Source organism: Rhinatrema bivittatum, chromosome 18, assembly GCF_901001135.1.
Source record: "Rhinatrema bivittatum chromosome 18, aRhiBiv1.1, whole genome shotgun sequence".
In the NCBI taxonomy this organism is placed as follows: domain Eukaryota; kingdom Metazoa; phylum Chordata; class Amphibia; order Gymnophiona; family Rhinatrematidae; genus Rhinatrema; species Rhinatrema bivittatum.
Genome location: NC_042632.1, coordinates 34,014,257 through 34,281,106, shown reverse-complemented (window position 1 = coordinate 34,281,106; position 266,850 = coordinate 34,014,257). Strand labels below are relative to the sequence as shown.

Sequence of the window (266,850 nt, the reverse complement as noted above, 5' to 3'; positions counted from 1 at the left end):
ATCACTGTAAGTTTGCTAGCTCTTATTTTAACCAGTTTGTTTTAATTTTGGCAATTCATGTCAAATCTGGCTTGCCAATAAAGGTAAATGAATTTTAATCGGAATGGTAAGGTGGCTGTAGGAGAGCATCAATGGAAAAGAGCCTCGAATGCACCTCAAAGAAGGTACAATTGCTAAGATACCTAAAGTAAGATAAGGGGAAAGAATGCCCAGAGTGGAGGTGTAACTTGCTTTGCAGTTACAGTTGGTCAAAAATAATCATTACAAATTCTTTGTTTTCTTATTCAGATTTTTCTCATTCCTAAAGAGATGTTAACTTTTCGAAAAAAAAAAAAAATCAGTCCCAAATTGTATCTAAAGAGCAAAATGTTTCAAGGTAGTACATATCACCCTTAGGCACTCCCACCACGGTGAATCCCTAAATAGGGCCTGTTGTGAGCCCCCTGAAAGCTAAGCACTGAAACATGCGAGGCATGGATAGATCAGAAATAACTGAAGAACATACTCAGAATTTGTAGAAAACTCAAGCAGGTAGATCTGTGGAAATAATAAACTGTTCATTATTCTAAGAAAAGTGTGAAGGTATAAGAAGCAAATTGTATTGGGTGTTAACAAAGGAGAGCTAGGAGCAGGAATAAGATGAAAAGAAAAAGAAATGCAGCCAAAACGAGTAGAAAAGGGTGTAGACTGGGAGAGTGTAACCCAGAAGTGCGGCCTGCGATCTTTTTTGACAGGGATGCATATGTTACACTGCAAGCGAGTATTCTAGAGATGGTCTCCATTTGCTCCAGCTCTTTTCCCTTAGTATTTCCATCACGTTTCGCCAGTGTCGCTTCTCCTTTCAAAGTCTCAGCCTTCACCCTCCTGTCTCGTTCAGTCCTCTGCCCACCCCCCACCCTGAATAGCACCGTCTTCCACAAACTCTGTCCCCTCACCTGCACCCCACAAGCAGGTGGAGGCTGCATTTCCCCCGCTCTTAGTTCTCCCATGGGCAGCATTTCCACAAACCTTCCTCCTAGGGTGGCCTGGCCGCTTAGCACTGCTGTTTTCAGCTTCAGGAAGCCTTCACGGTGGAACATAGTGTTGTCCTTTGCATTCACCTGCTCATTTTGTTTTGACCCAATGAAGGGAGCGTAACTCCTGAAAGCTAGTCGAGAAATGTATTACGTTCGTTCAGCAGAAAGGTCCGAAAGGTGTTATATATATATTTTTGGTTGACCTTTATTTCTGGGCATTCAAGCAGAGTAACACAGCAACCGCAATCCACCATCGGGGAACCTTCAGAGCCAGCTGATGGGACTTGCATTTGTTTTTTTCTACAGCATTCACGTATTTATTTTCAAAATGTTATAACCCGCAAAATCTCCCTAGTTCAGTGCGGCTAATGATATACGTAAAATACCATACACTTGTGGAGCTGAAAGGTTCAGTTGACTCTTGTCCTTTTACATTCAAGACTTCCTCTTGGTTTTGGCTAAATCCTTAATGCGTGAAGTTATCTTTTGAGCTGCCCCCCCAAAAAAAAAGTATTTTAAAGACCCAAACTTCCTTTGATCCCCACTGCACCCGTTGATGTCCTACATTTTATTTTTGTCCGTTATTAGCATCCTCAATCCTAAACTAGGAAAGCGAGACTAGAGCACACTTTACGAACATGGATCCCCCCTCATCCTTCTCTGCTTTCACTGTATTACCCCTTGTCGGGGATCTGTGTCCTTGGCAATAGGGAGAGCTTCTTTAAGCAAATCATTATCGCTCCAAACCTCAAATGCTTGGGGCCATTTCTCAGGCATTAGCAGAGATAGCTCCTTTTCTGCTGGTTTTCTATTTTTAGGATGTTGGGGGTTTTTTTTATCACAATTTATGATTTACTTTTATGTATGACTTGCTTCATGAACTTTCTTCCTTGTGACATTGTCTTATTTGTTTTTAAGGCACTACCCCCCCCCCCCCCCCCTTTCCACAAAAATGCATTTTGGACATTTTTGTGGAAAGGGGATACCATAAATCAAATTTAAATAAATACATAAAACTTGATGTGGGAAAGTTCATAGATACCTTGCAACATGCACTCAAAACCACAAGTCAAGCAAGGACACCTGACTACTTAGGATTGGATATCAAATTATATATCAGAACATATAAGGCCAGATTGCCAACCCATGCGAACAAGGAAAACCTTTTAGTACAGCTGCTCCCAAAGCATCAGATTCCAGATTTGAAATAAGTCTAGCAAGATGGACAGATGTCTTCTACTATGGTTTCTATTCTGAACATAATTAGGCCACAGCATTTTTTCTCATTCTGCTCAGGGGACATTTGACTCTGTCCTGCAGATATTTATTCATGTGTATGATTTCTTGCATACTTCAGAATTTCACAGAATAGAGATCAGGGTTGCTGTACATTGCATTCAGGCTGTGGAATAACAGTTTGTCAAGCTAATACACTGGTGGCAGCACGGTTTCCCACCAGTTAATTGCTTCTGCCGTGTCTTAATCAAAGTCAACCTTGCAAACAGGAAATTGCTTCGTGAATATGAGATTCCAGTGATGTGCGTGGAAGAAGGTCAGTCTTTTTATTTGGTTTTCATTCGGTGGACTTGGACTGCAAGAATCTGTGCTTGTATACAGGGCTAGAATTGAATGGTGCTATCTCAGGCTAGACGATGTCTACGAACCGAAACCTGTAGATCACCAGCCTCTACCTGGTTAATAATACTGAACACCTTTAGAACACATCTTGCATATATAAAAGACAAAAAAATGTTTCCCACTCTGGAGTGTCCCACAGCCTGATTTGAAATTTTTTGTGAGTTGGAGCTACCACAGCGTGCCTCTCTTCTGCTGGTAAACGAAGCCTCAAACAAACTCGTGATAATCCAGAGTTTCGAATACTCCCAAGGGGTGACAGATTTGCTTAATGGTTCCATGCCATGTCACTGACCTGGGAACTGCAGCAAATTGCCTCTCCCCTGCAACCAGTGTGGAAGGCGGAAGCCACTGCTAGTTCTGACCAAATACCTTTTTTTTTAAAAAGAAGATCATGGCTGGCTGTGTTTGTAGAGCCATGCAGTACTTCCAATGAGTTTCATCATCCCTTGCTTATTCCATTTACAGGAAAAGTAGATGTAGCCTTAGGTCAATCGTTATTTGTCAGTTTTATGTCTTTATTTAGATCTAACTTGCATCTTTGCATTGGTAGCTCAAGGCACATTACATTATCAAAGTCTGTGTCATGTAAGAAGACAAATAATATTCCTGCGAGCCACTGACAGTGATTTTCTTTTCCTTCTTACATCTTAAGGTGGAATTTCAGCCAAAAGTCATACATGTGTGAATGATGTTTTATTGCTGGAGCCCTGTTGAAGAGACAGGTGTCTGCCAGGCTGTGGTTGAATTACTTAACTTTTGAATATGTCACTGCTTATTGTTGAGTTATTTTACAACTGGAATGTAAGTTGTGTAGGGTTATTGAGTAAGTGCCTAAAAAAAAACCAAAACAACATTCAGGAGGAGAGAATCCGACTCCCAGTAAAATGAACTTTAGTACTAAACTCAGTTCGCTGTTCTGTAATGGAAGATCAGATGATGCTGATGTGTCAGCAAAATGAAGGATAATGTTTTTATAAACAATATAAATGGCTGAGCAAAATGAGGAAGTGCTTTCTAGACAAATTATAGGGCGACTACATAATTGGGAAAATGCTGCAGTGCACTGGGATTTAAACCTAGCCTAGCAGAATATGAGGCAGAGGTAAACACTCTCACCCCACACTGCTCAACCCGAGCGCCCATTACCCGCTCTAACCCCTCTCTCCAGTCCCTATCACCCACACAGGGTTAAGGGCTCGCTCTGCTCTGACATTTCTGTTCATTCTGGGGCTGGTGGAAGCAGGAGCCAAAGAGTAGTGTCAGAGGAGCCTCGGTTCTGCATGGCTTTCGGTTCCTGTGAGCTGCACGGTGCCCGTACCCCTGTGCTTCTCAGTGATCATCACCAGAACAGCCCAGGCCTAGGAGTGCCTGTGGCTCTAGCTTCCGAGAGCGGTGCGGAAGCCTTGAGTCAGCAGCTGGATGCTGCCGGCGCTACCCTGCCTCCCTCCTCACCAGAACAGCTGGAATGGGGGCAGAGAGGGGACCAGGAATGGGACAGTGGCCGCAACCCAGCCTCGGAAAGGCCAATACCCAGTACTGGGTCATGACCCTGCGTTTGAAAAACACTGATCAGATCTGTCCATTTTCCCTTTCCGCAGCAATACTGCAGACCCTTGGCTGTACCTAAATGTGATCTGCTTTGAAGTGCCTGAAAAAGCGGAATATAAATCCAATAAATAATAAAATCAAATCTCCAGTCTTTCGCCATCTACCCTTTCTGTACTGCCGCAAACACATCGAAAGGAAGCCCATGGAGGTCAGAAAGCTGAGGAACAATCACAGTTATACACTTTATAAACTTTTCTTTCACTGATCCAGTGTAATCTCTGTGCGCAGGTCAAGGGTTGGCGGGAGTTGCTGCCTGAAAGCTGCACAGTTAATTAAAATAAACACTGATCAATGTGTATTACCCTTCTCTCACACTCTAATTTCCCTTCTCCTGCAAGGCTGGCTGCTCCTGCTTTAGTGGCTCGTAGTCTGCATGCGCTGCATCTGCCAGGACGCCTCAGGGGAGCTCATAACAAGAATCCAGAAAGCCAAACTGTCCACTAAAACCAAAAAGAAAAGTTTAATTAGAGAGCTTGAAGTAACCTGTCTGGCTCTGAAACATCTCTGTCTTTGAATCACCAGGAGATGCAAATAACAGGATTATTCACATTTTAAATTCCCTTAAAGACCGTTCTGTCTGCTATTACTGTGCTGTGCCTGCTTCCTTTATTTAGTTGCTCACTTATTTGAGCTTCGCTGGCCTTCTTCCGGGCTGGGACCTCTCAGCACCGCTCAGTGCAATTTATGGGGCCTGTGCTCAAGGGGGTTTATTATAAATCCCTGCTTTATTCCTCGCGGAATGATGAAGCACGTGAAAAAGGGGGCGGGGCGAGGGGGGAATGGGCCTGTGAAAGGCCGCAGCCGTTCGCACCGCGGTGGTGTGATTTTTCCCTTTTTGCGCGTGATAAGGCCTTAACGCACGCGATAAACCTTTAGAAAATAACCCCCTTAATGCCTTATTTACTAAACATTTTTTCCATATACACAGAATGGGAGAAAAGCCTTAGTAAATCAGGCCTTTAGTGCAGCTTTGAATTTTCTGATAATTATGTGGAAATGCTGCTTTACAAAATGTATCTCTTTATAAAATGTTTGGTGCTCTGGGTTGGTACACCTGGGAACTAGAGCGCTTATTACCCTGGATGGTGGCGCATGATCTGGGTAAGCACTTGGCTCTATCTAGATCAGAACGATGAACAAAGCCCCAAAGCAGCTCTATACGTATAAACCCTGAACAAAGAACAGCATACGCAGCCTTACGAGAAAATACCGTAGAAAAAATGTCTTTTATGTGAAGAAATCAGAAGAAACAGGTGAATCAGTGAGGGATTTTGGGGGTTTGAACTGAGAGCACACAAGGCCAATGCACTGAAAAACCTTATCCATCATTCTATATGACAGGAGTCAGGAAATGAATGTGTACAGAATTTACCAGTGCATAAAAAATTCAGAAACTATATTTTATTTATTTATGTATTTAAGGCTTTTATATACCGAATTTCTTGATACAAATCAAATCAACTCGGTTTACATCGAACTAAGCAATTAACAGAAACAAGTAACAAGAGATATATTCGGTTTATGAACTATTGCAACTACTACTGGCCACAGGCAAACCTACTGGATGTGTGTACATTATGTGACTGAGGGCCAGGAAGAAGCAGACACAGCAAGTTTAAACTTTCACAAACACTTATTCCTCTCTACAAGGATAAGTGGTATTTATCCTGCTTAAAGTTTTTAGATTAAAAGTTTTAAGATGGAAGGTAGGGAATAATTATCCTTTGGCCGGGTGATTAGTTTAATGCAGGTATGAAGTAAAGGGATAGTTTAACTGGTAGTCGGGATGAGGCCCTGGTTTTCCCCCCGAGTCATTTCTAGGCCTGGAAAGTGAGTGCAAGTGACGTCTTGCTTTCTTCCAGAGGTTTCCCGTAGCTATAACAAAAAAAAACAAAACAAAGGAAACGGTCTTTTTCTTGCGCCCTCCAGAGTCCCCTTTCCGGCCCCCCCCCCCTCTCCCGACTGCTTGAAGGCGCTGAGGTCAGCTGACTGTGAGTCAGCAGGTCCCGTGATCGCTTTGCACTGCTTCCTCCAGGGCTGTCGGAGCCGCGGCCTGAAGGACAAATGGAATCACTCATCCAGACGGCCCGCGCCTTTCATTTTATTAAATCATATCCCGGGTTCATTAAAGCATTATTTAGAAACAGCAATGTTTATAAAGACGGGAGGCGCCGATACTGCTTTTTGACCGGCACAAAAACATTCAGAGTGACGAGTCAAAATGAACGGGAGGCGTCTATAAGTGCAAGAAATCTATGCATTTCAGGAGGGGAGGCTGCGGAAAGGAAAATGTGTAGCCAAAAGTAACCCAGAGAGCCTTATTCTTACACTTTTCCTGGCCCCAGTTATAATAGGGTGACTGGCCTTAGCAGGATCCCTCTTGTTTTTTGTTTGTTTGTTTTTGTGTGACATACATTTCTATAGACGATGCCTGCATCCTATGTATTTTAATGTATGGGAACGTCACTAGACGTTAAAGTTTAATCTGAGATTTTATTGAGGACAATTGTTTAGGGTGCAGGTCCATCGTAGGCAGAACCTTAGCTGATAGTTGGGTATTTAAACATGGGCTGTGAAGCTCCTGGCAGGTGAACGCGAGAGTCAAACTTGCTGTGTCACGCCTCCAGGTGATGTGTTGAGTCTCTTGGGTTCCTGTTGTTTCGTGTCCTTTCTAGAAACTTCCTAGTTCTTGCAAAAAAATAAAAAAAAAAGCCAACTACTTTGCTATCTGCTTTTTTAGTGACTTGAGGGTGTGTTTAGAGGAGCCAGGATTAGCTGAGTGACTCATCTGTATATTCTAAAAAGGTGTGACCAGTGTTTGAGTTAATGAAACGAGTTTTGTCTTTCACACAGTAGTAGGTGAGCTGTGTCATTGTCACAGTAGCAAGGCCTTATAGGCCCATGACTTGTCAGGAAAGGCAGAAGATTTTTCCAAGAGTAATTTTTTACTATGGACTTGATGTAATTACATGTGGGTTAAAACTGTGTGTTGAAAATTCAAAACTCCTGATGCAGTAAGCTAATAGTATGCTAACACATTGGAAATGTAAAAAGTACGCTGACTGGTAAATGTGCGCTACAGGCAGAATGCACATTTTAACTTGGGGAGGGGGAGTGTCTTGGATATGATTTATGCACACACACTTCATGGTTTGTGTGTATAAAAGAATTTTTTGCTCACAAAGCATGATTTGTGTTCATAAAATATGATTTGTGTGTGCAAAGCATGTTTTCTATGCTTAAATCCAGATTACAAGTCCTGGTGCTAGAATTTCAGCTTCTGCCCATAGACTGATATGCGCTGGAAACTTTTCTCTACCCCCAAACCAGGAGTAAGAACATAAGAATTTACCGTATTGGGTCAGTGGCTGGCCAGTTCAGATCACAAGTACCTGGCAAGATCCAAAACAGTAAATAGATCCCACGCTGCTAAAAAAAACAAACCATGAGATAAGCCAGCGCACCTCTCTGCATTGGGAGGTAATTGTTTCTGCCTTCGTTTGCTTGGGCTTTCCATGCGAGGTCACTCCTTGTTGCATTGGGAGCAACATTTGTGCACAAAAAATTTGCATACAACTGCTGATAAAACTGCACGCTCTGCTGAATGCACCTTATTGTATAGAGCTCTATGTTTGTGCTGGAGTGAGAGAGCTCTGATGATCTGTTTTCATATCAGTCCATGTGGCTATAGAGGTGAGAATCAATCAGAAGAAAGGCCTTGGAAGCTAATGTACAGCATCTGTTTCTGAAACCTTTCTGTTGGTTCCATGAAAGTAACATAGTAAAGATGGCAGAAAAAGACCAAATGGTCCATCCAGTCTGCCCAGCAAGTTTCTTATGGTAGTAACTGCCGCTCCGTGCAGGTTACCCCCATGCATCTATTAAGGGTAGTAACTGCCACTCCGTGCAGGATACCCCCATGCGCATGTTAAGGGTAGTAACTGCCGCTCCGTGCAGGATACCCCCATGTGCATGTTAAGGGTAGTAACTGCCACTCCGTGCAGGTTACCCCCATGCATCTATTAAGGGTAGTAACTGCCACTCCGTGCAGGATACCCCCATGCGTCTGTTAAGGGTAGTAACTGCCGCTCCGTGCAGGATACCCCATGTGCATGTTAAGGGCAGTAACTGCCACTCCGTGCAGGTTACCCCCATGCATCTATTAAGGGTAGTAACTGCCACTCCGTGCAGGATACCCCCATGCATCTGTTAAGGGCAGTAACTGCCGCTCCGTGCAGGATACCCCCATGTGCATGTTAAGGGTAGTAACTGCCGTCCGTGCAGTATCCCCCATGCATCTGTTAAGGGCAGTAACTGCCGCTCCGTGCAGGATACCCCCATGTGCATGTTAAGGGTAGTAACTGCCATCCGTGCAGGTTATCCCCCATGCCTTATGTTAAAGTTGGTAATATTAACAATCGAAGCAGCTGTCAAACCTATAACAAAGCTACTGCTAGCAACATTTTTACAGGCTAAGCAGCCTTCTTGATAATTCAGATAGTGCTGCTTGGACGTGTTTTGCTTTTGAACTTGGCCCTGGAAACAGTCCTGCACTTTTTCCCCAATGTCTGCATCAGTAGCCCAGACCGTAAAAGTGATATTCAGTACTTGGGACCAGTTGGCAATGATTCGTGCCTGTTTATTCATACACTACTTCCCTGGGCATGTGGCCATTCAAAGCAGTAAACAACAATCCCATGCTCTATGTTAAAGCAAACAAGAACAGAAAATTAAAACAGCATGCAGTAATGACCACAGCGTACTGCATTAATGAGAAACTTAAACATTTGGCCGAATCCTAGGACACAAACATTTCATGTGGTCTTAGAGGGTCATAAATAGGCCCAGTTGTCAGGATAGGCACAATGCATATTCATCAGGAAGATTTGCATTCATTCAGTATGCACCAGGTTTATTTACTTACTTACTCTCCTGTGAGCGCGATTCAGTAAATAAATTTATTTAAATTAGGCCCGGCGGTAAAAAGAGGCGCTAGGGACACTAGCACGTCCCTAGCGCCTCTTTTCGGACAGGAGCGGCGGTTGTCAGCGGGTTTGACAGCCGACACTCAATTTTGCTGGCGTCGGTTCTCGAGCCCGCTGACAGCCACGGGTTCAGAAATCAGATGCCGGCAAAATTGAGCGTCCGGTTTTCGAGCCGCGGGCCTATTTCAAAATTTTTTTTTTTTTAACTTTTTTAAACTTTCGGGACCTCCGACTTAATATCGCCATGACATTAAGTCGGAGGGTGCACAGAAAAGCAGTTTTTATTGCTTTTCTGTGCACTTTCCCGGTACCTGGAGAAATTAACGCCTACCTTTGGGTAGGCGCTAATTTCTGAAAGTAAAATGTGCCACTTGGTTGCACATTTTGCTTTCTGAATCGTGCAGGAATAGCTAATAGAGCCAGCAACACGCATTTGCATGTTGCGGGCGCTATTAGGCTCGGGGGGGTTGGACGCGCGTTTTGAACGCACTATTACCCCTTACTGAATAAGGGGTAAAGCTAGCGCATCGAAAACGCGCGTCCAAATGCCGGCTAACAGTGCGCTCCGTTGGAGCGTGCTGTACTGTATCGGCCTGTTAGATTGGTTACCCAGAAAACTGGAGAATTTTATGCCTCTCTGTTAACAGAATACAGGTTAGATATTTTTAGGTTGTTATTAGACTAATGCTCATGGTAAAACTTTATTTAATCCGCTTTTAGAGTTAATTTGCTTTTCACAAAAAATTTTAAAGTTTCTGTTATTAAATATCTCTGCCTCATGCTGACTTTTTCTGATTTTCCCATCTTTTACTGACGCCGTGCCCAGTCAGAATCCAAGGGGAGGAACAGCCGCACCAGACAGGATGGACAGAGTTTCCAGCTCTCAATACACAAGAGAGAGGTTCCCTCTTTTTTTTTTGGTCAAAAAGGTAACCATATTCGAGGGCCTCCCTCCTATCTATGTCTCTTCCCCGGTGCACTACTCCCACCAGACAGGTTACCATATTCGAGTGCCTCCCTCCTATCTATGTCTCTTCCTTGGTGCACTACTCCCACCAGACAGGTTACCATATTCGAGTGCCTCCCTCCTATCTATGTCTCTTCCCTGGTGCACTACTCCCACCAGACAGGTTACCATATTCGAGTGCCTCCCTCCTATCTATGTCTCTTCCCCGGTGCACTACTCCCACCAGACAGGTTACCATATTCGAGTGCCTCCCTCCTATCTATGTCTCTTCCCCGGTGCACTACTCCCACCAGACAGGTTACCATATTCGAGTGCCTCCCTCCTATCTATGTCTCTTCCCCGGTGCACTACTCCCACCAGACAGGTTACCATATTCGAGTGCCTCCCTCCTATCTATGTCTCTTCCCTGGTGCACTACTCCCACCAGACAGGTTACCGTATTCGAGTGCCTCCCTCCTATCTATGTCTCTTCCCTGCTGCACTGCTCCCACAAGACAGGTTACCATATTCGAGTGCCTCCCTCCTATCTATGTCTCTTCCCCGGTGCACTACTCCCACCAGACAGGTTACCATATTCGAGTGCCTCCCTCCTATCTATGTCTCTTCCCTGATGCACTACTCCCACCAGACAGGTTACCGTATTCGAGTGCCTCCCTCCTATCTATGTCTCTTCCCTGGTGCACTACTCCCACCAGACAGGTTACCATATTCGAGTGCCTCCCTCCTATCTATGTCTCTTCCCTGGTGCACTACTCCCACCAGACAGGTTACCATATTCGAGTGCCTCCCTCCTATCTATGTCTCTTCCCTGGTGCACTACTCCCACCAGACAGGGTACCATATTCGAGTGCCTCCCTCCTATCTATGTCTCTTCCCCGGTGCACTACTCCCACCAGACAGGTTACCATATTCGAGTGCCTCCCTCCAATCTATGTCTCTTCCCCGGTGCACTACTCCCACCAGACAGGTTACCATATTCGAGTGCCTCCCTCCTATCTATGTCTCTTCCCTGGTGCACTACTCCCACCAGACAGGTTACCGTATTCGAGTGCCTCCCTCCTATCTATGTCTCTTCCCTGATGCACTACTCCCACCAGACAGGTTACCGTATTCGAGTGCCTCCCTCCTATCTATGTCTCTTCCTTGGTGCACTACTCCCACCAGACAGGTTACCATATTCGAGTGCCTCCCTCCTATCTATGTCTCTTCCTTGGTGCACTACTCCCACCAGACAGGTTACCATATTCGAGTGCCTCCCTCCTATCTATGTCTCTTCCCTGGTGCACTACTCCCACCAGACAGGGTACCATATTCGAGTGCCTCCCTCCTATCTATGTCTCTTCCCTGGTGCACTACTCCCACCAGACAGGTTACCATATTCGAGTGCCTCCCTCCTATCTATGTCTCTTCCCTGGTGCACTACTCCCACCAGACAGGATACCATATTCGAGTGCCTCCCTCCTATCTATGTCTCTTCCCCGGTGCACTACTCCCACCAGACAGGTTACCATATTCGAGTGCCTCCCTCCAATCTATGTCTCTTCCCCGGTGCACTACTCCCACCAGACAGGTTACCATATTCGAGTGCCTCCCTCCTATCTATGTCTCTTCCCCGGTGCACTACTCCCACCAGACAGGTTACCATATTCGAGTGCCTCCCTCCTATCTATGTCTCTTCCCTGGTGCACTACTCCCACCAGACAGGTTACCATATTCGAGTGCCTCCCTCCTATCTATGTCTCTTCCCTGGTGCACTACTCCCACCAGACAGGATACCATATTCGAGTGCCTCCCTCCTATCTATGTCTCTTCCCTGGTGCACTACTCCCACCAGACAGGGTACCATATTCGAGTGCCTCCCTCCTATCTATGTCTCTTCCCTGGTGCACTACTCCCACCAGACAGGGTACCATATTCGAGTGCCTCCCTCCTATCTATGTCTCTTCCCTGGTGCACTACTCCCACCAGACAGGTTACCATATTCGAGTGCCTCCCTCCTATCTATGTCTCTTCCTTGGTGCACTACTCCCACCAGACAGGTTACCATATTCGAGTGCCTCCCTCCTATCTATGTCTCTTCCCTGGTGCACTACTCCCACCAGACAGGTTACCATATTCGAGTGCCTCCCTCCTATCTATGTCTCTTCCCTGGTGCACTACTCCCACCAGACAGGGTACCATATTCGAGTGCCTCCCTCCAATCTATGTCTCTTCCCTGGTGCACTACTCCCACCAGACAGGTTACCATATTCGAGTGCCTCCCTCCTATCTATGTCTCTTCCCCGATGCACTACTCCCACCAGACAGGTTACCATATTCGAGTGCCTCCCTCCTATCTATGTCTCTTCCCCGGTGCACTACTCCCACCAGACAGGTTACCATATTCGAGTGCCTCCCTCCTATCTATGTCTCTTCCCCGGTGCACTACTCCCACCAGACAGGTTACCATATTCGAGTGCCTCCCTCCTATCTATGTCTCTTCCCTGGTGCACTACTCCCACCAGACAGGTTACCATATTCGAGTGCCTCCCTCCTATCTATGTCTCTTCCCTGGTGCACTACTCCCACCAGACAGGGTACCATATTCGAGTGCCTCCCTCCTATCTATGTCTCTTCCCTGGTGCACTACTCCCACCAGACAGGGTACCATATTCGAGTGCCTCCCTCCTATCTATGTCTCTTCCCTGGTGCACTACTCCCACCAGACAGGGTACCATATTCGAGTGCCTCCCTCCTATCTATGTCTCTTCCCTGGTGCACTACTCCCACCAGACAGGGTACCATATTCGAGTGCCTCCCTCCTATCTATGTCTCTTCCCTGGTGCACTACTCCCACCAGACAGGTTACCATATTCGAGTGCCTCCCTCCTATCTATGTCTCTTCCCTGGTGCACTACTCCCACCAGACAGGTTACCATATTCGAGTGCCTCCCTCCTATCTATGTCTCTTCCCCGGTGCACTACTCCCACCAGACAGGTTACCATATTCGAGTGCCTCCCTCCTATCTATGTCTCTTCCTTGGTGCACTACTCCCACCAGACAGGTTACCATATTCGAGTGCCTCCCTCCTATCTATGTCTCTTCCCTGGTGCACTACTCCCACCAGACAGGTTACCATATTCGAGTGCCTCCCTCCTATCTATGTCTCTTCCCCGGTGCACTACTCCCACCAGACAGGTTACCATATTCGAGTGCCTCCCTCCTATCTATGTCTCTTCCCCGCTGCACTACTCCCACCAGACAGGTTACCATATTCGAGTGCCTCCCTCCTATCTATGTCTCTTCCCTGCTGCACTACTCCCACCAGACAGCGTTGCTGTCAGAGCAGCGCTGGACAAGGAGGAGAGCTATGACTCTACTGCTGCAGCCACCCTTGAGGGTTTGGGAGCCAGCGCGGTTGTCAGTTTGGCGGGTGGGATGCGGGAAGGAAGGGGCCTGAGCTTCGTTTAAACTGAAATATCTCGGGTGGGGGGGGGGGGGGGGAAGGGGGTTGCTCGGTCCGCTATGGCTTGCTACTTGTTTTTAATTAATTTGGGAGGTTAGGGAAGGATCAGTCTCGAGCCCCAAGATGGTCTGAATTATTTGGGAGGGGGGATGGGAGGGTATTGCTCTGCTTGTCTCTTTTTCTTCCCATTTTTACTTAACCAGGTTCAAGTCATCTGAGTAATTGTACCTGTATAACCAGGACTGTCCTGAGGCAGGCCTAAACTTATCCGGATGACGCTGAACATCGACATTATCCAGCTAACTTATCTGGATAAGTTTGGCCCGCCCTGAAACACCTTTAACTCATCCGGATAAATGTTCTCCAGCTAATAAGTTACTGGAGAACCTGGGGGCATTCACACCAGCAGGAAATTTAAAACTGCAGCTTAGCCGGACAAACCCCTTTGAATATGGACCCCCAAATGTCCAGACCACAAAGGTAGAAGAAAGCATTTTCAGTTCAGTGACTGGGATATGTCAGCTTCTGGGAACGAGCATCTCTGATGCCTTTGTATCTTGCTCCATGTGAGGGGTAATTTTCAAAAGCTTTCCCTCGCATACACAGGGCCTTTTGAGAATTATCCTGGGGGTTGTATGTGTAAAAGTACGCATGGAAGCACACTGCAAAGGGTGAAGTTGCGAGGGGGACATCATTGGGTGCATACATTCAGTGTTCAGATGTAGGCCTGTAAATGTGTGGACATTCGCACCGGCTCTCTAGCAGGAGTAAACGTGCGCGCCAGTGTCTCACTAAGGTACTTGTGGTCCTGCGAATGATAAAATTCCCCTCACTAGGAGGAAAGCGTTTATTCTTCTCCAGTATTGCACTGCGTGCACCTGTCCTGGGGACCCCACAATGAATATGCATGAGATACATTTGACTTGGTATATGCAGATTTACCGCATACATACTTATTGTGGATATCCTGAGACCCTGGCTGGCTGTGGGGTCCTGGCATAGGGGGAGTTTCCTTTTCAGTTTTTGTTTGTATATCTGGGCTCACGTATTCTGTACGTGGCGAGGGTGGCACATGGGGTACAGTTTCTGTCGAGGAAGCCATAGCAGTTGGAGCTGTGTTCCCGCTCTAGAGTCCGGTGTGGTATCGGCACTGCTGTCTTTTCGTGGTAGCGCTCTTGCTGTTTGAGCCTGCCAATTAGTGTGGTAGGGTTTGGCAAGTTTGCGCCAAAGGTTCTTTGCCACGGAGTTTTGTATTACTTCACAGGGGAGAGTTTGTGTTGCTATTAATGAATTTACACCAGAATTTGAATTTTCTTTGTTTTTGTGCATGGTGCATTGTAAGGGGAATCGTTATTCAAAATTCATCATTTATGTGGATAACTCAAAAGTTATCCAGATAAATGCCCTTGATTATCGACCTCTCCGTCTATCCAGGCTCCTTCCTAATCATCCACCAAGGGATCATTCAGAATCCCTTAAGCACCAAGATATGTCAAAAATGGAGCTCTCCTCCCTTTTGTAGGCCAATGCAGTTTAAACTGTTCCGTCGAAGAAGAACAGGCAGGGATTTTATTCCTTTACTTCCTGGTTCCCAGGAAAAGCAGAGAATACCATCCCATCCTGGATCTAAGGGCCATGAACGAGTTTCCAATGAAATTAAAGTTCAAGATGATTTCGCTGGCCACTGTTATTCTACTCACACAGACATATGTCCAACTCTCGGGAGAAAAAGTATCTTCTCTGCTTTGGAACTGGGGGTCTGCCAGGGTTTTGCTGTCTGAGCCAGAGAATGGCTCGGACAAAACCAGTTTCACAGTAAAGATAGCTCGCTGTGTGGTCCCGCCCCTGTGGATCGGGATTGCTGGGACACTTCACAGGTGTTCCCAGCATGTAGCCCAGTGGCCATAGAGAAGTTTGGGATCCCAGAGGAGACCCGTGAGTTGAATTTAATGTGATATTGTATCGTGAAGTCTCGTCCCTTGTCTACAAACTGTGTTGTTATCGTCCTGAAAGGATTCTACGGTGCTGAGACAGACCGAGTATAAGCCTCTCCCTACCTACTAGTGAGTTTACCTGCAGCCATAAGTCAGGTACAGAACCACTCTTGCACCATATCCTGTGTCTGTGTGCTGCAGGGGCCATCTGGCCTGACAGCATCTCAGATTTCTAGTAAGGAGACAACATTTTCGGGATTATGTGTTCCCCTTTGCTCGTGGTTCATTGCCACATGTTTTCACACAGACTGCACATCTCTGCAGAATGGGAGAATATGCTGCATGTGTCCTAACGTGGACATTTGGCTGGTAAAGAGCACATCTTGGGCAGGGGCAAGGGAATTTATGTATAACACCATCCAGGGGCCGGAATTGCTAGGAGTGTAAGCTCTATTGAGCGGGGACTCTCTCTTATGTGTTGTTTTGTACAGCGCTGCATACGTTGAGTAGCGCAATGGATGATCCAATTTATGGAGACACGTCTGCCGAAGCCACTAGAGATTCAGTTCATGAAGGACTTTGAGACCAAGAGAGGGCACAGGACGCCTTCCCATAACACCAGCAATAAAAAGTATCTCGAGATACCCTCAATTATAAAAATTCTGGGGGGAAAAAAGTCATGCGAAGGAAAGAACATTCTGATTCTCACCGATCTAAGTAAAGTCACAGCACAGGAAAAGGAAGACATTTCACTGTAAGCAAGACCAAAACAATTCAGGATCCTGAAGAACTGCAAAAACAGTCTCAGTGAATTATATGTGCAGAACAAGGAGACAAATGGAGACTGCCCGGGTGAGACGGAGTTTGATGTGCTGTCTTCCTAGCTGATTTTTATTTGCACAGTTCTTATCGTCACCAAGAGTTTGGAAGAATTACCGTGAGTTGGTTCATGAGTAGCTTGTATAGTTCAGCGTTTCAGGTCTGTTACTGCGAAGCTTGATTACGTGCGGCAATTTAAACAAAATGGAGTCCTGTAGTGCTTCCACACAATGCAAAAACTCTCTGAACAGGGGGAGGATGCAGCATAGCAATCCATCTATATGGAAATCTAGCACATATGGGTTCATTTAACTAAATGTGAACACGTTTTGCCAGTAACCTGTGGCTTTAATAGATGATAAGAGCCCACATGAAGGAATGGGGATTGTCTGCGGAGTACGGTTTTTGCACTGTAAAGAGCGTGAGAATGTGTGCACTGCCTTAAAACGTGGTAAACTTAATGGACGTGAACTGTTAACGGAAGCTCGGTGTTTCACATGCACAGCAAAAGGGAGAATTCCAGAGAGAGAAAATGAATCCGTGTGTGGGCCTGAGAAGAGCTGCCGTCATGCAGGGCTGGGGCAAAGATATTAGGTACCCTAGGAGAACCCTCAGCCTTGCACTCCTCTCCCCTGAGATATAACTAAAACCAGTCATGATGACTGTCACTATCAGCCCCCCCAGAGCAAGCCTGGAAAAATATCTCATTGGACAGCAAACGTTTCAATGTTGAGCTTGGGCTGGCGGTGTGGGCCATAGAGGCTTGCTCGTCCGGCCTTGCCAAGCACACCACGGCCCAAGGGCCCACTTCCCTAACAGGTATCTTAGGGTCTATCTAGATCACGCTTCTGATGCTCTGGAAATGACTTTTTACACTTCTTGCTGGGGAATATTGATATACAAAGACTGGACATCAAAGACTGGACATCTTGAAATGTCCCTTGCTTGATCCAAACTATTCAACACGTGTGATGTGTCTTTCACATTAAGATTGTTGGTTTTAGAAAATAATCCACAAAAACTGACAGTGGTTCTAGCAGGGATCCTACAGATGATACCATCGGTCTTCTAGGTGGAGTTTGTACATTTTTATGTAATTTTGGAACTGCATGCAACCCTGGAACTCAAGGATAAGGCACTATTAGAAATTGTGCTTCTTTTTTGGTAATTAAACCATGTTTTTCTCCCTTAATAACTTCTGACTTCATCAGAGATCGTAAGGCTGATGTAGGATCTTGTGCCAGCTTCTGATAATGCATGCTGTTAGATAACTGCGGTCTGATTTCCGCCACGTGCTGCTCCCATTTCTGTATAACGATCGCATCCCCCCTTTAATCAGTGGGCTTGATCACCAGAGTTTTTTGTTTTCTGCCAACTCTTTTAAGTCCTGTGCTTTCCACAGATCTTAAGTTTAAAAAAAGGTTTAGATCTTTTTCCTTCTAAACCTTCCAAATCTCTTAGCACTAAATTCATGTATGTAACCATATGAGGATCTCTATGGGATCCAGCGGAATCCAAATGCATTTAGCTTTAACTGCTGACTCATCTTCCAAGGCTGATGTCATTTCTGAATAAAATAGATGACGTGGCAAAGATCTAAAAAAAAACTGTACTTGTCCACTCGACATTGAAAGAGGTCAAGTAACTGATGCTAACCCCTTGTCTAGAACCTCCTTTTCAAATGAAGTGATTGGTTCACCTGATAGACTGATCACTGCTCCTCCAATCTGGCTTGGGATTGTGTGGTCATACTTGACCACAGTTCTTTGCTCATGATGCGAAAGGGGCAACGATCTCTACATGTTTGACAAGTTTGAGGGAAACATTGTCTGTCTCCATAGAAGAAGAAGAAAGCTTATTGTAGAAAACTCTTCCTTACCCCTTCTTCAGAACCTGACGAAGAGTCATCTGGTGAATCATCAAATGTTACTTTTCTTCTCATTTTTGACTTTTAACCCGCTGCTGCCATGGGTATACTATGCCTGAAACTTCCAGATCTTAGTTTGTCTAAGAGAAGCTTTCAACTGATTAATGGACGCATTGAATTCTCTTAATGAGATTTCATGTGTCACGACTGGAGGTCCAGCTAGGACCGGGGGGACCCTCACAGAGGCAGCACAGGACTTCTGGGTAGGGCAGAGCAAGGTCTTCTGCCTGGACCAGCCACATTCCCTGCAGATTGAGCCCTTGAGTTCTGGTGCCAAGCAGGACATAGCTGAACAAGGGAGAGCTGGAGACATGGGTTGGACAGGACAAAACAAGGCAAGACCTGGGCTGGAGACAGGGACTGGCACAAACCACAGAAAACAAGAAGGCCCAAACAGGGCACAAGGCTGGGCTAGGAAAACCTAGAAGGCCCGAAGGTTACAAGGCAGGACAGGGAGACCGGGAAGGCCGCAGAGCAAGGCAGGGAGACCGGGAAGGCCACAAGGCAGGAAAGTAAGGCAAGGATGGCCAGGTCAAGCAAATTGAAGTGACTGGATGAAGAGGCAAGGAGGGACGGGTCAGGCTGGAGTCACCAGCATCAACAAGAGGCTGGGCTTTAGCAGCTGTGAGCAAGGCTTGCTGGTGACATCTGCTGGCGGGGGGGCTGCATAGCAGGCAGGATAGAGACTATGACTCTATGACTCTAAGGGAGTACTGGAATGTATCTGTACTTTAACTTGTTCCACTGTCACCCTTAAAACCTCAGTATTTGTTTTTCTTGGTTTCTATGATAAGAAGCATAAGATCCAACAAGCACTTTTCAATATGGCCTATCCACTTGTTTAGGGACGCCTCATCCTCACTAAAAATCTTTGGCTCCTTTTAATTTGTAAAGTGCATCTTTTTCTTTTGTGTCTGTTGTTCTTTCCTGATGCAATTAAAATAATGTCTGTAAACTTTACTTCTCTGACATTGTTAACAATGTGACGCTTTCCCTTTTCTCTTCCTCCCCTTAGTTAAACATGATAGCTTTCTGCAATTTGTAGTGCAAAATCAATAAATTATTTGCTGGTTGTAACAAACTGAAAATAATCATGTCACACGGGGGGGGGGGGAGGGTGTGATCCCTTGGGACTGTAACGTGATTGAGGCAGCATAGCAAGCGAACCCACTAGGCCCACACTGACAGCTGGTGGACGCACTCTGGGACAATGTCTGCTTCACCTGTACCTGCCTCCGCAGGTTGAGCCCTTGGGTTCGGGGGCCAGCAGGTCTTAGGTGAGATCCTGTAAGCTGGCAGGAAGAATCCAAGACAGGTCAGAGGTCAGGGCAGGCAGCGATCAGACGGTGTCAATTTGCAGGCAGTGGTCGGGGCAGGCAGAGAACAGTCAGTGTTGGCACCCAGGCAGAGAGGTTGGGACAGGTGGAGAGCAAGCAGCGTCAGGTTCCAGGTAGTGCTCAGGGCAGGCAGATAACAAGCAGTGTCAGGTACAGGCAATGTCAAGCAAAAGATATCGGTCCAGAACGGGAAGGCAAGGCAAGGCTGGACATGGCTGGGTAGGTTGGGACAGGCAAGGGGAATGGACAGGAGCTGAAGCAGGCAAGGCAAAGATCGGGGCCAGAACAGGAATGGGACAAGGCAAAGATCAGAAGCAAGACGAGGCAAGGGATGAGCACTGCAGTGCAGGAGGACTTGTTCCTGAGGGTGACATCCCAGGTCTCCAGCAGCGTTTAAATGGCTCAGGGGTCCCGACATCATCAGGAGGCACCGCCACTACCTTTCTGCCATGGGGCATGTGCACATGCCTATGGGGCCGCGTCGGAGAGCAGGGTGATAGCGCCCGGAGGGAGCAGAGTTGGTGGCGTTGGGGTGAGCGTGGCCGGTCGCAGAGCCATCCCACAACTGCCCAGATGTTACAAGTAAAAAGTGAATATGGCAGATGCAAAAGTGTAAACCCTTCCAGTTGATTCATTTTTGCCTTTTTTTTTAAGTTATTAATAAATCAAAAAATGTTGATTCGTTAGGCCTTCAGTTAATCAGATGAAAACAGTTCCATGGTTGAAGAAGTATTCTAACCTTCTAACTTCTCAGGGTGTGATTGTTGTTCTGGACTACCTTCAACAACCATGGGCTCCTGTAAGCAGCATTAGAGAATGCATAAGTTTAACCTATGCTTGGAGGCACATAACAAATATCCTCACTGTTAATGGGGTAGATTAAATGTAGTAAGTTAGTTATTGAGATGTGCTGGGATATGAGAAGGGTGGTAGAATTTCGGCACAAAGTTTTTGAGAGCTGTTTCTATGTTCCTGTAGCGTGGTGCAGAATTGGTTCAAAGGTGTGGGCAATTCTGGTGGTCCCTGTATAACTGATGTGGAGGGCAGTGCCGGGAGCAGGGTTGAGGAGTTAGATGGAGCGCATAGTGGGAGTTGGTGTTCATTTGGGTATTTGGAATCTGTGTGCTCATCTGCCCAGAGCGGTAGAAAGCAAGTGTCGTCAATTTACTGTTTTCCTACTTTCTTGCTACAGAATATTGTAATGTGGATGTGACTCCCCATCAAAATAGCAACCTTGAACAGGTAAGGCAGTACCGTGCCAGATCGCAGAAAAAGCCTAGAGTCGGGCTCCAGCCTAGCTGGACTACAATGCCCAGAAATCCAGGAATTCTTTTGGTCAGGAGCACACTGAGGGCGGAGGCCCCAGTCTCCTAGGCAACCCAGCTAACATAGGAGGTGGGGAGCTAGAAAGCAACCAATCACAAGGAGGGTCACAGTCGGAGGTAGAGGCTTATAAACCTCTGTAGTAGCAGGCCCTGGGCTCACTATGAGGACATGGAAGTGGATTCGGCACCACTGCAGAATTAAGTCAGAAGAAGACCTTGAAAAGGACATTGATTATAGTCGGACTACCCAGTTCAATTAGGCTTATGGTAGTAGAGATGGTAAGGAGCCGCCTTCCCGAGGAAGCCCCAGACAGTTTTTGCTCCTGTTTAAAGCAAAGTGATTTTTGTTCATTTGTTTGTTTGCCTGAATAGCGAGGAGGACAGGCTACTGTCTACCTTACTGCCAGAGTTACAACTAGTGGGAGAGGGCAGGGAGAGAGTTGTATAGTCCCTTTTCCAAGCGGACGGTTTGGAGCTAACAGGGCACCTCTTTTTTCATTTGTTTGTTTTTTTTGGTTTGTCCCATGAGTGCATATTTTTTGAGGGGAGGGACCTGTCTTTACCAGCGACTTTGTGTCTATTGACTGAGACTGTTCCTCAGGCTTAAATTACAAACTCATTCTTTGCTCAGACTCGCAGGCAAAAGTGTGATGCATGGAAACACGGGTAATTATTACCGGACTGAGGAAAGCTTCGCTGCCGCAGAGTGACAGGAACGCTCGGGCCTCGGATTCTCTTGTAGCGCCACGAAGGGACCCCGCCTTGACCCGAAGAACTGCCCTGCCCTGGCTGCAGACTCCGGAAGAAGGTGACAATAGGCTGCTTAAAATGAGGGAGTGGGATGGATGGATGCAGAAGCGTCTGACGTAAGTGAGAGGGTGAGACTGGAAAGTGAACGAGTAATGAGAAAAGTTAGATTTCTTAGGACTTCTTCCCGTGCATAGTGTTAGGTCACTGTTTTGTAGACCTATTGGCAGGAAGGTCAGGCCTTTCGTGGAAAAGGCTGGATACCAGGTTCTGCTCACAGGGCTTCTAAATGCAACTCATGAGGCCAAATGTTTGTTCTAGGGTAACTTTACACTTTAGAACTTCCAAAGTTTTTTTTTTAGCAACAAAGAGGATGCCAAACTACCAGCCGTTAGGGGTCGTTTTCCAGGCCGGATCCAGCCTGCGAAGGAAGTTCCCTGTCCCTTCCTCGCACCTGCTGGCAGCTCCCAGGCCCCTCCAACAGATGGTTGAAGTGCACGGAGGGGTGGGCCGAATGAGAGGGAAGATAAGGGAGAGGGGCTGAGTTCCTGGGGGGGGGAATCAAGAAATGTAGAAATATTACTGCTAATCTATCTGCCACACTCCCCCCTTTTCCTGAATTTCAGGTTCAAACATGATCCCCCACCCACCACCACCATTACCCCAGCTCTCTCGTTCATGTGAAATGACCTGCGTGGCCCTTCTCATGAAAAGTTTGGGGGCTCCTGTTAAAGACTCACTGATTTACTGAGGCAGGAGCTTTTGTGAACAAGATAATCTGGGATTTGGTTGCTCGGTTTAGCTTAGTTGTTATATATGTATGTGTAATAATTGTGGTTTATGTTTGTATTTATTGCTTTATGTTGTATTATTTTAAATGACATTTATCGCACTCTGCCTACAGCACGTGTTTAGTAGGGTGGGGTATGCATCTAACTCTTAACAAATCGTGGAATATGTTTAATATAATGATTCGTATGACGTTTTGCCATTTATTAACTTGGACACTTTTAAATCAACTCTTAGGGGAGTGATTACGTAGTGCTGGAAAGAATAAGCTAAGGAAACAGGAATTGCACAGTTTGGACAAAAAAATCAAACATCTATAGAATCAGCACCTTAGGAAAGGTAACACTTCATTGTTGCAACATCAGAAACTAAAATCCAAACTTAATATTGATAGTCAACAAGTGGGCAAATCAGTTTATTTCCTTAAAGCTAGGTATTGTTCAGAGAAGAGTAAAGAATGGTCACTCAGAGGTTCTCTGCTGGGAAACGGCTGTTTCCTTGCAGAGAAGGCCCATTTGAAAATTACCCCTCTCGTAGGAAAAGGGGCAGTGCTGGCTTGGTGTGGGACTGGCAGGTTATGCCTGGGGAATATTTCCTGGCAGGGAGCTTGCACCTGCCCACTCTATGGGTACAGATGTAACCACAGGCCCCGCAGTAGAAGGGATTTTCAAAAGGAAACTCCACAGAAGGTTTCCCTGCCTGCAAGCTCTTTCAGAAGGCAGGAAATATTAGCATAATATTTAAAAGCAAGGAGAGAGCAGTGAGGGAGTTCAAGCTGTATAATCACTACAGGCCAAGTTTATTTATAAGGATAATGAGCTTGCCCAACAATATATGGCTTGCTATTCCAGTTTATGGATAATAAACTACAGTAATATTAAGCATATGAATGCACTTCTTAATTTGTTCGGCCTACACAGTGTATGTAAATAGTTATTATGCTGCCACCCTGTGTTATCTTACGATAATTGCACAGCTTATATTCTCTGCATGTCGTGGAGCTCTCCCTATTAGATACTAGCGGTACCCGGCCACGCGTTACAGTGGCAGAGTCAGGTTCTTTACCCTCCCTCATTTACCTCAGTCACTCATCCTCCTCCCCCTTGGTCACTCACCCCCCATTCTCTCCCCTGTCCCCACTCCAACTCTCTCCCCTCACACTCACCTCCCCCCTCATTCTCCCTCCCCTCACTGTCACCTCCCCCCACCTACTGCCTACTCTTCAGATCAGAAAACCTTTGTCTTTCTATTTCTGTGGGACCCCCCCAATCCCAACCCTTTAAATCAAATAATAACCCCCCACCCTCCTGCCCCCTCCCAAGACTTGGGAAATTAAAATTGTTGGTGCTACATGTGGTCTGTCCCTGGGCATCTGTGCGCGTTATGTAGCCAAATAGGGGAGTGCCTAACCAAATTTGAACTTCCAAATTTGTTTTGTGGTCTGGGGAGGGCTATTTTGGTGCATTCCCGAGATCATGCAAGTTTAGTGTATGTTTTTGTGTGTGAACCTCCCCCTTCCCCCAAAAAACAACCCTATGAGAAAAGTTCTCTTAAACTAACCACCCCACACTCTCCTGCCCCCCCTCCCCCAGCCCTGCGAAAAACAGTACCCCCCTGCCCCCCCCCCAGAGTTGCTGAATGAATGAAACCTGCCCCCCCCCTCGTGACCCCTCCCCAAGATGTTCGCAATAAATTCATTACCACCCCCCATCCTCCAGACCCCCCGAGACCTGATAAAAATGTCAGTCGGTGGAGCGGGCATTCAGGAGCGGTCGGGGAGCGATGTATTGGCATTGGTCCATCGGCTGCGAGCACTGAAACGGGTTCCGACGGCCCTTTGCCCTTACTATGTCAGTGGGGTGGGGCAATGGCAGCAGTAGGTCCTCTGATATAGTAAGGGCAAAGGGCCACCGGCTGCCAGTCCTGAAAATGGCGCCGAGGGGCCCTCGCCCTTACTATGTCACATGGGCTACTGCCGCCATTGGTGTCCCCGAGTGGCATAGTAAGGGAAAGGGCTGTCGGCGCCATGTTGATTGCTGGCAGCCAACGGCAATAGTGCAGGAGATGTGTCCCGGACCGGTCCTGGCCCCCCGCTGGAGCCTCCCGGACTTCTGTCAGGTTTTGTGTGTGTTGCGAGGGCCTGGGAAGTAAATAAATTTGGCATGTGTGTGGGGGGTGTGAGGAGGGTGGTGGGTGTATTTTATCTGTAAAGGAAATAGTTATCTTCCGGTGAAAAAAGTGCGCGAATGTGTTAAAATGGAAGTGAAACGTGGACCTGGACTGGCGAAATGATTAGTGTAGCGTGTGTTAGTGTAAGGTGTAATAGATGGCGCTTACGTCCAGCAGATGTCGCTGTTTTCTCAAAAAATAATTTTTAAACCTATTTTACCTGTCACAGGTGTGACATATCTGTAATGTAAGAACAGAAGAACCTTCCTGTATGCGAAATGAAGGTTGGGTCCAAATTTGAAAGCAATCGGTTCAGTGGTTTCTGAGATTAGCGATTTTGTCCAAACTATTTAACATTTTTATTTATATAGATTGTTTGAATGTTGCTGAGCCCTTATTAGATATACTTTTGTTTGCCCTCTATCTCTGCCTATGTTGTCTCTCCTCTTCCCATTGGTCCCTTGACCCAAAGCAATCTGGGACTAACTTCCTCTGAGGTTTCAGTTAGAAACAGCTCTGCTTCATCCTCTTCAAGCTCCTAGAAAGCATCCTCCTTTCACCTTACTTTCTACGTCTCCTTCCCATACGCTGCCAGTCTGCCTTAATTGCTAGGAGCTAACAGCTTCTACCGTGAGCCACAGTGGTCTTTGTCCGATTGCTGAGGGCCAGAACGCGTAACAGCTATCCAGGCTGCTGTCTGTATGGCTTCTCTGCTTGCCTTGCAAGTCTCTGTGAGTGTTGAAACTGTTTTTCTTCATTTTAATATACATTGTTTGGCATTAAGAACTGAGTCTCTGATGTTTGGAAGTTGGAAAGACAAGGTTTAATTGACTGCCTAGGAATTCAAACTAGAGAGCAAACTCCGAGGGCAGGACATTGGATCCAGCCCAGTTAAATCTGAAGTAATAAAGCAAATTGAACTCCACATTTATAGAAAAGAACATTTAAGAAGCCATTAAAGGGATCCATTTACTAACAGGTGTTATATTTAATGCAGGCAGTTATCCTGTAAGTTACCTAATGCCTGCTTCATTGAAAGGGTTAACATGCAAAATATGCAAGTGCATTGGTATTTCTCGTGGTAAGACAAAGGTGCATGCAGAGGACTCTAAAAGAAGGTCAGCATATGCAAATAGGCTCATTGGGTATTTAACGTTTGATTCTTTATCTTGTGCTAATCTCTATTGGGCCTAACACAGGCCGCATAAAGCTAGACAGCTAACTACATATCAAGAGACATTGCCATCTGCATTAACGTGGTCACTCATGTCTGCCTCTCCCCAGGGCATCTGATCCCTCTCGCCTACAACAGAAAACCGGGCAGACCACAGTCCCCTCCCCTCCTCTCCCAGCAGACCCCTTCCATTCTGGCAGGCCAGGACGCCACCTCCGCTCGAGCAAGGCCTCTGCCGTACTAACAGGCTTTGACGTTGGCCTCAGAGTTTCTCGTGCATTATTCTGAAATCAGTGCACGGACTTCCAGGCGGGAGAACAAAGGAATGGAGGAGACTTTGTTAGCTCAGGGAAACCCCAGCTGCTGAATGCGGCAGCTTCACCATGGCCGCACGGTCTTTAATGTGGCCACGGTAATGCTGCTGCCGCTGCGTTCTGCATCTCGTCTTAGGAAATCGGGAATTAAAGCCTGACCCTAAGGCAGGCTTTCGAATGAGTGGTGAAACCGTCTTACGGTGCAGGTTCTCATGCGGTTTCCTAAACAGACCCTCTTAACTCTTTTTCATTCATGATGGCGGGGTTCCGCATTTAGGAGTGCAAAGGTTCATCTTATTTATGAAGTACTCCTGTAACGACTGGCCAGTCGCGAGACAGCCCCAGGGCCAGCCTCACTCACATCGGGCGCCGGGAGCGCGCGCATCAGGCCTGAACTGAAGGGCCCCCATGGCGGGGAACGCGGGAGCGTCACAGTCCAATGAGGCCGGCGCCAGTTTGAGGATTGAAAACCAGCCCATGCCTCAGCAAGGGGTCCTCGTGCCGTGCTTGCTGCCTGCGGCGCGTGTTGCTCCTTCCCGCCCTGCAGGTCCGTTTCATCCCGTCCTTGTCTCCTTGTCTGTCTGCTTTAGGTGCCCTGAACTCTGCTTTAGATACTGACGCTGCCTGATCTCCGCCTGCCCTGACCTCGGCCCGTTATCTAACTCTGCCTGTCTACTCTTCACGGGAGCCTTCAACCTGCTGGGGAAGGGGTTGGTACGGGTGAAGCCTAGGGCTCGTCCCGGTCTGACTTCTGTCAGTGAGTGCCCAGCTGGTTCGCTAGCTGGGCAGCGCCAATCCCAACACAGCTAGGGCTCAGACTCCGTGACAACTTCAGATCTTGGATGAGCACTATTTTTCTTTTCTGTTTTTATTTGCAATGAAAAGGAAATGAAAAACAAAAGAAAAGAAAAAATATATATATGTTGGGTCACCCCAGCTGCAAATAGAACCTCAACAACAAATGACACAAACCATTTCTGGACTCTTCCTTGATCTCTCCAGCCTCCCTCTTACTTACTTTTATTTATTTATTTATTTATTTATAATAATTGTATACTGTCATTTTGTAGAGAATCATAATAGTTTACAACATAAACAACATAATAATAAACAATTCAATAAAAAAATAGAAAACCCTAAAAGATCATTATAAAACATTGAGCAAATTAAAAACTACAATTAAAACAATGAAATTAATCCAATTAAAAAAATTTGAAATTAAAATTCAGTAAAAATAAATAAAATTAAGCCTCAAGTGTTCATAACGCCAGTCCCAACATATTTCTTACTCAGAATAATAATTTAATCCCTTATTTAATTCAGCGCGATCACATGCCTGTTTGAAAAGCCAGGTTTTCAGATAACTCAGCTGGGAGCGAATTCCATAGTTTAGGTCCAGCAATGGATATGGCCCTTTCTCCCACCTCACTTCAGTGTGCCGTCCGCACCCATGGAGTAGATAGCGGAGCTTTATTTGCGGACTTAAGGTTCCGTTGCAGGGTGTGGAGGTGAATGGTGGCATTTAGCCATTCTGGGGGTTTTTTTCGGTTATAAATAGACCTATGTAATGAAGAAAAAACTTTGTAATCGATTCTAAATTTGACTGGCAACCGATGTAGTTTAATCAGCGTTGGGGGTCATGTGATCGTTTTTTCTTCTTTCTTCACATAAATCCCGATGACAGGTTACGGTGTCAGACACAAGTGCTGGACACTTTACTCCACCTCTGACCAGGAGCAACATTTCCAGCGCTAAGGAAACCTGATTTAAGCCAGCGCTCCTCTCTGCGTTGCGAGGGGGGGAGGGTGGATTGGTAATGTCATGTAACCCACCCTCAGCCTTGGAAGGTGCGGGATATAAATACTTTTGCATAAATAAAACGAATAATACCGTCATTTGCATGGGATTCACATGCGAGGGCGCTGAGCAGGACGCACGGTTTGACATGAACATTTTTTTACTCTGCTCCATAATTTTATTGATTATGGTGGGATATAAAACCCTTGAATAATTAAAGTAAATAAATATGCTTAACTTTAATCACATGTTGGTGTTGCACGATGCATCTAAGTTTATATACGTACAGAACTATGTCCCCTGTTAAGACTGACCTTGCTGGCTCCTTACAGAAATATTTTAAAGATGCTGGCTGATATTCTGCATATATTCAAAACAACAGTCCTGTTACTATATCTTAGTGTCCCGGTTCATATAAAGTTGTCTCGTGCATACGATACTCCGGTGAGTTATTTTAGAGCGTGCTTAATTAGGATGCCAGGATTCCTAAATCACGGGGGCTGCACAGCCAGTCACTGATAAAATAAAGAAATAAATAGATCCTGTTACTTAATTATGTTTTCAGTTTCCCCGAGACCAGCTCGTTAATAAAGCAGGGCCTCTTTCATATCTAATTGGGTCAGTTGCAGCATCCAAAGCATTGCCTCTGCCCTCTGCAGACCTTCCCGGTTACTGCCAAGCTTTTAGTTCAGCACAGCCATAAAACAGCTGGGAGAGAGTCCAAGATCTTTACGGACTCTGGCGTGCAAACAGAGCAGCGGGCTGAGAAGCAGGGAGGGTCGAGGGTTCAAATCCTGCCAATGCTCCTTGTGACCTTGGGCAGGTCACCACACCCTCAGTTGCAGAACATGGATTGTAAGCCCTACTCGCCTTGAACTCCCGCGTAAAGGTGGAGGTTAAGTCCAAATAAATATATTCTGTGTTCCCTGCTCCCACCATCAGTGACGCCTTGAATTCTAACCTTTTATCTGTCTATTCTATACTTTTCATTACCATAATATTGTCTAAAGTTCTACGGCGTTCCGGATATCGCTCTCGTAGGTCTGCCAGAGGGATTCACATGACACACAGCACGGGCAGAAAGCTGTGCTCTCCGTGGGGAATCGCGATACGTTTCGCTTCCCCACAAATGCAACGAATAGGGCCCTATGCGTTGCGGATTCCCAATTCGTAGGGAACAAATGCACACCCCTAGCAGTCTTTCCTTGGGGGTGGGTGGGGTGGATCTCCAGTTTAAACCTTACATATCCTTAAAACATTAACCTTGCACGCCCTTTGTGGCATGTAGGGGCCACATCTGCATACATATACACGCACACATAGATACACACATGCATCATACACGTTCAAAACAAAATTTAAAATTGAACACTCTGATGTCTATTTATGTCTTTTACAAAATCATTTTGGGAGGGGTGGTAGTGAGGTGATCCTAATTGTTGAGTTTAATTATCAAAATCTCAATGAGGCCCTAAGTTCCTAAAAGGGGGCGGGGAGTGCAATACTGAAGGTTTGCCTGGGTGCCTAATACCATTGCAGTGGCTCCGACTGGGTGCACCATTTATTCAGTCTTCTTTCCCTGTTTAAGAATTTCCCGCATCCACCTGTTTGTGCTGTATACGCGCCTGATGTGAGTCGGGACGCTGCCTGTGTGCAGCTCAGGTGGCGGCACTCTGAATTTACTTATATACATAACGGTGAGAGGGTTTCAGAAACGTTCAGCTTTATTCTTTGTTTAGAAACTACACAAAGATCAGAATGCCAGAAAAAAAACCCCTGAATTACTCACCCTCTGAAGGGAAGAATTTTCAAAGCTGTTTTATATTTGGTAGATTTTGGTGGGCAAGTGCCTCTTTATAAAACTGCTTAGGGTCGATGCACGTAACTCATTTGTGTGCCTAGTTCTATGGGCAGAAAACGCATTCTGGGGGCAGGAGGCCAGGAGTTGGTGTGTAAGTTAGCCCAGTCATGTCAGGCATTGCACAGAGCAGGTATAGCGTCGTAATACGAGGGGTTAAAAAAAAAAATGCTCTCAGAACAAACATTATGTTGTCCTGTCACTTTTTAAGCTGGGGACTTGTTTTTTAAGCAAAAAGCTGTATCAGTAGGGTTTACACAAGGGGTTGTGGGGGGAGAGTAGCTCATCTGTGCCTGGGACCTGATTCAACAGGAGGAGGAATGCCTGGCCAGCAGCCCTACAGAAAGGTTCCCAGACCCAGGTGCTGGCTCATCTACGCACACACGCACTTGTTTACAAAGCCCTATAAAAGTTCAGGGTCCTCCGGTGGGAACTTGGAGCCTCGCCCGTGCACTGACCAGTGGCGCAGGATCTTTCCCGTTGAAGCTGTGTGCTCCTGTTTTTTCGGTCGCACCGGGGTTCCCCGACCTGATGAGTGGCAGGATGCTGATTTGGTATGTGTTCTAGTCACGGGAAGTGAAGTATGTGTGCTGTAAATAAAGCTATATTTCCATTACTGTACATCTCGTATCTCGTATCATAGTGTGTGTGTGTGTGTGTGTTTAGTACGGTGCAGGTCTACCTACCTCCCATTCGGGCATCTTGTTACATTTGGCACAGCGAGCAGGGTGTCCTTGATTAAGAGGAAAACTTAAAGAAGGGCAGTAAAGAATCTGCAGGGGAGGAGGTGAAAGCTGAGAAGATGTACCCCACTCTGCTGGCCAAGGAGTGGGGATGTAATACTGGTTTGTGTGAAAGTGGGCACAGAACCCCACGAGATGGTGAACATTTTGCAAAAGATCCCTGTAGTTGCAGGGAAAGAGATGGCAGGCATTGCCCGGCGGGGATGGATACTTCTTATTGGGTATAGGAAAGCTCACTTAAGGGTTAATGAGTTGCAGGAGCAACTAACAGCAGCTCAAGAAGAATTAGAGATATTAAGGCAGCATAGAGTGGTGTTCCAATGTCCGTTGCAGCTTTGTAAAGATAAAGTGGACGGACATATATCAAGTGGTGGCAGAGAGGGCAGCTGTATGGGCGATACAAATACAGCGTGGTGCAGTGAGCCGGGCTATGCAGAAAGTGAAAGGAAATTAGTGTAGCATAACATTTAAATAAACAATATAAAATGTATATATCTTGTAAAAAAAGACTTCCTGGATATCCCGGGATGGGAGAATAAACCATATAAAATGCTATATGAAAACTGGGAATCAAAGGTAAAAGTTTTATATGAGCCTTTAATTTGTGTCTGTGTATCCCTTCCTCTTTTACTGTGACGGTCTGATTTGTTTATGTTGGGACCCTCTAGCTTGTGTTAAGAATTTTCCTTGTAATCTGCAGAAAGCAGGATAGTGCGTAAGAAAATCCATTGAGTGCAGAATATTCTGTGTGCATTTAACTTTAGCATTATGTGGCAACAGAAGGTGTCATTTGTTAAGAATCACAAGGACACTAAACTAGAATTAAAAGCAGAAACAAAGAGAAAGCATCTTTTGGAGACTGCAGCAGCAGTTATGTGGGAAGAACCCATGGGATTCTAACGTCGCAGCAGACTTAAATTCTTTTGATGATGTAGAAAACAAGATTTCTAAGTATACCCATGCCACAATGCTCAAAAATAAGAGTAAGCAGAGCACAACCTTAATATGGCTACTGTTAAAAATTAGGAGTGCTTAGTCACAACACCTTAAGATGCTGACAGATAAGTTGAGACAAAACTGTAATTGGCTAAAACTGGAGAATTTATTTTCTGCCCAGTTGGCAGAAGATAGACAACGCTATGAGCAGTGTGAGACCGATTTAATTGAGAAGCTAAAAATTGCTAGTACTCAGAATGAAGCTTTAAAGTCTGAAATTAGCCGTCTAAATAGTTACTTGAAGAAGAAGAATTAAAAATCCTTTGGGAACACCATAAACCCAAATCCTCCTCTGATTATAAGAATGAAAAAGAAGGTAATATAAAGACCACTGCGAACAGGGGAGCAAATGATCCAGAAGAGGGGGGAGTGAGAATGTCGCCACTGCATGCATCTGTGGACAGGACGTTAAAGGGAAGGCCTGTATTTAGTCAGAAGTTTCATGGCATTTGTTATCGATGCAGGAGAAAAGGACATACAGCAAAAAATTGTCATAAATCACGGATTTTACATTCAGTATTTACCTCCCCCTCCCAGCAGGCCCACAGATTAAGTTGGGGGCGGCTGACCCCATTCCTTCTACTCTCTATGTGGCACTTAAACAGTGGGGTGTCAGGCCTCAGCTGATAACCTAATGTAAAGTTTGTAATATTTTAATTGTGCAGCTATAAGTTGAGCAAAAAGATTTTGTAGAAGCAGGGATAGATATCTCGTAAAACTTTTTTCCTTTCTCCTCTCTCCCTTCTATCTCGCATGACCAAGTTTGAAGGAATGTACACAAATTCTGGCTTCTGCGATTAAGCAATCAGAATCTTTTAGAAGTTAATCAAAGTAGTGGTTTTTTACTTTAATGGTGTAGCTCTGTTACTTATAGCTCGCCATTTAATACTTTGCAATGTGATTTAAAAAATTAACCTCTCTTTGTATGTGAGATTTTTCTTTTACAGATTTACAAGAATAAAAGCTGCTGTACAGGACAAAGTGTAAAACCTGAGGTTTTTTCTCTCTCCTAGAATTTTTTTTTTTTTTTTTTTAACAGATCTGATTTAAAAATTCTGATTTTTGCTTAATTCTGGATCCAAAAATTTTTGGTTTTACTTTTAAAAGGCCTACAAACTTTAATGTTCGGTAATTGTTTTCTGTCTGTGGTTCTCTGTCCTTATGTGTTCTGTTTGTGTGTCAATATGTGTTGTACATGTTCCATTGTGTACAGATGAAGACAGAGTCTACTGGCTATAGAAAAGTGCAGTGAATACACAACAGCTTCTGAGGTCATTTAAGTGAAGCAGTCACTGCTAAAGTTTTATGGACAAAATGTTTTGAATAATGTTCTAGAGTATATTATGCTAAGGGATGATCAGTGAATTTTTTATTTTTTCTTCCCTCTTCTCTTCCTCCTTTTTTCCCTGTTAACCTTTGTTTACTTGCAAGTAAGGAGGTACAGTGGGGTGGGGGGTTTTTTTGTTTTCTTTTTCTTCCACTTTTCCTCTTTCCACCTTTTGGGGTTTATGTACAGTTTGAGTGAAAGGATGACTAAGTATCTGGGCTGCTTCTGTCTGAATATTGTGTTACTTTATAGGAAAGTGGGGAAACAAAGAAGGGATTAGATATTATGCAGCTGTTTCTTTGAACTATGACAAAACAATATTGGATATCCATATGAATAGTGCGTATAGGGATTATTACATACGAGGAGTTATGGATATCCATATGAATAGTGCGTATAGGGATTATTACATACGAGGAGTTATGGATATCCATATGAATAGTGCGTATAGGGATTATTACATACGAGGAGTTATGGATATCCATATGAATAGTGCGTATAGGGATTATTACATACGAGGAGTTATGGATATCCATATGAATAGTGTGTATAGGGATTATTACATACGAGGAGTTATGGATATCCATATGAATAGTGTATATAGGGATTATTACATACGAGGAGTTATGGATATCCATATGAATAGTGCATATAGGGATTATTACATACGAGGAGTTATGGATATCCATATCAATAGTGCATATAGGGATTATTACATACGAGGAGTTATGGATATCCATATCAATAGTGCGTATAGGGATTATTACATACGAGGAGTTATGGATATCCATATGAATAGTGCGTATAGGGATTATTACATACGAGGAGTTATGGATATCCATATGAATAGTGTGTATAGGGATTATTACATACGAGGAGTTATGGATATCCATATGAATAGTGCGTAGAGGGATTATTACATACGAGGAGTTATGGATATTCATATGAATAGTGCGTATAGGGATTATTACATACGAGAAGTTATGGATATCCATATGAATAGTGCATATAGAGATTATTACATACGAGGAGTTATGGATATCCATATGAATAGTGTATTCAGGGATTATTACATACGAGGAGTTATGGATATCCATATGAATAGTGTATATAGGGATTATTACATACAAGGAGTTATGGATATTCATATGAATAGTGTATATAGGGATTATTACATACGAGGAGTTATGGATATCCATATGAATAGTGTATATAGAGATTATTACATACGAGGAGTTATGGATATCCATATGAATAGTGCATATAGAGATTATTACATACGAGGAGTTATGGATATCCATATGAATAGTGCGTATAGGGATTATTACATACGAGGAGTTATGGATATCCATATGAATAGTGTGTATAGGGATTATTACATACGAGGAGTTATGGATATCCATATGAATAGTACGTATAGAGATTATTACATACGAGGAGTTATGGATATCCATATGAATAGTGTATATAGGGATTATTACATACAAGGAGTTATGGATATCCATATGAATAGTGCGTATAGGGATTATTACATACGAGGAGTTATGGATATCCATATGAATAGTGTATATAGGGATTATTACATACGAGGAGTTATGGATATCCATATGAATAGTGCATATAGAGATTATTACATACGAGGAGTTATGGATATCCATATGAATAGTGTATTCAGGGATTATTACATACGAGGAGTTATGGATATCCATATGAATAGTGTATATAGGGATTATTACATACGAGGAGTTATGGATATCCATATGAATAGTGTATATAGGGATTATTACATACGAGAAGTTATGGATATCCATATGAATAGTGTATTCAGGGATTATTACATACGAGGAGTTATGGATATCCATATGAATAGTGTATATAGGGATTATTACATACGAGGAGTTATGGATATCCATATGAATAGTGTATATAGGGATTATTACATATGAGGTGTTATGGATATCCATATGAATAGTGTATATAGGGATTATTACATACGAGAAGTTATTGATGTTTATTGTAGGGTTTCTCATTTACTTAATTTAGGTTTTTATTCATCTCATATCAGGTACTAATTCATAAACACAAACATCTGAATTAGTGCTGGGAGTGCAGCGGCTGTACTTCGAGGACAGCTTCCAGAGTGCTGTGCCACGAGACATATTCATATCATTTGTCATTGACCTCGTAACGTGAAATCATCCCACCCTTTGCCACAGACGACATCTTGCATCTTTCATTTTAAGGACTGAAGTGCTCAGAATTTCCTTGTTCCATGGGGGTGGCATTACTTAGACTATGTTTTTAAGTAATATGTATATCTCTTTGAAATGTAATAACTGATTATCATGATGAAATATGATTATGATACACTCAGCTGATACCCAGTCACACTGTTACTTGCAGATGCTACTATTTTGATTCTCACGTTCATGATACAGTCTGAATTGATGCGGTTTTATTGCTCTGTAGTTACTCTTCTCTGTGTTAATGGTTCAGACAGTAATTTATTTTTTTTGTAGAAAGACCTAGAATACATTTTTGAAACAGGAATTTTTTGTTGTTTTTTGGCACCACCAGGGGAGTATGTACAGTGTAACTGTTCCAGATACATAAAAGATAAGGAGATTAGCAGGCTGCAGGCTGCCAGTGGGAGATGCTGTTCAGCAAGGACCTAACACAATACTTCATCGAGGGGTGGAGAGGCACCCAAATAACTGCACATGTGGACGCAGGCTATACTGAGCGCAGTAGGCCTGATACTGGATAATCAATGAACATTGGCCTATATATCCTGATGAGCTAGGTGTCCCCCAGAAGTCAGAGAGGCCAACCACATACAAGAAGAATAATGGAGATCGCAATGGATGACAGAAGATTCAAGATACTGAGCCCAATCACTGTGGACACTCCTGGCAGGCCACAGGCATGCCTTGCTACTGTTTTTAAATTGGGCAGTTCTCTGTGTCAGTTAAACTCCAGGGCCATGCAGTTTAGATGGGGCTTAGGTATTGATGAGGATATTCTGACCAACTACACAGAGGGAGCTTTTCTTGCAAATATGGTAGTAGCCCTGGTCTTTTATATTTGCTAGTCCTATGAGGACCAGTGTTTAATGCATGTTTATATCCAACAATGAATACACATTGTTCTGACCAATGTAAATATAGATTAGCAAACTTTTCATCCAGGGGTGGAATATGTTGGAGAGGCCGAATGGATTCAGAGTTTTCAGCCAGACACAGACTAGTTTGAAGGCCGTACAGCTGTTTTTGAAAACTGATAAGAACTTAGAGGGAGGGAAGCTGTTTTCACAATCATTTGTAGTGTATTTTATTTATTTATTTATTGAGCTTTATATACCGTCGTTCGGTTTCGCCATCACAACGGTTTACAAAGTTTTGATGTTTAACAGAGTTTCCAAAAGGTTCCTGTGATTGTTAACATATATATTGTAGGCTTTATAAATGTAGTTCAGATGTCAAACTATACAGTTTAGGCTATGTGTTATATTACGTGCTTGCATAGGCTCCACATGTTTGCATAGGGTCAGTAGAAGGGAAGTGATGTTTTAGAGTCATTGGGTGAGTGGGTAGTGAAAACAATCTCCTCCCACCATAAAAGGGCTTTGGTAAACATCCAGGTTTTTAGTTCTTTTTTGAAGGTTTTTAAGTTTTGATAGGTGAGACAGCCAGAAAGAAGAGAGAGAGAGAGAGAGAGCAATATACTAATAGATTGTGATTTTCTTCTTTAATTAAGGACTTTGTACATTGCAACATCATGTTAGCTTGATTAATCAGTCCATGTTGGCAACAAAGCTCAAGCCATTATTACTCAGGATAAGTTATCAAATTAGCAGCTAAAACTGAATCAGACACTGCCCATAGTTGGGATATTTTTACTGGCACTTCACCAAAAGCTACTAATTTTTTGAATTGGGTAATTCACCCCATTTTAATAGTTTTAGTACTAATAACAGTACTTCTTGTATGTATATGTTAACATGTATTCTGCTTTAGTAACACAAGCGTGGATTAGAAAGGTGCATTATGAAAAGACCATATGTAATTTGTCCTGAGAGCAATGGGTGGAATATGTAATACGATGGGTTAAAAAAAAAATGCTCTCAGAACAAACATTATGTTGTCCTGTCACTTTTTAAGCTGGGGACTTGTTTTTTAAGCAAAAAGCTGTTTATCAGTAGGGCTTACATAAGTGGTTGTGGGGGGAGAGTAGCTCGTCTGTGCCTGGGACCTGATTCAACAGGAGGAGGAATGCCTGGCCAGCAGCCCTACAGAAAGGTTGCCAGACCCAGGTGCTGGCTCATCTACGCACACACACTTGTTTATAATGCCCTATAAAAGTTCAGGGTCCTCCGGTGGGAACTTGGAGCCTCACCTGTGCACTGATGAGTGGCGCAGGATCTTTCCCATTGAAGCTGTGTGCTCCTGTTTTTTCGGTTGCACCGGGGATTCCCTAACCTGATGCTGTTTTTCGGTCGCACTGGGGTTCCCTGACCTGATGAGAGGCAGGATGCTGATTTGGTATGTATTTATAGTCACGGGAAATTAAGTATGTGTGCTGTAAATAAAGCTATATTTCCATTACTGTACATCTCGTATCATAGTGTGTGTGTGTGTGTGTTTAGTACGGTGCAGGTCTACCTACCTCCCATTCGGGCATCTTGTTACAAACGTTCGGTGTGTTAGTTTGTGCGACTTACGTAATTTTGAAAGCAAACGTGGGCATTAAGTTTCTTTTGAAAATTGGCGTAACTTATATGTTGTGGCAGCACATAAATTATGCAGCAGGGTGTAAAAATGACTCTCCCTAGTAGGTAAAAAGATTGCTTTAAAAAATGCAGCCACGTTAAATGCCAGATCAGCTCTGTGTGGTGTCCAGCAGTTCTACAGCCAGTGAACGCCCTGGTCTCCCTTGAATTTATGCTCCAAAAGTTACAAAAGTGCTGACAGAATAAATCAAGCTGTAGAAGAAGCGATAGCTGCAGACGCCTCTTGAAAACCCGCCGGCTCTAAAGCCTGTGAGATGAGGGCATCATAGCTGGAGATTTTCCCTTTTTTTTCCCCCTCCACAAATGTAAAGGTATGGCATTTTGGATAAACCCAGATCCACCATCACATGTGAGATGCTGGAATAAGGTTTAGAGCCACGAAACAGAAAACAGGGACAAAAACAGGCTACTTTTGATTTCTACCTAGAAACTCGAAAGCCAGATTTATGAGAGGGCAACTCACCCGCAGAGCACCTCCACCGTGAAATACTGCTTCAGTTCTACAACAATGTGGAAAACGGCAGAATATAATTGGGTTTTTTTAAATAAATACACTGCGTGACAAGCCTAGCCGAAACCCAGAGCATTAAAATGGAGATGGAATTTCTACTCTATTCATTTCTCATTTAGCTTCACGGTTTGCTTCAGATTACAGCCTTGTTTTCATAAATACACGACAACATTTTCTAAAACAAAGCAGTCAGCAGTGCCTGCGTGCAGCTGCACACAAGCCATCCCTCCCGATCTGGGCCCTGCTGCCGCTGCTTCTCCTCGCCACAGGAGCCTGGAGATGGGGCTGCAAACAGCAGGTGGTGCTGCTGCCTTAGCACAATGAATCACAGAGCAGCCAGACCCCACTGCTCTTCAGTTTGGCTGCTCTTCCTCTTATTTACATGCCTTGGAAAGGAGAAGAAGAAAACTGGGAAGCTGAGTAATGTTTAACTGTAACGATATATTGTAACTTTCAAATCTGTGCTTTATTGCGTGTACGCTGGCGCACACACACACATAATTATGTACAAATAATGTAGTAAGGCACAAATTGAGACACTCACAGAGCAGATTAGCTGGAGATAATATTCAGCCTATGGCATTTTATTTTTTTTCTCAGGCTGTAAGAGAATAATCAGGCCACTCTTGTTTTTAACTGCACTGATTTACTAATTATTAGGATGTATTACCCACCTATTTGAATAAGAGCTTCTTATTTTTTTTAATTCAGCATGGAAATGATGTGCCCCTCGGTTTGGTATATGCTATACAGGTACACATTTTCTCCTGACATCTGACATCCTGATGCCCGGTGCAGATTTTTTTTTAAACCTACAGTTCATTAACCACCCCCCCCCCCTGCATTGGCAGGGAGCTCAGCTAAATTGTCCTCTCGGTCAGCCTGTTAAAGCTCACCTTGAATTAGAGGCAGAGCGCTGTACTTACAGTGATTTAGTTAGCTGTCAGTCTCAGTTTTAGGCAACCTAGGCACCCTCATGTGCTCTAATTTTACCCTACGGAGAGGCTGACATGATAAACTGAGCATAAAACTGTTGCCCTGAAATTGAGTGCACAATTTCTGAAGGCACTCACTAAAAATGTTTTTAACTCCTGATGCTAATGATATGCTAATACAGCAGGAATTATAAAAATAAAAAGAGCATGCACCCCCAGAAAATGTGCAGCAAGAACATGTTTAATATGCATAACATGTTTTCTGCACATAAAATCTTGACTCCAGGTTCCAGCAGTGGAACTCCAGCTTCCGCCCATAGACTAATGTTAGTCCTGGAAACTTTACTCTACCTTGGACTAAGTGCACCTCTCTGCAGTCTCTGGGGTGGGGGATAGCTAATAAAGAATACAGGAAACCCTCTGTATCAAAATCAACTCAAAAAGAGCGGAGGAGAGATAGCTGAGCATAAATAAATAGATGCATTAAAAAGTAAAAAAACTGGCAAAAGCTTTAAAATGTATCGAAAGAACAGGAACAACATATCCAGTTGTGATGTCAAAGGATCCATATAAATAAGAACATAAGGCTTGCCATACTGGGTCAGACCAAAGGTCCATCAAGCCCAGCATCCTGTTTCCAACCGTGGCCAATCCAAGTCACAAGTACCTGGCAGGATCCCGAGGGGTCAGTAGATTCCATGCTGCTTATCCCAGGGGTAAGCTTAATAATGGTTTATTAAGGTGGATTTCTCTTTGTTTCCTAATCTGGGCAGCCCTCATCCACATCCCGTTTTTGAGCCTTTTCACTTCTAGGTTCCCGTCCTCTGGAGTAAGCTTCCTGCTGTGGGCCAGGATGCTTCCTGGTTTTCTTCCTCCAGGGTTAAATTAGGAAACCTATGTCGTTTGGCCTAGCCTGACCCCTGAGTTTGTTTTTGTTACATATACTCTGCAGCTTTGTGCTATATGTTGTGCACATGTAAAGTGCCCTGATCACAGCCTTATATAAAAGCTGTAATAATAATGATCAAGAGCACTCAAAACTGATTGTGTTTTAAATACCGCACACTGCCAAAATTTTTGGCAGTGTGCGGTATTTAAAACACAATCAGTTTTGAGTGCTCTTGATGTTTACTGCCAGGCCTGGTGCGACCGGTGTGCATACCGTGCATTTGCATGGGGGCGGCACACCTGGGGGAGGGCAGCGGCGGAGCTCAACTCACTGGCAGCCGAAAACCAGAAAAGTTTGCAGTGAGGCCAAAAATGAAGAAAAGCCACAGCAGCTTCCCCTTTTAGCTGTGCACATACGCACAGCTTTGCAGTTCCTGCCCTCCCCCCCCCCCTCGCAGAAAGGCCGGTTGGGCCAAAGAAAGAGTAACCTGGGGGGGAGGGGCTCTGGTGGAGCTCATCCTATCACGGCCTGAACTTAAGAGAGAAGGAGGCTGGCAGGGCCATGGTGGAGCTCATCCCACTGTGGCCTGGAGAAAGGAAGCCGTGTGTGTGTGTGTGTATGAGAGAGAGAACCTGTGTGCATGTGTCTATGTGAGAGCTCGAGTGTATGTCTGTGTCAGAGCTTGTGTTCGTGTAAGTATGTGTGTCTATGTGAGAACCTGTGTGTACCTGTCAGCTTGTGTGCATGTGAATGTATGTGTGTATGTGCCAGAGCTTGAGTGTATATGTGTCAGAGCTTGTGTTCATGTGTATGTGTTTGTGTATGTGTGAGAGCTTTGTATGTGTCAGAGCTTGTGTGCATGTGTGTTTTTCTGTCTACGTGAAAGCTTGAATACATATGTATGTATTGTCAGTGTGAGAGCTTGTGTATGTCTGTGTCAGAGCTTGTGTTCGTGTAAGTATGTGTGTCTATGTATGAACCAGTGTGCGTGTGTGTGTGCCTGTGAGAGCCTATGTATCACATTATAGGTTCTCACAGGCAGGCACACACTCGTAATATGTCTGTGAGGGAAAGAGAGCAAGTGTGTGTGAGAGCATAGGCATGCATATAAGAGATGGAGTGTGTGAGAGTGTGAATGTGTATGTGTGTGAAGATAAAGTTTGTGTGGCCCTCCCTCCCCAATCCACAACAATCTCAAGGTAACTGGAAATCAAAAGATCCCAGATATGGAGAACAAGAGATTTTGTAATCCTTATAAGTTTTAATTATTGGGTGTAATTTGATGTTTCTACTGTTTTGAAACATTTTATTGTTTTTTGGGGGGAAATATGAGAACATATTTTAAATTATTGGAATTTTTTTTATTCATCAGATGTTTTGAAATATTTTATTGGTGTTTGGGAAAGTTTGGAGATTTTATTTGTTAACTGGTTTGAATTAGTTATTCTTTTTATGAATATGATTTTTCTATTGTGATTAGAATGGTAATGTTTATGTTTTTCCATTGTTGCTCTGCTTATAGAAGCTGGCTTGTTGTTGGTTCCAGTTCATTTCTTCTCAGCATGTTTCTATTTATACTTTCTGATCTCTTTATTCCATATTTGGTCAGGGTCTGTTTGTGTTCCCCCTGTGTGACTGAGGTGAGGTATTCTGCTACCAAATAATTTATCTGTAGTGATCTATAGCAGTCTGATATATTCTGTTTCCCTAATAGGAAGTGTATTGGTGCTCTAGGGCCTGATATAATATGTGCAGTGTTTTCATAGATAAGGTTGTTACTGGCAGTTAGTGTTGTTTTGGTATGGGAGGTTTACTATAGTGCAATGGTAATTCTGTTTATTCGTGGCTTTCTGAGGGCCAAGCCCACGCCCAGCACACATTACAAAAAATGTAATTCCATAGAGTTCCAAGTGTCTTTTTTTTTTCCAGAAATTTTTGGCTATGCATGTTGTAAGTGATATTTTGCCTCAGAAGACTGTACTTTTGAATTTTCTTTTTTTTTCCATGTACAATCTATTATAAATGCATAGTGTATGGGTGTAAGGTTTGCTTAGGTACCCAATACCCTTCCCTTGACCACGGGTTCCGTTGGGGGGGGGGGGTCATTTGGGGAGCTGGGCTTTACCTTTGATAGGCCTGGGACAAGAGACTGAATGATGGGGGTGGGGGAAGCTGCTCTGTTTTGTTTACTGCATTTATTTTTTTTCCATTGGCTACAAGTAACCCCATTGTGTTGTGGTAATAATGATAATGATGTCACACAATTCCTGCTATGCCTACAAAGAATATTCAGGTCGGTTTACCAACAAGCTAGTACATTCTTTGCGATTAATATTCATCCACTTGACTCCACAACCCTGGGATACTGGCATTAAAACAGCCCCCGTTACTAAAGGCCTGACTCGCTTAAGCTTTTTCTCCCGGTCTGTGTATGGGGGGGGGGGGGGGACGGATAAGTGAACCAAGCCCTAAATCCGTCCAGTGGTCTCCAAACGTAGCCCGCTTCCCATCGCCGGCAGGGCACGCACCCTTGGTTGCTTTTGATCACGCGCTTCCTCTTCCCCACCCCAGCTCCCTGCTACAGTATCCGCCGGAGTTCGGAAGGGCTGGCACGAGCTCAGTCTCGCGGCAGCGCCCGGGACCCCCTTCGCTACCTGAGACGCTCCAGCGCGCGCGGGCGCGCGCCTCTCGCTCCGGCCGCCCGCCCGCCGGCCGCGGTAGTGTCAGAGACGGGGGAGGGGTGGCGAGCGCGAGCCGCTTCTGTGCGCGCGTGTGTCCCTCCGCCGTCGCCCGTGCAAGACCGAGGGAGGCCGCCGCGCTGCTCGCTCCGTCCCGCCGCCCCCTTCGCCAGAGAGACACGGAGTGACCCGCCCGGCCGGACATGCAGCCCCCGCCGCCGCTGAGGAGCAGGAGGAGATGAGGCTCCGCAATGGCACCTTCCTGACGCTGCTCGCCTTTTGCTTCTGCGCCTTCCTCTCGCTTTCCTGGTACACTGCGTTCAGCGGACAGAAAGGTAAACACGGGTGGTCGGGCGGGAGCCCAGGCTTGTGCCCAGCAGGCAGCCGCCCCCCCCCCCCCCCCCGGGCAGTTCGCACCCCCTTTCGGAGAGAGGGGTGGGAGCTGCAGCCCTGACTCCTTCCTGTTCCCATCCCGGGTCCCCTCTCTGTAGGTCCCCACTGCTCATCGTTTCCAGGCAGCACTGCAGAGAGCCAGAGAAAAGCGAGTCCCTGCTCAGTGGAGCTTACTAGTGTAATCGAGCTACACGGACAAGGCAACTAGGGGCTTCAGGAAATGAATGTATTCTAGAAAAACATGGTTACAAGCCAGCACGGCTGTTACAGATCTGCCTTTCTGTTGGTTAAAGATGCCTCTGGGTTTTGCATTGCTTTCTCCATTCATCCCTGGTTTTCTGGCTACTCCCATGAAGACTCCTTGCAGTTGAAGTAGGGCTTGGAGGCTTTGCTTTTGTTTCTCGTTGCCGTGCAGCTAGCTCTTGATTTCCCTTTTGGTTGTCCCATTGCTTCTCTCTCGGGATTCAATTTGTGGGAAGGACAACAGTCCAGAGAAAAATGGTTCTTGCAAGTTTAAAATCGGCTTTTCTGCTTTGAACTTGTTCTCAAAAGCTAGTCAGAGATGTCTTAAGTTAGGCCAGTGAAAGGGTGTCCTCTCCGACTTGGCTGTTGACCCAAGTGGACTAACAGGGCAACTGCAGTTCTGGTCTTGCTTTCACAAGGAGAGGTTCTAAACTAGCTTTAAGGCGATTTTCTTATTTGCTACCAAATAATGCACTTTTTTTAAAGTCACAGTTGGCCAGTATTTTGTTTTTTTTAAATTTTACTCTAAATTAACTTTGTGGTTTTGATGGAGGGATCGCCACTTGTCCCCATGTCCTTGCCTGGCTTGTGGATTTTCCCTTGCTCCATTGTTCTAGTCTGCTGATCTTTCCTTCAGATACCCTCCCCCTCCAGCTGTCAGACCCTATTGTGACATCAGCTCCAAGCTACTTTGCTCAAGTGAGAGCTTTCAAGGCAAACAGTGCAAGGATTTTGTTAAAGTAACATAATCCATTTTACCTCCCACATTTATGCAAAGGAAATAATCTCAGAAAAAGTCAAATGGGGAGGCAATACGATCCATGCAAGAAATACCTTTCAAGGACCTACAGCTTAAAACATATTTTACCCACGAAGCACTGTAACACGCTTAACTATTTTAAATAATTTAGTAGTAGTCCCTGTTATGATTCACGCAAATTGAAAAATCAATAAAATGGCAGAGCAGAACTACAGGAGAAGGCAATAGACAAAATATAAATCTAAAGTTTACATTTTATCTGACTAACTGGATCTTGATTATTGCCACTTAGTGCTAACTGACCTGAATTGTACCTTATGTTTTTAATCAATGAAATCTTTCTCATTCTAAGAACAGAAAATGCTCAAGATCTATATAAATTTCTTCCAACCACAGTTTGCAAGCATAAGGTTCTACTTTCAGGGGAAAAAAATGACTTGTTTGGCTTCCTTTAGAGAGTGTAGCGTGGTTTCCACATTAGTCCATGGAAATGCTTAGAAATAAAGATGAACAGATATTTATATAGTTGATGCCTTTTTTGTTGGGGTAACTTGATTAGTTTTGCGACTAGCCTTTCAGAATTATATTCTTTGCAGGTCATACATGATGATGTCTGAATATACAAGTTGATTCTAGATTTGCTTAGAAACAGGATAGTGAAAAGGGAACTTCAGAACTACAGAAGAACATAAGACCATTTTAAATTAAAATGATCAGATGCTTAAAAGCAAATGGTTCAGTTTTTCAAAAATTCGCTCAGCAGGTAAAATAGCCCAGCTTTATCCAGCTATTAAAAAAAAAACCTGCCCCAGAGGACTTAACAGACGTTGGTTTCATGTGAAAAGTGTGGTTAGAGGCCGATTCTGACTTTCTGGAGGCATAATGTCTGCAAAAATTCACTGATCTGGTCTAGACTTAGAGCAGGGGAGAAAGTGTAGCATGAGCCTGGCATCTGCTCTGTTGGGGAACATGACCTTGATCCAATAAGGATGAGGTCACTTTTAATAGGGCCAAAATTGAAAAGTGCTAGGAAATTCATGCGTTAGTGTGGTTTTAACTCCATTCCTTGATCCATAAGCACAGAATGGGAGCACTTGTTTTTTTTTTAATAAGGCCCACAGTTTACCTCTAACTGCAAGCTCTGCTTTTTTTTGTCTCTTAAATCATTCCATGGGCTTTATTTATTAAGTTGTGTTAAATTGTCTCATTAATGCACTATTTTAATGCAAGTTATTTTCCATGGGATATACCAAATTGCAGTAACCGAGTGCTGCAGTTCAGTAAATCCCTCGTTTGTGCTGGGAATATGCGATACCACTGCCAGACAAGAATGCATATTCCCAACAGGGGCAGCGAATAATCGAGGCCCAATACTGTGACCTTTAAAGGGGTGGTAGTCCATCTCCTCCCCCTCCAAAAGAACCCTCCTGCATACCTATCCTCAATTTTCCTTCCCCTACAGAGGTTAGGCCCCCCCCAACCAGAAAGACACTCCCCCTCCCCGCCTCCTTATCCCAAGGCAACTGCAGGATCTCCTGGGGGAAGGGGTGATGTCCAGTTGCTCGTGCCCCACTTGTGCTAATTCATAATGGAGCTGGCTGACCCAGGCAAAGGGGAGCTGCCGGTCAGCTGGCACTATTTTGAATTAGCATCCTAGCTTCGGAGGGAGGGAGGGTTGCTCTCGAGGGGGTGGGACTTGCAGGGTGATTTCTCTATGGGGAGGATGATTTGTACAGTGGGGAAGTTTCACATAGGGCTGTTACCCCTTTACAGATCCGAAGCACTGGCCGGCCCGTTATCCTGCTGACTTATTCTGGGAGGAAAACCTAACTGCACCTTTTGTGGTGTAGTTAGGTTTCCAAGACTTATCGTGGAACGGAAAGTTTATTATGATCTGTATTGAGCCTTTTAAATATTAGTGAGTGGATAGGCATGCAGTACAGCTCAATGTTTTCCTCTCTTTAAGGCTATATTTTATGGGTTTTTGGTTTTTTTTTTTGCATTATCAGCAATGCTCATGTGAACATTGCCAATATCAAACATTAATGCAGTTTTAATGTGTGGTAAATGCCAAATTAAACACATTGCTGTATGATCGCAGTTTAGTAACTAACTCTTCAAATCCTTTAGGTTGAAACAAACAGGCCATATGGGCGTTTTCTGCCATCATGTTTCTATCTAGTCTGCTCATCGACCCAGCTAATTAAGCTTTACAGTTCCCATCTTTCTGGCTTATACTGTCACTTTATCCACCTGTTTGCACACCTTAAGATCATCAGATACAGTCCCCCCCAGCTCCTGCTCTTCCTTTGTGCTTAGAAGAATTTCACTTCCAATACTGTGTACCTCTCCGGTTTTTGCAGCCTGAATGCATTACTCTGCATTTTTTAGCATTAAATCTTAGCAGGCTCTAGATCATTCCTTCAGTATCACTAGATCCTTCCTCATGTTTTCCACTCCTTCCTGGCTGTCTACCCTGGTGGAGATTTTTATATCGTCGGCAAAAAGGCAAAGTTTTCCCGACAGCCCTTCATCTATGTTGCTTGCAACAAAGACCTTACGGAAATCTAAGTACACGGCCTCTAGTGCTGTCCAATTTTCTGTTCACCCAAAGAAACTTTATCAGATTTGTCTGCCAAGATTTATCTCCACTAAAACCACGCTGCTTCAGATCTTGCAATCCACTGGATTCCAAAAACTCCACTATCCTCTATTTTAGCAGCGATTCCATTCATTTTCTCACCTTAAAGGTCAGACTAACTGTCCTGTCGTTTCCAGCCTTCTCCTTACTTCCCTTTTTATGAATAGGACCCACATTCTCCAGTCCTTCCAGGGCAACTCTTGATTCTCAAGAATTATTGGTCAGCCAGAGAAGCGGCCAGAACGTCTTAAAGCTCCCTCTGATGTATTTCATCCGACCCCAGTCCTTTATCTACTTTTAGATTAGTTAGCACCTCACGAACACACTTTATTTCTGAAAATAGATTTTGGTTTTCCTTGTTTCTAATAGTATTAATCCTACAGTAAACACCGAACAGAAATATTTCTAAGCAGTTTTGCTTTTTCCTCATCTTCTACATATTCCTCCCCTTCACCTCTGAGTCTCACAAATCCCACTTTTGTTCTTCTTCTATCACTAACATATCTTAAAAAAAAAAAAGTCCCCCGTTTAATCATTTTGCTGTTTTTTTTTCTTCCTTTTATTTATTTATAACTTTTATATACCGAGGTTCAATTAACGGAATTAATTATCACTTCGGTTTACATTACAACCAGCAAACGACAACAATGACATAGGAGGTCATTTTCCAAGGAGTTACCGCGGGTGATAATTCCGCAAATCGCGCTAACAGCCGTTAACGTGATTTGCGAATGCAAATTTTTAATTTTGTATTCAGGGGGCGGAGTAAATGTAAAGTAGGGAGGATTTATCGTGTGCCGCGAAACAGCCGCAGTGTTAGCGCGGCTCCTAACGCGGCCAATAACTACACCTCTTTCATTTGCGTTACGTTGTGCGCTAGAGGCCGGTAAAGGTTTATCGCGGTTCACGATGCTTCCGGACAGCCTGTTTCAGCAGGAGAGAGAAAGAGGGAGAGAGAGAGACTTGCTATAGTGCCTCCTCCCTAGATAGGTATTTGCATCCCTATGGGAGGCCCACCTAGTAACTCGAGGTGGGGATTAGGTATGAGTGTAGAGGGTTGGGGGCCACTTTCACATTCAACATGAGACGTACGAACAGAACAGTGGTCTCTTGTGAAGATTTGCTGGCCTTCGGAGTGAGGAAACTCACTCCAAGATGAGATTTGGGCAATGTTCTCTCCACCTAGCTTGATGGACTCTCTACCTGGGCAACAACAAGCTAGGTCTTGTTGTTGTTGTCCCCCCTTTCAACCCTCCCTGCGATCCTTAACTATAAATTATCCTCATCAACAAGTCATATTGTACATATGTTATATACTATATTCAAATGTTCTATGTAATCCTGTTATTTCTGTTATAATTCATTATATTTATTACAATGTTATAATTTATTATATTTATTACAATGTTATAATGTAAAATAGGGCTGTTTCTACCCTATTCTTTTAGTTATCTGGAAACCGATGTGATATCTCGATCGAACGTCGGTATATAAAATAAATAAATAAATAGGTGGCAATGTAGCCCAAATGTAGCCCAAATTGGGTTAATAGTGCAACTTGCGCTAAGAGCGTTTTGCATAGCTGTTATCGCAATTTGCGATACACATGCTTATTAGCATAAGGTACGCCCCTTTTTGGTATCGCATGCGATACCAATGCGATATTGGAAAATGAGGCCCATAGTCTTGTCTTACATTGAACAAGGTGGAGAAACCTGGATACACATAACTTGGGATAAAACAGTGAAAGTGTTTTGAATTACATTGAACAGAGTGGAGATAAAACTTGTAAAAACAACATATGGGAGAAGGTGAAGTGAGAGCGTGGTGAGATGTTGGTGAGATTTTGAATTTGTGGATTCCTGACTGCTTTCCCAGCTTCTCTTAGCTTTTCCAGATTTGCCTGCTGCCTTCCTCTTAGTGCGATCTTTTATAGTTTTATGAATGGTAACCATTTCTCTCTTTTTTTTTTATTTTGGGAAAACCATTGCGGCCTCTTTCCTTTATTTATTTTCCTAACACAAAGCTTAGTTGCCCTTTATGATATCTCCTTTTAGTTTTGTGCCCACTGCTCTGTTTCCCCTCCTAACCACTTCTTGAGGTTGTCTCCAGTTTGAAGAAAGTTTTACTGAAGCGTAGGACCCTCGCCTTTGAATGAACCTTAATACTGAACCACACCGTCTGGTGCTAACTGATCCCAGATGATCGTCCACCATAATACCAGAGATACTGTCCCTTTTGGTAAACACCAGGTCCAGCAAAGCCGCCGCCTCTGTAGGTTTCATTACCAATTGACTGAACAATTCTCCTTGTAGAGAATCCAGAATCTCCCTGCTTCTAGAAGAGACAAAGTAAATATCAGTTTCCCATCATTCTTAAGTATCATGTCAGTGTTTCTCAATCCCAGGGTACCTAGACTGATTTCATTCTTATGTTTTGCAATTGCATTTTTTTCATTCTTGCTTTTTAATAGTACATATGTTTTAATTGCCCTAGGTTATGTTGGATAGTATTTTTTTAATTAATGCATTGGTTATTTTGTGTGACACTGGTTTTGTAGATTTGTGCTTCTATTTGTGATGTGTTTAGTTAGTCCTGTTGGTTGTTTGTATGGATTGTGTTTTTTTATACCTTGTATTTAGTCTTGGGCTGTTGTCTTATGGATTGTTTGATGTTCCGATTTATTATACACTCATGATTTATTTTATTGTGCTTACATGTTTTTGTAAATCACCTTTTGTTGTCTGTAGAAAGATGATAAAGAAATATGATCAAATGAATAAATAGCAGCTTGGAAATCTGCACAAGAAAGCAAATAACAGCAGGAGAATACCTAATCTTGGGTATGCACAATAAATAAAATACAGCAGTATTATTTACTGCAGTTATGTGGCGCCCACGTAAAACACAAAACTAAAAAGCCAGGATTTAATAGGATGCCTGAAGCTAAGTAGATCAGGATATTATGGATCTCCTTTGGGACCAGTTTGCTGGGGCAGCACAGAAGAATGCCTGCTTGCGCGTTTCCACCAGCCTAGCTTCTCTAATAGAAGGAACCTGCAATAATGTTTCATTAAATGACCTTTAGTGACCTAGAGAGAACTTTATAACCTCAGTTTGTCCCTCAAGACTTAAGCCCCAAAGAGATTTAAAGACTTAAGGTCAGAAGCTTAACTTGCCCGATGAATAACAGGCAGCCAGCGGAGCTGTGGTGCCTCCCTCGTGCCCCAGCTAATGCACAAGCAGCTGCGTTGCGTGTGGGGACCTTCATTTTCGGATTTTATTGCTCTTTTTTTTTTTTCTCCGGAATTTATCAGGGTTTATTGTGATAAGAGCAAAAACAGGAGAAAATCAGTTGAAAACCAATGACTCATTATTTTTCCGGGTAAATATCATGAGGTTTTTTTTTTTTGGTGGCTAGAAGCCAGGATAAAGCCAAGATCTGGTGCACAGGGCCTGCTTGAAATGCACTCATGGCACCAGACAGCAGGCCCTTTGGCTGCTCAGGGGGGTGAGGAGGCAGGGCACGGGTGGCGCTGGAAGGTGAGCGCTTTCACTGGTGGCAGCTGGGACTTGAAACGCAGCAGGCGCTTTGGCCCACACGGGCATCCAGCAGCGGCTGCGGGCCTTGAAATACTGCATCTTCTGCTCTGGAATAGCTTTTTAATCATCCTAAAATTAGGATGAATATTGGTTTAAAGCGAACGTCGCCTTTTGGGGAAAAATCTGGGAATTAATGGATGAAATTCAGTTTAAACTGAAAACGAAGTGCCTTAATTATGTGCCAGATGGAGTCTATTAGGTCAATATTCAAAAGTCATTTAGACAGTTAAAAGTTATCTGTCTAAATAGCAAGTGTGGCATATTCAGCCGCATAGCCGGATAAGCGCTTAGCCAGATAAAAAAAAAAAGGGGGGTTCCCAGGGAGCGGCTGAGATATCCCGCTAACCTAGCCAAATACCTGGTACTTTAGACCTGCTTTAGAGCAGGTTGAAAGTTAACCGTCCTTGTGTGGCCGGATAACTCCCTATTTACCCAAATATCTGTCTTCTAGCGCTGGAAGCATCAGCTATCCATGGTGTATACTTTCAGCACTCAGAGCAAGCTTAGTTCTCTAGCGCTGGAAGCATGCGCTACGGGTAGTTGACGCTTCCAGCGCTAGAAGACACCAGCAGTGATGAATTATTGGGACCGGATGAGTTGAGACCTCACTGCTGATGGGTTTGGTTTTTTTTTTTTTTTTTGTATGGGGGTGAGATGGGGGGGGGGGGTGCAGGCAGGACTGCTCATACAGCGGGTGGGTGAGAGGGATTGGGGAAAGCAAGGGCACCCTTACCTGATGTTATGTTATCAGGTATTTGGGGGGGGCAGGAGGGGGTGCCCGGTGACCTGTATAAGGAGAGGTTTGGGATTTGGGGGCACATAGCCCAAGAGGCCCATATCTAAAATTTGGGGATCGGGAGGGGGACGAGGAGAGCTGCTGGCCCCGTGTGTTCATGTATTAGTTTCTTCGCTGACAGCGTTACTTAGCTGAATATTTTTAAAAGCTATCCGGGTAAGTAGGGAATTATTTGGCCACACAAGGCTGGATAACTTTAAAACCTAAGTGGATATATTCAAACATAGCCGGTTACGTTTTAAAGTTAGCCGGATCCCTACAGCCAAATAACCTTAAACAAGTGTATTCAGCAGGGTGTTTATCCCTCTGAATATATAAGACAAGTTATCTGGCTAATGTCAGCTGGGTGACTTGTCTGTTAAATGGCCTACTGAATATTGGCCTCCATGCATTTCTGGAAGCCCACATGAGGAATACTTGTAACCCCCTTTTCAATGGATGTCCTGAATACAGGGGCCACAATCTCTCTTGTTCTTTGTCGTTGTGTGTGTCGCTCTCTTCCTGGAGTCTGCAGGCCCCAGGAGGGGAGGATTAACTTTCAAGCAGGCCGATACAGCTGCCACTGTTAGCCGCCATTTGGATGTGCGTTTTCGACGCACTAGCTTTACCCCTTATTCAGTAAGGGGTAATAGCGCGTCCAAAACGCGCGTCCAGCCCCCCCCGAACCTAATAGCGCACGCAACGTGCAAATGCATGTTGATGGCCCTATTAGTTATTCCTGCGCGATTCACTAAGTAAAATGTGCAGCCAAGCTGCACATTTTACTTTCAGAAATTAGCACCTACCCAAAGGTAGGCGCCAGGAAAGTGCACAGAAAAGCAGTAAAAACTGCTTTTCAGTGCACCCTCCGACTTAATATCATGGCGATATTAAGTCGGAGGTCCCGAAAGTTTAAAAAAGTAAAAAATAATAAAATAAAATTTAAAATGGGCCCGCGGCTGGCAGGTCGAAAACCGGACGCTCAATTTTGCTGGTTTCCGAACCCGTGGCTGTCAGCGGGCTCGAGAACCGATGCCGGCAAAATTGAGCGTCAGCTGTCAAACCCGCTGACAGCCGCCGCTCCTGTCCGAAAAGAGGCGCTAGGGACGCGCTAGTGTCCCTAGCGCCTCTTTTTTTACCACCGGGCCTAATTTAAATAAATTAAAATACTGTATTGCACGCCGGGAGAGTGGGCGCTCGCCCGCTCTCCCACGATTTTACCATATCGGCCCGATGGTAAACTCGGTGGGGGAGGGGCGAGAAACAGCTTTTCTCTCTCAGATGTAGTCACAGTTGAGATGTCCTTGCTTTAGGGGCACTTGTGTTGTCACAGCAGACACAGGAGAGTTCCCACAAAAACTTTACTGCAACCAAAAATATCTCCAATCCAGTTAGCAGCAAAGATTATCCAATTGATTCTCTCGAACAAAATTCTAAGTGTACTGCTGGTCTCAGCAGCACAGCCAGATTAGTGTCCCTTCAGATGACAGGCACTCAGCAGCAAACCCAACACTCCTGAGGAATAGAGAGTGGGCTCTTAGTGGGTACTGGGATCTCCTGTCGCTTTCTCTGATGTTTCTCTTGGACCTCTGGGTTAGAGAGTCCCAAAAAATTCAAAAATCAGAATCCCTTCTCCTCCTGGGCAGGAACTGGTGGCAAACATTCCTTCCAAGCAAACATACACTTCTCCAAAAACACTCCTTTTTTTTTTTCTTCTCAGACAGGGTGCTCTCATCCCTCATTTGTACTTGCAGGCACCACCTCCAGGCAAGGGGGAAATCCTCCTGAGGTAGGACCAGACTCCACCCACAATAAAACACTCTCCCAAAAACTCTCCTTCCAACTCCCAGAGATGCTCCCTCCAGGCCGAGGGGTTACTGGTTAGAAATAAGCCTCTTCTCCTGGTATCAGGCTGTGGGCCAAAAGATGGGAGAGTACTGCAAAACTCCCCTGCTACTCCAAATGCCACGCACTCTTTCTCGAGTTCTGCCTGCCCACCAATCCATGCATCCCCTCAGGAGGTGCCAGCAAACTACCCTTCCTCCCTAACTCATCCCTGCCCTAGAGAGTCCCTACAGTACCATACGTTGATACATGTAACCTGCATGTTGCAGCAGTTAGTACCATATGCTTGCCGGGCAGACTGGATGGACCATGTGGTCCTTCTCTGTCGTAATTTATGTTTCATATGTTTCTATGTATGAAGTAGCACATGCATGTTTTTGTTGCAAATGTGGGTGGACCTGACATACTAAGCATAACTGAGTAGAAGCCGCTCCAGAAATTGCCTGGATTTCAGGCTGAAGGGACGGAGTAGAATCCAACATGATCCCAAGATGTTGGATAGTGTCTTTTGAAAACAATGATTACATTATCGGCCATGGAAATGACCATAGAGTCCAACTACCTTCCCTTGCTTTCCTGCAAGCCCACGGTATTTCTGACTTCTCTAGATGTAGTTTTAGCATATTTGGAATAGCATTTGATCTGACGACAGCTTCATCCACTCATTTTGCATTACTTTAGCTAATGGAGAAAGATAAATTATTAAACAGAATGGGTAGGAGTGTGGCGCCCCGAGGGGTTCTGCATTCTAACGTCCATCAGTGACACGTCCCATCTTAACACCTTCCGACATTTCTGAAATGGGAAGGAATAGAACCCGGGACGCACAGTACCCGACAGCTGAAAATTCTGAAACGGTTGGACAAACAAACTGTGGTCAAACTGCGGGGAAAGTCCGACCTAACCCACATTGCCTTATATCCTCTGTCAGGCTCCCAACGCAAGTTGTCAGCTACAATATCTCGGTTCCATGGTTGGACAGAAAGGAAAGGATCCAAATGGTATTCAGCCAAAAACGGAGGCAGAGGTTGAGCCATTGCCTACTCCAGAATGTTTCCCAAAATAGGGACAATAAAAAATGGAGTGATAGTTATTGAGAATCATGAAGAATGCTTGTGCCATGCAAAGGTTATCTCTCATGCACTATAATGCATCATACGTCTTGTGAAATGATTAACCGTATATCCTTTTGAAGAACGGCAGCACCGTTCCCTCCAAGGAGTGTGACTAGGTGTGCGTACACTTTTTTTTTTTCATGTGAGCAACAATTGTTTTTTAAACCAACAATTTTTGAGAGCCGGTATTAGCGTTGCATTTCTCTATATAGCCCAAAGAAAAATGTATGTGAGCTACCATGTAAAAACCTATGAGTGACGCTCTGAAATATGAGCAATTGCTTATGCGCTCAGTTTAGAGAGGGACCTATGGGCAGCACCAGGCATTGAGAAAGTTAATAATTCATTCACCATTTCAGTTCGTAACTGAGCCTTCTTCAAGGGGAATATATCTATCTATCTATCTATCTATCTATCTATATATATATATATATATATATATATATTTATTATTTTTTTGTAAAAGGGTTTGTTGTGAATGAAAATGTTGGATAGTTTAATAAGCACTTGTTAATGGTTTGAGTACCTGGTCCTGGCTTCATGCAGTTCCCTATTTATCTTCCTCTGGGAGCCTCGACAGCTTTTGACTGGCCTCACATCCTTTTCTTAATGTTTTCTGCAGTCAGTGCATTTCTGCATGACTTTGGTCCATTCTGAAATTGTCATCTAGCCACTGGTGGTGTTTGTTTTTTTTTTTACGGCTCACTACCAGTACTGTCCAATATTATGTGCTTTTCTGCAGCTGAAGGTAGAGGATGTTGTGTTGTTTTCAGTCATTATGTTAGGGGCCCCTGTGAAAGGTCCTTATGAACATTCTGTACAAATGATAAAATATTTGGTGGAAATCCAAGTGTTCACAGAGATAAAGTAGGTCAATTTTTTTTTTATATATAGCTGGTTAGGTTAGAAGAAGACCAAATTATGATTACATGCAAGTTTGAAACAATTCAATAACAAAAATACGCTACTTCAGGTGCTTGGAATATTTAATCACTTTTGCACTCTTTCCCCCCCCCCTCCCCCAAATACATGATCAGCACCAAATCCAGGGCCGGATTTAGGCATAGGCAACATAAGCGTTTAGGGCACCAAATCCCTGAAGGCGCCCAAAAACTGGGGCTCCACCTGATTTACGGGGGTGGGGATGTCCCGGTCCAGGTCCTCTGCTCATGGGCACCAGAATCTTAAAACTGGTGGTGACCGCATGTAGCATCGCCCTAGAGAAGTCTTCCTCTGACGTTGCTATGTTGACAGCACTGTTTAGCAGTCAGAAGCCTGGACTCAACGGTCTGTTTTTATATTGTTTCAGAAGGTTTTTCGTGGGCTGTAGGGAAGTGGCTTCTGCTGTGGCTGATTAGGTGCCGGTTTTGTGTCACTGTTGTATGGCCCCAAGATATTATGTGAATTGAGAAGGACTGACTCTCTTATGCAAAAGACAATCGCTTATTTGAATAGCAATCCCTATGGTATGAAATAGACCTGTAATTTTATTGTGAGGACACTGTGCCTCGCTCCCTTTTGTATAAAGTTTTGTTTTTTTTTGGTTGTGATGAAGTGTAATTTAAAGTTAGAAGAGACTGACAGACACCAGTCGAGTTGTTGAATTATAAGTTAACAGGTTTGACAGCTGATGTACTATTTAAGACTGGTGCCACATGTAGATTTGGCTGTGACGACTCTTGAGGGATGCAGAGCGAGGTGAGACAAACCTGCGCGAAGTGATTTGTCGTAGACAGTAAGACAACAGCAACACTTAAATCACCTACAAATTTTGTGTAAGATCCAATTTTATTGGGGGGGGGGGGAAAAAGTGAAAAGTTCCCCTTGTGGTTGCAGTGGAAGGGTCTGACTGCTCTTCCCACTGCATGTGCTGACCCTGTCTGAGTCAGGCGCATTGTACAGGTCAGGCGGTCTAGCAACCCGATCGTCCAGATGCGCTCTGGCACTTCATAAATGCTAAAGGTTGTTCCCCCTTATCCACTTGTAAAAGGACATGTAGGAAAGTGCCTGACAGTGAGGCTAGACTGCGCAGACCATGAGTTTGAGATGAGCGCTGGAGGCAGAATGGTGAATTTTTTTTTTCTTTCACGCTGGTCGAAGGTGTTTCTTTATTACCAACTGCAAAAGAAAGAGCAAAGAAAATACTACCCAGGGAATCTAAAACTAAAGACTGAGTAAGAGAAAAAAAAAATGTCAGAAAGATATTAAATTTGAGGCTGTGATTCAGGCAGAGAGATTAAAAAAAAAAAAATCCTAAGAAGAATTGAGAAAGTTTGAAGCCAAATCTGCAGTTTGCTATGTGATTCCCAGATATCCCTAGTTTTGGTTGCAGAAGTACCTAAAAAGTGGGAAATAGTTACATTGAGCCTTTGTGGATCGGAAAAAGATAAGAACAGTGGCAATGGCCATATCCAGTGTGGTCCATATAAATGCTCTCTTTCATAGGATGATTGTAAAAAGATGGTTAAAGGCTTCCGAACGAGTCTTCATGCAGTAGGGACCGCGGCAGGTCACCCCTCCTTGGTGGAAGTATTCTACAGAAGGAAATCACATCTGTGTGCGGGAGCAGATTTTATTCCGTTTAAAAGCCAGGGTAAGAGAAATTGGGGTTCCAAGACATGCCCAGAGATGTATGGGGTCAGGTTCAAGGCCACACATTTATTTTATTTCATACTTTATACTTTGATTCCAACTGATGATCTCAGCAGAGCAAGCACAATGACAAAACACAAATAAGCAAAGGTCAGTGACACATAAAAATTAGATCTCCTAAAAAAAAAATCTTATGGGAAAACCTGATAGGCTTAAGGAAATTCAAGGGTCAAAAACCTAAGATAAAAAAATCAAGAGTTTTCACTTTTATGAAATGGAAGTTCATCTGCCTCTCCTTGAGCCTCGGATGCTAAGGCCAGAACAGGGGTCCGCGGTCTACAGGGCTCCGTTATTTTTCTCTAAGAGGGGACGGCTAACAGTTGGGGAAGGAAATATTTATTTACTTACAAACATGATATTCTGTCTTTACCAAGTTGGGCTCAAGGTGGATTACAATAAATGAATATTACATACTGGCTAGAATAGCGTCACAGTTATAAATCGCATAAGGAGCCGCGTGCAGGTAGGGAAATAGACAGGATAGGGGAACAATGGGATAGAAATGGCAAAAGAGAGAATTAAATCGGATAATCTTTTCCAGACAAATGAATGAAGTCTTGGACTGCAGCTTTTTTTTTTTTTTTTAATTTAGAAGCAAGTAGGGTAATTTGATTTTTGAATGTCAAACCACATGCTCTGCGCCTGTGTTTATAGTGCTGCAGAATTTTGCATTAACACTGGGTCCAGAACATATTGATGAAGTGAAGTCGGTTTATTTAGCACTAACTGATGATTAAGAACAAGCAAAGGAGATGAAATATTACCTTTTGTCCGATGCTTTCACCCTCTATCACTGCTTTCCTGTGCCTTTTTTTTTTTTTAATTTGTGTCAGTGTTGGCTTTGTCTGAATTGTGTGCACTGCACTCCCTGCCAAACAAGCCTGCGCCTGAGCATGTGTGGGGTGCCTGGGACCCTTTATAGTGTAATAGTTCCCCCTCTAGACTTATAGTGCCTTGCAGTGCAGCACTTTAAAGGTGCTGCTCTCATTATCGTAGGCAGTACAGTGGTCCCTGCTTGACTTAAGATGCTTTGATGCCAGTGGCTTGCTTAATTAGGGTCTCCCCGCGAAAGCTCCTGGAATTCAGTTGAATTTATTTATTTAGGTACTTATAATAGCGGCTTACAAGGTGACATGCATAATTAACGTGGGGAACAAAGTGCACATATTAAATTGTTGCATCCTGCATACACCGAAGCACGGAATTTCACCCTCGGTTTCTGCATGATATTTTTCCCTTCTGGTGACACCTTTTTGCCCCTCCCCCATCCCCCCCCCTAAGATTGTGTGTCTGTGGGGAAAAGCGCTCGATGAACCAGGTTGTCATGCTGCATAATGTTTAGCATCTGTAGTGCCTGCTTCTTGGGGAGGTCTCTGCATGTCTGCTGAGGTTTAGCTAAGGTTACTGGAACTGCTCTGAGTCAGCAGATACAGAGATCCCGCTCTCCCCAAACACCAGCCATGCTTACTTTTGCAAACATATCCTTCGTGCCCTCTTTGGGTTTCCAAATCCTGCTGCACCACTGTTTTGACCTATGGCTTATTGTACGCTTTTGAAGTGTTTCCTTTGATGGGACTGTGCAATACGTTTTTCAGCTGACACGAAACGTGCACGTTTATTATTTTTTGTTTGTTTGTTTTGTTTTTTGTGCATGTTAAAAAATCAATTCTTATCCTGGAAGAAGTTGTTATGCTTTCAAAGGCAGTGTTTAAATCGCATTGTAATCACCTTCTTATGGGGCTTTTTCACTTATCAAGATTTACAGAGCGATTACAGTCCAGGAGAAAAAAAAAAACCAAAACCTCTCGTGCTGTTGTTGAAGTCTGATCAGATTCCCCTTTTTTGTGTTTCCAAATGTTCCTTCTTTACCAGGTTTGCATAGTAAAGAATTGCTGATGCCGTGGGAATCCGATGAGTAGTACCAGCCGTTAACAGCCCTGGGGTGAAAATGAATAGCTCACTGGGTGACTTGGAGTAGGAGGGAAAGATATAATTTACCTTTTTTTTTTTAATGAAAAAATAACTTAAACATGCAGCAAAATGTGCCTCCTTGTAAATATTTTCTTGGTATCCCCAGTTCAGTTCTATAATGTTGTACTTTTTTCCCCCCCCTTTATATATCAGCCAGTGTTAGGACACCAGTACTCTTGTTGAGTACATAAATTTTAAAAAATAATTAGTTTTAAATCCACTTTTCCCTTTATTTAAAAAAAAAAAAAAAGAGGGGAGCCTATCCGTCCCTTGTGTACATCTAGATAATTTCACACCCGCTGCTTCCTACCCTAATCCAGACTGATTTCTTTGATTATTCTTTGCCAATGCACATATACTAATCTACCTTGTTTAGTTGTTGGCATCATTATTATCTTTGGGCAGAGTTGGGTCATTTTCAGGTGTGGGTCCGATTCCTCTCCCTACCAGAAACCCCCACTCTGGTCAACATATGTTTGGGACTACTTGGTTTTCAATTTGGCAAGCAGTGATCAGCACAGATTTCTTTCAAAGACTAACATTTGCAGTGACATCTTTGGACATAGTTTGTCATAAGTATTAGCAACTACAAGAAGTTGACGTTTTCTGCAGCTCGGAGCTCATCTTGGGCTGTGTGGATTGTGAAAGTAAAATCGCCAAAAATCAGATGTTCTAGTTATGATGCATTAATTAGCCTCCTGCGGGAATTCTGCACAAAATCCCTAAACCTTAAAAATTCTGCATCTTTGAATAACTCTTCCTGTTTAGAAGTTTAAATTAATTACTACTTACACAGTATTGTATTATTTTGATATCTGGAGAGTTTCAGCTTTCTGGCCCCATAGCCACCTTTTCAAAACCCACTGGTCCTGCCAAGTAGTCAGTCATGCACACAGATCTTGTCGCAACAAAATGCTCGGAAAATATAGCTAAAGATATTGAAGTAGCCATTTTGAAATGCTCTCTTTAATGTATAAATAAGCTGGTAGAAAGCTCTAACTTGCGACAGATTCCATTTACATTTTTGCACAGAATATATATATATTTACCCTCTTGGTGTTCAAAAGGCCAAGGTTATAATGACAGGATCTTGTCCTAAATGTGGCAGTGTGGGTGGCACCTATTTTCATTTATATGGGCCCATGCTTTTATCCAAAGTTTTTGGGAAATGGCATTCCAGCATATTTTTCAGTTGGCGGACTGATCATTATATTTGGATGAGAAGTTTGTGTGTTAGATCATTCTGATATCAGATTTGCAGGATAGGGGACTTTACTGTTTGGGAGGAAGTCATGTTGTATGATTAAAAAATGTACCTTGACAAACTTAACGATGTGGAGAATTCACATGCACCACTTACTGATTATGGAAAAATGTCTGTTAGCACAGTACTATGGCATCAGAAATCTTTAAACATCTGGCATAGTTTTATTGACTCACTTTCTCCTCGACTACGCAGTATAATGGTCAACTCTCTGAAACTCTGACCTGTTGATATATTCGTAGGTGATTAGGGAGGGATGGGAGGAAAGAGGAGGGTGGTGGTAATAAGGTTAGGGTGAGTAATATATCTTGTTATGCTGATTTTGACTTCTGTTTTGTGACATTGACCTTGGCTTTGTGCTTTGTACATTTTGAGAATTGCTTTGAGTCTAAATTAATTGTTAATATGGATATTTTTCTATAAAATCCTGCTGGTTTGACCACCCCAAATATAGCCAGCTATCTTTTTAGCTACATTAAAAAAAAAAAAAAAAAAAAAGTTAGCCAGATAGTCTAGGGCTGGGGTATTCTAGGGTGTGGCCGTTTATCCAGCTGATAAAGCCAGATGACTTTAGGGGTGCTGGAGAGCAGTCCTAAATTTAGCTGGATAATCTTACTTAGCTAAGTGACCTAGCTTTGTAGGAACACACTGCTGAATATCCCAGTAAAAATAGCCAGATAAGGTTATCTGCTGTCTGCTGAAAATGGACCCCTGTGTGACTTGTGTTTGTGTCTTGCATTGACTTGGGCGGTTTCACGGCTACATATGCTACATGTACTATTAGCTGTACAATATTAGTAAGCATAAACACCTTCTTGGAGATTAGTACTTATTTGTATAAAACAGCTTGAACTACCTAAAGTGGATTCAAGTTTGAGTGCTTTGTAGCCATTACAGTACCGTTTGCCTTTTTAACAGATCTTTGCATTAAGATGCAGTCTGTTGCAAGAGTTTCTGTTGTATAAAGGAGCATAGTTGACAACTGTGTGCTGGTTTAATTGATGAGATTTAATAAAAGGCTTCAGCTACCAGGATTCCTGATGCTAACATGCAGATTCTGTGAACTTTGCTGAGCAATCACATTTTATTTTAAAGCGCATTAATGTACGTTTCTGTGGAGATGGGGCTGACCTCTTATGTGCATGGAGCTGCACATATTTCCAAAAAACGGGATCAGTGGAGAGGCAGTTAGGGTTCCTGATTTTATCTGATGGGAAGGGTGAATTCTCTGCAAGAGTCTCCCCCTCCCCCCGCCTCCAATTATCCATCAACGAGAAGGCGTGAATCAGCCATAACATGTGAATGACATCATCTGATGGCGCCGACACAGACTCTGCTCTGAGAGCTGGGTAAAATTACTGAGCATGCGCAAGAAATCCCACGCACGTGTGTTGCGTATCTTCCAACCATTTTGCTGCGACAAGGCAGAGTGGATTCATATTTTAATGCGCTCGCTAAATTTTTATACATATTTGAGAGCAGACCATCCTTGAGCTGTAGCTTCATAACATTTCCCTCAAAATTAGCTGTTCTAAAAACAGTTCCACCCATTTGTGAGCCCCCTCCGTCCTTAATTTGAGCCACCACCCTGATGTTTTCCAGTGTCTCTGTAAGATTTTGTTGGTTGTCTTTTTTTTTTATTTTTTTTTTTTTCCTTTGGCCTACTTTTCTACCTCATTGCATCTTTTGTCTTATTGCTGCCTTGGCAGTCCCTCAACAAAACATTTTAGTTCTTTAAAACAAAACAATTCAAATGCCAAAAAGCCTGTGGTAAGCAGGTTTTAAGGCCTGCATCTGTGGATGCCATATGTGTATTACAGATAACCATTCTGTCTGATATCGTTGCCCGGGTCCAGATCATGATACTGCTGACACAGTTGTGGTCGGATGTCCCTGAGGGTGCTGCACTACTGTGCTTGGAAGATTGAGGCCCTGCAGAAAGCACCACTAGGTAAGAGCCAGAAGCCTCTGATCATGGTTGGGCAACGGAGCTACGCTCCTTACCGGAGCGAGGTGCCTGATTCTTGGCACCGCATGAAGCTGAAGCAGGAATCTGTTCCCTTTTCTTCCCACAAGCCAGGGGAGGCTCCTGGATCTGACACAGGTCAGGTTGAGCGTGGTGCGGAAGACCGTGACACAGGAAGATATCTTCAAAGTGCCTAAATGACAGGCGTGATCCCCTCTGGGGCCATCTCCGTCATTGCTGTGTGGGTCTCTGCTGGAGCAGATCCCTCAACACCAAGATGGAGCGGTCTTCTCAACCTAGGTGCATTCGTCCTTCAGGGTGCAGAAAATCCCCGTGGCACCAAGCCATTCTTTCTGGATCCGATAACCGACCAGCACACAGTGGGATAGATTTTTTTTAAAAAAAAAGCATGCGCTCGTCACTGTGTGCGCAGTTCCCGGCACACGGACGTGGCTATTTTATAATACGCACATGTTATAAAATTGGATTCCCGTGTGCGCCAGATTTTAATATCTGGGCGCGCATGTGCAGGCGGGTGGCCTCTTCCATGCACAGGGGGGATATTTTTTAATTTACGCGTGGCAATGTAATTTCCATTTTTGCCAGTTTCCTCCCAGTCTGCTCCAGTAAAAGAGGGGGACTGGGAAGAAACCTCCCTGACCCCCTACCTATCCCCAATATTTTTATTTTTCTACTTAACTGCTCCTCCGGAGCAGAAGTATCTTTTGCGCGTCAACCGGCTGCCAGTGTGCGCTTCCCTGGGACCACCTCCCCCCCCGGCCCGGCACGTCGATGCACATTGTGGGTTATGCGCGTGGCCGGGCCCTTTAGAAAACGCACGTGGCCCATGCAGGGCCAGGCCACGTGCGTAACCCCCGATATTTTACCCACGCAGTCCTTTTAAAATTGGCCCGGGTATTTCTGATTGGTAACCAAAGTGCGCGCAAGGATGCATTCAGTTCCTTTAGTGCAAGAGACTAAGCCTCCTTCAATTTCATCCGAGTAGAGAGCCTCTTTGCATAATTACAAGAGTCCCTCCACCATAGACCTTTACAGTAATAGACTGGCCCCATAAATACCTTGATGAATTGGAAGTAAAAACAAGAAAGCTCCTCCTCCATGCCCATCAGGTAATCAGAAAGAACCAGTGAAAGCCGAGATTATACATCCCTAGAGCTGAAGGTGAAATTGACTACACATGTGGATGGAGCTAGCATAATCGGTCTTCGGGCATATTTGATGGCATCAATGGATCCAAATAGTGCTGAAGTAGTAAAGCAAGCCGTCATCATTAGTCTTCATCCCTTATAGTTGGAGAATCATTCTGACAAATACAGGTAACGCCTGCAAATCAATCCACCAGCACACAGGAAAAGAAGCTACAGAATCAGTAAAACGAGAGAGAAAACTATGTTTAGGCTAGAAAGCAAGGAAAGATAATTGGCAGAGACAGAAATCCAGTGGTAAGTACAGAGAGTGCTGCAGAAACCCTACATGGATCAAGATTTGACAAAACAGTGGTTAAGGAGAGGTGAACGCAAATCTATGCATGACAGCAAATCTATGCATGCAGCATGGAATAGTGCATTACGGAAAAGATGGTTCACAGCCAGCAAAAAAAAAAGGAATGGCAAAACGGGCAAATGCAGTGGAACAAAACTGGAAACGGTTCAGCACCTTGTTGCTGGATGTGATGTGTTGATGTCAGAAGACCTGAATACAGAAAGGCACAGCGAGGTGGCAGGGCTTACTCATTGGAAACTGTGTAAACATTAAGACATCAATGTATCAAAAAAAACAAACCCCAAACAACCCCGGGAGCAGGACTCTCCTAATAGAAGAGAACAAAGAAGCTGTGATCACCTGGGACATTCCTGTTCCAACCGCGACAGGAAGATCGATGCCAGAAAATGGGAAATAGTGTTGCAGTAGAAAAACACTGGAATGGCTTTGCTAACAGATGTAAGTAAGCAGCGACTATTCTCTGCACTGTATGGAGAAAGTGAAGATCCTTAAGGACTAAGAGATGCAATTAGAGACCAAGAAAAGGTGGCAAAAAGATACAGAAAAATAGTCCCAGTTGTACTGGGTGCCACTGGCCCAATTACACCCTGTGAACTCCAGAAGGGAGGCTCTCTTTATTTATTTATTTATTTATTTATTTTTCATTTTTATATACCGATGTTCCTGTATAGAGTAGATATCGCACCGGTTTACAGAGAACTGAACTGTCTCCTCAGGGGCGGATACATTGGAACAAGGTTGAAACTGAAACTTACAGAGAACCAGTGGAATGCAATTCAAAACATGATTAGCAAAATAAAGTACAATTCAAAACATATACAAATTCAAAACATATTTACAGTGGGATTGGTGGACCAGCGTCTGTAAAGCTCGATTCATCGGCTCTTAGCTCTCAGGGCACAATGCAAATACTAAGAAGGACATTAGCCATAAAATTGACAATTCCCGACATATATCCTGGCTAACGGAGGAGGAGACGCTGCCCGGAGTACAGCTGTGGCACAAAAGGAGGGGCTCTACCTGTGCCAAACCATCAGCTGCAGCGGGAGGCGTTGGCACAGCGGGCACGGAGCGCATTAAAACCTGCCGCTGCAACCCTCGCAACTTCTGCGGCTGTGCCGTTCGGTCAGCAGCCCTCGGTGAGGATGCATCAATCTGGCTTTCTGAAGAGGATGCCCCCCTCCTCCGATTCTAGCACAAAACGTCCCTCAATGAGCGGGAGCCCAGCTCGCAGAACTGGTGAAGTTTTTTCTTTACTTCTTTATGCCCTGAAGGCCAGAGAGAGAGAGACAGAGAGAGAGAGAGGTTGGAATCTCTCCTGTCCAAGTCGTAGGAGTTTTTCCTCACAGTGAGGCTACTCTTGAGCCCCCCAGAAGTTCGTGCTTTCATATCTCGCCACTGTCTGGATAACGTGCCCTGAAAAGCCGAGCAGTTTCTATGCAGCCCGTTCACTCGGTAGCTCGCTTTCCAGGTTGCTTGCTTTAGCAATTGCATCTCTTCCCAAATCTCAGCTTGGGATGCCCCGTGCATTGTGGCGGATTTATACCTGCTTGTCGACAGAGAAGGCACGTGTGATTACATGTAACTGGGTGGGGGGGGGTTTTTGTAGAGAGGCAGGATGAATTGGACGTTCTTCCCACCTGCCTGCCTCCATGGAGACTCAACTGCCTCACTAAAGCTTAAGCACTGGAGAAGCCAAGGGGGCTGAGCTCGGTCCATATCTGTGCCATCAGATGTCACTTGTGTTGCAGCTGATTTATCACACTATCTACGGAGAAGCCCATTTACAGATGAGCAAACTTGCTATCCTGATGTTATGTCTCCTTTATATCTTTTTAAATATAAAGGAACTAGACTATATTTAATGTCCTCATTGTGCTGCCCAGTAACACTTAGCAAGCTGGAAATATATTAATTTTAAGAAGGCTATGCCAGCAAAAAGGCTTCATGGGACATTGGCCCCTTCCTGTAGCATTGTATGTAAGCTGCTTTTCTCATTTCCACTGATGCTGGTAAGAGGGGCTGTGTTGCTGGCTGCCGTGTGCCGGCCTTTTCGAACTAAAATCTTGAGCTCATTTTTAGCACCGCCAGCAGCTGCATTTCTGAACAGAGCACTTCCAAATATGAAGTGCTGCTTTTAAGTCTTTACTGCAATTTTGCTTTCGCAGAGTCTTGCCCTGCAGTGCATTTTCCTTGCATGGCTTTCATGGCATGTTTGCTTCATGCAAAAGTACCTCATTTGTTTTGGTATTGGCCGGTACTGCAGAAACACATTAGCTGAAGAATAATTACTCTGCTTTTCATTCTCCTCTGTACATCACTGCTAACAGCTGCCACCAGGAAATCTTCTGTTATCAGAACCTCTGTTTGCTGATGGTGAAAGAGAGACCTTAGCCTAGTGTTAGGCAAATAGGTTGGCTCTAAGACTAGCAGAATTGCACTTTGCCTAACAACTTTAAGAAACGTGACTGACATTTAATGTAGTTGCATGGTCTCATTAATGCATGCATGTTTTAAAGAGCAGCGTGACCTTTGGCAACCATAAAAATCTAGCTTGGTGCCACTTTTCACTGCTAAGTATCCACATGACCACAAAGCTTCAGAGGGATTCTTCTACTCTGTTACTTTCCATCAGCAGATGCTGGCACAGTTTATTTCAAGAGCACTTCATGTTGAAAAGACTTTAATAAATTAGTTTTAAATATAGCTAGCGCTGCCCTCATAAATGGCAAGAAACAATGTAAAGTTTAAAAAAAACAAAGAATTTCTGCTGCCGAAGCAGTGAATGAGGCTTGTCTGAGCCAGGCAGCCTGTCGGTCACAGCAGCAGTAAGCCCCGCCCGGCTTTGCCACATGGTGCCTGTGGAAAGGCGAAGCCTAAAGACTGAGCTTAGGATTTAGTTGAAGCAATAGAAAAGCAGATTTTATTTACTGTTTTTTTTTTTTTTTTTCCCCTGGGGATACTTCTACAGTCCTAACGTGTTGGAGAATTCGGGAATTCTGTGCTTGAGCCTAGCATGTGGTTTATCCACGGTGCACCTGAGGGTAATGTACAGGTCTCCAGCAGATCTTTCCTTTCAGTTTGTACCTGCTACTGCTTACATCAGGCCGTTGACTTAGCACATTACAGACCTGCATCTCTGATCCTTGAGGGCCAAAACGGATATTCTCTTCTGTTGTATCTTATCACTTTGTATACCACCTTCCTGTGGGTTTTCAGGGGATGAGATCTGCATATATTTTGTCTAGGAACGAGATTAATTTTCTTATTGTCTGGTTATCCATAAAGCCAGACTGATTTGCAGCTTTGCAGTATCGTAGTTGCACACCTCTAACCTAGTATTTATACCAAAGTATGCATGCACGTGACTTCAGTTTGGGCAGACTGGTGCTGGAAAAGTCATTGAGGTGACACACAGAGACTTGGTTGGAATAAAGCAGTCAGACTGCTCCAGGTGATCTCGAGAGAGACTGCATGCAGTCTCTCAGATCATCAGTCGTCTCTGCTCACCAAATTTGATGCATGCCATACATTTAGAGGGTAAAATCTGCTCAAGCTGCAGTGGACACTCGAGCCCTGGACTTTTCCTACTGGACCTACATTTTTATGCTTCCTGCTACAGATCTCTCTGTATTGTGGGCTTGTGCGCTGTGGAAAGGTCAACTTGAAATGTTTGAGTATGGGATGAAGCAGTGATAGCAGAATCTAGGACACAAATGGCTTTATATAGTACTCAAAAAGTACAGCCCCTCCTCAAATGAAGTCCCACTGATGTTTGCCAACCTAGTTATTCCAGACATTTGACATATTACGGCTTGCAAGCTTAATTAAAATGTTTGCCGCCACCGACTTAGATTAGGATAGAAGGCTGATGCGAGCATCAGAATATTATCTTCAGAGGCTATGAAACTGCTTGTACTGTGCAGTTATTGAATTGCTAGTCTGTTCCAGACTTGAATTTGACCAAATTGCCCTTTTATTAATTTTTTTTTTAATTTGTTTTACTCTTGAGGAAAAGGCTTTTCGTTGTGAAGGATTTCTCAGTTCTCTTAACATTGACTTTTTAAAACATTTTTTTCCTACATAAGATTTTGTGTCGGGCATTATTATGGAAATGTCTCTTCCCTTTAGTTTACAGACATAACCTGTTTATAAAACTTGTCTTTGGTTAACATGGTACATGGCAGTAGGTAAAGATCAATTGGCCTATCTAGTCTGCCCATTTGAGATTCTTCTTCCTGGTTTTCTACCATTCTGGAGAGATGAGCAGATAAAGTCCCATACGCAAACCAATGGCTCCCTCAGCCCATCTCCCTCCACATCCAACTTGCATAGATCCAAAATCTGCCACAGTGTTGACCTCCATCATCCCCACATGCAGGCCACCTCCATGCCTTATCTCCCTCTCTCGATTCCTGCAAGAGCAGTACTTAACCCGATAACTTCCATGTCTTTGTACCAAGTTTTATAGTAATCCACACAGCCATGGAAACTAGCGAGGCTGTGTTGCCTTAAAATCTGATCTCCTAAGTCCCTGTGGACTATTGAACAGTAATCTGCCACCACCAACCTGCTTGGATTCTGGGGAATCTTAGACTGGTGGAACCGACCCAGATGGCTTCCAGTAGTGCTGGATGATGCTTCTTTTGTTTGGTCTTGTTGAGATCTCCCATAAGCACGTAGTGTGTCAGTCTTCTTACTTTTACAATCTGGTTTTTACCCACTCAGTCTCTAACATGAATATATTGTTCAACCTAGCCTGGCTGCCACGTTGGCTCTCGAACCGTTATGACCAGATTTCTACTTTACAATACTGCTTTTGTGGATTTCTATCTCTACATATTACAGTAACGCCAAGGGGGGACATTTTCAAACTGTCCATTTTGGAACAAAGTCCATGGGTACATTTTTCCCCCCTGGACTTTTCCCCCAAGTTTCAAAATGAAAGTGTGTACATGCTTGCACCTGGTTTTTGTATGGGCAGAATTTGATTTGGAAAGTAAATATGTAGATTTTGAAATTGTGATCTACATGCGTACACTTCCTCTCCCGTTCCTAAGCACGCCCCCAGGAATGCCGCCTTTCAATGTGGCTAAAAGTACAATGTGCATGCTTTTTAGTGGTATTCGGGGTGAGGGAGTGGGAATTTCAGATGGATAACTTGCTTTTTTTTTTTTTTGGGTTGTTTTTTGTTAGCTTTACCTCTCCTTGTCCTACATCTGTTTCACAAATGAGATGCTTTTGTCTTTCTTTTTTATTGACCAACAGCAAAACAACTCACCAATATGTATATTCACAAACATCTTAAAACACAAGCTGTCAGCAGCAACAAAACAATTTAAACACAAAATTGTGTTACTTTATTTTAAGTCACTAACTCAAAGGTACAGAGAAGGGCAACCAAAATGATAAAAGGAGATGAAACGGCTCCCTTCTGAGGAAAGGCTAAAGAGGTTAGGGCTGTTCAGCTTGGAGAAGAGTCGGCTGAGGGGGGATATGATAGAGGTCTAAAAAACTCATGGAAGGATTAGAACTGGTAAACATGAATCGCCGTTATTTACTCTTTCAGATAATAGGAGGACTAGGGGGCACTCCATGAAGTTAGCAAGTAGCACATTTAAAACATCAGATTCTTTTCACTCAATGCACAATAAAGCTCTGGAATTCGTTGTTGGAAGATGTGGTTAGGGCACTTAGTGTAGCTGGGTTTAAAAAAGGTTTGAATGAATTCCTGGAGGAGAAGTCCATTACCTGCAAGTTGATTTGGGAATAAGCCACTGCTATTACTGACAGTAGTAGCGTGGAATCTATTTAATGTTTGGGTACTTGCCAGGTACTTGTAGCCTGGTTTGGCCACTGTTGGGAACAGGATGCTGGGCTTGATGGACCCCCAGTCTGATCCAGTATGGCAATTTCTTATGTTCTTATACAAAACAGCCTCCCCTCTGCTGAAAAAATCCCCCATGATCACCCTATTTGGTATGCTTTTAAGTCATGTTAAAAGTTAAATTCAATGTTTAAATGTCTATGGATCTAAAGAAGTTAGCTCAAGATTTTCTAGGTTTTCAGCAGTCTGTCCTTGCCCATAAACGTTCATATGATGTTGTAGAGAGACCACTCAATCAATTTCCAGTGTCTCTCACAGTTATTCTTTGTGACAGTGCTACACAGTTATTTTACTATCTCTCCATATTTTTGAGTAATTAATGTTTTAAAATGTATCCCTAGCAAACCTAGTTCCGGTGCTTGAGGTGGCTGACATTCAGAGACAAATGAAATTAAAAAGTGCTACTATAAAATTGAAGGGCAAACCACAATATATGTGTGTGTCCCTTCTACCTGACAGCCTTTCTAACATTTACTAGATGCTAGTATATTAAATTTATAGAGTCTGTTGGATATGAAAAAGTTTCTTCATTCCACGTCTTGCTCTGGGTGTATTCCATGTGCCAAAATATTGAAGTTTGAGGCCGCATGAAGAGTGACTAGATTTCTCTTTTGTATTAATTTAGAGAGATACGTTCTTCTCTTCCTCTGTATTGTTGCGGGCGTGGATCCTCGGGCCTAGGGGGAGTTGGCGCAACCTGCAAGGAGGAGCCCTGCAGGTCCCCATTGTTGGCAGGTGGAGCAGAGGCTCCCCACAGGAGCTTCACCTGTGGCCAGCCCTCGTTCCCCTTAGGTTGTGCCCTCGAGTGCTTGGGGCTGGCTGCACTTAGGCGCAGGCCTCTGTGGAGGTGAAGATCTGTTGCGTAGAAGAGGATGCGGGACAGCACAGTAAGAGGAGACGGAGTCAGGACAAGCAGAGGTCTGGGCAGGCGGCAGGCATTCAGAGTCAGGTTCAGGCTGTGGGCAGAGGCAGGCAGAGTACACTCTGGGTCGAGGTCCAGGTGGAGATCAGTCAACCATGATAAGCAGGTGGAAGTCAGAGGCAGGCAGTGGTCAAGCAGGGTCAAGTCTCTAAGCTGGGGTCAGAAGCAAGAAGTCCAAACCGTCGAGAAGGAACAACGAAGGTCAAGGAGCCACAGAAACAAGGAGAGGAGGATGAGGTAGACTGACCAGGAAAACGAGGACTCCGGATGACGATGCAGAAGAATAGGAACACAGCAGAAACAGGAGCAGACGTCGGGGGGCTAAAAATGCTGAGGCAAGCACTACCTCAGAGGCGACCTATTGTGGAGGGTGGGGAGTGCAGGGGGAAAGAGCCTTAAAAATAAGGAGAGGGCCCTGATGTCATCAGCGGGCGCCACAGGGAAGTTCCTGCCTGGGGCCCTTTAAGTTGCAGGAAGTCAGGCGCGTATGTGCTTAAGGCAGCCCAGCGTCTGCGACACCCTCTCAACCACGCTTTGAGATGCGTCGGTCGGCCATTCGGGGGCCTGCCCCAGCGTCGGAAGCGTCTGCTGAGAGCGCGGAGCTGGAGGTAAGAGCGGCAGTCCGCAGGTAGGACCCACGGACCACTGAATGCACCGAGTGTATATATAACTTGCTGCATTGTGTGTTGGTCACAATCCAAAAACCATATTTGCTCTGGCTTTTCAGGATATTTATTGATTTGATTTCATTTCCACCAAAAATTGCCCTTTAACAGCCTTAATTCAACATGAAATAAGATTTGAAAAAAATTATTTTCTCGTGGGGGACACAGCCAGCATTTTTCTGCATGGTTTTGGAAAGCCAAATATTAAGGTGAGTGACATTCAGGTACAGCAGGCATTTCAGTGCCCCAGAAAGGACCTGCAATCCTTTCTCCCATTTTTGTGTCTGTGGGGAAAATGCTTAGTTAAATGGGACCTTTTAGGGTGTAGCGAGGCACTGGAGGCTGAAGCGACTTGCTCGAGGTCACGAGGAATATCTGCATTGTTTGAACCCTGGCTTCCCTGATTCTCAGCTTTGCTGCTCTGAAGCTACTTCTCCTCTCCAGAGCACGTGTTCTTTACCCACAGGGAAAACTGCTCTAAAAGGAGCGTTCCCCATAGGAGGAGGTTGGGGGGTGTGAATATATCCACAACTATGCCTTTTTTTTTTTTTTTTAATTTCCTATCACCGACAGGCCTTTATTCTAGTAAAGAGTAAAAGCAATTTATGAGCCTGGATCACTGAGGCAGAACATCTTTTCAGCTTATAGAATAGGATTGAGTTGGTCTGCAAAAGGGGTGCTGAATTAGATTGTGCATGCACGGATGTAGCATAATTATATATCCGTTTTAATATGATGGGCTACTGCTTCTGGCTTTGATCTGCTAACCTTGTTGGCAGTAGAGATACTAACACAAACAACTCGCTTGGAGACTGCGCCTTCAAAAGGATATAAACAGAATGGCGTCTGTCCAGAGCGTGGCTTCTAAAATGGTGAGTGGTCTTTGTTCTGAAGCCTATGGGGATAGACCTAAGGAGGAAAGGCGAGATATGATAGAGACATTCAAATATCCCAAAGGTTCCTGTGCTCAGGAGGGAAGCCTTTTTCAATGGAAAGGAGGCGATAGAATGAGGGTGAAAGAGGGTAGTCTCGGGAGTAATTTTAGGAAATATTTCTTTGCAGAGAGGAGGGTGGTGGATGCGGGGAACAGCCTCCCAGTGGAAATGGTGGAGACAAAAGCAATATCTGTTCGTCAAGAAAACATGGGATAAATACAGGAGCTCTCTAAGGAAGTGATGAGAGTTATAATACTAAATTAATTAATTGGATGGATGGGCAGACTGGATGGGCCATACATACGGTCTTTTTCTGCTGTCATGTTTCTATGTTATTTTGTGAATCCATTCAGTTTAACGCTCCTTTTTTTCATTTTAAGTTGTGTGTATTTTGGCAGAGCATTTAATTTGCTATGTATTGCCTACAAATCCCACACTCCTGGCAAAGCACATCCACTACTACATTTTAATACATTTGATAATTTTGTGAGAAAACTGCTGATTTTTGAATGCTGGTGGTTTCTTTTACTTTCTTTTTTTTTTTTTGGCGTGAAATGCCATTCTTGAAGACTTATGTAGTGTATATTGAAAGATGCTTATTATAGAATGTCTGGAGGGGCGGGTGTAATGGGATGGTTAGGGCAATATAAAACTACACAGCACTTCACTCTCCCCGATGAAGAATTTCAAACACAAGACGATGGAGGTCCTGTTTCTATCGAGTAACCAGAAACCATTTTCTACAGAACGCTTCAGAGTGAAGAGTCTCCCAAGAGGCTCGCTGTTCATTGGATACCACCTGCTATTCTATTACTTCTTGGCGCCTTGTTTTCAGTGTGCAACATACATTGCATGCACAGCTGTGAGGAGTGCTTGCGGAGCCACAGCTCGGCAGTATTTGGGAACTGAATGAGGTGGAAGCAAATGGAGTTTAGGGTTTTGTTGGCTGCAGAGTCTTGACTTGATCAGTGGTTAACAGTGAGGAAGTGAGAAGGTCCTAGCAAATATTATTCATTCCCTGTAAGGATGTGGCCCTTTTTCAGAATTTTGAAACATCCAGCCTTCTGCTTCCAAACTAAGGATTCTAGCACTTATCTGTAAGTGTAGCTTACCTACTTGTGGCTCAGGTGTAATTAGATGAGCGTATGAAAATTGTGTGCTGAACTTCAGCATAATTCTTATTTATTTTTTTACTCATGTGCTAAAATAGTTACCAGTAAACTACTTGTATGATAATGCATCGAGAATTAAAAAAAAAAAACCCAAACAAAAAACAGCATGCCAACCTGAAAATATGCACACAGACCTGCTTGGCTTATATAAAACATGATTTTTACCCATTCACTGTGTTTTCTGCAAAAAATTGTGATTTATGCGCATAAATCATAAGTACAGGACCTCTTTGTCACAAGCTGCAGGTTCAGCCCCATGGACCAGCGATTCTCAACCGGTGTGTTGTGTGCTACCCGCAGCCGGCAGGACTGAAGACCAGAGCCGCTGGCACCGCCGGAGACCAGGCCGGTGGGGGCCGAAGACTGAAGCTGATCATCTGGGGGCTGGTGTGTATGTGTGAAGGAGGGTGCTTGTGTATGTGAAGGAGTGTGTGTGAAGGAGGGTGCTTGTGTGTGAAGGAGGGTGCTTGTGTGTGTGTGTGTGAAGGAGGGTGCTTGTGTGTGTGTGTGTGTGAAGGGGTGTGTGTGAAGGAGGGTGCTTGTGTGTGTGTGAGTGATTGAGAGAGACAGAAGACCTGTTGTGGGGCCCTAAGGAAGAGGTCTGCTGCTTCCGGTGAGTGCTGTTGGCCTGCAAGGGAAAGGAGTAGAACTGCTGGAGAGGGTAGCTAAAGGTGGCTTTTTAAGTTCATTTTTCTTGATTGACTGCCATTTTAATTATGGGGTATTATGTGATGTGAATGCTGTTTTGAAATATTTTATTGGTGTTTGGAGGATTTTTAATAATTTTTAAGAGTTTTTAATTGTTAGTTGTTCTGTTCATCAGCTGTTTTGAAACATTTATTCATATAGTTTTACAATTATTTCTGTGTGGGGATCTATAGCAGCTTGGCTTGTTCTGTTTTCCTAATTGGAGATGTATTGGTGTTTAGGGCCTGGTTTAATATTTGTAGTGTTGCCTTTTTATAGGTAGAGTTGTTCCATTTGAGAGCATGCCATAATGCCGGTGTAACTTTGTGTGGATTAGTTTGTGAGCATTATTGCAGATCTTGGTACTATATTAAGCTCTATATTTCTCTTTCCATTTCTCCAGGTTTGCACTGCATGTAGAATGGCTTTTTAGAATTTCCAATCCAGTTTCTGTCTCCATATTTATAATTTGTGGTCTTTCTATACTTGGTGAAGGTTGCTCTTGTGTATATGACCGTGGTGAGGTAACTAACTAGCATGTAGGCTAGTAAAATACCTCACCTTATTTGTTGTGTTTTCTCAATAGGACATGCATTGGTGGTGAACTGCTGTCTTTTCATAAGTAGGGCTATTGCGCCTGGTAGTAGAGGGAGTTTGCGTTGCTGCTGTTTAGGTAACACCAGAATATCTTTTTGTACGGAGAATATTCTAGTTCTGCTTTATACCCATCACTGAGGGTCAGAGGTGGGGGCGGGCCTCCTGTGGATGCACAGTGTACATGTACATTTAGCCTGGTGACTGTCATGTGTTCGGTCTGTCACGCATGTGAGAACCATCTATCAGGTGTGTCCCGACAGAAGAAAGGTTGAGAAACCACTGCCATAGTCTAAGACTAGCTCCAGCAACTTTACTCCCCCTCTGGCTGTGAGTGCAGGAAATTTCAGGTAGGCTCATGGGGAGTCATAACGAATGCTTTGATTAACATGGGATTTGCATGAAGGAGCGCTAAGTTTTTTGTGTGCTTAACTCCTTGTTAAATTGGGAGTAAAGTTGCATATACAAATGTACCCGCAACTGCAGGCGTGCATGTGAAATCACCCGTGCCCACCATATTCCATTGGGGCCTGTATTAACAGAGCCTAGAGACTCTTATCTACATGGGACGCTTACCAATGCCCCACTCTCTCCCACACACTTTCTCCTTCTTACTTTCAATCTGTCAATTGCTCACAAGCCAATTTAGGTGAAGCAATTGTAATGTTCAGAAACATGATTTTTATGCTGTCAGTAATGTACCACAGCTGTATTGAATTGTGTTCAAACATTCGGCTTGATCTATCAAGGCTGCTGCTCTGACAGGCGCAGAGCACGAGAGAACCTTTTGCTAAATCTGGCTCTTAATTTCTTTATTTATAAACCCTTGATATTCGCCTTTCCCAAAGTTGGACTCGAGGTGGATCACAATAAATACCTAGATTAGTGGTTATTTTAAGGCAGTAGTTGAGAAATCTCTTTATTACTGGATCATGTAAAAGGCAGATGACTGAGCAAACCAACACGGAGCTTACCCAACTACACCTTGACTGTAATGATGGCTGCTTCCTGGCCCCCTTTGGAAAGTTTATTTAAATCTTTATCCTGCCATTCCAGTTCACGTAAAGCAGAGTACAAGAAGAGCAATATTACAAAACAGTGCTTAATGTGAGCATATCCTCACTCTACAGATCAAACCAACAGAATACCAGAAAAATATAAAACCGCTTTTGAAATAGTTCTGTGGTACTTTTGGCCTTGGGTGATCAAGGCTGCCCTATAGGAAAATTTTAATCTTGGTGCATATAGGAGCCCCTGCTGAGTTAAAACCACAGCTGTAAGATAACCTAAGGTCTCTAAATATCCAAATATGAAAGGTGTTGCGCTAGGCACATTAGGATCCACAAGGTGTAACAAGAAGATTCAGTCAATTAGACAAGATTGGGAGGCAATTCCACTTTTATTAACAATCGTATCAAAAGGAGTTGATTTGGGTCCCCCGACACGGACTGTGTTTCGCCACTCCGCTGCGTCGGGAGGGACAAAAGCCCAAACTATGAATAAATAAAGAGAATAAAACAGGGATCCATAAACAGCAAAAGGCTACAAAATATTGTAGTGGCAATATATATATAGCCAAGCCGTACCCAATCAATGACAGCATTGAAAAACAGAATGTCCCAAAAACAGTCAGCGCCTCAGGTCTCTGAAAGCAGGGAAATGTAGCAAAACTATAAACACCACAGGGAAGCTTAGGCAGCAAAATGGATAATTTATTAATTTGTAAGTAATGAATGACAAGCAGTAGACTCAACAGTGAAAGGAATACGTGAAAACGAGGCATACCGTGTCAAAAGAACTTGCAAAATAAAATTCTGATTTTAACGGGGATTCCATCGAGGCACCTTGAAAAAAAAACCAAAACCAAAAGAGAGAGAGTGAAAGCAAAAGGAGGCATATCCACGGCAGGACCTTACCAAACATCAGGTGCCAGTACAGCAGGGCACAGCCCCTGAGCTGGTCAGTATCTTTATTCATGAGAAGAAATGCCTCTGCCATAGACTCCTAAAGAACTGAGATCAGAGTACCCAACTTACCAAAGCTTATATTTCCATAGGCATAGAGTGATTAAAAGCCTTCTCGTCAGTCTCCTCCCTTAATTAACTGGGTTTGTCTCCCATGAGTATACAGTGTGTGGATGTATGTATATACATACCTTCTGGAATTTAACAATTTTTCCCGGTGTGGTTCTGTTCCCTAGTTTCCCTCTGGCACCGGTAGTTGGGTTACATAACCATCGCTGCGGATGTACATCTCTGGAAGAGCACAGCTGTTTGAACATGCAGTGGTTGATCATGTTTTATGAAACCAGCTACCTCCCTTAATTCCATACCTGTGCTCTTTCCTCAGGCTTTGAAACTAGCAGTTTAACAACTTTTGTATATTTTCTTGTCCTCAAGCATTTTCTGCTGTCTCAATCACTTTATTTCATAATGGTTTTATCCTGGGAGCCAGTCTTTCTAGACAGTGTTTCTCAACACTACTCTGGAGACACAGCTAACCGGTCAGGTTTTCAGGATTTTTATAATGAAAATGTATGAGAGAGTTTTCGTACACTGCAGACCCAATGTATGCAAATCTCTCGTACATATTGTGGCTTTCCCTGGAAACCAGACTGATTAAGGATCTGTACTAGGACCATTGCTTTTTAATATATTTATAAACGATTTGGAAAGGAGAACAAGTGACGTGATCAAGTTTGCAGACAATACAAAATTATTTGCAGTTGTTAAACCTCAAGCAGATTGTAAACAATTTCAGGAGGATCTTGCGAGACATGAAGACTGGGCATTCGAATGGCAGATGAAATTTATTGTGGACAAGTGCAAAGTGATACACATAGGGAAAGGTAACCTGCACTGTAGTTACACGAAGTTAGGTTTCATATTAGGAGTTATATTCCAGGAAAAAGATCTAGGCATCACAGTGGACCCTACTTTGAAATCCTCAGCTTAGTGTGCGGTGGCAGGCAAAAAGCAAACCAAATGTTGGGAATTAAATAGAGAATGTCATACCTGTGTGTCACTCCGTGGTGAGACCGCACCTGGAATGCTGTGTGCAGTTTTGGTTGCTGCTTGTCAAAGATAGAGTTGCACTGGCAAAGGTACAGAGATGGGCAACCAAAATGAAAAAGGGTATGGTGAGGAAAGGCTAAAGTGTTAGGGCTCTTCAGCTTGGAGAAGAGACAGCTGAGGCAGGATAATGCAGAGGTCTATAAAAAAAAACCTGAGTGGAATAGAAATGGATAAATGTAAATCAAGTTATTTATGCTTTCAAGTACAAAGACTAGGGCACACTTCCTGAAGTTATTAGGTAGCACATTTAAAACAAATTGTAGAAAATTCTTTTTTACTCAATGCACAATTAAACTCTGGAATTCATTGCCAAAGAGTGTGGTTAAGGTAGTTGGCATAGCTGGGTTTAAAAAAGGTTTGGACACATTTCTGGAGGAGATGTCCATAAATTACTAACTACTTATCACTGTGCATAGGTAGCATGGGATTTATTTGTTTGGGATCTTGCCAGGTACTTATGACCTGCGTTGGCCACGATTGGAAACAGGATGCTGGGCTTGGCAGACCCCAGTCGGACCCAGCAAGGTAATTCTTATTTTCTTATGCTCTAGGTATGTCTCTAGCACAGGGTTAAGAGTGAACCCAGGTCAAACGAGTCCTCTAGCATCAATTGAATTTTTAAATCTCTGTTTCAGTGCACACTTTCTCCCAGAATTGAGTTCAGTAGTTGTCCTCAGGAGAGTGCTGCCGTCTTTTTGCACTCTGCATATCTTAGAAAAACAGACTCTTGAAACAGCAGCCTCTTCATTAACTTAATTTCACAAAAGCAAACTCAGGACTTGATGTAGCTTCTTCTCTTCCCCGTTCTACTGCCTGACACCATAGAGACCATACGTTGTAAGGCCATTCTGTTGACTGTGCTTTCTTTGTCAGTCGGCTTGGAGGTGCTTCTGTGTTTAGTCTGATGGAGATATTTTGGGAGCGTTCCAGTAAGGGTTATTATTGAGCTGACTTAGGTCCCTGTCCATTTACAAACTATCAGGGTTAATCCTTGTGTCCTCTTTCTCATCTGACTAAGCATATGGCAGAGAAAACAAAGGCTGCCTCCAGGGGACATAGCTACAATATATGTGGAGTTTTAATGCAGGCATTTGAGGCAGGATCATTGAGCTTGCTTTACTTTAAAAATAACATTTCTAAAAAAAATACAGCAGAGTTGTCCTCTTCTCTGGTAATATTGATTCCTTTAAGTATCTTAGCTCAACAAAAATCCCCTTCACCTTCTATGTCATCAGCCTGTGGCTTTAAATTGGGAGGTGGTGACAACTTGGCTAAATCAGACGATTTAGGGAGCTCTATTTTATCCAAAGAGCATAGTCCTCACATTCCTGCAGCAAATCAGTTTGTATCTTACAAATGGGGGGTCAATTATTATAACATTGGTGTCGGAGATGATATCCTTATACATTTTCACCAAAGAACTTTTTAAAATGTGCTAATTAGTTTGGTGTCCTACAAGAACAGATCTCGCGTGGAGGTATACCTTGTGGAAGTGAAACTTTTTTTTTCCCCCACTTTCAGTGGTTGTGAAGCATGAAACACATACAGAAAGGTAAAGCTTTACACAATATTCAGTGGCAGACGGCAAGTAGAGAGGTAGATGAATATATAAGATCAGTGTTTACAAGGTTCATGGCCAACCAAAAAATCCCCATGTACATCTACATGGAAGATGTATTCCAGCATCTTGTAACCAAACATTATCAGTTTGCTCTGAGACAATTTTGTAACAGGCTGTTAAACAAAAAGAACCCAAGATCCTCTTATGATGGAAACGGAAACTTCATGCTTGGTCAGAACACACATTAGCAAGCGCTGCAGTAAATTCATATTGTGGACAAACTGAACTTGTGAGCAGGCTAGTTTACCAGATTCCTTAGTCAACCAAGAAGGGGGCTCATTGAAGGTAGACCCTTTCCATTGGCGTTGCTGATCTATGGACAGCACAACAGAACGGGATTCAGGTTCTACAGCTGTGATACAGAGGAAAGAGCAAAGGCAACCGATGCTAAGATTTAACAAGAAATGAACTGTGCTTCAGGTTCAGGGATGCTTGGGCAGTGGGTATGGACATGCTCACTCACTTTGTGTTTATACTGGATCAATGATTAGGAGGCTTTGGGAGTTTCCAGTAGAAAAGGGCATCGTCAGTCAAGTTCTAGATTTTCATCCAGACCCGAAGTCTCTGTGAAAAACTGCCTGGAAGCTGAAAGGCAGGACGTAAAAAGATAAAGCCATTATATGTGATTTTTTTTGGCCTTCTGGGTTCTAGAAAATCCCGTACCATTAATTCTTTAGAAAAATGTGTATTTTAGCATCCCTAGCGTCTTTATTTTGGAGCTCTTGTTCATAACAGATAAAGGCCTTTAGTGTAGTGCGGTAGTGGCAGTGCCTCAATAAATCTGTTGAGCAGATAGATACTTTCCCTTATCAGGATGTTGTGTTAAACATGAGTTGGCATGCTGAAGCATACCAGCAGTCCTGTTTCCGGCACTGGCCAGTCCAGATCACTTGGAAGAATCCAGCAGATCCTAAAAGGAAAGTCCATTCCTTGCCTGATTGTGTATGGACCTCTCCTCCAGAACATTGTCTAAACACTTTTTAAGCACAGCTATACTGCTAGCCTTTGCCACAATCTCTGGTATCAAAGTCCACAGCTTAATTATTGTATTTATTTATTTATTTAAATCTTTTCTATACTGTCGTTAAGAAGGATCCGTCCCAACGGTTTACAATAGGGCACATAAAATAAGGATGCTGAGATATATTAATTTACACAAGTGCCATAATGATTCGGTACATAGTTTTCTAAATGATATAATTGGTTTGTGATACAATACTGTCCAGGAATTATCAGTTTAAAAACAATTCTAACTTTATAAGTGTCAATTTCTCTTCTGGTGAAGAACGAGAAGGTAGAGTAAAAACAGATAGAAATACAGCTACACACCTTATTTGTTCATACCTCTCACTTCGCCTGCCTCACTGTTTCCCCTTCTCTGTTTGGTAGGCTTGCTTGAATAGCCAAGTTTTTAAGCCTTTTCTGAAGGTTTTGTTGTCTTTTTGCAACCTTAACTCTAGTGGCATGGTGTTCCACAGTGTGGGTCCTGCCAAGGATAGTGCTCTCTCTCTTACTTAATTGTTCTTAACTGAAAAAATACTTTAAAATTTTTCTTTTATTTAAACCTGTTACTAGTTAATTTTATGGAGTGTCCCTTAGTTTCGTTTCTTTGAAGAAGCCAAGGTAGTGAAGTCCCTATTCTAGAACAGGAGTGTGAAAAATCTGGTCTTCAAGGGCTGTATAAAAGTCAGTCTTCAGGTTAACCCTAATATTCCTGAGAGAAATCTGCATGAGTCCTGAAGATCAGACTGGGTAGAGTCCACGCTCTCTAGTTCTAGAGCCGAAACGTTTGGTTTTGAAGGTTCGTATGAATGCTGGCTCTGAGCCACTGAAGCCTCTTTTTTTTTCTTATGCTAAAAGACTGTATTTGCACTGGTCATTTGCTCTCTCCTCTTATCCTTTCCTCCATTTCTCAACACCACTTTTTCCCAGAAAAGGAGGTATTGTAAATAGTACGTCGCTTTTATTCTGGAGGTGAGATTGCTCTTCCGACTCTGGACCTAAAGTCTAAGAACTAGAAAGGAACTTTTAGTCCGATGTCAAAAGATGTCCAAAGTTCTTTCTGCACTAAACACCCCCGTTCTGTAAGGCTAAGCAATTATTTGGGCTGTATGGGCCACGTTTTAAAAGAGGCAAATTTGAAGCCTTCTCTTGCTAGATGGGTAAAACAATTTATATTTGAGGCCTATAAGGCAGGTAACTATCAGTGCCTAGATTTGTGAATTTTCCCAGTATTAGGGCTATGGCTACCTCTCTGGCAGAGTAGATGCCTTACTGATTATAAAGTCATGCAATACACGGATTTCCAAGTGGTTATCTTCACCGTCTGTAGAGAGCTTCATTTTCAGTTTTATTTTGCCTTGGAATTTAAATATTAGAACAAAAATAGAAATCACTGGAAGAATGAAGTTTCCACTGATTTTTTTTTTTTTTTTTTTTCTGTGTGTTTATAGCAAAGTCGTTTTTCCATTGACATTTTTTGTTATAACGTTGACATTTCCAGGCAAAACAAAGTGGATTACATTCAGGTACTGTGGATATTTCCCTGTCCCCAGAGGGCTCACAATCTCTTAGTACCTGAGGCAGTGGAAGGTGATGCAGCGGTGGGATTTGAACCCTGGATTCCCCGGTTCGCAGCCTGCTGCTCGCCTAGTATGCTTCTCACGTCTGTAAAGATGAGACTTTTTTCATTCACAGTCTCATGCAATACATACTCTTGAACTCACCCCAAATGAATTCTGCTCAACAATATGGCTATGGCCAACCTACTTATTCTATCATGTTGGCAAGCAATACTCAGTAGCACTTGATCCCTGCAGTTTTACTATGTGCAGTGCATCAGAGCTATTTAAAAAGGGACCCCCATGTGTTTGCACGCCCCTTTCAGCTCTTCCAATATAAAAAGGGGCCAGAAAGTAAGCTGAGCTTTCCTTTCCCTTTGGGCTTGGTAAGATGTTATATATTTGAGCTACACCGTCACACACCTACTCTTTTACACACCCTGGGGGAAGACAGGAAATGATGAAAAGAAGAATCTGGTTAGCCAGAGCTTATCTTCTGGCTGGGAGAATGACTGGCCCCCTGTGAAGACCCAACCTGGCAGCTTAATCTCTTCAGATGAAAGGGATGACATATCTGTATTGCCTGGCTAGTGTCTCCTTCCAGACAGACAGTGGCAATAAACATGATTGCTAGTCAGGCCTCTATCTATAATTTACTCCTTCCTGGAGGATGTGCTTGTAATTATAAATACTCCTGTACATGTCCCAGTTCCTCCAGAATCCTTGTATGGAGCAGAAGAGAAGGGAGGTGTAAAGGGGCTTCTACAAGATAGCATCCATCACCTTAGAGAAATGAGCTACTGATTGCACTCATGTGAATTAGTTTCTCTATGGATCCAGGCATCCAACTACCATGAACATCATCATATGTACAGTACAAATATTCAGGTGTATAGCGCCTATGACTTGCTGCTTACAGATATGTTGCCCATATATTAAGCTAGAAACCTCCTGTATGTGCACAGATGTCAGGATCCAAGCAAAGGCAGGGTATTTTACGGGGGAAATGCTGCAACCAACAAACACTTCAGTGACGCTAGAGATGGATTCACTGCATCTGGCATCTAATAGTATGCCACTTCTGTTTGGGCTTGTAGGTTATGATGGGTCATCTCCGTTATCTCGGCTGCTAGCTCCCCTCATCTGTCCTCTCTCTGCCTCAGAAGAGAATTGCAAACTGTGTCCATCGCTCTAACAAGGCCATTAGAGAGCGCTCTTCTGACCCGCTGAAAAGCCAGTTTTGCACTCTGGACCAGACTGGAGCCTGCTTCCCCCTTGTTTCAAAAAAAGTGAGCAAAGTCTTGGTTGTGTTGCTGCACCAGACTCCCATGGCTCCATAAGGTAACTGTGCAAAGAGAAGAGTGGGATGAAGAGAAGCCAGCCGAGGATGGGGGGAGTGCTGCATTACAGAAAGGCAGTGAAGCCCAAGAGTACTTCAAATGGAAGTTACCAGGTAGGTGTGAAGATGTGAGGGGTAGAAAAAAGATGTTAAAGGTGTGCGCTGAGGCAGCTATGCTCGCTTTTCCTCTCTCCTGGTATGGCAAGTTTGGGCAGATGGAGCACCCTTTTCGCAATGCCCCTACTGTTATGATGCAACGTTCACCTGCTTTAACCTTATTTGAGCTGTCAGTTCAGACTAGTGCTGGAAAAGTGAAGAGCTGTTTTGAGCAAATGAAATTAGCACTTTGTGATCTAAAGTGTCACTGTTACATCTTTACAGATTTTATGGGCAGGAGAGATGTTAAAAACAGAAAACTATACATTTTTTTGGCAGGAGGGGGAGCAGGTGGATGTAAGCTTGCTTTCAAGGCCATTCGTGCTTTGTATGTTTTTAACGCATTGGCGCGCCTTTCTCTGCGTGCCTTGCTACGGTTTTGCATGCCACTCCTCTTTTACCTTCTTTAAACTAATAATCCCAGGTTGCATCCCTGGGTGCCAGGAGGGATCTTGGCCAGCTCCCTGAGGGTTGAAATGTCTTTCCTGAGATTCTCTCTCAGTGCCATGCTTTAGGACTGGCAGGAGCTGCGAAAGTAATTGCCCTCTCCCTCCACGAGATTAAGAATGCCAGTCTCAGTCATCCTCAACAGCAGCGACTCGAACACGGGTCTAACAACCTGAGCCACAGGGCCAGCCCAGGTATACACAAACATTTAACACTCTTGACATCTAGACAATGCAAATATCGCCCTTTGTTTAATCTGAGGATTTAGGCGTCGTGCCAAAATCTTGATTAACGTGAACCTTAATTTTTTTTTACAATTATTCCTGTCTGATAACTTCTTTCTGTTAGGTACCGTGCCACCTAATGAGTTAGACCAATCATATTCAGTTCTGCTCACCCCCCTCGCTGCAGGGTGATGTGGAGTAGCGGGCCGGCCTGGTGGTTAAAGCATCCGGGCTGAGGCTCCTTGGAGGGAAAAATCACTTTATCCTTCATTGCCTCAGGTACCAACCGAGGACCTGATTTACTAAGATTCTGCATCTATGGGGAAAGATGCACAGTAAACGAGGCCCTGAGATCGAGAGCCCCCTGGAGATGGGGAAAATCCTTACTGTGCCTGAACGTAAACTCGCCTTGGAACTGCCAGGGAAAAAGTGCGAGCTAAAATCAAATAAAAAAGGAAATAAAACGTCCCTTGGCCGTCAGCACCAATTTGACTGGCAAAGCATTCTTTGAGAAGGTAAATTTGGTAAAGCTGCATAAAATTTCTTGTGTCACGATCTGAACATCAGGCAGATTAGTGCGAGACAAGGGGGTCATCAAGTAAATGAAGCCCAGTTCTGCTGCTTCTCACCCCCAGACCCTACCAGCAGCCTCTCTAAAAAAGGGTTTATCATAGCCTGGAGCACGTTGCTTCCAAAAGCCACATCTGCTGATGCCCACTTGTCGGTACAATAACAGATGGTTAGGGACATTCGCGTTCAGTTTTTATTTTGCTTTGCCTGGGAATTTCAATGTTTATAACAACAACAAAAAAATGTCAGTGGAAAAATGACTTTGCTGTAAACACACAGGCAAAAAAAAAAAATCAGTGGAAATGTCATTTTACCAGCGATTTATTTTTTTGTTCTAACATTTAAATCTGCTTTGAAAGTATCCGAAAAATCAGACTATAAATGAAATAAGGGCTTGGTAAGCGAGAGTGTTAGGCTGCTTTTCTAAGAGGCAGCAGTACTGTCTTTAAAGGCAAAGGGGCGGATTTTAAATGCCCTGCGCGCGTAAATCCGGGCAGATTTACACGCGCAGGGCCCTCGCGCGCCGGCAGCCGGCCGACGCACGCAGGGGGGGGGGTTTAGATAGGGCCGGGGGGGTGGGTTAGGTAGGGGAAGGGAGGGGAAGGTGGGGGGAGGGAGAGGGAAAAGGCAACGCGCGCTGGGCTCGGCGTGCGCAGGTTGCACAAATGTGCACCCCCTTGCGCGTGCCGACCCCAGATTTTATAAGATACGCGCGGCTACACGCGTATCTTATAAAATCCAGTGTACTTTTGTTTGCGCCTGGTGCGCAAACAAAAGTACGCGATTGCGCAATTTTTAAAAATCTACCCTAAAGTGAGCTGGTCATTTTGGAATGAGAGTTTTTATTGCCTCTCTCTCATAGCAAGTGATTGAGCAATGCGGTATGGCTCGTTTCGCTTTGGTTTGCTATTTAAAAAATTTAATTTGTTTAAAAATTTTTTTATTTTTTTTTTAATTTTTGCTGCCATGAGAGGAAGAGAAAAGAAGTGACAACATGGTTTGCTGAGATCTTTCTGAAGAAATGCCTGCCCTGAACTAGGGAAAATATATTTTGGAGTTGAGGATTATGGCAGGTGGATAAATAGTGTAGGTGAAAGATCCCTAGTGGTCTGTGGATGGAGAGAGCAGTATTCATTCAGTGCTGAATAGCTGGCTGTTTAGTTATTTATGTATGGAAAATTGTTTATATTCTGCCTATAGCATGCTCCAGTGCGAGGTGGATGATGATACTAATACAAAATAAAATACTTTTAAAACAAATGACAACTTTGAACAATTTATCCCGACCCCCGATAATTAAAGTGCACTTTAGGAGCACTCAAGACAATCTAAATGCAGACCTGAACAAATGGGCTTTCAGCTGCATCTGAAAGGACTTTACATCATCCAGAGCTCTTAAGTGATCTGGTAAACTGTTCCACAACGAAGGTCCCATTACAAAAAGAGCCCGCAAGAGTTTCATTTAAACGTTGGGACAGTTTAAACATTTACCTTGTTACGGCAAGGTACGAGGAAGGGTATACAAATCTAACAATGAAGACAGATATGGACATTTTTGCTTTAAGATTTAAAAAAAAAATCAGAGCTAACTTTTTCAATCCTGTGCGCTGCTTCACTGGGAGCCGATGTAAAGCTTGAAGGAATGGCGCTGCATGGTCCCCAAGACGGCCTCCCATTTGTAAGACGGGGAGGAAGGTGGCACTCCAATATTCAAGGAGTTGCGGAAATCAGTAACAGTCATAATAAAGGCCTGGACCACCATTTGAAAATCATTCTGATCCAGTATACGTTTCGAGCCATCGTACGTAGCTTATCGAAGAATCGAATAAAAATCCCAGATTCAGAACCAAATCTTTAAACTGAATTGGGGTTCCTTATACAGAGAGATACTATTAACATTTTGTTTTAGTTTAAATAGTCAGGAATTCTAGAGAAAGGAAGAAGCTCTGTTTTTCCCCACTTTGCGCATGAGGTAATAATTTGGATTCGTCCAAGAATTTAATAACTGTTAGGCTGTCGGATACAACAGCCCACACGGAGTCAAAACTGCTCTTCACGAGGACGAATAATTGTGTATCATCGGCGTAAATGTTAAATCTTTATGGCATGGTGATCCAACAAGGAACAAAGGGGGTCTCTGGTAAACACCGAAAAGCAGTGCAGACAGTGCTGAGGCCCTCCAGATGGAATCACAAACCAATCGGACGAAACATCTGAAAGGTGAACTTGAATTGAATTCAGAGAGCAACAAGACTTAAACCATAGATAGTCCAACAATACTGAATGAATGACCGACCATGTCAAAATGCTGAAGATAACATCCAAAAAAGCCAGCAGTAACAGCTTTGCCTGGATCAAATCCTGCCATAACTGATTAGATACAGATAATAGTCTTCTCTGGATTTTGTTTCTCCAGAAAACCACACTGGTGAGGATGTAGAATATTATTTTCTTTAATAAAGACCTGAGATTCAAAAATTCCTTCTGAAAGTTTGCCAATTGTGGTTAAATTCAAAAAAGCGTATCTATATCTTTTTTTGAGCACTGGACAAACAGCTGCTCTCTCTAGCATACTTTTCCCTCCTGTCTACTATTTGGCTACACGCAGCAGCCACCACTTAGCAGGCTGTTATATGAGGGGTAGGATGGGGCATTCTGGAGCAGAGCTACTTATCTGACTACCTTAGCCGAAGAAGTGTCAATATTTGGCCTTATCTGGCTTAGTTAGCGGGGAAAGTTTATTTGGCTGTCCCATAGTTAGTCGTCTAAACTTATCTGGCTAACTATAAGAGAGATATTCAGTGATGTGGATGTGGCTCACTTCTTCAGCCAGATAGCAACTGAATATCAGCCTCCTAATTTCTATGGTGTTTCCACCACTTGTGTGACCAAAATTCTTTTGAGCTAGACCAACTAATATTTTGACCACCTTGGCTATTTCATGAATAGGCCCTTTTATGACATTTGGTGTTTGGCAAACCTTGTGTATCCTGAGAATTTATCCACTGAAACACAAAAACTCTAGGTAGTTGTGGAGAGAATGTTGAATCAAACTCTATATTTACAGCTGAGTTTGACTTTTTTTTTTTTAGTCATTCAGTGGTCAGATTCAGCATTTAACTGAGAGTTAGAAACCCTCTGCACGTTGCTGCAGATTTTTTAAAATTTCAGACTTTGACTATTCCATTTTTTTTTCTTTTAACAGCTGTGGTACCTTTGTCCACAAGCATGATCTGTCACAGGGTTAGGCAACTCTGGTCCTGGAGAGTCATGAGCTGGTTGGGTTTTCAGGCTAGCCACAGTGAATATGTTTAAGATCTATTTGCATGTAATGGAGGCAGTGCATGCATATGCAGCTCATGAATATTTAGTATGGATATCTTGAAAACCAGATTGGCTTGTGGTACTCAAAAGCTGGAGTTGCCTACCCCTGGTCTACTCTTTTTACCTTGATACATAATATTGGTTGGGTCTTTATCTGTAAAATTCTCGTACATGACTACTATGTCTCAAAGACTGAGGGCTGTGCAGAACTAACCAGCCCTATGGTCTTTATGAAAATCAAAATTAAAAAAAAAAATATTGGAACTAAATGGTGTATAGCTGAATCATTGCACTTGGATGCAGATATATTAATTTTAAATGAATTGTGCCCATAGGGATACACTCATGAGCACTGCCCAAGATTAAATAAGAGGGGTGAGAGTGGTTTTTAATTATTTTTTTCTATCCTTTGCTCATTGTAGTTATGCTTTTTTAATAGGTTGTGAGGGATTGGTGCTATGATTGGCTGGTTGCAATATTTATATCATCACCCTTCAGGAGCAGTGGTTCCTCGTTCCCCACTGCTAGCTGAGGCTTTAATTACTTCATTGTTCCAATTAAACGAGACCATTATTGGGGATTTTAAAATCCTTGTAGATGAATCTCCTTCAGTGTATGTCGATGGATTTCTTGTGGTTCTTTCAGCGAAGGAAATGTGACCAGGTTATTGTTACCCCTACATATTGGGGTAGATTTTCAAAGGGGTACGCGTGTACCCCCCGAAAACCTACCCCAACCCCCCCCCTTGCGCGCGCCGAGCCTATTTTGCATAGGCTCGGTGGCGCGTGCAAGCCCCGGGACGCGCATAAGTCCCGGGGCTTGCAAAAAGGGGCGGTCGGGGGCATGGCCAGGGGGGGCGGTTAGGGATTGGGTGCGTGTGGGTGGTCCGGGGGCGTGGCCGAGTGCCCCGACACAGCGGCCTGTGTTGGGGGCCTGCTGCGCCGGCGCGCGTAAGTTACTACTGCCCGGAGGCAGTAGTAACTTCTCCGATAAAGGTGGGGAGGGGGGTCTAGATAGGGCCGGGGGGGGGGGGGGGGTGGGTTAGGTAGGGGAAGGGAAGGTGCGGGGGTGGGGGGGGGTAGAAAAAAGTTCCCTCCGAGGCCGCTCCGATTTCGGAGCGGCCTCGGAGGGAATGGGCGGCGCGCGCAAGTTGCATAAATGTGCACCCCCTTGCATGCGCGCCAACCCCGGATTTTATAAGATAGGCGCGGCTACGCGCCTATCTTATAAAATCCAGCGTACGTGTGTTTTTAAAATCTACCTCAGCGTGTAGAGCAGACTCCTCAGTCTTGTATTTATGCCTGATCATCGGTTGGCAGCTGATGGACTTAATAATGTGTCAGCCGCTGCCATTCCATGGTCAGAACATTATGCTGTACAGTTGTTTGATGAGAATCTCAAATGTGGCCCCACAGCTATAGTAACGGTTGCTTTAAGCATGTTCTGTGGGAACATTTGGCCCTGCAGTGCTTATAGATGGTTGGGCTTGCACGCGTCCTAGCAATTTTGAGGGGGATGTAACATTAGTTGTGTCATTTGAAGCAAAATTAGGGCAAGTGCTTGAAATGATGGCCTGTCTCAAAAGTGTTTGGGAGAGAAATAACCAGTATTACTAGTGCATGCCTGTCATAAGAGTTCCATTACTCTTGTTTTATTGTAACTTTTTGCCTCTTCGTTGTTGTTAATGTTAAATCCCCCTGTTCCTTGTAAACCGATATGATATGATCTGCATCATGAATGTCGGTATAAAAAAGCACTAAATAAATAAATAAGAAAGAATTGTTAGGCGAGCAGCGCACCGATGGTATAAGACGAAATAAGATGGTGCAACCAGGGAAGTTATGTGGCTGAAATGAGGAAATATCTGGCTATTCTTGATGATTCCAAAAGGTTTCTATACCAATAAACTACTGAAGGCTTTTAGCCACCCACTTGAGTTATTTCAAACAGTTAAAGATGTAAGAACTTTTAAATAAAATAAATAAATAAATAGGTTGCATGCCACAGGGATTGGTTTTGAGACCAGCTCTGTTCAATATCTTTGTGAGCGACCTGGGGGAAGGGGATAGAAGGTAAAGTTTTTTGTCTCTTTGTAGATGATACTAAGATCTGCAACAGAGTGGAAACACCTGAAGGAGTAGAAAATGAAAAGCGATGTAAGAAAGCTTGAAGAGTGATCAAAGATTTGGCAGCTGCGATTCAATGCCAAGAAGTGCAGTCATTCATCTGGGATGTGGCAGTCCAAAAGAGTTATATGTGATGGGCAGTGCAAGACTAATGCGCAGGGACTGGGAGAGGGACCTTGGTGTGATTTATTTATTTTATTTAAGTGTTTAATATACCGTCAATCCATGTGAGAATCACTAGTTCATAATGGTTTATAGGACACTCATAAATAACTGAAGAGATAAATAAATGATAAATAGGTTTGACACTCATATGGGATACTGAGGTAGGAATTCATACAGGTAGTAAACAAGGTAAACATTCAGGGACAAGGGTGCACTTCAATGACAGGCACAAAAAGAAGAACATGACCGGTTTTTAAGGGGATTAAAGAGTGTGGTAGTATGGTTTGGACCTATTTAGGTTATTTGAGTTAGAGAGAGCTGGTGGTTTCAGTAGGCATTTCTGAATAGCCACGTTTCCAACTCTTTCTTATTCTCTGATATTATTCGAAGGTCCTCAGGCATGGAGTTCCATAGCTCTGGGCAAACAATTGATATCGCTCTGTCTCTTGTTTTGCGTTAGATGATTATTTCTTTTTTTTTGTTTTAATTTTTTTTTATTTATACATTTTCAATTAACACATCAAGAAAGCAGTCTTATATAGAAAGCAGTATTTAAACACAATAACATTTTTCTCCCAAACCATTCTGCTTATAAAGTCCTCTTCGCTAGGGAGAGATTCATTACACAACCTTAGGAATACAAATCATTAAGCATTAAAGAAAAGACAGGATCTTATACAGGAGTATTTATAATTACAAACGAATCCAGCTATAGGCTCTTGGTACTCTTAACATCTTCTCCGGTGTTGGAAGGTTAGCTCAAGCGAGTACTTTTTAAAGAAATTTTCTAACTGTTCAGGTTGAAAGAACATATATGAAATATTTCTATATTTAATGCTACATTTGCAAGGATATTTAAGAATATACATAACTCTCAGCTTTTGAACCTGAGGCCTTAATTTCAAAAACTGCTGCCTTCTAAGCTGGGTACCTCTTGCCAGATCTGGGAATATCCCAACATTCAATCCCAAAAACACTTCTGCTCTATTGCGGAAATATGATCTTAGAACCCAGTCTCTATCGGATTCGAGAAGAAACGTCACTATCAATGTAGCGGGCTTCACGTGCTGCCTTTGGGTAGTTTCTATTAAATTCGTTATGTTCAATCCTGGGGTTTCTAATGTTGCTGGTGTCACTGGGGATGACACTTGAAAATCTTTTTTCCCCTCTTGATCTTTTCTCTTGAAAAAAGGTATATCGTACACCCTGGATGTTGTGGGGGGATCGCCGCTTCCGGAATCTTCAATATCTGAAAAAGATATTGTCTCCACATGTCGCTTGGAGTCACCATTGGGACTCTAGGGAAATTAATTAAACGCAATATAGTATTCTCTTTAATAATATTAACACTGAAGGTTTTTCATCTCTTTCATTCCCATCCCAACCTTTGCATATTTCTCCATTTGTTTTCTCAGATCTTCCTCTACCTTTTCCACCCTTGCCGTGGTGTTGTTAGTCAAGGAGGCCAAAGGATTTATCTGGTTGAAAAGATTGTCATTAACTGTTTGCACAGCCTCCCAAATCTTTTCTATTGAGAATACTTCAGGTTTTATTAATTCCTTGTTTTTAGGCAAATTTAAAAGTACTTTCCTTTCTGTTGGAGGCTGTTCCATCTCCCAGGCCGGTCTCTTCACCTGGGTGTGGCGTCAGTTGGTTCTCTCCGCCGCCTTCATCGCCCTCCGACGAACCTCCGGCGGCTTCACTCTCATTCCTCTGGAACAGACCGCTCTCCCGTTCACCTCTCGCAAGGCTGCGGGATTTCCTGGGGGCATTTGATTAACCGGGGATAAGGTAATCTGGAGCTCCTGTGGGGAGGCGGTTACCTCTTCCAGCTGCGAGCCATCATTCGGTTTCAGCTCCTGTATAACGTGTGAGTCCATCAGGCCCTGTATTCGACCCTCAAAAACTGCTCCCAAGTTTTCTCTTTCCTTTGCTCTCCTTTTTCTTGTGGTGTGTGGCATTTTCCTTTCAAACTCTCTTTTCCCTCAGAGCCCAAGTTACACACGTCCTGTCCTGTTGGCCATCTTGGATCCCCTCCTGTCGGCCATGAGATGAGTATTTCTTATGGTCAGGATTTCTAGAAGGCCTTTGTCTTGGGATCTGAGCGTTCAAGGGGGGATATGCGGTTTAAATGTTATTTCCATCAGATCGTTTGGATAAATGTTGTTGAAAATTATTGTAAGTACTTTGTATAATAATCTTGGACTGTACAGGGAGCCAATGCAATGCGATCAGAGTTGGGGTTATGTGATCGTATTTCCTTTTACTAGACAATAGTCTGGCTGCAGCATTTTGTAGAAATTGTAGTGGTTTTAAATAACTAGCAAGAAGTTGTAGTAGTAGGGAATTACAGTAATCAAGGTTTGAGAATATTAGAGATTGTAATACTGTTCTGAAATCTGTTTTGCTTGGTAGGGGTTTTAATCGGCTCAGGATTCACAGTTTGTAGAAACCAGATTTGATCAATATTCTAATGTGGGCTTTCATCGTTAGATTTTCATTGATTTGTACTCCCAGATTTCTCACTTGAGTTACTGGGGATAATTAGCAATTTCCAAGATCTATTCCTGGAGGAATAGATTTAGGTGGGTTTCTGTTCAGCCAAATTAATTTTTAATTTTTTTTTTTTTAGGGTTCATAGAGAGTTTCAGTTGTGCAAGCTTCTCTTTTATTGTGACCATATATTTGGAAATGAGTGATGCTGTTTTTTCAAATTATTTTGACAGAGGGATATAGAATTGCAGATCATCGGCATGTAGAAAGAAATTTAATCCTAGGTCTGTTAGCAGTTTGCACAAGAGCAGCATGTTGATGTTAAAGTGTTGCAGATAGCGCTGATCCTTGCAGAACACCTGTTGTGCATTGGAATGTATCTGATTGGCCACTGTTGGAAACAGGATGCTGGGCTTGATGGACCCTTGGTCTGACCCAGTATGGCATTTTCTTATGTTCTTATGATAGGTTATTGTGAAGTTTAACTTGGAAAGATCTGTTTGCGAGGAATGAGGTGAACCAACTTAGTACGTTTCCATCAATCCTGATATTTCTCAACTGTCGGCAAAGCAGGTCATGGTCAACAGTGTCAAAGGCTGCTGTTAAATCGAACAGCACTAGGCAGTATTCATTAGCCACGCGCATGTTATAAAATCCAGGGTCGGCGCGCGCAAGGGGGTGCACACTTGTGCACCTTGTGCGTGCCGAGCCCAAGGGGAGCCCCGATGGCTTTCCCCGTTCTCTCCGAGGCCACACCGAAACCAACCATAATCTGCACAACTGAAACCTGGCTAAATGACATGGACACTGTTCTAATAAACCAATTGACTCATCCAAATTACAATCTATTCCACATACCACGACAAAAACGAAAAGGTGGAGGCCTACTAATAATCTGCCAAAAGGAACTCAAGTTTACACTAAAAAAATACCCTCCTTACGAAATCGGAGCAGCCTCAGAGGGAACTTTCCTTCCCCTGCCCCCCACCTTCCCCTACCTAACCTGCCCCCCAGCCCTACCTAAACCCCCCCCAACCTTTATTATTTAAGTTGCACCTGCCTCCAGGCAGGCGTAGGTTGCGCGTGCCGGCCAAGTAGGCCTTCGGAGGTCTCTGTCCACGCCCCACCCCTTTTTTCAAGCCCCGGGACATACGCGCGTCCCGGGGCTTGCGTGCATCGCCAAGCCTATGCAAAATAGGCTCGGCGCGTGTAAATCCAGTCAGATTTACGTGCACAAGGCTTTTAAAATCTGCCCCTTAACTGTCTCGAACAGAAGTTTTGAGTTGAAAATAACGCCTTATATTTGTTTTGCGTAATAGTCTTTATTTGTTAGTGTTCGTTTTTATTCTGTAATGGGAAAGCTGCGATTTTTATCTTAGTGAATCATCTGTAGAGTTTTTTTCTCCAGAGTTTTTCAAGTTTTCTTAAGTGTTTTTTTTTTTTTAATTCTTTTTCATTATACCAGGGATTCATTTTCCTGAGATTGTCATCATTGTTTTGTTTGTGGTATTGGTTTGGATTGGGTTGTATTTGTCTGCTATTTCCTTCATCATTTTTTCCCATGAATCGAATGCCTCATCACTGCTGTTTAGATTTAGGTTGTTGATTTTGGTCTCTAATGCATTTTTTAGTTTCGGTGTTTAGTTTCCTTCTGAATGTTTGAGAGGATTTGTTTTCATAGTTTTTCTCTAAATGTTTTTTGTATTTTAGATCTGTATCGATTAGATGGTGGTCCAGCCGAGGTATTACTTTGTGTTTAGTATTTATGCTGTAGTTATCAGGATTAGCGAATATGAGATTGAGGGTATTGCCTGCTTTGTGGGTGGTGTCAGAGATGTATCGAGTCCATCCTAAGGCTTCCATTGCTTATAGGATCATATCGCAAGAGATGGATCTAGGAGAGTCATTTGCATGTAGATTGAAGTCTTCTAATATTATTGTTGACTCTGGTGTAGGGAATTATTTGTGAAAAGTTGTATTAGGGGGTGAGCAGTCCTTTTGGAGTAGGCCGGAGGGCAGTATACCAATCTGATATTAATTTGTTTTGATTTAAAAATGGCAACTTCGTAAGGAGGGTAGATTTCGGGTATTTTTTAGTGTAAATTTGAGTTCCTTTTGGCAGATTATTAGTAGGCCTCCACCTTTTCTTTTTTGTCGTGGTATGTGGAATGGATTTTTAATTTGGATGAGACAATTGGTTTATTAGAACAGTGTCCTTGTCATTTAGCCAGGTTTCAGTTATGCAGATTATGGTTGGTTTTTGTTTGTTAATGTCATTGATGAGTGGGATTTTCCTTGAAATTTATTGTGTGTTCAGTGGCAATAGGGAGATCATTAGGCATGTTTTGGTTTTTGGTGTTTGTTGTGTGTTGTAGAGTTTTATTAGTCTTGTTTGGATTTTTGTTACTGTTCATTATGTCACCATTTTTTCCCTGAACTGTTATTGGTTGTATTGTGATTTTTAATTCCATGTTTGATTGTGATATGATAGATGTAAAGGCATAGGTTTCTATGATTCTAAACTCAAGCAAAACAGAGCTGCTACTGATTTCACACAACCCGAACACCCACCCAATTAGCCTCGCACAACCCACACCTTTAAACATGGAGCTCTCTGCAGACGTAAGGAATCTAGGAGCATGGCTCGACAACCAACTAAACCTAAAAAAATTCATAAACACAACCACCAGGGATTGCTTCTTTAAACTACAGGTCCTAAAGAAACTAAAGCCACTCCTTCACTTCAATGACTTTCGCCTCGTTCTCCAATCCATTATTTTTTCGAAACTTGATTACTGCAACTCAATCTTACTTGGACTCCCCGCCAACAGCATCAAACCTCTACAGATGGTACAAAACACCGCAGCCAGAATCCTAACTAACACTAATAGAAGAGACCATATTACCCCCATCTTGAGCAACCTCCACTGGCTACCCATCAAGCAGAGAATCCTATATAAAACCTTAACTATTATTCATAAAGCAATTCATAACATCGCACCTGTATCTCTACAAACTCAACTACGTCTACACTTACCCTCCAGACCCATCAGAAGCGCCTACAAAGGCACATTAGTCGCAGCTCCAACCAAATCAACTCTAAGAAAAAGAGCACTCTCAACTGCTGGACCACACCAATGGAATGCGCTCCCACCAGTCCTACGACTCGAACCTAGTCTACCAGAGTTCAAAAAAACGGTTTAAAAACCTGGCTCTTCAGTCAAGCCTTTCAATTCCCAGAGGGTAAATAGGCACCTCAGCATGACTCTCAGTTCCAACCACTGCAGGTTGACATTAACACCTTGCACTTAATTACATATATGTACTTGCTTATTCGTTAAGTTTATTCAACAGTCATTATTTACATACTATATAACAGTACATTTGCAGATTATCTTCACTACTAAAGTTCCTTGTAAAAAGTTGTACACACACATTCTATTCCAAAACACTAATAATGTTAATTGCCATTTGCTAAATGTTATTTTTACCTTCAATGTTCCTTGTAATAATGTTTAATGGTTGATTGTTATTGTTCAATGTTTAATGTTCTATGTACAAAACCCCGGTCTAACCTCCCAGACCAGGGCAACCTTTTCGTTACTTGTAAACCGGAATGATTTGTATTGCATACAGGAATTCCGGTATATAAAAATTAAAAATAAATAAATAAATAAATAAATAGGTGGAGTCCTCATGTGATCCTCCAGCGGTGTCTTCAGATAGCCGGAAGCCTTAGGTCACAGCAGGCGGGCAGCTGGACAAGACTTGCTAGTTCGTCTCTCGTTCAGCCATCTGAGCTCCTGCCTGTGATCAATATTGGCCGGTAGCTGCAGGCAGGAAGCAGTAGCAGGGGGGGCTGGTGGCCCTGAGAGTGTATGATAGTATGATGATCTGAGTGTGTATGATAGTGTGATGATCTGAAGGTTGTGACAAGGCAATAGCTAAAGCCAGAAGAATGCTGGGCTTCATAGAGAAGAATAACCAGTAAGAAAAAAAGAGGTGATAATGCCCCTGTACAGGTCCTTGGTGAGGCCTCACCTGGAGTACTGTGTTTAATACTGGTACCGGTATCTCAAAAAGGATAAAGACAGGATGCGGTCCAAAAAAGAGTGCCCAAAATGGTGAGGGGTCAGCATTGGAAGACTTATGAGGAGAGGCTGAAGAATCTGAATATGTACACCTTGGAAGAAAGGAGGTGCAGGGGAGATATGATACAGACCTTCAGATACCTGAAAGGTTTTAATGATGTACAAGCGTCAAACCTTTTCTGTTGGAAAGAAGTCAATAGAACTAGAGGTCATGAAATGAAACTCCAGGGAGGACGACTCAGAACCAATGTCAGGAAATATTTCTTCACGGAGAGAGTGGTGAATGCCAGGAATGCAGGAGGTGGTGAAGGCAAAAACAATGAAGGAATTGAAAGGGACATGGGATAAACACTGTGGATCCCTAAAGGCTAGAGGATGGAAATAAAGAAAAGAGTGCATGGGGGTAACTTGCTGGTGTGGCACTTGCTACCCTTAACCAATAAGCCTTGACACTCTTAATGCACCTCCTTCATTACTCTCTGCCTCAATGGCAGTGGGAAAAGGGGAATTGGATTCAGACAGCAGCCAACGTAGGCCCCGACATTTATGGTTTGGGGAACAAATAAACATGGGGGGTAAGTTGCTGATGTGGCTTTTACTACCTTTTATTATAGGCCTGATAACTTTTGCTGCACAGCAAGGGTTGTGGGAAATTGGATTCAAACAGAAATTGGATTCAAAAGTCGAGGGCCCTGACTTTTATGGTCTGATGAGCATGGGGGGTAACCTGCACAGTGCAGCAGATCCCGGCATAAGCTTGCTGGGCAGACTGAGTGGATCATTTGGTCCTTTTCTGTTGTCATTTCTATGTTTGTATATTTCTGTGTTAGGATGTGACCTGTGTAGGGTGGATGGGGGGCCAGGTCCAGGGCTGGGTGAGAACTCTCTCCTAAAGAGAGACCCCCTCTCTCACCTACATATTTGTAAACATACTCTCTATGATCTTCCTCCTTATCCTGGTGATCCTTCATTCCCAGTCCACACCATTGCTCAACATCCAGCCATTGTTTGCCCATCAATGCCCGGTAAGCATTTGTGTGTGAAGGACATATGGGGGGGTTGAACACTGCTGGGGCTGCAGATGGAGAGCTTCTGAGGTAAGGGGGAAGGAGTTCTCCAGAGAATGGGGCCCATTTTATCTACCCTCTTCCTTTCTGCCCTGATGATACTGCTTTTTCCACACAAAGCATCTCTTAACCTTCCCTCCCCCAGCCCTTCCATGATGTCATCCAGTGGGCCTAGAGCACCCAAATCTCATCCCCAATTCCTAATGGTTCTCACCCCTCATTCCCCCTAATAGTCATGTGATTTCTCCTTCCTGAAATATTATTCTTTCCAGGATCTCTCCTCCTTTCTTGTCCTCACACTGTAACATAGTAATGATAGCAGAAAAAAACCAAAAGGTCCATCCAATCTGTCCAGCAAGTTTCTTATGGTAAGCACTTAAGGTACAGGCCTCCTCTTTGAGCTGGAATCATCTGGCTGTCCTCTGTCTTGGGGGTAGCTTCCTCAGACAGGGTGGGGCAGCATATATCCCCTGCTGCTCTGTCTCTTAAATCTGAAAAGAAGTGGCAGAACTGCGTTCCAGCCTTCCCCCTCCCCCCACACACAAATTAAGCCCTAATAGCAATATGTCAGCTGATGTATTTTGAAGCAAATGGGGCATCTGTTTGTGTCACATTTTTCCTTAGACACTCATGTTATACAGTTGGATAACTGGTGTACTGTTGTGTCTCAGTGGACTAAGTTCGATAAAATTACTGGGCAAGATATTCAAGAGATGATCTCTGCTTTATGATCTTTATCTTGTCGGTTGGACCTAAGCTTTAACTGGGCAATTTGTAGTGTAAAGCAGCTGTTTACTATGCCATTGATGCAAATGGTTAATGCTTCACTGGGAGAAGACAGAGCACCAGTGTCTGCTTTGTTGACAGAGGTATACCCAATGTTGAAGAAATGTATTCTTGACCCAGCACATTTTTGACCAATCTCTAGTTTATGGTCATTGAGTAAGTTACTTAAGAAGTGCATGTTCATTCAGCTTCAGGATTTTCTGACTGACCTTGATATTCTTGACCCAGGATTAATCATAGTACAGAAATCTTGGTGGTGGTAATTCATTATTGGGTGAACTTGACAAAGGTCATTCGGTATTCCTGGTGCTATTTGATGTGTCTTTGGTCCTTGACTCTATTTGTTATACAACTTTGTTGAGAAGGCTTGAATCACTGGGGGTGAGGTTTGTGCTCCAGTGATTTAAGTCGTTCTTAACAGATCGTAGCAAGTTCACACCTTCAGTGGCCTTTCACACTCTCATGCTATTGGATCAGGTGCACCTCGAGGATCCGTGCTTTCTGCTCTACTATTTAAAGTGTATGTGAATCCTTTTGGAGAAGCTTACTGTATCTTCTTCTTTGGGTGCAATATAAAATCTATGCAGATGATATACAATTATTTATATCTGTTGATTAGTCTCTGCAGACTGTATTGGTGGCATTCAGGCTTGGATGCATGCCAACAAGCTTGCTTTAAACTTGGGCAAGTGTAGAATTCCTTATTAGAATTCTTTGGCCCCCTTTTCTTTGCTCCTTTGCTTGGAGTAAAAAAAAAAAAAAACCCAAAACATCAACCCACACCCAAGATAGCTTTGGTAAAAAATGTGTATTTATTCATATGTGCATGTGTGCATGGAGACAGCATAACCATATCCTAATCTGAAGAAAGCAGGAAATACAGACCAATGTATAGTTTCAATTGTTCAATATTAAATAGTGGCTCATTACTTAATATACAGTTATTGATTGGAGCTTAGCAATTTTGGGTCGTCTTACATGATAGCTTCTGACTAATAACATCTCTGTTAGATATCTGTGTGTTTAGCAGTTTCTTTCCTTTCTGAATAATACATTTACCTATGTTACCAACTATTTCTAGGAAAACCATTTTCTAAATGAGAAATAATATCCAGTCTGAACCGGCTATGGCTAGCTAAAACTTATCTCCAATTTCTTCATTTCTGAGGGTCACTACCGGTCAAAGCAAATAGAAAGCAGTAGAATATATTTTAGCTAATTCTATAAAACCAGCACAGAGGTTAGTTAACTAGCCAGGAAAAACACAACCTGGGCCGAGCTGGACTCTCTAAGATACAATACAAGACTGAAGTGTTGTGAGTGAGCCGTGATGAGTCCATCTGAGATGGTTGCAGATTGGCAGCTATATTTTTCCTTTTAAGTTTGACGTACAAGGTTTTAGGATAATTCTTTATTCTGCCCTAAGTTTCAAACTTCAGATAAGAGCTATATTAAAATCTGAATACTTTTTGAGGTTGATCAGACATTTTAAATATCATCTTCTTACCTCAGACTTCTGGATTTGGGTCCAAGTATCAGAATTGTCCACACTGTGGTTTATTGCAGTTTGTTTTACTTAGGTCCTACCAAAAGAGATGCAAGTTTTGCAGGCCGTCAAAATTCTGCTGCCCTCCTGATCACAAGACCCCCCTTATTTTATCAACCCACATTGGCTGCTGGTTATTAGGCCGGCGTAGTTTAAATTATTATTACTGGTAAGTTATTGAAGGAAGAAGGTACATTGTACCTGGGGAGGCTGCTACACGAGTATTTTCCAGTAAAAACCTTACATTCAGCTAAGAAATCATTCTTGACTACTCTTAAGGAGATTTATTTACAAACTACACATTGTGGAATGCCTCCTGTTTTGTTTTAAGGGAAGAATTTGAAGTATTATAAGTTTGGGAAGAATTTGAATTTCTTATTTTATTTTCTCTGGAATTCTCATTGTCTAAGTAGAAAAGGTTCTGGTAGTTATCTTTGGCAAGGGAATAGCTTTTGTATAATTTTAAAGTGTTTTAAGACTTGACCCGTGTTTTATATTTTTATTTGTATTTTTATTTGAGTAGTATGTCATTTGTATTGATGCTGAGTGTTTTTATTTGTTTGAGCTATTACTGTATAGGGTGGGATATAAATGTTTTAATAATAAATTTGCTCAGTAACCATGTAAGAAACCTCCATGGTTTGATAACAAATGCCTACTTAGGACAGCAAAATAAAATAAAAACGACTTCCTTTGCGCACACACAGGAAAAGGAAAGACTGTGGAGATCCATGTGAACCGCTTGGACTATCTATCTTTTCTGTCCTCCCAGTGAGTGTACATATAAATTCTAAAGGTTTATCAGCAATTTTGCCCTTTCTTGGGTGGTGCAAGGGTCACAAACTCCTTCAGTGTGTGTAAAGGCTCAGTGTACAACACAGTGAGAGTCCACATATTTTGCATGCAACATGTGGGCTGTTGAAAATTACCCCCTGAAAAACTGAGAGTAAACCATTTCACCATTGTTTGCATTTAATTAGGAAATCAAGAATTTAATTTAATTTATTAAAACTTAATATCCCGCTTGTTAAAACATGTTATACTCAAGCAGTGACTGTCTGTGTGTGTATAATATATTTTGCTCTTCCTTAGGCATTGCTTCCTGTGTGTGTCTGTATCTCTTAATTCATTCTCTTTATAATAGTGACACATTCCTAACCACATCATTCGCTTCCACAGATTCCATTGGCATTATCCCCTTTAAATGTCAAACTACCCTGCTGGCCCTATTGAAAGTCATAGAATTTCCATTAATATTGAGTCTGTAGGTTACGAGGCATGCCTATCCCTTGTAGACTGATATTTAAGGATTAAGAGCGATCAGTGAAAGTAGTGTCCTGAAAGGGTAGGGGCAATGTGGTGAAACAGCAGCGTGTGGAATGATTCATGCTGTGTCCTGCCTCCTCAGATTACTGGCTAAACCCCTATGGAATTCAGCGCTGTCTGCTCACCATTTGTCTTGATTGTCCTGTGATGTAATTGATAGAAACCATAGCCATATTTTACTAATCCATATTGATTATCGTCCCAGTTAATAGAGCAGTGAATCTTCTACCTAGTGTACATGACAAATCATAGGACCATTAGCAGAGCTCGAAGAGATCCTAGTCTGTGTTCTGGCTTTTGTACTTGCTTTTTATTATTTGTCTCCCATAAATTGCGGGGGAACGCAGAAAAAGAGAGCATCTGCTCTTATTTCTGAAGCACCGTGGTGTACAGATGATTCTAATCTGGATTGAAACAGCAAAGAGCAAATAATACCAGAGGAGCAATCCGCTTATCGTATTCTGGGACATGGATGAAACTCGCTAATGGGATAAAGAGGACTCCAGATCATTATCTCCGCTGCGTTGACTCCTGCCCTCTCCGTGGGTTACGTTTGCTCATTTGCCTGCAGAAGCAAATATCAAAGATGCCTCGATGATGTACAGAATCTAGGCGAGGGAGGGGGGGGGGGGGGCGAATATGGGTTCCTCAGCACCATGGTAGCCACAGCCCCCAACATTTATTATTTCAGCCTTTCAAGGCCCCCCCCTTTTGTGGTTGCTTCACCCTGGGCCCCCCTGCGCCTTTCTAAGCTCAGCCCTGCCAATTGGCTCCATATATGTGTGGGTCTTCTCACCTTGGAACACGCATTTTACCTTTAGCCCATCTGCCACTGATCCTGTTTCAGTGAATTTAAAGATATTGTGTTCTTTGCTTTTTGTATTTCATCTCGCTCTGTGCTGAGCGTATGATTTTTATCTGTGGACTTGTTACATGACTGTACACGACCGGTGTGGTTAAATGTGCAGTGTGTGCAGTATTATGCATCATTGCCTGCTAAAATATGCTGTGAATATGTTCCTTTTGATACATAAAGGAAAGAAAAACCTATATCTTTTACTGATGTGTTACTTGATAGGTATTTGTATTATATAAGTCTATAGTTTTGCTGCAGGAATTGTCATTTTTCCATCTGTCACATTTTTTTCCATCATATTGTTGTATCTAGACGTTTTATTCTTTTGCTTGGTGATTGAATGCATGGAGCATGTATTCCTCTAAAAGGGCCATACGCTGTCTTGTCATCAGTTGAGTGTTGCACTTCAGCATTGCCAGCTGCAAAGCCTGCTATGATGAAATGCCGTCTTCCAGGGGTGCAACACTCTGAATCCTTTCAAAGCAGTAAATAAATGTAATGAATCTCTTAGGAGCTGTGTGCGCTCTCCCCTCCCGGTAGTAGAACTGTTCCATTACTTGTCGTCTCCAGGAGTTCAAATTCCTTCGGCTTCTGCCTAAAGGGCTCCATCAGAAGCAGCTAGAAATGAGGAATATAGAAGAAACCCAAAATTTTATGGAAAAAAATCTTTTGTTTACCCAGCCTTATAGCTATGGGTTTGCATCCAAGCCTTGCTGATTTTGGATAAGCTAGGATGAGCTCCTTTCCAATTCCTAAAATTAAGAAAACCTGAGAAAACCATGTACAGAGTGCAGGGTACCAAATACCAAAAGAAATAAGCTATAGATTTGTGCATTTATTATCTCCTTCAGCTATGACAATGATAGCAACATTTTAAAAAAGGAGAAATAGTGTTCTTTATATGTGCCAAATTTAATCCCACCCTATCCACTTCCAAATTATTCTGGCCACCCCTTGGATCTGTTTTGCTAGTTGTTCCATAAACTAAATAGTTCTCCTTTTTGTAGGTTGTCCTTCTAACACTAGGGGTAGTCTCTCTGCACCTGGTCTGAGGCTCTAGTATCAGGATCTGTTGGGGGATGCATGCATGTTCTTCACCTGTGTTGTAGATAGATGGAATATTCTAGTTTATTTTACAGCTTTTATATACCGTACTCTCAGCAAAAGCTGACCACCGTGGTGCACTACCATCAATCAAAATACATAATACACAAAATACAATAAAAGCATGTTAAAATAACATACTGTAAAACAATAACAATGAATCTGCGCAGCCGTAAAACCCAGTTCATAGCCTTGCAAGGAACAAAACCAAAACCCCTGTCACTGATGTTAGCACCCCCCCTCCCCCACGCTGGAAGTTACCAAACCTTCACCCTCTTCCTAAAGGCCAGTTAATTAAACTCAAGCCTCATATCCAACAGGGCAGAGTTCCATAGTTCGGAACACCTCACCGAAATCTCTCTCTTCCTCTACCCCACTGTGTGCACCTCTCTAACCGCAGAGCACAGACTCCTATTAGGAACGTAGGACTTAACCATGACTTTAAATTGGATTCTTTCCTAAATTGTCAACCGATGAAGTTGTATTAATAGTGGCCGGGCACTAACCCGCCGTGAGCTGGAACGAAGCAACCTCGCTGCCATACCCTGCACTATCTGTAGACGCTGCAAAGATCTTTCAGGTATGCCTGACTCCCTACTACAGTAATCCCAAACTGGGGAAACCAGTGCTCGGACCAGCGTTCGAAATGCTGTCTTATCAGGTCTGGCACTTTTGGTAGCCTCTGACATAGGAAGAATGGAAAAGCAGGTTATTGGAAGAGGGATTTGAGAGAGTACAGCTTTATGGAGGAATTAGGTCAGAGTAATTAAGCAGGAGAGATCTTTTCAGAGAGTTGGCAAACATTAATGCAGACAGTTCATACACAAGGAAGGGGGGGGGGGGGGCTTGTATTTCTAGTAGGAAGTGTTGAGATTTCATCTGACAAGAAGCAACTTCCCAGAAATGGTTTGCTGAAAACAGAGCCATACAAATGGCAGACCTCCTTTGCACAGATATTGTAAGAATTTTTATGGATAGCACAGGATCACAGACATAGATATAATTTTTTTTTTTAGCTACAAACATAGATTTTCTTGACAATAGAGCAAACTCCTAGTTGAGTTCGGAAGTGGTACCCAAAGCTGTACAAATGACCCCCTCAGCTGATCAGATTTTCGAGATATGCACAAATGAATATAGCTGAGATGTCTGCTTATGCAACATATGCAAATGTATTTCATGCATGTTTAATGTGGAAATCCTGAATACTTGAACAGGACATGTTTGAGAATCCCAGTTATAACAAAAGAGAAATATCGCATCAGGCTCCTGACCACCCAAGAACCTGTAATTCAGCTCAAAATATAGATGTTTCATTTTGTGACTGTTCACACTGGCAACAGCTGGTTTGGAAGAGTTGCTAATAGGGAGGAAAAGAGGGAATCCAGAATGTTTAGCTAGTGCCGCTCAACTTGTTGAACATTTTTATAGTGCTAGCCTTCCACTCCCCAGGTCGGTTGGGACTTAGGGATGCGGTGGGGATGCATGACCCTTAGTAGCCAAACGAAAGGCCCAGGATGGTAGAGTTCTGGAGGAAGCCCGTGTGCATGGCTCCTGGCCGAGGAACTGTTGCTGCAGGGACCCAGACTAGATAGGGGAGGGAGGGTTATAAAATAGGGGAAAAATCTCCGGCTAGTTGCGAATAAGAGGCTCATGGCACCAGGCGTCCATCCCTGGTTCTGATTTGGCTGGGTGGCCAGAGGAGCAGGGAGGAACTTGCCAGATTGGGGGGGAAAAAAACAACCAATTTCATAGCAGACAAACATTATTTCACTTTAAATCCTTGGGGACTAGGTTGTTCTGCTGGAGTGTAGTATGGATGCACAGAATTGAATCAGGTTAACTAGTACTGTCATGTAGGCAAAGCCTGAGTTTAAGAGGATTGGAAATGAAATTGCAGTGCTAAAACTGCAGTAGAGAATTCATGTGCAAGCACTGGGTCCTGTCTGTTGATTTACCAAAATTAATACCCCTCCCTCCCAACCCAAAGCAAAGTTTTCATTTCCCTTAACAGCACCTTTGCTTTTCAGTTCTTTTAAGAGGCGAGAAAATGGAGCCTGAATTACAGGGGCTGAAATTGTGATATGTGGTTTATTCCCGAGGTGTCTCCAGAGCTATTCCACGCCAGTGAGTTTTCCCGGTGCCTACGTGCAGCCTCGTTCATTGCAGTCCCCAGCAACCACTGGTGGCTCGGACATCCCTGTGAAGAGCTGCTTAATGGCAGGTTTTTAAAAAGGAGTCCAGCAAGAATTCCGTGCTGCTTGTAAAAGAGATTACTGAAAACAAGAAGCAGGGTTTTTATTTTAAATCTCCTTTTTTTTTATGCTTTGCTTTTTTTTTTTTTTTAACTGCATCAGTACGTGACCTTTGGAGGCTTGGGATGTGCCAAACTCAGCATTTGTGATTCTCCTAGTGACAGGTGCCAAAGGAGCAAGATTGGCTCGCCTGTTCCATTCTGTATGAATGTAACTTGCTAACCACTAAAGGAACATCATCAAGTGTTCCCCATGTACTGTTTGTCACTGGAATGCACCAGTAGAGCCAAGACAGAAAGGTAGAATGGAAAAAAAACATTAATAGTAAAGCTCTGGTTAAAAAAACCAAACAAAACCTGTATAGTAATTCAGTGGAGCTCAGAAGCATTATTTGCAATCGTGTGCTAGCTCTCCTAGATGAGATCCGATTTTTATTGTATTACATCTCACTGTCTCCCACTCATCCTTTTAAGGACAGATCTCTTGAGCTGGGATAATGTGGGCCTATCAAGGTTTGATTTGATTGCGGTGCCAAATTGAAGAAATCCATTAAGTTGTACAAGTGAACCTGCCAGTTTTTAGAGGAGGTTTAATTTCATTGCTGGCTTTTTGGCAATGAAAGCCACTTTACAATAATAAACACAAAAAGAGAAGAAATATAATTTCCATTGACTGTTCAGTCCTGTGGAAATGGGTTTGCAGGGAGCTGATGAGTAAGAGCTGCAGATTTCCTAGTGCAGCTGTAGCATTGGCAGGAGAGAGGCCTTCACGTGTTTGTGTTAGGTAGGAGATCGGAGGGCCGTGACTCTTGTGAAAGCTGCCCTCATAAGGAATCTGAAATCTCTGAAACGAACAGTCTCGGCGCAGCTCAACCATCCGGTATTTATAAAAGTATCTGACCAGATCGCTCGTGTCCCACCTCATATCTTCCTAGAGTTGTTAAGCCGGGAGTTGCACCACCTTTCTGCCAGAAATGGATTTAGTCGTCGTATATTTTTTTTTTTTCCTTGTGGCACACTGGAAAATTGGAGACTTTTTTTTTTTTATACGTATAAATACAGTTTGTAATGTTACGATATCTTGTGTCCGGTTTTTCAATTTGTTGTAATCCGCCTTGAAACCATTCTTGCAAAAAGGCAGAATATGGGATATCCATAAACCGAGTGCCTCCTCTCCTGGGCTTCACCGAGCCAGTCTCCTCACCCAGGCTTGCAATAAGAGATATTCCACATTACCTATAATAACCTTATGCTCTGGCACTACAAGATGCCTCTTGTTCCTCGTAGACCTTTCTTTTTTTGTTAGCAACAAAGCTATGTAAGGAAAAAAAACAACCTGTACACAGGCTTTCATAAAAGAACATAAAATGATGTACGCTAACAAAAACAGCTGGCATATTTACTTGATAAAGAGTACAGTCCAAAATATGTCAGAGGTTTTTTTCCCCTTTAACAAAACTTTTACACCTCAATCCAGACCTCGCTTTCCAGCAGCTCACATGGTTTTTTTTCCCCCTGTTAAATAGGTGTGGCGTTTTTACAGAAATGGCAGAATTGAGAGGCACAGTCCTATTATTATTATTATTTCTTTTTTTGCTGCCTTGAAATCCCATGCATAGTTCCCCCCATCGACAATGCAAGACTTGGCTGCATGCATCTGACTGCAAAACGAGTCCCTTTGTGCAGATCTTCCCAGCAGTTTTAGGGCAGAATTAATAAAATATAAAGTGGAAACATGGCAGGAAGGTGCCAAGATGCCACACTTAGTTCTTCTGCCGATTGCCTTTCTGTCCTCCCACCCCCCACCCCCTCAAAATATTAGAGGGTTGGTATTGGGAAACAACATGCCTCACCAAAAAGAGGAAACCATCAGACGGGAGGCAAGAGCTTACAGTTCATAAGCTGCAGGAAGGGCAGTGTAGGCTCTTGCGGATTACAGGCTTGCTAAATATGATTCCCTTTGCTCAGTGCTCTGTACACTGTTAGCACTACATAATTAGCAGGAAAAAAGCTGAATGGTTTATTTGGGTAAAGTTTTGAAGCATTGAATGTTAATGATCTGTTTCACAAATTCAGCTATTCAGGCTGCTTGCTGTCTTACCACGGTGGTGTTCTGTGTGTGTGTTTTTTAATAATAAACATAAAAAAAATTGATCTTGTAACAGCAATAAATCTTGTCTGGAAAAAGGACATTTACTGTCATTAAATGTTCTTCTCCCCAGCCTGCTGGTATTTACTGCAGAGGATGGGTAAAGTAAAATATCACAAGCTTTCATAAGCTAAAAAAACAGTCCAGTGTGTAAATTCATTGCTTCCTTCTTTGCATGCGATTCTTATTCTTTTCACCTGGTTTTAATTGGGAAGGGTCAAAGAAATTGCAGTTTTTCCTTTTGCTGAGATGTATTTGATGTCGATGCAGAAAGCAGAATGTATAGCCCCCATCATCTCACGGATGATAATTGTAAATCCATCTGCGTTAGTAACTTCTCTTGGGCTGCAGCGCTTAACGCTTTACTGACCCGACAGCTCACTAGGTCCTGTCTTCTAGTGCAGGCAGCCTCCTGAGGAGCTGCAGGTGTGTCGGGCCTAACCTTTCGGTGCAGGGGGTTCGCAGATGGTCTTAACTCTTTCTGCCCGTTCCGGTCCCTCTACAAGGGGCTTCCCAGATCTCTGTCTTGGCGATCCCACAGCCAGTTTGGGTATTCAGGAAACCCACAATGAATCTGCATGAGATGAAGTTTTGCAGACGTTGGAAACCCAACATATGCTAATTTATCTCAACATATTCATTGCGTATTTCCTGAATACCCAACCAGCTGTGAAGTCCCCCGGGATAGGATTGGGAAGTCCTGCCTTATACTATTTAAAACGTTTAAAAAAAAAATTTCACATTTGGTTTTACCGCTGTCCTACAGAAACGTTTGTTGTAGGAGCCCGGTGGCATGTCATGAAACATATAAAAAAAAAAAAAAAAGTACCATTGGTGGGCCGGTTCTGAGGCCTGGCTGTAGTGCTGCGGTGAGGCAACCTTCGTTTCAGGTGTCCTGTCTGGCAGGACTGGGGGCACATCCCAGAAACGATGCAGGGAAAGAGAGCGGATTTGACAGTACCGCACTGTGGGCTGGTCTCAAAGAAAAGCTTCCCTTCAGCCTTGGCCAGCAAGGCATCTTGGTTTTCCTTCTTCCCCCCCCCCCCCCCCCCCAAAAAAAAATCCTAGATTTAAGTCATTTCACTTTCATTCCACTTCCCGATGATATGATATAGATTCTGATATTTTTTTTCATGGATGCAGTTTGATCTTATGGCAACCACCAAAGTAGTCCAATTAGTTAAAAATAAATAAATGTATGTGTATGTATATATATATATATATTTATTTAACTCTTTGACCACTATATCCTTGTAATACTTCTACAAAGAAGTCCCTTACTGATGATATTTGTATCCCATTTGCACATCTGGTGAACTCCTCACTGGAATCGGGAGTTTTGCCTTCTGTTTTAAAATGGGCCTCAGTTCGCCATTTTTTTAAAGAAACCCAACCTAGATGCATGCCGTCAGTTTTTGAACAATTATCACCCAGTTTTAACCTCGCCATTTTTATCTAAAGTTTTTGAATTAGCTTTATCAAGACAACTCCAGGGCTATATGCATGAGCATCATATTCTTGACCAATACCAATTTAGATTTAGATAGAGCTATAGCACAGAGCTCTTGATTAGGTCTAGCCTAGAGGTAATTTTGAGAGGATTTGATAGTGGTCAAAGATATATCCTCATTCTCTTAGATCTGTCCTCTGCCTTTCACATTCTGGACCACCATATTCTTTGTGATTGTCTATCCCAAATTGGTATTGGTGGTATTGAACAAAACTACTCCAGAACCATTTCTTTTGTTGTTGGATACAAAACAGCAGATTAGATTAGGAACTTAGAACATAAGAGATGCTGTACTGGATCAGATCAAGGGTCCATCAAGCCCAGTATCCTCTTTCCAACAGTGGCCGATCCAAGTCACAAGTACCTGGCACTTACCCAAACATTAGATAGATCACAAGCTACTATTGCTTATTAATTACCGTCATAGCAGTTTATGGATTTAACCTCTAGGAACTTATCCAAACCTTTTTTAAACCCAGTAACACTTAATTGCTGTAACCACATCCTCTGACAATGAATTCCAGAGTTTAACTATGTGCTGAGTGAAAAAGAATTTTCTTCGATTTTTTTTGAATGAGCTACCAGCTAACTTCATGGAGTGCCCTCTGGTCCTTCTGTTATCTTAGAGAGTAAATAACTGATTTACATTAACCTGTTCAAGTCCTTTCATGATTTTGTGGACTGAACAGCCCTAACTTTTTAGCCTTTCCTCATAGGGCAGCTGTTCCATGCCCCTTATCATTTTGGTCGCCCTTCTCTGTACTTTCTCCAGTGTAGCTATATCCTTTATGAGATGCGGTGACCAGAATTGCACACAGTATTAAAGGTGTGGTCTCACCAGGGAGCGATACAGTGGCATTATGACATCCATCATTTTATTTGCCATTCCCTTCCTAATAATTGCTAACATTCTGTTTGCTTTTTAGATCGCCACAGCACACTGAGCCGATGATTTCAATGTATTATCCACTATGACACCTAGATCTCTTTCCTGGCTGGTAACTCCTAAGATGGAACCTAACATTGTATAACTATAGCAAGGGTTATTTTTCCCTATACTCATCACTTTGCATTTGCCCATGTTCAACTTCATCTGCCATTTGGAAGCCCAATCTTCCAGTGTCACAAGGTCCTCCTGCAATTCATCACAATCTGCTTGAAATTTAACTACTCTGCATAATTTTGTTTCGTCCGCAAATTTGAGCACCTCACTCATCGTGCCCCTTTCCAGATCATTTATAAATATATTAAAATGCACCAGTCCAAGCACAGAGCCCCAAGGTACTCCACCGTTTACCTTTTTCCACTGTGAAAATAGACCATTTAATCGTACTCTCCGTTTCCTGTCTTTTAACAAGTTTGCAATCCACAAAAGGACATCGCCTCCTATCCCATGACTTTTTAGTTTTCTTAGAAGTCTCTCATGCGGGACTTTGTCAGATGCCTTCTGGAAATCCAAATATACCACATCTGCCAGTTCACTTTTGTCCACATGTTTATTCACCCCTTCAAAAATATGTAGGAGATTTGTGAGGCAAAACTTCCCTTGGTAAATCCATGTTGGCTGTGTCCCATCAAACCATGTCTGTCTAAATGTTTTGTGATTTTATTCTTTATAACAGTTTCCACGATTTTTCCCAGCACTGAAGTCAGGCTCACTGGTCTATAGTTTCCTGGATCAACCCTGGATCCCTTTTTTAATGTAGGAGTTACATTGGCCATCTTCCAATGTTCAGGTACATCAGATGATTTTAATGATAGGTTAGAAATTTTTACTAATAGTTTTGAAACTTCATTTTTTAGTTCTTTCAGAACCCTGGGGTGATACCATCCAGTCCAGGTGATTTGCTACTCTTCAGTTTGTCAGTCAGGCCTACCACATCTTCCAGGTTCACCGTGATTTGGTTCAGTTGATCAGAATCATCACCCATGAAAACCTTCACTGGAACGGGTATCTCTCCAACATCCTCTTCAGTAAACACTGAAGCAAAGAAATTGTTTAATCTTTCTGCGATGGCCTTATCTTCCAGTGGTCCAACTGACTCCCTCAAAGGTTTTCTGCTTTGGATATATTTTTAAAACGTTTTTACTGTGAGTTTTTGCTTCTATGGCCAACTTCTTTTCATATTGTCTCTTAGCCTGCCTTATCAGTGTCTTACATTTAACTTGCCAACGTTTATGCATTTTCCTATTTTCTTCTGTTGGATCCTTCTTCCAATTTTTGAATGAAGATCTTTTGGCTAAAATAGCCTCTTTCACCTCACCTTTTAACCATGCCGGTAATCATTTTGCCTTCCTTCCACCTTTCTTAATGTGTGGAATATATCTGGACTGTGCTTCTAGGATGGTATTTTTTAACAATGACCACACCTCTTGCACACTTTTTACCTTTGTACCTGCTCCTTTCAGTATTTTTCTAACTTTTTCTCATTTTATCAAAGTTTCCCTTTTGAAAGTTTAGCACTACAGCCATGGATTTATTTATTGTCCCTTTTCCAGTCATTAATTCAAATTTGATCATATTATGATCACTGTTGCCAAGTGGCCCCTCCACTGTTACCTCTATTACCTAATCCTGTGCTCCACTGAGAATTAGATCTAAAATCGCTCCCTCTCCATTGGTTCCTGAACCATTGCTCCATAAAACTGTCTTTTATTCCATCCAGGAACTTTATCTGTCTAGTTTGCCCTGATGTTTCACTTACCCAGTCAATACTGGGGTAATTGAAATCTCCCATTATTAGTGCACTACCAGTTTGGTTAGCTTCCCTAATTTCTATTGGCAGTTCACTGTCTCCTCTTGGTTCCCTTTGCACACAGAAGTCCATCAAGGGTCCTTCTTGTCAACAATGTTGTTCAACATTTACTTCAGACCTATCTGTAAATTACTGGCGGAGCTAGGGTTTACCACCTCTATGTGGATGACATACAGTTTGGTTTTTTTTCCCCTGTCTCCGCTGATGCTAATACCACTCAGTGAGATTTCAATATATCTCTATGCAGTTATCAGTTAGCTTTTCTGTTACAGATTGTCACTAAATTTAACAAAAACCAAGATTTTATATTTAGGGTCTCCATCTCTTAGAAACATCCCATTAAGCATTTCTTTTTAAGGCAATACTGTTCCCATAGTGATCAAGTGAGGAATTTAGAAATATTCGTCAAGTCTGACTTATTCTTTAAAGTTAAGTTCATACCAAATTGCTGATACAAAGATCCTTTTGGAAACTGAGGATGCTTTGTAGGTTAAAGCGTTACCTTGATATTTCCAATTTTAGATCTGTGTTACAATCTTTTGTTATTAATGGGACTGATTATTGCAACTCCATTTATTTAGGTCTTCCTCAATACACCTGAAAGGCTTTACACGCTGTTCAAACTTCTGCAGCTCAAATTCTCAACAGAACTTCGAAATATGACCATATAACTCCCATTCTTGATTCACTTCATTGGCTTCCTATCGAGCAGAAAGTCCAATTTTGAAGTAATTTTGTTTAATTTACAGAGCACAGTCGCCCAGCTTGTCTGAATGCTTTACGATCAGAGGGACAACTACTGCTTGATGTCCCAAGTTACAAAAGTATTAGGCTTTGTGAGATGAGAGAGAGAGCCTTTAGCAGCAGGTTCAGACCTCTGGAATCACCTTCTGGCAATCCTAAAGAGAGAGTGATGCTACAAAACATTTTGAAAAAAGCTAAAGGCTCTTCTATTTAGACAGGCCTATTATAACATATATAAAATTGAGGTTTTTTGGTTTTTTTTTTCATGAGGTTTAATTTGATTGTTTTTTATTTATGTATGATTGAATCTGTTTCTTATCTATCATGTTGATATGTCTTGATTATTTTGGATATTTTTAATTGTAAACCGCACAGAACTTTGAATATGGTAGGGGAGAGGGCTTATAAAGTAAGAGAACAGGAAGAAAATGACTTTTCCATACTATACACTGGTCCATATTCCATGTCACGGAATCAGCAGGGCATTCCTTGAATTCAGTGTCCTAATCTGAGAAGCCAAATTGATTGCTGCTGTAGGATCTCCAGGTTGTCAAATAGCTTTCTGATGGGCTCTGGAAGAGGATATTGAGAGGTGCTGCAGAAGAATGCATTTTCTCAGAACCCAGCTAATTCTGCAACTGTAGCTCTGATTATTTTTATTTTTATTTATTTATTTATTTTTGTATTGTTAGCTTGGTTTTCAGAAGCAGACCAGGGAAAATGTTTTCATCTCACATAACTTCCCTCTATTGAAATGGCTGCTTTTATTGCATTTGGAAGTGATGGAGGATAATGTGTTTCCTTTGATCCACAAAAGTAATTATATAGAACAGTGGCTCCCAAACGTGTCCTAAGAGAACCCCCGGCCGGTCTTCAGGATATCCACAATCATTATGCACGAGAGAGATTTGTGTGCAATATATGCAAATCCTCTCATATGCATACTGACTGCAGGTATCCTGACTATCCAACTGACAGGGAATCTCCTATATCAGTGTGTTCTCTAGCCTGACCTGGAAGAAACCAAGCAGTTGCAAACTGTGGATCACCTTGTGTTTTACTAAAATATGTCACCAACCATAAACCCGCGGAGTTGAGGTAGTGCGATATCACATAACCAGGGCTGATGGCATGAGTCAAAACTGTGTACTAGTATCAGTCTGACTAACTGGGTGCATGCACCTCCCACGTGTGCACACACCCAGGTCTCATTGTGACAAAATGTTCTTACTTATTTTAAAATATTTGTTACCCACCCTTCCTATGTATAGGGTGGGGTACAGTAGAACATACACAATAATAAAAGCATAACAAAACAATATTACATTGCATAAAAACAAATATAATAGCAATCAATGACAGACCAATTAACATAGGAATAATTGGACTGTGTCATATATGCTGTGTCATATATGCTGACTGAAAGAGGTATGTTTTTAAGGCTTTCTTGTAAAACTTTGTTTCACGGTGTAATCTGAGCTCTTTTGGTAGAGAGTTCCAAAGCAGGGGACAGCATAGAAGAAAGCACATTTTCGCATTTCGTCAGGGTGGGCTCTCTTTGGGGAAGGAATATCCAAGAGAGCTTGACTGGAGGATCTCAGAGAGCTAAAAGGAGTGTGGATTTTTAACACCAAGGCAATCCATGGAGATTGAATATTGTGAATAATGGTATGTATAATGACAACTAACATACTGGATCCAGTATTGATCTGGAAGCCAATGTAAAAGACCGGGGTAACGTGGTTACGCATCGGAACCCCTGTGAGATGCCTCGCAGCAGAATTTTGTATGATCTGGAGAGAATGGATCAGACAAGCTGGTAAGCCCATAAGAAGAGCGTTGCAATAATCGATACCAGAAGAAAGCAAGGATTGTAAAACAAAGCGGAAATCGTGGGGGTCTAGAAAGGCTTTCAAGTGCTGCAAAAGACAGTTTATGGAAGGAGGATTGAATAACCATTTTGATTATGGTCCTGCGTGGAGAGAGCAGGATCAATGACACCTAGATTACGGACATGATGGGAAAACATGATGGATGCTTTCTGGATATTAGCAATCGGAAAGCGGGAAAACACAATGATTTCAGTTTTTTCAAATATTGAGAGAGAATTTGCTTTGGTTAAGACAGTTCTGAATAGCTGAAAGGCAAGAAAAGAAAAATATTTCTGTTAAAGACCAAGAGTCTTTAATTGGGAAAAAAAAACCCCCCGAATATCATCAGCATAGAGTTAGTAGTGTACCTCAAGGCTGGTATTAAGTAGATGTTAAACGTGCAGAGCTTTGGGGTACAGCAGAAGTGAGAGGGATCCAGGATGAAGTGTGGGAGCCAGTGTTAACCTGTTGCACCTTGTTAGTGAGATATGAGGTGAACCAGGATAATACTGAACCCGTGAACCCAAGTGACTGGAATCGAGAGAGAAGAATTTGGAGATCAACAATGTCGAAGGCTGCTGACATGTCAAGTAATAACTAATAGAATTGGGGGTTCCACGATTGAAACCCCATTATGTCTGTGCAAAAATTGTTCTGCTTGTGGTTTAGGCAGTGGTGTGCTTAAATTCCTATGCAGACTCCTAGATTTCCGGCACCTGCAGAAAGCCACAGGCCATGTCGGATGTGTGCATGCTCACTAGGGGACTGAGCAGAACCAGAAATCTGAGTTCTTAACAGCCTGTCCCCATTTTTACTTTTGGCCCAACAGTTTCCTCCTTTTCCTCCTCCTTTGTATTTCCAGCTCAAATCGTAACCAGGCCTGGGATCTGGCATCACGAGCCTTTATTTGCACCTACCTGGGTTTTTTTTTCCCAATTTTATATCTCCCATCCCACCTTCAAACATACCTAGGCTGGTCATTGTAGTGACGGTCCCATGCACCAGGATCCTGCAGGCATGACATCTAAAATCTGGCTACTAGGTCACCCTTAAGTAGTGCCCGTGATTCCCTCCCCGGGAGGGTGTGAACACTGCCCCTGCAGTCAAGGTGGGCATGGGAAGTCCTGACTTGCAAGCAAACTAGGGACCTTCTGCATAGCAGTGCACAACTCTGTCCTGCACTTCACTAGTGATCAGTGTTTCATGTATTTATTTTTTGCTAGGGAGGCCTGACGTTTGAATGAGGTGTGTGTTTTGTTTTTTCTTTTAAGTAACTCAAAACATTTTTTTAAATAGACCTACTAATATGAAGTTTGTTGTTAAACATTACCTGTTTGAATTTGTTGTTAAACATTACCTGTTTGAATTTCTTTGTTACCTTTATTATTAACCTTCACTCTATTCCTTGTTCATTGTAAAGCCTGTTGCTATTTTTTAGTTATCTGTGAACCGAGATGATGTTCCCAACGTATCCCGGTATACAAAAACACTCAAATAATAAATAATAATAATAATAATTAAGAAAAAGTGCACGTACTGTGATAAAATAACATAAGTCGACAAAATCTCTGGGTTCAGGAGAGTTTGCCCCTATATCGTTTTGCCACTTTATAAGAGAAATGTATTTTGGCTGGAACTTCTTTTAGCCGATTCATATTCTTCTTCAGGCTGAAACAGTTTATTGCAGAAGCAGCTTTTTGGTCCAAGGGCAGTGCCATGCAGAGGGACCTGGATTCAGATCCCGGCTCGGGTCTTCTCCGGGATGACGGGGGGATGCTGCGGAAACTGTGCTCAAGTGTCCTGGGTGGGGTGGGTGAAGGGTCATCGTGGAATGGCAGCACCTATTGGGTGAATTTAGGGCCCATGATTGCATGGCCCCTGGCCAAGGGCTATTGCTGCGATGACCGGACTAAAGTCAATTGAAAGGAGAGAAAAATTAAAAAAAAAATCTCTCCAGGTGATTGCAAATTGAAAACTCTTGGCACCACATTCCAACCCCGTTTCCAATAGAGCTAGAAACCTGAAGGAGCAGGAGGAAATTTGGGTCAAAAAAAGATTTTCCTTGTTCTTTTTTTTTGTTGTTTTTCAGTTCCAGTTATCTCAACAATCAGGAAAAAGTAGATTTGAACTGAGTCTCCCAATTGGAAAACTGCCTACATAAGAGCCCTTTCCTGGGGAGGTTCCCAGAAAAGGGCTCTTATCTTTTCTTGTTTTTGGTGTTGCTCGTCTTCTCTTTTTGTTAAAACTTTACAAATCAATAACATCGTGCTGACTGCAGTTAGCATGGATGACTGCTTTACTAGTTGTGTTTTGGGGGCATTGAAGGGGCCAGTGTTCTTTTCTTTTGGTGGGGGGCTCTGCTTATTTTGTATTTATAGGTGTTGCTGTTGGCGCTCATGGCTGGGACTTCATCCGCCCGGGGGGGGGGCTATGAATGATGCCTTCACATCATCTCTAGCTCCAGCCCACCCAGGGAGCCTAACCTAGGTGCTCCATCTCTCTGCCACTGATCTTCATAGGCAAAGGCAGAAAAAGCCCCCTCGGTCCATCCAGTCTGCTCAGTTATTCCTGGCTACCCTGGGTGACAAGGATATATCCTAGCAGCCAGCCTTAGAAAGAAACAAAAGAAAAACGAATGAAATGTTTGTTCCTTATTTGTTGAGTGCAACCATTTTAGAAAACCAGGCTACCCAGTTAAAAAATTTGTCCCCCTGGGCTCTCTCCAATCTCTCCTGTAGGCCTCTGCGTGACCACCCCTTCCCCCCCCCCCCCCCAAGATTCCCTGGACTCTCCCTCTTACCCCAGCCACAGTTTAAATGGGGCAGAAGCAATCTCCAGTCAGTCTTGCCCCACTGTCCAGTGGCTGGGACCATTTTGAAAATCTGCAACGGAACAGGAGAAGCTGGGAATCTGCCTCTGCCCTATTTAAACCAATACTGGGGTAAGAGGAGATTGAAGGGATTCAGAGTGGGGGGCTGCAGGGGGGGGGGGGTGAGTGATACGTTTCTGCAGATTGGGCAGGCGATGCTCCGGAAGGACACTCGTTTTGGTTTTTCGTTTCATTTTTAATAAATAAAATGAAGCAAAAAAAATAAAATTGCACAAATTTTCCAGGACACTCTTCTATTAGAATTAGGGCTGGCATTAGAGGATGGGGGGGCTACCGGGGCGACTGCTGAGGGCCTGCATGCCCACAAGGGTTTCCTGCGAGCCTGGCACCAGCCCAAAGGCAAAAGAAGCGCAGCCTGGTCCTTGCCTGCCTAGGGCAAAGATCTTCAGGCAGCAGTAATGGGAGGATAAAACCAGCACGGTGCCTGCCCGGGGGGGCCTGCGCTGCGACAGGTCCTGTAGTTGCTCCGTGCAGGATTTCTGCGGTAACAGGAAACCCATTTGGGGGGGATAGGGATGGAGTCACTGCAGAACCTGACAGCCCCCCCCCCGCACTGATTTTTCTTCCTGTTCCCACCACATCCCTAGGAAGTCCCGAACTCTGGAACACCTTCCCAACCGAACTGAGAACACAGCAAAATTTAAAAACCTTCAAAAAAGAACCAAAAACTTGGATGTTCACGAAAGCCTACCAAAACACCCAATGTCTCTGTTGTTATTTCCCTCCCCACCGGCCCATATAAACGTGAAGAACTAACGCAAGCACGTAATATAACCTGCACAGTTGGTAGGGATGTGAATCGTCTTTCTGACAATTGAAAATATCGGAAGATATTTTCAAACTCGTCAGAATTCGGGGGGCCCCCTGAACCCGATAGGAAAACCCCACGGAATTTTTCATGGGGTTCTCTTATCGTTTTGGGGGGGGGAGGCGGGAAGAAAGGGCACTTAAAAATAAAACCCAAACCCAACCCGACCCTTTAAATTTAATTCTTTCGCATCCCCCACCCTCCCGACCCCCCCCCCCCCAAAATTTTTTTTAAAGTGCCTGGTGGTGCAGCAGGGGTCCCGGGAGCGATCTCCCGCTCTTGGGCCGTCGGCTGCCGAGCCATCGGTGCCATTTTGATTAGTGGCAGCCGACGGCCTGAGAGAAGGAGATTGCTCCCGGGAGCCCCGCTGGACCACCAGGTACTTAAAAGATTTTTTTTGGGGAGGGGGGGGGTCAGGAGGGTGGATGGATGCGAAAGAATTAAATTTAAAGGGTCGGGGTGTTTTGGGTTTTTTCGGCACGACACAGCCGATTAAAACGGGTAAGAATCGCGGGAACGAAGATTTCCCGCAGTTTTTACCCGAACTCGATACCGGAAACGAGTCCGATTCACATCCCTCACAGTTTGACAACCGAACTATGTTTATAATGCCTTCAGTAACTATGTTAACAAGCACATTAATTTTTGAACACACTGTTAAATATCGAAACTTTGTAAACCGTCGTGATGGCGAAACCGGACGGAATATAAAACTCGAAAAATAAATAAATGAGCTACACCAGGCCTGAGACCACCAAACGAGATGGGGGGGGGGGGGAGGGAGAGGACACAGGAAGGTGCTTTGTGGGGTGGAGGAGGAGAATAGCAGGAAGGCGGACCATGGAGGGGAGGGGAAGGTGATGAGGAGATGGGCAGAAATTGCATGAAAGAGAGGCAGTGGAGAAGAGGGTAGGAGGGAAACCGTGGGTGATTTTAAAGATGGTGCCTATGGATGCCAAAAACCAGTCCCATCCCCACCCCTTCATTTTTGTACTTAAATTCCGTTTGTTCTAAGCATAGCCCTGGCTAGGGTTCGTTTGATTGTAAATTTGTGTTTCTAACTCTGCACCCACCATCATGTAAACTTTATAGGTGACTGCGCCAGACGTTTGTAGAAACTTAATGGCTAAACCATTAATCCAGTCAAGGTCACGGGAGGTAAACTGGCCAAGTCATACGTGGAGCTGAGTGGAACTGATGTACAGTTGTAAAGTTTTTAAACCCAAGGCCTCTGGTTACCTGCAAGAAAGGGAAAAAAAAAAAAAGTATAAAACCGGTGATTAAGATAAGGAACAGGGCAATCGGGTTATACTGTTCCCAAGCATAAGATGTTAATCATTTACTCTTCACAAGGTGTAACTGCGTAGAAAAAATGGTAGGGGGGAAAGCAGAAAGCCTGAAATGGAAACAAATTGGTGGATTAACAGGTATTTCGGCTGATGAGGGCCTGCCCCAAGGTGAAAGGACATGCACTATTCCAACTTAAGGGACTATATCTGTTTCACCTCGAAGCAAACACTCGTCAGCCAGCACCGAATTCAGGCAAGTGCATGTAATGCAATTTGATATTCTGCAGTTTCCCATTAAATAAAATTAATTCAACCAAATACCCCTGTAAACAACACAAGATAAAAAAAAAGACATATACAACGACACAAAATATCAATGTGATGCAGAAACGGACTCTCATATCCCCCTACGCACCGACCTGAGCCAGGTGCTGTCAGCCTTCTTTAAAGCCAGGTAATCATATTCCTCTGTTTCTCCCCACGCCTCTAGCAGAACAGTGATCCAATATCCCTAAGGAAGCTTTGCCCTCCACCCCCTAAAAAAAAAAAAAGATGCAGTATACAATATGAACCGAATGGGTTGTTTCACAATACAGTTTTTGGTAATTCCAATCAAATACTTCTCTCAGTAGTAACTTTGCTCTCTTCTCCCTCTTCCCCTGTTGTTTCTATCTGCTTCTCTACCTGGGACAACATTTCTAAATTCGGCACTGCTTGTCATGTTGGGCTTCTTCCATTCTTCCTTTCCACTAAAGGCCCTGGTTGCCTGCGACAGCTCGAGGGTCAGTCCTATGGCAGACTTTGGTCATCCTCTGGGTACACTTGCCTAAAATTTGACATCGCCCAGTGCGTGCAGCAACACCTGTGGTTTTTCTTTATTGAAAACAATATGAAACAGTCTCAGATACTATCACACAGTTTCTGTTTTTCGCCAAAGGAAATAGTCACACACACACACACACACACACATCTAGCTTTTTTCCTCCTTTACAGATTCTCCTTAGACTAAAAGACCAGGTTGGGTCAGGAAAAGAATGAAATGCAGGAGGGGATTATTTGACAAAGTATTAAAATAATCTAAGCTGTCAGCAGTGGCCCCCCCCCCCCCCCCCCCCGAAGGAGGTCCCCCAACAAGTTTATCCTGAGCTTCGTTGGCTGGAGGAGCAGTTGAGTTGAGGCTTTTGCACTGGCGGGGTAAGAGGATTGGGTCGCTGTGCCCGGCGGTACCTTATATTTCTCAGTCTGTACACGGGGGCGATGTTGCGTTGCTGAGGTGACGGGGCAGTAGACCGGAAGAAGATGATTTTGCAGTGCATAAAAGAATATTAAGGGGATTGTGGCGACTCTGCGGCGGTTGCTGTCGTGTATCCCGCAGGCTTGGGGGGGCCTTGCTTCAGAGCAGCTCTGACGCCGGAGTCTTAAAAGTATTGGCTCTTTTGTTTTTTCTTTTTCTCTCTTAGTGCCATGGACAGAGAGAATGGGGGTGGGGTGGGAACTTTTGGTAAATTGGGCCCGTCGTCTTTGTCCATGGATCCTCCTTTCTCTTCGTCACAGTGTATTCCTTTATGTTTTTACACGTTTTTTTTTTGAATAAAGAGTGCACCACGTTGAGCCTGGCTCCTGGTTTTGGACTCTTTTTCTGAATCTACTCTTCAGTTTTTTGCGCCACGGTTCATGCTCTTCACGTCTCTGTCCGATGCCCACGTGCCATCCTGATAAAGGTCAACATAACAATGCCGGTTCCTGCTTGTGCCCGTGAATGTCTGATCGGCAATGAAATAAAACTGTGTGAAAAGGCTCTCTCATTACTGCTGCCCATAGGTTTCACTAGCGTGTATGGTGCCAATTGTTTCTAACGACAAAACTGCTTTTGATGAATGGGAATTTTTTTTTTTTTTTTGTAATCGTGTGTGGTTTCTTTAATTGGTAAAAACTAGAAATGGGTCTGTTTTTTAGAAACAAAGTGGGCCAAAGCAGTGTATCCTAGTAGACGATGGCGGATAAGGATCCAAGTGGCCCGTTCTGTCCAGTTTCCATCCGTACTGCTCTAAGGGCGTAACCCAGCTATTACTCTTACGATCTTGACTGCCTGGAGGACAACTTTATCTATCCAGCTGTCAGATTTGTTGTCTTGCCTTTTTTGGGTTCATTTTGATTGGCTGACCTTGGTAGGTTCGCATATTTAATCCAACACTCGGGGCTCGCCCCACTCACAGCCATGTCTGGTTTTGTTTTGTTTTGTTTTGTTTTTTTTTTTTTAACTCAACCTGTGAATAAACCCTGTTGCCATTATTGTCTGTACCGAGCTTGCTTAAATTCTGTCACGCTGCTGGCCTCCACCACATCCTCTGGTAAGCAATTCCGGGCATTAACCACCTTCTCTGTAAAGACACATTTTGTCATATTTCCTCTGAGCCTCCCTTGAACCACTAGGCGTGCCACATAAAATAAAAGTGCACGGAATGGAAAAAAAAGCACGCATTCCACTTACCAGCATTTCAATGCAGGATGCGGGGTGCTGCCTGCCTCGTATTTTCGGTTTCCTTTGCTTAGAGCTCACTGTCAGCAAGCACCTGATCCGAATATCTCTTTCGGCGCGCAGCTGAATTTTGCCCACCTTGTTGTGTAAATCACGTTGGCGTTCCATTTGGCTTGAAAGGTGCGAGATAAATTGAAATACAATGCTAATAATAATTACCGCTGTCTTCGCTTTCCCTGAGGCCTTGCACTCTCTCAATAGTCCCTTTGTTAAGGAGCCGGCGTTCAGCCTTGGCTTTGACATTAGGCTGTTACTGGTTTCCTTCTGTTTTTCTCATTCACATTCAAGCTCTGCCCTTTCTTGAATTTCAATGTGGGGTTGTTTTTTTGGTCAGGATTTAGTTGTTTTGCTCCTGTGGTGTCTTGCTACTGTACCATTTCTCATCGTCATCTTGGTTCTGGTTGCTGCTTTGTGTCGAATGGAAAAAAAGCAGTAAACAAGAGAGATGCAGTCCTTTGTTAAGTAACTGAACAGAGAATATTCTATGAAAAGCTTTGCGCTTCCTTGAAGCAGCATTATCCTGAACATTCCTGCAGATAGCAGCCTGTCTGTTGCTTGCATCTATTCTTCTTATGGTTAACCTGTTTGTCTTTTTCTTTACTCCCCACTATCGGTCTGTCTGTTGCTTAGCTCTGCAGTAAGACTCGTTCCCTTTTTCTTGTGCTCATTGACCCCCTCTCTCATTCAGTCTGGCCTCTTCAGGTCACTTTTCAGCTGTTACTCACTGCGGGTGCAGTAGGTGCCAAGACAGACATGCTTTGTGAAAAATTAGTCAAACTTCAATTGTTGGCAGCAACAAAACGGTATATTGATGGGTGCTGAAAGCTTGGAGGGGAACTTGTCACCCCCTCCACGCCACCACCACCAAAATGAAGCAGGGCATGCCAACGGATCCATGCAAAAAACATAATTATTCCATTCCCCATAAGCAAATGGATTAAACCAGTATTTCTTTTTCTCTTTTTGTTCTCTCTCCCTTTTTTTTTTTTGCATGGATCCGTTGGTGTGTCCAACTCTCCTGTGAATTTATTACTACCAAACCTTGTGAAGATGTGAGGTTTGTAGTCCGAGATGCACACACAGTTGGAGGTGGACAAGGGTGCATTAGAGCATGTAAACAAATCAAAGGAGATGCAAGTCTTGATGGATTTGTTTTTCGTGCAGAACTCAAAAGTTTAAGTAGTATGTTGGCCTTCTGCGGCATGTTCTGAGCATTTCGGTCTCTCTCTCTCTCTCGCGTGCGCACTCTTGGTTTAGTTTTTCGTTTTTGTTTTTAAGGCCCATTGGTTTCTTTTTTGTCTTCCAACTGCATCTGGTCCAGGGCCTTGGGCCATGAGCCTTCATTCACAACTCCGTGGGGATTTTGCCCCTGCCCTCCCACAGTTCCTTGCTGAGGGTTTGCACCTGGGATCCTTCAGGAACCCTGTGTCCTGCGTTCTACATTCAGGCACCAGGTATGGCCCATGTTTGACGCAAGTTTCCATCCCAAGGGCTATGATTGCTGCTCTGTAGCCCCTCTCTTTTTATGTGTTTGATGAATTTTTTCATTATACCGGTTGTGGTTTGTTTACGCCACAGAAGCAATAAAAAGTGATTAGCTGAATGCATGGGCAGGGAATGTTTTTCAGACACCTCCCACCTCCCACAGTGATGAAGGTTGCAGTCCCACAGCACTACGCTGGGATGGGGAGTCTGCTGTTTTTTGGATCCAACAGCTGCCAGCTCATTTGGATCCAAGGCTGGAATCTATCGCTATGAATCTTCATTCTCCACTACCCAGAGACCGATTTATTTTTCTCCTGCTTTTATGTACCTCTCCTAACTTGCTTAGCCCAAATGTTGCAGGTGCAGTCCTCTGCTGGAGGCCATGATTCCACAGCCCTGCAATCATGGGGGCCTGAGCCTGAGCACTGGTTGTCGCTCATTTGTGCATTGACTGGGGGCTGCCTTCCTGCCCCACAGCCTGTGAACACTGCTGGCTCTGCAACATCCCCAGTCTGGGTTCAGGATTCAAACCTGGGTTCTCTGCATGCAGCACTGTCATGTGTTTGTTTTTCGAAAGAGCTTAATGCTTTTCAGTTTGCATTTTGCGCACTGCATAAGTCTCCTTTTTGTGCCTTGCATGGTGCAAATGGAGGTCTTAGTATGGACAGCCCAGATTAGGCCCTCTCTGAGCTCACACGTGGTTTGGTGTCTGCTCACTGACAGACGTTTGCCGGCTTTTGCAAGAAGTTGCTGCATCACCGTGTGGAAGAGCCTTAATGCCCGATGATTTATGGCATTCGTTACACCTCACAGGTTCTTTATGGAGATGTTGAAGGTGAAATGGGTTCTTAAATTGCCTATAATATGCATCTCTGTGGCCAGATGTGATAAGCTGGCCCCTGGGCATGTGCAAAACCTAGGATGTAACTGAAGCAAGAGCAGGAAATCCCTGGACTGATAATTAATTTTAAGGCTTCCATGGACTTTCCTGGAATTGAATGAGAACCTTTAGATGGCATTCAGGTCCAGGGTAGGAGGTCGCTGAAGGAGCTGAGCTCTCTCTTTCTTGACACACAGGGTGCATAAAAGCTCTTAGCTGCAGTTATTGGATTAAGAGAGCCTTAGGAATACATTAAAAAGGCACATCCACTTATCTGATTCTCAAAGTGGTGGTGTTAATTGCAACACTGCTTGTGCTGAAATGTAATGCTGTAGGAGGAGAGAGTAACCTTAGAACAAAAGTTATTTTCTTTCTGCATTTTTTTTTTTCAAGCATTTTATTCCAGACCTGGCGGTGCTCAGACCCTCTGCGGTCGCCCTTCGAGAAGTGAAGCTTTCACCTTCCCACCCTGCAGATGTCCGTCAATCATGTTTGCCTTGACATCCCATCCCCACCTTTTGCAGAGCCTTTGAGCAGTTGCGACCTTGAAGTTAGCCATAGTTGAAGCTGGTCATCCCCAAGAATTGTTTGTTTGAATCATGCAAATGTCGTAAACACAACAGGGATTTGTGCAATCTCAGTGGCTGGTTGAAAGTATTAGTGCTGCGATTCCAATTTACCGATGTTCCCTCTAGACCAGGGCTACCCAAACCTGTCCTGGTGTCGCTACAGTCAATTCGGTAACTTAACCTATCCGCAGGGAATATGCATGGGATACGTTTGTATGCTAACTTTATCTGAATGCATGTTGATTTGTGGATACGTTAAGGTCCTGACCAGCTCTGGGTTCCCCAGGACAGGTTGGGGAAGCTGTGCTCTAGAGCTAGCCCAGGTTTTGCTGGGCAGTTGTAGATCTGGAGCGCACACCGCTTCTAGGATGTACCAGCCAGCAGGGGTGCTGCTGCTTGCCTCTTGTGCCACGGTGCTGGGAAGCCGCTCCTGGGCGGTGTTTTCACCGGGAAGTCTCTAGCCGCAGAGAACTAAACCTGCATGTGCTGATTTCAGTAAGATGAGCGATCTGCGCAGAACGGGATGGGGGCTGGACCGTTTCTTCGCTGGTTACAAATAGGGCCGTGGGAGGATCCAGTTCTCAAAAACCTCTAAGTACAATAACATTTGTTGCTGAATGGAGAAAAACATGTGGAAACTCTTGCTTGCAATGGAAAGTGATTTGAGTCATGGCTTCTGTTTGAGCTGCTTGGTTATTTATTTCAAATGCGCTGAATTATTTATTTATGGGGGGTTTTTTTTCCTCAAAATTCGTTATTTATACCCCTCTGTTCTCTCTGTACTCCTCAGCTGCTGCTTTCCCCATGTAATCCCCGGAAATGAGTCGTATAAAATTGCCAAAGTTCTCAATATAGAGATATAACAGACTTGACTTCTTGACATTGTGCTGGGTTTGGTTTTTTTCTGTTCTTTGTATTGCACAAAATGGGCTCAGGACGCCCTCAGAGCCGGCCTGCTCAGATTTAGTTTAAAATTAAGCTCAGAAGAGAAAAGTGCGTAAGCAAGAGCTGTTGATTTGTCGTGTGTATTACTTTTCCAGTTGTGTGTGTGTGTGTGTGTGTTCGGGCGCTGTTTTTATTTTCGACCCGTGTGAGCTGGCCTGGGAGACATTCGTTCTCAGGGATAAAGTGCCCAGTGACTTGCGACCACTGGCCAGCACAGGAGGCGTTAGGACCAGGAGACCTGGCTTTTCCCGTGCTGAGAAACCTGTTCCCTCTTCCTGAATGGGGCAAAGTGAAAGAGCACGTCCTACTTCACCAGTGGAATCTTTCTTTAAAAAAAAATATAATAATAAAAAAATGCCTGATTGCTTTCTTAAAATGGCTTATTTCCATCCCATATGCCGAGACCAGGTTTTGATTTGTGAAAATAACTGCACTGGTTTGGATATATTTTGGAGCAGAGCGCTTCAGAGAAAAGAGTGGGTGTTAATGCAGTCCCCACCCAGTTGGCAAATGAGAGTTTAAAAAATCTGCTAAAGGAGAAATCTACCGGAGTAATCACAGCAGCAGAAAAGGACCAAGTGATGCGTCCAGTCTGCCCAGCACGTTTCTTATGGTAATATCTGCCACGTCGTGCAGGTTACCCCCCTCCCCCTCCCCTCCTCGAGTTTCTCTTAAGGGTAGTCCCTTCAGTTATCACCAATCCTTATCATAAGGGTAGTAATCTGGCCTGTGTTAGGTTTTTTGCTGCCCTGTGTGAAAAACTACTGCTCCCCCCCCCCCCCCCCCCCCCCCCCCCGAGTCAGTCAGTGCCTGTCCCGGGCCTATCAGATAAAGCCCATCTCCGTCCTGCAATCTATATTTTTAAAAACTGACCCCCACCCAGAACCCATGGATAAGGAAGTGTATTAGGCACCGTAGACAAACCTTACAGCCTTGCACACACGCCACCCCCCCCCCCCCCCACACACACACACACTCCCACACCCTTTACAGACACACACAATTAAATTATGCATTTATAACAAATTGTACATGAAAAAGAACATTCAAGAGTGCAGTCTTCTGAGGCAAAAATATCACTTACAACCTGCATATTATATATTTACATGCAGTGCTCTGCAAAAAAGACACCTGGAGCTCCCATGGAATTAGAGTTTTTGTAATGCACATTCGGGTCGATACAGTAAAAAACGCGGGAGAGCGGGTAAGCGCCCGCTTTCCCGGCGCACGCACAGGACACTCTACTGTGCGCGCGATACGGTAAATAAATTTATTTAAATTAGGCCTGGCGGTAAAAAGAGGCGCTAGGGTCACTATAGCGACCCTAGCGCCTCTTTAGGGACAGGAGCGGCGGCTGTCAGCGGGTTTGACAGCCGACGCTCAATTATGCCGGCATCGGTTCTCGAGCCCGATGACAGCCACGGGCTCGGAAACCGGACGCCAGCAAAATTGAGCATCCGGTTTTCAAGCTGCGGGCCTATTTCAAATTTTTTTTTTTTTTTTTTTACTTTTTTAAACTTTCGGGACCTCTGACTTAATTAGCGCCTTTGTGTAGGCGCCAATTTCTGAAAGTAAAATGTGTGGCTTGACTGCACATTTTACTTTCTGAATCGCGCAGGAATACCTAATAGGGCCATCAACATGCATTTGCATGTTGCGAGCGCTATTAGGTTCGGGGAGTTTGGACGTGCGTTTTGGATGCGCTATTACCCCTTACTGAATAAGGGGTAAAGCTAGCTCGTCAAACGCGCGTCCAAATGCCGGCTAACAGTGTGCTCTGTCGGAGCGCACTGTACTGTATCGGCCTGATTGGGCGTGAGCTTGGCCCTCAGAAAGCCACGAGCAAACAAAGTTACCATTAGAATGTAGTAACCAAAACAGCCCTAACATCCTTCTCTATGAAAAGGCAACACTACACATATTACACCAGGCCCTAGAGCACCAAACTCTTATTAGGAAACCAGGCTGCTATAGATCCCTACACAGAAATTACATGCCTGCGAAATACCTCACCTCGATCACATATGCAGAACACAGAGAGACCCTGACCAAATACAGAATAAAGAGATCAGAAAGTATAAACAGAAACGAGCTGAGAAGAATTGAACTGGAACCCACAACAAGCCTGTCTCCATATGCAGAGCAACAATGGAAAAACAGAAACATTACCATTCTTCATAAAACATTAAATAACATCAAGAACTATAAAACAATCATAATAGTAGTCATATTCATAAAAAGAATATTTCAAACCAGTTAATGAATAGAATATTGAAAATTTCCTAAACACCAAAAAATGTCAAAAATCTGATAAAACATCCAATTAAAAAATGTTCTATTCCCTCTCTCTGCTTATCGTATTGGAATATATACACCTCCCCCCCCAAAAAACTTTTTTCAAAAGAGCAGAATCATCAAATTACACCCAATAATTAAAACTAAGGATTTAAAAATCTGCTCTTCATACCTGGTATCTGATTTCCAGTCTCCCTGAGATTGTCGTGGATTGGGAGAGGTAGGGCCGCACAAATTTTATCTTCTCTCTCACACTCACGCACACTAACACACTCATTCTTTCACACACTCCCTCTCTGCTGCCTCTCCCTCACTGATACATTGTGTGTGTGCGCGCACCTATATGTGGCACGCAAACATACACAAACACACAAGCTCTCAGACACATTCACAGGCACACAGGCTCTCGCTCAGTGACACATACACATACAGGATCTCACACACACACACACACACACATCTTGGTAGTTAGTTTTAAAGAGGTTTTTAAAAAGAAAATAATGTAAATGAACAGTGTAAATGTTTTGGGCCCAGTAATGTGACTGGCACTGGTTTGCAAAAAACATTCAAAGTTGAAACTGAGAGACTTGATATTCTAAAACACCCCCCTCTATACTGCCGCCCATGATAGGAATAAATGGTTTATTAAATTTTTTTTATGGATCATGAATCTACACTTTGACTGTATTGCATCATGAAACAGACCACATTTGCATTATTGCCCGGGAGAGACATAGCGGAGCCTGTCGCCAAAATCGAGTCATGCTTGGGGGAAACTATCAAAGACCGAATAAGAAATCCATTTTAGATGCTACATAAGGTATCTGAATTAGAAAACAAATTCATTAAAAATATACAGTAATCCATTTTTTGTTGCCCTTTTCTGTAGCAGAAATAGAAGTAGTACAGAGAAGGGCAACCAAAATGATTAGTGGGATGGATCAGCTCCTTTATGAAGAAAGGCTAAACAGGTTAGGTCTCCTCAACTTGCAGAAGAGTGAAGAGGTATTTGAGAGGTTTATAAATTTGCATGGAATGGAGCAGGTTAATAGAGAACGGATATTTATGCTATCAGAATGAGGACTAAGGTACGTGCCCTGAAATAACAGATTTGAAAATAATTAATAGTCTAGGTGTAATAAAGCTATGAAACATATTGCCAAAAATGTGGTTAAGGCTAATAGTATAACTGAGTTTAGAAAAGGTTTGGACAAGATTCTGGAGGACATATTCAAAATAATTAGCCAGAGAGACTCTGGTTTCTCCACCTCTACATTCTTGGGGCGAGCAGCCTGAAACACATTCATATTGGGATTTGCCAGGTACTTCTAGGTGACCCAGACTGGCCAGTGTCAGAGACAAGGGTTCTGGGCTTGAAGTACTCTCGGTCTGACCTCAGCATGGCATTTCTTATGCCCTTCCCTTGAGTAATCTGTTTTGATAAGGAACTGCATAAAGATTTTTTATCGCAATATCCCAGAAAACCAAGTTGCCTGTCGAATGGTTAAGTGATCTCTCCTGCAAACCACATAAACTCATTTCCAGTCACTGTTTTAAGGGCATCGGTGACATTCAAAGCGATGCGTCTGTTGTTATTACTGAAGTGTGATTTGACAGTGCATTTGCAGCTGGGCAAGATGGCACTTTTCCTCTCATAAGTTGTAATTGCCATGTTCATGACTCTTCATTGGCTCCTGGATCCGAATCTCTCTCTCCCATTATATCGTAATTTGTTCATTCCTGCTATCTTCTCAACTGTTTCCTTCCCCTTCTCTGGCCTGCATTACAAACTGGTTGACGATAGAAGGCAGCGTGTGATGGTACATGGAGCCTACTCTGAAGAGAGAGCCGTGTTAAGTGGAGTGCCACAGGGATCGGGGTTGGGACCGGTTCTGTTCAATATCTCTGTGAGCGACATTGTGGAAGGGATAGAAGGTAAAGTTTGTCTTTTTGCAGATGATACTAATATCTGCAACAGAGTGGACAATGCTGGAAGGAGTAGAGAGAATGAGACGTGATTTAAGGAAACTTGAACAGTGGTCAAATATATGGCAGCTGGGATTCAGTGCCAAAAAGTGCAGTGTCATGCATCTGGAATGTGGTAATGCAAAAGATCTGTACATGTTGAGGGGTGAAGGGCTGTTGTTCACAGAGCAAGAAAGGACCTTGGGGTGATAGTGTCTAGCATTCTGAAGACGGCAAGGCAATGTGACAAGGCGATAGCTAAATCCAGAAGAATCGAGGGCTTCACAGAGAGGAATAACCAGTAAGAAAAAGGAGGTGATAATCCCCTTGTACAGGTCCTTGGTGAGGCCTCAGCTGGAGCACTGCATTCAGTTCTGGAGACCGTATCTAAAAAAGGACAGAGACAGGATGGAGGCGGTCCAGAGAAGGGCGACCAAAATGGTGGTGGTGGTGGGGGGTCTCCATCAAAGGACTTACGAGGAGAGGTTGAAGGACCTAAATATGTATACCTGGAGGAGAGGAGGTCAGGGGAGATAGGATACAGACCTTCAGATACCTAAAAGGTTTTAATGATGAACAATCAACAAACCTTTTCCATTGGAAAGAAATCAGTAGAACTAGAGATCACGTAATGAAACTCCAGGGAGGAAGACTCAGAACCAACGTCAGGAAATATTTCTTCACGGAGAGAGTGGTGGATGCCTGGAATGCCCTTCCGGAGGATGTGGTGAAGACAAAGGGCCTTCTCCACCCCCCCCCCCCCCCACACACACACACACACTCTCCAGTTCTGCCTATGGGCACTCAAATCCTAAATCAAGCCCTGGTCGTAAGGTACAGACTAAATCTGTCCTGGAGGCTTTTGTACTAAAGTGCAGTGAAATGGTCGACTTAATTATCTTGCCTTAACTGCTCATGTTGATGGCATGCAAATCAGTTTGGTAAGTAAGTTTCGTGTGTTAAAGTTAGAGCTTTAATGCTTGCTTTAATGCAAAAACTATTTAACTATACCTCTTGGATGTCGTTAAGCTTCTTGCAGTAATAGGTATTCGTTAATGTTTGCACATTTTAAAGTGCATTATTTTACTGTGTGTTCATAGATAGTGGGCTGACTTGCATAATTATGCAGCTCATGACTTGTTTTTTGCACTGCTTGTGATGGCTAAATAATGTGCAGAATCAATGTGTAATGCATGTTAATGATATTGTGAACATCAGCACAGTTTAGTACACTTGCCTCCTGGTTTTACCCTATTGCATGTGTGAATATATCATGCTGCGTTTCTTAAGAATATCGTTATCTATTTTAGATCAATATGTCTGCTGCCACCTAGTGGTGGGAGAAGGTCATGAAAGCAGACTTTTCCAAAGGGATCCAAGGCAAAAATGGGTTAAACAATTATCCAAACAGAAACCAGCTTAATTGTAAAATGGAAGAGAGGGAAGAAATAGCAAATTGTAAATTCACTGCCTCTGATCAGTTTTTTTTTTGTTTAGCGGGATCATGAGTAGAATAATCTAGAGTAGCTGAAGGAAGGCAAATATGTGTTAGTGTTGTTTTTGGACCTCTGAGGGTGCAACCCCACAAATGGTTTTATTATGTGCATATCCTTTCCTTAAACCCATCTATAGATCTCATCTTCCAGGTGCTCTGATGACATTTTTATTCAATATCCTGACTGTTCTTGTGTGTGCTATATAAATTCATTGAACTGTTTAACAACCCTTGATGCAGGCAGATATGCCAAAACGTGGCCATGTTGGGTTCCTTGTGTTGGTTGTATTGTATTTATTTTTATTAAATTGTTTTGTTTAATTTTACACATTGATTTTCTTTGCTTTTCATTTATACTGCTGGTTGCCTACTTGCACCAGTTTAAACGGTGTCTGTAAAGCATGAAAAGAATGCCAGAAATAAACGTGCCTAGAAATCCCACCTTCATAATAAAACTAACACAAAAAACACATGGGAATTGATCGATATTCTCATACAAACACATACATATCTTAAAAGTGGTGACATAGAAGCCATGCTAAAGTCTCTAATCTAGCAGTGTGAGAGTCCTGAGACAATGAAATCATTTTCGGCCTTGAGTCAGTGAAACCAGCTTGAATTTTCCAAGTTGGTGTTGGCTCTGTCAGCTGTGGACTCCTGTGTTCAGCTGTTGGGTAGCAGATTGAGCTCTTGAAACGGCAAAGTTTTATTTATTTATTTAATGGTTTGGGCCTGAGACAGTGGAACCAGCCTGAATTTAAGCTGGCGTTGACCCTGTCAGCTGTGGATTCTGTCTGTGTTCGGTGTTTGGACAGACTTCATACAGCTAGAGAGCCAATCTTGAAAGAAGGAGCTATCATATTTTGGAAATACCAACTGAAATCAGAGGTTTGATTTTCTTGTTGGCATATTTTGTCTATTCACTAAAAACTGGTAAACAAAACAAAAAAAAATATATATGGATGATTCTAATAAAGTGCCTAGACACTGAGTCGCTAGATTAGTGACTCGTAGCAGGGCATATGACACCACTTTTAGGATATGTATGTGTTTCTATGAGATGTTGAATCCCCATGTGTGTTTTTGGCTTTAGAACTGACTTGGCCACTTCGTCTCATGTCATGGAGCTCTTGGCAAGCCTGTTGTGAGGGGTGGAGATTAGGGGAAGGGGCATCACCTGGTGTTGCCTCTTTGTCATCTGTCAGAGAGAGAGAGTAAGTAAGCTTCTGGTGCCAGTCTCGTTTTCTCAGTGGCGAGGAATATGGGGGTGAGCTCCCAGAGCAGTCTCGGAGCTCTCTCTCTCGGTAGCAGAAAGCGGCTGGTGCTTTGTGTCCCTGAATGAATGACTGAATAAGCGGTGTTTTACACATCGCCATACTCCTGAACGCTACTGATGTTCAGGAGTGTTTCTAAAATCAGTATAATTGCATATGCATTTTTGCTCATCTTTGTGTTTCTACTTTCAAAGGGCCTTTTATCAATGGCTTGGTTATCTGAGTAAATCGAGGCATTTGGAACTGAGATTTTTTTTCCCCTTCTCCAATATCTGCATTTGCATAATATATGCAAACTGCACAATATTTTGCAAAACAGAGATCATCTACACCGGTAATTGCAAACAGTAATTGTGTTTTAGAAAGACAGTGAAATAGGTGATTTCCTGCTTTTGCAAGAAGTTGCATGCGAATAAAATAGCAGTGAGCTGTTCTTTTATGCTCTCTTCTCCACTCCCAACAGAGCTAATTAAATTGTTAGCAAGACACCTTTTAATGCTTTAATCCATCACCTTGCCTGTAGGTGGGTGTTCTCCAGCTGTAACTGACACTGTCCCAAAACTTTAAACTTTACACTTCATGAGATAAAAATTAGAAACCCCAGCAGTTCTGAGAACACAGAGCATTTGGGTTATGGCGTGTAATGAAAACAACCTCGGGGCTGTACAAGCCGGCAATAAAATTCACATCACAGTGGGCAGACTAGCGGCTAGGACCAGCTGTTGTGGTAGTACCAGGCTCTTGCTAGCGCTACTTGACTGGTTTGCTGTATGTGCACTGTACGGCTCTGCTTTCCGGTCACAGCTCCACAGTTTTTAGAGCGTGGCATCTATCTCCTTGCCCACCATCTCTAAATCTGTTGAGGTTAGATGGTGTTCATAAACACCTTGTTTTCGGGATTGTTGACATGTTTCTACCTCCGCATGGACTGTATCCCATAAATAGATCAAGACCAAGTCAAGACAAGAAATGCTGTAACACCACAATTTATATGCTGAAATTTACTAATCACCACATGTGAAGGAACATTTTTTTTAAATATACCAGACCTCATAAACAGGCATATATTGTAATGCTAAATAGCATGTATTCAAGTTTTGCCAGAGTTTATAATCACAGGTCATTGATAGTTTTTTTCAATGTGCTTTCTAGTGTACTTTCGTGAAACCATTGTACCAACAGTGAGAATAAAAATTGTCTCTTTTTTATATATTAATTAATTGAAATTCAATGTCTTTTTAACATAGACTTAGCTTAATGAACGGTGAAGAAACGCCATGTTCTTCTTGTGAGGCTAGTATGAAACAAAGCCCGACACTGGATCCGTGTTTCGGCTCATGCCTTCGTCGGGGGCCGAAATAGCTGTCAATACAGAAATGCGCAATTACTCAAAACGTTAATCCAAAAATAATTTAGTACTTATCAATTGTAGCGGGCAACATCAGTACACCAACTTGATACGGAGCGGCTTGAGATGGCGGCGTCTGCCGATGATACGTTTCTTCAACAAAGTCAAAATGAGAGCGCGCCTTTACTTAAACGTGCTCGTGGCCAATCATGAGACACGACGTCAATGGTGACGTAGCTGACAACAGGTGGCATTTAAACCAAAGAAAACCATTCCACCGCAATATTGAGACCCTGCGGTTGTATAGTATTTAATTTGAAAATCCATTGTTGTTCTCTAATGTTCAATATCTTTTGTGGATCACCTCCCCTCCCTGATAATACAATGCGATCTATTACTCTCCACTTTAAATCCATAAACTGATGTTGATTAGAGAGACAATGTGCTACAATAGGAGCTTGAATTTTTTCAGTTTGTAAACAACTTCTGTGTTCAATAAGTCTTGTACGTATAGAACGTTTAGTGCGGCCAACATATAATTTATCACAAGGACATTTGATAATGTAAATCACATGTGTAGTCTGGCAATCTGAGTGAGCTCTAGCTGACCATGTTCTTCCTTGAATATCCGTCCAGTCAGGGCCTGCTAAGGTAAGTGAACATAAGGAACATTTATGGCAAGGCCAATGGCCAACAGGTAAATCCTGTACAACAGTATTACAAGGTGAAAAGAATGAATGAGTGAGTATCTCTCTTAAATTTCTGCCTCGGCTATACGTGATTATCGGCAATTCTGCAAAAATCGTGTGCGTTTGTAATACATGCCAATATTTCCGTATTATAGTCGCTATAGTAGCAGATTTTGAAGAGAAGCGAATAGTACACACAAGCGGATGTTCATCAGCAGCAGACGGCTTATCTAGCAATAACCATTGGCGATGTACGTTGGATGCATGTTTCCATGCTTTCTTGATGATCCGGGATGGATAATCTCGTTGTAATAGATTTGTAGCCAAATGTTGTGCTTGTACATGGAAATCAAATTTTTCAGAACATAAACGTCGTAGCCGGAAAAATTGTCCTATGGGCAGATTAATTTTGAGGCTGTAGGAGTGCCAACTTGGAAAATGCAATAAAGTGTTGCAATCAGATGGTTTTTTATATAATGAGGTAATCAAATGATCATCTTGTTTCGTGATCAAAATGTCCAAAAAATTGATATGGAAATGATGATAATGCAATGTGAAAAAAATATTCTTATCAACCAAATTCAACCAATCCAAAAATTGATGTAAATGTTGAACACTGCTATGCCATAAAAAGAAAATGTCATCGATGTAACGGACCCAGTTAGAAATGTAAGAAAAAAAAGAAGAGGGATATACATGTGTTGTTTCAAAATGAGCCATAAATAGGTTGGCCAAGCTGGGAGCCATGGTAGTGCCCATGGCAGTACCATGAATTTGCTTATAAAAACGTCCATTAAAGACAAAATAATTTTCTTTCAGCGCTAATTCTGCCAAAGCAAACAAAAAAGTAGTTGGTACGCGATGAGGACGCATTCTTGTCTCTAAATTCTGTTCTAGAATATTAAGGGATTGTTGCTGGGGAATGCTGGTGTACAAGGCACGTATATCAAGGGTAACCAATATAACCTCAGTTGACAATTGTATAGAGGCTAAAATGTTAAGCATGGATTTGGTGTCTTTTACATAAGAAGTTATCATTGGAATCAGTGGTTGCAAAAACTTATCAACGAACACCGAAAGGGGTTCGAGCAAAGAACCGACAGTACTCACAATGGGTCTACCGGGTGGATCCACATTGTCTTTATGGATTTTGGGCAGCATATATATAGTAGGAGTGCTGTAAGCTGAATTAATCAAAAATGTTTTTTCTTTAGAAGTAAAAAATCCAATGATAAATGCATCTTCTACAATTTCTTCGATCTTCAATAAAAGAGCCGGACCTGGATCCTCAGATAGCAAACAATAGTTATTGATGTCTGAAATATGTGACATAACTTTGTCCTGATAATAAACACTGTCCATAACTGTAACGGCTCCTCCCTTGTCAGCTTGTTTTATTGTCACAGCTGTCATGTTCTTTAATGTAATAAGAGCTGCATGCTGTTCCTTAGATAAATTGAATCTAGGTGGATCACGAATGGATTCTGCAATTCCCAAATCATGTAAAACCCATAAATAGATACCATACTTATTATTCAGATAATAAGTCAGATCCATGTAATGCCTCAAAGGTGGGAAACTATGGACCGGTGATAGTATTTATTGTAGGGCTCATGCCCCTTCTGAAATGAAGGAATCTAGAACAGACCTGAGAAACCACTAGATGTGGTCCAGGATCAGGATAGCCAATAAGGACTACCCCCCCTGGGTCTTTTTAACCCCTTACTGTACCCATAATGCCCCAATGATCTTAACTGTATTTTTAGCCTACTTTTCTGAAGAAAAAGGCTCAAGAGATTGAGATGTGTGTTAAGGATGTACAGTAAATATCAAATGGCTAAATGGTAACTGAATTATTACCATTTTTAGTCCACTTCACAGTTTTTAATAGCTGGCGCTGTCTGCTGCAGGGACACATGGGAGCGAGTTGTGCCCGTGGCTAACTTTGGTGCCCCTGGGCTTGTCCTTTCCTGGCTGGCTGCACGGCTCCTGTGGCCATCGGCATGTTGGGGCAGGCTGGGCCACTGTTCCCCTGCAAGCACGTGGCCACATCAGGGGTGCAGGGCTCCGCGGCCGCAGGCACGCGTTACAACCCAGGAAGAGGACTCCTTTCTGGTTCTGACTGTTGTTAGTGAGCCATCTGATTTTTTTATATGTATATAATTTTCCAGGTTTTCAAGTTTCAATTTGATATAAAAGGAAATATTAATGAGCTGGGAGAAATGCAAACAGAGGGCGAAGCTTTGGACTCTCCCAGGTGGATGTCCTCGTCTGGACGCGTGGGTGGAAAAGCTTGGAGAGGATGCACATTCTTTCTTTCCTGAGAAACTCGGGAATTTTTAGATGAGAGCAGAGATTAGTTCCTTAAGTTTACAGTGAAATTTGAAAGTGATGTGTGAAACGTTCCATCAAATCTGCATATATTTCGGTCACCCCTAGAGGTTTGCAGTAAACACCGTGCAAATGAGAGAAGGGGGGAGAGATGCTGGATTCATTGTCCTTCAGCCTGCTGAGTCATGTCTGTGGGCTGCTGGAAGGAAACCTTCCAGGGTTCCAAGATGCAAACCCTATTATCATTTTCTCACACACACAGAAGGGTGGGTGCTGGTTTAAAGTGAAGCCTGCGTCATGGCTCCAGGCAGCTCTTGGCACTGCAAGGTAAAGGTTACCAGGGCTGCTAGTTTTCAGGTGCCTTTGGGGGTGTGTGTGTGTTTGTTTGGTGGCTCAGTGGCAGTGCTGTGTACTGCCCTGCAGAGGATCTGGGTTGCATTCCCGGATGGGGTCTCCCATTTCCCTGGGCTGGGGGAGGGGAGTCGGCCATTGCTCAGTGCTGACACCTACGGGCTGGATTTGGCATGCAGGAGGCGGTTGTAATGTGGCCCTGGGCAGGGATTATCACTGCAGTGTCTGGGCTAGGTAGACAGCTGTGGGAAAAAATATTTAGAACACTTGGGTGCCAGCCAAAAATTTCTAGGAGCCAGGGAGGATTTTATATTTGTTTTCCCTTTGCCTCATTTTGCTTTTTTTTTCTCTTTGCATTGTTTCCTCTTCTCCTCCTTCCAGGGACTCTTTCTAAAATTTTTCCCCCACCTCCTGGCATTTTTCCTCTGCCCCCGCCCTAATCAAAGGCAGCCCAGGAATGGGGTTTTGCTGGTGGCAATTTCTCTGAGCTTTCTCCCACTGGCCTGGGATCTGCCTGCAGCTAACACACAGATCGATACGCTAAGGCCGCGGTAGAAAGAGTGCGGCAGTGCCGGGCGCACCCTCGTTCCCCGCACGCACAGTTCTCTTCACCTACCGCTCGATACTCTCTTCAAATTGCATGCAAATGCATGCCACGGCTGCGAAGTGTTAGGCAAGCGTTAGGCCCGCGCAACCCATTTTACTGTATAGAGCGCCTGCCCTATACAGTATCCTGGGTGCGCTGGTACCTGTCATTTCAAATGTCATTTCAACTGACAGGCACCAGGAAGTGGATGGTTCTCCCCCCCTCCCGAAGCAAGGCGCAGGGCGAAAATTAAAACGGGAATAAAGTGTAAAAAATGGGGGTAAAACCAAAGGGAGTAAAGTGTAAAAAACCATGGACGACCTCCATATTAACATTGCAGCGTAAGTTGTTTATATATATGTATAAATACCTGTCACTTTCCTGATCCCCCAGGAGTGCGGTCATCGAGGTAGCGGCGGGTGGGTGGGCGCCTGTTCATCCAGGCGGAGGTGGGAGCCGGCGGGCGGGTGGGCGCGCGTTGGATCCAGGCGGTGGTGGGAGCCGGCGGGTGGGTGGGCGCCCGTTCATCCAGGCGGCGGTGGGAGCCGGCGGGCGGGTGGGCGCGTGTTCGATCCAGGCCGCGGGCGGGTGGGCGTGCATTCATCCAGGCGGAGGGAGCCGGCGGGCGGGTGGGCGTGCATTCATCCAGGCGGAGGGAGCCAGCGGCGAAAGCGGCCTCCGGCAGCCCCCGCTGGCAGTGAATGAATGCGCGCCTGTGCGACCCGTGCGATTTCGGCGCTCAAGGTGTGACGTCACGACGCTTGACGTCGCCTTGAGCGCCGAAATCGCACGGGTCGCACAGGCCGGCACTGCCTGGATGAACGGGCGCCCTCCCGCCACCGCCTGGATCCAACGCGCGCCCGCCCGCCGGCTCCCACTGCCTGGATGAACGGGCGCCCTCCCGCCACCGCCTGGATCCAACGCGCGCCCGCCCGCCGGCTCCCACCGCCTGGATGAACGGGCGCCCTCCCGCCACCGCATGGATCCAACGCGCGCCCGCCCACCGGCTCCCACCGCCTGGATGAACGGGCGCCCTCCGCCACCGCCTGGATCCAACGCGCGCCCGCCCGCTCCCACCGCCTGGATGATTTCGGCGCTCAAGGTGTGACGTCACGACGCTTGACGTCGCCTTGAGCGCCGAAATCGCACGGGTCGCACAGGCCGGCACTGCCGGCGGGGGCTGCCGGAGGCCGCTTTCGCCGGCGGTTCCCTCCGCCTGGATGAATGCACGCCCACCCGCCCGCCAGCTCCCACCGCCTGGATGAACGGGCGCCCTCCCGCCACCGCCTGGATCCAAAGTGCGCCCACCCGCCGGCTCCCACGGCCTGGATGAACGGGCGCCCTCCCGCCACCGCATGGATCCAACGCGCGTCCGCCCGCCGGCTCCCACCGCCTGAATGAACGGGCGCCCATCCCGCCACCGCATGGATCCAACGCGCGCCCGCCCGCCGGCTCCCACCGCCTGGATGAACGGGCGCCCTCCCGCCACCGCCTGGATCCAACGCGCGCCCGCCCGCCGGCTCCCACCGCCTGGATGAACGGGCGCCCTCCCGCCACCGCCTGGATCCAACGCGCGCCCGCCCGCCGGCTCCCACCGCCTGGATGAACGGGCGCCCTCCCGCCACCGCCTGGATCCAACGCGCGCCCGCCCGCCGGCTCCCACCGCCTGGATGAACGGGCGCCCTCCCGCCACCGCATGGATCCAACGCGCGCCCGCCCGCCCCCACCCCCCGGATGAACGGGCGCCCTCCCGCCACCGCCTGGATCCAACGCGCGCCCGCCCCGGCTCCCACCGCCTGGATGAACGGGCGCCCTCCCGCCACCGCATGGATCCAACGCGCGCCCGCCCGCCGGCTCCCCCCGCCTGGATGAACGGGCGCCCTCCCGCCACCGCATGGATCCAACGCGCGCCCGCCCGCCGGCTCCCACCGCCTGGATGAACGGGCGCCCTCCCGCCACCGCCTGGATCCAACGCGCGCCCGCCCGCCCACCGGCTCCCACCGCCTGGATGAACGGGCGCCCTCCGCCACCGCCTGGATCCAACGCGCGCCCGCCCTCCCACCACCGCCTGGATGAACGGGCACCCTCCCGCCACCGCCTGGATCCAACGCGCGCCCGCCCGCCGGCTCCCACCGCCTGGATGAACTGGCGCCCTCCCGCCACCGCCTGGATCCAACGCGCGCCCGCCCGCCCCCACCGCCTGGATGAACGGGCGCCCTCCCGCCACCGCGCGCCCGCCCGCCGGCTCCCACCGCCTGGATGAACGGGCGCCCTCCCGCCACCGCCTGGATCCAACGCGCGCCCGCCTGCCGGCTCCCACCGCCTGGATAAACGGGCGCCCTCCCGCCACCGCCTGGATCCAACGCGCCCGTTCATCCAGGCGGTGGGAGCCGGCGGGCGGGTGGGCGTGCATTCATCCAGGCGGAGGGAGCCAGCGGCGAAAGCGGCCTCCGGCAGCCCCCGCTGGCAGTGAATGAATGCGTGCCTGTGCGACCCGTGCGATTTCGGCGCTCAAGGTGTGACGTCACGACGCTTGACGTCGCCTTGAGCGCCGAAATCGCACGGGTCGCACAGGCCGGCACTGCCGGCGGGGGCTGCCGGAGGCCGCTTTCGCCGCCGGTTCCCTCCGCCTGGATGAATGCACGCCCGCCGGCTCCCACCGCCTGGATGAACGGGCGCCCTCCCGCCACCGCCTGGATCCAACGCACGTCCGCCCGCCGGCTCCCACCGCCTGGATGAACAGGCGCCCTCCCGCCACCGCATGGATCCAACGCGCGCCCGCCCGCCGGCTCCCACCGCCTGGATGAACGGGCGCCCTCCCGCCACCGCCTGGATCCAACGCGCGCCCGCCCGCCTGCTCCCACCGCCTGGATGAACGGGCGCCCTCCCGCCACCGCCTGGATCCAACGCGCGCCCGCCCGCCGGCTCCCACCGCCTGGATGAACGGGCGCCCTCCCGCCACCGCCTGGATCCAACGCGCGCCCGCCGCCGGCTCCCACCGCCTGGATGAACGGGCGCCCCTCCCGCCACCGCCTGGATCCAACGCGCGCTCGCCCGCCGGCTCCCACCGCCTGGATGAACGGGCGCCCTCCCGCCACCGCCTGGATCCAACGCGCCCGTTCATCCAGGCGGTGGGAGCCTGGATGAACGGGCGCCCTCCCGCCACCGCATGGATCCAACGCGCGCCCACCCGCCGGCTCCCACCGCCTGGATGAACGGGCGCCCTCCCGCCACCGCATGGATCCAACACGCGCCCACCCGCCGGCTCCCACCGCCTGGATGAACGGGCGCTCTCCCGCCACCGCCTGGATCCAACGCGCGCCCACCCGCCGGCTCCCACCGCCTGGATGAACGGCGCCCTCCCGCCACCGCCTGGATCCAACGCGCGCCCACCCGCCGGCTCCCGCCGCCGCCTGGATGAACGGGCGCCCACCCACCGCTGCCTCGATGACCGCACGCCTGGGGGCTCAGGAAAGTGACAGGTATTTATACATATATATAAACAACTTACGCTGCAATGTTAATATGGAGGTCGTCCATGGTTTTTTACACTTTACTCCCTTTGGTTTTACTCCCATTTTTTACACTTTATTCCCGTTTTAATTTTCGAACACCACACTAACACCAAGTAGAGGGTAGGCGGTAAACTAACAGGTTAAGGACGCGGCAAAATAGCGGGTTACAAAGGAGGTAATCTGAGCGCGCGTCACGGTATCGGAGGGGAATAGTTAATTCCTTCATTAAACAGCTAATTCGTTCATTTACATATCATATACATGCTGGGTGCGGAAAGGGTTATGCGTCTGTTTTAAGAAGCGCTAAGGACACGTGAAACTGGAGACTGGATCGCTGGATCGCCTTACGCGTCCGAATTGTGCGCTCACAGCAGGTTACAGACGGGAAATCTTCAACCGCACGTTACAGTATCGACCTGACAGACTTTCACTTCCCTTTCAGGGCCCCATCAGCGTCTCTTCCATTGGGCACCAATGGAAGAGATGCTGATTTTAGGCAACCTGGTACCTGGGATTTTTCCACCTTGGGGGTTATAAAATAGGTAACCAACCCCCACGAAAAAAAAAATACCCTGGGAGGTTGTGAATTGAAGGCTCAGTGTGACCTAACCCAATAGAGAGAGATTTGTGCAGAGCCTGCCCTCTACACTTTAGAGATGAGCAGTGGAATTGAACATCATCTGCGTTGGTTTTTGTTCTCTCTCATGCTCCCATCGTTTCAAGGAAACAAACAAAAAGAGAGAGAGAACAAGTCTTATGCAGATTGAGCTTTTTTTGGTCACCTGGGCTGCTCCTGATTTTTCACATTTAATTCAAGCTGGAAGCAAAAGAAAATGCTGTTTTCATGCAAATGTTTTACTGCAGAAGCACGTGATTTTTTTTCTTTTTTTTTCTTCAAAATGGTCAGCTCGCGGTGCTGCTGGGTGGTAGCACTTATGCGCGCATTTCTGTCGACGACAGTTCCCGGAGCTGAACGGACTGCCGTCTCCCGGGGGGGCGATCTTGAATCTGGCGCTGTCCCCTTTTAGGAAGGGGGTGGGCCGGGGTAAGGATCTGAGCCGCACGTAAACGGCACTGATGAGCCCGGGCTTGACAGCCGGTGCAGTGACCTCGGCGTCTCGTTTCCCGGGAGCCCTCCGAACCGCCTTTCAGCAGCTCAAGGCATTGCATGCACTTTTCCACCGCCGGGCGCCGTTTATTAAGTTCTCCATTCTTATTCCGCTGGCATTTCCCTAGCTCGTGAAGCCGCTGCCCACGTGACGGGCCCGGTAAACAGAAGTCTGATTGAGCAGCCTGAATCGGATGCTTCCAGGTCAGACGTGGAGCCGGCTGAGGGTCTCCTTTCCCATTGCTGGAGCAGGTTTATTTTTTTTAAATGTCCCAAGTGTTGTAGATAATTGGACTCTACCTGAAAGTGAGATTGCAGAGGAAATGTGTTTAGAAAGCATTGTGTGACCATTTTTAGCTTTCTCTGAGATCCTACTGCTTTTTCGTCTGATCTTTAGCATATATACTCATCATTTGCACCGTGTTGGTCTTTTACAGCAGGTATCGACTATTTCACATAGAATGCTTGTCTGCTAAAATATTTATGATTTTGTTATAAAATTCTAAAAAAAAAAAAAAAGAAAATCAAAATCCTTTAGGCATCATATTTGTTTGATCTCCCTCCTGTTTTTTTTGTTAAATAAACTGTTTCTCTAGTGATAAGCAGGCGTGAATTAGCCATGATGTGTGGATGACATCATCCGACAGTAAGGACAGAGACCCAGCTCTCTGAGCTCAGTGAAGGATTTGTGATGCATGAGCCCTTCCCTCTTTCTTCACCTGAACTACCGCACAGGCGGGTCACAACCCTCTCTCTTCAAAGTTTTGGGTTCCTGCCCCTGCCTTGGCAGCACCTCAAACAAGTCTTTTTAAATTCTTACATTAAAAAAAAAAAAATAATAATTTAAACGAGTCTGGAAAAGGCCAAGGCCAGGAAGCCTGCAGTCGGCAACTTGAACACCTGCATCAGCGGGAGGCGGATGGCCATCATGGATACACTCTCTCTGCCATTGTTGCCCGGGCCATGATGCCTTTGACTGCCTCAGCTGTGCTCGGGTGCAGCAACACCGTGCCTGGAAGACCTGAGGCCTTAAGGAAGGCGCTGGTGGGGAGGAGCCCGAAGATGCGCAGCGAGGCCGAGCAGCGGAGCCGCTCCTCGTCTAGAAGCAAGGCGGCGTCGGACCCTCGGCACGGGCAGTTGGGGATGGAATCTCCTCCCCCCCCCCCCCCTCGTTCCTACAAGCACAGGAAAACTTCCCCCCACTATGGCACCGGTGGTCAGATCTGTCTCCAATCAGGGGTTGAGCGTGGCGTGGAAGCCTTCGGCGCGCACCTGTTTATAAAAATGTATTAATCGCTTAATACAAAATAGGCCCAAGCAATTTACAGTAAAACACCCCTAATGATGCAAGGGGTGGGTAGACAAGTGGCATAGAGAATAAATGTCAAGATCTGCAATGAACGTAACGTTAAGGCATGCTTTGCTTCTGGGCTCCGAGTGCTGTGTATTCGCATTGCACTGTACTTCGCTTAATGCTATTAACGTTTCCTAGTGGAAGATTTCTTTGGATTTCTGGTTGTAGTGATTGTGCCATTCTCTCTCTCTCTCCCTTGAGATGATCGCACAGCTCTAACCTTGTTTTCATCTCTCAGTACGTTCTTTCTTTTTCCCCAAATAGAGGTTTAATCCTACTAGTTTAGCTTTGGCCGTAAGTACTATTAATCATTTCTATAGCACTACCAGACGTATGCAGCGCTCTGCAGTCACACACAAGAAATAGTCCCTGCTCTGCGAAGCTTACAGTCTGGTTCATCCAAACACCAGAGATTAACATTATTGTGTCTCCAATGGGATTAAACCTCCCCCTCCGTTCCCCTCCACCCCCATGTTGTACAGGTTCTAGATCCCAGCCAGTGAGGCGCCGTCATTGCTTCATGGCTTAGACCTGGCATTTGTTCCCAGCCGAAAGGCTGACAACTGCTTAATGCATTGGTGGGGTGCACGTGCCACACCCTCCTGCTCCTGAGCTGCAGATTTGGGTTCACCCATGTGTATCCTCCGTTACACTGGATAAGCGTGGTCGACAAGGGAGTAAGTCGAATGTCGCAAAAGATGCATTAAAAACGCAGCACTTGGATCAAGTTGAGACACTCGTGAATTGTTTATTTCTAGGTTTTCTGAGAGCCACATGGCTCGGGTTCGTCCTTCATAAAGAGTCACTGTTAATTCTTGTCTGTGGCAGTGGTAATTAGCTGGAGTGGACAGGTTGTCTTTAAAAAAAACAAACAAACCAAAAAACAACTCCTCCTCAGTAAGAGAAAAACTAGATGTTTACATGATTTAGTTGAAGGAAGGAAAATCATTGGCATCCTCCCTGTCCATTCATGAGGAACTATTTGTGTGTAAAATGTTTAGAACGATCCTCCTACTCAGCCACTAATGAAACAGGAGGAGCAGCTGTATTGTGCTAAACAAAAACCTATGCAGGCACCACACATACATATAGAAAATATCAATGCAACACGAAGCAGTGGAGAGGGGAACCAGTGAAGAAAGACTTTTTTTTTTTTTTTAAACCAGGGGCCACATGATCCATCGATGAGAGCCAAGATGCTTTTGTGTTAGCTCTGGAGCCCTTCCAGCTTTACTAGTTTCACTCACCGCCTAATTTGTTTGAAATTGCTTTCCGACTCCCTTCGGAGCGTGACCGTGATCTTCTCCCTTGATTGAGCCGCTGCCCACTGTTAAATGTCCGGAAAGTCGGGAAAGAAAAACCATCAAGATGGCCGAAGGCCCCCAGTGCAGATACTTCTGAAACATCCGCTGGGCAGACTGTGGCGGCAGCGATGGCTTTGCAGGCCGAACTAAATGCGGAATTTGACTCATTGCTAATTGTCTGATTTATGCTGGCAGATTGCAGGCGGCTGAACAGATTTCTGGGGTGGGGGATTGCATGGGCCGACTTGCAAGTAAGTCAACTGTCTCAGATAAGCCGGAGAACTGCTCGGAATGGAACAATCTTCGGTTTGTCTGTTTTCCTAAGTCACTTTTTGAACAAGGTCTGTTGGAGGTGCTGGAAAAATGCCTCCCTGAGGTTTTCCAGTTATCTGGTAAATATGGCACCTTTCACCAAGAGAGAGCGCAGAGGATTGGGGTACGTATCTCTGAAGATCAACAAAGGAGGTATTTTAAGGGCCTACAGACTGACTTCCGAAGCGCTTTTACAAAGGCCACAAAACCCTGGTATCCCAGGATTACTCGGCGTCTGTATCTACCCAACGGAGGGCATTTGGCCCGAAATATAACTCAACTGACCAAAATAAAGCTGTGTATGACTTTGTTGTATCCTGCTCGCCTAACGGTGCTATATCAGGGGAAACTATTGTTTGAGAAGGTGGAGGCTGTGTTTCAATTTATAGAATCCTTGCGCTCTTGAAAAGTTGTTCTGTTACTTTTGAGACCATTTCTCTACTTCTGCATAAGCTGGCAGTGGTGCAGTAACATATTACTGGCTTTTGATGACCTATTTTTGACAGTTTGAAGCTTACAATTGTTTCAAAGGACCCTTATACTGTTTCTTTATTTCCTTTAAGTGTTTTGGATGCAGCGTCTTTCGGAGACAGCTCAGACAGTATTCCCACAGCTCTGGATTATTGTTTTCCAGATGATGGTCTTGTGCTCCTTTTGCTTTTGTTTTATTGAAGTTTTGACTTTGTGAAGGATAATCATTTTTTGTGACTCCACACTTTATGGTCTTATTGGTCTAGGTCAACTTGTTCCAGCTGCGTGACATTTCTAATGTGCAACCTTTCAGTGGATTCCCTTTATGATCATTTAAGTTGCCTCTTTGGATCATAATCACATGCTTCACAACCTTGTGATCTTTCAAATGAAATATTTAAAAAAAAATTTTGTACCTTCTGATTCATCGTTCATTAATTCTTGGAATATAAATGTTGCTTGCCTGTCACTGTCTGTACAGATTTCTATTTCCATTGTTTTGGATGTATCTATTTTACTAATTGGACTGCATTGTGTAGATGATTCATTATCTGTTCTAGGTACCTTTATACTATTGTTTGGGTCTTTGCACGCTTTGATTACAGCTGCTTTAGTTAGCAAAGTTCTCTGACAGAATTATTTATATTAGAGAGAACTGAAGACATAAGTCTTTTAGAACTAAGCTTTTCTTTTTACTACATAAGCAACTTCTGTTCTTACAGGTGGTGGGCCTGGCCGATGCATGAACCTTATAGCAGGTGAAGATGGATGTCTTGATGGGAGGGGAAGGACTAGGGTTTGGGAAGTGGGAGGTAGGCAAGGAGCCAGCATATTCTTTACTTTGTTTGACAGTGCTTTTTTTTTCTCTTTTTTGATCCTTTTGTTATTTCATTATTTTTGGAGGCCTCCAAAGTCTATTCCCGCCTTATTTTCCCCGATTACAATCTTCTCTACTAGTTGTTATGGCTAATTCTTTGGGATGTGCTACATGTAATGTTTCTGATATTGCACCGGTAGTGAAAAGAGTTTTTAAAAATTTTCAACACCTGAGACGTAATCATGCTTATATTGCGTTGTTTCAGGAGACTAAGTTATCTGATGATGAACATCTCAAACTGTAATGTCATTGGGTTGGCGAGATTTATTCTGCTTCTGGTGCTAGTAGGCCTGGAGTTGCTACACTGATTGACAAGATAATACCTTTTCAAGAAACAAATACTGTATCTGTTGTAGATGGGTGCTATCTTATTGTTCAAGGTACTTTATGTAATACTCCTATTCTGTTTTGTGGTTTATATGCACCTAATGTTTACTCTCTCAAATTCTTTCAACACATTTTCCCAGTTGGAGTCCTCCTGTACACTAATTGTTATTGATAGATGGGGGCTTTTAATTGTGTTCATGACGCGCCTCTAGATAAATCAAAGTATACTGGATCATCCCTTGGAAGGAGGTTATTGGGTGTTGCGTACCTGTGTAACTCTCTAGATTTGATTGATACTTGGTATACATTGCATCCCCGGGAAAGTGATTTTTACCCATGTATCTTGAGCCTATGGAATCCAATCTCAACTTGATTATTTGCTGTTATCTCATTCTCTCTTTTAGAAAATTTCTAAGGTGTAGATAGGTTTGATGGGGATTGCGGGCCACTCCTTAGTCTGCTTGAACCTTGAGGGCCTAATAGATACCTTCATCAGTTCCAGTAAAGACATAGCTCTGGCTTTTGTTACCTATTATGGAAAACTGTAACCAAGTCACCTTGTAATATGGAGGAAGCCAAAGCCTAACTTTCCTCTGTGGAGTTTACCACTTATCTCTGAGCAATGGCTCCGGTTTTTAAGTACTACTTATCCCTTTGTCAGCTGCTTAGAATTTTAGATAACGCGGTATAAAAATGTTTTTAAATAAATAAATATGGCGAGTTCTCTCAGACCGAATTATACAAGGCTGCTGGTCCAGATGGCTTCTCTAATGAGTTTTATAAATTACATTTAGATCAGATTGCTGGCCCTATGGTATTATATTTTGGTGATTTAATTGAGAAGGGAATGTCTACTTGTGGATCCAATAACGCCGTTATTATAGTTCTTCCTAACTCAGGTAAAGATCCTTTGTTCCTGGCATAATATAGACCCATTTCCTTAATAAACTGTGGTATTAAATTTCTGGCTAAAGTAATGGCTGACAGGCTATCATGTATTCTTCCTGATTTGATATTGGAGTCCCAGGATGGTTTTGTTGAGGGTTGTCAGTTGGTCGATAATGTCCGTAAATTGATAGCTTCTACGGAGCAATCAAATAAATGTCGACTGAGCTCACTATAAATAAGTTTTGATGCCGAGAAGGCTTTTATCAGAGTCAACTGGGACATTTTATTTGAATCCTTTCGCTCCTATGGTATTCAGGGATTTATTTCTTGAGATTTTGACTGTTTTTTGTTCTCTTTCTACATTTTCAGTATTGATTAAGGGTATGCTTATTGATAGTTTATCACTACAGCGTGGGACTTAAAGAGGGATGCCCTCTTTCCTCCTTGCTATTTCTTTGATTTTCAGGTCCTTTTCTGTGGACTCTTGCTAATAGGCGCTCCAGATATGTCTACCCTATTGCTCCTTCTTCATTTAAATTAGCCTCTTTTGCTGATGATTTGTTGCTTCATATCTGCCCAGAGTGCTTTCTGAGTTTTGGACATATGGTGCCCTATGTGATTGGAGTCTAAATTTAGACAAATCAGAGGCAATTCCTATGTGAGCATTCACCTCTGATCAGTGGGAGGTGAGCTTTTCCTTTAAAAGTGAGCAAATGATTCATTTAAGTGTTTAGGTGTTTTCATTTGTAGGGACCCCAAACAAATTCCAAAACCTAATTTATTATTTTTGACTGCAACAACAGAGAGAGAATGTTGACTTTGTGGTTTTTCTTTTCCATTGTCTTTTAGTAGGAAAGATTCAGCTCTTCAAAATGCTAGTTTTACCTACATGGGTGTATATTGTCAGGCCCAGTGGCTCCTGCAACACACGGGCACAGGAATAAGGTTGCAAGTGGGTTTATTTGGAGATGCAAACATAAATAGTTCCTGTCTTACAGCTCTGCAAGTACTCAGTAGTATGATCGCAGTACAGGAATAGGCTTCTTACTCTATCCATAAATACAATCTCGTTTTCTGCAGCATAGCATCCTTCCAGAAGGCAGTACAATACAGACGTAGACAAACCTAACACGTCAGAAAGCGGAATCACAATAATACAAGTCTTGTAAAGAACTCCTCTATGGCCCTCGTGCTGTCTAAATTCTGGGAGCACCTGTGAGGTGACCCAGCGCTCCTTTTGTATTCCCTGAGGGACCAATCTGCATCCTCAGGGGCGGGGGTCATACAGCAATCGTATTTTTATTGTGGTCCTGGCTAGGTCTAAGCCATTCTGTGGTGCTAAGAGCAAAATCCCTTCCCCAAACTGAACAGACCCTGGTCCAAAACCAGTGAATATACTTTTTTACCCTGACACCTATGTTCTCTCTGATCTCTATTTACCTCTCCTGTGAAACGGATTGTTTCATGGCTAAGTTATGGAGGAAATATGTATGGACTGGAAGACTACCTTGCTTGGTCCTCAATACGTTAATGAAACCATGGATCTAGGATAGTTTATGGCTATGTAATCCGGCTGCTAACTTACATCAGGTAGGTGATAGGTGAGTCTCTTTGGAAGCAGGGGTAATGTCTCCTTTGTCTTAGCATTATGCGTTATACCCGACTTACAAAGAGATGCTCGCTCATTCTCAGTCTGGTCTGTTGGTCTTGCCTATGTTAGACATGGCGATGGTTATGCTGTTACTTAGTTACCATTTCGCTGTTCTCTTGATTTAGCATTCTCGTGGAATCGTAAGTTTCTCCCAGGAATGCTTCAATCTGTTTTCCATGCATGGAGCCAGAAAGGCTTGCTGATATATTCTTAAATTTTTGGATTCCCAAGGGAATGTTTTCTCTCCTAGACATCTGCGGGAGCAACATCACTTGGTTCAGATGGTTGACACTTTTTGGGTTATGTACCATTTAAAGGTACCAACTCTAAAAAAAGAGACCACATCACACCTATCCTATACATCCTCCATTGGCTACCGATCAAACATAGAATTCTATACAAAATTCTAACCATCATGCATAAATCTTTACACTACGCAGCCCCAATGGATATCACATTTCAGCTATGCACCCACAAATCCAAGAGACCTATCAGGAAAGCTTACCAAGGCACCCTATTCGTCCCTCAAGTCAAATCCTCGCGAAGTAACAGGGCACTATCTACCGCAGGTCCTACCCTCTGGAACACCCTCCCACCAGAACTCAGACTAGACTCCTGCCAGATCTCGTTCAAGAAAAAACTGAAAACATGGCTATTTAGTCAGGCATTTCCTTGAAGACCCAATATATACTATCCAAGACATTTTTAATTGATTCTATTTGTTATAAATTCATCCATTATCCGTCCCTATTTTACATCTTCTTTCTTATGCCCCTCCTCCCTTTCCCCTTTTTCATGTAAATCCCAATCAATCTTTTTCCCCTTATTTTCCGTTCTTATCATTTAAGGCACATCTAATCAAATTCGCTATAAGAATTGTCACTAATGGTCTCTAAAGGTTCAAATGTTTAATTTGTTACTAGTACTCTATGTAATGCTCGTAAGAACTATTATATTGTTCCATGTTCTTTGTTCCATGTAATGCTACTTGGCAAGTTGAATTGTTTTACTGTAAACCGGTTTGATTTGCATCCAATGCAAGAAGATCGGTATATAAAAAACCAAAAATAAATAAATAAAGGTATGGCTGCTTTCCAGTTGACCGACCAAAATTGGTTCCTCATACTGGAGCTATTTCATACCCAAACTTCTTACACAATTGGACTCTCTATTTGATTTTTCAGACTTAATTAGTTAAATGGCAGCAGGCGCTACAATTACCAAATTGTCAAACAACGTTTTTTAGTTTTACCAGCATCAGTGCAGTATCTAAAAATATGCTATTACGTGAGCTTCGATATACATTTTTGACTCGTTTTTACATGGTCCAGCATAGAGCGTTTTCTCTCCTCAGAGATCTGTTTGAAATATTCGTTATCTCTTGGAAGTTTGGGTCACAGTTTCTGGACCTGCTGGGTATGTCAACGGTTTTTGGTGCAGGGTATTGTCTTGCATGGAAGAGGTGGTAGATATTCATCTTCCTTATACTTCTTTGGTGTTGTTTCCAGGTAAAGAAGAAGTGAAATCTTAAGATAAGTATGCAAAACTATGGTTCCAGAAGGGATTTGTACCTGGTAAAAAGACTATTCTAAACCATTTGAGGGTCCCAGGCTCTATTAGCTTAATGCTTTGGAGGAATGCTTTACATTCTTCGGTAGCTATGGAGAAGTCTGAAGGCAAAAGAGCTTTTCTAAAACACAGGTCAGAACTTTTATGTATCTGGTTCCGTATCACCTAGAGCTCTCAGCCAATTGTTAAATGATTTAGGCTGTTGTTGTATGTATTGTTTTCTAGTTTATCCAGTACCTGCAGTACATTTTTTGCTGGCTGGGGATGGAGGGTGGCAATGCCAGGACCAGCTTTTTCGGTGCATGAGGCAAATTTCAGAATTTCACTCCCACCCCCCCCCCCCCCCCCCCCCCACCCTTTTGACTTACAAGTAGCTGCTCTGCTATGGCTCCGTGTCCTCTTTTGGCAAAGGAGCAGCTATCCCTTTGGTGGCAGCAGTTCCAGAAAAGCACACCCTTCTCTCTCTCTCTCCCCATCTACCAGGCATCCTACCCTCTCTCCTCCACCCCCCCCCCACCCCTTGTCCAGCATCCCCTTTCTCTTCCAACCAATTCTTTGCTCTGCATCCCCTCTCCACAATCCACTCTGTGCCCTGCATCTCCTATTCCTTTCCCTGCATCCCCTTTCTCCCCACCCTCTCCTTGCCCTGCATCCTCCCCTTTCTCCTCTGCTCACTCCTTGACCAGCTTCCCCTCTCTTTCTCTCCCCCATCCAGCCCTTGCCCAGCAGCACCCCTCTCTACCACCTATCCCTTGCCTAGCAGTCCCCCCCCCCTTTCTCCTCCTCACCCCCTGCCCATTAGCCCCTCTCTCCCGACCTTCTGCTCAGCAACAGAAGCCTCCTCTCCCCTAGGCACCCGTACCCGGCAGCATTAGCCCCCCTCTCTCCCAGCAGCAGGAATCCCTTCTCAGCAGAAGCAGCAACCCCCCCCCCCCCCCCCCCCCCATCTGTCTGCCTCCAACCTTCCGCCCAGGAGCAGACCCTTCTTTGGCTCCCCCTCCCCCTTTCTTTCTGTCTTCTGCTTCTTGGGCTGCAATGCTGCAGACACTTCAAATAAAATCAGCCTAGGGCCTGTGAGCCACCCTGACCCCCTTCTCACACAAGCTTATTGGTTATAGCATCCTGAAAACCCGAGTAGCTAGAAGACCCCGGGACAGGTTTGGGAAACCCCTACAGCCTTTGATCTTATGCCCCTTCCACGAATAGGCACCCCTGAAATATTGATAACTAAACTCAAATCATTGTTCCCACCATAGCCCTTCCCAGTTCAGTGCTGTAAAATAGCATAACCGGATGTCATGCTTTCAAATATTAAACTTTTACATGTATATATTTAAATGTATATACATGTTAGTGTGTGTATATCTCATTTACAAGTACGTTTCAGAAATCCTATCGCAATATCTGATAAATGTTATCTGTGATTTTTGGAAGAGTGCAAAAAAAACCCAAAACCCAAGAAATATCTAAATTTATGAAGACATTCAAACCACATTGGTTGAAGTTAATCTCTAACGGGCCGATACAGTAAAGTCCGCGGGAGAGCGGGCAAACGGCCGCTCTCCCAGCGCACGCACAGGACACTCTCCTGTGCACGCGATACAGTATGCAAATTAGGTCCAGCGGTAGAAACAGGTAAAAAGAGGCGCTAGGGACACTAGCGCGTCCCTAGCGCCTCTTTAGGGACAGGAGCGGCGGCTGTCAGCAGGTTTGACAGCCGACGCTCAATTTTGCCGGCGTCTGTTCTCGAGCCCGCTGACAGCCACGGGTTCGGAAACCAGACGCTGGCAAAATTGAGCGTCTGGTTTTCAAGCCACGGGCCTACTTTGAAATTTATTTTTTTCTTTTTTACTTTTTTTACCCTTCGGGACCTCCGACTTAATATCGCCATGATATTAAGTCGGAGGCTGCACAGAAAATCAGTTTTTACTGCTTTTCTGTGCACTTCCCTGGCGCCGGCAGAAATTAGCGCCTACCTTTGGGTAGGCGCTAATTTCTTAAAGTAAAATGAGCAGCTTGGCTGCACATCTTCCTTTCTGAATCGTGCGGGAATACATAATAGAGGCATCAAGGTGCATTTGCATGTTGCGGGCGCTATTAGTTTCGGGGGGGTTGGACGCGTGTTTTTGACCCCTTACTGAATAAGGGGTAACGCTAGCGCGTTGAAAACACGCGTCCAATCAAGGGTTAACAGTGCGCTCCATCGAAGCGCACTGTACTGTATCGGCCTGTTTAAGGCTAGCTATGCTGAAATGGAATTTTCTCCCCTTACTACTTGCCATAGAAAAAAAACCTTCAAATTATGTTGTCACTTAGTAACAGGGACACAAAGTCCCTCCATTATCAAGCACTTTGTGAAGGAACACAAACCCCTGTAAAATGTCACTCAGAACGTATATAGCAAACTTGCCATACCAAAACAGCACAATCTCCCAGAACTGAAAACAGCAACAACCCTGTATGAAAAAGCAAGACCGCAAATGTTCCATCTGGCCCTAAAACACCAGTACATCACTTAAGGGGGGACATGCTACAGATCCCTACATGCCAGCAGAATACTTCACCTTTGTAACGTTTAGAACAGATCCTCATCAAATACAGAATAAGAGATTAGAAATGGAAATATGCATACAGAAACTGAACTCTTCTTTGATCTGCCATCTACTGCATCTTAACTCCTTCCCCTTCACCTCATTCGTGTTTCCTATGGACAGGAAGGGAAGGGGGGAACAAGAGAAGAGGAGCTGGATGAGAGAGCAGATGGTTCTTCTGTGCTTTGCACTACTCACCGTTTGCTCCAAGCTCATCTTGTTCACCATTCCTGTTCTTTGCATGATACCTGGGATGGGGCAGAGCAGATGGTTCTTCTGTGCTTTGCACTACTCACCGTTTGCTCCAAGCTCATCTCCTTCACCATTCCTGTTCTTTGCATGATACCTGGGATGGGGGCAGAGCAGATGGTTCTTCTGTGTTTTGCACTACACGCCGATTGCTCCAAGCTCATCTCCTTCACCATTCCTGTTCTTTGCATGATACCTGGGATGGGGCAGAGCAGATGGTTCTTCTGTGTTTTGCACTACTCGCCGTTTGCTCCAAGCTCATCTCCTTCACCATTCCTGTTCTTTGCATGATACCTGGGATGGGGCAGAGCAGATGGTTCTTCTGTGCTTTGCACTACTCGCCGTTTGCTCCAAGCTCATCTCCTTACCATTCCTGTTCTTTGCATGATACCTGGGATGGGGCAGAGCAGATGGTTCTTCTGTGCTTTGCACTACTCGCCGTTTGCTCCAAGCTCATCTCCTTCACCATTCCTGTTCTTTGCTTGATACCTGGGATGGGGGCAGAGCAGATGGTTCTTCTGTGTTTTGCACTACACGCCGATTGCTCCAAGCTCATCTCCTTCACCATTCCTGTTCTTTGCATGATACCTGGGATGGGGCAGAGCAGATGGTTCTTCTGTGTTTTGCACTACTCGCCGTTTGCTCCAAGCTCATCTCCTTCACCATTCCTGTTCTTTGCATGATACCTGGGATGGGGCAGAGCAGATGGTTCTTCTGTGCTTTGCACTACTCGCCGTTTGCTCCAAGCTCATCTCCTTCACCATTCCTGTTCTTTGCATGATACCTGGGATGGGGCAGAGCAGATGGTTCTTCTGTGCTTTGCACTACTCGCCGTTTGCTCCAAGCTCATCTCCTTCACCATTCCTGTTCTTTGCATGATACCTGGGATGGGGGCAGAGCAGATGGTTCTTCTGTGTTTTGCACTACACGCCGATTGCTCCAAGCTCATCTCCTTCACCATTCCTGTTCTTTGCATGATACCTGGGATGGGGCAGAGCAGATGGTTCTTCTGTGTTTTGCACTACTCGCCGTTTGCGCCAAGCTCATCTCCTTCACCATTCCTGTTCTTTGCTTGATACCTGGGATGGGGGCAGAGCCTTGTGCACTTCTCTCCATAGGTAAAACCAGCCCTGTTGATGACCCCCCTCTTGGGCTTGACAACCGGGTCAGCCGTCCCCCTCGCCTCTCCCTAGTCCCAGCTCTGGAAGGTGGGAAGCTATAGCGTTTGTAATGTTGAACCTGTGTTGTACTTTCATGGTATGTGCAGAAACATTACCCTGTCCAATTTGTTGATGCTTCTTGAAAATCAATAACAGAGAAGGGCTACCAAAATGATAAGGGGAATGGAACAACTCCCCTATGAGGAAAGACTAAAGAGGTTAGGACTTTTCAGCTTGGAGAAGAGACGGCTGAGGGGGGATATGATAGAGGTGTTTAAAATCATGAGAGGTCTAGAACGGGTAGATGTGAATCGGTTATTTACTCTTTCGGATAGTAGAAAGACTAGGGGGCACTCCATGAAGTTAGCATGGGGCACATTTAAAACTAATTGGAGAAAGTTCTTTTTTACTCAACGCACAATTAAACTCTGGAATTTGTTGCCAGAGGATGTGGTTAGTGCAGTTAGTATAGCTGTGTTTAAAAAAGGATTGGATAAGTTCTTGGAGGAGAAGTCCATTTACTGCTATTAAGTTCACTTAGAGAATAGCCACTGCCATTAGCAATGGTTACATGGAATAGACTTAGTTTTTGGGTACTTGCCAGGTTCTTATGGCCTGGATTGGCCACTGTTGGAAACAGGATGCTGGGCTTGATGGACCCTTGGTCTGACCCAGTATGGCATTTTCTTATGTTCTTATCATAAAGCCAGAGGGCATGGCCTCTGTATAAGTCATTGGTGTGGCCAGTTCTGGTGGTTCAGAGAAGGGCTATTAATATGCTAGAAGACTTGCCCCAAAAGCCCCATAAGATGAGTTTTAAGGACTTAAATATGTATTTTCTGTAGAGGAAAGGACAGGGGACGTGAGAGGCATTCAGATAACTCAAAGGTAAGGAAAGGGTAAAGATCACCTGAGAGATATGACATTTTACCCAGAGATAAATTGGGTAGACTAGATGGGCCTTACAGTCCTTATTTAGCCTCATATTCTACATCTGTATGTAATAAAGGGTATAGGCCTCATATTCCAGCCCCATATTCCAGTGGAAGTGTAAAGATCTTTTCATCCTGATGACAAAAGATGGCTGCCATTACAGTGGCAACCACTGCCAGCTGGGGGGGGGGACTTGTTGAAGGAGACAATCTTCCAGCCCCCTGTTTGGCGAGGGCCCACGTTACGTGGGGTGTTCAGAATTGGTAATAAAAGGGGAAAATCCAGGCTATAGATTTATGCATGCATGTTTATTCCCCCCCCCCCCCCCCCTGTAAAAACATAAGTACCAGCTGCTTAAGACAAAAAAAAGAGAGAAAACCCCATAATAAAATAGAATAAGCAGTAGAGCTAGGAAACAAGCAGATTAATGTTTTTCAGAAATGCAGCATTTTAGGAAAATCAGTGTCTGGAATTTGATTTCTTTGAGTGAACAAACTGGTCGTTGCACATGTCTTGACAACTCTATCCTTCTCTGAACAATGATTGTATATTGCCCTTTGGACTGACATTGCAGCTTAGCAGCATCAACCCATATGGTAGAGTTTTACTTCATTTCACCATCAATAAAAGGTAAGTATGTTCGACATGTTAGTGGACCGCCCGGGACGGAGTGTAAGGGGTGAGAAGGGCTTCTCGGCTGGCTCTTGCGAAGCCTTCGTGTTTGTTCTGAATTGGTCTCCAGTGATTGCACGAGTGTCTGACATGAACAAATTCCAAAATGTCAAAAGACATTTCTTAGGTGCTTGCTGAAAACAAATGGGAAACGAAGACATCGCTTCAGGGTTGTCTGAGCTGTTGAAATAGCAGGCAGTCCCTAAAGCCGTGATAGTAGATCCATTTCTTAGAATATCAAGTTTTTGGTTTTTTTTCCCCCTTGGCTCTGTCATGTTCTCTTTGGTCTTATACTTAGTTCTCCTTTCACTGTTGCATTTTTCTCATCTTTTTTTTTTCCTATATCTGCATACCATGCTTTTGAAAAAGCAAATTTCTTTCCCAGAGTCCAATCGTTTGCTGTATGTGCTGTATTCGTACTTCACGCATGTTTCCATGTGAGGATCACATGGTGTTTTGAAGAGAAATGACATAGCTCTTTCCCGATTTGCCCTGACTCATAATGGTAAGGAGATTTATGGATTTAGCAGGAATACCTTGCATAAACTTCTCACACCATTATCTCTTCGTGAATTAATTTTTTTAAAAACCACCAGGGCATGTTCAGTCATATTGCTCGATTGTGGTGACGTATGGCCCCCATCTTTCTTTTTGGAACGGTTTTCGCATGGGCAGTTTTGGATCTGTTCCATCACACACAACAGAGGGAACCTTTTGACTTGTAGAAATTTTGAAGTAAAAGGCTATTTACTGTAAATCACCTACACATTTTAAAATGTTAAGCGCTCTATAATAAGATAATAGATGTTGCTGCCTGTGAATCCTTTTTTTTTTTTATTCATTTCATTTGTGTTCATCATGCACTAAAATATAATACCTAAACCAAAATTTGTAGTTTTTTTCTCGTTTCAAATTAGAAAAGATTAACTTGTATTTGGTGTGCTCCATGTCGTCGTAAATGACTGTACAACTCTATCTCTTCAGGATTGGGCATCCTCTCTGCTTGTCCTCAGGCTTTCTCAGATTCTGTTTGCATCCACAATATCACAATCGACAAGCTTGCCTCGCCTTGCGCTGGACACCTTGATGTCCTCACGGCCAAACGTGTACAGAGCAACAGTCTGAAACCGAAAGGTACTAAAACACCACAATGAAAAGAGCCTGGTATTAATAACACACGTGCTCCAGTGCAAAGTTTAGTAGAGGTCAGGGCTGAATTTAAAATTTCAGCACCTAGATGCACTTAGAGGGGTGTGGCCTGGAAGATTACAGTACCCCTCCCTGCCCCATGGCGTCTTCCAACATCCTTCCTCCTCATCTCATCCAGTGCTCTTAACAGGGAGGAAAACCAAAAACGGTCAGCGTGTGTGTCCTGTGAACATTTGCATGCTCTCAGGCCCTGGGAGCAGCACAGTCCTCTCCTTCTGCACTGGCTTTCTGTTACCAAGGAAGCCTGTCTGCGCAAGGCATGGGGCCATTGCAAGACCTACGATTACTAAACATTTCTATAGCGCTATTTGACGTAAGCAACTCTGCAAGCATGCACTGGCTCACAGGCCGCTTGCTGACATCTTTTTTTTTTCCTTCCTGTCGCAGCTGCTGTGGATTCCAGCTGAAGATCCCAGATGGCAGCACGGCACCTTCAGAATTTGGTGCTCTGTGCAGATGCCTGCGTTGCCTGCCTGTGCCAAAATTCAGGCCTGCCAGATGTGTAACTAGAAAATCATTCACTGAGGTGATTTTGTAGACCTGACACTTGTGTGCACAAAAAATGTGCGTGCAATGACTTGGAGCATATAAAAACAGTACTGACGTGCATAAACCATGTTTTCTGCTGACAAATCCTTTATTCTGCCTATAAAACATGATTTATGTGCAGAAATCCCACTTTGTGCACAGGACCCCTGCACCATAGACTAACGTTGGCCACGGGAACTTTACTCCACCTGTGAGCCGGAGTTAAACTTTGAAGGTTAAGAAACCATGAGTTAAGTGTCCGCACCCTACTGGATGGGGGGTGGGGGTGTAATAGCTAATGCTGTCATTTGATGTGGGATTTGACTGGAGGAGAGCTACTTTGTGCACGTTCTACATATAGTTGTGCTCACTTTTTTTTTTTTTTGGTGGGGGGGGGGATTTCCTTGTTAAATTGAGAGCAACGTTCTGCACACAAGAACATACATAAAACTGCTTGCTAGTACCCCCTACCTGGTTGAATGCACTCCCTTTGGGTTTAAAGGAAGGGACCGGCATTTAAAGACCTATTTATTTTCACAAGCATAGTGATTTAAAGCGCTAGGTTATCTGTACTCTCCATTGGGGATATTGGAGTATATATTTTATCCTGTTTTAATATTTGTGTTAGATGAAATTGAGTTTGACTTTAACGTGTGACGTCTCTGTCAGTTATTAATGGTGTCGGTGTTTATGCTGTGATCTGCTTTTGAATTAATATGCGAAAGGTGGACTGTACATGTCTTTTAAATAAACAGCATGTGCATACCTTACTACATTGGGCCTGGAGACAGCTGTTAAGTTAATCAGAAAGGAAGTTTGGATTTCTGGCCCTCCAAACTTGCTCTGTATGTAACTGTTCCAGCTGTTCTGCCTGCATCAGTGGTAGTTAGGGATACCCAGACTTGGATTAACATCTTCCAGGTGTAATTAAACTTTGATGGTTTTGTCTTGGGCAGGATTTCTCTCTTTACTCTTTTTCCCCCATCTGGTTCTCATCGGACATCCTATGTGCATACAGGTATTTCCTCAGTTTCCTCTCCTGTCCCCTCTTTCCACGTATGGACCCGCCTACTGACCGTACTACCTGTTGGGATATAGATGCACTGTTGCTGGCTTGCAGGTGGCAGCTGTTGTCCTGGGGGGGACAGTGTTTGACTTTGCCCCTTTACCTCTGCAGCTGCTGCACTCCCCCTCCCCCCCCCCCCCCAAGCCTCATGACATCTGGATCCAGATGTTCTGTTAGAGCACAGAGCAGTGACCGCTGTACTGTCACCACCGGGCCGTCTCATTCCCCCAAATCCTAGAGTAAATCTGACGCGAATGCACACCAGGGCTTCAGAATATGACCTTACGGTACAATATCTGGGTGTCAGTTCTGCTGGCTTATTTCTTCACTTAGTCACAGTTTAACTACAAACAGATTCTTTTCTTTTCTTTTTTTTGGCTGTCCTTCAAATATTCTGCAGAGATGACGCTTCACTCTGACCTTTTTGTCATGCTTTTTTTCCCCTAGTGCAACTATTCAAAATGCCTGGGTTTTAATTGAGCTCTCCGTTTTCCCTCTCGCTTCTTCTCCCGACAGTTAAATTAGGACCGCAGTCTGGCACGGGACTACCCAGAAAATAAAAAAAAATCATCCTCTTTAAAGTTGCGGTGGCTCAGGCTCCGCGAGAGTGACCTTCCTCCCTGGGCTTGAGCGCGCAGGCTGCTGCCGGTCTCCCGGATAACGCGGCGTTGCACGCGGGGGATGGTTGAAAAGCAGCCCAGGCCCCTCCCCTCTCGTGCCGTCTTTCAGGGGCGCTGCTGCTGATGCCCCCGCGGAACGGGCTGGCGTCCCTCCTGCACGTCTCTTTCCACAGCCGGCCTTTCTGTCGTGGCTTCTCTGTGAAACCTGGCGCCCTCCGTCGGAGGCCGCGTTTTCCCCCTCCCCCCCCCCTTTCTTCTCGCCTGTCCCCGGTTCATCCAGCCAGGGTGGCCGCCTCGGTGTACTCTCTTTCCTGCTCCTGTGCCAGTTCATCTCTTATTCCCTCTTCCGTTCACCCTTTTTCGGTTTCTGTTCTTTATCGAGCTGCTGCCACCTCCGCCACCCCTCTGACTCCCTTCTTCCTCACATCTGGCTGCCCCTTCTGTTGGGTGACTTTAATATCCACCTCTGCCTCTCCCGCTTTGCTTCCTCCTCCAGCCTGCTCCCTTGCTGTCCCCGCTGGGCATCACCTTGACCTAAAAATCTTCGGGTCTTGATCTGTGGATCCTTGAATCTGTGGATCCTACTCCTCTTTCAAAAGTTTAGTTCCTTTTCCTTGCCGTCCTCTGGCAGAACATCTGCTGGTTGCTCTTTTACCAAATCGACATTAATGCAGATCCCGCGTTTACCTTTTTTTTTTTCTCTCCTCATTCACTCCCGAGGCCTTTAATTTTCTCTCTTCTTTTTGTTTCTGCTCTCTCTCCAGCTAAATCTGTTTTTCTCCCCTCATCCTATCCACCGTTTCTTCAATATATTTTTATAGTGTTTTTATTTTCACTTTCTCCCTTCACCCCACCAGCTAATTCTGCGGATTTCGGTCAGTGTTTTTTTCACTGCTGTAGGTTGATGCCGGCCATTCACAGGGCTTTTTTTTTTTTTTTTTTTTTTAACCTACCTACCACTTCCATCTGTTACAAAACCCAGCTGCTTCCTTTTCTGCTCTTAACCAACCGTCCGCCGACAGGTTTCTCAAACTCATTCATGCCTGGCAAGCCTCTACTCTCCCTCTTTTGACTTTCATTTGCTTCGGTTATTTTCTCTCTAACCCCCTCTACTTGATTTCATTTCTGCGATAGTTCAACTCCTCACTGTGGACCAGAGGAGCTGAAGACATGTTCCCATTTTTTGTATCTCTGGGGGGGGTGAAACGATTCACATATCTTTATGTTCTGGTAACTTGCCTCTCCCTTACTACATGCGTCTTACTCCCCTGAATCTTAACAAAGTTGCTTTTAGGCACCGTCTTCCTATTTCTTGGCTTCTCTTCCTTTCTGAAGGGCTAGGAGGGGTTGCACCCCCATCATTTCCAAGGTTTTCTTCTTCAGTCTTTCATCAGGACCCCTGCCATCCACCTCCTAAGCCTTGTCTTAGGCAAAAAATCGTACATTTGGTGGGCTGCCCCCTCGTCTGTTATCTAAACGATTATTTGCATTATTCAGAACAAAACACCAAGAGAAGGCCCCCTAAAAAGAGAGCCACTGTTTGAATAATAAGCAAAACACATTAATCGAATCTCCCTAATACTAAAGAATTCTGGTGAAATGGAGAGAGGTATTCATGTGTGACACCTGCTGTATACGCAGACGGCCGCTGCTGGCTTTTTTGCTGCCCTGTGCAAACATTTACTGTGCTCCCCCCTAAATTCATTCAGTCTCTGTCGCAGGTCCATAAAAAAAAAATTACAGCTCCCTCCAGCAATCTATATATTAAAAAAAAATGTGACAGCCATCTCCCTCACCCACTGAGCCCATGGTCAAGGGAAGTATACTCTAGGCAAACCTTACAGCCATACACAAGGGACTCCCATACTCCCATACCCTCTGCAAACACACACAATTAAATTATGCAAAAAGAACATTCAAAAAGTACAGTCTTTTGAGACAAAAACAATCACAACATACATATATTTACATGCACTACTGTGGTTCTAACCATAATACCCTTAAAAAAAAAAAAAAAAGACACTTGGAACTCCTATGGAATTGGACATTTTGTAATGTGTGTTGGGTGTGGGTTTGGCCCTCAGCAAGCCATGAATAAACAATATAGTAAACATCCCATATCCAAAACAACCCTAACTGCCAACACTCAAAAAGTAATAATCTTATCTATGAAAAGGCAAAACTGCACATATTACATCAGGCCCTAGAACACCAATACACCTCCTGTTCGGAAAATAAAACAAATCAGACCGCTATAGATCCTTACTCAAAAATTACATGCCAGGAAAATACTTTACCTTGGTCACACATGCAGAACACAGACAGACCCTGACGAATACAGAATAAAGAGACCAGAAAAAATAAATAGAAACATGCAGAGAACTGAACTGGAACCCACAACAAGCCAGCGTCTGTATGCAGAGCAACAATGAAAAGCAGAAACATTACCTTTCTCCATAAAACATTAAATCATAAAATCAAGAAATATAAAAGATCAGTCATAATAGTTAGATCATATTCATAAAAAGATTAAATATTTCAATCTAGTTAACGAATAGAATATCCAACATTTCCAAAACAATAAAATATTCCAAAACAGCAGACACCAAACAATTAAAACAACCACCAGTGGCCCGCATCTTCTCCTGCTGCTGTTGCCACCCCATGCAAATGCTTGGTATGCACAGCTGGTAGTACTGGGCCTGAACACAGACAGTAGAGTTGCCCAAGTATAATCATTAACCTTTATCCACAGAGTCAGTTTTTAGAAAATTATTTTTTTGCCAATAAAAACTTATCTGGCAATATCTCGGATGTGATCAACAGTTTAGCAGTCGAATCTCATTTTTGTTTTACAAATAAAGGGGTATGTTTGCTAAGCCACAACAAGCATTTAATACGTGAATAACGCTGTTTATCACACGATACACATTTATCACAGTGATATTGCATGATTTTTACCCAGTGGAACACCTGCATGGAAATGAGCTGCTATGCATGCAAAGCAGCTAATACATAACTAAATTAATGCAAATAAAGTAACCCAGCCCTCTTTCAAATAATGCAAGCCATGTTATTTCATGAAAAGTTAGTACAACTGAGGAGCTGTAGCTTTCTATTGGAGCATCAGGATACGAACGTCCATTCTGATGCTCCTGTGCTGAAATTTAAAAGGCCAATACAGCCCGAAAAAGCACCCGCCCCCCCCCCCCTGGGGTTTTGAGAGATCCCCACAACCACTAAAGGTGGCCCAAAGTGTATAAAGTAAACAAATATTTAGAAGTCATGCAGTAACATTTCCCCCCTCCCCTTTATATAGTAATGATGGCAGAAAAGAACCAGATGGCCCATCCAGTCTGCCCAGCAGGCTTCTTACAGCAGTATCTGCCGCTCCAGGCAGGATGCCCCCATGCCGTTCCGTGTAGTTACCTCCAAGCCTTATGACAAGTTGTACCAATTACAATCAATTTAAACCAAGCAACAGACAAAACCCATCAATTGCTGCTAGCAGCATTTTTCCTGGGTGAGAAGCCTCCTTGATAACTCGGGCAGTGCTTCTTGACGGTTCTTTGCTTTGGATTTTATTTTCTAAATTATTTCCTCTCTGATTCAAAATACAGGCTCCTCACCCCCCAGTAGCAGGCCCTCCCCTGACCCCACCCTTTAACACAAGGTGATCCCTGGTGGGCTAGTGAACCCCCCCCCCCCCCTTCACAGCTGGTTGTCCAGTGGTGGCTGGAGCTCCTCCTAGGCTCCTGGTAAAGGCTGTGCCCCGCCCGTTTGAAAAGCCTGAAACCTAGGGGGTGCTCCAGACACCCCCCCCCCCCCACTGGGGGCTTCCACTAGATCACCAAGGATTATGTGGTGTGTAAGAGGGGTTATGGAGACCCAGGGGAGGGGTCTGGGCACCAGATCCCTGTATTTTGAATCGGGGAGGAACTGGTTTTGAAAGGGGGAGGGGTTGGAGCAGGAGGGCAGAGTGTCCTCACCCTATGACTTCTAAATAGTTTTTGGCTTTGTTTTCTAAACTTTGGGCCACCTCTAAGGGGGGTGGGCGGGGATATCTCTATTCCCTCAGGGAGCTTAGTGGGGGGGGTGGTGCTTTCTTGGGTCATACTGGTTCCATTAAGAATATGGCAGCCCCGGACGAAGGGGACCACCATCTTGTGTGTGTGTGGGGGGGGGGGGTTCCCCCTTTCTTTATAATAATTTCTCCTTGTAGAATTTTTTCAGCAGAGAAAAATATTGTGAAAAAGCCACTGTAGTAGAAATACTGCGATGACACTGCTCTGAGGTGTTTTACTACAGCCCATGGTATATGTGTCCTCTCATGGTAAAATGCGCGGCATAGTGCATGTCCCCCAAAGGGACTTATCTTGTGAAATGTCACTGCAGTCCGGTCACTCAATCATCGGACGTGCAGCCCTTTTCAGAAAGTACTGCTTCAGGGTGATCCGCCGCTCCGGTTCTGTCACCGAGTGATTCACTGCTTCAGGGTGATCCGCTTCAGGATGATCCGCCGCTCCGGTTCTGTCACCGAGTGATTCACTGCTCCGGTTCTGTCACTGCTTCAGGGTGATCTGCCGCTCCGGTTCTGTCACCGCTTCAGGGTGATCCGCCGCTCCGGTTCTGTCACCGAGTGATTCACTGCTCCGGTTCTGTCACCGCTTCAGGGTGATCCGCTTCAGGATGATCCGCCGCTCCGGTTCTGTCACTGCTTCAGGGTGATCTGCCGCTCCGGTTCTGTCACTGCTTCAGGGTGATCCGCCGCTCCGGTTCTGTCACTGCTTCAGGGTGATCTGCCGCTCCGGTTCTGTCACTGCTTCAGGGTGATCCGCCGCTCTGGTTCTGTCACCGAGTGATTCACTGCTCCGGTTCTGTCACCGCTTCAGGGTGATCCGCTTCAGGATGATCCGCCGCTCCGGTTCTGTCACCGAGTGATTCACTGCTCCGGTTCTGTCACTGCTTCAGGGTGATCTGCCGCTCCGGTTCTGTCACCGCTTCAGGGTGATCCGCCGCTCCGGTTCTGTCACTGCTTCAGGGTGATCTGCCGCTCCGGTTCTGTCACCGCTTCAGGGTGATCCGCCGCTCCGGTTCTGTCACCGCTCCAGTTCTGTCATTGCTAGCTGGCACTAGGAAAGCCTTCATTTAGTTCCTGATGTGACCTGCAAAGCAACCAAAGAGGAACAGGGGAGCCAATTGTCAGGAGACAAAACGGATGCAGATGTAACTCACAAAAACCGTCGGCGTGTGCCAGCCCAAATCTTCAGGCAACCCTAAGGGAACAACAGACTGCAATGTAAATATTCAGTTCAGTATCGCTTCCCTCTCTCCGGCCCGGATAGAAGGCACAGTGCACGTGGGCTGTTCAGACCTGTGCTTGTACAGTGCATGCACCATCTCATTCTTTTCTCCATGCTACTTTAGTATACAGGCAATTAAATTACCGTGTGAAGCTTTATTCACATAGTGCTTCCTCATCCTTCCTGACTTAGTAGCAGCTTCCAGTACAGTATATTAAACTAGCCTCCTCCCTAAACATCCCTTTATTGGTATTTTGGGTGATCCTCGCTCTTAAGCGCTTCTTAAGTCATTTCGAACCATTCTAAATCTGATCCCTTTCTTTCGTTGCTCAGCATATCCCCCAGTCCCTTCCTATTCTGTGTCTGTCTTGCCAGTCTTGGTGCACCCAGGGCTGCTTTGCTGAGGACACACTAGATTTTTCTTTTACTTCCTGTGTTTCCCTTTTCTCTCTGCTTCGCATCTGTCTGAGCGTATTCCTATATTGTGTCCTTGCGTGCCTCCCAGACTGAAGCTCTGTGTGCCACACATTCTGTCTCCTGCTCTTGTTTTCTCTAGTGCTGGGGGCCCACCAGCTAGTCGGGTTTTCAGGATATCCATGCATGAGAGAAAATTAGCATTATGCAAATTGTGATGCTCTAATGCATCTCCAATCTTGCTAAAGATGAGTGGTGGTTTGTGTTTTTCTCTCTTCATGCATCAAAACTCTATTCCACGCTTGGTCAGCAGCTATACGGTATTTTCAACATTTGTCACTTTCTCTCCTTCAACACCTGTCCGCCTCTTGCCATACTCTCTTGATAACCTCAAAGCCCTGCTTGACTACTGCTGTGCCACAGTTGCTGGCCTTCCAGACTCCTCTCTGTCCTCCTCAGTTGTTTGAAAAGAGCACAGCTTGCTTGTTTGCTTTCCCCTTCAGTCTCTCGTTTGCTTGCATCCCTGCTAAATTCCAATCTCCCATCAAGAACCTCCCCCTTGCATTTAAATGCCTGCCTGACCTTGCTGTGCTCTATCTTTTCCGATTAGCCTGTACATTCTCTCGTACATACTCCCTCCATCTGATTCTTGCTCACCACTCCACATAATAGTTGATCCTTCTCTCATTTCCATTCCTTTTCAGGACTAGCTCCCTACCTCTGGAATTCATTATCTCACGATATCCAGGACTTGCCAAACCTAGTTACTTTGAAATCCAGTCTGAAAACTCACCTCTTTTAAAATCGTCATAATCTGTGGCTATTTCTTGTTTTCTCTTTAATTATTCCATTGTTCTTTAACTCGTGATTATCGTAAGGTGCCCTGGAGCGGGAAGCCCGTACAAATGCAGAGCAAAAAAACCCAAGAATCTTAGTTTCTGCGTGTGTTTCCTCCGTACACTAACCATCCGGGTGATGCTTTGAAGCACTCCTTGAAGCTGTCCGCAGCTTGTACTTTGAGAGAGCTGCTGATGCCAACTTACTTAGCGTGGCATTTAAATGGCCTTTCTTACTTTGACAGCCTGCTTTAAGGCCGGATTCCGGGTAGTAAAGAGTTTTTCTCAGTTTTCCTCTACGCGGTGAAACAATGCTTGGTACATCTGGCCCTTAGTTTGTTACTCGGTGAGGGATCTCCTGTCTCCTCTCCCCTCGCATAAAGCTGCAGATATTTTATCATTGGGACCGTTGCCCTGTGATTTCCACTGTCATCATGCAGGGTGGGGGTGCGAGTTAGACGTCCAGCAGAAACAAAGATGATATTGCGACTGGTACCCTCTGCCCCCAACCTCCGTACCTTCTGTTCTGAAAGACGGCTTTGGACAAGATGTTTGCTCGGGTAGGAGTGGCGAGAGCAATGCGTTGTGAACCAGGATCCAGATCCCCACTGCCACTCCCTGTGACCTTGGTCAAGTCACTTGGATCTCCTGAAAATGCTGTAAACCGCCTTGAGCTGAAAATTGGAAAGGCGGTCTAGAGAAATACAAACATGATCCAGCGATGATATAACCACACATTTGTATCGGTCAGAATCCAGGCATGACTTGAGGAATGAGCAGGTCTGTGGCTAATGAGGACAAATGTTAAAGGCAGGTGCACCAGTAAAAGCTTATCTAGTACCCTACCAGAATCCCCAGTGCGGCTGAAATTAATGCCCAAGGCATTAATGCCCAAGCCACACTCAGTGGACGTATTCCTGGGGAGTGTGCCGGAACAGAATGTGCATACGTTTGATATCTTCAAATATATGCACACTATTATTGTCCCTCCCCCACCCCCAGAGTCATTCTCCCCGCACAAAAGAGTCTGTGCAGAAGTCCACAGGCACTGTGTACCTCTGACAGGTTTCAAAAGGGAAAGTCTTGTGTACGTTCCCTTCTGAAAGTTAGGTACAAGGTCCGCAGGTATAAAGTATATTCAGATTTTGCACCTAGGTGTGCTGTGGAGCACAAAAAAACAGGGATAATGGGACTGAGTAATGCACAAGGTTTTTTGGGGTTTTTTTTTTAATTTCTGTCTTCAACCTGTTGAAAGTAATTTAATTCCTACAGAGGGCCTTGGGTGGTTTTGGCTAGTGTTCGTCCTTGGGCCGTGTGATCAGTGCAGTTACTAGCACCTTGTATCCTTTTGTCCTTTTTAACGTAATAAGTCCTGCTTTACGGTTCTCTTGAATGGTCTCGAATGCTAGGGGTAACCCAAGAAGGTCTGAATGTTGCCAGGTCGTAAAGGCTCGCAAATCTGAGGCTTAGCCGGGCTTCTGTTAAATGAGACCAGGCAGTTTTCATGATCCTGGGGGCTGATTCCCTTCCAGTCCATGACAGAAACCTTTCTGGGCTGCCGTGGGGGTCTTTCAGCTGGATCAAGGTTAGTGCAATGGGGAGCTGCAGCCCCAAAGGGCTTTCTGTTATGGATTTGGATGGTAGGAGGGATTCTGGACCAGTTTAATGTAGGGGATTTAGTTATGCATGAGCCTTTTAGTTGAATGCTAGGCTGCTAAAGACTAAGAACATAAGATCTTTAGCACGCATGTTAAACATGAGATCTTTAGCACGCATGTTAAACATGAGATCTTTAGCACGCATGTTAAACATGAGATCTTTAGCACGCATGTTAAACATACAAATTGAATAGGCCCCTTAGGGAATCATGCTCATGGTGCAAAATAATGGATTGGAAAGAGAACTAAATCCAGAAGAAAAAAGCCTTTGCTAATCAATGTTGTTCTTGCAATCGTGTTATTTTTTTAAATTTTTCTTATATAAGTATTTTACGTGGGAAACCTTTGTTCTGTAATTTTGCCTTGACTCTGCCTTCTGGGATTTTGTGCATAAGGGAGATGGGAGTGGTCAGTTCCACGGGGCAGCGATGCGCTGTCACAGATAGGAGAATTTACATTTGGCTGAGCTGGTCTCTTCTTGGTGCACTCTGTCTGGGTTATTAAGTTAAACAGCCAACACAGAGGGATGCAATTGCTTGTTTTTGAAATGCTTATATTTATTAAAATATCAGCACCATTAGTATGAGTTAGCTTTATCCCCCTTGTACATGACTAACAACTTCAGGACTGAAATTTCTGCTCGGACTTTACCGGTTTAGAAAGAGGAATGAGGGGAGATCTGGAGGAGGTATAAAATAAAAAGATCATCAAGGAGTGGAGGGAAGGATGTGGGGAGCTGTTCACCGTGTCTCAAGATAAGACATGCGGGGAGGTCCGGAAATATCACTTGGTAGGTTTGGAACAAGCAAGAAGAAGTTCTGCTTCACACAGTGTTACAGCTTAACATTTTCTAGCTCTTTAATATGGGACGTGCTAGAGGCAAATGTTATAGATGGGTTCTGAATCGTTTTAGGCAAAGTTCATAGAAGATTATGTCAAACGGTGGTCCCTCTTAAGTTGTACGCAACGGACGTCTCTCCCACGCAAAATCATGAAAGGACTTGAACAAGTTAATGTAAATCGGTTATTTACTCTCTCAGATAACAGAAGGACCAGAGGGCACTCCATGAAGTTAGCAAGTAGCTCATTGAAAACAAATCAAAGAAAATTCTTTTTCACTCAGTGCATAATTAAGCTCTGGAATTCATTGCCAGAGGATGTGGTTATAGCAGTTAGTGTAATTGGGTTTAAAAAAGGTTTGAATAACTTCCTAGAGGAAAATTCCCTAAACTTCTATTAATTAATACGCAATAGTAGCTTGTGATTTATTTAATGTTTGTGTACTTTGCGGGTACTTGTGACTTGGACTGGCCACTGTTGGAAACAGGATGCTGGGCTTGATGGACCGGACCCTTGGTCCGACCCAGTATGGCAATTTTTATATTCTTATGCACGGAGATAATCCACTGGGGTCACGCGAGTCACCCTCACGGGCAGTGAGCATGTGTCTGCAGCATTCTGCTGAGCTGGCCGAGGAGGAGAACGGCACTGTACCGCCAGAGAGAGAGAGAGAGAGGGAGAAAGAAGGCAAGGGTTGGGATGGATCTCTAGCCTGATCCTCCTACCCTACCCCCACCCCACTTCCATCCTCAGTAGTCAACTGCTTCTCGCTCAGTGCTCTGTATCCCACCCAAAGAAACCTTGGCAGTCTATCCCCTCTCTCCCTCACTGGCTGTCTTTCCCCGGGGAGTGATTGAGCGTCAGTCAGGGCCTTGGTTGCGTCCCTCTTCTTTGCTGGCTGGAGCTGGAGTGTCGCGCACTGTTCTAAACCCGACGCTCCGGGTCTGGGTGGCAGAGGTGGAAAGAGGCACTGCCGCTCCACACCTCCTCCTCCTGTCCTTATTGAGGAAGGTGGGGAATGGGAGTGAGAGGTGTGACATTGGGGCAGAAGTTTCCTCTCGGTATAGGTGGCGATGTCCTTTCATGGATTACAAACAGGCTAAAAGACAGGAAACAGAGAGTAGGATTAAATGGACAATTTTCTCAGTGGAAGGGAGTGGGCAGTGGAGTGCCTCAGGGATCTGTATTGGGACCCTTACTGTTCAATATATTTATAAATGATCTGGAAAGAAATACGACAAGTGAGGTAATCAAATTTGCAGATGATACAAAATTATTCAGAGTAGTTAAATCACAAGCGGATTGTGATACATTACAGGAGGACCTTGTGAGACTGGAAGATTGGGCATCCAAATGGCAGATGCAATTTAATGTGGATAAGTGCAAGGTGATGCATATAGGGAAAAATAACCCATGCTATAATTACACAATGTTGGGTTCCATATTAGGTGCTACAACCCAAGAAAGAGATCTAAGCGTCATAGTGGATAACACATTGAAATCGTCGGTTCAGTGTGCTGCGGCAGTCAAAAAAGCAAACAGAATGTTGGGAATTTATTTATTTATTTATTTATTTATTTTATTTAACAGCTTTTAATATACCGGTGTTCGTGCGAGCACATCGCGCCGGTTTACAATAAAACTTGAGAAAGGATGAGAAATTACAAAAAACAGGGTGTGGGGGCTGGAGCAGGAGCGAAAAAAGGGGGGGGGAGAGAGGGGGGGAAAGGAAAGGAGGAGAGGATAGCAGCTGAGAAAAAGGTAAAAGGAACGTAACATTACTCACACGGTGACTAATGTGGGATCGAACAAAGAAAAATTATAACATGTATGGCGTAGAGGTTATATAAGTAACTTATTTACAGCATTTATGACAAGTTAAGGGGTAACTTGCTTAGCATTTGAAAACAGGTTGTACATTTTGATATGAATTCACAATCTTACAGTTTACACAGTCTTACAGTTTATGGAGGAGGAAGGTGTCTGGGGTGCGGAAACGGGTGAGGGAAAGGTATGGAAGGGTGTGGGGGGGATGCTGAGGGGGGAGTGGGAGGTTATGTCTGAGGGGGGTTTCAGGGGTTGGCTACGAGGGGTAGGTTTCGGGGTAGGCCTGCCTGAAGAGCCAGGTTTTAATGCCTTTTTTGAAATTGTGTAGTGAGGGTTCAAGACGGAGGTGTGTGGGGAGGGAGTTCCAGAGGGCAGGGCCTGCAATGGTGAATGCTCTTTCTCTGGTGGTGGAGAGGCGGGCTGTTTTGAGGGGGGGTGTGTGGAGGGTGCCTGTGGAGGTGGATCTGGTGTGGCGGGTTGAGAGGTGGAAGTGGGGCATTTCCTTGAGCCAGGAGGAGTTGTCTTTATAGAGGGATTTGTGAAGAATGGTTAGGGTTTTGTATTGTGAGCGGAATTGGATGGGCAGCCAGTGTAGGTCTATTAGGATGGGTGTAATGTGATCTCTTTTGCGTGTGTTAGTGAGTATACGAGCCATGGCGTTCTGAAGGGTTTGTAGTGGCTTGATAGTGGAGAAAGGGAGGCCTAGTAGCAGGGTGTTGCAGTAGTCCACTTTGGAGAAGATTGTGGACTGTAGGACTAATCTGAAGTCTTGAGTGTGGAGTAAAGGCTTGAGCTTTTTAAGGATCTGGAGTTTGTAGAAGCCTGATTTAAGGAGGGATTTGATGTGAGGTTTGAAGTTGAGGTGTTGGTCAAGTGTGACTCCCAAGTCTCTAACGGAGGGGGGCAGGGTAGGGGAGATGTTAGGGGGCAATGGCGTTATTAGAAAGGGAATGGTTAATAAAACGGAAAATGTCAAAATGCCTCTGTATCGCTCCATGGTGAGACCGCACCTTGAATACTGTGTACAATTCTGGTCGCCGCATCTCAAAAAAGATATAATTGCGATGGAGAAGGTACAGAGAAGGGTGACCAAAATTATAAGGGGAATGGAAAAGCTCTCCTGTGAGGAAAGACTAAAGAGGTTAGGACTTTTCAGCTTGGAGAAGAGACGGCTGAGGGGGGGATATGATAGAGGTGTTTAAAATCATGAGAGGTCTAGAACGGGTAGATGTGAATCGATTATTTACGCTTTCAGATAATAGAAAGACTAGGGGGCACTCCATGAAGTTAGCATGTGGCACATTTAAAACTAATCAGAAAAAGTTCTTCTTCACTCAACGCACAATTAAACTCTGGAATTTGTTGCCAGAGGATGTGGTTAGTGCAGTTAGTGTAGCTGGGTCTAAAAAAGGATTGGATAAGTTCTTGGAGGAGAAGTCCCTTACCTGCTATTAATTAAGTTGACTTAGAAAATAACCACAGCTATTATTAGCAACAGTAACATGGAATAGACTTAGTTTTTGGGTACTTGCCAGGTTCTTATGGCCTGGATTGGCCACTGTTGGAAACAGGATGCTGGGCTTGATGGACCCTTGGTCTGACCCAGTATGGCAATTTCTTATGTTCTTATGTACAAAGAGGCAGACCCATCAGTTAAGCAACTTTGATCATTTATTTTAGTGGGTTGATTTTTTTTTTTTTTACCATATATGTTTTATACTGTGTTTAAAAAGCTTTATTAGTATTTATTCTAAATTCGGTGTTTACTAGATGTAAAGTGGTTATAGCTAGCAATAATTGACTGGATGACATTGCTGAAGTAATTTAGAGAATGTCGTATAAGAATGATATCTTTAATTAAAAACACAATATGGTGATATATAATATAATAATTTGATTGAATTACTGTATTAGGTTGTAGCATTTTTCATGACTTTTTATTTGCTTGTCTTTGTCCCAGTAACCTTTGTTCCAATACATTTTTATAAATTGCTTTTTTAAACATTCCTCTTGTATATTTTCCTTGTCATTAATATTACTGCCCCTCCCCCCCCCCAAAAAAAAACCACACGCACCCTGCGCCATCTGATGGATGGTGATGGGCACAACAGTAGCGCAATAGCTGCACGTCCTCAGAAAAAAAAAATAGAGGGGACATTAGATGTGGGTCACAGGTTAACATAAGTCAGGGATTTCACCCTGGGGTCAGTGCATCCCTGGACAATGATTGCTAGAAACCTGAAGATGCCTCGCACTAACCATGACTTATTACTTCTAAGCACCCACTGCCTGCCGGTGTCAGGATGCTGGCTTTGTTGCACCTTAGGCTTGATCCGGTTTCACATTTCTTATGTTTAATGTCCTTATGAAGTGATTTATTGCGTTCCTCAAGGCAGCGTTGACAGTAAAGAAGCCGGAAGGGCTGGTGATTGTGGTCCTTTCTGTAATATCCAGGCACAGTAATCTCTGAGAAGGACTGTGCACGTATGCCTTCTCTCTTATTTTAATTCTGGGTATCCATTAGGCGCAGCCAATGCTGGAGAGGCAGACATTCGCTCAGGACATTACTTGATGCGACTGCTCATTTTATTTACAGGGTGGAGGATAATGAGTTCCCCGGGAGCTTGCAGTCTCACAGATACAACTGCAAGCTCATTTTCAAATAGAAAGCGAAGCAGATGCAAACTTACGGGGCCGATGCAACACACCGTGCAGGACTTAGCACGCGATTGGATGCGCGCGTCCGTAACCCCTGCCGCGATACGGAGATTAGCACGTCCAAAACGCGCATCCAAACCACCGCGTAGCTCATAGGGCTTATCGCAGGTAAATGCCATGTAGGACGAGGATATTAGCTAATCCCCCCCCCGAAACAAAAATGTTCCCGTGCGGCCAATGCGCCCTTACAACACGGTAAACTTTACACCGGCCGGGACTGGCGTAAAGGTGTGCCGCACCGAAGGGCTCGTTGATAAAAACAAAAAAAATCCTGCTTTCTGCGATGCATCTTATTAGTGTCGTCACAATAGTAAGTAGCAGGAACCACAGAAAGCAGATTCCGGTTTAAAAAAATAATAATTCTAGGCGCCAATTATAAATGCACGATGCCGAGGTGGAGCTAGGGAGGCACAGTTTTCCCTAGCGCCTCTGTTTTAACACCATCCCTCATTTATAAATATTTCACTGCGCGCCCAGGAGAGATGTGGCTGGGGGGAGCACGTTAGGGAGAATGGGCGCTCAACGTTGAGCGCCCGTTTTCCACGCAGAAATACTGCATCGGGCCCCTGTGCGCTGACACGTCCCTGCTTTGCCTCCTCTGACCTGTCCCCCGCCTGCTGTAAACGTTACCTCTGCTTTTCCCTACAGTGGGGGGGAGGTGATAAAACCTGCTTTTTACAGCAGGAAAACAGCTTCCTACCCGCGCACTGCAAAGCATTTCCCCAGCCACCATGGGCCAGAGCTCTGAGCTCAGACGTAGGGATGGGTGAGCTAGGTATTCTTTTAAATAAATAAAAGAAAAGGCCTTGAAGAAAGTAAAGTGAGGGATTGAAGGCCACACCCAGGAATCCCTGATGGAGAGGAGGCGAGACCCTGGGGCTGGAGGTCTTGCAGCTCTGTGTTTATTAGCACTGCACCGGGCTCTGTAGGCCCACAGGGGAAGTCTCACGCCCTGTGCATGTCAAAACGCCGTTAACCTCTGAGAGGCTGGCTTGTTTTGAAAGGGCGCGGTTTACTGATATTACGTAAGTGGTCCATCCAGTCTGCCCAGCAAGTTGCTTGTGGTAGTAACCGCCGTGCAGGAAATGCTGCTCTGTCCCAGGCCCGCTTACCCTGTTGGCAGATTTCAGCCGACTTGAATGCTGACGGGAGAGCCAGGGAGTGGAGGGGTAACCTAGCTGTCAGAGCAGCAGGTTGAGAACCAGAAAAGCCAGGGTTCAAATCCCTCTGACGCTCCTCCGGGCCTTTTTGGCAAGTCGCTTCTCCCAGCATTGCCTTCGCTACAAAATCAGCGGCCTGTTTACTTCAGCCACAGTCATTTTCCCCATAGGGGCTTAGAAAGCGGTGCTACCTGGCACTGCGGCAATAAAAGGCCCAGAAATATTGTGCCCCCCCCCCCCCACCCGAGTAAACCTCGTGTCAGGGTGGTGGGGAAAGCCCCGGGGGTCTCCATAGACTCCCTTGCCTTCCACTGCCCCCTGGAGGTGGCCATATTAGAAAAAAAAAATTAAACTTGTAAAGGTCCTGGTAAGACCCCAGCCGAGTCCCCTTCCCTTCCTAAATATTCAGCTTACTGAAGCCAGACCCCCCCCCCCCCCCAGTACTTACAAATGAAGCCTTGGAGGTGTAGTGGGGTCCTGGCCTGGCTGACCCAGAGCTTAGGGAGTGCTCCAGAGCCCCCACTACACTGCCAGGGCTCGGAGGTGGGATAGGGTGGGGTTTTGGGAGGGGCTAGCTCGGAGTGGGGGTGGCTGAATATTTTCTTAAAAGCGAGGGGTTGGAGTGGGGCCTTAGATGGACTTTTATAAACTATTTTATTTAAGATTTGTTATTATTAAGGTCACCTCCAGGGGTCGGCCGGGGGTCTGTGGAGATCAGCAAGGCCTTGCCAGCATCTGTCCATGTGTAAGCATTTCCATGCTCCCGAGGGAAATTTAGCAACAACTCTGGAGTTGTAGCCAACTTCAATCAAATAACGATGCTTGCGATTTTTGAGGCAAAGCCGTGGTGTTTGATTTGCATGGTTTAAGGTAGTAATGAGCTGATTAGCATGCATTTGCATGCTAATCAGCTCATTATTCTACAATGCAGTGTTGGAGATAAATAGCACGGAGTATTTCAAATACCTTGCGTTATCCCTGCATTAGACCTCGAGAAACAGCCGAAGATGGCCGTGCAGATGCCCCTCTTAGATTGTAAGCACTGTGGGGTGAGAGGAATATGAAGTAATTGGCTCTCGGTAGATTCATTTTGCAGGCAGTGCTTGGTGGACTGATGAAAGGAATATATATGGATCTTTAAAACCCTCTGGAGTCACAATTAAAAGGGGGAGGGGGAAGAAAGAAGCAGTGATTTATTGGACCAGGATTTCTCCTCCAGGCTGTGCAGTAGTATTTACTGCTTGATATCGCTCATCAACTAAAGGAAAGAGCTGGAAGGGATACCCTCAGGCCAGAGGAAACCTTTCCTTGCACTTACAACGGGGCTGATGCAATAAAGCCGCGCCAAGCCTACTGTGGGTTCTTACTTGTGTTTTAGCCAGGGATTTTCTGTGCTCGTCTTGCCCTGGTATGTATTTAAGGGTTTTAGTGCTGAAATAAAAACCCATGTCAAGCTTAGCGCAGGGGCATGCAAATTGTCAGGGTAGTAGCCCAATTAGCTGAGGCAGCCTAGCGGGACTCCTGGTCAGTGGTGTAGTCAAAGCCTGCGGTAAAGAGCAGAGCATCCCAGCCGGCAAGCCCTCCCTGCCGAGAATGCAGAAACCCTCCGTCTCAGGTGCCCGAATCTGTGGTCCCAGCTGCAGGGTCCGGGTAGTATAAGCAGAGGGGCCCTGGGTCCTCCCCCCCCCCCCCCCGGGAACCCCAGCCAGAGACCTGTCCCATGCCAGTGAAAGGAGGGACCAAGTCCCCTGAAGGCCCAGCCGTTCACCTGCTAGCAAGAGAAGAGCCTAGTCAGAGGAGGTGAAGGCCTTCGTGTGACCTCTTTGTGTCTTATTGGCAATATCAAGCCGTGCCGTCTGATGATCCCCCTTGTCCTCAGGCGGGCACCTGTACCGGACATTGTCCCCTATTTGTCCAGGATTGCACCGCCCCCGCGTTTGCCTCTTGGAGGGCCTCCACCATCTCTCTACTTCTCGCAGATTCCAATCTCTCGACCAGCAAACCTTTCTCTCCTCTTTCCCATGGTTTCAGTGTCTTCAGTCAGATCTTGAAAGTGTTGACATCGCACCAGTCCACAATTAAACACACACGCGCACAACTGGAAAACATCCCTGATGTACTCTTAACTCTTCACACTGCTTTGGGATATCATACACCGTTGTCACCGTAGGTACTGGTTCTTTTACAATTGTTCTAAACACTCAATACTGTGAGACTGAATCAGTGAGAACCTTTCTAAGTATTGTATTTATGTGTAGCATTGTCTCAATAGGATAGCACAGCACTGTTATATTAAATGTGTATGATGAGTCTCTGACTATGCACAATCCAGTGCTGTTTTCTAGGTATGAAATGGTTTGCATATAGGCAGAATTTACAATAGTTGTATTGTGTTTTTTATGTATGATGTTTATACACAGTCAGATTAACATGTATTCCTTGGTTATGCTTTCTCTCTATCTCTCTCTCTTTCTGTAGAGAATTGCTTTTTTTTTTTTTGCAGTTCTAGTACGGTACATTCTGCATTATACAGAGGTATGCATCGCAGCTGTTGTGCTTACAATGTATTCTAGGCTTTCAAAGTCACCTCTTCCAACTAAGCTCTTATTAGTGTCTCGGTTTTTACTGCTGATTTTCTTCCGTGGTGCCTCAATTCCTTTGCCTCAATAAATAAATGCAAGAACTGCCCGTAAGTGGGAGGGAGCCCCCCAGCCCTTCAATGTTGCCCGCATGCTCCTGGAGCTGGCCAGTGGCTGGCCAACCTCCTCTAACATGGCAAACTGCGCAGCAGGGAAGCCAGAAGTCAGCCCAGGGGCCGGCTTGTACCAGTAGATAGCAATGGTTAATTAAATGGTAAGACTTTTCCCATTTAGAGTTAATATTTCACATCCGACTGCTGACATGTGGGGTTCCCCTCCTCATGAAGGTCTAGTGTGGCCTCAGGCCTAAGTTGCAGCGTTGTCTCCTTTTCTAGTAGTTCTGTGTTCTTGGCAGCTCACGCCAGTGCTTTTCAGCAGCTGTACATCTCTCGGGTGGTCAGTGGGTCTCCGTCCTGAATTGCAGCATTCTCTGGCAGAGTCCAGTGCGTGCTGAAATAAGTGGTAGCCACTGTTATCCAGTGTTTTTTTTTGTTAAACCTCTTCTACTTTCAGTTGCCGTCGCTTGCGGATCACTGTTACAGGATCACGTCTGTTTCTGAATACCACAGGGCAGCACTAAATGTCTGGTGGGAGAAGGAAAAGGTTCCTGCATATATTGCTACTGTCTGGGCACATTTCTAAAGTACTCGATCATCACTTTTTCTGGCAGGCTGACTTTTAGTAAGTGTTTGTGAGGCCAGGCGCATTCCCACAGCTCGATAGTGCACTGAGTGAAAGTACTTTCTGTGGGTTTTGTTGAAAATCTGCTGGTGGGTGCTTTAATGGAGCATCCACTTGTTCTACCACTGTTCCATCCCACTCATGATTTTATAAACTTCTATCTCGCCCCCTCTCAGACGTCTCTTTTGCAAGCTGATGAGGCCCAGCCTGCACAGCCTCTCGTCATCAGATTTATCATTTCCCTCGCCCTCCTCTGCACCTTTTCTAGCTCTCCTGTGTCTTTTTGTTTTTTGAAACGGGGCGACCAGAACTCCCCACAGCACTCGAGGTGCGGTCGCACCGTGGACCGATACCGAGGTGATGCGTCTGATTTTAATTTCCGCTCTTGTTCGGATCCTTCCTAACGTTCTGTTTGCTTGTTTGAGCGCGGCCGCGCACTGAGCTGAGGAATTCAAAGCGTGGTCCGCGAGGACTGCCCCCAGCGTCTCTTCCTGGGTGGTGACTCCCCAGTACAGAACCCAGCATCGTGTACCTGTAGCTGAGATTATTTTTCCCTGTGCGCATCACTTTGCACTTTAAATTCCACGTTGCATTTCATCCTGCCGTTCAGTCTCCCAGTCTCACAAGGTCCTTCTGCGGTTCCTCGCAATCCACTGCTGTTTTAACGACTTTGAATAATTTTGTCTCGTCCACAGATGTAAACAACTCACTTGTTTCCCTTTTCCAGATCATGTATGCATATTTTAAGAGGCACAGGTCCCCGGGATATCTTTCTTCACTGGGGAAAAATGACCATTAGCCTTATCCTCTGCTTCCTGTTTATTAATAAGTAACCAGTTCACAATAGGACATTGCCTCTCCTATCCTATGACTTTTTTCAATTTTCTGAGGAGTCGTTCCTGGGAGGGGCTTTGTTAAATGCCTTCTGAAACTCTAATTATACTATATCAACTGTCTCACCTTCATCTAGAAGTTTATTTACACCTGCAAGCAATCTAAGTGATATGAAAAGCAAGACTTCCATTTGCTAAAAGCTGCATGTTGACTCTACGTTTGTAAGAATAGCTTCTACCATTTGCCTGATGTCTGGCTCATCGATCTCTAGTTTCCTGGATCATCCTTTGAGCCCGGTTTAAGAATCCGCATTACATTGGCCATTCTTCAGTCTTTGGGAATTTTGGCTTCAGCAGCAGCAGGGCATAATGCTTAAAAACCTACTGTCCATGACTGAGACTTGCATATGTGTTTTGGCTGTAAGCATTGATGATGATGATGATGATGATTCGGATTGTTAGCCTCCATCTTCCTAATCTTGGATTCTCTCCTGCGGTCACTGGAACGATCACCGCCAACAGAGACAGGTAGCAGACAACAGGACTGAAACCGAGGCGCCAGACACCACAAGGGAGAATGAATCTGTGGTTGACTGCTTTCTTTTTCTCCTACGCAGGTTTCATTTCTAATCAGGAAGCCTACATGAAGGGGAGAGACAGCTGAGGGGATAGGAAGCGGCAGTGCTTTCACTGTCCCTGCTATCTCTGCTTTCCTTCTGTAGCCACAGCTGCCTCTCCCCGAAGAGGTGACGATAGCCTCAGGCTTCCCTCTCCTGCGCGGTAGAAATGATGTCTCGCATCTCTATTTTACTTCTCTAGGTCAGACTTGACGGCCACTGGGGAGCCCAGGATCTCCTATTTGAGGTTACTTTCCACCATTCTCGTCTCTCCCATGTGGTAGTAGCTTGGTCGTGTACCCCCAATAGGCTTCCAGGTACCCCGGGGATACCTGTAGCCCTAGTTGAAAATCACTGTTAGCCTGCCTTTTCAAATAATGCTTTGGGTGGCTTACAGCATTATGACTAATGCAGGCATAATAAGTGCCTTCCCAGAAGAGCTTACAGTCTAAATGGGTACCTGTGGCTATAGGAAATAGTGACCTGCCCTAGGTCGCAGGGAGTGCCAGTGGGGGAAGCAAGGTTCGAATCCTGGCTGTCCCTGTTTCTCAGCCCATTGCTGTAACCACTACTAGGCCATGGAGAAAAGTGAGATGGACCTGTCTGCAATGACAGTCTTATGCCATAAGAAACACCGGCAGGAGCACCTGTTAATTTATTGTAAAACATTCAAGACTTTTACATTTGGATATACAGTTCTGCTCATAAGTTTACACACCCCTGGCAGAATTTGTAAGTCGTGCGGCATTTTAAGAAAACACCAGTGATCAGTCAAAATGCGTTTGTTATTTTTAATGTGTTTCAGATTAAACTGTTTTATGCCTCTCAGAATAGCACAATCGTTAAAGAAACCACAGCAAGAAGGGAAATAATAAAATGGTCCTGTTCAAAAGTTTGCATACCCTTGGTTCTTAATATGGTGTCTTGCCCCCTTTTGCGTCAGTGATGGCTTGCAGTCTTATGAGCACGACTGTATATTTATAGCAATGCTATTGTATTCTTCCGGGCTGGCCTGGTGGCTCCCGTGGCAGTGCTCAGCCCTTCCATGCAGAGGGCCAAGGTTCAGTTTCCAGGCTCGGCTTTTGTTCCTTGGTCTAGCCAGGGATGCTGGCTTTCATGGGAGGGAGGAATTCAGCTGCCGTTTAACACCCGCTGCCTGGAACTTGGTACATGCACGCTGGGTTTCAGGGGTGGGGAGGATTTGTGATCTGTGACTCGGCCAAGGACCGTCACTGCATTGTAGGGGCCGGGAGGGGGGGCTTTATGGTATAGTGAGAAATCATAGTAATGGGAAATAGAGGTAAATGGTCCGTCCAGCCTGCCCAGCAAGGCATTCAGGGCTGTAATTGCCGCTCTGTGCAGGTTACCATATGTTACCAGAGTGTTTCTGTTCTTTCTTCTGCTTATCCCATGCCCTTTTGAATGGCATCACTGTTTTTGTCTTCATCTCCTCTGGAAGGGCATTTCGTGCATCCACCATCCTTTAGGGTGGGGGTGGGGGGGAACTCCCGATAGTGTTCCCCAGTGTACCACCCTGGGTAGCTGTGAAAGAAGGTTCACGTTGCCACGTTCCAGCTTTAGATTCTGATGGAAGCTGAAAGCGCAAAGGAGCAGGAGATTCCAGACCCAAAAATACAGTAACAAAAAAAATGTAATGCTATGAGGGACTGTAGGACAGGGTAGTGTGGGTATGGGGGTGTTTCAACAAGTCAAGTGAATCCGATTTGATGAAACAACATCTAAGGAACATTTTAAATGCAGGAGAGGTTGCATTCTCCTAGATTAAGAACATAAGGCTTGCCATACTGGGTCAGACTAAAGGTCCATCAAGCCCAGGATCCTCTTTCCAACAATGGCCAAATCAGGTCACAAGTACCTGGCAGGATCCCAAGGGGTAGATAAATTCCAAGCTGCTTATTCCAAGAATAAGTAGTGGATTTCTGCACCTTAATAATAGTTTATGGACTTTTTCCTGCAGGAAACTATCCAAACGGTTTTTAAACCCAGCTACACTAATAGCTTTCACCACATCCTCTGGCATAGAATTCCAGAGCTTAATTATGTGTTGAGTAAAAAAAATATTCTCTTAATACTTTAAAATGTATTACCTAGTAACTTCATTGTGTGTCCCAGTGCTGGTGCAAGGGCCTATAGCTGCCCTAGGCGGCGATGACATCTCCGATTCTCCGAACCACACACAACACTGAACCGCCATAACTCCAAATCTCCCGTCGTGTCTCCAGCCTTTCTGCTCTTTAAATAAAATGGCACCCTCGCGACCTGCGCCCTGGCCAGCCGCCTAGTTCAGCTAATGTTCCAGCTGGCCCTGGTGTGTCCCCTGGTCTTTGTACTTTTTGAAATAGTAAACAACTCTTAACATTTATTCGTTCCATTCTACTCCTTATTTTATAGACCTCTATCATATCTTTCCTCAGCCGTCTCTTCTCCAAGCTGAAGAGTCCTAACCTCTTTAACCTTTCTTCATAGGGAATTGTTCATTCTCTTTATCATCTTGGTCACCCTTCTCTGAATCTTTTCTAATTCTGCTATTTTTTTCTTGAGATGTTGTGATCAGAACCGCACACAATACTCAAGAGCGATACAGAGGCATTATGCTATTCTCTGTTTTATTCTCCATTCCTTTCCTAATAATCCCTAGCATTCTGTTTGCTTTTTTGGCTGCTGCTGCACACTGAGCAGACTATCAACGATCACACCTACATCCTTTTCATGAGTGGTGGCTCCTAATGTGGAACCTTGCACTGTGTAGCTATAATTTGGGTTATTCTTCCCTAAGTGCATGACTTTGCATTTGTCCACATTAAATTTCATTTGCCATTTGCATGTCCGGACTCTCTCAGTTTGGCAAGGTGCTCTTGCAATTTCTCACAATCCTCTTGTAATCTAACAACTTTGAATAATTTTGTGTCGTCGGCAAATTTGATCACCTCGCTTGTTCCCATTTCAAGATCATTTATAAATATAATAAAAAGCATCGGTTCCAGAACAAATCCCTGGGGCACTGCACTATGTGAATGAATGGTCTTTGAAACTTTCAACGCCTGGTGAAGGATTCTTTCAAGCAGTTTATTCCCCTTGTCTGATGTTGGTGTCTTCTGCCAGTACTCAGATGAAGCTATGTATCTGCAGAGAAATAATTAACTCTGAAATATGACAAGAAATGCGTTTCATTTGTTCTCCTATTAAGAAAGTGAATTTTCAACAAATGCGCACTAAAGACTGGTGCAAAGAAATGAAACCTCCACAGCGGGGAGGCAGGTGCTGAGGCTGAGTGTCCTGGGAATTTATGCATAAACCCAATAAATATTCTCATTATGCTGGAAAAACAAAGTTGAGATGAGAATGCTAGAGAAGCTCTGTTGATGCTGCTGGCCGTGTAGGCCCTTTCTTACCCTGCTGCCCCGCCCCTTCCTAGAAGCTTAGACGGTAACTTTAAAACGAACTCGCGGGTCAACGTACGCAGGAATATTAAATGGTGCACGCAGTTGCGTGCATACGATTCGAAGTACGGCCGTCCCGCGTATGTGTGCCCCTAATTTTAAGCGGTTATGCGGGCAAATGCGCGCGTGAACGACAATCCCAGTTTTACCAATGTGTCCACCAATTTTCCCATTGTATCTCGAGGTCACCCAGACCCCCTCTGGTTCTCCAGTCTGCACTCCAGTCCCCAACCCCCTCAGTTTGCCCAGACACCTCACCCGGTCGTTTCAGGCCTAGAAAGAGATTTCTGTAAACTTCCACCTCAAGAGCAGAAGTAAATATACGCAGCTAACAGCCCCGCCGCGCGCCGAGGCCGCTGGGTTTAAAATATGGATTTACGAGCGGAAGTGTTGGCCCTGCCCGGGAATGCCCCCTGACACGCCTTAACTCTGCCTCTTTTTCCCATGCGTTTGGTTGCTCATGTACTCGTGTAATTGGGCCATTAATTAAAATACAAATGGTTTGCACTTGGCCCGGGTACTCGCATACATATGTGTGCCTTTTAACGTGAGCAACTCTTTGAAACGTCACCCCTTAATGTGCAAGCTCCACAGACCTAACAAAAGATAATACTGAGCCGGAGGAGCAGAAAGAAAAGGAAACAGAATGGTGAGCAATAGTCCCCCTTTTATCCATGTACCCTCCCTCCCACGAGGAGATACCATGGGTGGACCAGGCTGCAGCTCTTGGGGAACTGCTGTTCTCTGGTCCTTTGGCTCCCAAGCAGCTTATTCTAGAGCAGTGGTTCCTAGACCTGTCATGGAGGTTTTCTGGGTATCCACAATGAATGTGCATTGGAGAGGTGTTTTTTTTTTTGTTTTTTTTTTAATGCAAATCTTTCTCTCATGCATACTGGCAGGCAGGGAGGCCAGTGTAGCATCAGTGCCTTGCCACCCCCAAACTACACACAAACATAGCAGTGTCAGAACCAACTTTTCCTTTGGAATGTAGGTGGTAAAGGACGTGCTGTCAGTCTGTCTAATCTGGAATCAGGAGCATGAAGAGATGTGGGGAGCAAACAGCAACAGCTCTGTCCGCCAGGAGCTTGCCACTTACTAGGCTTTGCCAGAGACTCCTCGTGCCAGGCAGCTGTTATCATCCTGTTAGATAACGTTCTCTCCTCTTGGAGTCTGTGATTCAAGGGAATGTCATGCCGTAATATACGTGGCGCTCGCAGGTGAAAGGTTTGCCCTTCACATCGTTTTGCGTAATTTGGTTTTTTTTTTTTTTTTTACTCCAGCTATGGAAAGGTGACGGCTAAACCTTTTGGCCTCCAACGAACAGATTGTTGGATGCGATCCTCCAGCCGCATCGTTCTCTCCTGATATCGGTGCGATGGGGGCTGTTGAGCATGCGACACGTGGCAGGTCCTGCCATCTCTTCCAGCTCCTTTGTGCGATTATCTCCGCCAACAAGCCAGACGGATGTCTTAAACTGCAGTCACCCCTGCCTCCTCAGGAAGAAATCAAACAGCTGGGGCTCACGACCTACAAGGTTGGCTGTGCTGCTGTGACACTTCCTTTGGTGGTACTCCTGTGGAGAAACAGACCTAGTTGGTGTACTTAATTTTATTTGATTAATTTGCTTAATCTTAGTACTAATTGAGCTCCTCATGGTCTGGCAAGTGTGACCTGAATGACCTCTAATCTGACTGGTTCATGCTGAGTGAGATATGTGTAGAACTCGTGGCCTAAGTGGCGTCCAGTTGATGCCGAAGGCACGACCAGTAGTAGAGCATAGAAACAGGACTGTATATAAAGACCATGGAACTAATTTGGTTTACCCATCCACATCTCTTGTGCAGCTTCTTAGACCCTTCCGAGGTTCTCTGTGCTTGTCTTGCGTTTTCAACTATGGTCCTCGTCCCCACTGCCTCCACAGGGAAGACTGTTCCATGTGTCTACCGCTCTTTTTTAAAAATTATTATTTATACATTTTTTTCCAATACAACTTCAAGAACAACATGAGGGGAAATGGGGTTACGAACATATATCCAGGAGTTGCGTCCAACAACTTGCAGTAAAAGCTTCAAAGTACTATTAAAAAATACATCTATTCAGGTTGGCTTATAGCTGATATGTTGCGAGCTTGACAGGGAAAACTCAATTTCTTTGATTTATCTTACTATATATCACTGCTCATAGTTTGATTACATATTTGTTGTAAAATTTATGTATGTTGACCCATTTCTGTGGTGAAACTGTGCTTTATCCACCAAAATGGCTGGTTATAAAATTGCCTGCCCGATATGTGAGTACATTTACATGCATAGGTCAGGTAGGTGTGTAATTCACCAGGGGCGGGACTGGAGTGTATGCACGCTTTAGGAATTTCCAAACTGGGCCTATAAATTCCCTGCTCACAGATTAGCAGGTGTAATTCTGTATAGGTAATGCTGGTCGGATAAACTTCAAAGCGAACACGCTTGTGGAAGCTCGCTAGGACGTGTTGCTGGCTTTCTTATACAGGGTGTTGCAAATAGGGCAAACCTTTAGGGGGGTATTTTTGTAACACATTTGAAATTTGTGATAAGTCAGAGGTAAAGGAGCAATGTTGCTTTTTTTTTTTTTTTGGGGGGGGGGGGAGGGGATTTGGCAGGTGGGGCATTTGAATGAATACATTTGTTTACATAGTGTGCATACGTCATTTGTAGGTGGAGAAATAAGCATGCCCAGCTCCGGCCTCAGCTCTTGCAGTCTTCCCGTGGAATTCTGGACCCGATATTTAGCACAACTTAACCAGACAAGTTCAGATTTATCCGGCTAAGTGTCTGCGTTTTTAATATAAAGATGTTTTTGGCAGTCGTCACTTAGCCAGATAAGTTATCTGGCAAAGTAGTAGGTGGGACGGGGGGGGGCATTCTGGGGTTGGCTACTTAACTGGCTAACTTAGCTGTATAAGCGGTAAAATTCACACTTATCCGTCTTAATTAACCAGATAAAATGTATCTGTGCTTTATAGCAGGTCTGAGTTATCCAGCTAACTCAGAGGCTTGCCCATGCTGCTGAATATCACAGCTAAGTTAGCCGGATAACTTCTGAACATGGATCTCCCTGTGTTTTGATGCTGTTTGAATTTGCTAAATTCTGTAGCAGTGGCTTTCAGCGAGGCTCGAAACCTGATTTGCACTTTTTTCATCCAGATGGCTTCTGAGGCGCGCCTGGGGGCTTTTAATAGACAGCTCGGTGTCCCGGCCACCTTCCACATGCTTGCACTTCTCTTGGGCTATGGACCACATTCAGCCTTGCTGTGGGCAGAACTGGAAGGGAGATAAGGGCCCAGAGTGAGGGCCCAGCTGGCCCCTCACTTTGGAACCCGCTCCCTGCAGACCTCCGCCAAGAACCCTGGCTCTTGGTATTCAAAAAGAAGCTAAAGACATGGCTGTTTAGCCAAGCGTTCCCTGATAACTAAGAGCCGATGAGGAGAGCTTTACGGACACTGGTCCACCAACCCCACTGTAAATATGTTTGGAATTGTTTAGGCTTTGTATTATACTTCTTTTTGCTAATCATGTTTTGAAGTGCATGCCATTGGTTTCTCTGTAAGTTTTCAGTTTTCAACTACTGTCCCAATGTATCCGCCCCTGAGGCGACAGTTCAGTTCTCTGTAAACCGGGGCGATATGTATTCTATACAGGAACACCGGTATATAAAAATGAAAAATAAATAAGGTTGGAGGATGAAACCTTATTGCAAGCTTTTTGTAAAATTTCAGTTTCCCTTGCACAGGGCTCTTACGTTCTCAGGAAGGTACTCACAGGACAATTGGAAGACATGTTAAAGCCTGAGACTTTGGATTCTGAGCAAGCAGTTTAGAAACTATTTCTTTGGAGGACAAAAACAGAGCTAATTGGTGCTGATCTTCGGTTATGCACATTGCATAAAAGGCTCGGTCGAATGTTTTTATCTTGGCTCACAACTGTCATAAACGGAAGACGAACCTCTCATCTCCTAACAGATGTTGAGCAGCAGAAGCCTCTTGAGGCAGCTGCACCTGCGGTATAGTTTCACCCTTCTTAATATAAAGCATTTCATTTCATCTTCCGGATAACCATGTAAAATATCAAAGAAAATATTCATTCGCTTGCTTCTGTAGTCTGGTGGCAGTGTGTAAATGCTTCTTTTCATATTGTACTGGTTCTCAGCTGAAAACCAAAAAACCCCCACCCACCTTCAGCTGATAAGTCAAAACCCTATGCTATGATCTTAGTCAAAAAAGCGGCTGAGAAGCAATCTGTGTAAACTACCTAAAAATCGCTCTGTATGGAAAACGGCCGACATTAGTTATTCTGCAGCTTGTATTGTGTTCTGCATAGTGTTCGGAAATCTAAGGAGAAGGAAGACAAAACCTGTGGTTCTGTTTCTCCTTTAATTCACCTCCTCGTGTCGTCCCGCAGCATGGCCTAGAAATTACAGTCTCCCGCACAGGGAAGGAAGTCTCCCGGAGGCTGAGTGCCTCAGCTGAGGTCACCACAGCAGCAGCAGCTTCCCTTCCTCCCCACAGCTAAGTGCATCAGTTTAGAGTAGTTAAGATGTGATTGATCGCCCGAACCTTGCCTCCATGAAGCCCCGTAAACCCAGACGAAAGGAGACGGGAGCCTGGATTTCCTGCACCACCGATGCAAGACCCAAGCCACGAGGCCAGCTTGGTTCGTTGTTGCCTCTTTGGTGTATGTATATGGAAATAATTTTAAGATAAAATGGTATTGCAGAATTTCACAGGACTGCTTTACAGTCCTAATTATAAAACTGATTAATTGGGGTTGGCCTCCATGTAACTTTGATTGCTTGTGGCAAAGACCTTTTACCGCTGGAAATCTCGTCTCTGAAGTTACGTTACAATCCCCAGTATAAATAGAACAATAAAAGGGGAAAAACAGGTGAGAAGCAGCCGCATTGTGATGGGAATGAGTGCCCTGCTGCTTCTGCTGTCAGAGGAGGCCTTCGTGACCCTGTTTCTGAAATGGGCTTCCTTCCACTGCGGGCAGAGTTTGTTTTTCCCGCTAATGCCCTCTGGTTGTAGTACTGCAGAAGTGGTGCCAGCGCTGGGTTAGATCAGCAGTCCCATCAAGCCCAGCATCCTGTCTCCAACAATGGGCGGCAGTGGGGACTCTTCCTCTTCCTGATTCTGGACTGGGGCACCGAGGGGCCCAAGGCTGCAGGATTCCCAAACGGTGTGTGGTGCTGGGAAGATCAGCGCCACTGAGCCAAGCACTCCCCAAAGCTGGCTGTGATCTCGGGCAGGGTAAGAGGTAGAATCTCTGCTTTCCACGCCGCGCTGCCCGGATCCGCCTCCTGTGTTTGCAAGTTCAGGATTTTAATGCCTAGATTATGCACACTTGTGCTTCTACTCTTCCAGATATTTCCCCTCCTCCTTCCTTCCTTGTATGCCGCCTTCTCTCGTTTTCCCTGTGCTTTACAGATAGCATCGTGCATTTTCCCTGTGCTTTACAGATAGCATCGTGCATTTTCCATGTGCTTTACAGATAGCATCGTGCATTTTCCCTGTGCTTTACAGATAGCATCGTGCATTTTCCCTGTGCTTTACAGATAGCATCGTGCATTTTTCTCTACTACCTGTTAGGCTGGCTGTTTGGGGTGAGATGGCCCAATTAATTGACGTTAATTATAAGACCCTGAACAATATAACATGTAACCATATCTAAGCAAAATACGACCTGTTATATGGATGTCAATTTTGAAGTCTGAGTGTACCTTCAATTGATGCCATACAGCAGCCCCTCGTCTAGTTTAAACTCCTGTTGATATATGGATGAATGTATGTATTTAATAAAAAATTATTATCTTTTTATTTATAAAAGATTTCCAGACAGACTACATGTAAAACCCATACCCAAAGCATGGTCTACCCAATCTTTCTTACACCACAGATACCCAGACAATAAAATAACCATACGGTTTGCAAACACACAAATCCAAAACAAGTTAGAATAGTAGCAATGAACAAACAATATTAATGCCAACCAAAAGAGAGAGTTCATATTCCTAAATAATAACCAGCTAAAATGTAATAATTTATTTATCTATTTTATAACTTTTGTATACCGTCGTTCGGGAACCACCAAACGGTTTACAGAGTTTTACAATAAATAGTAAAGATAGCAGAGTGTAATAATAACAAATAAAATGGAGAATAAAAAATAAATGATTAATAGAATAAAATAAAAGATAATAAGATCAAGGAGAATAAAATACTAGAGGCAGCTGTATTCAATAACATAATAATAAAGTCAGGACTGGAACAGAAAAGCTCTTTAAACAGGTTATAAACAGAAGCGTGATGGATCCTGATAGGCCTTTGTAAAAAGCCGCGTCTTTATGTCCTTTCTGAATACTTTAGGATCTGGTTGAAGCCGTGTCTCTATAGGGAGGGAATTTCAGTGTTTCTGATCACAGCCGGAGCTGTTCATTGAAGATCTTGGTTCCAGTCTGTGCTGGATCTTTTATTCTCCCAACCATTGCCACAACCCTCTTTGCACTGATCCGCGAGCTATGCATGGAAGATCTGCATGTAACTTCGTACGTTCCTTTCCCTTTCCATCTGCAGGTAATGCCTCCTCGAATTTCTTCGGTCTTTTGCCTGCATTCTAGCAGCTTTGTTGGATAAGGTCATGTTAAGGAAGGTAAAGAGAATGGGAGAAGAGATTTTTTAGAAGAGAGAGAGAAAAAAAAAACCACCAAAGGGAAACGTAGAAAGTGCTGCATCCCAGATTTCATTAAAAAGAAAAAAAAAATTTATTCTGTCTAAATAACAGCAAGTGAAAGACTTTTCAGCTCTCGTTTTAAGTTTGCGCTTGGCTGTGGTTTTCCAATGCCACCTCTGGGGAAACCCAACCTACTCCCAGGAGCTGAGCTCTCGAGGGAGCAGGAGTTGATGGGCAGGAAGAGGACCGTGCTATCCATTCTTCAGCACGCAGCAGAGTGAGGGCCAGCATCCCCTCCGCAGGCCTTGCTGGCTTTGCCAGAGAGTGCTGTGGACGCTTCGCCAGGGGACCTGCTGATTTTTTGGTGAGGAATTTAGCTGGTTTTTCATCGCGCTTCACCCGCGTAGAACTCTTTTTTTTTTTTCCTGCGCGCAAATCGCGCTCTGAAAATCCACTCCGTTCTGCGGGGAAAAGAACGCGTGAATCTAGATTTCACACATAACTTTACCTGTGATTGACAAAGGGAAAAGATTTGTGTACGTGCTTATAATGTTTGAAAGCGTGCGCATAAATCTACATGCGCAAAGTTGCACCTTCTCGTGAGCCGGTGTAACTGTCTGTGTACACATCCATGCACAGACGTGGCAAAGCCATGAATTTTCAGAGTGGACTTATGCAGATAAATCTACTTTGAACATGTGGGCTGCATGTTTCAGCTTAATGGGGGCTGCTTCAAAGGTACCCTCGTTAATTACATGTGGACGGGGCCATAGGCTCTTGATACACTAGTGATGGTGGCGAGCTCCGGTCCTCGAGAGCCGCAAACGGGCCTGGTTTTCAGGAGAGCCACAATGAATATGCACGAGGGAGGTTTGAATGCACTGCCTCCTTTGTATGCAAATTTCTCTCATGCATATTCATTGTGGATCTCCTGAAAAGCTGGCCCGTGTGTGGCACTCGAGGACCGGAGCTCTCCAGCGCTGTGCTATGCCGTCACGTTGTGTCGTGGTGGTAAAGTAGGTTCCTGAGCGCTGATGAACACTGCAGACTCCCAGCAGGGGAAAAATTTGCCGGGAGACCTCAGGCTGGAGGGCACATGAGCCGTGTATAAAACACGAACCTGCAAGTCCAGTAAAAGGAAGGATCTATGCTGCCCAAGTATAAATGCAGGTCATGTTTTGCAAATGATTTCTTCAGGGTGAGGTGAAACCTGTTGGTGTGTTCTCGAGTTGTATTTTTTTTTAAAGTTTTTTAAATAAGATTTTCTTTCCTGTCAGCATTGTGTGCTGAAGTTCTGCTAGTCCGCGTGCTACGGTGTTTTCATGAGTGCAATTCATTTTCCAGTCTCTGGCGGTAGCTGCTTTGATGCTGATCTTGTCCCAGCAGGAGGTGCCTTAGTAAACAGTTTGCTACTGAGCATTTGGACAGCTTTCTGGAAAGTCCACCGTGGGCCTCTGTAGGGCAGAGCCATTCACTGTCCACGGCAGTCATTTTTTATCCCCCCGGCTGTAGCTGGAGCCGCAGCGTTGTCAATAAAAGTGTGCATTAGCAAGCACTTCAGCTTAATGAAAAGTGCGAGTTTACGCTCGAGGAGTCAGGTTTACCAGGACCCATAACCAATGACATTTCCCTTCCAACATAAGGGGAGACGCGTGCTGCGCCTCGGAAGAGAAAATTAAATGACACCTCGGCTTTTTAAAATTGACACCACGCCTCGCCTGTTTAATTTAATGCCAGCGTCGGGATTTGCAGAGAGGGCTGAAGTGCATGAACTGTTGGCAGGGGAGGAGGAAGAGACTCTGTGCCTTAGCTGTCTGCAGCTGTCTGAGGAGCGGGGAGAGGTACAGCCGCTTGGCCTTTTCCATTAAAGCCCTCGCTGTTGTCCTTGGCGCTTCGGGTATCGTTACAGAACCGACCGCAGTGACAAGTAAAGTAATGGTTTCAAGATAGGGTGGATCTGAGCAAGTTGTTAACTTTATCAGTCCTCTGGCACCTTGGCAGAGGATAATAATGACTGAAAGCTGTTACCGGTTTCATGCCTGCTTTGATGGCCCTGTATGTAAGGATTCCCGTAGTGGGTCGGTGTGTGCGACGCCAAAAAAATATCCTTGCCATTAATCGCCGTTTCAGCAGAGAGGACTGAGGTTTAGTGAGCATACAGAATAGCTGCTCGCTCCTCATTAGCAGTGGCCTCCTTCAGAAGCAGGGCTAGGGCACAGCGGTGGGGGTGGCAAAGCTTGCGCCACTGGCAATATCTTGAGCAGTGGCCCAGAGTGGAGCACTTCTGATTTCCAGTTCAGCCAGCGCGGCGACATCAGCAGGCACTGCAAATGTGAACTGCGGCAGTCTGTTACGAGGAGCACAAGCTGCACCTGTCAGTCCCAGCTTTATCTGCAGAACTGCAGGCTTGCCTGTTACAGGGAAATCTTTGAGCTTAAGAGGCAGCCCACCCGGTGGCTCGCTGGGGGAGTGCTGTGGGCTGCCGCGCGGAAGGTCCCACTCTCAGTAGGAAGGGAATCTGGCCCGAGACCACTGCTGCAATAATTGGACTTAAATTGGGAGGGGAAATATTCCCAGGTACATACAATTGAAGCTGAAAGCCCCAAAAATCCACACAAGTTTTCTGTTACGTTGTTGGTTAGTCCTGGACGGAGGCTGAAGCATCAGCACCTTCTACCAAACTTGCAGGCAGAATGCCAAACTGTTTATTTCTGTGTATTTTGCCCCATCGATTGTTGTCTGTATTTTTTTTTCATTTTTGCTTTGTGAGCTTTGTCATCGCCGCCGTCTCGCAACTTCCCTGAAATTCTCCCTTGCCCCTCTTTCCGCTTTGCAGGCGATGTGGTGGACGTTTACCAGCGGGAGTTCCTGGCGCTCAGGGACCGTTTGCACGCCGCCGAGCAGGAGAACCTGAAGCGCTCCAAGGAGCTGAACCTGGTCCTGGACGAGATAAAGCGAGCAATCTCCGAGAAGCAGGCCCTGCGTGACATCAACCGGACCTGGAGTAGTTTATCTGGTGAGCTTGGGCTTTCGGCAGGGGGGAGCGGGAGGGCACCCGGTGAAGCTCGGCCGTCACTCTGCGCTCTCCCTCCCTCCCTCCCTCGGTGTGGTTCTGATATGAGCCGTAACTATCAGGAGCGGCAGTTGTTACCCTGAGGTGGGGAGGGGCGGTGGAGCGGCGGTTACTAACCTAAAAAATGTTACTGGCCAAACTGGATGGGCCATTGGGGTTTTTTTTTCCTGCCGTCATTTGCTCTGTTACTTTGCAAAAATTGAGCAATCTCACGTGCCGGCAAAAGGAACTTTCTGTGGCGAGCACGGTTTCCCAGTAATCCATTCCACTTTCCTTTTTCCCCTGTTTCCACACTGCTTTTTTTCCTAATCCTTCACAAAATAAATTCTGCGGTTGCACGTTTTCTTATTTTTGGCGTGTGGCTGGGTAGAGGGAATGTCTGAGTTTGTCCTTCTGCTTGCCTATACAATGTGCTGGCCGGGTGATTATGCTGTAGTCTTATATACATACCCACACCTTACAGTTTATGCCGGTACAGTAATACATTCTCAATATACTCTAATATTAGATTTTCGGCTGTAGTAAAGCTAGAGCGTTGGTATCTTACCACACCAACCCACACGAGCTTGCTACGGGATATCTTCTTCTGGTCTCCAAGAAAATTGTCTCTCTGGGCTGAATCTTGGCTTAAGTGATAAGTTATGGTGGGGTTTTTTTTGTTTTAACATACATCAGATTCTAAGGCGCATTGGTGCAATCCTTACATCCCGACGTGTCGCTTGTTCTCTGTTGTGGTGCCCTTGTGCCCAGGTAACGCTGCAGCTGAAGGACAATCCCAGAGCAAGATCCCCACTAAAGTGTGAAGTTGGTGGCTAAGGCCACCCCTTTTTAAATTAAAGATTATTCTGCAGTTAAAACCGTTCATCTCAAAATCTGATTTTCATACAGTCCTCAAAGTTCTCGTTTTGATAAAATTATTATTGCAACGTAATGTATATAGGTTTGCCTAAGGTTTTCCTTTGTGTTTTGCAGCTCGTTCAGAATGATGCAGGGCGGGTAAAATATCATGAACATATTTCCCTGTATTAGAAGCACTGCATTGGTTGCCTGTAATGGAGAGAATTCATTTTAAGGCTATTACTTTTCTTTTAAAAGTATGGAAGAGCATCCATTGGCAGAGTCAGTTGAAAAATATTCTGGTGCTCAGACACTCAGCTGATAGAAATTTAAGTATCCCTAGTTTTAAAAACTTGAAAACACCAGAGACTAGAAATATAGCCTTCTCTGTTGTAGGATCCAGGATTCAAATGGTCTATCCAGTCTGCCAGCAAATTTCTTATGGTAGTAAATGCCACTTCGTGCAGATTACCCCCTGTTTCTGTCAAGGGTAGTAACTGGCGCTCCGTGCAGGTTACCCCTATGTACCCCTTTTTTCATTTCCAACATTTAGCATTTAGGGATCTGCGGTATCTGTCACATACCCTTTTGAATTCTTTTAAACTAGATGATAGGGGAAAGCAGACAGTCGCTCAGAAGCGCGTGGTTCGGAACGATGTGTCTTTGAAAGATACTAAGAGAACAGGGAAAATAGGGTATCCCGGTAGAGAGGTTACAATAAATGGCAAAGTAGACCAGGTGTCATTAAGTAAAATGCAGAAATATTATAAATTACCCTTGTCAATTGATGAGCAGGTTGTTAATACAAACAAAAAATGTCTATCTACAAATGCTAAAAGTCTAAAAAATAAGATGGGAGCGTTAGAGTGCATAGCACTGGATGTAAAGATATAATTGGCATCGCAGAGACTTGTTGGAAGGAGAATAACCAATGGGACACTGTGATACCAGGGTACAAATTATATCAAAATGTTAGGATGGATCAAATTGGTGGAGAGGTGGCATTCTACGTTAAAGAGAGCATTGAGTCAAACAGGATAAAAGTTATGCAGGAAACAAAATGCAATGTTGAATCTTTATGGATAGAAATTCCAGGTGAAAAAGGGAATAAAATAGTAGTGGGGGGTGTATTACCATCCACCTGGCCAAAATGAACTAACAGACAATGAAATGCTAAAAGAAATTAGGGAAAAAGATAAAATCAGCAGCAGAGTAATATAATGGGTGATTTCAATTATCCCAGGATTGACTGGGTGAATGTCACAGCAGGACACGCTAAGAGAAGTAAAGTTCCTAGATAAAATCAATGACTGATTCATGGAGCAGTTGGTACAAGGACCAACCAGAGGGGGAAAAGAATGCTAGGGATTATTAGGAAAGAAATGGAGAATAAAACAGAGAATATCATAATGCCTCTATCGCTTCATAATTGACCTCATCGTGAATATTGTGTGCAGTTCTGGTCACCACATCTCAAAAAAGATATAGCAGAATTAGAAAAGGTACAGAGAGACAAACAAAATTATAAAGGGGATGGAACAGTTCCCCTATGAAGAAAGGCTAAAGAGGTTAGTATTCTTCAGTTTGGAGAAGATACGGCAGAGGGGAGATATGATAGAGGTTTATAAAATAATGAGTGGAATGGAACAAGTAAATGTTAATCAGTTTACTCGTTCGAAAAGTACAAAGACTGGGGACACACAATGAAGTTGCTAGGTAATACATTTAAAACTAATAAGAGAAAATATTTATTAACTCAATGCATAATTAAGTTCTGGAATTAATTGCCAGAGGATGTGGCGAAAGCTATTAGTGTAGCTGCATTTAAAAAAGGTTTGGACAAGTTCTCGGTGGAAAAGTGCATTAACATTAGTAAGGCAGAGTTGCAGAAATCCACTGCTTATTCTTGGTATAAGGAGCTTGGAATCTATCCCCCTGGGATCCTGCCAGGTACTCGTGACCTGGATTGGCCACTGTTGGAAACAGGATACTGGGCTTAATGGTCCCTTGATCTGACCCAGTATGGCCAGCCTTATATTATGTTCACCACCTCTTCTGGCATGGAATTAAAGTCATCCTGTTCTTGTCTGAGTGTTCTCTCCCTAGAGTTAGATTTTGTGACCCTTAATTCTCTTTTCCAACAGAAAAGGTTTGACGTTTGTGCATCATTAATGCCTTTCGGGTATCTGAAAGTCTGTATCATCTCGCCCCTGCACCTCCTCTCCTTCGGGGTATATTTAGATCCTTCAGCCTCTCCCCATAAGTCTTCTGATACAGATCCCACACCGTTTTAGTCGCCCTTCTCTGGACCGCCTCCATCCTGTGTCTATTTCTTTTGAGGGACGGTCTCCAGAACTGAGCGCAGTACTCCGAGTGAGACCTCACCAAGGACCAGCACAAGGACATTATCATCTCCTTTTTCTTACTGATTATTCCCCTCTCTATGCAATCCGGCATTCTTCTGGCTTTTGCTATCGCCTTATCACATTGCTTCGCTGTCTTCCAGATCGCCAGACACTATCACACCAAGGTCCCTCTCCCGGACCGTGCACATCAGTCGTTCACCCCCCATCACATACAGTTCCTTTGGATTTCCGCTCTGCACTTCTTGACATTGAATCCCAGCTGCCAAGTCTTCAACAACTCTTCAAGCTTTCTTAAATCACTTTTCATTCTCTCTGCTCCTTCAGGCGTGTCCATTCCCGATCTTAGCCTCATCCGCAAAAATGAGGAACTTTACCTTCTATCACTTCTGCAGTGTCGCTCATCCCCCATTCATGGAAGGCACTCGAGTAACAGCTTAGGGATGAAGAAGAAAATATCATTTTTAGAAAGAGATTGAAAGCTACGTGAGCTTTGTTATAATAGGTCTATGTTTTATGTATGGATGTTAATCTGTGATCCGCACAGATCACATCGTATGGATGCAGTGGAATACAAATGCAATAAATAATAAATATTGACCTTGCCACACAAGCAGTGCTGGTAATGGTGGCATGCTGTTCAGTTGATTTGCTCCCTGTATGATTTCCATGCCCACTCACCTTTCTAGGCTAATACCACAGAGCCAACTAAATTGGGAAGAGGGGAAACATTTTCTGCTGTTTTTTCTCCACAAATGAAAAAAAGGTGATGTATGTGGAATGTTTCAATGCTGGTGAGAGTGAAGGAGAAACATAACTGCTTGATTTTTCTCCACCAACTCATCTTCAAAATGCCTGTGTTTGTGGTGCAACGTTGAGTATTGCGTTTGGTTCTGATCACCTCTGTACCTTTTCTAGTTCTACCACATTTTTATAAAAATGTGGTAGAACTAGAAAAGGTACAGAGAAGAATGACAAAAATGATAGGGATGGTGCAGATTCCTTATGAGAAAAGGCTAAACAGATTAGGGCTCTTCAGCTTGGAGAAGACAGCTGAGAAAGCACATGATAGAGGTTTATAAAATATTGAGTTGGGGTGTAATAGATCGTTACGGAAGGGTTATTTACTCTTTCAGATAGTACAAAGTCTTAGGGAGACTCCTTGAAACCAGCAAGTAGCAGATTGAAAACAAATAGGAGAGAGTATTTTTTCACTCAATGTACAATTAAGCTGTGGAATTTGTTGCCAGAGGGATGTGGTCAAGGCATCTTGCATAGCAGAGTTTAAAAAGGGTTTATGCAAGTTATTGGAAGTCCATAAACAATTATTAGCCTGGTAGATGGGGGTAAAACCATAACTTATCCTTGGTAGTGGCCAATAAGAAATGGGTTTATTCAGGTGCTTCCTAGAGATCTGGATTTGCCACTCTCTGAGACAGGATGCTGGGCTCCCTACACCTTTGGTGTGATCCAGCATGGCACTTTCGTTCCTAATGGCAGGAACGTGCAAACGCTTAAGCCTGTTTAGTGAGCTGTGCAAACATGGCCGACGAGCAAACGGCTTAATCTGCTCCCGTATTCTACCGTATGCCGAGAAGCTCTATTATTAAATGAACATATCCAAACGTCTGCAGTAAATGTTGACCGCGGATGACTTGGGATATACTGTTCTTTTTACTGGTTTTCCTCGCTCTCTTTTTAAGATGAAACCAAGTTAAAACTGTGGAATATCACCAACAAGAATGTACTGCACTTACCCAGCATCTTCCACCATCTGCCACACTTACTGTCCAAGGAGAACAGCCTGCAGCCTGCCGTGCACATGGGCCAGGGACGCACCGGAGGTAAACCTCGCCAGGGAAGGGGGAAATTCCTTTGGTCTCCCACTTGTAACGTGACGTGTGCGTAGCATTCAGAACACAACGCAGACCCCTGGAAGGCCAACAGTCAAAGCCTGTGTTTTCACACTTCCTTCTGTGATTTCAACCTTTTATCCTTTACTGCTGGTCCTGAGATGTCAGGTGCTAAGAGGTTGAGGGTTTTTTTTTTGTTTTTTTTTTGTCCCATCATGATTTGGAAGCAATCTGTCTTCCTCCTTGGCGTTCCCTCCCAGCTCGAGCTTACCTCAGCCTCATTCTGTGCCGGTTTTAAGATTAAATGTTGATTGCAATCACAGCAAATCAACCAAAATGCTATCAAACTTCATCACACGAGGACAAAAAGTTTTTATCAACCTCCCCCTAACAATCTAGCCTCACCACCATCACCCAGTCAATGCAATTTATAATGTGCTCGAGGCTAAGGCGCCATGAGGTCACTATTGAAACACTGCTTAGTCTGATAAGTAGGACTTATCCGGCTGAGTGGCAGCCACTGAATATCTGGATATGTTCAGCGGCTGCCAGTAAGTAGATAACTGGATATTGAGTAGGCAGAGTTACTTATCCGGTTAATTTAACTGGATAAGTGACAATATTTGGCCTTAACTGGTTAAGTTAATCGGGATAAGTTAGAGCTGCCATAGCAGAATATCCCCTGGAAAAGTCTTATCTGGTTAACTTAAATGCTTATTTTTGAGTATTGACCTCCATAAACCTTCATTTGTGGCCATCTGGGTATTTCCTATTTTTAATCCCTCAGCCTCCTAGCCCAGGGATGAGCCTCTGATGGAGTGGTACCTCTTTAATATTGTTAAACCAGAGTTTCCCAAGCCTGTCCCGCAGACCCATCTAATTGTTTGGGTTTTCAGGATAGCCATAATGAATATGCATAAGATAAGACTTACATGCAGTGGGTCTGCAAGATATGCAAATTTCTCATCCATGTTCATCGAGCTTTCTTCCAGGACGACTACAGACACTCAACCCCCTCTGTCACCTTCCAGACAAAGGTCCACCCGTAAAGCTGAACTCTTAGAATAATCATCCATACTGAGAAGTATTTACGTAAAGCAGGCAGGGTCACACCGATGCCGTGTAGGAAAGAGACTTTCTGGGTTTTGTTACGGCATTTGCCAGATTGCTTGGGGATGTTTGTTCTGACTCCTCTCCGTTGGTTGATCTCTTCTCGCCTAGTGTCGGTAGTTATGGGGATCCCCAGTGTGAAGCGGGAGGTGCATTCCTACCTTATAGACACGTTGAACTCCCTGATCTCCGAGCTGAACCAGCAAGAGAAGGAGGACTGTGTGATCGTGGTGCTCATCGCTGAGGTACTGCACTGACTTTATTTTTTTTTATTTTAATGCAAATCTCATCTACCTCCTATTCCTTGACACCCCCCCCCCCTCTCTCCTATCCTACTTGGTGCAGACCCTGGTGGTAGCAGAAAGGCAGTACCCCTTGTCCAGGGCAGTGTGCCAAATCTAGCACTGACAAACAACGATAAGTGCAACCTTGGGCTGTTGTCTGACAAGGATCACTGGGCACTTCCTGCCAAAGAGTGCCGGCAGGCCTGTGTTTTCCAATGTGAGGTAATGCTCGGTTGCACACTGCTGTGGGGGGTGGGGTTCAGTTTCCAGGCAGAAACATTAGTGCCTTGCAGTTCCCAGCCTGGCACATGTTCCGTCTAATTTTCTCTCTCTCTCTCTTTCTCGCTAATTAGCACTTGTCAGAACGAATGCCACAGGAAAGATTGAGGCACCTTTAACTTCAGGTGCAAAGCTACCTCTGTGCTATGAGCCCGATTATCTTTCCTTTCAACGTATAAAAAAACCCCAAACAAACCCAAAAAGACAAACCTCTTTCTTTGGGGGGTCTGCCTGTTGCAAGCTTCCCCTCCCACTCCTACCCAAAGAAACCTGTACTCGGCAGCCCTTTATTAGAACGAGGACACGAATCTCCCAGTGCAACAAAGTATCCCTTTGCCTCCCTTCAGTGTTCCCTTAGTGCCAGCTTGGGTGGTCCTCCCTTCCCCGGGGCCTGCCTCCTCTCCCCCACCCTCTGGTACGTCAGAAGCCAGACGGGCAAAGGACCCCCATGCAGCATTCCCTCCAGCAACCCATGGGGGTCACTTATTTCCTTCCTCGATCGACTTGACCGTCGGTCCGCGGTAGCCAACAGAAATGAGTGGCGTGCGCCCGCTTCCCCCCCCCCCCCCGCCTTTTTGGTCTCGACTGTCACCGCCGCAGGGGGGCACAGAGCTGGCTCTGCTTGTCTGCAGTGCCGAAGGAGAAGGTTCTGGCTGGGTAGAGGCCCCCAGCTCCCAGACCAGGCTGCTTCCCGGTTTTTCATGGGAAGAAGAGAGAAGAAAACCAAATCCCTGTTCTCAACGTGAGTTTAGTTCTGGGCTCGGGGTCCATGCATAGTGAAAAATAAAGGCTGTTAAACTCGCAGTATGTTAAGGCGGCCTTCCTGGACTCAACAGTGACTGCCCACAGTATCGCAAAGCCATGTCCTCAGCTTTGCGGCAGTCAATGGATTCTGGAGTCCATCTGGTTAAAAAAAAAAAAAAAAAAGTCCTCCTTTGGAAATATGTTTATCTTGGTTTATGGAATCGCTGTATTCCCGCTTTCCTGGAAAGACACTAAATCCAGCAGTTGTTGGAGACTGGAAAAAGCTTTAGAGCTGATGATAGGACCTCAGGCATTGGCTCCATGGGGTTATCCCCACTCTCCTTGATGGGTCATGCAGTGACTCGGGCCTGGGCCTTGAAGAGGTGGGGCAAGAGTTTTTTTTAATTTACTTTTTTATAGGCCATTTGCCTCTTTTCTAAAACAGTTTTGCCATAATAGCTCATTCTTAAGGACAAAAGTATACTGATTGTCTCCCAAAGGGACTCATGACTGGAAGGCTACCTAAACCATACACACATCAGGGGAACCGGTAGAGAGACTGGGGATTGATCTCAGGGTTCTGAATGAGCATCTAAGAGGCTTCTTTTATATTTTCATTTGTTTTTGTAGTTTCCATCTGTAATTTTTTCTCTCTGCTGATGCCCAGACTGCATGCTTGCTTCTAGTTGTGCAACCTGAACCTGCCCAAGGGGCTGGTAGGGGCTATTGCGGCAGTTGCCTTCTCTTCTCGTCTTAAGTGCAAGTTTGTGCAGCATCCAGGCATGGCCTAAGCCAACAGAAGGGTGTGTCTCATCCCTAGATCCTCCCCTGCTGCGGCATCTCGCTCTGTGGCCTAAGTCACGGGATTGAACCCCCCCCCCCCCCCACACACACAAGTTTCTCTCTTACTGAAGATTCCACAATTGACTTTTTTTTTTTCCTCACCACTCGTAGAGGACGATTTTCAAAAGCCATTTATCCAAGTAAATAGGTTTCCCCAAAATCGCCCATCCTATACGTCCGTAAGAATACACACGTGGGGATCAACCACATGGTGACGTTATCTACAGGAAAAGGAGGTGGGGGTTAGGTCTGGGGAGACTACAATATGCATAATTTAGCATTTTCATAACTTTGCATGTTGATTTTTCAGCAGGAAAGGATCTGCGGGTGAATTTTTTTTTTTTATGATTCCCCGAGCGGTTTTCAAGGGGAAATGTTGAGCGTATGTTCCCTTTCGAGAAATGGCTTAAAGTCCGCGGCGAAACGGGCACGAGGATTTCACACCTCCCCGCAAAGTTCAGAAACTCGCACTCTCCCCGGGCTGTATTTGCTTTGGCTTGCGGTGAGCTCGCTTTCAGATGTGCGTGCTGATTTTACTGTGCTGTGCTGCGCCCGGCACGCTTCTGATTAGTTTGCCTAATAGTTTCCTCCTGGTGAGGGGGGAGAGGAGAATGGAAGGGAAAGAGAGAGAGAGAGAGGGAGAGAGAGAGGGAATAAATGGGGCGTGAAGGATGGAAGAAACGGGGAAAGTAGAGACGGGCAGCAGATTGAGATACGGACAGAGAGACAAAAATAAAGCCGGAGAAGTGAGAGGAAGGCAAAGAGAGAACGGCAGCGGAGAATAAATCCAGCCAGAGATGCAAGAAGTTGGAAGTGACTTGTGTAATTTGGGTCAGGAATGCCTGATGATTGATTTTGCCTTGGCTTGTGCTTTCTTTCTAAGAATACAAGGCATGGCACCGACTCATCCTGCCTATCAAGTGTTCTGGCTCACCCACCCCTCTGCACGGCTACCTTTACTCCAGCTGGGTTTCGTAGTTTTCTAACCCGTTTCATCTTTATGTTATAAACTGAAGGTTTCCGGCGGTTGCATAATAAGATGGTGACTTTCAAACCGACGCGCAGACGTTGGCCTGCGCCCGGGAACACGGTTATTTTGTGACACGTGCGCGCGTGTCATGAAATAGCCTGGCCCGCGTGCACGCGCGCCAGATTTTAAACGCGGGCCCGCCTGCGCGTGGAAATCCCACGTAAATGGGGGGGGGGTTTTAAAAGGGGCGCGCACCGGCGCCGTTCCCAGTTTTACCGGTTCTCACGGCTGAGAGAGTGCGCCCGGCTTTGATAGCCCTTCCCTCTCCCAGTGCGCGCCGATCGACCTCTCCGGGGCACCCGATTTTTATATCGAATTTGGGTGTCGCGGTAAAAAGCGGGAGCCAGGGGAGATTGTGCGCGCCCCCTAGCGCCTCCTCTGCAGCGAGCGCCCGGGAGAGGTCGGCCATCAGCCGGATAGGAAAATGGAGGCTCAATTTTACGAGCGTCCCTTTTCCTAACCTGACCGCCGTCACTGCGATACTGCTCTGGGCAGGTGTTAATTCCTGAGGGTGTGATAATGTGTGTGTTGGGCGCACAAGTTTTATTTTTTTTTAGAATTGGTGGAGAATCTCTAATAGCTTCATCTGCATGCATTTACGTGTGATGAGCGCTGTCCGTTTCGCGGGGCGGGGGCGGGGTTTGGACGCGCTTAATCCCCTTATAGAATAAGGGGCTGTGGACACCGGCTGAGGGCACTGTATCGCATCGGCCGGTTTAAATTGTGACTTACAGGGCATCCGTAGCAGAAGAGAAGTTTCGCAGCAGGAGGCCAGGGCGCGCAGCTATTTACGGGCACTTCCCAGGTTCCCACGCCAACGTCCCGGCACTTTTTGAAAATGTTTGAGAGATGCGTTCTGCGAGAGATACGTGCGTATCTCGGCTGCTTTTGAAATCTATTCGGTGCACGCAAGCCTGGCTTATTTGCGCGTCCCCTGATTGATAGGCGTGTCGGGCTTTTAAAATTCACCTTTTAAAAACGTCAGCATTTTCTTTGTGCTTTTTTTCACCATTTTGTAGGAAACGTTAACATTGGGGGGTTTTGTTTAAATTTTATGCTGAAACAAAATAAACCCTCTCCCCTCCTCTAAGGGGGGGAGGAAAAGTGTTTGTTTATTTTCTTATTTACATCTTTCACCATTTTGCACTCCATTCCCATCATCCCCGGTATAGCTCTCCTCCACTGCTGCTCCACCTGCTGTCGTTTTGGGGCCTGGCCTGGCTCGTGCCTCGTTCCAGCTCCTCGCTCTGCTGCCGCTGCCTCTTGTACGTGTCCGAGTGCAGCTCTGTGCGTCGGACTCGCACGGGCTCCTGTCCGCCTGCGGCGTTCTCTTCTCACAGAGCCGGCGGATAGAGGAGCTGGACAGCAGTACCCGACAAGAGGGAGGGTGTTTCTCTGTGCACGGCTCATAAACACGGATTTAAATGTTTTTTTTCGGCACTGGGATGTTGTATTGGTTTAGAAACCAAAGAAACGGGAGTGTCTGTACGTGTTTGCTGTGTATCCCGTTCAGCATGTAAACTGCAGGAATAACTCCTGCAACAATGGTGGTCAGGGCACGCCGTTCCTGTGCTTTTCCCGGCGATTAGAACTGTTCTCCCCTGACATGTGAAACTCCCTAATGCGGCGAAGGGTCTCTAACAAAATATTAAGAGTTCATTATGAGAACTGTATTGTACATGCAAAAAAAAAAAAAAAATTGATTACAGTGCAGGGCTGGAGACCTCAGGAGATAAGGTCATAATAAAACTTGTACCTTATGAAAAAAAAAAAAAAAAAAGCACTTAAAATATTACAAGCTGCAAGATGAGAACAAATGGGAGCAGGACCTGTGGAGACACTAGAGCCTACTAACAGGAAAGCTGATACTCCACAGGAAATCTATCATCCTGCATGGCTTCTGTACTATGGGGCCTGCTGGGGCAGTTAGCAGATCTCCAGCTGAGTGTGGTGTGGGCTGACCACAGTTCCTTCCTTTTTGCTGAGCTCGGGAAAAGCAGAAATTTAATTTTGACTTAAGGAGTGTTCTGAGAGCAGGGAAAGGAAACTTTTTTATTAAACGAACTCAGCTTCACGGTGTCCTTTTTTTTGTTATTTGCATCCATGTAAATCCAAAAGCACTGCTTACCCTCCACAGTCCTTTGCATAAGTCCTTGGGTTCTTTGGGAAATTTGTTTTCCCCCAATGTCTTATTCCTACTTGTGCAGTTAGCTGGTGCAGGGGGACCTTTAGTCGACAATTGTGTACCCTGTGCTGTGGATCAGATTCAGTAAAGGACGTTTAGAGGTCGATATGGCAAAGCTTTGTTCAGGTAACCTTTGGAGTTATCCAGACAAAGTGAGCTTTCGGTTTTTCCCTTGCTTTTTGTAGCTTAATTTTGTGTGGGTAACTCATTACCAGGGATCTTCATTTTCAGTTTTAATTTTATTTTCGCTAAGACTTTGTTAGATTTTATAAACTACCTCTTCCCAAAGGGCTGTAAAGCCATGTACAACCCAAACATAATTACTAATCCTATGACAAAAGAGCATGTGACATACAAAATCCGTTGTATAGATTTATTGTACAAAGCCAGTATATTACATTGTTTGTGAAATATAAACATAATCATCCAGTTGAGGCAGATTTACTGATTTGTTTCCACTAATCTAAGTACAGGCGTGGTATATGGGAAAAATAGTAAGTCATTTTTTCCCCTTGTTTCTCCCACTTTTGTTCGTGTTGTAAAAATTTTTTTTAAAAAACGGATAAATTCCCGGAAAAAAATAAAATTAAAACTGGAAACACAGGACCCTACTCATCACTCGCTCACAGTTTAAAGGGGGCAGTGACGGAGGTGTCCTGATAAGAAAACTAGCTGTCCTGAAGATACCCGGGTAACTGTAGCAGGGTGTATTGGGCTGTTCTGCTGAATATTCCAATTGTTACCCGGGTAACTTTCCAGCTCGCTGGTCTGCTGAATACCTCTTGGCGCGTGCCGTTCTCCTAGGTGCGCTTGTTTCGTGACCCGCGCGTTTTATGGGCAACGTCGGTGGTGGTGTGCCCGGAAAGGATCCCCAGGAGATCCTGAAGTGCACTGCTCGACTAGTCGTGTCCTGCAGGGGTTTTGGGGGGGGGGGGGTGTCTGAGTTCCAGAGCTTTCCAGATTAGGAATTTTAGAATTGATTATGTGTTTCTTAGGCTTGAAAAGAAAAGCTGCGATTGGACTGCTTATCCTGTTTAATTGTTTAAAACATTTCTTACTTGCTTAACACACACAGCTCCGTAGGGGATACAGCAAAATTACATTTAACAATAACAAAGTACATAAGAAATAAATTAATCAATAGTGCAATGTCACTACAGATGCAAAATTGCTGTGAGCTGTGCTAAAGTGCTGAGCTGGCTGGTGGGAGATTAAGCATCAGTCTCACTTGGCTTGTGTCCCATTCAGACATCACAGATTGCAATGTTCTCTACATTTTTTTTAGGACACGGGGGGTGTCCCTGGTGTGCTGGTTATGTGTGTCTATCATTTTTTTCTGATCTCATTTTCAGGCTGATGCACAGTATGCTACCACTCTGGCGGAGAACATCAAAAACCTGTGAGTAACGTTATTTTTATGTACTTACTGCATAGGAAGAGGCCTTGCTAGGGAAACGCAGCCTGCCCCCCGCTTGCGAGATCTTGCGAGCTCTTCTGTTTCCGAGGCAGCGACTGCCCCCGAAATGCCTTGTCCGGTTTCAGTGGCACATTGTGTGCTTGGACCGTACCGGCACGGAAGTTGCAGGTTCTAAGCCCGCTTAAATAAATACCCATAGATTAATACGGCAGCGCCCTAAGTTGCAATAATTAGTAATAGATGTTCCGAAATTAAATAAAGCCCCTTTCACCGCCACTGGCGTTATTTCTGGCACCGCGGAGAAAGCAGAGGGTAAAAACAAGCGCCGGTAACCCCGGGTGATGTAGCAGAAAATCCCGGACGCAAAAGGTAAAGTTGGCTTCTCGTTGCCTTTTATAAAAACACCAAATTAGAGCTGTTCTTCAGCACCGATTGCACCGGGCTTTAACGGGTTGTGTCTGTGATGGCTGTAGGTTGATAGTTGCAGAGCCCAATTTTCTCACACGGGTTTAAAAAAAAAGTAAGTGGTTGCAGAGATGAGAAGATGGAAGCTGTTCTGAGGCATTAAAATAAGGTGGGGAAGATTCTACTTTCTGCCAGTGCTCTCTTAAGTAGTTGAAAGTGTGATGTGCGGCAAGGTTCCTGCCAACGCTACAAATAATGGAGAGAAATCCAGGCATAATGGGTTTCTGGTAATGGGCTCAGTTTTGCAGAGACTCCTGGAATTACCAGAAGTTCTCTGAGAATGCTCTTGATGTGTGATTTATTGATCCTTCTGTTTTTTTTGAGGAAGGAATATCAATCTGCTAGCAACCTCCTCCATCCACCTCCTGGTGCAGACTTTTTTTTTAAATCCATTTAAGTAATTCGATTTCTTCTACTAAACACACTTGAATTGCTTCTCTCTTTCTCTCCTCTCAAAATTTAAATTAAATCAAGGGAAAAAAACCATCAAAGCTTAAATTGCTGTGCAAAAAAAAAAAAAAGGAGTTTACCTAGTTGGGGGCCTGCCCGCGTCATCTTGCTAGAAGAAGGCTCACGGGAAAGGTAATGAAATCGCAGACGTCGGTGACTGGCGGAATGGAAAGCCAGGTCCCTGCTGCAGCGTTGTGAGGCTGTTGCCAGTTCCACGGGAGCACTGCCCTGGTTAATCTGTGCGCCATGCTTTTAAAACGTGGTCTCCTCTCAAAACCGGGCCCGCCGACGAGACGCGGGAGGCCAGGACGAAAAAGGTGGGGAAAATGAATACCAAACGTCTGGCGGAAATATTGCAGGTTAAAAAGATTACACTTGATGACACCCGCCCCCGGTCTAATCTGAGCCTGACCAACTATATAAACGTTGTCTTAGCTTCTTATTTTAAAGAATGATTTGTGTGAGAGCGTTAGCGTTTAATTTAGCGTTCCTTCTTACTCTCCCCTCCCCCACCCCCATTAAAAAAAAAAAAAAAAAAGGTACTTCTGACGCGATTGAGGGTTCTGAAACGGATTCTGGATCAGGAAAATTGGGCCGGTGGGCTTCAAGCTGCTGAGGTTCGTAATTGTTCTTGGTTCCTGCAAATCGGCCTCGAGATTTCCTGCTCGTTTCCCCCCAAACAGTTTGCTTGGGGGAAAACTGGGAGCTTTATGTTTTTTTTGCCTTCTGCTGTGATCTGTGGTGCCTGTCATTGGAACATTTGTAGTCCAAGGCTCCTGTGCTAGGTAGAGTTTGGTACGTTATCAAATAAAAGCAGATTTTTCTGGAAAGTCTAGGAAGAAGGCGGGACAGCAGAGCCTGGCAACAATAATCCTAAAACGTAACCGCTATTGTCTACAGCATCAAAGCTGTGAAAAGTGTAGATTTTCATTTGGGGGGAAAAGCGATTTATTTTAAATTTTTATTTATTTATTTATTTTTTGTTTGTGGTGGTTCTGATGATTCTGGGCTGACTTCATCAGCGAGTTGTAGTGAATGACCTGGTCAGAGCTGGAGTTAACTTTATTGGAGAACCTTTATTATTCTGAAAAAGTCCTTTTTCCTCTCCGGTGTATTTAATTGGAACACTAAGTCCCTTTTGTCATGCTGAAAAATCACTGGACAGATTATTTTTAATAGATTCATCGCGTGTAATGAAGCATTCACATCTGTTCTGCATCCCAATTATGAATGCAGAAAGAACATAATTTTCCGTAGCATCATATTTTATTTATTTTAGATGTAGCTTACATCTCTTCATTATTAACTCAAGGCGAGTTGCATTCAGGTACAGTAATTATTTCCCTGTCCCCAGAGGGCTCACGATATAAGGGCCTCATTTCCTAAGCATTTTTCCCCATAGACACAGAATGGGAGAAAAGGCTTAATAAATCAGGCCCCTAAGTTTATAAAGGAGGGCAGCAGAGTTGTGAAGTGACTTACTGAAGGTCACATGGGACGTTAGCACAATTTGAACCCTGACTTCCCTGATTCTCAGGCCGCTGCTGTAACCACTACTCCTCCGCTGACAATGGGATGATAATAGCATAGTGCTGTGGACCGGTACTTTTTATTTTATTTTTTGTTTTTCCTGCGTTTTCAGGGGAAATGGTGCTTTATTCCTGTATCTGGATTCATTTTTCCTGAGGTAGGAGGTGGCTGGTAGGGGGGGGGGGGGGGGTTCAATATACTCGAGCACAGCTGCTCTAGAACCATACAGAGACCCAGAGATGACCAAGGGGGGGGGGGGGGGGGATTTGTAAGCCTGTGTTTTCAGAGTACTCTCTGCAAGTAAAGTAACCTCTAAATATAGGTTGACCATGCTTTGTGCTTCTGCTGATGTCCAGAGCCGTCCAGACTGCTTTCTTTGGACCATGCAAAGATGTTTGCTATGAAGAAGTCAGCTGTTATTGGCTCTCACATTCTTACTTACAGCCCGATCCAGTAAAGTCCGTGGGAGAGCGGACTAACGCCCGCTCTCCCGGCGCGCGCACCGGCGAGGGGCCGGTGCGCGCGATCCAGTATTTAAATTAGGCGACGCGGTGCAAACGAGGAAAGGGAGGCGCTAGGGACACTAGCGCGTCCCTAGCGCCTCCTTTTGGCCTGGAGCGGCGGCTGTCAGCGGGTTTGACAGCCGACGCTCAATTTTGCCGGCGTCGGTTCTCGAGCCCGCTGACAGCCACGGGCTCGGAAACTGGACGCCGGCAAAATTGAGCGCCGGTTTTCGGCCCGACAGCCGCGGGCCGAATTCAAAAATTTTTTTTTTTACTTTTGGGGACCTCCGACTTAATATCGCTATGATATTAAGTCGGAGGGTGCACAGAAAAGCAGTTTTTACTGCTTTTCTGTGCACTTCCCTGGCGCCGGAAGAAATTAGCGCCGACCTTTGGGCGGCGCTAATTTCTTAGAGTAAAATGTGCGGCTTGGCTGCACATTTTACTTACTGGATCGCTCGGGAATACCTAATAGGGCCATCAACATGCATTTGCATGTTGAGGGCGCTATTAGGTGCCGCGGGTGGGCCGCGTGTTTTCCTCCCCTTACTGAATAAGGGGTAAGGGAAAACACGCGTCCAGAGCAGGGTGACGGAGCACACTTTACTGGATCGACCTGTTAGTTAACTATCGTACTTAGAAATGATCACATCCCCTTTCGTCGATAGGTCAAAAGGGCCGAGCTAGTTGGATGGGCACATGCCTTCGGTGACCCTGGCATTTATCTTGAGATTGTAGTCTTCACTGTTGTCTTATCCTGAGTCAGCCTGACACGTTAGTCTGCTAAGGAGGTCTCTTCCTTGTTGGGTTTAAATGTTTCGTTTTTGTCCCGAGGAAGATAGGAACATTAAGAACGGTGATTTCAGGGGCAGCAGAACACCTTTTTGGTTGGCGGAGAAAGAAAGCCAAGCGAGCTCCTGTTTTCTCTCTCTCTCTCTGCACCCGTTTCTCTGCCCTATCCCCTCTCTCTCCACCCCTCCCTCTCATCTCCTATCCCACTCCCTCCTCCTCTTGCTATCTTTCTTTCTTCCCCCCCTGGTACGATCCACAATTCCCTCTTCCTTCTCCCCTCCCCAACACTGATCAGGAGCAGGAGAAGGCGAGCTCTACGCAGTTCAATGTCGTTCAAAGCAGCGGTAAGACCCAGAGCCCTGGGAAGTGGAGGACGTGCCGAACCGCTGCCTTCCCGACCCAGCCCTGGCTCTCCCACAGTGATTCTGCAAGAAGGATCAGATATCGGTCAGGCCGTGGCCCACGCCGTTCCGATGCCCGTGTGTGATTTTTATTTAAGCATTGTTTTAGGTCCTTACACTTAGTGGGGAGGATAAGCAATCAAGTAAGCGCTGGTGGTAACTTGCATTAGAAACCGCAGACTCGATGGGCTTCATAGTCCTTATCCGCTTTCATTTTCTCTGTTTTAAATTCCTGAACTTAAAAAAAAAAATGCAATAATCACGTCAGGGGTGTTGGGAGAAGAGGATAAAACTTATTTACTCTGTCTTTCATTCAGGTTTCCAAACGAAATGCAGTCCGGCCTCTTGGAAGTCATTTCACCGTCTCCAAACTTTTACCCAGATTTTTCTCGCCTTCGGGAATCTTTTGGGGACCCTAAGGAGCGAGTCAGGTAATCCAGGGTCACGTTCAGATTATGCTTCTTGTTTCAAAGCTTATCCCCCAAGGTGTGTGTGTGCACACGAGAGAGGGAGGCCATTTACCTTCCTCCTGTTCTGTAGCACTTAGCTAAGTCAGGATCTTCTGAAGTTTATAGGAAAGTCAGAATATAGCTTTATAAACTGGGTTGTATTTCTGTCCCATGTACTGCACCATGTACGCTGCCACCTGATGCTTGTTGAACCGTAGCTACACTACACCCTCCCTCACCTGATGCTTATTAATCCTATAGTACTTGCACGGAATCCGCTTTGAAATGCTGAAAAATGGAATATAAATCAGCTACATAATCCCCTACTACACTGCATGCCACCTCCTGAGGTATGTGACCCCTTATCCAGACCGTGCACATGCCACCTGATGCTTGTTAAGCCTGTGCTACACCACACACTTCGCCAATTGATGCTTGTCAACCTAGTAACAGGGAAATGACAGCAGATTAAAAATTAAAATGGACCATCCATTCTGTGCAATTGAGATTCATCCAAATCGAATGGATGCACATAGAAAAGCCCTTCTGCAACCCATCATCAACTCTTCCCTCCACATCTGTCTCAAGCATTGTCCAGAATCTGCTACAGTGGTGTCCTCTACCACGTCTGCTAGGAGGCCATTTCAGGCCTGGTTGTCTTTAACTTTGGTTATAACAAAAGCAACACATGAGTCCCCTTCTTGGTCTTATTCCCAAATCATGCAGTAATTCCCACCATGGTTAGTCATGCTGAGGGGGAAAAACCCAAAAAACGACCCAGTCTCCCCATGCTTTCTGAAGTTTGGGTTGTAATCATCGTCCTCTTACGCAAGTCACCCCAGCCATCTTAGAAAGCGATGCTGTTGTATTGCTAATGTTTATGGTTGTAAATGTCACTCCATATAATAGACTCCCAATGCTTTTTTGGAAGCTGGATGGAATCATACCCCACAGTATACCAATTTTTAAAAGTTGCTTGCTTCAGCGATCAAATGTGCCATTTATTGGTGTTGATGTGCTGAATTGACGATTAAACCAGCTGATTGCTACGGTTTCCATGATATTTAAGTCTTTACATTTAACGTCTGCCTGTTGCGTAGATAGTAGAGTTGTAATCATAAATTGTAAACATAGGTTTTTGATGTATTTATGTTTGCATAATATTTCACCAGTCCTGTTTATGTAACATTTAAAAAATGAAATTGGCAAAAGGATTATAGAATGAAAATTTACTGTGAAACCAAAAGCCAAAACTACTAAAATAAATAAATAAATTAAATATATATATATGCAAACCAAGGGAAATGAGCAGTTCAGAATCCACATGTTTGTTTCTAGTGAAGAATTTGCTTATTTAGGAGTCGCTGAAATAAATAAGCAAATTCTTCACTAAAACAAACGTGTGGATTCTGAACTGCTCGTTTCCCTTGGTTTGCATATATTACGTGCAGAATTACTCTTCTTCGATATATGGATATATGTATATAATTTAGTCCTTATTCAGTGACCACTCAGTGCTCCTTGGCTTGTCTCTTGTATTCATTAAATTAAACATCTCTTGTCACTGTTCAGCAATAGTCTGCAAGGATCGATGGGCTCCAATTGCCCCGATACCATTTTTACATTGTTGGAATGTCCTGGTGAAATCTCTCGCCATGCTCATCGTGCACTGCTCCGCAGTTTTTGGATAGAAAAAATCTAAATGAGAGGAGTGCAATAATCCTGGAAAAGTTTCCACGCTGCCTTTTCCTTGCCATGCCATGCCATGTATGGGTTAAATGCATTATCTGAGGGCTGACAATCACACCTTCCTTTATCGTAGCTTCACTTATCCTTGGAAATTTACCACCAGGAATATTTGAGGGCTGCTTTAGTGTTGTCCATGGCTCTTCATCAGACCCAGCTAGATGTATAAGGGTGATGATAAAATCAAAGATGTATTTGAGATCCTTTTCCTTCTTAACTCACTCGTTCTCTGCAATTCCAAAGTCAAAGGTCTGACCCAGTAGCATATCTTGAAAATGGAAGCCAATCAACAATGTTAAGCATCGTTTTCTGTTCTCGGTGACCCAGATTTAGTAGAGTTTGACTATATTAATTTCAGAAGCAGTTTGGCTGTAGACCAGTGTTGCTTCTTAAGTTTAGATTACTTTCTGCCTATCTGCTTGCTACTTGATAACCACTCATTACTATTCGATCCGGCATTACACTGCACACATCACAACTTGATGCTCGTTGACCGACTTGACTGATTCGAACAGCCTCCCAAACTTGGATGTAAGTAATTGGTAGCTTGTTAGTTTGGGTAAAGAATTGTCCAATCTCTGGCTGCTTAAAATATACAGCTTGCTATCCTGCACCTCTGACAGATCTTCTCTTTATTCAGGTGGAGAACAAAACAGAATCTGGACTATTGTTTTTTAATGATGTATGCACAGTCTAAAGGCATCTACTATGTGCAGGTAGGGGTTAATCTTTTTTTATTTTGAGCCTTTGCTATTCATTTCGGATTTGAGTTTCATTAGGAGACTCTATTAAATCTTTCACCTAATGATAACGCGTTATTTATGTCCCTTAAAAGTTTGTGGGACCTCTAAATAACAGAAGAGCACTAACCCAAATACAAGTGGAGAATTTGTTGCAAAGAAATGTTCTGTAGGACCGTGTTTATTCCCAGCTAGTAATGTACTTTGTTCTGAAGTCACAGGAACACACTTTGATGTCCGTGGCTGCACCTCTTGAGTGCTAACAGCAGCTCTCCAGCTTTGACTAGCGTCTTGCTGCTTTGAAAAGAGCGAGTCTGGCCTTACGTGGAAGATTTGTTTTCCTTCTAGTTAAGCTGAATTTCACGTATAAGAAATACTATCCCGCCGATGAGAGCATTTTATTTGATTGGCGTCTTGTAAGAAGAATGGACTCTAGTTTGGTACAGGAAAATCAGTAGGAAAGAAAAGAGCATTCTGGAAAGGCATCCACAGCTGGAGTCTTGCCTTCTGCAGGCTAGAGGAGAATGTCCTCCCAGGGGAGGGAAAAGAGGGCCGGGGTAGGGAGCTTCAGAGGTCCTGGCTGAATTTTCAGGGCTTGTTTTTCCTTTCTCAAGTGTTTTTTGTTTTGTTTTTTTTTTTCCTGTTTTGCAGCTGGAAGATGATATCGTGGCCAAACCAAACTACCTGAGCACAATGAAGAACTTTGCCCTGCAGCAGCCGTCTGAAGAGTGGATGATCCTGGAGTTCTCACAGCTGGGGTTTATCGGTAATAAAACAGTTCTTCCATCTCAGACTATATGATTAGTAAAGGAGATTTGATCGTTCGGCACCTTATTAAAGCTCTTAAACACCAGGAGCGACGAGCGGATGATTTGCGTAGAGTGTGGCGTGTCCGAAGCGTATGGCTAATTATTATTATTATTCTTTTCCCTCTGTGTGTATGAAGATGTTTGGAAAGCGAGACACTCTGTAACGGGGTGGCGACGATCTAGGAGTGTTTTTGTAGGGCGACTCTGTTTGTGATGCATTATCTCTGGTACTGAGGTGGGGTGACAACACGGTGATACCGGCAGTCTTGGATTTCCAGCGTCTCTTCTGTCGGGATTTAATTTTATTGCTATGTAACGTGAGGCCACCGGTGCAAGCAAGTTCAGACAATTGTGTTTCAGGGTAACGGCTATCAGAAGAATGAGACTCGGGGAGTTTTTTGATTAAAACTAGGTGCAAGGTATGTGCTGCATGTGGAAGAGGGCTGGGCGGTTAGGCTCCATTTCTCATTTTGTGCAAGACAGCTGGCTGCTCGTTACACATCTAACACTCTTGTGTGCTGCACAGGATAGGTCATGGCTCTTTCTTTGCTGCACCGTTGAACATTGATCGCATGTTGCTTTTTATGCGTAATTTACATCCATCTGGAGTTCCGCACCCTTGTGCTTTTCCTGTCCTTCAGTCTGGCTGACCTGCTTTACAGCCGGTATTACTTTTTAATTCTTAAAAATCATACTGTAGGTGCAAATATATTATAAGGCGACAAAGAATACTTCTCAGAAATTCATCCTCCATGTTTGTTCAGCCAAACATGGTACTGGCAGTAGGCTGGTCTGGATTTCTCTTGGCTGCCTCTTGCTGCCTTGTCGTCTCTTCTTGTCCTGATAACTCGGTGTGGCAGCAAAGGAGGGAAAATTTAGTCAGGATTTCAGAGTAACATGTTCGGGTTTATCCACGGACGGGCGTTAGGCTCGGCATGAGCGGTTAATGCATGTAATCCCCCTGCGTCGCCTAGCACCCCACCTACTAAAGGTGCTGATGTGCATAATTTTCACCTGCATTAACTTTGCCTGGCAGTAGTATTAACAGGCATGCACCTGACACAAAGAGAGAGCCAGTATAAGCAAACAGGCTTATTAGGTATCAACGCTGGATTTACTCTCCAGAATCAGGGGCTAACGGATCTAACGTGGGCCATGTAATGCTAGAAATAACTGTGCTTCAGGGGGTATTTTTCTAGGTGGATGTAGCCTGTATTTTGATGTCTCTCCCCCCCACAAACTCCACCATAGGGAGTAACGCTCCCTTCTTCACCTCATCCCATGAGGCGAGAAAACCCCTCCTGAGTTCTCCATATCCCTTAACCCTCAAGTACTCATTGGTCCACTAGACCTCAAAATCGTCAGAGGGGGTAGATCTCGCTCCTGCCTGTGCAGGTGAAAAATATAAATTTTGTTTCTGATTGTCTGACCTGAAGGGAAAGGTATGGGGATTCAGCTCGGAGTGTCACAAGCCAATTTTTTTTTTATCCAGCACTTTAACTCCTCCCTCCTTTGCTGATTTTGAGAACTAGTGGACCGGTATCTGGGAGTTTGCGACGGGGGCCTGTAAACCGGAGATTTCCGGGGGGGGGGGGGGAGGAGAGGTTTCCCTACGCTAAGCCCCCTCCTCTTGGTTTGGGCCAGTCAGCACGGTGAAACCTGAGCTGCTACATGACGGCATTCCTGCGGCCGTGTTCACGTGACCGCATTCTGCATTTGGTTAGACTAATAGATCGGGTGTTAGGGCCGGCCGGGAACCTGCATTACCGTGCCAGTTGTAATGTGGCCCAGTAAACGCGTTCCCAGTAAGAGGGTCCCCCGCTTCAGCGTTGGGCTGAAGCCTCGCGAGCGCATTACACGGTAAACCCCTGCCGTCTTCCGCAGACTCTCACCCTGTTTTTCTTTCTAGGGAAGATGTTTAAGTCTCTGGACCTCAGCCTCATTGTGGAGTTCATCCTCATGTTCTACAAGGATAAGCCCATCGACTGGCTACTGGACCACATCCTCTGGGTTAAAGTCTGTAATCCGGAGAAGGATGCGGTAAGTGACTGACCTCGCGGCTCACCTGAATGTTTTTACGTGCACCGTGCGGGATGAAGGAAATGTTTCTTATCCGGAGGACTGTGATAATGTTGTGTGCACTTAGCGGGGAAGATCTGGTTCTACTTAGCCCCTCGGCACGACTAGACTTGTAATCTCTTAGCCTCAGGTACAAAAATTTTAGATTGTAAGCCCTTTTAGGGGGTAGTGAATTACCTATTGTACCTTACTGTAAACCGACCTGATATCTCTTTTTGAAATGAACACCGGTATATAAAAATAATAAATAAATAAATAAATAAATGCATGTTGTAAAATCCAGGGTCGGCGCGCGCAAGGGGGTGCACGATTGTGCAACTTCCGTGCGCCGAGCCGCGCAGCCTTTCTCCGTTCCCTCCGAGGCCGCTCTGAAGTCGGAGTGGCCTCGGAGGAAACATTCCTTCTGCCCCCCCCTCACCTTCCCCTCACTTCCCCTATTTAACCCGCCCCCCAGCCCTATCTAAAACCCCCTTCTAACCTTTAATGTAGAAGTTACGCCTGCCTCTGGGCAGGCGTAACTCGCGCGCACCGGCTCTCCAGCCCCCGGCACAGGTCACCGTGCTGGAGGACTTGGGGACCCGCCCCCCCGGACCCACCCCTTTTTTGCAAGCCCCGGGACATACGCGCGTCCCGGGAATTGCGCGTGCCGCCGAGCCTATGCAAGATAGGCTCGGCGCGCGCAGGGGCAGCTTTTTGGGGGTTACGCTCGTATGTTATGCACGTAACCCTTTGAAAATCTGCCCCATTGTTTGCGTGCAGATTATAAAATACCGAGGCAGCTTTGTGCTCACCCCTATACTGCACGTGAGCGTATGGGGCACGCGCTAGCAAATTGGCAATGATATTTGGGTGGGGAACATCTGACGTTTCCATTTTCCAACGTTGTCTAAGTGATTTGGGGGGGGGGGGGGTATTGGAAGAGGGCACAGTTCCCTGTACATAGCTGGATCAGTCCAGACCTTGGGTTATGTCACCAATCCAGCAGAGGGAGGCAGAGAAAGATTCCACTGACTCTGACGTATACCCTGGGGTGCCACCTGCAGTCCCTCAGTATTTCTTTGTCTCCCAGCAGATGTGGACGTACCTAACCCTGCAGTCTGTGGTAGTTTTTGTTTTCTAGTCAGGTAGTTTAGGAGTCAATTTTAGAAGGCTTTCTATCTCTATTTGTGAGAGGCTGTTCTTTTAATTTGTTATTGAAAAAAAAAGTGTATCTTTTCTTAGCGGCCGTCTCACTGCCTTCCGGGAGGTTGGGAGGTCCTGAAGGGACTATCCCTCCTGGCTCTGAGGCCGCTGGAGTTGGGGAGGTTTGTACCCAGCAACCATTCCTGGCAGGGGTGATACCGGGGGGCCCTGCTCACTCACCCTACTTGGAGCAGCTCCTGGGGTCCGCGGCATTTGGTCAGGTAAAAAAAATAATATTTTGTTCCTTTTGCTTTCTGTTTCTACCCGCAGCTGTATCACGGTTTACTTACCTTTTCTGTGTTCAGCGGTGCCGTGCTTTTTTGTTTTTCGCCAGGGTTTATTTTATTTTATTCTTTTAAATTTGCGCCGTTTTTTCTTCACAATGCCGCGAGGCGCGGCCTGCCGCGCCTGTGGAGATGTGCGCGCGCGTCTCTCCAGAGAGAGTCTCTGTTCTGCCTGCCTCCCCGGGGGGGGAAGGCTATTCTTTTTTGCCAGTGAAAGATGTGACTTGGCTGCTTCGTACGGCCCCGAAACCTTGGCGCGGCTGCTCTCCTACCCGGGACCGGTTTCGCCGCAGTGCAGGATCGGAAGCTGTTTTAAGTTCTATGAGGGCGGCGACACAACAGGTTATTCAGGGATCTCCGGACCCGCCTCCCTTGTCGCCACAGCCAGCGGTCCCTGGGGGGGACAGGCAGCGAGAGACAGGGGTAAGTTTGTGATGAGAGCCTTGAGGTTTCAAATTCTTCTTCCTCCTCTTTCTCAGGGGATTGTATTTGTTTTCTTCGTAAGGCTTATAAGATCAGAAAGTTTCATAGAAAATACAGTCTCATAGAAAATACAGAGTCCTCGAAATAGACGAGACCAAGCGATTTTGGTGCTGGGCCAGCTCCAAAGCGTCTCCTTCGCTCAGGCCCGGATCAGTCTATTTTTTCTACTTCAGAAGATTCTGAACATGACTCTTTGCCTGTCTCGGACAAGTTCCTGCCGGATGGGGATCTCGGTGGAGATCCTGCTTTGAGCAGTAGCTCTGACCCTCACATAGCGGATGGGGATGATCCCAAAGTAGTCCGCCTTTTTAGAAGGGAGGAACTTAGTCCTTTGATTCCGGCAATTTTACTTGAATTAGGTCTGGAGGCTCCGGCAAAGGATTCTCGGATGGGTAATATCGACCCAGTGTTGTTAGGCCTTAGGGGTCCGATGACATCCTTTCCTTTTCATCTTTCTCTCACTGACCTTTTGTACCGGGAGTGGGACACTCCTGAATTAGGTCTTAAGGTAGTACGAGCTATGGAAAAGCTATATCCATTACCTGAAGAGGCTTTGGAAATCTTAAAATTTCCAAAAGTGAATGGCGCTGTGTCAGCTGTCACTAAGAGGACGACTATTCCAGTGACGGGAGATACAGCTCTTAAAGATCTACAGGATCGTAAACTGGAGGTTCATCTCAAGCGAATTTTTGAGGTTTCTGCTCTGGGTGTACGGGCGGCCATGTGTAGTAGCTTGGCTTTGCGAGCTGGCCTGTGGTGGGTCCAGGCATTACAAAACAATTCTTTCCTCTCTAATGAGGAGGTAGCACAAGCTGGTTGTTTGGAGGCTACAGTTGCTTACAGCGCAGATGCTTATATGATCTCCTCAGGACCTCGGCTCGATCTATTGTGGCTTCAGTATCGGCTCGCAGACTCCTCTGGTTGAGGAATTGGTCTGCAGACGCATCCTCAAAAGCTCAGTTAGGGGCTTTACCCTTTAAGGGAAAATTGCTCTTTGGTAAGGAATTGGAAGATTTAGTTTTGTCCTTAGGTGAGAAGAAGATTCACAAATTACCAGAGGATGGTCCTAGACCTCGAAGCTCTTTCTCATCCCGCTCTCATTTTCGGTCTGGTCGAAGATTTTGTTCTTCTCGTCCTTCGGCTCCACCTGCTAAGCAGTCTTCGGGTAGACAACAGAATTGGCCTCAGTCCTTTCGTGGCTGCCGCTTCGGAAGACCTGGAACTTCCCAAGCCTCAGGTGGCACAAAGTGTGCCCAATGAGATACGGCCGGTCCTTGTTCCGGTTATAGGGGGCAGACTGTCCCTGTTTTTTACGGGGAATGGGCCAGATGGATGTCGGATCAGTGGGTTCTCTCAGTGATAAATCAAGGTTACGCTTTACCTGGAAAAACGTCGCGTAATAAAGGACTCTCTGCAGCGTTTGAGCGACCTCGGAGCTATAGTACCAGTTGCAACATCAGAACATCGGAGGGGTCGTTATTCAATTTTCTTCATCGTTCCAAAAAAGGAAGGAACCTTTAGTCCCGTTCTCGATCTCAAAAGAGTCACCCGTTGCCTACGGATTCCCAAGTTTCGAATGGAAACTCTCCGGTCTGTCATAGCTTCGGTACACAGGGGAGAATTTCTAGCGTCTCTCGTCCTCACCGAGGCTTATCTTCACATCGGCATTCGTTCCGACCATCAGAAGTTTCTCAGGTTTTGCATTCTAGGGCAGCATTATCAATTCAGGGCTCTCTCGTTTGGGTTAGCCACAGCTCCCAGAACATTTACCAAAGTAATGATTGTGGTGGCCGCACAACTCAGGAAGGAGGGCCTGTTGGTACATCCGTACCTGGACGACTGGTTAGTTTGAGCAAAGTCGGAATCTATTTGTCGCTCAGCGATCAACAGGGTCATCGACCTTTTGCAGTCTCTAGGCTGGGTGATCAACAAGGCCAAGAGTCACCTGGTCCCTTCCCACTCTCTGGAGTTTTTGGGTGCACTGTTCGACACTCAAGGGAAAGTTTTCCTTCCGGAACATCGCCTTCTCCAGCTTCAAACGCAAATCCGAAACTTACTATCCATTCCTATACCATGTGTACGGGATTACTTGACCGTGTTAGCCTCAATGACCTCTACTCTGGAGTTTGTTCCCTGGGCCTTTGCGCTTATGAGGCCACTTCAGTCTGCATTGCTTTCACGCTGGAAACCAGTTTTGGAACTATACCACCTTCCCCTTACAGAGAAGGCTCATTTCAGCCTGGATTGGTGGTTACAGCCGGTCAAATCTACGGCAGGGAGTATCCCTAGAGATTCCAGAATGGACTGTGGTCACCATCGATGCCAGTCTTTCAGGCTGGGGAGCGGTATGTCAGAAAACATCTGTTCAAGGTCAGTGGTCCGAAGAAGAAGGGCGGTGGTCGATCAATCAGTTAGAGACCAGAGCGGTACGCTTGGCCTTAATAGCTCTTCAACCTCTCCTATGCGGGAAGTCGGTACGGATTCTTTCAGACAATGAGACCGCGGTAGCGTACATTAACCGCCTGGGAGGAACAACATCTGCTCAGCATCGCAGCATCACACATTTCCAGGGTAGACGACGTTCAAGCCGACTTCCTCAGTCGTCATCAGAACTGTGCGAAGAAGCCTATCAGTTGATATGCAACAGATGGTGCACACCGGCAGTGGATCTCATGGCAACATTCCAGAATTCCAAGGCCCATCGGTTCTTCAGCCGCAGGAGGGAAAGAGAAGCGGAAGGTGTGGACACTCTGGTACTTCCTTGGCCAAAGGATGTTCTTCTCTGTGTTTCCACCTTGGCCTCTGATCGGCAAGGTCCTGCGTCGGATAGAGCTTCAGCGAGTCGACGTTGTTTTAGTGGCTCCGGAGTGGCCACGCCGTCCGTGGTTCGTGGACTTGGTCAGTCTAGCGCTGGACGGTCCCCTACGATTTCGGGATCTGCCGAGTCTTTTGTTTCAGGGTCCGGTTTGTTTGGAAGAGGTCGAACGCTTCTCTCTAGCGGCATGGCTTTTGAGAGGCGTCGGTTAAAGAACAAAGGTTATTCCAATGCTGTGGTAACTGCTTTATTATGTTCTCGTAAACGTTCTACATGTTTGGCTTATGCAGGGTGTGGAAAGTTTTTGAGTCATGGTGTATTGAGCACCAGTTAGATCCGGTGCACTCTTCTGTATCGGATATTTTATCTTTTTTACAAGATGGTTTAGCAAAAGGTTTGTCCTGCAGTTCATTACGTGTCAAAGTTGCAGCTGTTGGATGTTTTTGGGGTAAGGTTCGGGGATTATCCTTGGCCGCGCATCCGGATGTAGCACATTTTCTCAAAGGCGTACGACATCTACGTCCTCCGTTCCGGAACCCTTGTCCTGAATGGAGTTTGAATTTGGTTCTTAGGGCTCTGTGTGCGCCCCCCTTTGAACCCCTTAAATCTGTGACTTTGAAAGATCTTACGTTGAAGGCGGTTTTCCTTGTGACCATCTCCTCAGCTCGTAGAATTTCAGAATTACAGGCCTTGTCTTGCAGAGAGCCCTTTCTTAGAATTTCCGATACGGGAATTTCATTACGGACCGTGCCTTCTTTTTTGCCTAAGGTTGTATCTTCTTTTCATTTGAATCAGTCGATAGAGCTTCCTGGTTTTCCGTGTTTAGATCGTACGGATCCTTCCTCTAAGGTTCTCAAGAAATCGGATGTGCGACGTATGCTGTTTACGTTATCTTGAAGTTACCAACAGTTTTCGATTGTCTGATCATTTGTTTGTTCTGTGGAGTGGGCCTCGTAAGGGTCATAATGTTTCCAAGGCTATGATTGCTCATTGGTTAAAAGAGACAATTCGGTCAGCTTATCTTGTGGCTCGTCGAGATCTTCCTGAAGGTTTGAGAGCTCATTCCACTAGGTCGGAAGCTACGTCCTGGGCGGAATGTCAACTAGTTTCTCCTCAGGAGATTTGTAAGGCAGCGACTTGGAAGTCGTTACACACTTTTGCTCGTCATTACCGCTTAGATGTCCAGGCTCCAAGTTCGGCAGCCTTTGGAGAGAGTGTTCTCTGAGCGGGTCTCTCTGGGTCCCACCCCAGGTAAAACAGCTCTGGTACATCCCAAGGTCTGGACTGATCCAGGTACGTACAGGGAAAGGAAAATTGGTTCGTACCTGCTAATTTTCGTTCCTGTAGTACCATGGATCAGTCCAGACGCCTGCCCTTTATGTCTGTGTATTGCAATTATCTTTTCAGAGAGTCCGCTCATTCACTGTTTTGGTTTATAAACCGCTTTTCACGCTATCTACTTTTCTTAATGTTTCTTGTTTATTCCCACGGTTTTTTTTGGGATTCTGCTTCCATTTAGGATTTGTGAGTTGGAAGTACGTTATAGAGTTTAGATAGTATTTTAGTGGTTAGATTTTCTGTTTTGATATCGTTCAATACTGACGGACTGCAGGTGGCACCCCAGGGTATACGTCAGAGTCAGTAGAATGAAACATAGAAACATAGAAATGACGGCAGAAGAAGACCAAATGGCCCATCCAGTCTGCCCAGCAAGCTTCCCTCATTTCTTCTCTCATACTTATCTGTTTCTCTTAGCTCTTGGTTCTAATTCCCTTCCACCCCCACCATTAATGTAGAGAGCGGTGATGGAGCTGCATCCAAGTGAAATATCTAGCTTGAGTAGTTAGAGGTAGTAGGGGTAGTAACCGCCGCAATAAGCAAGCTACACCCATGCTTATTTGTTTTTACCCAGATTATGTTATACAGCCCTTATTGGTTGTTTATCTTCTCCCCTGCCGTTGAAGCAGGGAGCTATGCTGGATATGCGTGAGGTATCAGTTTTTTTCTTCTCCCCTGCCGTTGAAGCAGAGAGCTATGCTGGATATGCATTGAAAGTGAAGTATCAGGCACATTTGGTTTGGGGTAGTAACCGCCGTAACAAGCCAGCTACTCCCCGCTTTGTGAGTGTGAATCCTTTTTTCTTCTCCCCTGCCGTTTAAGCAGAGAGCTCTGCTGGATGTGTGAAGTAACAGTTTTTTCTTTTCCCCTGCTGTTGAAGCAGAGAACTATGCTGGATATGCATTGAAGTGAAGTATAAGAATGGAGTGATCAAGCTAGTTGAAAGGCATCAGGAATAGAGGAAGGTGGAGGTAGTAATTTGGATATTTGGTTTGGGGTAGTAACCGCCGTAACAAGCCAGCTACTCCTGTCTTTGTGAGTGCAAATCCTTTTTTCCACATTTCCTCTTGCTGTTGAAGCTTAGAGTGATGTTGGAGTCACAGTAACCATGTGTATGTTTATTGAATAAGGGTATTGTCTCCAGGCAGTAGCCATCATTCTGGCGAGTCACCCACTCTTCATTGGCGGCCTCTTGACTTTATGGATCCACAGTGTTTATCCCACGCCCCTTTGAAGTCCTTCACAGTTCTGGTCTTCACCACTTCCTCCGGAAGGGCATTCCAGGCATCCACCACCCTCTCCGTGAAGAAATACTTCCGTGAAGAAATACTTCCTCCCCTCCCATCCCCTCCCATGTTTCTCTGCCTCCCTCTGCTGGATTGGTGACATAACCCAGGGTCTGGACTGATCCATGGTACTACAGGAATGAAAATTAGCAGGTAAGAACCAATTTTCCTTTGGCAGTTATCTCATGAAAATGCACGTGGGGGGGGGGGGGGTGTCTCTGCCTCCGTTCTCCCTTTATAATTTTGAAACCTAGATGGACTTAACTCCACCAGAATTGGTGTGCAGGTCAAATCCTTGGGTGAGATATCAGAGTTTTCCTAAATTTCAAAGCATATAAGTGATTTTTGGGAGAGGAGGGGATAATTTGGCACTTTTTCTAAAGGAGGTTGCAATTTGTATTAGCTTTAGTGCTCATGTGGCTGGGAAGTAGCTTCCCCGGCATTTACGTTAAAGCTCTAATGTAGAGTGCAAATTTCAGAGCTTCACCTTAGAAGATTGGAGCTCATCTTTCGGGGCCAGATTCAGAAGGCCCCAGGGGCAGGGCGGATAGCTCTGTGGGTGGTGTGGTCAAGCCCCCACTGGTGTGAGGTAATCCAGGCGTGGTGCTGACCAGATGACAGGAAGTTCTGTGATTGAATGGGCGCTGGTTTCTGGGTGGCAGCAAAGAAAAGCTGCAGTCGAAGGTCATGACGGCCACACAGACTGTGAGTCACACTTTATCTTCACGTCTTTGGTGTAGATTAATAAACAACCGAACCAAGTACTGCTTTTCACCATGAATTTGTTTTTATGTGTGTGACTTTAAGTGGTTTGTTTGTGTCTATACTTCTGACCGGACCTGATCTTTCTGCTTTTGTTCCCATGGTTTAGCCTGTAATGGGCGGGGGAGGCTGGAGCAGATAGAACGGAGATGAGCTACTCTGCTTCCTAATTCATCCCATCCCCTCCCCTCTCGTTTCCCCCTTCCCTCCTCACCCAGGGAGTCGCAGGGAACAGGAAGGAAGGAAAGGGGCTGGAGTGATCGACGGAGCAAGGTTTTAATATTTTAAACTATGATACCAGATTATGCATTGGTACCACATTGTTCTGGGAGGGGTGGTAGTGGGGATCCTCAGGATTTTGTTGTTTATCAAAATATCGGGGGGGGGGGGGGGGGGCGGGAGGAGAAAGGGGTGCAAGGATCGCTGTTCATCTAGGGGTGCTTAGTACCCTTCCACCAGTCCTAATTTCATGGCACCTGTTTGTAAATGGGCATAATTTGGGCTACTTAGGGGCAATATTCAAAAAATCTTGCTCCCGTGCACAGTCCGCAGGTACTTTTGCACCCACAGGCTTTGTTCGTTCCCTTTTGAGCATCGATTGCAGGGTACGGCTGGCCGAGGACCGCCCCTGGCTTTACGTGCAGGGAAATAGCGCGTGCATGTTGCATTTTCAAAGGAACCCTTGCCGTTTTCTGATCCCACCCCAGACATGCCCCGGGACCACGGGTGGCTCGTGCTGTGGAACCCCCGACGGGAGTTTTTAGCCGGGTTAAGGGTGAGCATTTTGTAGTCTGCCCCTTTGACCCGGGCAAAAGGCATTTGAAAATTGTCTTAAGGGAGGGCAGTTTTGCAAACCCCTTTACATGGGCAAGTAACTATTAACACACCTAAACTGGCCGTCTGGAAATTTCCCCTGCTCCCCGCATCGAACGGAGGTCTTCCTGGGGTCAGGGCGGGGAAAGCTTTCATGCGTGTAGTTTTGCATTTAGAGAGAGTCCCATTCACGGTTTTTATTTTAATCTGTCATCGTGGATTACTTTAATTGTATTCTGTTATTGTAAGCTGCCGTATTACGATTGTATTTATCGTACATTAGATGACTGTGCAATTTGATGGTACCGTAGCTTTTGTGGATCTTTTTCAAGGCCTCCGTACCTTGCTTCAGACCTTTGTCGTAGAAGCAAATAAGATGTTTTAAGATAATTATTCAAAAAAACACCTGTGCTATGAGAAGGGAAAATGTATCTGTAAAAAAGGCAGATGCAAATCCCTGCAGACATGTTTTCTCTGTAAGGAAGTGTGTGTGTACTTTTCCACTTTGAGAATCGGTGCAAACTCTACGGGGCTTGAAGTACCTGTGAATTTTTCCAAGTTACCACATCTTGAACATTGCCGCCTTGATGGTTTCCTGTTTTCAGAGCTGCATTTATCCCGCATTCCTCGTAAGTTGTTTTGGCTTCGTTACCGTAGGGAGGGAGTTTGGACTGCCCGGCTAGCGGCGCAATGGCCTCTGCACTAATTTGATTAGGACGCCCTGCAAAAACATGCCCTTACCGACATGGCAGAGAAAACCAGATGAAACCTGTTCCCGGGCCAGGAAACTAGAATAACACGCACAATTGTTTTGCAATGTGTAGGAAATTCAGTGTTGCAATGTCGGCGGACATCGGGATTAAGAGGAAGAGATAATAGAGCAGCTGCAGAAAAAACTGCTATCCTTCGGTGTCTAGCAAGGCAAGGCGACTTTAGAACCAGAACCTGCCTCAGAAGGGTAGGCTAAAACACTCAGAGAATGTTTTACCCCCCGGCCGAGCTGTTGAATATTGGGTAAGACTGATGTTTGCATACGGGCCGGATGCATAACCTCTCCTTCCGGCAGTAGAAACTGAATCCAAGTGAAGAGCTGTCATGGGTCTCGGTTGGTATTATTTAACAGGCATGTCTTCTGTCAGGCTGCCCAAACCGACGTCCTTTGGCATCCGTCTGCCCTGTTACGGTGGACGGCTGGGCTCGAGTCGGGGTATCCGGGCCATACCATTCCAGAGCCTGCTCATTGACTGAAGCTCGCCCGTCGTCCTCCGGTGAGCTTCCTTTCTCTGAGACCGAACAGATTTCTGCTGCTCTTATTTGCCTTTAACGTTACGAGATTTCAGTCTCTTTGCTTCCTAGATGGTCAGCTGTGAGCAGCGCTCCTTATGTAGATCCCTTTGAGCTCTGGGCAGGAATTTAACCTTGTTTCTGTATGAGTGGGTGGATGAGTATATACGTGTGTGTGTGAGGCATTAAAACATCCCTCTCCTTGTGCTTTTAGAAAAACATGCAGAGGACATCCACAGAGAGGACGCAGTATAACTTATTTTTCTTCTTTGTGGCTTCCCTCACTCCTCAGAAGGAGGTTTCTTGACTATCAAAATTTCACCTTGTGGTACTAAGGGTCTGTTTCCCATTAAGCTCCTATTAGTAGCCGTACAAGTGTAAGAAATCATCCCCCAACATGTCTGACTAACCCCCATGTGCTTTAAAACTAAAACAGGAAAGGGGTTCCCAAATCACTTCAAACTGCAGTTCAGACCGTGGCCAGCAAACCCCAGACTCTGCCGCCTCACTTGTACTTATTTTTTGTCTTTTAGAAACACTGCGACAGACAGAAAGCAAACCTGCGGATTCGCTTCAAGCCCTCGCTGTTCCAACACGTGGGAACGCATTCCTCTCTGGCAGGCAAAATCCAGAAACTGAAGGTAGGCAACCCTGAGCGCCCACATCTGTTTTGTTTTTTGTTTTTTGTGCTGTAACAGGAAGGGGAAGGCTAAGAGCGGTGTGTGAGCTCTGGCACGCACTCTCTCTCATTTTGTGTCTGTTTGTGCCCGTCGCCAGGACAAGGACTTCGGGAAGCAGGCGCTGCGGAAGGAGCACGTGAACCCTCCTGCGGAGGTCAGCACCAGCCTGAAGACTTACCAGCACTTCACCTTGGAAAAAGCCTACCTGAGGGAGGATTTCTTCTGGGCCTTCACGCCTACTGCCGGAGACTTCGTACGATTCCGTTTTTTCAAACCCCTGCGGGTGGAAAGGTGAGCCGGGGGGGCCCCCGCTCGCGCGGGGACGGACGAATCCGTTCTCTCGTGCGTAAAGCGAGATCGATCGGCGCGCGATAACCGAGACGGAAGTTATTTTGAAAGTAAGCACAGACGTTATTTTTGGCATGTTACTTCCTCGTGCGTTTTTGTGCTCGTAAACTCTGCCCATAATCTGGGCATCCGTTCACCTGCGGGCGAGTTTATTGGAAGCGATTGCAGGTCACGAGAACCCAGGAAACGGAAGAGGAAATTTTAATGTGTTTTCATGTTTGATTTCTCTTCCACCTTCAAAGCGGATTACGATAAGGTTAAAAGAGCCGCATTAGCTTACAATAAATTTTCAGTTGTACGTACATAACTTCATAGGATGAAAATCAATGCGTGTCTTTAGAGTATGTCACGTGGGGACAGCGGCCTAGGTTATTTATCAGTTTGAGTCTGGAAGGTTTCTGGCCTTGCTGATGGACTAGCCATGTTGCCATTCGTTGACGGAGTGCCACGCGGTCATCGGCGGTCTGTTAGGTGGAGGAGAGAATTGCACTTTACGCGGGTACCGCTCCGCCGGTTATCCTGGATATGGTGGCTAATTCAGTTAGAGGGCCTCGAGTTGATAGAAATTGCTTTTGTATCGATCAAAGGTTTCAGGTGGGATAATAACCCCTCATTTTGTCTGTCATGGAGCGGATGCCCTTCATCACCTTGACCGTGAGGGATGGGATTCTAAATTAGATGACAGAGAGATTGGGAGCCAGTATAGCATTGTGGAGGCCCATTCCCACCTTGTGGCCAGTGTTGCATTTTGGAGTATCTGTAGTTTGATGGTGTTTCAAGATAGTTCTACGAGGATGATATTGTAGTAGACCAGCAGAGTCAGGCTGAGGAAGAAATGTTCAACCATGCCATTTAACTGTGTAAATAACTCTTTATCGGGGTGAATGGCTTTGCAAACTCTTCTCTTTGTGTCAGGACTTACCGATTGCATAAACATTTTGAAGTTATTGGATGCAGAAAGGAGCTTAGTTGTTTCCCCAGGCGGAGACACCGGGAGACTTTTATTGTTGCTGCTAGTCCGCTGCCAGGCTCAGGGCAGAGTTGAGTTATGACTCCTAGACTTTTGTCCTCATATTGAGGATACAGGGTGGTGGTCAGAATAAGTGTGGGTGGGTGGGGGAGAAAGGGGACTTGTCTAATCACGGAGAGTGAGTGAACCACAGGATCTCTGTTTTATCTTTAACTGAAGTAAAAATGTGATTACTGATCATCCAGTTTGCTGTTGCTTTGAGGCAGAAGTTGAGCGCTGTCCCGCGTTTCCGAGAGGGAGAGGAGGATCCGTCATCGACCTAGATGTATTCTTTGAGACCAAAGCTTCTCGTGATAGCGGCAAGGGGTTGGAGGTAGACCTTGAACAGAATGAGGAAAGTGCTTTTGAGTGAATGATGCTGGTTGAACACTCGCCCAGGAGCTCAGGAACCTGTAAAATAATCTCTGACTGTAGATATGTCCTGCAGTGCCAGATCCCGGGGAGGAGAGGAAACCTCAGACGGGGCAGTGGAATTTGCCACTTGCTGGGTTCGTCGGCGAGGTGTGTAGCCGTGATTTGAGGACAGAGCCAGGGCACGACGAGGGGTGGGAAATATACCATAGGCCTAGTAAATAACCTCCTCAGATAGTAAACCCTCTGGGGACAGGGAAGTACCTGGGTACTTGCAGGTATTTATTTTGCTAGCAGTTCCGTGTTCTCTTCTTTGTTATATTTTTCTGTAAGATATTATTATGTATGTTTCTGATGTGCACCACTTAGGGCCTTGTATGTTAGCGGTATATATATTTTAATGAAGTACAAAATGAGTCGTGGGATGTGTGGGTCCCGACGCTTTGGGTCATCGCCGGTTCCTTCCCAGTGTCGAGATAGATTCTGTTTCCGGCAGTAACGAGTGCCGACGTCGTGCCAGATAATGTCACAAAATCGGTCCTTCTCCCGCTCTCTATTTATAAACCGGAATGGTTTTCTTTTTTTTTTTTCTTTTCCCGTTTTACTTCTGACAAAAGTAGGATCCTGGCCGAGGTTTCTGTCTCTTTTTGGCTGTAAGGTGAAGATGGGACCGCTTACAGCTTGGGTCTCTTTGTCATGCAGGTTCTTCTTCCGCAGCGGGAACATCGAGCATCCGGAAGATAAGCTTTTCAATACGACCGTGGAAGTGCTGCCCTTCGACGTGAGTCTGTGTGTGTGTGTATGGGGGGGGGGGGGTGTGCAGGTTTTAACGACTAGGGGGAACGGAAGGCAGCAGGCGGGCTCCAGGTGAGGCAGGCGCAGCGGCTGAACCCGCACTGGCTGAAAGTACCCTTTAAGTGGGCTGGGCGAGGCCAATTCCTGACTTTCTCCCAGAGGACACAGTCCTGGGTACTTTTCACCTGTGGGACTCTGCGCCACCTTTTAGAGTCCACACCTACGTTCAAGGTTTCAAACTGGCTGAGGGCACGAGGCACCGGAAGACATTCGCACCCCTCTCTGTGTGAATAGCTCTTTTCCCGGAAGTAATAAGCTTGGATGTGAAAAGATGATCCCGGCCAGAACGCGAGCCCCGGGAACTCCTCTCCCGAAACGTGGCTGCGGAACGCCGCGTGCAACGTTGAACCCTATCGAAGGGGGCTGTTTTCCGGCCAGCCGATTAACGCATGCAAAATCGTTATTTACCCGCGTAATTGTCTTTTCAAATTGTCCGTCAGCTGTCGGTGGACGAGAGCCACCTCACGTGGACTTGCATGTTCCAGATCTTAATGTTTCAGAATGTTTGTACCCCCTTTGTCGTATTACGTTTGGCACGGTTTTACCACGGATACACCAGATTTCCGATTAAATAGCTTTCTCTGTCCATCGCAGAGCCTACAGTCGGATAAGGAAGCCCTGCAGGAGGGGAGAGGGACCCCCCCAAAGTACCACAGGACGTCAGATGGGTACATACAGATAGGTGAGTAATCCTCCTCCCACGTAAAACTTCCTCTCCGACCGCCCCTCTGGCAGGTTGAACTGGAAATAAAGGCTGCAGTGCCCGGCGCGCACGCCGGAGACGTTAAAGCCGCGACCCGCCGCGCTCGCTGCTCTGTCGGGGACGGGACGGTGATTGTGAATTCATGTCCCTTCTGCAAGTACCATAGAAAAGCAATTACAGCACTTTCTACTGTGCGCACACCACTTGGGAGCATAAAGAATGGCATTTTGAATAAAATGATTATTTTTTTCAGCTTTTATTCATCTATATGGTAATACCTAAAGAGCCATTTATTCAAAGTTGCTCTGTCATCCATCATGAGTGGGTTGCACCTGAAGGCGGGATGCGACTTACCAGCTGTATCCTTCCCACAGAGAAACGAGGAACGTCTCACATTAGGCAATGTTCTAGCCACCCGCACGGGGGCTAAAATCCGCGGGTGCGTATCACCCGCAGGTGTTGATACCCGAATTGTCAAAGCGAACGTACCCGCATAAGCCCGCGTACGTGTACGGACGTAAACGCACGAACCTGCACCATCTCCCGGGCGACAGTAAATTTTGTGTGCAGATTTACGTACAAACTTTCAAAAATCAAAAGTATATGTGTAAATCCTTGCCCTCCCTCAACTCTACCGCCCCTCTCCCCACCCCAGAAACAGCTACTTCACTTGCGATAAATGTACTCGAATTAGGGTTTCACACGTATGCCGGTTTGATTTTCCAAGCCCAGTTATACATGCATAAAACCAGCTTTGATGTGCTAAAGCACTTTAAAACATCATCCCCAGTACTACCAATGATTTAATAGTTCTCTTTTAGTAACATAGCAAATGACGGCAGATGAAGACTAAATCGGCCCCTCCGGTCTGCCCAGCGAGGTGTCTAAGGTTGTAATCGCCGGTCCGTGCGGGTTACCCTCGTGCTTCCCGGGCATCCGGCACCCTTTCCGTGAAAAAGGATTCTTTGCTTGGCGGTCAGAACGGAGAAAAATAATTTAAGATTCCACTGTTTTGTTCAGAATTTAATTACGGTAACTTGTTTCACTTTTCATGCTTTCTATTTATTGCCATTTGTTTGGGTCTTGCATGACCCACCCTAACGAGTCACAGTCAGTAATGAACCACGAGTCCCACGCTAATGCGACAAATAGTTTTGGTAATCCTGGACACAAATAAGCCACTGGTATATCGTATTGAGTAAGCCAGCTAGGTATTCTAGTAAAGTTACCCAGATAACTTTAGTGGGTAGTTTTTGTTTGTTTTTTTTTGGAGACGTGTCCCACTGAATACAAGAACCTTCTAATCCTTGATCACTCAATGTAATAGGAACCTTCTTCATCTCAACTTTCTTTCTTTGGATCTGACTGCATGGATGTTGAAAATCAGCTAATTTCTTCCATGCAGTTATTTACTGAAGTGAGTACGGTTATTCCAGCATCACGAAAATCTTCCACTATAAGATCTTAAAAAACTACGAAGATTTTCTTTCCGGTGTGCTAGTCGATCAGGACTTTTTAGAGTGTCCCGTTCCCCTCTTACTACACTACCTCCTAAGATTTATGTTTGAAAAGTAACTCGGTTAAGTTACATCTTTGCGCCTACTCTAGTAGCATACCACAAAAAATCAGGAGGAATTTCTCTTTCCCAGCAAACTATAGCTTCCAGATTCAGGAAAAGGCTAACTCATCTGAAACTCTGATTGAAAGATCCTCCTTGGGATCTAAACCTAGTTCTTGTTTAGCTCAAGAAATACCCTCCTGATCCTTTAGCAAAAGCTGATCTATCCTTTCTTGGAAGGTTTTGCTCTAAGCAAATTTCAAGCTCTTATCTCTGATTCTCCATGTGCCTAATGTTTCACAACAGGACAGTTTGGAAAACGCATTCTACATTTTTCCCCGAAAGTGGTCTCTCCGCTTCACTTAAATCTGTCACTAGCGGTGCTATAACGTTCTTACGGAGAGAACGCAGCCATAAAAAGAACGGGCTCTTCTGAAGTACGTCGGACTGCAAAAGAGCTTCCTTATTCTGTTTGGAGAGCACAAAGTCTTCTCAGTCGTCTTCTTCAACTCAGTCAAGGAGAACTCCTTCCGTTGGATTTCTGATTGAATCTCTCACTGTAAGACTTGATAAGGACAATAGCTTTAAAGTAAGGTGAAACCTATCAATTCAGAGCAAAGACCATTTCCTTAGCTTGCTTCTATAGAAGACATGTGAAACACTACCAAATGGCCTGCTCTCCATATCTTTGCTACTCAGTACTGTCTAAAAGAGGCTTTACCAAACAGTAGTTGTGGTCAAGTAGTTCTCAAGAGCTTTTTAAATGAATTCCTTCTTGCAAGTTTTCACTCGGGAAAAACGAAATAAGGACAACTTGTTTCTTTCATAGGGACCAAAACAAATTGAGCTCCTCCCCCCCCCCCCCTCCCATGTCCCTTGAATTAAACAAATCCTATTCAAAATTTCCTGTTGGGTTTAGGCCTAGGCCCAAAGCAGGGGCCGCAGGCTATTCCCGAGTGCGATGCCTAGGCCGGAGGCTGGGGCCTCTCCTAGGTATAGGCTGCAGTCCAACACAGGGGTTGTGGCCCACATTTGAGCGTGATGTTGGGGTTTTGGGCTTCACCCAGGCCGGATGCCGGGGCTTCGGATGAGACCCGAACAAAGGTCCAGGCCCCTTGAAACATTTAGACGGAGTTTGGAAATTTCTGAAACTGCACTTCTAGCCCAGAGTCTGAGTCCTGATGCCAAGTGCAATGCCGGACCCGGGCCAAAGGTTGCATATCGATGCCTGGGCCTCAGCCAGAGCCCGACTCTGGAGCCTCGGCCCAGGCCTGGAGGCTGGAGTTGAGGCCTACTCGGAGTCTTCTTTCTTTCAAAGATGCCTTCTGCTGGGGAAGAGCCGGAGTAAATAAGTTCCGGTGCATCCTCCTCAGCGGAGGGCACCATTTTGCCATATGGCAGTTACTCTGGTGCGTGCCCAGCGGATGGTGTCACTGACAAAATAAAAAAAGAATGAAGAAAAAAAAGACTCAGAGGAGTCTTCGACTCTCAGCTGAGGCCCCGGTATAGGGCCTGGGCTTGGGCTGAGGGCCAGGCATCAGGACTCTGCCTCCAGGCTGGACCCTGGTGTCTGGCCTAGGGCCAGGTATTGGGACCTGGCTTCCAGACTGGGCCCCAGTATCAGCACCGAGTGTGGGATGTGGCTGAGGCAGAGGTGTCTGTCCTAGGCCAAGCCATCACGATTAGCCTTCCAAGCCAGGGTCTAGTTGAGGTTGCAGCGGCTTAACTGTACCCTAGCCCTACAGTAGAGCAAGGCTTTGCCCTGAGCCTAGGCCTTGCCAGTGGATCCCCCCTAGATGGGTCAGTGGGGACCAGGGAGCATTTTGGCCCCGGCATTTATCTGGGTGGGAGGAACGGCCGTTGGGGAGGAGAGGCCTTGGTTTTCTTTTCACAAATATTTTTTTTAAACTAAACAAAATAAATGTAAAAATGAAATGACATTTGTAGGAACCCCTCCCCCACCCCTGAAAATTAAACCAAACAAATGTTTAACCTTTGCATACCCTTAGTTGTCACTACTGATCTAAGAACATAAGAGAGATTTTCATGGAGTCCTCAGTTGTCAGAGAGAAAGCAGACGTGATTATCTGTAAAAGGGGTTCTCCATAGATGGCAGGATCAATCAGGCACGCAATCCCGCTCTCCTCCCTTTGTGCTGCATGGGATAACCCTCGTGCGCTTGGAACGCCACCGCAGACTCGCTGAGCTCCTAGAGAGCTTTTTCATCCCGGTGCCGTCGGATGATGTCCCCCCTGCTCGCGTGGCCAATTTGTCCTACGGTCCGTGCGGAACCTTCGTGACGGGTGAGCGACGTAAGCTGTGCCGGCGGATAGCAGAACGGCCTCCCCGGTGTGGCTCCTTTAAAGCTATCAATTCCATTTTTCATTGAGAAAGAGGTGTAGAACCCTTTTAATGCAAGAAATACCGATGTTAAGAAATAGACTATGGTTTCCTGCTGTCGAAATCTTGGCTGTTTTGAGGTGAGAGCAGTGTCTTTGAGAGCTTGAGGGACAGAATGGTAAGTCAGTGTAAAAAAAAAAAAAAAAAAAAGTTCATGAAAGGCCAACCGAAACCCTCGCCAGAATGTGAGGGTGGGCATCGCTTGTTCTGGAATGGCCGATGCCAGCTTTTATAAAGGCCAGCTTTTGTCTTCCGAGTTTAGGGACGCTCGCATAGTTTGCATTGTTTAGTGACGGTCGCACGAATACTTTGAAAGCGCGCTAGAGGCGGTCGATGGGGACTCGCCCCAGATAGCTGGAATAGGGGATGTCGCTTGCTGAATAACTGCGCCTGAGATTCCATCTTTTTTCCGGAGCGGACGAAACCCAAAATAGAATGTTCACACTTTGGGGCCACGGTAAGGAACCGGGAACGGTTTCGGAAAGGCAGCAGCACGTGCGGACACGGCAAATACGCGTTTGCAAATGCATTTGCGCACTTTATCTCCTGTCGGTTGCCATTTTTGTTTACTTGCCGTGTCTCGCTTGCAAAGCCGTTGACAGCTAATGAGCTGAAAACTCATGCAAATGGGCTCGGTAGCAATTTCACCACAGTTAATTTGCATGTGCAAAAACACGTAGTTGTTGGATCTCCTGCAAAACTAAACAACACCTCAGGGTGGTATATACAAGGGATTGTTTTGTGTGTGAAAGGCAATGAAAATTGTAGCTAGAAAACCATTGCGGGAGTCATTCGCACTCCATGCAGATGGGCCAGCGCCGTGAGGAAAAGGTCGGCGTGGATAGTTTCTCCGTTCAGTACATCGAGCCCATGGTGTGAGGACCAGGAGGCAGAGAGTCCTTACGGAATTATCTCCCTCAGGAGCCCCGCCTTTTAACCTGCACCGAGACCTTTGTCGATATTAAAACCGTATTCGTTCCAGCAGACGTTCTTGTATTTCTGTGCCATGTTTGGGAAACTAATTTTTCATTTATAGGACAGTTTTTGTCATGCGTTAGTGGTTTTATATGTTTTTTAAAACCACTAACATAAGCGGCCTAAAGATACCATTTATAAATAAATAGGCAGTTTTCAGATAACCTCCGAAAAGGTGCTTATCAGAGACCTTAAACCGGTTTTAAAGCGACTCGATTCCTTCCCGTCTGCACCGAGGCACAGCTAAAATATGTTTCCTGCTGTTTGATTCCTGTGCTAGGCTCAGTTGCCTGAGGTTGAGCCCAAACTAATGAAAATGAGAACCTCGCTTTGAGTTTAATTAGTCTTCCAGGGCCCCGAGATGAACTTGTTTAGGTTTCAATGCCGACAGCCTAACTTTGCATCCTTTTATTCATTACCGCGATGGATGATCTGTTTTGGATCTAGATCATTTGCAATAAATCAGTGTCTTTATCCTACTTAGATTGCATCTAGCTGAACACGAATGCGGGAGGCTGTCTATTTTTCTCATTAGTTTCTAGCAGTTGCCTCCGACCTCCTCGCTGGAACCTAACCTGTTCTAGATGATTTAAAAATTTTAACCGTGGAAGGTCTTGAAGGAATTGGGAAAGCTTGCCATCTACTGGCGTGTGGGGAGATAGCGCCTTCAGATCGGATTCCGGCCGTCGCTCGATCCGATAGCTTTATCGTGATATAATTTATCAGGCGCGTGGTTTTTATTACTTAGAGGTCTTCGTACCGTGGTTTTCCGGACTCCCTTACGTGCGGCCTTCGGGTTCGTCCGCGGCACTTAAACAGCAGAGGGGTTTTGAGGGGTTACATTTGAAGGAACCTTCAGGGCAGTTCCTACTCTGATGTGCTGTTGCCATAGTCGCTGAAAGCACACCCTGCGGAACGGTATTAGGAATCCCGCTTTTGGGTTTACGATAGAGCTGGAAACACATTCCAAAAAATTCGGTTAACATAATTTGAGGGGTTTTGGGTTGTTGAAGATACGAACGCCAGTCGGCTCTATATTATTCAGACAGGCCGAGTCGCCCTCTGGTTTGGCTCTCGCCGCATCTTTGCGCACGTGGTTGCGATTCCCGTAAAGCAAGCCGGACTGGAGTTTGCGGACTGGCTGGGGCTGTTCGGTAAAAGGCCCGAGGCACGGCCTGCCTATAAAGCACGCCGTTAAACTACCGTGTACGGTGCAGACCCCAGGTTACGGTGGAGCCAGCAATGTACTCAGAGATTTATTTTTTTTTTGGGGGGGGGGGGGGCGTTAAGGAATAAAGGCCTCCGTTGGAGGCTTAGGCACGTGAACAGACTTTAAAATGGTGTCCTCTCCTTTTTCTCTGGCAGGATCATTCTCGAAGGGCATTGTGGAAGGGGAAGTGGATCCTTCTTTCGGGCCACTGGAAGCAATACGCCTGTCCATACAGACAGATTCCCCTGTGTGGGTCATTCTGAGCGAGGTAAGCACTGCTCGTTTTCGGAGGCCCTCTGGGTGATGCGAGTCACTCAGGGTAGGTGTTCAAAGAGCAGCCGAGTAGCCGGCTGTCTCGGGTAATTTGCGGTCACAATCGAGCTGACTAAATGATGGCCGAAAATCCACCCAAAGGCAATTTAGCTGCCTTTCATTTTGCTAGTTATCTAGTTATTCAGTGTCTCGCTGAATAACTCACATTCAGGGACCCCAGCAGCAGAGGAGCAGGCAGGAAGAGGATGGAGCACTCGTTCTCTCTCTCTCCCTCTCTTCAGCACCTCCTCTCTTGTGCTCTGACTGGGCTCAGCAGTGCAGGGTGCGTTGGAGAGGGGAAGGCCTACTTAGATGCTTTCCCGCCTCCCACAGCTGATTGGTTCTTGTGAACAGACTGAGCCAATCAGCTATGGGAGGCTAGAGGGGGCTTCATGCTCCCTGCATTGCTCTGCAGGGAGTGAGAGCAAAGGCATAGCATTGTGTTGGGGGGGGGGGGGGTGTAAAAGCAAGTTTGCTTACCGTAAACGGTGTTTCCGTAGATAGCAGGATGAATTAGCCATGCTGTCGTGGGATCTGTCAATCAGGTCCTGGAGGCGGAGCTCGTCCAAGCAGAGATCAGAGCTTTGCTCTCTGCGGCTGCGCGTGCGTTCCCGCGCAGGAAAGTAACGGAATCTCCTCGGTCTGTGATTAAGCATTATTGTAGTCGAAGACTTGGTGACTGCCAGGGAGGAGGGTGGGTCAGCATGGCTAATTCATCCTGCTATCTACGGAAACACCGTTTTACGGTAAGCGAACTTGCTTTTTCCGTCGATAGCAGGGCTGAATTAGCCGTGCTGTCATGGGAGTCCCAAGCTCCCGATCACGTTGTTTCTGATATATATGTTTGTACGTGATCATTAACGGTGTGGCAGTCACCGTGGACGGGAGGATAGAGATTGCAGTATTGCTTGCCCTATCTTCACAATAGTAGCTGCTTGTTGATCAAGGCAGTAATGAGATGTGAAGGTATGCAGCGATGACCATGTAGCTGCCTTACAAATGTCTATGGGTTACACATTCTTTAGGTGTGCCAATGAGGCTGCCACTGCTCTGACTTGGTGAGGTTTAGGCTCTGAATGTAGTTGTAGTTTCTGTTTATCGTAACAGAATTTGATGCACTGCGCTATCCAGCTGGAGATCGTGCGTTTAGCCACCGGTAATCCAGGTGCCTTTGGGTCAAAGGAGACAAAGAGTTGAGAAACACGGAAGTCCGAGTTTGTCCTTTCTTTGTAGTATGCTAAAGCTCTTTTACAATCTAGTATGTGCGGTAGTTTTTCCCTATCATTTGTATGAGGTTTAGGGAAAAAGGTGGGTAATTCCATGGTCTGATTGAGGTGGAATTGAGAAACCACTTTTAGTAGGAAGGATGGGTTAGTTCAGTGAACTACCTTTTGGTGATGAAACTGCAAATATGGAGAATAATGGACCAAGGCCTGTACTTCACTGACTCTTTGTGCCGATGTTACTGCAACCAGGAATACAACTTTCCACGTGAGGTATTTAATATGGGCCGAGTCCATGGGTTCAAACGGGAGAAGCATGAGCTGTTCCAGAACCATGTTGAGGTTCCATGGAACTGGACGCTTAGAGATGGGAGGCCGAAGGTGAGTTAACCATTTAATGAAACGAGAGAGTAAGGGGTGATCGGATATAGGAATATTGTTAACCGGTCTACGTGGAGATGAACTCTGAAAGATGATGTTGCTAGTCCAGCTGCGTATAGTGTATGAAGATAGTCAATAAGTAGCTCAGGTGAGCAGTCCAACGGTGGTACACCTTTGGAAACGCACCAGGTAGAGTAACTTTTCCATGTATAGCTATAATTGTTTCTCGTTGAGAGTTTCCTGGATTCTAACAAGATGAATTGTACCGAAGTGGAAACTCCCTGTTCCGTTAGAAGGAGCCTCTCGATCTCCACGCTGTCAAGTGGAGAGACGAGTGTAGCGGGTGTAGAAGCGTCCATTGATCTCGGCAGAGAAGATCTCGGCGATTCGGTAACCGAATCGGATCCATGACGGATAGTCTGAGAAGGAAACCATACCACGGTTGCCTCGGCCAGGCCGGGGCGATGAGTATCAGTTGAGCTTTGTCTGCTATGCACTTTTGAATTGCCCTCGTTATGAGCGGTATGGGAGGAAAGGCGTACAGGAGGCCTGTCATCCACGGGATGAGGAAGGCATCTTCAGCGATCCTGAATCGGCTTGGTCTTATCGAGCAGATTTTGGGAACTTGAGTATTGATCTCCGTAGGAAAGAGATCCATCGAAGGCATCCCCCGCTGCATGAATATGTCTTGGGCTATTTCTGTATTGAGTGTCCATTCGTGAGGATGAAAGATGCGGCCTAGCCTGTCCAGTCTTGTGTTTGGATCTCCCGGTAGGTAAGTTGCTTGGAGATGTATGCAGTTTCGATGAGCATGTTGGAAGATTGTCAGGGTCTCCTTGCAAAGGGACCATGAACCGGACCCTCCTCGTTTGTTGATGTAAAACATCGCCACTCGATTGTCCGTGTAGATCATTACCCTGCGTGCTTTCGGGTGGTCTCGGAACACTCGTAATGCATTCCGAATCGTTCCGAGTTCCAATAAATTTATTTGCAAGTTTGGTTCCGAGATTGTCCGTAACCCTCGTGTTTCGTAAATTTCGAGGTGTGCATCCTAGCCCTCGCGAGACGCATCTGTGGTTAATAGTGCGTTGTGAGGAGGGGAACTGAACACTCCTTCCTCGGATAGGGTGGAGTCCAGGAGCCACCATGTTATATCTTTTCTCATTTCGGCGGGCAACGATATCTTCTGCGTCCATGGTCGCGAGTGCTGTTTCCATTGACGTTTCAAGCCCCATCGCGGGCGTCTCGTGCGTAGCCCGGTGTCGGGAACCATGAAAATCGCCACCGCCATGTGGCCCGGGACTACCGAAACCTGTCTCGCTGAAGGTCTCTGAGTATGGTTCAAGGTATGTAAAAGAGGACGGAATGTGATATTCTGTCGCTCGGTAGGTATGCCCCGTTGCACGTAGTGTCCGTGCGTGCTGCTATGAACCGTAACTGTAGTGTCGGTTGTAGGTGTGAGTTCTGAAATTTGATCACCAATCCTTAATCTTGCAAGCATTGTATCACCCGATGGAGGTGATCGAGTAAGATGTTTGGAGTTGGGGCAATTATGAGCCAATCGTGCAGATACGGAAAGACGGTTATACCTTGTTGTCTGAGATAAGCCACCACCACTAGCATGCATTTGGTGAAAACCCTGGGTGCGGCCGATAGTCCAAAGGGAAGAACTTTGTACCGGTAGTGTTGATGTCCGTAGCGAAAACATAGGTAACGCCACGAGGATGGATGGATCGGAATGTGTGTGTAAGCATCCTTCAGGTCTATGGAACACATCCGGTCGTTGGTTTGAATCAGAGGAAGGATTGATTTCAAGGATACCATTTTGAATTTCTCTTTGGTGAGAAATTTTTTCAATTCCCTTAGGTCTGGGATGGGGCGAAGGCCACCCGACATCTTGGGTATGAGGACGTATGGGGAATAAAATCTTACCGATTCGGTCCCCGGGTAAATTTGTCAAATTGCTTGTTTGCGAAGCAAAGCAATTTCCTCCCCCAGTTGTGGTTGGAAGTTGTGAATTTTGAGAGTGGAGAGATGAGGAAATATGGGTTTTGTGACAAATCGGAGTCGGTAGCCGTGACGTACTATCTCCAAAACCCATCGATCGGACGTTATTCTCTCCCAGGCTGCCAGGCAGGAGCGAATCCTGCCGCGTGGTGCTTGATATTGTGACGGTGCCTGGGTAACTAAAAAGATGAAATTGCTTTTACTGCAGTAGCCGGCTGTTATGCCTGTTGTCTCCGGCTACGAGGTTTACCTCTACGTTGACTTGAGGTATTCTGTTGTGGAACAGGACGCCGGTAAGCAGGGTAAGGTTGTGTACGAAAGGACCGGTAAGATGTCTAGGGCCTCCTGGCATACGATTGCCGACGAGTGGATCCCATATAACGACGTGTGTTCGAATAGCGAGGATGTGATGTTAACGATTGTACTGCTAGAGCTTCTTCCTTCACTTTACCTACCGTGTCCTGAAATTGTTCTCCGAACAGGTTATCTCCCGTACATGGGAGGTTCGTTAGCTTCTCGTGCAGATCTTCACGTATCGAACTTGAGCGTAACCGTGCCAGTCTGCGGGCTGCACCGGCTGCCGCAGATGCCCTAGACGATGTTGCATATGCTTCATAGATTGACCTCAAAAGATGTCGAGAACACTCTTCCATGTCACGAAGAGGCGGAGGTATCCGATCCGCCGTCGAAGAAAGCATACCTTTTATATCTTGTATGCACTCATATAGGTATCGTACCATGTAGAACCGATGGTGCATAATTCGGGCATTCGACATTGAGCTATGGTATATTTTCCTGCCAAATTCATCTAAATATTTGTCGTCTTTCCCCGGTGGGTACGAGGAATGCGACTTTGTTTTCTTAAATCTTTGCATCGCCGACTCTACTACAATTGAAGCGTGAGGTAATTGCGGTAGAGAGTACGGTGATGTTTTCCTCGTATGAAATTTTATGTCCGTCTTCCCGGAAAACGCTGAGATCGCGTAAGGTGTTTGCCAGGATTTCTGTAAGACCGAATGCGGGAGTTCTTGTGGTGGAAGAGATGTTGGTTCTCCTGGAGTATCGAAAATCTTTAGGAGGCCAAGAGTTTCTGATCTAGGGTCTGTTTCATTTTGAACCTCTAGATGCAGTATTGAGCCTAATTTTTCCAGAAATTTTGGGAACGTAAGGTCTTCCGGAGGGGAATACGGTTCCTGAGGTTGTTCCCGCGGATCCGATGGGAATCCCGTAGATGATGATGGGGATGTTTGCGGTGAAGAAGACTCGAGATATATCCTGGTTATAATTTGGTGAGGCCGGTCGGTTTGCTATGGGAGATGTCGGAGGCTCCGCCGACCGCTCTCTATTAGTCTGCGTCTTATGTTTCGGAGAACTGCCAGAAGCAAGAATAATCATTTTGATTGATGACTGCAGAGATTCATAAAATCCTGCTAAGGATTGGGACAATTGATAAAATGCCTCTTTTGTATGAGGGGGCATTATTGTACGACCATCCAGTACTTGTGAGTCATATGCTTTAGGTTGCATTGGAGTGTTGTGAGATAAAGTATTGGATACTTTATGGTCTTTCTGTTTTTTGTCGCATATCATGTCCATCGAATTCTCTGAAGTTGTAGAAGCGTTAGTGGAAGCAACTTGTATTACCTCTGTATGGGAGAAGGTATTTGAAGCTGGTTTGTGAGATGATTTAGAAGTCGAAGGGCTTACTTCCCGTGTCGCACTCCTCTTTCCTGACCTTTTCCGGCGGTAGTGATGCGAGTGCTTACGATAATAGCGTGACGACGAGTATGTATGACTTCTACGTGAAGACGGTGATCGCTTTCTGCGTTTTATCGTAAAGTCTGTCGAAGTAGCTCTCGAAGAGAGGGAAGTACCCGAACGAGGTGGTGTTAACGATGGAGAGGTGGAATGAGACATTTGTGAGGGTCCACGTCGTCTCTTCAAATCACGGTGTAGTACACGAGACGTGCGTTCCTGCATCTGGTGCGCCGATTTGGATTTGTGCGTATATCTTTCTATGTCCGCGCGTGCCAAAGTTATCGGCGCCACGCGCGCGAGTGACTTTGGCACCGTGCGCACGGATTTTCCCTTCATCGCGCGCGCCGATGTCTTCGGCGCCCCGCGCGCAGAAATCTTCTACGCCGTGCACGCGGGGTCCTTTGGCGCCATGCACGCAGAAGTGTCGTGCGCCGATGGTTCTTAAGGCGCAGAAGTGTTACGCGCCGACATAGTTTTATGCGCATAAGGCATCTTCGGCGCAGAAGTCTCAGGCGCCGTGATTTTTGGTGCCAGTGTCTTCTGCGCTGGCGCTTCCGGCTCTATGGATTGTTTAAAATCAGACGGCCTTTGGCGGCTTGCACATCTTTACCTCCAAGATTGGAGGATTGAAGATCTGACGAAGATGCCCTCTTTTTTGAGGGAGCCGGTAAAATCGCAGGGCCAGGCGACGAATGAGCCTCCGATGGCTCCGGTGAGGCAAAAAGTTCCTGAAGCCCGTAAGCCCGTTGTTTCAGGGCTCTCGGAGACATCCTCGAACAAAATTCACAATCTTCACGATTGTGATCTGGCCCTAGGCATCGGTCACGTCCATCCGTGATTGAGATTACCTTGCCACAATTATAGGGTTTAAACCCAGATTTTGACATTTTTATTTAATAACGCCGAGAAGAAGAACAGCTCCGCGCGCGGAAAGAACAGACCGGGAAGATTCCGTTACTTCCCTGCGCGGGAACACACACGCGGCCGCAGAGAGCAAAGCTCTGATCTCTGCTTTGACGAGCTCCGCCTCCCGGATTGACAGATCCCATGACAGCATGGCTAATTCAGCCCTGCTATCGACGGGAAAAAGAGGGGTAGGGATATTACCACAGAGAGGAGGGAGAGTGCTCTGGAGGAGAAGTACAAATGCCTGGGAGTGAGAAGGGTGGGAGAGGGGAGAGTACTGGATGGAGGTCAGAATACAAGAGCCTTGTATGGAGGAGGGGATGAAAGCTTAGTACTGACAAAGGATGAGAGCACACGGGAGGGAAAACAGGAGAGCTCCAGGAGGGTGTGAGAGTGGCAAAGGCACTAGGCCTGGTGAAGACAGGTGCTAGAACTGAGTGGGAAGTGTAGGGTCAGAGGCTTAAGCGGGAGGAGGGGAACGTGTGGGGTGAGTACTGAGCCGGGGAGGTGTAGAGCGAGAGCACTGAGCGAGGGGGGTGGGGACTTGTGGAGTGAGAACACCGCATAAGGGTGCAGAGTCGGGGGAGAGCATTGGGGTGAGAGCACCGGATGGGGCAGGAAGATAGGGATGAGAGCATCGGGCAGGAGCGAGAAGCTCGCGGAGGCGGTAACGCAGGGTGAGAGCTCTGGGCAGGAGGAGCGTGCGGGGGAGAGCATCGGATGTAGCGGTCGAAACCATGGAATAGGATGGTAAATCTTGAAGCGAGAGTGCCGGCCGGCATGGGGGGCGTGCACGGGGGGAGGTGGTAAAAATGGCGTAAGTATATTGGGCGTAGCGAGTACGTTTGTATTTGGGGGAGGGCAAAGTTATAACTTCCACCCCAGAGCAAGTGATCCTCGATCTGCCACCGTGGGGCACGGTTTGAAAAGCTCAGAGCGTCCGACAGGTCCCGAGACCTATTCACGCGGGTCTGGATGTTTCTACGAGTAGTGAAGCCTCTTCTGCTCTAGGAGTCTTGCGGCTGGATCTACAAAACCACGGAAGGGATGTGTAGGATAAAAAGATGTTGACTGTGTATTTACCAGAAAAGGGGATGCTAAGGAAAATCGAGGTACGTGTCGTCAAGGCGAAGCTTAAAATCGAGAACGATTGGTCCACGCTCGTGTTCGATAAAGGATCTCATCGTCTTCGGGTGCGCGGTGAAAACACGGCTCTTACGGAAGGCCCTTTCGGAATAGCGGAGAGCAGCGAGAACACCCTGGATCACTTTGACGCTAACGTAGCCCAGTTTATTGACTTTTGTTGGCGTTTGAATATTCCGCCCGTTTCATTTTGTTGCAGATTAGACATTGTATATATTTGGATATTAGTTGGTATATTATCGAATGCTAATCGTATAGTTTTAGGGATTTAAGATTGTTTTTAATGTAATAAGCATTGAGACGACACAGGTGTAAGGTGTGTAAAAAAGCTACCTAATACATGATTACGTCCAAGAAAGAAATGGCTCGCTAAGTCACGATGTATGTAATACTGACCAAGGAAAGAGGATCCTAGAGATCGTGGAGCGGGTTCTGCCGCTTCCTTTATGATAAACTTTTAAGCAGAGAACACAGAGAGCTTGATATAAAAAGTACTTTAAGGAGTAAGTCCAATCTGGTTATTTGTCTGGTTATTTTCCCCCTGCTGAGTAGAAAAATGTTGTAGGCAGACAGTGAGCGGTATGCACAAAAAGTATGTGGATAAAAAGGGGTCATGCCAGGAGCATTGTGGAGACTGGGCTAAAGTTCATGTAGTAGACATCTAGGGTGTGATTCTGGTTGCGAGAGTATCAGTCCTAAAGTTATCTTGATCAAGTTACTTTCTCACAGGACAAGCAGGATGGTAGTCCTCACGTACGGGTGACATCACAGGATGGAGCCCAATCACGGAACACTTTTGTCAAAGTTTCTAGAACCTTGACCGGCACCTACCGGGCACGCGGGGCTCCCCGTTCGGTCTCTTTCTTTTTTTTCCACGCAGCAGTAGTCACGTGGGTTAAGGAGCTCTCTGGAGATTCTCACGGACCTTCTTTAAAATTTTTCAAAAAAATTCTGCCCTCCTTTGCGGTGGATTCCCGTCGAGTTTTCCCTTTGGGGCCTACGGGCCATCGACCGCACCGCCGCTAAATTTTTGTCGAAGCCATGACGTCGGGTTCTCGTCGGTGCCCCGATTGTCCTCGGACAATGTCCATCGGAGACCCATATAGAGTTTGTGTATTGTGCTCGGGGTCCGGCCGTGATACCCTAACTTGCGCCAAATGTGCGCAAATGACGCCAAAGGGCCGTAAAGCCCGCTTAGAGAAGACGGAGTTTCTTTTTCATTCACAACCCCCGACTCCATCGACCACTTTGACTTCGTCTGAGCCGGCGCCATCGACCTCTCGCCAACGGCGGGACACCGGCGCTGCCCGACCGGCACGGACTATTCCGAAGGTGTCGACTTCTTCCTCATCGCCTCAGGAGAAGGACCGAGGGGAACGTCGTGAAAAGCGTCCACACGGGCATCGGAAGGCTCGGTCCGCCGATCCCGGCGAGCCCCCGGCATCGGCAGAGCCACCGACAAAGAAATCCCGTCCAGAGAAGGCCCCCATCCTCCTCCGAGACTGCGTCACCGAGGCGTTCCCCCACCTTCATCGGTGCAGGGCGCCGCGACCCTCCGGCTACGCCTCTATTTCCTCCTACTCCGGAGCCGGGGTTACACGCCCCAGGCTTCCGTGAGGAATCGGATCGGATGATCCAAGAGGCCATCGGTAAAGCACTGCAGGGCATCCAGCCTCCGTCGATACCGGTGCCCGAGCCGGTCACCTATCCGATTCCCGTGGCTCTCGCACCGCTACCGGGTAGACCGGACGCGTCGATCGGTGCCCTTTCTCCGCTGGAACCAAGGACACCGGTAGGTCCTCTTCCATCGACGCCGATACCGTTGTCATCGGAAGGTGAAGAAACAGATACCCATTCCGCCATCTGGAATTCTGGCATCGACTTATCCATCGACTTCGCCGGTTCCGTCGGTGCCACCGTCGATGGCTTGGCCTGGCCCTTCGGGAATAACGCCATTTCTCTCCTCTGGAGATCCTCGGGGAGCTGGTGATCAACCTTATGAGCCTTGGACTAATGATTCTTCCCAGGATACAGATGTTGTCCCTTCAGAGCCCTCTCCTCCTGAAGAGAGAAGGTGTTTTCCACCAGAGGATCTGTCCTTTATTAACTTCATTAAAGAAATGTCTGAGACAATTCCATTTCAGCTTCAGACAGAAGAGGATTCACGGCACAAGATTCTTGAAGTACTCCAGTTTCTTGATGCGCCTAAGGAAATCGTGTCTCTTCCTATTGATGAAATCCTAATTGATCTTCTAAAGAGAAATCGGGAGCACCCAGGTTCGGTTCCGCCTGTCGACCGTAAGACAGATGCCAGCTATCTTGTACGGTCAGCTCCTGGGTTTCAAAGATCACAACCGGATCATCACTCTGTGGTTGTGGAATCAGCCCGGAAAAAGGCACGGCGTTCCAAACTTCATTCCTCCATACCTCCAGGGAACGAGCAGAAATCTCTAGATGCTTTTGGCAGATGGATCTTTTGTGGATCAATGCTTATATCTCGCATTGCTTCCTACCAGTTATACATGACCCAGTATAACAGAAACCTTTTTAAGCAGATCCATGATTTCTCTGAATCTTTACCTGACCAATTCCAGGATGAGCTTAACGCCGTGGCTCAAAAAGGCCCGGATGCGGGCAAGGACGAGATACGCGCCGCGTACGACATGTTTGACGCCGCCTCTAGGGCAGTGGTTCTCGACCTTTTTTCTGTCGGGACACGCCTGACAGATGGTTTTCACGCGCGTGACACGTCGACCCACGATCGTCACGGAGCTAGATGTAAAAGTACAGTTTGCATCCTCGGGAACCCCCCAGACCCACAATATTGGACGTAAAGCAGAATTATGACATTCCCCATACAACTCATCCTACAAAAAAGATATTCTGGTTTTGGTGTCATCTCAGTAACAGCAACTCAAACTCCTTCTACTTCCAGGCTCGATAACCCTACTTATGAAAAGAGAGCAGTTTACCACCAATGCATGTCCTCTTGAGAAAAAACTGCAAATAAGACCGATACAAACAGTCACATGCTGGTAAAATATCTCATCTCGGTAACAGACACAGAACCGACCTAACATACTCCCAGGATCTGTAGTAATGCACATAAACTAATCCGCACACAGTTACACCTGTATTATGGAATACACTCAAACAGGAGCAACCCTATCTATGAAAAGGCAACACTACAAATATTAAATCAGGTCCTACAAACCAATACACCTCTTATTAGGAAAACAGAACTAGCAAGCAGCTATAGATCCCCCCATAGAAATAATTGTAAAACTATACTAATAAGCAGAATAAATGTTTAAAAACAGCTATGAACAGAATAACATCCAACAATTAAAAACTAGTAAACATTCTCCAAACAGCAATAAAATATTTCCAAAAAGCAGACATCACATAATATTAAATAATTAAAATGGCAGTCAATGAAGAAAAATAAATTTAAAAAGCCACCTTTATTTACCACGTCCAGCAGCTCTCCTACTCCCTTTCCATGCAGGCCATGGCACGCACCAGAAGCAGCAGTAGAAGCTAAGCTCTATACTCATGGTCCTCTTCCTTAGTTCCCATGTCTCTCACACACACACACACACACCATACTAGTCATGTCCCAATAACCAGTTTCTGTCTCTCACACACCAATCATCTCACAAACAGTCTTTGACAGACACACACACACACAGACACGTCACCTTCCCGAACAGTTTCTCTCATGCCATACACACACACAGGCTTCCCACTCCCGTGTTCTACTTACATATACGGGCTTCTCCCTCCCATGCTGTGTGTCACACACATCCAGGTTTCTCACTCCCATGCTCTCTCTTCACATGCACAGGCTTCTCATTCCCATAATCACTTTCTCTCTGTTATACACACACCAGTCTCTCTCTCATTTCCATGGTCGCTTTCCACGTGCACAGGTTTCTCATTCCCTGAATCACATTTTTTCTCTCACATTCACACACACCGTCACCTTACCAACCAGTCTGTCTGTCTTATGCATGCATATGCATCTCACATAATCAGGCTTCTCACTCCCATGCTGTCTTTCACACCCCCCACCCCCCCCAACACCAGGTTTCTTATGCCCATGCTTTCTCACATACCCAGATTTCTCACTGCCATGCTTTTTCTCTCTGTCACACACACACACACACACACATCAGTCACCTCCCTGACTAATGTGTCACACTCTCACATAAACATCAGTCGTCTCCATGAGCAGTCACTTTCATTGTGTCTCACATTTACACACACATCAGTTCTCTGACCAGTTTCTCAATCACAAACAGGCTGGCTGGCTGCTTCTCTCTCTTTCTCTCACTCACATGCACTTCCTCTTCCACCCCCCCCCCCCCCCTCGAGCACAAATGGTAGCTGCATCAGCCTCCTCCTCCAGCTCCCGCAGGCTAAGAAAGAAGAATCCCATCGGCCGTGGGCGGCTCATGCTGCTGTCTCCTTTCCCGAGTACCGGCTGCTTTGATTGCTCGGGAGCTGCTGCTGCTGCCGCCGCATGCTATTTTTTCTGACGCGGTTACGGCTTCTCTCCTTCCTGCAGCACTGTGTATCACTTACTGTTCCGGGTCACGGGGGGGGGGGCTTTGGGAGGAATATAAAAGGACAGTCGAATGGTGCCACTGCTTCTTCTACCACCGCTGCTGTTCCCACTGGGCTTGAACCATACCGATAAACCCGGTGTGGCAACGGCAGCAGGGAAGGAAGAGCAGCGGGGAGAGAGAACCGGGAGCACGCGACACACTTGCCGAGCTTGGCGACACCCTTTGTGTGTCGCGACATTACCGGTTGAGAAGCGCTGCTCTAGGGTGTCCACAGTGGGGATAAGTGCAAGAAGGTGGGTTGTGGTTGAAATCCTCCGACCTGAAAGCAGAGGTATAGGACAGGTTGGCTGACCTGCCCTGTGCCAGTGACAATCTCTTCGGAGACAAAATCCAGGAGACTGTGGCTAAGCTAAAGGAACACCATGAAACGCTGTGTCAACTTTTTTCAGTGCCTGCTGATTTCTCGTCCACCTGCAAGAGGACATTCGGGCGACACTCTAAGCTGCCGGCCTACAAACCAAGAAGGTATTATCCTCCGCTTCCCGAGGTCATCCTTCCAAGCCGTATCAAAAAGGTCAGTCCAGGCAATCCCGACTCAGAAGACCCAGCCAGCTTCTCAGCCGGGAACAGCGTCAGGGTTTGGACTCCTCCCCGGAGAGCATATGCCAACCTCCTCTTTCATCTGTACCGGTCGGCGGTCGATTGTGCCACATCACAGACATTTGGCACGCAGTCACCACCGATCGGTGGGGGCTTGCGGTAGTCACTCAGGGTTACCATCTCGACTTCCTAACTTTACCGGCAGACTCACCACGTCGGCTGACGTGGGGATCGTCCAAACATTCTCCCCTTCTGGAACGGGAGGTTTCGACCCTCTTCCAATCCCGGGCAATAGAACCCGTGCCTCTATCCCGACGGGGGCAGGGGTTCTATTCCCGGCATTTTCTCATTCCAAAAAAGTCAGGTGGTGTTCGTCCAATCCTGGACCTTTGCACTCTAAAGAAGTATCTACAAAGGGAAAAGTTGAAAATGGTTACACCTTGGGCTCTCTACTTCCTCTTCTACAAACAGGAGATCGGGTGTGCTCTCTGGATCTCCAAGACGCATACACACGTCAATCATTTCATCTCATCGTAAATTCCTGCGATTCCCGGTCGGCCCTCGTCACTTCCGGTACCGTGTACTACGATCGGGCCTAGCGTCCGCTCCACGAGTCTTTACCGAGCGCTTCGTGGCGGTCGCGGCCTTCCTCGGGAGTCAGGGTGTCCGTGTCTAACCTTATCTCGACGATTGGTCGATAAGGGCTCCGACTCGACGATTGGGGTCCTCGCGTCTCACTCTCCGTACCCTGATTTCCTTAGGGTTTCTAATCAACTATCCCAAATTCAAGATAATTCCATCCCAAACTCTTTGCTTTATAGGAGCCGACCTAAACACTATACTGGCGAAAGCCTTCCTCCCTCAGGATCGGGCTTTCACCCCGGCCTCTCTGGCGCATCATCTACACGCTCGAGTCTCCTCAACGGCTCGTCACCTCCTCATACCGATGGGTCACATGGCGTCCGTGGTGCATTTCACTCCGATGGCCCGCCTAGCCAAGAGAGTAATGCAGTGGACCCTAAAATCCCAGCGGGTTCAAGCTTGGCAACCAATGTTCAGCATTGTTCACGTTACCGCACGACTCCGCCTGTCGCTCGCCAGGTGGATACGACACTCCAATCTATTTCATGGCCTTCCATTTCAGACCCCAGAACCTCAAATTACCTTGACAACAGACGCCTCCGACCTAGGGTGGGGTGTTCATGTCTGCGACTCTGGGAACCTGGTCTCCAGAGGAAGGCAAACATCAGATCAATGTCCTGGAGTTTCGGGCAATCAGATATGCCCTCGAGGTATTTCAGGATTGCCTTTCTAACGAGGCCATCCTGATTCAAACTGACAATCGGGTGGCGATGTGGAACATCAACAAGCAAGGGGGAACGGGCTCCTACCTCCTGCATCAGGAAACTGTACAGATATGGGCGTGGGCCTCTTCCCCACTCGATGTGCCTCACGGCCACCTTCTTGCCGGGCGTGGACAGCGTCGGCGGACAAGCGGAGTCGCACGTTTTATCCACACGAGCTGGTCTCTCGACCCCACGGTAGCGGACACAATATGCCAACGTTGGGGTTACCCTCGCATAGACCTCTCGGTGTCAGTCCACGACCGCAAAGTAGAAAACTTCTGCTTTCTATTTTGCGGCCACCACTCGCATCGAGGGAAGCTTTCGCCCTCTCGTGGGCCGGCGGTCTCCTCCGAGCGTATCCTCCGCTTCCACTCATATCGAAGACTGTCGTGAAGTTACGGAGGGAGGAGGGCGTATCGATTCCGATAGCCCCTCGGTGGACACGGCAAGCGCGGTTCCCAATCCTCCGGGGCAAATCGATATGCCGGCAGATCACTCTGGGGAAGGATCCACTTCCGATAACTGAGAACGATGGATACCTGTGCCACCCCGACCTCCAGGCTCTACCTCTGACTGCCTGGATGTTGAAAGGTTAATATTCCAACCACTTAACCTTTCAGAGTCGGTGTCCCGAGTACCGGTAGTTTCACGAAAGCCTTCCACGAGAAGGTCTTATCGTTCTAAATGGAAGAGGTTTACGGTCTGGTGCACTTCCATGTCCATAGACCCCTTCACTTGTTCCACGACGAAGCATCTGGACCATCTTTGGCACCCGTCCGAGTCAGGCCCGAAAACTTCATCCATCAGGGCACACGTCAGCGCGGTAGCCGTGTTTGATAAGGGCGTCCGGGATGTCGCTATTCCAACACGACCCTCAGTAACACGCTTCAATGAGAGGTTTGCTCCACTTAAAACCTCCACGGCGCCCTCCGGCCTCCTTAACGTGGTTTTGGGACGGCTCATGAAACCTCAGTTTGAGCCTCTCCACTCTTGTGACGTCCGCTATTTCACTTGGAAAGTAGGTTTTATTTTGCTATTACCTATGCTCGCAGAGTTAGTGAGTTACAGGTTTTAGTTACCTACCCGCCTTACACTAAAATTCCGCATGACAGGGTAGCGCTCCACGCTCACCGTACGTTTTTACCAAAGGTGGTATCGGAATTTCATATTAATCAATTCATCATCCTACCTACCTTATTTCGCAGGCCCCATTCAAACCCAGGGGAACAGGCTCTGCATTCCTCGGACCGCAAACGTGCCCTAGCCCATCTAGACCGCACGTCGGCCCGCGGGAAATCCGCTCAATTGTTTGTTTCTTTTGACACCATCAAATTGGGAAATCCGGTGGGAAAGCAGACCCTCTCCTCCCGGTTGGCGAACTGTATTTCTTTTTACCTCCAGCGAGCAGGCATTTCGCCGCGAGACCGTGTGAAAGCACACACCGTCGGGGCCACGGGGAGTTCAGTAGCGCATCTCCGTTCGCTGCCGCTTGCTGATATTTGTAAGGCCGCTACCCGGAGTTCTCTCCATACCTTCGCAGCCCGTTATTGCTTAGATAAGGCTGTCAGACAAGATTTCATGTTTGGCCAATCTGTTCTATGCTACTTGTGTTCAGTTTAAATATCCAACGTCCTTCCTCCAACCCGTTCAGGGTTTCAGAATGCCTTCTTTACTAAATTCCACCCCCGTCGTCGTGCCCGTTGCACGTTCTTTTGGGTGCATTCGTCGGGCTGCCTCGGCTCGGTATTCACCCATATGTGAGAAGTTGGGTTTGCTTACATTTTATGTTATTTTTCGCATGTACCTTTTACTATAAGATGAGACTGAAGGGGAACCCCTGCCGGATGCAGGGTTAGTGCCATGCTGGGCATGCCCGGTAGGTGCCAGTGAAAGTTGTAGAAACTTTGACAAAAGTGTTCCGTGATTTGGCTCTATCCACCGACGTCACCCATATGTGAGGACTAACATCCTGCTGTCCTGTGAGAACACCTGTTACAGGTAAGCAACCCTGCTTTATCTGGGTATATGAAGCAGCAGACTTATCTGAGTAAGTTCCATAAAGGAGTAACTTAGTGGTTTAGAGCAGCCGCGAATCGGGGAAGCTCAGGGTTCCAATCTCGCCGCCTTCCTCGTGACCTCGGGGGAGTCACTTCACGCTCCGTTGCTGTTTACTTACAGGTCGATACCGTAAGACCGCGGGAGAGCGGACGAATGCCCGCTCTCCCGGTGCGCGCACCGGCCCTTCGCACCGTAAGGGCGCGCGCACCGGCGCGCCCTTACGGTGCGTGTCCCTAGTGCCTCCTTTTGGCCTGGAGCGGTGGCTGTCAGCGGGTTTGACAGCCGACGCTTAATTTTGCCGGCGTTGGTTCTCGAGCCCGCTGACAGCCACGGGCTCGGAAACCGGACGCCGGCAAAATTGAGCGTCCGGTTTTCGGCCCGACAGCTGCGGGCCGAATTCAAATTTTTATTTTTTTTTTTTTATACTTTGTTTTACTTTTGGGGACTTCCGACTTAATATCGCTATGATATTAAGTTGGAGGGTGCACAGAAAAGCAGTTTTTACTGCTTTTCTGTGCACTTTCCTGGCGCCGGAAGAAATTAGCGCCGACCTTTGGGTCGGCGCTAATTTCTTAGAGTAAAATGTGCGGCTTGGATGCACATTTTACTTACTGAATCGCGCGTGCATACCTAATAGGGCCGTCAAGGTGCCGCGGGTGGGCCGCGTGTTTTCCTCCCCTTATTGAATAAGGGGTGAGGGAAAACACGCGTCCAGAGCAGGCTGACAGTGCGCTCCGACGGAGCACACTTTACTGTATCGACCTGTAAGCCCTTTTCCCATAGACTCAGAATGGGAGAAAACTTTAGGTAAATAGGCTCCTAAGATCGTGACCTTTCCGGTGACGGGGAACGTAAGAAGTATCGAAGCGTTTGAAAGGCCGACTAGAAATCAAACACGTCGGTTACGCAGGCTGACTCGGCCGCTAATCGGTTCTCTGTTTAAATGAGCTGTTTTTGTAGCGAGTAAGATGTCTAATGTTCAACATTTGTCGTTTATTGGAAAGGTAGGTTGTTTCATGCAGCACAACCTTTAGTATGTTTGTGTTTCCTTTCAGATCTTCATAAAAAAAGCAGAATGAGCGGCGCCACGAATCGGAAGCGTGACCGACGAAGCGGATAACCGGTTTCTGCCCCTTTTCCGTCCCCCTCCCCCTCCCCCCCCGGGCCTTTCCGGCTCAGTGCCGCTTCCTCTCGTCCCCTCTCCCTATGCCGCAGCACCGCCAGACGTTCCCGTCGCTGCGGATTTAGAGGAAGCGTGCGTCGTGAAGCGACGCGTCAAATTCCCGAGCGGAGGACGGGGCGGCGGACACGATCGCACCGGACGGGAGCGGAGGGGACGGCCACCGCGAGAACGGACATCCCCGATGCCTGAGATGCCGTACCACCTTATGGGGGTTATCTGAGCTGTATACCAAAGGAGAGGAACAGTAAACTTTAATACTCCATGCTTGGGTTGGGGTCAAGAGAGTATCGTGTTAATTATGTTGTTAATTCTGTCCTAGGGTGGGGACATTTGTTGAAGACCTCTCCCTGCCGGGTGCTTACATTGCAGAGTGACGACGGAGAATGAACTTTCTTTACACCCAGGAAACTGTGATGACTGTGGGTTGTGATCGGGGGGGGGGGGGGGGGGGGGGGGGTAAGCTCCTGTTTGGAGCAGGAAGTCGGAAGCCCCTAACTGAAATGAAGGGAAGAGACTGAATATCCACCTGTGGGACGGGAGAGGGATGCCGTTTAGCGGTCGGGAAGTATCGTGGACCGCCGGAACGTGAAGTTTAGACTCTCGGGTCACGAGGAAAAGCCCGAAGCGTGACTCGTGCCGGGTCCCGGCCACGAATGCCGCCTCCGGGCCAGGGTCGAGGTGCCGAAGAAAGGCAGGGAGCCACAAAACCGTACCGTGCCTGACAGCCTCGTTACTAAAATGAATGCTTGGGGTCCCTGGTCTTTGAGCCTTTTTGGATGTTATGGATGCAAAGCTCGTATTTGAAAAGAAAAGTTAGTTTGATGTAAATTTGCAGAAAGCGGCACATGTTTGAAACATACATTTAATTTGTAGATCAGTTTTCGGAAGTCTCCCTACGGCATCTCTTCACGTCTCTGCTATACACTGGAATGCGTTACGCTACTTAACGTGCTGTATTTTTTATTATTGGATACAATTTTTATTTTCTCAAGTACATCTATATAAAGAAAATGTGCACTGTAATAAAGTTTAATTCAGTTTAAAGGTGTACTATTTTATTTTGTGAAATAGAAAGGAAAGCAAAATATGTAATGGTTCCTAGCAAAAACAAAAGAGGAAAAGTTCAAAACGGGATCACAAGAAAAAGAAATCTGGAAGCGTTACCCAAACCGTCTAGAGTAATTCAGTCTTCTCTCGGATCGTTCGCATCGACCCTCAATCGTTCTCAGTTCACACTAGTGCAGAAATTATAATGTAAAATGGCATCCCAAAAAATGATTTTCTTTAAAAGTGTTTTAAAAGTATAACTTGCAAAACAAAGACAATTCACACTGTTCATGAGTGGAGTAATAATCCCAAGACAAGCATGTCAAAATGGACTAAAGCGTCCTGGAAGATATCATTGAAGACAAGAGGAATCGGATGACGAAAACAAGCCCTTTATTAAAGTGCCCGACTCTGGCCGAGATTTGCTCTTTTAGACAGAGCTGCCTCAGGGGCAATTGATTGAAACAGGACTTGAATTTGTTAGCATTGATGAAATCGCAATAAAAGTCAGCGTAGTTGGATTCAAATCAAATCAGAGGACCTTTTTCTCGACCACACTCTGTTTGTTCGCTTTGGATCCGCATTTATTGAATACTATTGTCCTCGCTATCACATGGCAATGCTGTGTGGTCGAGAAAAAGGTCCTCTGATTTGGTTTGAATCCAACTACGCTGAATTTTATTGCGATTTCATTAATGCTAAGAAATTCAAGTCCTGTTTCAATCAATTGCCCCTGAGGCAGCTCTGTCTAAAAGAGTGAAATTTGGCCAGAGACGATTTGCTAGGGGTCGCCTAAGATAGGGGTCCCCAACCAGCAGTCCGCGGGAGTTTTTTTGCCGGTCCGTGGCGCCGCCAAGCACCGGCAGGTATGTCGCGCGCTCCCGGTCTCTCCCGCTGCCGTTGCCGCCGGGCTGTCGGCACGTTCGAGCCCAGCGGGAACGGCAGTGGTGCTAGAAAAAGCAGTGGCACCCGCGGCTGGGTCTTTTCTTCTTCCCGTGACCCGGAACAGGAAGTGGTGCGCGGGAAGGAGAAAGAGCCGTGCCGCGTGATAAAGTAGCAGCGGCGGCTGCGGCATCGGTCCCCGAGCAATCGAAGTAGCCGGTAATCGAGAAAGGAGTCAGCAGCATGAGCCTCCCGTGGCCGATGGGATTCTTCCTTCTTGGCCTGCGGGGGGCTGGAGGAGGAGGCTGCTGCAGCTCCCATTTGTGCTTTGGGGGAGGGGAGAGGAAGTGAGTGAGAGAAAGAGAGAGAAGCAGCCAGCGAGCCTGTGTGTGATTGACCGGTCAGAGAGTTGATGTGTGTGTGTATGTGAGAGACAATGAAAGTGATTGCTCAGGGAGATGTCTGATGTGTATGTGAGAGTGTGAGAAGCCTGGGTGAGTGTGCATGCATGAGAGAGAGAGACTGCTTGGGAAGGTGACGGTGTGTGTGAGAGAAAAAGACTGGTGTGTGTGAATGTGAGAGAATGTGATTCAGGGAATGAGAAGCCTGTGCACGTGGTGAGTGAGCATGGAAATGAGAGAGACTGGTGTGTGTGTAACAGAGAGAAAGTGATTATGGGAATGAAAAGCCTGTGCACGTGAAGAGTGAGCATGGGAGTGCGAAACCTGGGTGTGTGTGAGGCACATCATGGGAGGGAGAAGCCTGTATATCTGAAAGAGAACATGGGAGTGAGAGACTGGTGAGTGTGTGTGTGTGAGAGAGAAAGAAAGTGATTATGGGAATGAGAAGCCTGTGCATGTGGAGAGAACAAGCATGGGAGTGGGAGACTAGTGTGTGTGTGTGTGTGAGAGAGAGAGAGAGACAGAGAAAGTGATTATGAGAGCGAGAAGCCCATATATGAAAGCGGAACACGGGAGTGGGAAGCCTGTGTGTGTGTGTGTGTATGGCATGAGAGAAACTGTTCAGGAAGGTGACTGGTTTGTGTGTGCCAAAGACTGTTTGGGAGATGATTGGTGTGTGAGAGACAGAAACTGGTCATGGGGGCATGACTGGTATGGTGTGTGTGTGTGTGTGAGAGACATGGGCACTAAGGAAAAGGACCATAAGTATAGAGTTTAGCTTCTACTGCTGCTTCTGGTGTGTGCCACGGCCTGCAGGGAAGGGGAGTAGGAGAGCTGCTGGAGGGGGTAAGTAAAGGTAGCTTTTTAAGTTTAGTTTTCTTGATTGACTGCCATTTTAATTGTGTGATGTCTGCTTTTTTGAAATATTTTATTGGTGTTTGGAGAGTTTTTAATTGTTGGATGTTATTCTGTTCATAGCTGTTTAGAAACATTTATTCTGCTTATTAGTATAGTTTTACAATTATTTCTGTGTGGGGATCTATAGCTGCTTGCTAGTTCTGTTTTCCTAATAAGAGGTGTATTGGTTTTTAGGACCTGATTTAATATTTGTAGTGTTGCCTTTTCATAGATAGGGTTGCTCCTGTTTGAGCGTATTCCATAATACAGGTGTAACTGTGTGCGGATTAGTTTATGTGCATTACTACAGATCCTGGGAGTATGTTAGGTCGGTTCTGTGTCTGTTACCGAGATGAGATATTTTGCTAGCATGTAAGCGTTTGTATCGGTCTTATTTGTTGTGTTTTCTCAGAGGACATGCATTGGTGGTAAACTGCTGTCTTTTCATAAGTAGGGCTATCGAGCCTGGAAGTAGAAGGCGTTTGAGTTGCTGTTACTGAGATGACACCAGAACCAGAATATCTTTTTTGTAGGGTGAGTCGTATGGGGAATGTCATAATTCTGCTTTACATCCATTATTGTGGGTCAGGGGTTTCCCGTGGATACAAACTGTACTTTTACATCTAGCCCCGTGACGATCATGGGTCAGTGTCATGCATATGAGAACCTATGGTGAGTTGAGTCACATTCACATTATAAATGTCATAATTAAATGATAAGTGTGCACTAAAATCCAACCCCCTCCATAACCCCGCCCCCATATGAACAAAGCCCTGCCGGGCCATGGAAAAATGGTCTCGCTTGAAGCCGGTCCCTGGTGCAAAAAAGGTTGGGGACCACCGATCTAAGAGACCGTCGGAAATATGGGTTTTTTTGTCGCTCCTCGAGTCACTCCCTCCCCTCACCGGATGCAGTAAAAGGCTGGTGCTGGGCAAAAGGGTCTTGCCGAAGCAAGCCCCTTTTGCCCAGCACCGGCCAATCGGGCAGCGTGCCCTCACTCCTCGAGTCACTCCCTCCTGCTGTAAATGTTGGAATGCGTTGGAAGAGGGGTAGTCTTATTCCGCGAGTATATCCCAAACTCTATATTTTAACTGTAAAAGTTGGGGGTCGTCTTATACCCCGGAAAATACGGTATATACAGTACAGTTACTTAGGCCTATGAACGAAAATAATTTTACGGTTGGGGTCGCCACATAGTGGGGAATTGTATTAAAAGGGTCGCAGAACTATAAGGGTTGAGAACCACTGCTCTAAGATCATGAGAGGTGTTGAATGAGTAGATGTGAGTTGGTTATTTACACTTTTGAATAGTAGGAGTAGGGGGCATTCCATGAAGTTAGCAAGTAGCACATTTAAGACTAATTGGAGAAAATTATTTGTCATTCAACTCAGAATAAAGCTCTGGAATTTGTTGGCAGAAGATGTGATTAGTGCAGTTAGTGTAGCTGGGTTCAAAAAAGGTTTGGCTAAGTTCTTGGAGGAGAAGTCCATTAACGGCTATTGATCAAGTTTAGTTAGGGAATGGCCTCTGCTATTAATAGCATCAGTAGCATGGGATCTTCTTAGTGTTTGGGTAATTGCCAGGTTCTCGTGGCCTGGTTTTGGTGTCTGTTGGAAACAGGATGCTGGGCTTGATGGACCCTCGGTCTGACGCAGTATGGCAATTTCTTATGTTCTTATGTGAGTAGTATTTTTTTCAGGGGGGAGGGGTCGGAAGGATGGGGGAGGAGGGTTTCATTTTCTTTAGGATGGATTCAATTGTGAGGGATGAAGCGAGTCGAAAGGATTTGAGGTCGTCTCTCGGGTCGACGGTGGCGGTCTACGGGGGCGGGGAGGCGGTATTAGTTGTAACGAGAAGGGCTAAGAGATCGGAAATGTGTTTCTGGAAGAAGGTTGCGAGTTTGTCGGACTTTGTTTGGGCTTCGTGGTCAGGGACGGAGGGGAGGAAGATTCTGTAAAGTTTTGAAACAGAACAGGGCCTTCGTGTCATAGTGAAAGTTGTGGATTTTGTGGGCGTGGAAGTCTCTTTTTGATCGGAGGATGGTAGTTCTGTGTAAGGATGGTTTGTCAGCAGAGTCGGGGGAGGGGTCTTTACGCCACTTGTGTTCTTTGTCTGAGCTCAAGTTTTAGTATTTTTAGTTCAGGAGAGAACCAGGGTTGTCTGTATTAAGGGGTGGATTTAGTTCTTTAGCTGTTTAGGGCCATATATCGCTGGTGATAAAGCTTGTGATGTTGAACCAAAAGGAGAGGGCCGAGTCAGCGTTTGAAAGATTTAGGTCGTGTAGTTCATTGGTGAGATGGGAACTGAGGTGTTCATGGAGCGGAGTTTTCTAAAGTGAAAAGTGGTCTCGGGGAGGGGTCAGTTAAAGGGCGAGGTAGGCCGAAGACGGTGTCAGTTTGGGGGGAGGGGGTGTCCTCTCGCGGAGAGAGGTCTGGCCTCGTCCGGTGCCGGTCGCGGTCGGCCGACGATGCGCTCCCGACGCCGACGGGCCCGCGCCAAGCAACGGAGGCCCGTGAAGGAGGATACGTAAATATTTTTCTAGTTCTCTGGTTTAGGCCTGTATGTAGAGTTTCTTTTTGAGATTTTCATTCCAGTTTGTCTGCACGTTAGTAATTTGTGATGAATTATTATGTATTTGGTGAGGGTCGTATGGGTATGTGTGACAGAGGTGAGGCATTTAAGTAGCAGGTAGGGATTAGTATCGGTGCCGCCCTCCTGCTATTTCACAGGAAGGGCCGTCACCGTTGTAGTTTTTGTGATTTGGGTCGCGACGGTACGGAAGCCGTGCCGTGCACGTGCTGAGGATTGATATATTTCAGCTTTTGTCGATTACAATATCTTTATGTTGCTGAGAGGACTGGAATCGGAAGGTTTTGGTCGTATAGCGAGTCTTTGAAATGTTCCAGGTCCGCTCTGCATATATCGTGGTGGTGGTGTGGGCCTCCCGTGGATGTGGAGTACATTTTGCTATTTTGCCCGGCGCAGGCGCAGCATGCGGTGAGTTACGACTATAAAAGGTCTCTACAGGGTGCATCCCGATAGAGAAAAGATTGAGAACCGTCGGCTTCGTGTGTATGGAAAGTACCCGGCTTGAAGGGGTTTGGCTTTTGGAAACAGTTGTAGCGATTTGAAGATTCATTAACTTCTAAGGAGGCGACCTGGGCTTGTCCCGTGTGTCGCCGAGAATAACGTAGGATCGGGCGGGAGGCAAGGCAGACAGGAAGGTAATGGGTGGGGGGGGGGGCGATTAGGGGAGCGGGGGATAGGGGGCCCATGGCAGCAGGCATTTTGAAAAGCCGTGCTGTCATTGGTTGGTGGGAACATTGGTAAGGCGCAGGGTAATTGAGGGCAGTTAGTGAGGCATTCGGCAGCGAAGAGAGAGGAGGCGATTTTGCTTCCTCTTTGTTGGCTGTCTGAAAACTCAGTAGGCCCGGTGGTCAGCAGGCCCGGTGGTCCATAGCTGTCCTTGTGGCTTGGCTCCCCCCCCATCATGCGGCGCGCGAGGTCCAGAGCGGCGGGTAGGCCGCAGACGGGATCCAGGGCACACCCGCCTGCGCGGTCCCGATCGGCGCGCGTCGCGGCCGCGGCTACCATCTCTAGCCCCCCCAGGGTGAGTACAGCGGCTCGGGGTACTTCAGGTACCTCCCCTTCGATCCCGGGGCCCCCCATTGCCTCGCTTCTCCCGTATCTATCCGACTCGGGTGAGAGCGGGCCGGAGGCGGATGCTGGGCCTTGCCCCAGCCCTCCTTCTTGCGTTCCTCCGCCCCCCCTCCCAGGACCGGTCGCGAACGCGCTAAATTTTACATTCTTGAACGCGAGCACGGCGCCCTGCACAGTCCGGTTGCCGACTGCGCTGCTTCACCGCGGATACGTGCGGCTTCCTTTCCGGCCGTTCCTCCCTGCCCGCGGGCCCCCCGGGGTCCTGTCCAATCCCCAGCTATGCGACCCCCTCGGTCGACGGCTCCTTACGGCGCGCGCGGTCGTGGTGCTGCCCTTAGCTCTACATCCTACGCTAAGCCCCCAACCAGCCCCCCCCCCGCAGGTCCACGTGGCGCCGCACGGAGCCTAATACTGACGTCCCGGCCGCCAAGCGGAGGGCTGGTACGGCGAATGCCAGGCCTCGATCCCGCCGTCCCCGCAACCGCATGGATGACACGCCGCTCCTCCCCCCCGGGCACCCTCCTTCCCGGGCTGCCCTATGTGCCCCCCGGCTGCCTGATGCGCTTGCAGCCCCCAGCACCCCGCTGCTCCCAGCCGGGCTCTCAGCCCCTAGTGCCCCCCTGACTCCTGGGGCGTCCGCTGCCGCATTTACCAGCGAAACTGCTGCGGTGTCCGCCTTTTTAGAGCGGATGGCCAGGGCCGGATACGGCTTTGTCCCAATTTCCGAGTCTCCCCATCGTGACGGCCAGGGCTTAGGAACATGGCACGCCGGACCTGCCCCCCCCCCCCCCCCTCGGGTGGCCTCCTGTTTCCTCGCGGCCAGGCGGTCGACGGCCCCAGTTTACCACGAGTGGCTCGGAGACACGACGGTCTGCCTGCCGGGGCTGCAGGGGCTGCGGTCAACATGGAGGACGACCACCCGGGTCCGTCTCACAGGGAGGCCTGGCGGGACCATGAGACGGCGGCGGCTTTCTGCACCCCGACGGCGGTTTTCTTGGTGGAGGTCCATCGGCAGGTGTGTCTGGAGCGACTCCGGGCGTTTGGAGCGGTGCTGTTGCCCAGGACGAGGAGGCTGCAGGTAAGGTCCTTACCCCCCCTGGGGTGTCCGGGGTCAGGGTACGGGGTAAGAGGTCCCGTCCCACCTCTCGCTCCCCTTCCTCCTCGTCGGGTTCTAGCTCCAGTGACCGCTCGGCGCGCCCGCGATTAGCCGGAGACGAGGGTCCAAAATGCGATGTTGGCCACCCAGCTTTGGCATCCTTGACCGAATTATGGGAAGAGGTGCCCCGGCGGCTGGTCAAACGCATACGGGAAACGGAAATTTGTGAACATTTTCAAGTTGTTGGAGGGTCGTCGGGGGGGGGAAGAAAGGCTCCAAGAAAGCCAAGAAACGGACTAGGCAGCGAGGCACTGGGCCTCGAATTGCCAAAAATATTGTTAACTGGGTGCGCGGTTTCCTTCGGCTAGCCAGAGTGGTTAGTCATTTGATGCTTCCCAGTACGGCTCCTTACTATCTTATGCGGACAGTATCCTCGGCGCCTTCAAGGACTACGACGGTTGGGCTTGGCTAACTACGATGAGAAGTTTCGCGACCAAAATGGCGGGTAACAGGTTCATGTCCTGGGGGTCCCAGGACATACACTTATGGCTCACACAAATGACTAATAAAGGCGTGCAGTCCACCCGGAGTGGCCAGCGGGCGGGGGGAGCGGGTGCTCCGGCGCACCAGGATCCCACAGTTGTTGCGGCGGCGCAGTCCTTTCGGACCGGCGCCGGCAAAAAACTTGACCCTGGGTTTAAAGGTTCGGGTGGAGGAGCCGACATATGCTGGCGGTTCAATAAACTCACGTGTCTCTTTCCCGACTGCAAATTCCGGCACGCGTGTGCCACGTGTGGCGGAGCTCATTCCGCCTTGCGATGCACCCAAGGGCAAAGCGCTGGGACCGGTAAAGGCGCCAAATGATCGGTCCATTTTTCGTAAAGCCGATTCTCCGATCATTTTGGGTGCGATGCTTACGTCCTTACAACTTTACCCGGATCGTCGGGCAGCTCGGCTTCTTTCCGATGGTTTTCGTTCTGGTTTTCGTATTCCGTATGAGGGTCCCGGTTATGGGGGGCGGGCGAGAAATTCTCGTTCAGCGTCTCGATTGGCCTCGGTGGTTAGGGACAAGTTGGCGGACGAACTCGCATTGGGACGGATAGCTGGCCCTTTCTCAGTCAACCTTTCGAGGTAATGCATTTGTCGCCTTGGCGGTTATACCCAAGAAGGCGCCGGGCAAATTCCGGCTCATTCTTAACCTGTCGGCCCCGGAAGGTTCGTCCGTCAACGACTTTATCCCTTCGCAGGCCTGTGCCGTTACGTATGCCTCCTTTGACGATGCGGTCGCATTGGTTCGCGCTGCGGGTCCCGGGGCTCTCCTTGCAAAGGCGGACATCGAGTCAGCTTTTCGCTTGCTCCCCATTCACCCACTTAGTTTTCCGCTCCTCGGCGTTTACTTTGACGGTCACTACTTTGTGGATCGCTGCCTGCCCATGGGCTGTGCGGTATCCTGTGCCTTTTTTGAGACCTTCAGTACATTCGTACATTGGGCTACGAACACGCACAACGCTTGCACGGCTTCCGTCCATTATTTAGATGATTTTCTTTTCGTAGGCCCGGGGAACGACGACGCCTGTCGGCGCCAACTGAACGGTTTCCTGCATACAGCTGAGCGTTTGGGCGTCCCTATTGCACACGATAAAACGGAAGGTCCGGTAACCCGTCTGACCTTTCTCGGTATAGAGCTGGATTCTGTGGCCATGGCTTGCCGGTTGCCGGCCGCAAAGCTGGTGCAGCTGCAGGGCTTGGTCACTATCGTTAAGGGATCGACGAAAGTCACGTTAACCCAGCTCAAGCCTTAATCGGCTCCCTTAATTTTGCCTGCCGGGTTACCTATCGGGCGTGCGTTTATTCGCCGCCTTTCTGCTCGGGACGGCGGGGTACGGGCAGGTCATCATTTCATACGCGTTACCAAGGCGGTACGTGATGAGTTGACTATTTGGGATGAATTCCTTGCCTCTTTCAATGGGGTGTGCATTATGCAAGCTCCGGAGGTCTCTAATGAGGCACTGTCCCTATATTCGGATGCTGCAGGCGCCTCGGGTCTTGGTCTTTTCTTCCGGGTAATTGGTGTGCGGAACGGTGGCCGGCGAGTTGGGTTGCGGACGGCACAGTCAGAATATTACCTTTCTGGAACTTTTCCCCATCCTGGTGGCGTTGACGCTGTGGGGCAAAGACTTGGCTAACAAACGCGTTTGTGGTGGTGCGACAATCTGGGAGTCGTGCAGGTGGTCAATAAGTTGGCGGCAAAGTGTCCAAAAGTCTCGGCCTTACTGCGGGAATTAGTCATGCTATGCCTCCGTTGGAATGTTACTGTTAAAGCGAGACATGTGCCTGGCACTCTCAACATCATTGCTGACGCTTTATCTCTCGTTTTAAGTGGGACGTCTTTCGAGCGGCGGCTCCGCACGCCCAACCTACAGGGGATCGGGTTCCGGCACCCCTTTGGAAGCTTGGCACGTCGTGACGTCGGACCTCCTCCAGCGCTCTGTGGCGCCTGCTACATGGAAGGCGTATCTCTCCGGCAACCGATATGTGACCAGTTTTCTGTTTTCTTCAGGGTGGCCTGGGGGCGCGGTGCGGGAAGGCGATGTCGTCCGCTTTATCCTCTGGGCTAAGCGGGTGGGGTTCTCGGTCGCCTCGGTGCGGCGCCTGTTGGCAGGCTTTGCGTTCTTCCGCAAGTTGGCGAGGTTCGTTAGCCCTTTGCGTAGTTTTTTGGTGCGTAAGCTTCTGGCCGGGTGGGGTAAGCGGGCGGGCCGCCAGCGGGATCGGCGCTGGCCTATTCGCCTCCCTGATCTGCTACAGCTTGCGGCGGCTTTGCCCAGGATCTGCCGTTCGGAATGTGAGCTAGCGTTGTTCCGGCTGGCTTTCGCGTGGGCTTTCTTTGGAGCCTTTTGGCTTGGAGAGCTGGTGGCGCGGTCTAAAGGAGACCAGGGAGAGGCAGGACTGTTAGTTCAGGACGTCCGTCTGTACGAGCAGAGCGTGACGCTCCGCCTCCGGAGCTCCAAAACTGATCAATCTGGTTTTGGAGCGTGGGTTTCCTTGCCCCCGCGCCTCCCGTGCCCTGGTTTGTCCGTAGCCGCAGCACTGCGGTATGTGGTGTGGCGGCCTCCAACCGGTCTCCATTTTTTAGTGCATGCGGACGGGACTCCGCTCACTCGGTTCCAGTTCGCGGCAGTCCCGCCGGCAGGTAGTGACTTTCCTAGGGTGGGAAGCGGGACATTATACCTCTCATTCCTTTCGCATCGGTGCTGCAACGGTGGCGGCTGAGTCGGGATGGGCGCCGGCCCGCATTCAAGCTTTGGGCAGGTGGAAGTCGACGGTGTACCGCAGATACGTACGGAAGGGCCGGGGTCGGGAGACGGCCGTCGGCGGCCTTGATTGGTAATACTGTTTTTTCTCTTTCAGACCCCACCGTTTTGCGGCTGCGGAGTTCCCCCGGGATTGTGCTTGGATCGTGGGCCACTCTTTCATCCATCGGGCTCACCGTCGCGCTCGGCGACGCCCTTATGGGGAGAATCTGCATGTGGCTGCACTGGAGGAAGGCGTGGTGCGCTGGCTGGGAAAGGGGGCTTGAAATGGGATGCATTATGTGACTTCTTACAAGGCAATGTCGAATTATTCGGCCTCCCGCGCTTATTGGTTATTCATTTGGGTGGGAACGACATTGGGCGACTCACATGCCGTGAGTTCATTAAAATTATCCGCAAGGACCTCGTTTCTCCTGAATCGCTTACCTGGTACTAAAGTGGGGGTCGGACATCATCATTCGTTGCGTCACCGGGGAGCCTATGTGGCGCCACGGTGTCAAAAAATTGAATCGCCAAATTGGCAAATGGTTGGTGCGGGAAGGGGGTTTTGGATCAACATGACTGGTCTTGGGAGGTCTGGAGGGGTATTTCTTGGGTGACGGGGTTCATCTTTCTGACATTGGGCTGGACCTCTTTAATAATGCCTTGGAAGAAGCCATTCATTCGCAGTTGCATCTTGGCCGCAGTGGGGGAACAAGGGCAGTTAATTGCCTTGTGGTGGCGGCAATTAATGCCTTGTTAGTGGCGGTAAACCCGAGCCCTATGTGGTTATGTATTATTTGTATGTGGGGAAGGGCACGTTGGAGGGAGTAATGCTCGTGCAGTTTGGGGCTGCTGCACGAGAAGGCCTAAAGAGCAAGAGGGGGCCGATGCTCAGGCCGCAAACTTACCCTCGCCGAGGATGTGGCGGGGTAGGTGAAAGGGGGGGGTGGGCCCAAGATGCTTACCATTGGGCCGCGATGGTAGGTGAAGAACGGCATGCGGCACAGGAGGTGGAGGAGGGGGAGTTTAATTTTGACATGTTAAGTTTGGCTCGGGTTAGGTTTAATAAACTGCGGCCATTATTTATTCCAACTTGTTGTGTTTCAATCTGTTTTGGTAATGGTGTGAAATGTTGATGGTGCCTGAACGACTGGTCCCGAGTACTTGCGTTAAAGGAGGCGACCCGGGCTTGTCCCGTGTCGCCGAGAATAACGCAGGATCGGGTGGGAGGCAAGGCAGACAGGAAGGTAAGGGTGGGGGGGGGCGATTAGGGGAGCGGGGGATAGGGGGCCAATGGCAGCAGGCATTTTGAAAAGCCGTGCTGTCATTGGTGGGAATTGTAAGGCGCAGGGTAATTGAGGGCAGTTAGTGAGGCATTCGACAGCGAAGAGAGAGGAGGCGATTTTGCTTCCCTCCCCCC

General features: G+C 45.6%; 1 protein-coding gene across 2 annotated transcripts; it reads left to right on the top strand.

Moving 5' to 3' along the window:
- The first annotated feature begins 42,601 nt into the window (after positions 1–42,601).
- MGAT4B (alpha-1,3-mannosyl-glycoprotein 4-beta-N-acetylglucosaminyltransferase B) lies at positions 42,602–255,197 on the top strand. Of its 2 annotated transcripts, none has more exons than XM_029583233.1 (15): positions 42,602–43,053; positions 193,163–193,342; positions 198,303–198,443; positions 199,674–199,807; positions 206,280–206,326; positions 210,803–210,916; positions 213,321–213,396; positions 214,072–214,186; positions 216,139–216,269; positions 227,089–227,196; positions 227,333–227,526; positions 229,667–229,745; positions 230,414–230,501; positions 236,821–236,933; positions 254,026–255,197. In XM_029583233.1, exons 1-15 carry the CDS (start codon positions 42,957–42,959, stop codon positions 254,047–254,049), a joined length of 1,641 nt encoding a protein of 546 aa, XP_029439093.1. In that variant the 5' UTR covers positions 42,602–42,956; the 3' UTR covers positions 254,050–255,197. The 2 variants fall into 2 exon arrangements, with proteins under 2 accessions (XP_029439093.1, XP_029439094.1); XM_029583234.1 differs by lacking the exon at positions 42,602–43,053 and adding an exon at positions 143,034–143,058.
- The last annotated feature ends 11,653 nt before the right edge of the window (positions 255,198–266,850 follow it).

Excerpts from the sequence above, each read along its gene's own strand:
- MGAT4B (XM_029583233.1), top strand. The coding sequence starts at position 42,957 with ATGAGGCTCCGCAATGGCACCTTCCTGACGCTGCTCGCCTTTTGCTTC. Across the intron at positions 214,187-216,138 it reads CTCACAGCTGGGGTTTATCG|GGAAGATGTTTAAGTCTCTG; the intron begins GTAATAAAACAG and ends TTTTCTTTCTAG. Across the intron at positions 236,934-254,025 it reads TGTGGGTCATTCTGAGCGAG|ATCTTCATAAAAAAAGCAGA; the intron begins GTAAGCACTGCT and ends GTTTCCTTTCAG.